This window comes from Staurois parvus, unplaced genomic scaffold (genome assembly GCF_062004578.1).
Source record: "Staurois parvus isolate SC_StPar_1 unplaced genomic scaffold, SC_StPar_1.0 ptg000160l, whole genome shotgun sequence".
NCBI classification, from domain to species: domain Eukaryota; kingdom Metazoa; phylum Chordata; class Amphibia; order Anura; family Ranidae; genus Staurois; species Staurois parvus.
Window position 1 is genome coordinate 2,044,723 of NW_028317956.1, and position 288,358 is coordinate 2,333,080.

At 42.9% G+C, this 288,358-nt stretch overlaps 2 protein-coding genes across 19 annotated transcripts; one reads left to right on the top strand and one right to left on the bottom strand.

The window, feature by feature from the left end:
* The first annotated feature begins 21,946 nt into the window (after positions 1 to 21,946).
* LOC149463075 (cyclin-dependent kinase 11B) lies at positions 21,947 to 96,008 on the top strand. 17 transcript variants are annotated; one of them, XM_089675965.1, is made up of 23 exons: positions 21,947 to 22,065; positions 27,634 to 27,756; positions 30,016 to 30,131; positions 30,698 to 30,831; positions 34,659 to 34,797; positions 37,206 to 37,319; positions 38,858 to 38,994; positions 40,979 to 41,098; positions 45,865 to 45,987; positions 50,078 to 50,173; positions 51,281 to 51,436; positions 62,178 to 62,210; positions 65,183 to 65,248; positions 66,224 to 66,405; positions 66,503 to 66,593; positions 68,660 to 68,781; positions 78,944 to 79,049; positions 82,825 to 82,946; positions 85,457 to 85,564; positions 88,706 to 88,822; positions 91,627 to 91,775; positions 92,692 to 92,881; positions 95,693 to 96,008. In XM_089675965.1, the coding sequence occupies exons 2-23, from the start codon at positions 27,649 to 27,651 to the stop codon at positions 95,783 to 95,785; spliced, it is 2,622 nt and encodes an 873-aa protein (XP_089532091.1). In that variant the 5' UTR covers positions 21,947 to 22,065; positions 27,634 to 27,648; the 3' UTR covers positions 95,786 to 96,008. The 17 variants fall into 17 exon arrangements, with proteins under 17 accessions (XP_089532091.1, XP_089532095.1, XP_089532089.1 ...); XM_089675969.1 differs by having other exon boundaries at positions 27,634 to 27,675; XM_089675963.1 differs by lacking the exon at positions 21,947 to 22,065 and adding an exon at positions 22,197 to 22,316.
* Positions 96,009 to 116,735: 20,727 nt separating this feature from the next.
* On the bottom strand, positions 116,736 to 168,508 carry MMP23B (matrix metallopeptidase 23B). Of its 2 annotated transcripts, XM_089675981.1 has the most exons (8): positions 168,063 to 168,506; positions 141,705 to 141,820; positions 139,738 to 139,877; positions 136,845 to 137,012; positions 133,922 to 134,086; positions 131,881 to 131,991; positions 128,390 to 128,516; positions 116,736 to 124,738 (listed from the first exon to the last, which is right to left on the bottom strand). In XM_089675981.1, the coding sequence occupies exons 1-8, from the start codon at positions 168,195 to 168,197 to the stop codon at positions 124,564 to 124,566; spliced, it is 1,137 nt and encodes a 378-aa protein (XP_089532107.1). In that variant the 5' UTR covers positions 168,198 to 168,506; the 3' UTR covers positions 116,736 to 124,563. The 2 variants fall into 2 exon arrangements, with proteins under 2 accessions (XP_089532107.1, XP_089532108.1); XM_089675982.1 differs by lacking the exon at positions 133,922 to 134,086 and having other exon boundaries at positions 168,063 to 168,508.
* Between the last annotated feature and the right edge of the window lie 119,850 nt (positions 168,509 to 288,358).

Consider the following 288,358-nt stretch of genomic DNA (forward strand, 5'->3'; position numbering starts at 1 on the left):
AGAGAGGAGAGGGAGAACCAGAACAGAGAGAATACAGTCTGAAAAAGGCAGGAGTGCAGTGCTCTGCCATCAGACTGCATGTGTCCTATTCATTTTCAGTCAATCCCCCCTTTGCAGTGGGGAACAATATGCTATCATGGTATAGAAGGTATGGTTAGTTACAATTTGTAAGGATTTGAGCTAATGTTGTTGGGGTGATACCACCTCCTAATTCTGTAGCAGTACAATACCACTTGCACTTTTAGGGAGTAAGACACAGGCCATTTTCTAGCCAAAGAGTCAAGCCCAGGAGATACTCTTTAAGGATAACATCTGAATATAGATCTGCTAAATTAATTCTAATCGATACCATACACATTGGAGGGTGTCTGAGAGCCACCCTTGCAAGTATACAATCCAAACACACACATTCCTGCATTAAAAATGGCTGTGTGTATACGTGATTGCTGCAGCAACCGTCGGCTGGAACCGAACAGAGTCCGCAAGGGAGAATGTCACCAGCACACGGAAGATCACCAATATGGGTCCAAACGTTTTAATGAACGATCACATAGTTACAGCAAGGCAACGTTTCGGAGTCTCGCAGGACCCCTTCATCAGGCATTGTCACATGCCTGATGAAGGGGTCCTGCGAAACTCCAAAACGTTGCCTTGCTGTAACTACGTGATCATTCATTAAAACTTTTGGACCCATATTGGTGATCTTCTGTGTGCTGGTGACATTCTCCCTTGCTGAGAGCCACCCTTGCACACTACTGTTTGAGTGTTGAGGAGGGAGGGAAACCTTAACTTGGTGTAAGATCCAACCAGACTTGGACTTGGAGCACACAAATCTGAGTGAAGTCAGATTCCTGGTTAATCGGTGCCAAACAGGATGAATGTCACATTTGTACCCATTCAGTTTTTGCCTGGCAGACACGAGCGGTCTCCTGACAGCTCTATGGGCAGCTGAGTGTAAACAGAGTCTGCTGTCTGTTTTACATCAGGCTACCTCCAGTCTGCAAAAATAAAGAAGGATGCAGTCCTTTTCTTTTCTTTTTTTTATTCTGGACCTGGACAGACCCGAAGGTAGGTGAGTCTGTTTACATCAACCTATTCATATTGCTCTATAGACCTTCCAATCTGCCTTAAAAACTGACGGGCGGACCTGATCAGAATGCCCCAGAAATGCTGAACTAGCATTTTATAAAAAACGTAGCAGAATGAGACCAAGTTTTTAGTAGCAGCCAGTAAGATCTCGATATGGTATTCCTAGTAACAGTTAAAAAAATGAAAGAACTGCTTGCTGGAAGCAGCATGGACATCTGTATTTAAATCTTTTTTTTTTTTTTTTTTTCTTGTTATTCTTAGGGGCCAGATTTAATTACCTCGCAAAGAGTAATTTTTGACTCACTAAAGATTGTTTCCCCCCTTTGTTTGTAGCATAGGTTGCACCCACTCCTCTGCCATTTCTAGACATTATCTGAGCTTGTTTTTCTAATTGTAGATTAAAAATTGGTAAAAGTTGATAGTATTGAAACTTAAGCTGGCCAGACAGACCAATCTTTTTAGAACTAGTAGCTGGAGTAAAGGACCTGCCACTATTATTTATTTATGAAGGAAACCTTTAAATGACAGTAACACAATGCATCCTTCACTGCTTAGATCTCATTAAAGCTCAAATAAACCTTCAGTTTAAATCAGCTAGATGCAGTCTAGATAGTTCAAAAGCATTTTGTTTTTTTGAAGCAGCCACAGCCTGAGTAGAAATATCTTGCCAGCAGCTGCAGAGTGGGACCACTGCTGTGCGTGGGGGAAGCGGTGATCTTTCTGCAGAGGGCAGACAGCTGATCGACTCAGTGGGGGTATCCGACATCTTCAAAAAGATCACTGCTTGTCTACAGAGAACAAGGGCCCCACCCCCCACAGCATGCGGACAGGAGGACTGGTTTTTCTGCTCAGGCTGTGGCTGATGGAAACAAACTAAGACTTTGTACACCTTTTGATACACCTGGAATCTATTTAGCTGATTTAAGTTAACGTTCAGTTGAGCTTTAATCTTAGGCCTCATTCACATTTAGTGATTTGCAGCGAGTCTGCCCACGATTCCAAATAGCACTGCAATGCTGGCAAAATGCATCACGCATGTTTATTTATCCATTCATTTTTAGTGGCACCTAAAATGTGCTGCAGTTTTGCCACGATTGTTACATGGCAATTGTGGCAAACCACATTGTGCAAACTTGTCACCCAAAAAGGAGCAGGAGCTTCATATGGGCAACATGCTTCGCGTGATGCGGTTTTCTGTGTGATCAATTGTGGCAAAACCACACCATGTTTTAGGTGCCATTAATAATGAATAGCACACAAACACACATGATGGGTTTTGCCAGCCATGCAGTGTGATTTGGAATCACCGGCAATGGTTGGTTAGTATGAGCTGCTGTGGGTTGTTGCACTGTACACATTGTTGCAGTTTTTGCAGCGTTTATTAAGCCTGCCTTACTGCAGCAAATGGCAGTGTAAAAACCGTTTAAGAAACCGTCCAAATGCCACCTTATGGAAGGTGGAGTGCTAAGGGACCAGAAATTTAAAGCTGGCTATACACTAGTAGATTTTCATAGGAACTTTTATACAAACATTCGTATGAGAATACATACAATCACTTGATGAATATTGTTCAAAAGTACTTTAGTAATTATTTTTGCTTTTAACATGCAGTTTTGGAATGAATGTTCTCTCCACGTTCAGTGTAAGAAATTGGTTCGTTTGAGAAAAGTTTTCCATACTGCTCCTTTTTGACCCCACTATCAGTTTGAATGAATGTTTTAGTAACAAAATATTTGAACAAAATGATTCTAGTGTATGGCCAGCTTAAAGGTATAGATAAGTGTGAATGTCTGTGATAACCACTGTATTTTATTGATTGGGCTTTAGTCTACCAAGTAATATACTCACGGGGACCCTAGTCAAACCTAAGATTTCATTTATTTGTGGAATTCTCAATTATACAACATATCAAGTTGTAAAGAGGAATTTGCAATAGATCATGTGAACCAATTTATTTTGGATTAAAAAACTCTTAACTAATGTGACAGAAGAACTTGACATGACATTTCTTGTGAAAATCATCTAACATTTTAGTCCTTTGGGAGCAGAAAAACCACTAGACAACTAATTAATCTACCCAAGTCTCATTCATAAAAGGAAAGGTTCTCATGAAGTATTTGATGCCTAGAGGTTGATCTGTCTACATGACCCTTTCTGCCTGGAAATGGCCTGTAAAGTCCCTTCTACAGGTATGAAAATTAGTCCAACTGCAGTAGAGTCAGGCTTGTGCTGGTTTATAAATCTTAATGTATTCACATTGCAGATGCAAGTTTTCTCATTTATATATTAATGGCCCCCACGGGGCTGGACAAGATAAATCTAAATGTGTATGGTGAGCTAGTGTATTGGATAGTTGAACTTCCAGGCTCAACAGGTTTATCAGTATAATGTGACTGAGTATTTGTGTGAGTTTGTTTGCCTACAGTAATGGAGAAACACCATCAGTCTATCCGTCCTTTTTCTAATAATGGGTACTTTTAGAAGGCAGAAATCATGTATATGGTATATGAAGCTATGGCACTTCTAGTCATACTAATGGAGCCTCAGAATCAAAGTAATTCAATATAATTGCCTTAAAATCTATTGTGACGTTTAGTTGCCTTTAATCAAAATACATTTCCTGGATCTGTTCACTGTTAATTTATTCTTCCTGGGCTGCAGTTATTTACTGTTTTATGACTGTTGCCAGCTTGGCACGGCTCTGGTAGCTGCAAAATTATGAAAGAAGACGAATCCTTTAGAAAGTCTCTCTTAGGCGGCTGAACACAGACTGTAACTCAAATTCAATTCTTCAGTGAGTTATGCTGTCGATGGCAGTGTAATTTTCTCCTGTGGATTGTACAGAAATATATATATTTTTATGAACAGTGTTTTAAAACCTTTTGTAGAACACATACATTCCTAATCTGTGGTAGATTGTTACATTTAATTATGAGTGATAGATTTTCCCTTGGGAGTGAGAAAGTAATTACTTGAATCATATTATTAAACTGTTATCTTTTGTTTATTGCTCCATAGAGCCCCTGAACTATAGGAGAACTCCCGCTAAGATGATAAGTTGTTCGTTAATGTACATGGCATACTAATAAGTGCACTAATTACTTTTCAGCAGCCTGGTCTGAATTTGAGAGGAGAAATAAGGAAGAAAGCAGAATTGTGTGCTTCCTCTCTATGCGTCTTTTTGTTGCCTGATTTGTGTTTTACATGATAACCCTCACTTAGGAGTAAAGTCTGGTACACAGGTAGTTTTATTGTTTCAATCAAATCAGTGGGCAGAACAAAATAAAACTGAGGAGCTTGCAAGGTGCTCACTGTACTAACTATGCGATGTTAGTACAGCGATCTCCTTACTGAGCTATTGTGTTCTGACAGAGGAACTGCCCCCCCACCAGAACAACACCAGTCAGTGCTCTCAGCCCTTGGAGAACACACTGGTCAGTACTTGCAGCCATTGGCTGAGAGCACTGATCGGATGCTGATCCACTGCTGCTTTTCCAGCATGCCCATTCGACAGAAGCCAGATGTTCAGGCCAGCTTGTGTCAGACAGGCTGCTGCACACACAGGCTGAATATTGGACAGTTTCTGTTGAAATCCTTGTGTACCAAGCTTAAAAGCAGTCCACAATAGACACAGTCCAATAATTAACTAAAGATCCGCCATATTGGATCTTCTTGACTAGTTGTCATTGCCATGTGTGCGTGGAGCCAATGCCAGGGAAGTTTGTTTCCATTTTTCTTTCAGCAAAGAGGGTTGAGCTTTCACTGTAATAGATTGAAATCTGTGTTATGGATTACTGTTCTTAGCACATTATCCATAAATTCTATAACCTGCAAAAAGGTTAAACTTTTTCTGTCATTTCTTATCACACCATAATGGAAAAGCAGCCATTTAAAAAAATAGTTCTGCATTCTTTGTGTTTAGATGTCTGTATTGTAAACCAGTAGTGTTCAACTCTGGAAATCAAGGCTTCCTGACCATATGTGTTTTCCCTACCAAGTAGGGACCCAGTTGCATAATAACCTGCATAAGGCTCATGACACAGCAGCAGTTTGTTCACTGGCAACAAATCACAAGGGACCACATTTCTGAAAATCCACTTGCCCTCTTTTACCAGCAGCAGAATCACCATCAACTTCATCAGCCTAAATGCAATGTCCACTAACCAGCGAGGGAGCGATTCCATAGGAGCCAATGAGTGGCCTTTATAGTAATACTGTTGCTGGTGAGTTGTCACCAGCAACAGGATCGCCGGTGTGACATGGCCCTAAGCAAATAGCAGTTATCTCACCCATGCTTCTTTGAAGTGGAAGGAAAAATGTAAACTGTTGGGGCCATTCCACATGGGCAGTTCTATCTCTTCAGCTTCCGATATCACTAGTGATGGGCTGTCACTGCCTGTAACACTGCTAAAACTCCATAGATGGCGAGGGAATAGCAATTTAGTAACATATTGGTGGTTTGGACAACAATTGAGAGACTTCATAAGAGAATGGTAATTTAAGTTGTCAAAAACAGCAAGATCACTTGAGAGACATTGTCCTTAGGGAGCCTTGAGGAATGGAGTTGATCTCTACGGTGGACTCTTATAACAATTTCAGAAGTAGTTATCATTGCAGTGACTGTAAATATGAAGATCAAGGATGTTTTTATTTTTATTTTTTTAATTTTTTAGGTGCATTTTTAGTCCAGTGTTAAAGCCAGTGTTGTGGAGGTCATTACCTTCCATTGGCCTAGACTTGGCTTTGTACAGTTTTCATGGAAGCACAATAGGTTATTTTCTGACACCAATATGATGCCATGATTCCTTTCATACACTAGAATATTTTTGCAGTTAGTGCTTAATGTCTTATGGCATTCTCTTTTTTTCATCAACTTGTCACTGGAAAATGGTGCATGCCTTCACTGAAAGGAGTTTTCTACTTTGCCTGTAGATCCATCATCTTCTATATAACAAAAAACTAAAGTGCCAAGTCCTGCATTACTTAGGACTTAAATTTTGGTACTTACCTCAACTTATTGCTTTCATTATTTGTGTCCCAGGCTGGAATACTCCTTCAGTTACCTTTGACATGTTTTTTTGTTCCAAAGTGCCAGAGGTGGACCCAGGACAGTATAATTTAGTTGTCAGAAAAATAATTAAAGAATTGTAAAATGCTATTATAAAGAAATCTTGTATAAAATTTGCAGAGGTTTAAATGCAAACATAAACAAATCTATTAATGCGTGTTAATTAATTCAGTCAAAATCTTTACTCTTGTTGGCTTGTTCCCATAGTAGTAATGAGTTATAGTGTTACTAAACCCACAACAGTAAAATCATTCTGTATATGCAGTAAAGCATGCTTGTTATACTCACTGTGGAGCCTAAGGGGTTAATCGTCCACATTATGTATAAAGGCTGTTTGATCCTTTCTTCTCTGATCCTCCTCTTCTTTTAATATTCCCAATCCATCTGCTGATAGTACAGAGCTCTAGGAGTAACTGTACACATGCTCAGTTTAGTGTGTATTGCTAGAGAGTTTTCTTTTCTTTGGGAGGGTGCATGTGATCAGCACAGGGCCAGTCAGCACTGTCTAGACAGAGGGTCAAGGATATGCAGACTCATAGGACAGTCAGAGCAGAATGAAAGCTCCTACAAGATTAAACAGTGCTCGGCCGGACACTGATAAAAGTCACAAGACTGCTATATACTGCTGATGAGAAAAGGTATTTAGCAATTTATATTTACTAAAATAATTGTGTTTCCACATTCTGTGTACTGTGGGAGATCAGATATATTGAATTCAGGGTCCTGGGTTTAGTAACACTTTAACTTCAATCTACAAATAATCACATTTTCCTGTTCTGCAAATAACTTGACTGTTTTTTTTTTTCATCCAGAGCTACTGTTCTGTAATTCACCACTGTAGTTGTAGGTCTTCATCCTTGGATTGTTGAGATCAAGCAGACACCACTTATTTTTTTCATCTGCATTTACTAATGTATTTTAATGCAGCTTTACATTTTTTAGTCTAGTTTATCATAGCTTTGATTGAGACATTTGAGTAAAGACCTGACCCCTTTTCTTTCTACAGAGGCTTGGTCATAGACAGCAATAAAAGAAAACAATACTCTTGAGTTCCTGCATCAATGCCATTGCTGGGTTGGTTTTTTTTTTTTTTCCAGTTTTTTTAGAGGCAATGTGCGGGTCCGGCAGTTAGAGTTACTGACTAGGGAGATTTCCAGTAAGGGCCCAATTCAGCATAGAGAAGAAGAGACCAAAAGAATCGTGTGTACCAAAATCTGTGCTGGGTGGGAATCTTGGCAGTTCCTTGTGCAGTTTGGGTCTTGTAAGGAAGGGCAAATCTATATATCTTCCCCCTTGTTCTAGGGAAATATATCCGGCTATCCTGGATGATGGCAGCGTAAGAATATGAGAGATGCTGATGGGTTATTTAACCTGCTGGTATGCTTTCAAACTGAAATCAGTTGTTGGGTGGACTTGGCTTTTACGTTTTTTTTCCATATCCCTGTGTACAGTTTATTGATTATTGGTTTAAATATACAGTATGTAATTTATGTTATGCATTGGAGAAGATACACAAATGTGGAAAGTTGTCTCAACATAGTTTTATGTTATGTGTCACTTATCTACTGTATTACATCGGTTTGTTGAGGTCAGAAGACTCTTGTTTAAGTTGCCTTGTACAAATAAATGTGACTATTGTTATATTTAATGAATTTTGTTTCCTTTTTTTTTTGTTTAGCCTGCAAATTGGAATATTCTGCATACAGCTTATTTCTTAAAGTGAACACACACTAATAAAAATCCTTATTTTAAAAAAAGTTTTTTTCAGCTGTGCCCAAAAAGATTTGAAAATTACAGTCACATGGCTGAAATAATCATTCATTAAAAAGATGATTTTAATTTAAGCTTTACACTATCTTACAAATGTACCCAGGATCTCAAAAGTCATACTCTCTGCATAAAAGGTATGACATACATGTCCCATCAGTTTGATTGCTTTTTTTTCATTTTTGGGTAATAGTATAGTCATGGCCAAAAATATTGGCACCCCTTCATTTCTATCAGATAATGCACCACTTTGCCTAGAAAATTGTTGCAAGTACAAATGTTTAGGCACTCTCATGTTTTGTTTATTTATTGGCACCTTCTCAAAATTGTAAGAAATAATTGCATTGCAAGTTTGTGATGGTCCTGTAATTTGTAATTAAACTCACCTGTATCAATTAACAGGTGCTGACAAAATAGAAGTCACACTGGCAAGCAGTTAAAATGGTGAAAAATCGTCTCAATCTTTCTGTTGTGTGTCTCTGTGTGCCACGTGGAGCATAGAAAAGAGAGAGCAATAAAGAATTGTCTGAGGATAGGAGTACAAAAATTGTGGAAAAGTATGGACAACCCTTAAGGTTACAAGTCCATCTCCAGAGATCTTAATGTTCCTGTGTCCACTGTGTGCAACATTGTCAAGAAGTTTACAGCCCATGGCACTGTAGCTAATCTCCCTGGATGTGGGCAAAAGAGAAAAATTTATCAAAGATTGCAATGAAGGATTGTTCAAATGGTGGATAAAGAACCTTGATCTACTTCCAGACAAATTCAAGCTGACCTTCAGACACAGGGTACTACTGTGTCAGCTTGCAGTATACGTTGCCTTCTGCATGTAAAAGGATGCTATGGTTGGAGACCCAGGAGGACCCCACTGCTGACACAGAAACATAAAAAAGCCAGATTGGAGTTTGCCAAAACTTATCTGAGGAAGCCAAAATCCTTTTGGGAGAATGTGCTGTGGACAGACGAAACATAATTACAGCTTTTTGGTAAAGCCCATGGTGGGGGTTTTGGATGTTTTGGGGTTGTGCTACTTTAGGCACTGGATGTCTTTTTTTTTTTTTTTTCATTTTCTTTTATTAGGTTTTCTTTTATATACAAAAAGAAGAAACATCAATTAAATATGGCACTGGATGTCTTGACCATGTGCATCTCATTATGAAATCTGGAGACTACCAAAGAATTCTGGGGTGTAATGTAGGGCCCAGTGTCATAAGGTTGGTACTCTGTCAGAGGTCATGGGTCTTACAGCAGGTCAATGACCCAAAGCACACATTAAAAAGCACCCAGAAATGGTTTAAGACAAAGTGCTGGAGAGCACTGAACTGGCCAGAAATTAGTTCAAATTTAAACCCAATAGAGCACCTGTGGAGAAATCTCAAAATAGCAGTTGGGAAAAGGAATCCTTCCAATCTGAGAGACCTGGAGCAGTTGACAAAAGAATAGTAGTCCAAAATTTCAGTAGAGCGGTGTGACGGTTGCAGCATCAGACCCCCAGCCCTTCTCACCAACTCGTGGCCGAAGGACTAGCCAATATAAAACCGCGCTGTCACGTGCGTAACAATGCCACGCTCAGATGCACCCTGCACAAAGATTTTTCAGCTAATGGACCACAATCTATGTACCTGCAGCCTAAGAGCGATTGTTACTGGGTCAGGTTAATTACGCAATTAACCCTTCACACTGCCACCACTGCCTTTTTGTACAGAGAAGAAGGAAACTTGCCAATATTAGCAATAACACTATGATGTTTGAATAATCGTCTGTATACACCCTGTCACCGCATGCAGATGTATATAGAGGTTTAAAACACTCTTCAGCGCTCTTCAGAGACACGGATTTTTAGTTTCCATTAAAGAGCTTTAGAAACAGTTCAACACTTTTCAGATAATAGGATTTATTACTAAAAAGGTCAAAATTGTGCAATAAAAATATTTAATCCTAGATTGTAAGCTCCGAGGAGCAGGGCCCTCCTATCCCTCTTGTATTGAACTGTACTGTTGCTGTATTGTCTCCCGTTATATTGTAAAGCGCTGAGCAAACTGTTGGTGCTATATAAATCCAGTATAATAATAATATTTACAGAAACAGATGTAGCCAATATATATACAGTGGGGCTAAAAAGTTGTATTAATGTGCATAAAGAAGCCAAGGAAAGATGGAAAAATCTCCAAAAGGTATCAAATTACAGATTAGACATTCTTATAATATGTCAACAAAAGTTAGATTTTATTTCCATCATTTACACTTTCAAAATGACAGAAAACAAAAAAATGGCGTCTGCAAAAGTTTGGGCAACCTGCAGAGTTAATATTTTGTACTGCCCCCTTTGGCAAGTATCACAGCTTGTAAACGCTTTTTGTAGCCAGCCAAGAGTCTTTCAATTCTTGTTTGAGGTATCTTTGCCCATTCTTCCTTACAAAAGTCTTCCAGTTCTTTGAGACTTCTGGGCTGTCTGTCACGCACTGCTCTTTTAAGGTCTATCCATAGATTTTAAATTATGTTGAGGTCAGGAGATTGTGAAGGCCATGGCAAAACCTTCAGTTTACGCCTCTTGATGTAATCCCCCGTGGATTTTGAGGTGTGTTTAGGATCATTATCCATTTGTAAAAGCCATCCTCTCTTTAACTTCAGCTTTTTCACAGATGGCATCAAGTTACCATCCAAAATTTGCTAAAATTTTATTGAATGCATTTTTCCTTCTACTCGTGAGATGTTCCCTGTGCCACTGGCTGCAACACAACCCCAAAGCATGATTGATCCAACCCCATGCTTAACAGTTGGACAGAGGTTCTTTTCATTAAATTCTGTGCTCCTTCTTCTCCAAACGTACCTTTGCTCATTCCGGCCAAAAAGTTCAATTTTAACCTCATCGGTCCACAGAACTTGTTTCCAAAATGCATCAGGCTTGTCTATATGTTCATTTGCAAAGTTCAAACGATGATTTTTGTGGTGAGGACGTAGAAGAGGTTTTCTTCTGATGACTCTTCCATGAAGACCATATTTGTACAAGTATCTCTTTATAGTGGAATAGTGTACCACAACTCCAGTGTCTGCCAGATCTTTCTGGAGGGATCGTGCAGTCAAACGTGGGTTTTGAATTGTTTTTCTCACAATCCTGCGAGCTGTTCTGTCTGATATTTTTCTTGGTCTTCCAGATCTTGCTTTAACTTCCACTGTTCCTGATGACTGCCATTTCTTAATTACATTCCGAACAGAGGATATTGACATCTGAAAACGCTTTGCTATCTTCTTATAGCCTTCTCCAGCTTTGTGAGCGTCAACTATTTTCAGTTTCAGTTTTCTAGACAACTGCTTAGAAGAACCCATGGTGCTGATTGTTGGGGCAAGGTCAGATGAGTCTGGGCATTTAAAACCTTTGAGATTGACATCACCTGGTCTTCCCAGACGATGATTGAGAACAATCCATGACACTGGCAGGTCTTAGCTTGGCAAAGGGGGCAGTGCATGCTATAAATTCTGCAGGGTGCCCAAACTTTTGCAGACACCATTTTTTTGTTTTCTGTATTTTGAAAGTGTAAATGATGGAAATAAAATCTAACTTTTGTTGACATATTATAGGAATGTCTAATCTGTAATTTGATGCCTTTTGGAGATTTTTCCATCTTTCCTTGGCTTCTTTATGCACATTAATACAAATTTTTAGCTGGGGTGCCCAAACGTTCGATCTCCACTGTGTATGTATATATGTATACAATAGCAATACCACAACAGAGAGATAACAGAAGTTTAGAGAGGTAGAATACTTGCCGTCAGCCTTGGTTTAAGCAGCGTTAAAGTGTCAGAGCAAAAGGGTGCCTTTTCTCCCAAAGTTGGTTCCTGATGTTAAAAAGGGAGAATTCTTCAACTTGCTGCTCCAAGTATAACAGCTTTTTTCTAGGAACCCAGCAGGGTGTCTCCTTACAGCAGAGAACCAATCGCCTCATTTGGGGAGGGGTGTTTTAGGCGGGGGAACTCAGGCTATGACAAAATCCTTCCCAGTTTATATCATGGTCAATAACCTTCCCTAGGTGCATGTAGCAGCCTAGCCACTAGTAGATTAATATGCAGAATGATATCCTGAACATCCAGACATCAAACATGCCATATTTCACTATTTGAGCTAGAACTATATGGCTCTCTTGTAGACTTCAACTAGGGGTGTAAGATATCAGGCAACTCGCATTAAACTGAGCTATTCGAATATATGCTTTGCTTCATTGTAATTATTTCCTAGCTTAAGATATGAAATTATATGGAAAAGTGATTTTAAAATGGGATGTGTGTTTTACGGCTATCCTGGAATGCGTTTGAAGTCCAGTGAAGGACTGGTTTATGGCTTTACGATTACCTCCAAGCAAGAGTCTTACAGACATACTGGGCCCAGGCTAATTGGGGTTTATAACCATGAATCTATCCAGCTGGGCCTGATGCCTGTAATCTCTCGGCAGACATACAGACCACATTCCTGAGGGAGGGGGGATTGGAGGGAGAGAGATTGATACAAGATGGAGGATCCTTAGCAAGATGGATGACCGCGTCCATCTCTGTACGTACAATTGCTACAAGTGTGTGAAACTCATTGATGGTTAAAGGAAGCTACAGATTTCAGTTTTTTTCCAAGGGATGTGCTACTGAATATAAAATTGAGGGTGCCAATAATTTTGTCCAGTCCATTTTTGGGGTTTTTCATGGAATGTGTCATATTTGGCTTTTGTTTCTCCATTTGTTTGTGTCATACCAATACAAACAAAAGAAATAAACATTAGAATGCCTAAACATTTGTAATTGCAACCATTTTCTGGGTAAAATGGTGCAGTATCTGACAGAAATGCAGGGGTGCCAAGATTTTTGGCCATGACTGATGTTTTATTACATGGGTACCATTTTGAAGAGTGCTCATCAGGACGCTGTTTTTCCTACATACTGTACATTCATATGGCTGCCTATCACTCAATGTACTCTTCACCTCCTACATAGCTCTTTATAGTTTATATAAAGGATCACCAAAATGGTATAGATATTCACATATCTTTACCTTGTATCCATATACTGTAGATCATTATACAAATATAGAATAGAAGATCACTACAGAAAGAAAGATCCACTTAAATAATTTCTATAATTTCTGTGTGAAGAGATTTATAAAGAATCCTTGTTATAAGGCAGAGACAAGAAGTTTATATACCCTTTTGGAGATCCTTTATATAAAGATCTATGTAGGAGATGAAGTGTACATTGAGTGATCGTAGTCGGCCATAAGAATGTATGTAGACATTGATAGAATGAGTGGAGAGTTCTGATGAGCACCCTTCAAAATAGTAACCACATAAAAAAAACACTATTGTAACAAAATTAAAAATAAAAAGGGCTGTAACAGCCATATTCCTTTTGTAGAATATCTCCTTCTTACCATCACTCACTAAATTGTGGGGCTTCGGCTGTGGTGGGAGAAGGGCATGAGACATTTATCCCAACCACATGAGGGCGGTGTATTGAAAACCTTTCAGTCGCTCCAAGCGGAATTTCATCTTCTGACTCAAAGGTTTTTTCAATACCTACAAGTAAAACATGCCATTAACACTCAAGTCCGCACATTTAAACTGTTTGAACATAAAAATCAAATACATGGATTACTGATTAGGGCTGACTCCTGAAAAGGGCTTATTTCTAGTCTTTATGGGATTTTAATGACCAAGATCCAACACCGTACAATAATCCCTCCTAGAAAAGGTTGAGTGACGGATTTGGGTCCTTTGACGTGGGACCTATGGGAGCAATCCTTGATCTCTCTTAACCTGGTGTCCTTGTCCCCAACTCAAAAGCTCACCCAGCTTTTCATCCTTCATAGAGTTTACCATACCCCTGTTAAAAAGATATAGGTGGAAGCATTGGGACAAAGATACATGTCCCAGATGTGCCAGAGGTCCGGCAGATTTTATTCACCTGATATGGTGCTGCCCAAAACGTCTTACTGGCAGGAAATTATGGTATATCCTCCATATATCAAACTACTCTACTGCTAGTTCCTAAACTGTCTTCTCAATATCTTTGATTCTTCTCTAATACTTGATGAGGTGGTACATTCTATAATTATACATAGCCTGGAAAGTGATTGCCCAAAAATGGATGTCCCCTAACCCTCTCAACGACTGTGGAGTGGAGAAACCAAGTAATATTGTTATTTCCCAGAAAAAGCTCCTATATCAACATAGAAACGATCAAAAATATTGATAGATTATGGTCACCTCAGCTTGCGATTCCTGGTCTGGTACTATTCCACCTGATCTCTAATAGGTTACTTTTCTTCTAAGCGAGGAGTCCTCACACACATTTACAGTCTTGGCATTATGTCTTTGCAGAGATCTTATAACAACACAAGACCAATGTGGCCACGTTAACTTAGGTTGAGGTTATTAAGACAGCTATGGGTCTCTGCTCATGTAGTGTACCTTTTCCACTGTGGAAAATATAAGTGACTTGATAGATGTAACGTTACATTATTACAGTGCTCTTTACTTTGTTACTAAGCAATGTCTGTTGATTATGGTAGTCCATATGCCTCCAAAAGGCCTGAGACTGTTGTTGAGCACCACCATCTTTGGATGTGTTGTCAGCAGCCTTACCAGGCTCAGAGCTGTCACTCAAGTGACACTCTGTAGTATTCCCCTTCGCTCCTACCCCAGCAGCTACATAAAAGGTTGTCTAAGGAGGCGAGTGTAGGATCAGAGGAGTTGAGCCAGCACAGGGAGTTTTTAGTTACTCCCAGAAAGGAGTGGACTGTTCTAGGGAATTGACTTCTTGGAAGTGTCAGAATTTGCTAGCAGGCTCTAGGGCACATTACAAAGCAATAAACAAACATTTATGGAAAGGAAAAAAAACTATAAATACACATTTAAAATACCTAATTTCCCGCACTTTTACCTGCAATTTTTCAAATTGATGAAAGGATTGCTTTGTAAATTGGGTGAGGTGTGTAAAAAAAAAAAAAAAAGTGACAATGGCCACTACCTACCCCATTAAATATCTAGTTATCTTGGGTTTTTCAATGCTGTATATTATATACTTTTAATGTTAATGTACATTGGCATGACCATTTATAATGCAGAATGCCTTAGGGTTCTTTCATACTGGCAGCCAGGAACTGGTAAAACAGGTTTTAGCCCTGGTTCACATCTGTGCGGGCATTTGAATGGACTCCTGTGCCCTGGGAAACGCAAGGAAAAAATCCCTGCACTACTTTCGAAATCGCAGCCTGCATGGGAACCGAGGTTCCCTGTACAGTTGCGATTTCCAGTGCGGGCGGCGTGCCATTATAATTGATGGCACCCACCTGCAGCTTCCGCATTCCTCTGTGTGGGTGGTGCGACCGCAGGTATTTGTACAGGTCCTGTAGCGGCACCACCCACGGAGATGTGAACTGAGGCTTACTGCCCCCCGCTGCACTCTAGAATTCTAACATTGCAGCTTGACAGGACTGTACATATGCTTTGCTTCACAGCAATTTTCACTTGGGTTGCAGAGTTTGACAGGTGGCGCCTCTTGTCAAACTTGTCAATTGAGCCACACTGCAACCATTTGGACGTAGCCAAATGGCCTAGCCCTAAAAGGCGCAGTGCAGACAAAGTGTTTAGAACAGTGACCATGTGCACATTTGGCTAAGTCCAGAGCAATTTATTTGCTACAGGCCTCCGGGCCTAGCCAGTACAATTGCACGGCCACTTATTTATTTATTTTTTCCCTCATTGTCTGTCACCTTTCACTTAATGTGTGTATATTTTTTCCTCATTTGGATGGAGGGTCTGGGTCCTCGGGCCTGCCCTGAAGTCTAGGGGAGGATGTGCGGCCCTCAGGTTCCTCCCCTGTTCTGGGGGAGGATGTGCGGCCCTCAGGTTCCTCCCCTGTTCTGGGGGAGGGGTCTCTCTTTGGGAGAGCTCCCTGACCTAGTACTTGGTGGTCAGCTTCAGTTAGCCACAAGGAAAGAGGTCCGCCAGGCTTTTGGCTAGGCAGACTATGTTGGAAACTCTTTGTCCCCTGTCAGGAGCCTTGCGCCCTGGGGGATCAGGGTAGAGGTCCTATCCCTTCAGGGGGTGGACAAAAGTGCACCCCTAGGTACACCTTTTTTTTCTGTTAGTGTTTTGCACTTGCACATTTTTTGTTCACTTGCGGGTTTTAGTTTTTTCACACCTCTGTGAACTTTAAAAAAAGAAAAAAGACAGATCCCTGTGAATGGATAACATGGCTGGGTAGGCAGCGTTTTAAAGAAAAAAACACAACACAATAAGTGTGGGCAGTTTAAAGGTGCACAGCCTGAACACACACTATTTGTTTACCTTACCTGTGTTTAGGTGCATTCCATTTATCTTCATTTATAGAAAGCTGTTTTCTGCGCATCCAGCCTCAAGTGCTCTAAATTACCCTGTGGGATGCACGGCTCCCTATGTGCAAGGGGCCTAATGTGTATTTCTGGGCAAAACCTTTTTCTTACCGTTGGACACAGTGGGGAAAGGTTAGACTTTCTGTCAAGTTTTTACTTCGGTTTGAACTCTAAGTGAGGGAAAATCCAAAATTTTAAAGTTGTGCCCACAACAAGTGGTGATGAAAAATATTCTAGTGAGGACACTGGACACAAACTGTCTAAGAGTGGCATTCCCTCCAGTTTGGGAGATTTTCTCTAACTTCCTGTTTTGTCTCTGGGACAGGAAGTGAAGGGAAATTTCACCAATGGTCTACAAAAAATAAACTGGCAGAGGTATTAACCCTTCCTTACGCTATTAAAAACATGGCTATACACACACTTCTGAAGAACCCTAAGAGTTCATTTACAGCTGCTTTGCTGTTTGAAAAACAATCTGCCTTCATTTCACTCTTTAGAAAGCAATAGCAGTTGGTGAGGAGGTGTTGTATCATTCCTTCACCAATTGTTTTAACTCCATAAGTACCATACAACCGCATGTGTTGTGCAGGGTTGCAGCACAGCCCCATTCCAGTGTTGACAATCCCCTGAAGTGAAATTTACTGACAGGACAGCCAAAATTTACCAACTGCAACAAAATATTTTTCCTGACACAAATCATAAATTTTACTGATAGAGCCACATTTTTACTGACAGTTTAAAAAGTACATATAATGGCTGTTTTAAGTGCAAACCAGTGCAAAAAAAATTCAAAATTTAAGCTACAAATGTGCAGCTAGTGCTATTAGCAATGTGCTTAAATTAAAACAAAAGTCAAACATATTTTTCCATTTACATGAAGGTTAGGTTCATATAACCCAGTCAGCACAGAGCTCCCCCTTACATCAGAATCTGCAGGATTCCCCCTAACAATGCAAGGAGAACTCTGATGTAAAGGGGTAAGCTGCAGACTTTGGTGTAAAGGGGAATTCTGATGTAAGGGGGGGGGGTGCTCTGCTGGCCAGAGTCCACAGTGTTCCCCTCTACATCAGTATCCATTTACATCAGAGTCTGCAGTGTTGCCCTTTACATTAGGGTCTGCAAAGTTCCTCTTTACACTCTGATGAGGAATTTTGCAGACCCTGATGTAAAGGGGAAGGCCAGGAACTCTGATGTGGAGGGACTCTGGTGACCACAGGCCACCTTTCGCTGAGTGAATACACTAAGGTAAGGGGGGGGGGTGGGTGTTACTGATACAATGGGCAAAATAATTATTTGATCCCCTGCAGATTTTGTATGTATGCCCACTTACAAAGAAATTAAGGGTCTATAATTTTTTATCATAGGTGTATTTTAAATGATAGAGACAGAATATGAACCAAAAATCCAGAAATAAAACATGATACAAATGTTATATATGGAGTTGCAGTTCAGTGAGTAAAATAAGTATTTGATCCACTGCCAACCAACACTAATTCTGGCTCCCACAGACTGGCTATGTGCTCATGTGGTACACAGATTAGTCCTGTCACTATAAGAAGGCGTTCCTAACAATAACGTGTATAAAAGACACTGTCCACAGAATCTCTTTCTTAGGCACCATGGGCAAGAGCAAAGAGCTGTCAAAGGATGTCAGGGACAAGATTATAGACCTGCACAAGGGTGGAATGGACTACACGACCATTAGCAAGAAGCTTGGTGAGGAGACAACTGTTGGAGCGACTATTTGCAAATGGAAGAAACGCCAAATAACCACCAATCTCTCTGGGTCTAGAGCTCCATGCAGGATTTTGCTTCATGGGGTAAAGATGATCATGAGAAAAGTGAGGGATCAGCCCAAAACTACAAGGGAGGAGCTTGTTAATGATCTTCAGTCAGATGGGACCACAGTCACCAAACAAACCATTAGTAACACAATACGCTTCCATGGATTGAAATCCTGCAGCACCCACAAGGTCCCCTCCTCAAGAAGGCACATGTATAGGCCCATCTGAAGTTTGCCAGTGAACATCTAAATGATTCAGAGAAGGATTGGGAGAAAGTGCTGTGGTCAGATGAGACCAAAATTGAGCTGTTTGGAGGAAGTAAAATGCTGAATATGACCCTAAGAACACCATCGCTACAGTCAAGCACGGAGGTGGAAACATTATGCTTTGGGGTTGTTTCTCTGCTAAAGGTACAGGCCAACTTTGCTGCATTGAGGGGCCAATGGACAGGGCCATGTATTGTAAAATCTTGGATGAGAACCTTCTTCCCTCAGCCAGAACACTGAAGATGGGTCTTCCAGCATAACAATGACCCAAAATATACTGCCAAGGCAACAAAGGAGTGGCTCACGAAGAATTACATTAAAGCAGAGTTCCAGCTGAAAAAAAAAAAGCACCTACAAAAACTGTAGCAGCTGACTTTTGGAATACAGTCGCTTACCTGTCCCTCAGTCCAGTGATGTCCTCACCACCGCTGGTTTCACAAGCCGTCTTCTCTCCCTGGCACCGACATCTTTAGTGTGGGCACCTGACAGCTTGCGGCTTCACAGCCGGGTGCCCATTGTGCAAGTGCACTATGCAGGCCTCAGCCAGACAGCCCTCTCTGGGATCCAGCTTGGCGGCACTGGTTTTATCCTATATTCCCCTCTCCACAGTCCACACATGTCTGACTCCTCCCATGACCCTTGTCCCTAGGGCGTTCCCACTCTTGACTCCTCTCCAGGCTCCCCCTCAGAGACTGCATACATGATATAAGACAAGATGATCAAAGACTGTGAACATGATACAAAAGATGCACAAAGACTGCAGATATGATATAAGACAAGATGGTCAGAGACTGTAGACATGACACAAGAGGATAGTCAGAGACTGTGAACATGATACAAAAGATGCACAAAGACTGCAGATATGATATAAGACAAGATGGTCAGAGACTGTAGACATGACACAAGAGGATGGTCAGAGACTGTGAACATGATAGAAGAGATGTACAGAGACTACAGATATGATACAGGAGATTGCTAGAGGATGTGGAATACATGATACAGGACATGGTTAGAGGGTGCGGACATAAAGTCTCACCAGTGCCTGGGTCCTCCTGTTGGTCTGATGTCTGCTGGCCTGTCTGTACCTCCTCAGGTCCTCTATAGCAGCGCTAATTCAAACATCCTTCAGCAGTCCAGAAGAAGCCACCCTTGCAGGGATGTGGGCGGTTAGGGGTCCACCAACCACAGAGTCCAGGGTTCAGGCATGGATGGATGGTGTGGGCCTAGGCCCGGTCTCCAGGTCGGGAGGCATTCCCGCTGATATGCTGCTGTTAATTGAAAATGGTGCCAGGACATCAATGACTCACTGCTCATGCGCCCGCCCAGCCAAAAATGTCTGAGCTTTCCCAAGCCCACAGGCTGTTCCAAAGTCAGCATGCTGCCATATTTTTATGGGTGGCTCCTGTCTGTAACAAACATTTATGGACAGCCTGTAAATGGGTTTATATTTATGGACTGTCCGTAAATTTACGTACAGTTGTCAACCCTGCCCCATTCACTTTAACATGTTACACTTGCCGAGCACAACAGGGGAGATAATTCCTGCCAGAACTAAAGCATGTGTACACCCCCAGCCACTGCCTCTGCTGCAAAAGGGGGGTGGTTGTGTGGCGGTAAAAACAAGACTCCGCTGTGGGGTTTAACTGCCCCACAACCACCGTCATAAACAAGGCCTAAAAACATTTCATCATTACAGCACAGTGGGGTAAATTCACAGAGATAAAAACTGAATGAATTTCTTGTGTTAATATACTTCATGCAGTATTTATCTAAAAAGCAGTCAATTCACTAAAAACATGCATTATTTACCAAATGCTTTCAGTATTTATTTTTTTGTGATATTTATCACTTAAAGCAGAGTTCCAGTGAAAATAAAAAAAAGAGTCTGCAGCTGCAAAAACTGTAGCTGATGACTTTTAAAAAATGGGCACTTACCTGTCCCTAGATCCCGCGGTGTCATTGCCACAGCCCATTTCACCGGCATCTTCAGTGTGGGCACCTGGCTGTGACAGCTTGCGGCTTCACACTGTGCATGTGTGAGAAGCGCTGTGCTTTGTGAATGGGCCTGTAGTCTTCTGGGACCTGTCATGTGTCCCAGAAGACTACATGGAGGGAGGGGAGAGGAAAACTTCTGCTTCCGATTGCCTTGGCAGGTAGGCAAATTGGCAGGTACCCACTCCCCCAAGGTGCCAGTCCTTAACGGGGAGCGGGGACCAGTCCTTAAAGCAAAACTTTCCCTTTTGAGTGGAGCTGCGTTTTAAGTCCTCATACACACTGATCGTTTTGATAACGCTGGTAACATTAGCTGTGTAAAGTCACGTTAAAAACTTAATTTTTTTTCAGCTTTTTTAAGCTGTTTTGCATTAGCGTTTAGCTGCTATTAGCAGCATTTTCCCACGTTTGCATTTTTAATGTTTTTATTTTTACCCCCCAAAATTTTTTTGGGTCAAAAAAAGTCAGAAAGCGCTGGTTTGCGGCATTTTGCAGTGTTAGAGCATTTTTACAACTAAAAAAAAAAGAATCCCACTAGTCCTGTTTTTTTTTTTTCAGCCAAAAAACGTTGATTACAGTCTGTGTGTGCATGGACACATAGGATATCAGGCTGGGGGGTTTACTGGCTGTAGAGAAAAAACGTCAAAAGCCAAAAACAGCCGCTGTGAAAAAGTCAAGTGTGCATGAGGGCTTCACGCAGGGGCGTCCCTAGGGTTGGTGTCACCTGGTGCGATAACAATTGGTGACACCGCCTCCGACGATCCCCAAAGAATGGATCGGATCTTTTGATTGAGCATAATGGATCGGAGTCCGATCCATTATGCTCTACAATCCGCAGATCCGATCCATCCTGCGGGGATCGTCGGCATGCTTTACAACTTACCTTTTCAAGGAGCGGGTCTGGTGTCACCCTGTGCGGTAGGTGTCACCCAGTGTGGCACTCACACCCCTCCCCGCACCTGCCTTGTGACGCCACTGGCTATACGTAGAGCTATTTTTGGTGTTTTTCACACTTTTTATTTTTACATGCTAGCACTGCACCAGAGGAAGACATAAATGTACACAGAAATACTATGAGGCCGTGGAAACATTCTATCATGATCTCCTTCTGGTGAAATGTTATAATATATCTTCATTTGTGAGCTCAGGGCGGAACATTTCCTCACAGGTACATTGTATACTTTTATCTTCCTGCCCAGTGCAGAGTTCACCTCATTGTTCGGAATTTGCTGCAATACCGACTGTCTACTGCCAGGTGATACATGTGTGTTCTTCAGTGAACCGTTCTCTCATTTTATTCTGTGGAATTTACCTCACATTCGATATTTTATTATGACGAATTGACTCTTATTTTATGTTACATTTTGGGGTGGGGGAGAGTCACGTGACCTTCATATCACATGCAAAATCCTTTAGTGAATTGACCTTAGTGTGTTTTATGAAGTCAATGTCTAGGATGGGGCTTGTCTGCCATCTGCTATCACAGCACAAAACAAACTTCTGTTTTCCCTCCATTAAAATGGCGGACGCTACAGGTTTGTGCTTGTACGCTAGAACTTTATTGTGCGCAGATCACTTTTACAAACACCTTAACACTTTCCGAGCATGGTGTGCGGCGCGCCGGAAGTGACGTCCGGTTTGCGAGCCGGGAGGCTTCCCCGTACGGAGGTGGATCGTTCTGATTAGACCTCGGCCGGCTGGGAGGAAATCTTTTCCGTAAGAGGGGTAAGTGGTGATTTATAAAACGTGTTACCGGTCTCCTTACAGCAGCCGTGTACAAGGCGGGCTCTGCTACACCACGTGACCGGTGTGTAGGAGGGCGAGCGACCAGCCTGGAGCCCTCAGTATGGCCGGCCACAGGCACATGCGTACTGCTGGGTGACCGGGGCAGCCATTGTATACTTTGTAGGGCTGAAGCTGTATTGATATGTTCCTGACTGACGCAGACCAGAAATGGCGACCAGTTCACATAAATGGTAAAGTCACTGAGTGGCCTGTGGCCCCTGTCTCTTATTGGGCCCCTGTAGGTGTTTGTGTTTAGTGCGCATATAGACCCGTGAGGGGGAAATTCTGGTTCTAGTTTTAGAGGGTTCGGTGTATTTCTCTCACACTATTCTACTATGTTCTGTCTATTCCTCCGACATCCAGCCGGGTGTTGTGGCGCCTCCTCCGCGTCCGGCCGACTGTTGTGGCGCCTCCTCCACGTCCGGCCGGCCGTTGTGGCGCCTCATCCGGCCGGCCGTTGTGGCGCCTCATCCGGCCGGCCGTTGTGGCGCCTCATCCGGCCGGCCGTTGTGGCGCCTCATCCGGCCGGCCGTTGTGGCGCCTCATCCGGCCGGCCGTTGTGGCGCCTCATCCGGCCGGCCGTTGTGGCGCCTCATCCGGCCGGCCGTTGTGGCGCCTCATCCGGCCGACCGTTGTGGCGCCTCATCCGGCCGACCGTTGTGGCGCCTCCTCCGCGTCCGGCCGGCCGTTGTGGCGCCTCGTCCGGCCGGCCGTTGTGGCGCCTCGTCCGGCCGGCCGTTGTGGCGCCTCGTCCGGCCGGCCGTTGTGGCGCCTCGTCCGGCCGGCCGTTGTGGCGCCTCGTCCGGCCGGCCGTTGTGGCGCCTCGTCCGGCCGGCCGTTGTGGCGCCTCGTCCGGCCGGCCGTTGTGGCGCCTCGTCCGGCCGGCCGTTGTGGCGCCTCGTCCGGCCGGCCGTTGTGGCGCCTCGTCCGGCCGGCCGTTGTGGCGCCTCGTCCGGCCGGCCGTTGTGGCGCCTCGTCCGGCGTCCGGCCGGCCGCGGTGGCGCCTCGTCTGGCGTCCGGCCGGCCGCGGTGACGCCTCCCACCGTTTCCGGCCGGCTGTTGTGGCGCGTCTGACGTGTCTGGCCGGCTCTTGTGGCAGAAGAATGGATTTTGCAGAACGCATGCAGAGAACTCGCTTCTCTGCGCCATTTATTTTTCCCAACTTGTTGCTGGGCAGATTAAAATGCATCAAAAACACACTACCTGCATTTCTACAGCATCTAAATTGATGTCTATTGAACCAAAACACAACGTTTTGCATTTAAAAAAAGTCCCTAACACATTGGATGAAAATGCAGAGATATGAACGTGTCCTATAGGAAATCATGTTAAATGGACTGTAGTGCGCTTCTGCAAAATGCTGCGGAAACCGCTTAGGTGTGAACCTAGACTGAATATGCTACACCCCCTTCCCTGTGACAGCACGTGTTCCTTCTCCCCGCAGACACTGGCACATATGCAAATGGATTGGCTTTGTCTGCACAGCCATGTAATTTATTCAGAGGGATCTGTTAGTAAATAAACTACTAGTCCCGTCTGCCACTGAGGTAGATGGACTTGTAGTTTCAGTGGACTGCGAATGTGCTGATCAGCTGCTCTTAGTCTATTGCAATTTCCTACAGTTCTGAAACTGACAGCACAGAGCTGGAGGAAGAGTGTAAAGGAGCCTGGCATTGCACCCACAATCCAGTAATCATGGGTGCAATTCTCTGCAGGCTCCTGAGATAAAAAATAAGTACACATTTTTTGGTCATGCAAAAATGTACATTTAATATTTTATTTTACATAAAGTTCCACTTCTTTAACCACTTGCCCTCCAGAGGATTTCCCCCCCCCCCCTTACTGACTAGACTATTTTTTGCATTCTGGCACTGCGTTATTTTAACTGACAATTGCGCGGTCATGCATCGGTGCACCCAAATTAAATTTATGTCCATTTTTTCCAACAAATGGAGCTTTCTTTTGGTGGTATTTGATCGCCTGTGTGTTTTTTATTTTTTGCGCTGTAAAAAAAACCCTGACAATTTTGAGATTAAAAAACAATATTTTTGACTTTTTGCTGTTAAACATGTCCAGTAAAAAAATTTCAAACAAATTTCGGCATTGTGAAGATTCTCTCACTTCTCTACATCCCAGAATAGAGGTGTAGTTATCACCCAAACGTGAAGGTGCTGACAGCAACAATAACATTGTCAGAAATTCTACCACTTCCCCACTCTACTGGAGATGTTTTATCTGTTTTTTTTAAACCTTTTTTATTTTTTTACACATTTTTCTTTTTTACTATTTTCTATTTTAAATACTTTCATCAGAGTAATGCAATGTTACCATAGTAACATTATACTACTCTGGGGGGGGGATGATCAGGGATTTTTTTCTTTTATACAATTTGCATTGCAGGAGCAATGAGGATCATTGCTCCTGCAATGCAAAGCTTGCTTTGAACTGTCATGAATGACTGGCTGTGATTGGCTCCAGCTGGTCACATGGTACAGGGTTATTGTGGACCAATTATTATTGTGCAGCAATCACAGCTCAACAGGAACAGAAGCAAAACATTTATAAATCAGATTGATTCACGTAATCACCGGGTCCCAATTACCAGGATTCTCATTTTCTTTGTTTCTATTATAAAGTTTTGCAAACAGGTAATTTTTCTCCTTCACCGATGTGCGTTGATGAGGCTGCACTGATGGGCACTGATAGGCAGCCCTTATGGGCACTGATGAAGTGGCACGGATAGGCAGCACTGGTGAGCTCTGATAGGTGACACTGCTGGGCAGCACTGATGGATGGCAATGCTGGGCACAGGTGGGCAGCACTGCTGGGCACTGATCATCAGGGGACTGATGATCAGTGCCGAGAACTTCTTTGACAATCGGCAGTACTTTCCTAACGCTGTGACAGCAACTCAAAATGGTACTCAGTAGTTTGTATGGCCCCCACGTGCTTGTATGCATGCCTGACAACATCGGGGCATGCTCCTAATGAGACGACGGATGGTGTCCTGGGTTATTTCCTTCCAGATCTGGACCAGGGCATCACTGAGCTCCTGGACAGTCTGAAGTGAAACCTTGCAGCGTCAGATGGACCGAAACATGATATCCCAGAGGTGTTCTTTTGGATTTAGGTCAGGCGAGCATGGAGGCCATTCAATGGTATTAATTTCTTCATCCTGCAGGAACTGCCTGCATACTCTCACTGCATAAGGCCGGGCATTGTCGTGCACCAGGAGGAACCCAGGACCCACTGCACCAGCGTAGGGTCTGACAATGGGTCCAAGGATTTCATCCCAATACCTAATGGCAGTTAGGGTGCCATTGTCTATCCTGTAGAGGTCTGACCAAAACGGTCATGCTGAATGATATTACAGGCAGCATAACATTCTTCATGGCTTCTCCAGACCCTTTCACGTCTCTTATATGTGCTCAGGGTGAACCTGCTCTCATCTGTGAAAAGCACAGGGTGATAGTGGTGGACCTGCCAATTCTGGTGTTCAATGGCAAATGCCAATCGAGCTCCACTTGAGGGCGTCGGGCCCTCAGGCCACCCTCATGAAGTTTCTGATTGGTCAGAGACATTCACACCAGTGGCCTACTGGAGGTCATTTTGTAGGGCTCTGGCAATGCTCATCCTGTTCCTCCTTGCACAAAGGAGCAGATACTGGTCCTGCTGATGGGTTAAGGACCTTATATGGCCCTGTCCAGCTCTCCTAGAGTAACTGCTTGTCTCCTGGAATCTCCTCCATGCTCTTGAGACTGTGCTGGGAGACACAGCAAACCTTCTGGCAATGGCATTTGATGTGCCATCCTGGAGGAGTTGGACTGCCTGTGCAACCTCTGTAGGTTGACGTGATGCTATACTGATTAAAAAGTGTTCCTTTAATTTTTTTGAGCAGTGTATATAGGTGCAAACAGCCGCCTATAATTGTTCACTTATATTGAATAGAGAATTGTGCAGAGGGTATTTTGCTTATTGATATAAAGCTAGATGCAACATGTTTTTGTTAAAAATGTATTAATCATGTGTATGCAGTTAACGAAAACACATGGTAATGATGTGAAGTTTCTATTTTATACATTGGTCCAACTGGATCAAAAATATATTGTAACTAAAAATATCACTCTGTAATATACTTTCATGTGTTCTGGCACCATCTAGTGTCCAAATAGCAAATGTGCTGCTAGAGAAAAGTTGCAATAGCCTTATTAAAAGACTCCTGTCATGAAAAATCATGGAGGCTGCTATTATTATTATTTCTTGCTTTAATCACTTGATCTCAGGAAGGTTTTTCCCCCTTTGTGACCAGGGCATATTTTTTCCTATTCAGCACTGTGCTGTTTAACTGGCAGTTGCTTGGTCATGCAACTCTGCACGCAAATTAAATTTATACCTATTTTTTCACTCAAGTAGAGCTTTCTTTTGGTGGTATTTGATCACCACTGGGGTTTTGATTGTTATATAATCGAAACTATCAAATTTTGGAAGAAAAAAAACATGTTTTCTTAGTTTCTGTTCTAAAATTTCTTGGTAAAAAAATTATTGTATATTATTTACTCTGTGTGAAAGTTGGAGACTACAAACTGTGTGTGTGTGTGTATATATATATATATATATATATATATGTGTGTGTATGTATATGTGTGTATATATATATATATATATATATATATATATATATATATATATATATATATAATTTGAAAATTGATCAGACCTGATGTACTGATGGCCTATCTCATTTCTTGAGGCCCTAAAATGCCAGGACAATAAAAATACCCCCAAATAACCCTCTTTGGAAAGTAAACAGTCCAAAGTATTTAGTAAGAGGCAAAAGTTTTTTGAAGTTGTACATTTTTTTTTATAATTTTTTTTGGAAAATGAAGAAATTAAAATAGTTTTTCTTTTTTCTTCACAATTTTTTTCAGTGATCAGGCATACTAAGTGGTAATGGGGCCCCAAATCAATTATAGGAATTAGGCTCTGTGAGCACTGTAATTAGTGTTCATCACCACAATATTGATGTAGGAGGAGCCACCCCTGATGCCCTTGGTAGAAGTCTTGCTTTGCCCACTGCTGCTGTTTTCCCCACTCCGGATAAATGAATTTGTGTCAGGACATAGACACTTGCTTTCACTGCCTCTTTCCTGCTACCATTCATTCATCTGGTTGGCCAGTGACAGGAGTGGGTAGCATGCAGTTCATGTGGGACTCAGTTTGTTGGACCTTATTTTAAGTCATTCACCTCAAACAAGTAGGCAGATCTGAAAGGTTGAAAAAAACATTTGAAGTCCTCATTTGCTAGCTTATTCTGGGATAATGCTTTGAAGTTTAGAACAAAGTGGGTCTGCATGACAGTCAGGCAACTAGCATTATCAGAAGAGATCAGTTATGGTAACTTTTATTTTTCTCCCATGACAGGTTTCCTATTAAGAGTAAATTTAGTTTTAGTGAAGTTGTCCTTTTTAAATGTATAGACTAAAAGTTCAATACATTTTTGTTTTGCAGACTGATCTACTCCAAATGGGGGATGAAAAAGAAAATTGGAAGGTAAAAACACTGGATGAGATATTGCAAGAAAAAAAGAGGCGGAAAGAACAAGAAGAGAAAGCAGATTCTAAACATAGAAATGTAAGCCTTTTGCCCTGTGCTTCATAAAACAGATCTGAATGATGTCTGACAACAGATGTTCAATCAGGGCTGGGCAGGCTCCACAAGTCGTGTAGTTCATGTGCTACAAGACTCAATTTAAATAGAAACCCTTTTCACTACATCCCTGCTCTGCTGAATTGTTTCCAGTACTAACTTAAACTCCAGGAAAAACCTACACCAAAACTCCTCCCAAAATTTCCTCATACGGCATGATGGTAAGTGAGCAGTCTTACTGTTCTTACAGATGGTACAGCAGCCCTCAGTCATAAAAATTTGTTCCCTGCCATGCTTTGCTCTGTGGAGGGCTGCAGTTTACAGGCAAAGAGCAACTTGCTGGCAGTGTTGCATTACAGCAGGGCACATATTTTTACTAAGCCTGTGGGTTGCAGCACCATCTAGGGGTGTTGAATTAGAATTCAAAAAGTTTTTCTGCCAGCAGTGGTCCAAATCAGATGTATCTGTGATGGCTGAGTTCATTCACTTTGCAGTCCCCTTCTTACATCATTGCCCTCAGTCCCCCAGCATATCGCATCCCCGCCTTCACATTACAGCTTCCCTTTACATCAGCATTCTTCAACCCCTCCCCCCTTTTTCCCTTTACATCACAGTCCCCCTTCACATCGTTATCCCCCTCTTTCACTATTTATCCCTTAGCCCCCCTTTACAGCACATTACCCATTCACAGCAATATCCTTGGCCCCCTTTACAACCCAATAACCCATTCACAGCATTGTTCTTAGCTCCCCTCTTCACATCACAAACCCCCACCTTTACAGCATTGTCCATAGCTCCAATTTACATAATTTTCTTCCTTCAATCTTGTCTTTCAGACCCCTTTTACATCACATTCCCTCTTCACAGCATTGTCCTCAGTGCCCCCTTCACATCACCCCCCCCCCCCCCCCCCTTCACATCACCCTTCCATTTTCCCCTCGCACAGCACTGCTTTAACCACCTTCACATCGCCCTCCCCCTTTCCTTTTCCAACTGTGTCTTAGCCTACCTCATGATACAACACCCCCCCCCCCCCAACCCAACCCAGCGCAGTTCTGGACGGATGGTGAGAACTGCCCAACTTCTTATATTGGCAGGCTGATGATTGTTTGCTCGGACCTCCCCGCATCCTTTAAATCAGTATATTGGAGTTTTAAAGAATTGCGACATTTTGCAAACCAAGAGTGCAGGCACCATGTCTGCCTCCTCTTTCCTAGGCCGCGATACAAACTTTGAAAAATGCACAGGCGCATTTTAGATACATTTTATTCTCCGCCTAAAAGTAGTTTTCTGCTCTTAATTGCACTTTATAGAAAAAATGTAGCGTCCTTCCCCCCCCCCCCCCCCCCCATAAACACACCTTCCAAATTATGTCTGTTTTCTCAATGGAACAAGTGTTCTTGGTCTCATAAAAAGGTACTTCTGAGATCATTATGCTGTAATTGGAAGAGTAGGAAGAATACATATAGCACTTTTTTTTGTGATGTCAGGGCATGTGAAATATAAGGATGCAGTTCCAGATCCTTAAAAAAGAAAAAAAAAAAATAACAGTAAGGGGTGAAAAGGACTATGGGGTTGATTTACTAAAACTGGAAAGTGCAAAATCTGGTGCAGCTCTGCACGGAAACCAATCGGCTTCCAGGTTTTATTGTCAAAGATTAACTGAACAAGCTGAAGTTAAAAACTGATTGGCTACCATACACAGCTACACCAGATTTTGCACTCTCCAGTTTTAGCAAATCAACCCCAATACATTTATAAGTTTGAGTCTTAAAGGGGATCACCCAAAAGGGGAACTGCCGCTTTAAGCACTCGTCACCTGCTCCCCTTTAAGAATTGGCATCTTTGGGGAGCGGGCGCCCAGTTTTGACAGGAATCCCACTTCCACCCCAACCATTTAGGCAATCAGAAGTGAAATTCAGCCCCCCCCCAGTCTTCTAGGATATGTGACAGGTCCCAGAAAGCTACGGGACCATTCACAATGCGCAGCGCTGTTCACACATGCACAGTGGGCACCCGGCTGTGAAACTGCAAGTTGTCACAGCCAGGTGCTCACACATAAGATGCCAGGGACATAAGACGGCAGGTGAACCCAGCTGGGATGAGCATACCGCTTGATCGTGGGACAGGTGAGGGGCTGTTTTTCATTTATAGCAAAGTTCTGGTCATTCTGGAGTTTGTGAACACAGCTCTATTTAAAAACATAGTTTTTCTTAAAATTCCTATCTGAATTTCCATCGGTAGGCTGATGATCGAGATTCCAAGAGAGATTCCTTGGAAGAAGGAGAGCTGAGAGATCACAGGATGGAGATCACTATTCGAAATTCACCTTACAGACGAGAGGACTCAATGGAAGACAGGTATGTTTTCTATGCCATTCTCTGTGTTGAGTGAAGAAGAACCTCATGCCAAACACAAATTAGTACCAATTACAAAAAGCTGTTTGTCCCTTTGGCTAAGATTTGGGCCCGATGCACATATTTTTCTGCATTGATCACCTAGTAAAGATCATACTGGCATTTTACCTACCTTCTCCAATGCTGTCTTTGACTTCCTTCTTGGTCCAGCACTGCCCCTCCTCTTTAGGGCAGAATAACAGTCATGTAATTCTGCCTATTTCCTGTGAGCCCAGCTTGTCAATTACATGCCCCCCAAAGGGGCACACCATGAAGTAGGCTGGCCTCACAGCAGCTTAGTCCTGGATGAATGCCCACCACCTATTGCTGTTGGCGGTAGAAGAGGAAATGTCAATGATGTCATCAGCTCCAGGTAAGTCCGTTTCTATACTACACTAGGAAGGGATGGTAGAGTGGAGCCTTTTAAACTCTTTGTGTCCTGACCCAGTTGTTTGGCTTGTAATCTCTTGGTTTTAGGCTGTTGAATCATCAAGAGAGGATTTTTATTTAAATATATTAAATTCTTCCAGAGGTGAGGAAGATGATTCACTCGCTATTAAACCACCACAACAAGTTTCCCGGAAAGAAAAATCCCACCACAGAAAAGATGAGAAGAGAAAAGAGAAACGCCGACACCGCAGCCACTCTGCTGAAGGAGCTGGAGGTTGTTGTAGTTTTAATAACTTACTGGTTTTCTGGAATGTGGAGGGGTTTAATAAGTTTGCGTATGTACAGCCAAATGTTTTGCTTCAGTTTTTGATGGCAAAAGGATTAAAACCCTACCAGTCAATTTTCTGCTGTCTCTGTCTCACTGGGGAGATGTCTCTCCACTTCCTGTTTTGATGATGCCACAGGAAGTGAGAGGAAATTTCTTCAAAGTAAAAAAGGATGCCACAGTATTTCCCCTCACCTCGTTTTCCTGTAACGGCTCTAAAATTTTTCATCTATCATCACTCTGTACCAGATATAGTGGTCATCCGGACAAACAGAGATTGATCCTACCTAATGGGGACACAGACAGTCATAAAAACTCCAACCCACAGATAACATTGCTTAAATTAGAATACCATATGCCACATTTCCTGGTTGTTGGTTGTGTAAATCTACTAGAAACTCAAATAGTTCTCAAAACTTAGAAGAGCAAATCACATTCAATCAGTATAGTGCTGAATAGAAAGAAAAAACTGTCTGCTTGTGAAAGTGGACAAGAAGAATGTATCACTGTCTACTGGCACTATTGTCTTTAGCTCAATCTCCTGGGGTACTTTTCTACCACTAAGCGGTTATGTAGAGCAACTTTCATGGGATTTAGGGATCTGATCCTCCCAATGGGATGAAGTATTTTGAGCTGATGTGCTCCGGCATACATATCTGGTGATATCCAACTTCCCTACATAGGAGTCTTTTTTCTGATGATAAATTGCATGTTTGGACATTTTGGATACTGCTACACTGATAACTGCTATGTCTGTCTGACTGCTATGTTTGCAACTGTATGCTACTGGGATCCAACTACTTGTTGCAATTTCAACAAGTCATTTATTCCCCCATGTTGCAGAAGGCTTGATTGCTTTTTATTATTAAGGGCGGTTTCATTCCTTTAATGAGCGTTTCACCATGCTGATGTACACTGATCAGCCATAACATGACCGCTGATCCTGTTAAAGTGACATCTGAAAGTGGGTGGCTTATATTAGGCAGCAAGTAAACATGTTGGCCTTGAAGTTGATGTGCTGAAAGGAGAAAAAAATTAACATCATAGTTTGTTGTGTATGGGGCTGGTAACCACTGAAATGTCAGGGTGCCAATGCTGACCCATATCTACAGCCAGAAGTGCCTACGTTGGGCATGTGAGCATCATAACTAGGCCAGAGAACTGTGGAAGAAGGAGGCCTGGTCTGATGAATTATGTTTTCTTTTACAATATGGGAAAGGCTGGGTGCGTGTGCTTCGCTTACCTGGAGAAGAGAGAGCACCAGGATGCACTGTGGGCAGAAGGCAAGCCGGGCTGTATACAGTGTGATGCTTTGGGCAATGTTTTGCTGGGAAACTTTGCATGTTGCTATTCATGTGGAAGTAACTTTGAAATGTACCACCTACCTAAACATTGTTGCTGACCAATTGCCCCTTCCTGGAAAAGCTATTCCCTGAACAGAATGTGACCTGCCACACTGAAAAAAACGAATGAATAATGTTTTGATAGACACAACAATGAGTTTGAGGTGCTTGGCCTCCAAATTCTCCAGATCTCAATTCAATTGAGGATCTGTGGCATGTGCTGATAAAAAAAAGTCAGATCACAGAGGCCCCACCTTGAAACTTACTTATATTCTGATTATTTTTTTAACTTTTATTTGAAAATATCTTATGTGGATTAACGTCCTTTGTTGTAAATTAACCGCTTCCCCACCACCCTATAGTATAACTACTGCTACAGGGATGCAGGGCTGCGCAAAATCACGTCTATATATACACGTGATTTGCATTTCCGGATTGGGGGGGGGTTGCCACCCTACCCACGTCGCCATTGGAGGCTACAGATGTCAATCACTGGGTCCCGGCCGTAGATTCCCTGCCGACACCGGGTATCACAGAGTAACACTGACAGGGGAGAGGCCTGTGTGTAACAACACAGATCTCTTTCCTGCCAGCAAGAACATGCACAGCAGAGAAATACACACACACAGCACAATATGTAAAACAGTACAAGGTTAACCCTTTGATCGCCCCAGATGTTAACCCCTTCGTGCCCAGTGTCATTAGTACAGTATCAGTGCTTTTTATTAGCACTGATCACTGTATTAGTGTCATTTGGATGTCAGTGGCAGTTAGTTCTGAATCCGTGAGAATACCCACTGTAGTCCCGCAGTTGCTGATTGCGGCCATTACTAGTATAAAAAAAAAATTCCAATGTATATACCGCCATTTGTAGATGCTATAACTTTCGTGTAAGCCAATTAATTTATATGTATTGGGATTTCTTTTTAGCAAAGACATGTAGCAGAGTACATTTTGGCTTAAATTTATGATGAAATTTGATTTTTTTAAATTTTTTTATTGGATATGTTTTATAGCAAAAAGTCAAAAATACAGGGTTTTTATTTATTTTATTTTTTTTCTTCAAAATTGGCATTTTTTTGTTTATAGTTCAAAAAATTAAGACTGCACAGGTGATGAAAGAAAGCTCTATTTGTGAGGAAAAAAAGGACGTAAATTTAATTTAAGTGTAGTATTGCATGACTGTGCAACTGTCAGTTAAAGTAATACAGCACCATATCGCTAAAAATGGCCTGGTTTAGGAAGGGGTGTAAATCCTTTGGCGAGCAAGTGGTTAATGGTGTTGTACTTGGATAATTAACGATGTGTGCTGGTCTTATATTATGTTATTTTGAAAAAATGTAATTTCTTTTTCCCGCCATTCAGTGGAGATTTCACTATAAAGATTGAGTGTGCTTTGTTCTTCAAAGTTTTGAGGAATATTTGATTTTTCTATTTGATTTATGTATGCTCATCAGTTTTTCCCAGGAGATGTGGCATATGATATTCTATTTTAAGTTAATTTAATTTTGGGTTTTTTTATAGTTACTTTATACTGCAGTATTTTTGTTTGTTGTTGGTATATTTTATCAATTGAGGACACCTGAAGTTCGTTTTTATATTGCTATCTGTTCTAATAAATGTTTTAGAGACAGAATGTTTTCCTCTGTGTTTTTCCCCTTGTGAGAAGTTTCATGTATTTTGTTGATTTTATTTATTTATTTTTATTTGATTTGGACTGACTTTTCATGGGGTTATTTACCTCCCAATTTGCTGGATTTTATTCCTGGCTAGGTCCCCAGAGAGGATGTTTTCTCTCCCTTTGTGTCCTGCCGACAAGACGAGAAAGAATGGGGACACAGGGGCTCCCTAAAACACAAAACATAATAGTATATATTTGTGGTAAACTGTGTGATTGCCAAATAAGTTAAAGCTACCAGAAAGGGGAAGTTTAAAGTGTTATTAAACCCACAACCATAAAATCAGTCTGTACATGCAGAAAAGCATGCTTGTTAGGTGATCGGAAGTGGAAGTTCTCCACCCCTCAATGTCACAGGTCCCATAAATAAGACAGTGGGACCATCCATTCACAATGCGCAGTGGGCACCCAGCTGTGAAGCCAAAAGCTATCACAGCCGGGTGCCCTCAGTTAAAGATGCTGGCGCCGGGGACAGAGGATGGCCGGTGAGCACACCGCTGGATTGAGGGGCAAATGAGTGGCTGTTTTTTTTAAAAGTCAGCAGCTACAGTTTTTGAAGCTGTTGACTTTTAATTTTTTCACAGGAGACTGGAGCTCTGCTTTAACAGCAAGCTTTACAGCATGAAAAAAAATAATGTAGTGTACATTGGCCTAAGCCTGTTTTTTTGCAGGAGATATGTTTTTTAGATGAATCTGTACTTGCGCTGTAATCAAGAGATTGACACATGTAACGTAAGTCTTTGGTCATTGGACAGGTAAATATGGTCGGGTGAAGGAAAAGGACAGAGAGCATGAGAGGAGGAAAAGACACAGAGAGGAACAAGATAAAGTACGCCGTGAGCGGGAGAGACAGAAGAGAAGAGAGCTGGCTAGAGAGCATTCCAGAAGAGAAAGGTGAGGGAGACTGGGCTGCTATGGGGACAAAACAGATGATATTAAAGTGTATGTCAGGGCAAAATGACAAAAAAAAACGCATTGAGTTGTAGGGAAAACATTACGAAACCCTTGCAAAATGTAAAAATGCCTTAATTAAAATTGTGAATAACTTCACCTTGCTTTGAACCTAAAATAAATAAATAAATTGCAGAGTAAAATTATCTTTTCGTATCCACATCTCCAAAATATACAGCTTTAAAATGTGAATATGGCATAATTGGTTAAGGATCTTATGGCACTTTGAACTCCTGCTGCAATTTTTGTGTGAAGTCTCAAGCTTCTTATAACTTTAGAGCCTGCTGTGGATAGATACCAGCTTCCCTTCCATGGCACTGATATACTTGTGTGTTTCTTTCTGTAGAGGAATAATTGAATGTATAGCAGTAGCATTGGCAAGCATCAAAGCCAAGTTCAATTTAAATCTGGTATGTGTTTATTGTAGGATGTCAAGATATAAATCCCTGATGAATCCTGGAATATTTGAAGCCGATGGTGCTAAAATTTGTCTCTAATAGTTTAAATGAGGTATATTTCACAAACACGTACCCAGGACTCAATAAAGGTCGCTTAACATAAATATAGTCCACACATGCTCCTGTCTCCTACTGTTCTCTGTGCTCCCCCATAGAAAGTCCATTCAGATGCGGGCTCTACCCTAAGATAAACTCCTTGCGTCTATAGACACACACAGTGCTGCTTGGCCCCATGCCTTTTGTCACAGGATTTGACTGACAGCAGCTGGAGCCAACGGCTCCCACTGCCTCAGCAAAGCCTGTGAGACCAAGAAGTGATGGGAGAGTGCTGCTACAGATGGGCACAGTGCTGGATCGAATGAGGACTCGAGATGTGTAATGAGGGGTGATGGGGTGGTACTGTTACCTAAACATTTTTTTCTTTTATTGCAGGGAATGCATTAAGGTAAACATTTATAGGCTTTAGAACCATTTTACAGCCCAGCTGTATCATTGGAATGGAAAAAATACTCTTTTTACTTTAAACCCATGGTCATGGAACTTTTGGATCTTAATCATTCACTCTTTCTTCTGTTTTGTTCTGGTGGGGTCATTTCTTGAATGTTCACATCACTGTCCATTGGTGTATTCTGTCAGGAGCCAGAAGAGGAGTGATATCGTCTCAAGGGGACTCTAGTGGTATAAATGCTATACCATCTTTATTTATTTTTTTTTTACCTAAACTAAGATTTTGCTATGGCCTGTCTAACCCAACTTTTTTGCTAGAATCAACCAATTCGGTGGATGCTTATATTATTAGAAAATGACAATTCAGGGGAACAAGTACACAAGAAGTACTATTCTGTGCACTCCAAGGCCCAGAATTCAATGTACCTGAAGACACTTGCTCCCACCCACTCCTCTTTTATTTCTGCCTACCTGTTAGTTGATTGGTGGATATGCTGAGAAGATTTAGCAGAATTCACACTCCCCATTCTATGTATCTCAGCAGCACTGAGTGAAAGAGTGACACACCTCTCTCTGTATATGTTCCCATCCACTTGTTAGCTGACTGAATTTCCTCAAGGTCGTTGAATACTGTGACTCGACACGATAGTAGTTCCTGTTTACTTGTTCTTCCACAGGAGCCAAATGGCCAGTTAGTAACGATGTAAGTAGCCACCATTTTTTGGTTGAATTTAGGGGGGGGGGGGGGGAAGTTAGTATTTGTAAAGGCAGAAGGTTTTTTTTACTTTTACTGCATTACTTACATACATACATACATACACACATACCTGAGCCTTATCTCAATCCAGCAATGTGCAGGAGAGCTAAGGCTCTCTCGATTCTCTCATTCTTCATTGGCTCAGATACAGCAGTAGGAGCCATTGGCTCTCACTGCTGTCAATTAGAGCCATTAAGCAGGGAGTGGGGGTCTTATGGACACAGAGCAGGGCTTTGAAGCGAGCATGCGCAAAAGCCCCAAAAGCAAGTGGCTTACTGTGGGGGCACTCAGTGGAAGGGAGGAGCCGGGAACATCGGCAAGGACCCGAGAAGAGGAGGATCGAGTCTGCTTTGTGCAAAACAATTGCACAGAGCAGGTAAGTATGAGGTTTGTTATTTTAATAAAAAAATAAATAAAACCTTTTAGAATCACTTTAAATTTGGACGGACTGTGGCAAAATCATAGTTTGTGTGGTAAAAAAATATAGCATTTATAATACAGCTTTATTAAGTGTGCTATGCTCATTACAAATTAGTTTTTTAAAATAAAGGTGCAGTTGTCCTTTAACTATTCAAAGTGGGATCATAATTGTACTTGCATTTTTTGTGGCTTAACAACATTCTTGCTTTACCAGTATATGATGTAGGCAGCAACAATTCAGTGCAATTTGTACTCCAAACTCTCCATAGGATTAAACGGAGATTGCGGCGTGTTTGTGCGGGACTCAGTGGAGAAGATTGTGAGAATAGGTTGTGCAGCGATGAGGAGGCTACACAGCCAAGGTCCCAGCGGAACGGGGACAGGTGAGTATATGATGTGGAGGCGGGAAGTAGGGTGCACCCCTAGTAAGTGAAATTGCTCTGCTCTAAAAGTGCAGTTACACTTTAAAGGTTCTGAAATAAACATATCTGCAACAACATATTTTTCTCTTCCTAACGAGTCAATGTCAGATCAAAGGGTTTTGTATTTTTAAATCGGCAACATATAAAGGGGTAAACAGAACATTGTACATTTTGCTACAGAAAGTCACAGGTTAGTGAACATGTTTCTCTTTCTTAAGAAAAATATTTACTGAGGGAAATGTGTACACAGCAATTCTTGATCTCCTTCTGAAAATGTTAGTTACCTGAATTTCTTTGATATCAGTATTTTGAGTCCTACCCAGAAGAAGCATGCTGCATTTTTTAGTTGGTGCTTCTGATCTGCTACTAGTTTTGAGGTTGTGACTTGTAGTACTGTGGATAATAAATCAGCATTCTAGCTTTTCCCTAGCATTTTCCAAAAGAGAAGACTTTAATGGCATCTGCATAGGTTCCTCAGTACAAATTTCCTTTTAATGGATAATTCTCAACATGTTATATGTTATGCCCATATTTATGGTGTAACATGTTGAGCATCCACCACCTCATGCCCTGTTCAGCCCCTTCTTGTGACAACAGGTGGGGATCCTCTCCCCACACCTGCTGTCACAATTTAAAATCAGCAAAGCCGTTTGGGCAGAGCTGAGTTCTGTGAATGAATGCCTACAAGTACCGTTGGCTACTGCGGCCATTTTTTAAATGCAAAAAAGTGCTTTTTGTGAACTTCTCGGGTTCATAAGGTGAACTTTTCTTTTAAGTCTCATAACCAAAAATCAATCAATCAATCAGTAACCTGAAGAAGAACTTCTCTCTAAAGGAGAAGTATGGCTAAAGCTTTTTTGGCTATACTTATCTTCTTGGTCACAGAAGTGCACTTTTTTTCTGCACTCCTGTGACTGAGATTCAGCTGACAGCGGGCTAAAGGCTGCTGTTGGCTGATGTCACAGAACTGGTCCAGGCTCTGCAAGGATCCCAACTTTACTTTTGGGATCCATCCAGATGCCTGACCGGCAGCTGGCACAGCCTCTTGGCACGCCACTGATAGCCTGAGACAGCTGCTCCAGTGGGCAGTGATCGCTCAGTTTTCCTTAGCACTGGCAGGGAACAGCTTCAGCATTGGATCAGTGCTGCAGCCACATAGGTGAGTGTGTCTGTGGTGTTGTGTGTGTATATATATGTATATGTATATATATATATATATATATCTCCATTAATCTGGGAACTCCTTTATTAAAGAGCTCGCAGATAAGGTATTATCGGAAAGATGACTTAATGATTTCAATTACTGTAAAACATTTACCTTAAAAAGTATCCTATTTCAGCTTATTGTCCGTGCCACTGTGCGATCTATATATGGCTTGCATTTTCTGTGTTTAGTATTTTCTGGTACTGTTCAGTGCAGTATAATGTTTACCTTCTTGTCTAACTCCGAGTCACATTTTTTAGAAGTTTTTTTTAATTTTTTTTTTTTTTTTTTTTAGGGATCGATTGGAACAACTGGAACGGAATAGAGAACGTGAAAGGAAAATAAGAGAACAACAGAAAGAACAGAGAGAGGCAAAAGAGAGAGAGAGGAGAGCAGAGGAGAGACGTAAAGAGCGGGAGGCAAGGAGAGAAGGTACTTGTCTGTTAAGTTTGTATATTGGGAAAGACTGAGTTTTTAAAGAATGATTTTCTATGTTATTCCCTAATGTTCCAAAGGCCTTGCTTCTCAAATTTATGGTCTAATTTCCTTTTCATAATGCAGGCTGTTGGGAATCAATGTCAAACTGATGTAAGGGCATATGGAAATGCTTCTGTTCCCAAGTCTATGAATTTTGTATGTAGGTTTCACACTTGTTTATGCAGGTTCCTAATAGTTTCATAATCTCACACATATCTATCTTTCGACATCCAGCAGCAAATATATCATCAATCTACCCTCAGATCAGAATACAGTTGCCTAAGGAACACAGGTTCAGAAAAGCTCTGAGATGTATTTGTTATATTGTTGTCTACAGGAAAAATGGACACCGACTAACAAAAAGTGTCCCACATCTATCATTCTTTAGCTTCCTGCTAGTCTCCAAGGAGAATGAATGTGTTCTATCCACGGAGAAAAGCAAGCACATTTCTTTTGAATTTTATCAAGGTCATTTTTTCTTTTAACAAAATTCTCCAGGTGCTTCAGAGCTAGAAGATCTCACTGTGCAGATTTCCAGATTATATGATCCTTGGAATAGCCATGGAGGCCCTACCTGGACTCCACTGTGAGAAAGGTGCAGGGCTGACCTGTAATGTGACCTGTGGGTACTGGGATCTGCTAATAGCATGCTGCAGGCATTGTATGTGGCAAACGAGTTGGCTGCAGAGCTCTTTTGAGGTCCAGGGCTGTGATTCATATGGTATCTGGCATTTAATGTGTTAGCGCTACAACTACAGCAGTATAACCCATACGGCTCAGTATTCTTCTGACGCTGTATCACTTAATAAACACCAAGAACATGTTGTTATGGTATGTCAAAAATCGTATTATTTTGACAACGTCCTGGGCTGCCACTAATAGATGATTTATAATTTTTAAAGTGAGAACGCCTGAACCACTACCATAATTTTTTATCACTTTTTTTTTTCCCCCCCTGCTGTGTTATTATAGGCAGTTAAAAGCATTCCAAATTATGGCCATCCCTTCTGACAGATGACAGCTTGGAGCACTTATTCAATCACTTGCCTCTATGTATTTTGTGATGTACCCACAGTTACATATTTGAAAAATATGAGGGCTTTGTAGGAAGAACATGTAGGTTCATAGCACTCCTATTGTCATTTCTGAAATGGCAAACTATATTTTCAATATGTGGAGCAGTGTAGCTCTTCTGCATAAGCATTCTGTCTGTGTATTTTGGAGAAAAATCTCTCAGAAGTACTAGTTATAAAACCTAACCCTTGCTTACTTAGGGAAGACACTGTCCCCTTGCCTGTTTAGGGCACAGTAACAGGGTTTATGTACATCCACCCTTCAACCACATTATACTCCTCTCTTGCATTCACCTGCTGATCCTTCTTGCTCAGGACCAAGTACTTTCATGTGATGGATGGGATTATGTCACCACTCTTTCTATGTTCCAACAAATAAAAATTGCTCTACTATGTGGTTTATGAAAATAGGAACAAAATTAGGTCAAATCTACACCCACTATATGAGCTAACTGGAATCGTATGGAAAATGAAAATTGGTGGTACAATGCTCTGCCAGTGCCTTTTATACCGACTGACAGATTGTATCTGGGCAAAGACAAGTACAGCTTTGATGCTCACTTATTACAGAATTTAACCTGGTAACTAGTATATTAGGTGGTGTAATTGGAAGGAGATAGCATCTAAATATTTAAACTGTAGTCTTCAATGAATGTCTACTGATTACTTTATGAAAACCATTAAGGTATGTTGGGACTTCCTTATCTTGGTAGTTCCTCATCACCCAAAGGAGAGACTTTTTGTGGCTTGTATACAGTTGTGTTTGTTGCAAGGTAAACGCCTCTTCTACATTCTTTAAAGCATGTAACTTCCTAGTCTTACATCTGCCAGTTTAGTTATACCAACCTGTACAACATACCTTCCAGGGCCGGAAGGATCTGCGCTTCCTCAGCGCAGGAAGCCAGGGCTCTTGCAAGAGGCTGAGAAAATGCAGTACGATGTACACTATACAGATTCAAGAATAACTGTAGAGTTTAGCACTCAAAGTAAGTTCTGGCTTTCTAAACCTATTTTTTACAGCAATAACCTTAAACAGCTCCTGCAATGTATTGTACCTTTTATATAGAACTCCTCCAGTCAAATAAATAAACACGCAGAGCCTTGCCAAAGTATTCACAGTAATATTGATCCATTATTATATAACTTGTATTACTTGTTTTCTGAGTAATGCATTTGTAAACTGAAATTTTACTCTCCGTGGTATCTTTTATTTTGAATATTCAAAGCGTTGAAAGATTTTCATATGATATTGTTTTCTAATAGAGAAAAAAAAAATCTTTATTAAAAAAAACTTAGATGTCATTTGCATAAAGGCCTATTAACACTATTTTGAATAGGCTGCCAAACCTCTGCAGCACACCAAAAGTGCACTTGAAGCAATGTTTATTTGTTTTTTGTTTTTTTTCTTTTAATCCGATACTTTTTTTGATTGAAGTTTTAGAAATAGTAAAAATGCGTCAAAACAAACAACCTATTATTACAGCAATACAGTTGCAGTGGCTCAGTAGAATTATGCAGCAAATATGGAAAAGATCTATTGTATAGTAGTAGCGTAATGGCATACATGCAGCGTTACAGATGTTTTCATAGACGAAAAATATATGACCCATCGACCTATAATCATAAGTACAAGATTGAAGCAATTTTTTTTAATGTAGTACATCACTTGCATTGTAGGGCACCACAGTGGGTTGTATTGTGCTATTATGGCACCGTAAATATACTGTGCTTAATGCACTTCTTTCAGTAACGGTCCATAAAAGCACACATTGCTGAAAAACACTGATTTGAGTAGGCCCTTAGTTGTGGAATATCTTGAGCCTATACAGTTAAAAAATAGTTGCCTAACAAGGCCCTGTCCTCCCTTGGTTAATTGTGTAAGTTAACCGTTTAGAAATCTGCATGCCACAGCATTAAGCTAACTATATACTTTTTCAAAACATCACTACATATCATTAAAAAGAAGTCATTGAGCTCCAGTCAAGTGATGTAAGTAGTCTCCTCCAGTGGTCAGACTACAACATTGTAACTTTGTAGCAAGTCAAGTAAAATGAGGTAGCAGTGGCTGATCTGTGCCAGACATTTGTGAACATAACTGCACAGGCACCAGGTTTGACATGATTGTGTCATTCCAAAGCCAACATCTCCGTGCACGAAGTAGATTTTATCCAAGGATGATGCCTGAAAAAAGATGGCTTCATGTTTCTAGTGAAGGAAAGCAGATGATGGCATTTGGGTTGATTTGATAAGGGGGTAGAAATTCCTTACTCAATAAAGTGTAGATTCGCTTCAGTTATCTCATTGTGTCAAAAGGAGATTTCTGCACATGATTGGATATGCAGAATGAACACTACTATAATTTATGTGAAGATTTTCAACTTCTTTAGTAAATCAGCCTCAAACGCAGGGGGAAAACTGTGATCTCTGTGAGAGGTAATAAGTGCCTGGAAGTGTTACTTACTGTGTGTGCATATGAGCGTGAGAAAATATCTCAGTAGAACATTAACAAGTAAATATAATTCAAATGTTTACATTAAAAAAGCCAGCAAAACAGTATCCTAGTTTTTAAATGCCCCTGGCAGTCACTCTTGTCTGAATTAACAGAGTAAAAGCTATATTGAGCATGCAAGATGCTGCTTGGAAAACGTTGCATAAAGAATTCAGTAGTAGCAGTCTCCATATTTCTCTCCAAAAAGCATTGGTGTAGGTAGTACAAATTATAAACACCGTGGTTTCAAGGAGCACATGTGTGCCCACAGGGGGTACTCCTATATTGGCTTTTGCGCACAATGTAATGAAGTTAAGAAACCTTGTAAGTGGTGATTAAATACTTGAACAAATGGCTTACTTCACATTTTTTTCCAATATAAAATGATGCATTTTTATACCTGTTAAAAAAAAAAACAATTACACATTACTTCTGAGCATGAATACTTTGGAAAAAACACAGAGAACAACATTTCAGGTTAGAATTTGATCAGAATATTTCTGCAAGGCACTGTGTGTATTCAAGCCTCATGCGATAATTTTCAGCCATGCTTAGCAACCTGTCTATGGCAAGCATATCAGTGAAAAATTGAAATGAACCTTGCACTAATAGTGTCTCCTCTGTCATGTTATGGGAAAAATGGCAAAGCAATTAAAAGTTAAAAGGAAAGTGTTTCTGGTGGATGTCATTGTGCTCATGGCAGGGTAGTGGCATAGTTTGCAGGGTCTGGAAAGAGTTTTCACCCTCGTTATGCAATGCAGCCAACAGGGGTGTGAGATCACAAGAGAATGTTTAATACTTTACAAATAATTTTTGCAGATGAAATCATTCCTTAACGGTGTATTTAGCAGTTTAGCTGGAGTTGCTCTTGATCCCTTCCTCTGCCAGACACAACGGGGTTTATTTACTAAAGCTGGAGAGTCCAAAATCAGACTCCCTTCTGCATAGAAACCAATCAGCTTCCAGGTTTCATTGCCAAAGCTTCATTGAACAAGCTGAGGTTAGAAGCTGATTGGTTTCTATGCAGAAGGGAGTCTGATTTTGGACACTCCAGCTTTAGTAAATCCCAACATGTCCATACTTGGGCAGAAATAAATGTGTGATGTTGTCTGGTAATCTTAATAAAATGGGTGTGGGTAACACTCAGCTATTTCTTAACCCACAAAGTTGACTAACTTGTCACTTTTCTGATAAAAACAGTAGTCCTGGTCTACACAAATTGTTGTAGTCAAGTGACTAGTCAGCCCAGCAAACTATGATGATTGCATTTTTCGACTTGTAGGGGTTGATTTACTAAAACTAGAGAGTGCAAAATCTGGTGCAGCTATGCATGGTAGCCAATCAGCTTCTAAGTTCAGCTTGTTCAGTTAAGCTTTGACAAAAAAAAATAAAAAAAACCTGGAAGTTGATTGGTTTCTATGCAGAGCTGCAGCAGATTTTGCACTCTCCAGTTATAGGAAATCAACCCCAGCATTGAGAGTTCATGCTCAAAGGCTTCATAAAGTTCCCAGTGGCTTCTAAATGAAAGTGATTGACTCTTTAATTATACATTTGTTTTCATTTCCACCTACCGCTAATTTCTTGTGAAAAACAATATGTGTGTGTTTTTTCATTTTTTGCTTACCTTGGGTGTGTTTATCTAGATGACTTGAACACAATAAAATAGTTGAGTTAGATAAAACTCCAGGTGTGTCTTGTGACATGTTGTTTTTTTTTTTTTTTTTTTTTACATCTCAGTATCGTAGTGCTGGTCCACATCACTTTTAATGCAAAAACGTGAACGTTGCATGTCCTTTATTGCTTTGCCGATAATTCAGCTGAGTATCAAAAGTGATTGATGGACTCCCCTTCTGCTTCACCTTACATAGATCAAAGGTTCATTATTATTTTGTCCTTTCTATGATGGTTCACTTAAAAAAAAAAAAAAAACTTAGATACTTGTGATATACGATATAAAAATAAACAGTCTTGTTTCGACCTCCTGTAATACCCTGCACAACAGCACTATGAATATGGGAATGGTTTCAGTAGGGCAGCCTTATCAATGTGCTGCGGTTTCTTCATGACCACTCACAAGTTGTGGTGGGTTCTGAACCAGGCTGTATTGCTTAACTCTAGTTTAGTCTGAGAGGTGTCCATAGATTAGCTATGCTGTCTGGCAGGGTACCTGAATCACAAGAATGGATGACCAGACTTCGTAATCATTTGACAGGTGAACATAATTGACATATATGTAATTCAAATGTGTATTCTTCTTGCTTGGATTTCTGCTTTAATTTGCTAGCACTTTTTGACCAGGGTACCAACAAGCCTGTTTCTTCTGATGTCCTCATTGGGACTTCCCTTGCCCACAGCTGGAAACTTACTATAGACAATGACAAGAGCCCTGACACATCTCTCTGGTGCATATTTGCTTCCTCCCATTCTTCTCATTGTGCAGAAATACAAAGGATCGCATGGCTGGTCACACTATGAATATCAGTTGAAGAGTAAAATAATATGAAGGGGATAGTGTTGTCTTATCAGCCTTAGGTGGCTTTGTTTTCTATTGAAAACAAGTATAAGCTTTTAGTATGTGTTCTCTTTTTTTTTATTATTATTATAGGCTTTTAGTGAAGGTTATCTTTCATCGTTTTCCAGGGGAGCCTGTATGAATCTTTGTATAGGTTGTGCTGTCATGATACCAAAATGTGCCATTTCTGGAAATTAACAGTTATAGTAACTGACACAAAATTATATCCCTTCCACTCCCAATGTACACACAAATTTATCTGTTAGGACTGCAGTACCCACAGTCTTTTTTTTTTCACTATAGATTCTAAAGATCTACATATCTTAGTAGGTAACTGGATTTTTGTCTGTGGCAGTGGTTAAAGGCAGCCAGTTCATTGCTTTCAACCAATTTTCATTCAGTCTCTTTCCCTTAGGACAAATGAGCAATGTATTCACTGAATACACGCTGAGCAGCACCAGTTGTTTCATCAGGGATTTCTTGAACACCATACTTTCAGAAAAGTCTGCTTTCTTAGAAATGATGTCTTTGTTTAAAGTTACCAGAAAGTAAACTGCCTAATAGTCTTTGGCAGTCATTAAAGGGCATCTCCACCTTTAAACTACTGAGTAGCAAGCCATAGTGTAGAGTTGAAATCTTCTAAATGAATATTCTCTGTCTTCTAAACGCAGAACAAATTTGATTGGTCTACTTGGTTGTACCTTAATGTTTCTAACATTTTACATCTTTTCTGATGGCTTTTCATTCTACAGCAGCAGCTCATCATAGAACTGCCAGGGAAGAGCATGGCGACAAATCTAAAAGCAGCTACCGCAGTCGTAGCCCCTTGCGTCAGCAACGTGAAAAACTAGAAGCAGCAGATGGAAGGAAGCAAAGTAAGTTTTATTCATTTTCAGGTTTTAAATCGTACATATGTTCCATACTTTCCACTCTCATACCTGTATACCATATATATGCAGTAATTTAAATGTTGTAATGAATGACAGTGACAAGTTAGATCTCTATGAACAGGACCTTCTTATATGAAGGTGTGAACATATGTTGCATTTCTGACAGCCAGTTGTGAGGGCCCCGAGTTCTTCTGAAAAATGTCAGATGCTGTACTGTCAACTTACTAGTCTCACTCACAGCGTTCCATTGTGTAATGGGTGAAGTCATGTAGTTGTCAAGGAAGGTCTAGACATTCAAATATTAACATATTAACTTAATGAGCAGGAAACACACTTTAACCACTTCTGCGCCACCCTATAGCAGCAGAAACACTGCTACAGGGCGGCACGGGTGCGCAAAGTCATGTGTAAATATACGTGATTTTGCAGTTCCTAGTAGCACGCCCTACCCACACCTCCATTCGTGGCCTTGGCTGTCATTCACCGTACCCAGCCATCTCCCGAGTATTACCGACCGGGGAGAGACCTGTATGTAATCAGTACAGATCTCTCCCCTGTCAGCTCCTGCACACTGCTTTGTATTGACTCTGCATAGCAGAGCCATACAAGGTAGTGTGCTTACAGTGAAACACAGACACGCAGCCCACATAGTAAAACAGCACACAGTTAACCCTTTGACCCAGATGTTAACCCCTTCCTGCCCAGTGCCATTAGTACAGTGTCAGTGCATTTTATTAGGACTGATCACTGTATTGGTGTCACTGGGGATGTCAGTGACACCAAGTCAGTTCCCCCCCAGTGTCAGAATGCCCGCCACAGTCCCGCTATAAGTTGCTGATCGCCGCCATTACTAGTAAAAAGTGAAAAAAATCCAGTATATATGCTGCAATTTGTAAACACTCTAACTTTCACGTAAACCATTTAATTTACATGTTTTGGGATTTTCTTTGTTAGCAACGTGTAGCAGTATACATTTTGGCCTACATTTATGACGAAATTTGATTTTTACATTTTTTTTTTTTACTGCGTATGTTTAATGGTAAAAAGTAAAAAATATTGTGTTTTTGTTTTTTTTTTAATTTGTTTTTTTTTCAATTCACTAATCTCACCCACAGCTTTCCATTGTGTAGTGGGTGAAGTCATGTAGTTTGAATTTTTTTTTTTTTTTCAAAATTGTCAGTCTTTTTTTGTTTATAGTGCAAAACATAAAAAACGCACAGGTGATCAAATAGCACCAAAAGAAAGCTCTATTTGTGAGAGAAAAAGGACGTAAATTTAATTTGGGGGTAGCTTTGAATGACCGTGCAATTGGCCGTTAAAGTAATGCAGTGCTGTATAGCAAAAAATGGCCTGGTCACGAAAGGGGGGTAAATCCTCTAGAGGGCAAATGGTTAAAAGAAGCCTTGGCTAACCTCTGTAGCAGAAAACACTGTGGAGCAATTTATTCTCTAAGTTCACAAGCAAAGCAGTGAAGTCCTCCAAGCCAGGTCTTGGTCATCCTTTTCCAGTGCACGCCTGTGTTTACATTAAAGAATAGAAGGCTGCCAAGTCCATGCTAAGAGGGGAAGCAGAATGATGTAATCCAGATGAGAAAAGAATGTTCACAACAAATGTGTTTTGCTGTAAACATTGAGGATGACATCTATATCTGCAGCTACAGAAGACTGAAGCATGGAGCTCATGTACCGCTTTTCAAGAATATGTAAATATTTGAATATCGATAGCCTGACCACAGCTCTGCATAAAGGTGACCTATAAATCCTGATACAGGCTGAAGTGTCAGCTTAAAGCGATACTAAAGGCTTTTTAATTTTTTTTTTTTAAATAACAAACATGTCATACTCGCTCTTTGCAATGATTTTGCACAAAACCGTCTTAATCCTCCTCTTCTTGGGTCCCCCGCCAGTGCTTCTGGTTCCTCCTGGGTAGTGCCCCCATAACAAGCTGCTTGCTATGGGGGTACTGGTACGAGCTCGCTCCCGAGCTCCGCCTTTTGCATTTCTTATCACTGGCTTCGATTGACAGCATTGGGAGCCAATGCCTCCCACTGCTATGTCTCTGCCAGTGAAGGGAGAGAGACCTGGGAGAGCCGAGTCTCCAGTGCACATCGTTAGACCGAGATCGGACTCAGTATTAGGGGGAGACTTTAGAACCACTTTAAGTATAACTAAATAAAGGGCCAAATATTAACCAAATAATATCAAAATAGTTTATCAATGTTCCAATGTTTCAATGAGGAATGTTCAGCCTTTTGCATAATCCCATATATAACTTTTTTTTTTTTTTTTTTTTTTTTTTTTTTTTTTTTTAAGGCTGTCTGGGACCTATTTTATTTATGGGTGATTGTTTACATTGGCTTTTCTATGGCCATGTTGGTATTCCTAATCATAGTTACAGTAAAGGAAATGAGAGCACACCAACTTTCGGCAGGCCATCGTGTTTTAAAAAGATCAGTAAACCCAGAACTGAATACATCCATTTTTGGTGCATGCCGGAGAGTAAAACTGCCTGACAATTTATTTTTGTCTCTCGGAGTACATCGGTGAGATCTCTTTGCTTTTAGTCTTTAGGCCTGTACATGTCCTGCAGTACTCCCAAGGGGTTTTCCGAGCTCCCTGTTAGATATTTATTATATATTTTACATTCTTAGGAATAAAACATTAATGGCTAGTTCACATTAGATCCAGTTTTGTTTTTTTTATGCATCAAAAATGCATGCAGTGTTTTCCATGTATTCCAAAGGCTCTAGTCCACACCAGTGTAGCCAGTTTCCAGTGCAGAAAAATAAGCAGAACATGTTGCATTTTTGTCTGCACAGAACTGTACTGGAACATTAGCAAACTGCATCAAACCTCCACAGGAACGGAGTGTGGTATGAACTATAAGCAAAAACATATCTGGAATGCATCCGGAGTGCGATTTTAGGGTGTGAACTGGCCCTAAGAGTAGTTATGCTCAAAGCTGGGTAAAAACACATGAAGATCCATAGAAAAAGACAAGAGAACCTGGAGTTATGTCTGGGAGGTCTCAATCTTCTAACATTTATAAGAAGTAAAAGTAAAAGTGTTACTCATACCACCAAACTGATAAGAGGCATGGAGATCAGCTATGAGGAAAGATTAGAGGAACTGAATTTATTCTCTCTTGAGAAGAGGAGATTAAGGGGGGGATATGATCAACATGTATAAATACATCAGTGGTCAATATAGTGAACTCTTTGTAGAGCTATTCACCCTGAGGTCATCACAGAGGACAAGGGGGACTCTTTACGTCTGGAGGAAAATAAATTTATTCTCCAAACACAGAAAGGTTTCTTCACAGTGAGAGCTGTGAAAATGTGGAATAGACTCCCTCAAGAGTTGGTTCTAGCCAGCTCAGTGGATTGCTTTAAAAAAGTCCTGGATTCTTAGATACACAGAATATAACTGGATACTAACATTTATAGGTAAAGGTGATCCAGGGAATATCCGATTGCCTCTTGGGGGATCAGGAAGGAATTAGTTTCCCTGCAGAAGCAAATCGGATCATGCTTTGCTGGGTTCTTTTTTTTTTTTTTTGCCTTCCTGTGGATCAACTGTGGTATAGGATTATAACTTTTTTTTTTTAATGGTTGAACTGGATGGACTTTTTGTCTTTTTTCAGCCCGACTAACTATGTAACCATTTCCACTTGTAGCTGAAATATCAGACCCTTTCATACTGTTTGACTGAAAGTAATGTTACTTTTTCGATTTCAATCATTTTTATTGAGTTTTAGTTGGAAGACAGTTTCAAGATGCAAATAGACATTCATACCTACAAGCAAAATAGACATGTCTAGTAGTAATGTTCTTATTTTAAGCATGCATCTAGCCCATGACCATTAAAATTCTACCTCAACATTCTGTATCTTGGCACTCTGAAGCAAACTTGTGAAAGCAAAAAAGGATTTATAGTTGAAATCAATAAAACATGATTAACTTTATTTTTTAACTGAATCCTTGTTCACTTCAGTAACCCCCCCTTCCAACAATCAGTGTCTGTAATCTCTTGCCAGTGTTTTATATATTTTCAAGTTTCACTTTTCCTTCCCTCAGTCAAAGAGGATAGACCAGATGTGAGGGATCTTTTGTCTGACTTACAAGATATCAGTGACAGCGAGAGGAAGACCAGTTCTGCGGAATCCTCTTCAGGTACAGAAGCTCTTAATTTATCCACTTCGTTGGAAGCTAGAACTGCATTTGCCAGATAAGCAGGAATGCCAGTTTCTAGATTTTATTCTTGTATATGTTGAAGTGAGGTAGCTCAGTGCACAATTATGTCAGGTTTTTGCTGACAGATCATAAAGAGAGCTGTGCTGGAACCAGTGAATACATTTGTGTGTTATCCAGTCACAATCAGTAGGTAAGGATTCCAGGAGGCATAGGAAATTAGATTGTGGGGCGCCAGCTATATCCGATTAACATCAGGGTGAACTTTAGAGGTGGGCTGCACACAAGAAATAGAATCTTGAATAAAATTCTTGTTCAAGCATTTTACAATTTCCTCTGTATGACTCTTTAACAGATCACTGCAAGAAATGAAAACTCATTACTTTCAGGCTGCAGAAGCTTTTGCTTTACCCTACAGTTTAGATAACAAAGAAAAAGAAAGGAAATTGGATACATAAGGTCCCGTTGTCTTCTGCGTTAACCAGCTTTTAGGGCCAGTTCACACCTGAATGTGCTGCGGGAAAAGGGTGTTCCATATAGTTTCCTTCAAAACCCATCTGCTTCAGGTGCTAATACATTGTTAACGGCATCCCAAACACAGATCACAAACGCCATGCGTATGCAAGCACCAAATTGCAATGCACTGCAATATCATGTTTTTTGGTGCAGTGCATGGACGACTTTTTATGCGTTCAGGTGCAATATTCAGCCCATTCATATGAATGAGGCGCCAAATCACACTGCAGGGGAACGATTCTGGTGTGAACCAGCCCTAACAGTGAAGCCACAAAGACATTGCACAAGACACCAGACTCATAACAAAAAAAACACATTTGTTGTATGTTACAGAGCTATTGAAGCCACTGGTGGTGAGGGTGCCAACTGTGTGCACTGGATCAGGTTAAAAAAAAAAATCATTTTGTGATATGATCAGTTCACTTGAGGAAAAGTGCAGGTTGGTAAGAAGACAAGATTACAAAAATTTGCTGCTAACTGGTCTCCATTCCTATGAATGTACTGATGCTAAGTTTTGATAAAAACTCACAAACCCTGTAAATTTAAGTTCCAATTGATGTTCTTTATTTTCAGGAGGCTCTGCTTCAGGGTCTGAGGAAGAAGAGGAAACCAGCTCTGAGGAGTCCGAGGAAGGAGAAGAGGAAGAGGAGGAGGAGGAAGAAGAGGAGGAGGAGGAGGAAGAGGAGGAAACTGGAAGTAACTCAGAAGCAGCCTCAGAGCACAGTGCAGGTAATTGTTAACTAGTGGCAATTGTATTTATAGATAGAAACAAACATATGTCATTCCAGTGCAATCATGTTGCTTTCTGCAGTGAGAACAAGGTTAACGTTACATGCTTAATCTGTAAACTCAGCTCAAATCATCTACTAGGAGTTGGTTATGCTTATCGTACACTTGCATTCGGTTCATAGGATGTTAGCACAGCATAGTGTGGTCTGAGGCACACTGTTACAATCATTGTAAAATAGATCACAGGAATCATTTGCCTTTAAAAGCCTACATGCAGCCAAAATAAAAGAAACAAAAAGCACAATGGACATAACTCACAGTCAGCAGGATCTGTCCCTTGTTCTGATGCCTCTTCTGTTGGGTGAAATCCTCTGTTCATGCCCCACCATACTTTCTTGCCATAATCTTCCGGTATAGTGAAAGAATAGAACTTTGGGAGCTGTCAAGGGCTCTTATCAAGAGTGCCTGACTATGCCCGCCCTTTCCATCTGGCTTCTTCATTATAGAAACTACAGCTTCTATGAATGAAACACGGAGTATACTGCAGAGCTACTTTTAACATTCTTAAATGGTTCACCATCTGGCAACACTGCTTCTTTGTTGCATATCTGCAGGTAAACCTCTCAGGATAAAAAAACATAAGTAGCATTGATTTAGTAGTGGACCTAATTGTCCAGTGCTTATCTGTTCCTGTCCTAATTTATGATGCTGGCCAGCTTTTGGAATGTGCGCACATGAAGAAACTGACACGTTTGGTCTGTGAAAACGTCTCAATTTATTGAAATGAAACCGTGAGTTTATATATGAAAAATGATGCGAACATCACGTGATAACAGCATAAGCATTATATTAGTCTTTGATTGGTCACTTTACACGAAAACAATCTCCGTCATGGTATAGGTGTGATCTTCTTCAGTCTTATCTTAAAAAGAGAAAAACATTCTTTTGTCTTCCAAATCACACGATGGGAGGGGGAGGGGGTCTGTTCCTGTGAGCAAATATTTCTTAAGCAAGGATTAAAGTACCACAAAGCCCAGCAGGCAGAAAATATTCACACAACATATATATTCATGCTAAACATTTATAAATATGTGGAAAGAAATAGTATTAAAGTATAAAAGTAAATATGTAAAAAGATGTGTATAAAAAAGTGTATGTGTATATATATATATATATATATATATATATATATATATATATATATATATATATATATATATATATTCAATAGGAAACGAAATAGACATTTTACCAAATCCATCACAGTCCCCCCTTAAAATGACTATTTTACTCTGTCCCTATAAAACCTAGCTCATCTGTCCTTATGTACCTTGGAACTCTTTTATGCTGTACGTTAGACAAGTGATGACACTTTCATCACCTCCCTTGCCACAGACTTTATACATAAGGAAGTCAGATGCTATCCCTACAAAATTGTGAGATTACTGTTGGCGGGGAGGGACCGTAATGGGGTGTAAGGTTTTTCTTCATCTATCATATGGGGATCCTCTTGCTCCTGGTTCAGGAAGATAGGTGTACTGTTGTCTACAGCTTTGCTCATCAATTTCCTCACACATGGTATAACACAGCATACAACCAGGGCCAGGAGAATCAGAATTATTAGTACAGTGACCCCTATTTGGGCAAGTATCTTTTGCCACCCACTCATCCAACTGAAATATTGATCCCACGGGTCTGTGATACCTGAATTCTTTTTCAACTCAACTGACAGATCTTCCAATTTCTTTATAGACAGAGTAACCTTACCATTCGAGCCAGTATTGTCAGGAATATATGTACAACATGTTCCGGTTCCTTCTATCATTTTACAGACACCTCCTTTTTCTGCTAAAATCATGTCCAGAGCCATCCTATTCTGGAATGTCATGTAGGATGTAGGGGCTAACTGGTCAACGACTGGTCAACGATTCCTTGAAGGGCATCCCTGGTGTAATTCACAAACCTTTGTTGGTTGTAGTATATGTAATTTATCTAATCTACATTTTTATTAACAGTTATCATGGGAATCAGGGATTCAAAACCTGCTTTACTTGGTCTCTGGCTTTAAATTTATTAGACACCCTCCTTGGGACTCCAATGGCATCTATATACACATGTGGGTCAAAACTACCAGAAGGAGCTTTTCGTTTCCTCCTACGGCCTGGCGTTGGGTCAGGGGTATTCTCTGCTAGGATGTGGAGAGGCATAATGGCCTTTACAAGGGCATACTCACCAGTCCAAATCCCTTCCAATGTTATTCTAATCTTTTGGTCCCCAGTAATTATCCATGACACATATGTATACCTGGTCACTACTATTGGAACATGCTCGTTGTGTCAAGATCATATAGATTATGGTCATAGCACCACATGGGATCTATACTACAGAAATCAAAGGTGTAAATAGCTACATGAGTGTTGGATGAGTTGTACCAAAATATAGTGATGTCACCTATTTCGGTGATATCCACCTGTTGAGCCTCTGTCAGACTTATAAGAAAAAGGATATACAACATAGTTGTCATGGTGTAGATGACGCCTTTCCCTCAGGGTTCGGGACTTTCTTGCAGTGGGAGGCGTGTATCCAAGTGTTCTTCCTGGTCACCTTGTCAGAAGGGGCTGTGGTCAGCAGAACTTGGAATGGACCATCATATCTTGGCTCAAGAGAATGTTTCCTCATAAATGTCTTTACTAATACCCAATCTCCGGGTAATAGGCTGTGAGTTCCTGTATCTGACTCAGAATCTGGAATGGAGAAAACACTTGGACATGGATACGGGTTAATTCACGTAATAATACAGTCACATAATCAGTTAACACATCAAATTGTAATTGCAACTGTTGTGGAAAAGAACCAAATCTGGGGGCTGAGCTAAACAAAATCTCATAAGGGGATAGGGAGTGTTCTCCTCTTGGTGTGTATCTGACATTAAATAGGGCAATAAACAGACTGTCTGGCCAACTCATGCCAGTCTCTTGGGCTACTTTTAGCATTCTTTCTACTTTCCCACTACTTTGGGGGTGATAGGGGGTATGGAACGCCAGAGTGACTCCTAATGCCGCCCATATTTCTTTGGTTACTTAAGCTGTGAAGGCGGGGCCCTGGTCACTCTCTATCACCTCTGGAAGCCCATATCTGCAAACAACCTCAGTGGGGAGTTTCTTCGCAGTTGTTTTAGCAGTCATGTTAGTTACAGCAAAGGCCTCTGGCCAACTGGGAAACATGTCCAACACCACTAGGGTGTACTCAACCGCCCACTCTTTGGCATCTGGATATGATCAATTTGTATCCTTTGAAAATGGTATAGGGGTTTGGCCAAGTGTTTCTGTGGTGTCTTCTCTGTGCGTCCCAGATTGCATTTTGCACAGATGGCACATGTTATGCAAAAAATTGTTCGTCGATGTGGTGATTCCAGGCGCTATATAGTAGTTGTTGATGAGAGAGTTCATGAGGCTCTTTGACAGATGGGCTGCTCCGTGTGCCCACTGGACTACAGCTGGAAACATATTCTTGGGTAAACAAAGCCTCTTGTTGCACTCAAAGAAACCATCTTTGAGAATAGCTCCTCTCCGTCCCCAGCTTTCTTTTTCTTCTGGACTTGTTGCTTCTTGGAGTTCCTTGAGGTAGCTTCTGTCCACAGGTAAAGTCTGTAAGGTGAATATTGGTTCCCACTCTCCGGTAACCTCTCCTTCCATTTCTGGTGATCCCATGGCCGCTCGTTTTGCCGCCAAATTTGCCAGATTATTGCCTTTGGCTTCTGAGGAGTTAAATTTCCCATGAGCTTTTACCTTCAGAATAGCCACTTGAATGGGTAGGAGTGCTTCCAGCAGTCGTCCAATGGCTACTCCATGTTTTAGGGATGTACCTGCCGCAGTCATAAATCCTCTTGCCTTCCATATGGGTCCAAAGTCATGGGCCACCCCAAAGGCGTATCTGGAGTCTGTGTAGATATTGGCCTTTTTTCCTTCCGCCACCTGGCATGCTGTTGTAAGTGCTTGAAGTTCAGCTCCCTGTGCAGATATTGCAGGCGATAGGGCTCTTGCCTGTAGGACTGTGTCTGAAGTAGTGACCGCAAATCCTGTATAATATTTGCCTCCTTCATCAGCATATCTGGAACCATCAACAAAGAAAGTGAAGTCTGGATCCTGCAGAGGTGTTTCACTCACTGTGGGGAGATGGAAGATTTCCATTTTTCATCACTTCAAGACAATTATGAGGCTCAGTGGCTCCATCATCCTCTCCACTTTCTGCATTACCTTCATTACCCCCCTCAGCAATTGGGAGGAGAGTGGCCGGATTCAGGGTTTGGCAACGTAGGAGAGTGACGTTATCAGGAAGTTGGAGGGAACACTGTAGTCTAAGATGCCTCGCTGTGGACAAATGTTTAGGTTGGAGCTTCTTGGACTTGGTTTAAAATGGCAGCAATGTCATGCAGCGCCAGAAGAAAAAGTTCATGTCCCAGTACGATATCAGAGGTCTTATCCAGCAGAGCTTGAGCAGCGAAAACTGCACGCAGACACGACGGTGCTCCTCTAGCCACTGGGTCTAAACGGCATGAGTAGTAGCCTACGGGTCGTAGGCGGTCGCCATGGGACTGGGCCAATACTCCTGTGGCATGGCCTTGGCGTTCAGACACGAACAGTTTGAAAGGTTTCTCGTAGTCTGGTAGACCTAGGGCTGGGGCTGAAGAAAGTAAGCGTTTTAGAGCCAAAAAGTTGGAGGCGGCCTCTTCGGACAGATGGAAGGGCTCAGACTTGAGAGCATCGTAGAGTGGTTGCATAAACCAAGAAGCATCAGGAATCCATGACCTACAGTAGGATATGAGGCCAAGAAAGGCATGGAGTGGCTTCTGGCCTAGCGGCAGTGGCAGATTTTGGATGGCCTTAACTCTTTCCTCCGTAAGATGCCTTGTTCCATGTGAGAGGCAGTGGCCCAAGAATACGACTGTTGTAGAGCACCATTGCAACTTCGGTTTAGAAGCCTTACAGCCTTGGTGTGCCAAATAACATAGTAAACTCTCCGAGGCTTCTTTAGCCGTGGGCAGGTCATCCGCACAGAGGAGAAGGTCATCCACATATTGAAGGACCACTGCCGAATGTTCCTTTTGCCACGTGTCCAGTATGGTGGTCATGGCCTTGGGAAACTGGCTCGGAGAATTGTGCGCCCCCTTGTGGCATAACTGCCAAGGTGTATTGCTGCCCCTCATGGATAAAAGCGAAGAAGTATCTGCAGGGAGGATACAAGGGAACACTGGAGAATGCATTTGCCAGGTCCACCACGGTGAAATACTTTGCTGTTGGAGATACCCCTGTGAGTAAAGTGTGGGGATTTGGAACGATAGGTGTCTCTAAGACAGTGGCTTCATTCACTGCTCGGAGGTCCTGTATCATCCTGTACTTCTCTGGTTCTCCTTTGGGTGTCTTCTTTTCTTATCGGGAACAAAAGTGTATTACATGGAGAGGTACAAGGTACGAGTGCACCATTTGCCACAAGGGACTTGACCTGCTTCGAAATGGCCTTGGATTGCGCTGGTTTCAGTGGGTACTGTGGTTTCCTGGGTAGGGGGGCTCCAGGCTTCAGTTCCACCATAATTGGGGGTACCTTTTTAAACGTCCAATATCTTCGGGTCCTGTGGACCATAGACAACTTGGGATTCTGCTCAGCACATCCGGTGTCACGTAGAATGTACCATTGACTTGTAAGATCGGACACACTGGGTAGAGGCGGCTCACTCGAGGCGTTGGCCTTCCAGTTGTCTAATTTGGTGTACCAATATGGCCGCCTCCAGGAAGTGTACTGGGCTGGGCAGGAAGGGACAAAGCAGGAGCAGCAAGATGGCTGCCATCAGGAAGTGTACTGGGCAGGGCAGGAAATGACAACATAGGTGTAGCAAGATGGCTGCTAGCAGGAAGTGTACTGGGCAGGGCTGGGGTTATGGGAATAAAGTAGGCGTTAGACAAAAGGGCAGGGCTGTCCCTCCCCTCCCCTCCTCCGCCCCACATTCCAACCATCCTTTATGCAACGCTTTTACAGTTTTGTACCAAACTTCTGTCACGTTCAGCAAACCTTTTTTTCACATAACATTCCTCTCTGTTCCTACAATGATTTATGCCAGTCCTGACCTTCAGCTTACAAACTTTCGCTATTTTAGATAACTTTTTAACTGCTTCACTTCCTTCACATTTCTTCACAATATGACATGCCAGTAATCCTATTCAATATTTAACACATTAATGGTACACATAAACAGCTTTTTTTTTTTGTTTTCCCTGTAGCAATACCTGTTCTGTCCACTACTCTTTGTGGATAACTTTGGCTACATTATACCAAACTTCTTACTGTCTTCAGCACATGTTTGTCAACTAAGACATCTTTCTTCTCTTTTTTTTTTTTTCTCATACCTCCTTATCTTTGATTCCACATACTTTTCCTCTTCTCTCTGTGCAACCAGGTCACGTGCTAACATTCCTTTCTAGGGGTCTTATCAGCGTCTGACCCATCTCCTCCTGTCTCTGGTCCTTCCTAACAAATCTAAGACACTTCACAGGCTGCTGTCCAGACTTTCCTTAACCCTTAACAAACCCCAACCTTCTGTTATGAATGGCAAACATTAGCTCACAGACACACATTTAGGACATAACATAGCAGTCTATCTTGGTGGGCTATGAGTACAGATCACTGAGTAAATCATCGTAACCCACACAAACAGTTACGGCACCCGCTGTCACACTACCGTGAGGCATATCCGACACCTCCTCTGTTGTGGTCAAAACACAAGGTTACCACACACCCAGAGAAATTATGTGTCAAAACCCTCAGTAGGTCCACTCCTCTTCCACCTCAAGACTGATACATAAAAACACACAACAGAGACCCAGGCAACAGATAAGCGCATGCAGGTATATTTAAATAAACTCTGGGCAAGCAAGGTTACCTGCCTTTAGTGACCTTTAGCAGCCGTACTAGGCACAGGTATGAATCAACAACAAAGACAGGATAAGCAATGGTAAGATAGCAAAATATATCTTACCATGCTGCAGAGGCGATCAATCTCCGTCCTGTCCAGTTTGACTGACAATGCCTTTTGAGGTCGGCTAGCTGCAGGTTCATTACCCAGAATTCCCGTGTTTCTCGGCACCAGTTGATTTAGTAGTGGACCTAATTGTCCAGTGCTTATCTGTTCCTGTCCTAATTTATGATGCTGGCCAGCTTTTGGAATGTGCGCACATGAAGAAACTCACACTGACACGTTTGGTCTGTGAAAACGTCTCTCTAATTTATTGAAATGAAACCGTGAGTTTATATATGAAAAATGATGCGAACATCACGTGATAACAGCATAAGCATTATATTAGTCTTTGATTGGTCACTTTACACGAAAACAATCTCCGTCATGGTATAGGTGTGATCTTCTTCAGTCTTATCTTAAAAAGAGAAAAACATTCTTTTGTCTTCCAAATCACGCGATGGGAGGGGGTCTGTTCCTGTGAGCAAATATTTCTTAAGCAAGGATTTCTTAAAGTACCACAAAGCCCAGCAGGCAGAAAATATTCACACAACATATATATTCATGCTAAACATTTATAAATATGTGGAAAGAAATAGTATTAAAGTATAAAAGTAAATATGTAAAAAGATGTGTATAAAAAAGTGTGTGTATATATATATATATATATATATATATATATATATATATATATATATATATATATATATATATATATATATATTCAATAGGAAACGAAATAGACATTTTACCAAATCCATCACAGCATTTACTAATTTACCTAAATACTTCTTGCCTGGCTGCCATGCTGCATACCTGTTTCAGGTCTTCTGTGTAAACACAGGGGGTTAGACAAAAAATTGTAATCACTACATGATTTGCAGGTGTAAAAGTGATGACATGTTTTGCTTTGAAAGCTGAAGTGATATAACACTTTTTTTTGCTTTTGTGTGATGAGACACCTAGTTAACAGGTGGGAAGCCTCACTTTTGCCATTCATTGCGTGCGCTGCTAGTAATGCAGAGTCATATCAGAGCTTGTTGAGCTTCAAAGAGGGCAGGCTGTTGGTGCCCGATTTGCTGGTGTCTCTTTGACTGAATTTGCCAATGTCACGAGGGAAAGTATCAAAGGTTATGACGACATATACAGTATCCAGGAAAACGTCATCTGATAAGCAACATGGTCAACTGACCGAAAGATCCAAAAGGATATTGTGCAGGATTGTGACCAGGAGTAAGAAAACAACTGTTTCAAAAGTGACTGCAGAGATCAATCCCAGTCTTCACAGGACTAAGATTGAGCTCTACCGTCACTTTTGAAATATGTCGACCACACTAATGCTTATCAGACGATGTTTTCCCAGAAACTGTATATTCTGTCATAACCTTTGATACTGTACCTCGCAACACAGCTGGTCCCTTTGTGGCTGAAGTTGCCAATTTATCTGCTAAGCGGCACCAACAATTTGCCTTCTTGTAAGCTCTGACATGACTCCGTATTTCAAGCAGTGCACGCAGTGAATGACAAAAGTGTGGCTTCCCACCTGTTAGCTAGGTGTCTCATTACACAGCGAAAGCAAAAGAATGTAACATCACTTCTGTTTTCAATGTGAAACATGTCACTTTCACACCTGCAAATCATGTAGTGTTACTATTTTTTTTGTCTAACCCCTGTGCATATAAACCAGAATAGCCAGGCAGATTGCATTATCAGCAGCTGTGTGCACAGTGAATTACAAAAACAAACTATATGAACTATATGACATCGCAGAAGGCAACATGAGTAGAAAAAAATGTATCTTTTGGTTTCCTGTCTCCCAGGTGGGAGTACAAGTCTGGCTAGTTTAGAATATGAACACACTGTCCCAGATAAGTATACATAAGTGTATTTGGAAAAGATGGCAGAATGGGTGATAGTATAGTGGAAAAAAAAGTAAATAGCACTTGTACAGTCATGGCCACAAATATTGGCATCCCTGCATTTCTGTCAGATAATGCACCACTTCGCCCAGAAAATTATTGCAATTACAAATGTTTAGGCATTCTCACGTTTATTTCTTTTGTTTGTATTGGTATGACACAAAAAAGTGGAGAAACAAAAAGCCAAATCTGACACATTCCACGCAAAACCCCAAAAATGGACTGGATAAAATTATTGGCACCCTAAATTTAATATTTGGTAGCACACCCCTTGGAAAAAATAACTGAATCAGTCGCTTCCTGTAACCATCAGTAAATTTCTTACACCTCTCTACTGGAATTTTGGAGCTCTCTTCTTTCGCCAACTGCTCCAAGTTTCTCAGATTGGAAGAGTTCCTTTTCCCAACTGCAGTTTTGAGATCTCTCCACAGGTGCTCTATGGGATTTAGATTTGGGATCATTGCTGGCCAGTTCAGTACTCTCCAGCACTTTGATTACACCATTTCTGGATGCTTTTTGACATGTGCTTTGGGTCATTGCCCTGCTGTAAGACCCATGACCTCTGGTGGAGACCCAACTTTCTGACACTGGGCCCTACATTGCACCCCAGAATTCTATGTAGTCTTCAGATTTCATAATGCCATGCACACAGTCAAGACATCCAGTGCCTGAAGCAGCAAAGCAACCCCAAAACATCAGTGAAACTCCACCATGTTTGACTGTAGGGACTGTATTCTTTTCTTTAAAGGCCTCATTTCTTTTTATGAAAACAGTAAAATGACGGGCTTTACTAAAAAGTTGGAAATAGCAAAAAGCAGGGTACTGAAGTTATTACCAAGCGAAAAACACCTTTATTAAAAGCAGCACACTTACACGTCAGAAATCACCAATCCACCAGTGGATAATGACACAGCAGGTTGAAACACCAGTTCCGATCTGCTGACAGTACACAGAGGCAATAAATGGCCGCCAAAGATGCAGCAGCAGGGGCTTTAATGGGCCAGCAGATAGTTTGGATAAGAAGAGCTGGTGGTGTCTCCAGCCACACTTTGAGGATGTCAGAATTTTTAGGTGATATCAAGCGGGGCAAGCATAATGCGTTTCAAGGGTCTCGGCCCTCTTTTTCAAATGCATGCATCAATGCAAATGACATTTGATAAAGAGGGCTGAGATGCTTGAAACATGTTGTGCTTGCCCCGCCTGACGACATGTAAGGACATCCTGACAGTGCAGCTGGAGATGCCACCAGCTCTCTTTTTATCCACACTATCTGCTGGCCCATTGTACCCCCTGTTGCTGCATATTTGGCGGCCATTTATTGCCTTTGTGTACCGTCAGCAGATCGGATCTGGTGTTTCAACCTGCTGTGTAATTATCCACTGGTGGATTAATGTGGTGGATTGGTGAATTCTGACATGTAAGTGTGCTGCTTTAAATAAAGGTGTTTTTTGCTTGGTATTAACCTCAACGCCCTGCTTTTTGCTATTTCCTCCTTTTATGAGGTGATCCTGCCCAGATCTCACGGGAGCTGCAGAGGTGAACCACATTTCATTCATCCACCCTTCACTCTTCCACCCTTCACTCTTCCACCCTTCACTCTTCCACCCTTCACTCTTCCATCATCCTTCCCACTTCCACTCCTATACCATTCAGCTACTATTGCAGTAATTGCTGCTATATGACAAACTATTTATGTGTCTATCCATGGACTAATTGTTGTTACACAGTACAGAGGAGCGCTGGATGCTCTGTGTATTTTTTACACGTTTCTTTTGTTTTTACCAAAAAGCTGTAATTTTGTTTCGTCTGTCCACAGCACATTCTCCCAAAAGGATTTTGGCTTCCTCAGGTAAGTTTTGGCAAACTCCAATCTGGCTTTTTTTATGTTTCTGTGTCAGCAGTGGGGTCCTCCTGGGTATCCCACCACAGCGTCCCTTTTCATTCAGATGGCATCGTATAGTGCGAGCTGACACAGTTGTACCCTGTGCCTGAAGGTCAGCTTGAATTTGTCTGGAAGTTGATCAAGGTTCTTTATTAACTATTCAAACAATCCTTCATTGCAATCCTTTGTCCGCGTCCAGGGAGATTAGCTACAGTGCCATGGGCTGTAAACTTCTGGACAATGTTGCGCACAGTGGGCACAGGAAGATTAAGATCTCTGGAGATGGACTTGTAACCTTGAGATTATCCGTGCTTTTCCACAACTTTTGTTCTTAAATCCTCAGACAATTCTTTGCTGCTCTTTCTCTTCTCCATGTTCCATGTGGCACACAAACACACAACAGAAAGGTTGAGTAAATTGTTCAGCATTTTACCTGTTGCCAGTACGATTTCTATATTCTCAGCACTTGTTAATTGATACAGGTGAGTTTATATACAAATTACAGGAGCATCACAAATTTAGAATGCAATTATTTCTTACTATTTTGAGAAGGTGCCAATAATTTTGTCCAGTCCATTTTTGGGGTTTTGCGTGGAATGTGTCAGATTTGAAAGAGGAAGAAGTTAAAATGATCCTACAATTCTTCCAAGGCATAGTGGTGACAGGATATACCAGGGCACGGAGTGGCATGGGTCCCTTGTAGGAGATCCTGGCCGGAAGAACCTTGCAGCAGGTGCTGAACAAGTGCTGAACAGCAGGAGGACTGATAAGCTGGCCGATGTGAAGACATAGCAGCAGGTGCAGAAATGCAGGCAGCAAGCAGGCAGATGTAGGATGCTCTGACAGATGCTGAGGCACCGCAGCAGTGATTTTTAAGGAGCGAGAATCAGGCTTCCCTGTTGGTGGAGTTATAGGCTACTAAGCAAGTAGCCTTCTGGTGAGTGCATGGTGGTGGAGGACCCTGCACAGGAGAGTAGTTTCGGGATCACACACAGTTTGGAATTGTTGCACGGGAGAGAATTTATAAGACTGTCACTTTTGAAAGATTTTGTTATATTTTTGCAGTTGGCACTTTTAAGAGCATGGTTTATGTATTAACACCGATGTAATGTTATTAGAAGGATTGTGTGGCATCACTACACTGGGTACTTTAAATAAGCACCTTTTATGTATTGATCTACTATATTTTATATATTTATAGACTTTGGTCATCACATATTTACGTGTTTAATTTTGATATGTTTTATGTGTTGCACTATTTTGATACATATTTATTTTGGGGTTGTCACTTCCCTCTTAGTGCAAGCAGCTCCAACTCCTTAGCGCTCACCATTTACGCCTGACCTTTGTAGATTTGGCTTTTTGTTTCTTGACTTTTTTGTGTCATACCAATACAAACAAAAGCAATACACATGCGAATGCCTAAACGTGTAATTGCAACTTTTTTTGGACGCAGTGGTATATTATCTGACAGAAATGCAGAGGTGCCAATATTTGTGACCATGATGGTACAACATTATGTGCCTATTTTGTAAAAATATATACAGTATATATATATATACATTGAATTCTGTTGGAAATACTGGTTAATCCTGTCAGTTACATCTTCTTTTTATTAGCAGTGGCAGCAACCTGCAGTCTCAACACCTTCTGTAGCATTGCCACTGCTTGTGTGCATGCTCCAGACAAAGTAAAATAAATAATAAAAAAAAAATAAGCAGTGTCTACAGCTTACTCTGCTCCTGTCTCCCAGCTGTTTATTGCACCAGCAGCACTGGCTGATGGGACAGATATTAGCCTTGATTGACAGCACTTGATGGTAGGGTGGATGGTGTTTACACTATGCACTCCCTAGTGATGCGTTGCTGGGTCCTGCCCACCGCCATCAGCTAAGCCACCACCACTCGCCAATTAGCAAACAGAACCAAGAAGAACACATTGTCATAAGAAAAGCAGGAAATAAAGGTATTTGCGAGCATTTTTTTAAACAAATTCTTTTTTAAGATGAAATTACCTACTTATGAGTGCAAACCATCATTAGGGTTTACGACCACATTAAAATGTGATATTCTGATGGTTGAGTATGAAGAAGTAGACTGTATTTTGCTAGGTCAGTGATTCTCAACTGAGTGCCCTTTGGGTTCTCCCAGGGTGTCATGAGCACAGGGCCCAGTGTAGCCTTGATCAGCACTATCAGTTACCATGGTGTGTGTGGGCTGGCCGGCCATCAACACCACAACAGCTAGTGATGCTCTAGGGCCAAAACATACAACATCGTTTGTTGCTGGTGATGGTGGCTGGCTCACCTATACTATGGCAATGCATGCCTCCTTCAGACCTCCTCCACCTCCTGCCCTTTTCCACTCTTCTGGAGCCAAACGTAGGACCCTGGTGTGAAAAGGGGACTATGTGATGAGGTGGTCTGTATGACTGGAGGGAATCTGTGGTGGGGGGACTCCGTTGTGTGCATTATCCCAGGCTCAGGTTTCCCATTGATAAGTAACATTTACGGTTTTTTTACGGTTTTTGTTTTCTACATTTTGGACTGCGGTACCTGGATATTTTGCTTACTTTAAAAGGGTGCCACAACTGAAAAAAGGTTTAACACTGTGTTAGGCTACCTTTTGCCTTTTGGGGACCTGTGGTGAGATTGTGCCTGTTTATTGAGACACAAACTTTAAAGGAAGCCTGTGCTGAGAGAAATATGGAAGCTTGCATATGTCGAGCTGCATCTGAAAATGCTAAATGAGGGGCTGTTATGCTGATCATTTGGTTTCAATACTTCAATTCACTGACCAGGACAAACATGCAGATCAGGAGTTCACTGGCTGTGTACATATTCCAGGTTAGCAACTCAAAGTGTAGAGCATAGCAGCACAGCAAGTAGCTTTTTAATAAAATAAAGTCTGAACCATGTACTTTGATGTATTTCTTTGCAGAAGAGGTCAGTGAAGAGGAGATGACTGATGATGATGAAAGGGAGAATGGAAATCATGTACCTCTTGGTAAGAAAATATGTCTTGCAATAAGTGACTGGTTGTTTGCACGTTTCCAGCCTTGGGTCATTTAAATTTCTTAAGACCGCAAAGAATTTCCCTTTATACCCACTTTTCCATCTATTTCTCTGTGAAGACTGGAAGCATCCTGATAAGTTATCTCCGGCCCCAAGTGCTTATCCATTCCCACTGTAGCTCCACCCATGTCTTAACTTAAGAAGGCATTTACTATTCCAGTAGAAAATGTGCTTGGCTTAACCACTTGCCTCCGGGGGAAATTTTTTAATTTTTCACATACATGTTAAGTATGGCCAAAGCTTTTTTTGGTTCTACTTCTCCTATGGATCACAGGAGTGCAGTTTATTGTGCACTCCTGTAAACCATTTTTTAGCCAGCTGTCTGCTGACATCACTCAATCAATTCAGGCTTTGGATTGGCCTGGACTGGCACCTTTCTCAGCCTTTTTAAGAACCTGAGCAAGCTGCTTCCATCCTCTCCACAGCCTGTTATTCCAGTGAGCGCTGTAGGAGCAGAGAGCCAGTGACTGAAAAGGGACCCCAAGGAAAGGATAAGTTGAGTGCAAAAATGCTATTTTCTTAGATTAAAAGAAACCGGCCAAGCCTATGCCTAACTTACAATGCTGTCCAGATAACCAGCCTGAATTATTCTTATATTCCTGTGGGGTATTCCTTATGGTGTATACAGTACAAAAAGTGTTAAGAACCCTCCTGTGGGCTTTCCATAGTACATATTAATGCCTTGCTAGTCATAATAAAAATGTGGACAAGTGTTTACTTTGTGCCACAACCATTCCAAGGATGAGGTGGAAGCTATCTCTTGAAGAGTATTGAAGTCCCAGTGAGTGGTCAAACCTGGTTCAATGCTATCCAAATAGAGAAAGCTGTTTTAAGATTTTGTTCTTTAAATTGCAATTGCTTCTTGCTAGTGTCCTACATAAATTGTTTTTTTTTCCATCTACTGCAGTACCAGAGTCTAGGTTTGACCATGACTCTGCTGGGAGTGAAGAGGATGAGGAGGAAGATGATGTCAAGGATGCAAGTCCTCATTCCAATGCCCACACAGATGGTGACTATGTCCCTGATTCTCCTGTTATGTCACCTGTGGAGCTGAAGCAAGAGCTGCCTAAATATCTTCCAGCATTACAGGTACTTGGCACAATGGCTCTGAATGAAATGAAACCGTGTTGCTGATGCTGCTGTTGTGTGGTGATGTTAAATGCCTCTGCTTTCATTTCATTTGTAGGGCTGCCGCAGTGTAGAGGAATTCCAGTGCTTAAATCGTATTGAAGAGGGGACTTATGGTGTTGTGTACAGGGCAAAGGACAAGAAAACCGGTGTGTGAATGCTGTAATATCCACATATTATATTGTTTAAATTTTCCCTTTTGCACATTGCAGCCATTGTGTTGTGTCTATGATAGTCAGATGGAGGAATTACTTAGTATTCACCTAAAACTGATACAATATTTTATTATTGAAAGGACACTGGTGGTGTGATTCATCTGCTGGCTACTTAAGGAAAAGCTTTAGTTTGTGTTCAGCAAGTACACTTTTGATTCATGTCAAAATTTAATTGAAAGTTATTTTTCCATTTCAATGTTTTTTTTTATTATCATGCAAGACGAACAAGGGTAGGCACATAGTTCACCCACGCCGGGGTTAAACAATGCTGAGGTATAACATAAGGAATAACAAAAAAAAAAGAGTAAAGACAATTGCCGTAGCGACAGATGTCAATAGGAGTCCCAAGTTAACCCCTCGAGCAGTAGATCACATCCTCCGGGACCCAGAATGGTTTCCTCGGTCAAGGCCACCCGGAGAAGGGTCAGCTCCAAGGGTTTATGCCCCTTCACATGTAACAGTAATAGAACCAAAAGGAGACTGGAAAGAAAGGAAAGTCGAAACAGGAAGAAGTAAAGGGAGAGGAGAAAGCATTTCAGACTTGGAGGCCTCGACGGCAGCAATCATATGTGGCCCGAGCAGGCCATTTGAAATGAGGGATATTCATAATCTAGGATTATTGCTCTCGATCTGACGTTTGCAAAGATATCTTCGTGATTGCGAAGATATCTGGTGTGAACACCATTTACATACCAACGTGTGTGTTCACATTTGCTTGTGAGCACTGTGGGACGGAGAAGCTTTTTTAAAGTTTTTTACTTTTGCATTACCTCTTACATTTTTTGTAAATATTCCCTGTGATAGCAGTAAAGCATGACATGTCCTCATTAGGCCTCTTGCACATGGTACTAATGTTTGAGCATCAGCATTTCTGGAGGCAATTTCAGGCATTTGTTTTGCCGTATTTGTGCACACAATATATTGCAAACTCCTTGCATATTTATGCTCTGTTTATGCACATATGCAGCACATGTTTATGCAGCTGTGTGTACAGGCACGTTGTAAACAATGGGCTGCATTTTAGATCAGTGAAAAAAACCCCGCTGTACTGAGCTTTTTCAAGCTGCAGTATGCAAGAAGCCTTACTGAGACATATGTACTCTATTACACCCTAGATCTCTCATCTGCCCTTAAAAGCATCTGATCAAACCAAGATCAGTTTAAACAGATGCTTTCCCAATTCAAAAATAGATTGTTTACGTTCTGCCCAAACCGCAAGTGACAAAACACTTGATGTTTCTGGTCTCAGACCGTAGAGATGATTGCGGACATTCCAATCCCTGATCAGCTCTATGATCAGCTGGCAGAACCATGACCCTGATATAACCACTTAAACAGCCCCGACGTACCCGTATGTCATTTGGCGGCAAGTGGTTAATGTGGCTTTTTTGTATGTACCTGCTTGTTCCATATTGCCAAATACTTACTTTTGAGATTGGTCGACTTCTCTGTCGACACAGCACACCTGGCTCCCATAGGGCCTGTATTGATGGTCATGTCAGGAGAAGTATCTTTGGCCATACTTCTCCTTTGAAGTCTTTGCAACGACTTTAAGTGCTTGTTTTTGTCTAAGGCACTATTACAAAGTGTCTTTGCTTGCCTGATCCCAGGAGTGCACTCTTTAGGTGAATTAATCCTTTAAGCATTAGAGAAACTGTGCTCACAGCCTTATGTTTTCAAAATAATCATTTGTTCAGAGTGTCTTTTACGAGCATTTGATTATGTGTAGGTCCATATTGTAATGTCGATTGAATTCATTACTGCACTCTAAAAATCTAAAAGCCTTTGTACCGGTTGCTCTTTTTTCTTTTGAAAAAGTGGAAGTTTTTCACGTGTGTGCCACTTTGATCCATCAATTGTGGCAGGTTCTGACAGTTAAGTGTTGTGGTCAAGGATAAGTAGATTTCTTAACATCTTTCATTCTCAGTGAGATGTACCCCTATCTGTGGACTGATGTTGTAAATGACAGTAGTGATAAATGTTATGCCTCCGTTTTGTAGATGAAATTGTGGCTCTCAAGAGATTGAAAATGGAAAAAGAGAAAGAGGGGTTCCCGATAACATCACTCCGTGAAATCAACACTATATTAAAAGCCCAGCACGAGAACATTGTTCGAGTCAGGGTAAGCATTTTATATTTCAATGGTTTTTATTAATTTGAATTTTAAAACAGTATAAAACAGAGGCAGCAAAACACGCCCACGCAGGGGCTATCAATTGCACCAATAAAAAAAAAAAAGCATAATAGAGAAAACAGTGCTCTAATTCCAACAAGGCAAAAGGTATGCCCACGCAGGGGCTAGCAATGGCACATAAGTTACAATAACATTAACGTAACTCTGACCATCACAACTAAAGACAGCTGTCCACTGTCACACCAAAAACAAACAGAAAAAGAGAGAAGAAAAGAGAAAAAAAAAACAAAACAAAGAGCAGGGGTCCAAGAGCGCCGATAACGAACGCCAATGCCAAACGCCATTACCTCCCCATACTAGCTGGGGGGAGCGTGGGAAAGGCATATTGTAGTCATGGCTCCCATATTTTCAAAAATTTACGTTGTGAGTCGTTGCAGATACTCGCCATCTGTTCGTTGAGCATCATAGTGGCCATCCCGCACCCCCTGAAAAAGGACAAACGGACTCTTCCAGGCCTGAGCAATTGTTCTAGTGGCCGATAAAAACAAATAGGAAACCAACTTCTGCTGACGAGCTAAGAGGCCCGGTATGGGGCAATGAAGCAAAGCATACCGAGCATCCCGTCGTATGGAGAGATGGAACAAATTGAAAAGGAGGCCAAACACACGAGACCAAAAACGAACCAGCCTCGGGCATGACCACCAGATAAGCAATACATCGCCACGATGGCCACAACCCCGAAAACATCGATCACTACAGGCAGGGTTAGCCTGGGCCAAACGAGCCGGAACCCAATACCAACGAAACAATACCTTATAGGCTGCTTCCAGCGTGGTCGTTTTGAATGAGCATTTAGCTATGAGTGACCAGGCCTTATTCCAGTCCTCCGGATCCACAGCCACTCCCAGTTCGCGCTCCCACTGAACAACATATGAAAGAGAAGTATGCGACGAGCGTCTGTTCAGAGCTGCATAAAGAAGCGAGATAAGGCCCGGGGCACCCGGACGCTACTGGCAAAGCTGTTCAAAAGCAGATTTCTGGTATGGGAAAGCAGAAGTGCCCCGCAGCGAGAGCAGTCAGTGCCGCAATTGAAGGTATCGAAAAAATTCCACTGTGGGAACATCCCGGGACTCCGGGAAGGACCGAAAAATCAAAATGTATCGCACCTGCGAGAAACCATTAGCCACCCACCAAGAAAACGCCCTCGGGTGATCTAAACCCGGTGGGAAAAGAGGGTTGTTAATAATTGGGAGCAAAGGCAGGAAGGGCGACATCAGGCCACTGGAGTAACGTACCGAGTCCCAGACTTGTAAGCCATGGAGCAACATTGGATTCAACGCCATAGGGCGCAGGGCAGGGGGAAGCCATAGAAGCGTCGATGGTGCGATAGGGGCACAATTAGGTAGTTCCAGCAGGACCCAGAGAGGAACGTTGGAGGAAGCGTGCAACATAGACAGTGGGGCAATCTGGCTTGCCCGATAATACTTAGTTACATCAGGCACCCCAAGACCCCCCTGGATTCTATGAGCAAAGAGCGTATTTCTAGAGACTCTGGGGTGCTTATTGGCCCAGAAAAACGCATAAACTTCGCCTGAAGCAGCCGAAGAAAATGAGGGGGAACCCGCACTGGGAGGGTGCAAAAATAATATAACAATTTCGGCAGGATGGTCATTTTCACTGAATGAACCCGTCCTATCCAAGACAGGTGCGGAAATTGCCAGGAATGCATAAGAGAAGATAGAGAGCTAAGCAATGGATAATAATTTGCAGCAAAGAGGGAGTCATAGGTGGGGGTCAAGCGAATGCCCAAGTATTCAAGAGAAGAGGAAGCCCACCTGTAAGGGAAGTGGGATTGTAGGCGCAAAACCAAATCTGAAGCCAAAGTAATATTGAGAGCGACAGTCTTATCCAAGTTAATACGGAGACCCGAAATCAAGGAGAAGCGCTCAAGAACCCGTTGCAAATTAGGAAGCGTCGTCAGAGGATTAGTAAGGGTCAAGAGAGCATCGTCCGCAAAGAGGTTCAGCTTAAACTCCTGTCCCGCGTATGGAACCCCCAATACGTTGCAATCGGTCTGGAGCGTTAAAGCCAGCGGCTCAAGCGCCAGGACAAAGAGCGCCGGGGACAGTGGGCAGCCCTGTCTCGTCCCTCGCCCAATAGGAAAGGGATCCGAAAAATACCCAGCGTATTTAACGGAGGCCGAAGGAGAAGAATACAAGGCTTTAATCCAAGAAAGAATAGAATCCCCAAAACCCCAATGAGACCGCACAAACCGCAGATGTTCCCAGGATAGAGAAAGGCTTTATATATGTCTAAGAACAGTAAGAATCCTGGGATTTTCCGCTGTTGCAGAAAATGTATAAGATGGACCACCTTACCAATGTTATCACCCGCCTGCCTCCCAGGGACGAACCCTACTTGGTCCCTGTGGACCAGGCTACGCAAATATTTATTGATGCGAAAACTAAGGATCTTGCACAATATCTTCAGGTCTTCATTAAGAAGAGAAATGGGCCGGAAGGCTTGCGGTTCCTGTACATCATCAGTCGTCTTAGGAATCATGGAGATATGCTCTCTAAGTGCGTCTGGAGAGGGCAGGGAGCCCTGTCGTAACTCATTGAAATAGCCAAAAAGGACGCCAACAGGGCCGAGAATTTCTTATAATAGAGACCGGAGAAGCCGTCGGGACGGGGGGGCGCGGTGGAACGTAAAGATTTGGTAGCTTGGAGCACTTCCGGTACAGTGACACCGGCGTTGAGAGCCACCTGTGCTGCCTCGGATAATCCAGGAAGATGGATATCTTGAAAGAATGCCTGGGCCACAGGGAAGGGATCTGGGTTAGTGTAGAGGCGCGAAAGGAAGTCCGAGAATCGGGAAACAATCTGCTGGGGATTAGAAGTACAGCCACCTGTGGGAAGCCGCAGTCGGATCGTTTATGGGGTTTCCCCACAGAATTGAGTTTCCTCGCTAGCATTGGACCTGGCTTATTAGCACAGGAATAAAATTTGTGTTTGGTCCAACGCAGGGCCCTTTCCGCCTCCGAAGAGGCAAGTAGGTCCAACTCTGTCGCCAGAGCGTCCCGAGCGCGTTTATGGGCCGCGGATGGAGATGACTTCCAACGCGCATCCACAGAGGCCAGGAGAGAATGAAGCTCCAAAAGTCGGTGCTCCTGCTTCCGGACCTCCGCCAGCTGTATAACATGACCCCGCACAGTGGCCTTATGCGCCTCCCATATGGGCACTGCCCAAGAGACCGATCCCGAGTTTTCTGTGAAGTATGTTCGTAAAAAAAATTCTATTTGTTGGCAGGTAGTCTGAGTGGTCAATAAAGAGTCATTGATGCGCCAATGAAAAGGGCGCCGTTCTGACCCAGAGAGGGTAAGGAGGAGTACAAAGGGATCATGGTCCGACCAGGGTGAGGAGGGAATAGTTATCCGCTGGACCAAGGGAAGCTGCTGAACCTGCATGAATATATGGTCAATTCTACAAAAACTGTCATGAGGATTGGAATAGAATGTAAAGTCGCGTTCAGTTGGGTGAAGTTCCCTCCAGACGTCAGCTAGCCCCACCGTCCGCAAGAGAGAGCGCATATGTTCCTCCAGCACCAAGTCATGAGAGGGGGTTGCCCCCCGTGCGTAGCGCCTATCCAATGTGGAATCCAAAGTAACATTTGAGTCCCCCAAAACAAGAAGAAGACCCTTAGAGTGTCGGGAAACAATGGTGCAAAGATGCGAAAAGAATTTATGCTGAAAACGCCAGTGAGTGGATGTGGGGCCCAAAGGAGAGGTCAGAGTCTAGGATTACACCTAGCACCCTGGCATGAGGGGAAGGACCAATGGTAGTTGATCTTGATGGTAAAGTCGTGAGTGGGGGATCGGGGAGGAAGAAATATTACAAGCTCAGTTTTTGAAAGATTGAGTTTAAGGTAGTGATGTGACATCCATGCTGATATGTTGCTTAGTAGATTTGTGATACGTGAGGAGATTGAGGGGGTGAGCTGGGGAGTGGAGAGATAGATCTGGGTGTCATCAGCATGGAGGTGGTATTGGAAGCCATGGCAGGTTATCAGTTGGCCCAGGGAGGAGGTATAGAGAGAGAAAAGGAGGGGCCCAAGATCAGAACCTTGGGGTACCCCAACAGAAAGAGGAAGCGGAGGAGGAGGAGTTGTGACACTGAAAGTGCGCTGAGAAAGGTAAGAGGAGAACCAGGAGAGAGCAGAGTCACGGAGGCCGATGCAGTGGAGTTTACTGAGGAGGAGCGGGGTGGTCGACTGTCAAAGGCAGAGGAAAGGTCAAGGAGTATGAGTATGGAGTGATGGCCGTTGGTTTTAGCAGTTAGTAGGTCATTGGTGAGTTTTAGTAGGGCAGTTTCTGTGGAATGATGTGGACGGAAGCCAGACTGTCTGGGATCAAGAAGGTTGTCGTCTGTGAGGTAGCAGTTCATACGGTTGTGAACAAGGTGCTCCTGATGGTTGGAGGCAAATGGGAGCAGGGATTTGTAGAGGGTAAAGTTTTTCAGGGATTTATTTTGACGCCATGCTCGCTCAAGAGTGCGGCTGCGTCTCTTGAGACTTCTGGTGTCTTCTGTTTGCCAGGGTTGTGACAGGCGAGGCAGAAAGAGAAGCAAGAGCGTCCAGGGAGGATGATAGTTGTTGTAGGCAGATGTGGCCAGCTCTGGGCAGGACAGGTGTGCAATTTCATCATAGAGGCGCACAGTAGCGGAGTAGAGAAGGTCAGGGCTGAGGTGATGGAGGTTTCTACAGGTAACGGTTTGCTGGTTGATGGCATGGGAGGTAGGAGGCAGGGAGAGTGTGAAGCTGATAAAGTTGTGATCAGAGAGAGGAAAAGGGGTGTTAGAGAGGTTACAGGGAGTGCATAGGTGGGTAAATACAAGGTCAAGGGTGTTGCCATTGCAGTGGGTGGTGGATTGTGACCATTGTGTTAGGTTAAAAGAGGAAGTTAAGTTGAGTAGTTGAGAGGTGGCAGAGGTGTGAACATTGACTGGGATGTTAAAGTCACTGAGGATGATGGCAGGCACCTCCAGAGGAGAGAAAGTATGGTAGCCATGCTGAAAAGTCATCGAGAAAGCTTGAAACTGGGCCCGGGGGCCAGTAGATGACAGCGATACTCAAACAGGAGAAAAGAGACTAATACAATGCACTTCAAAAGAGCGGAGAGACGGAGGGGCAGGAAGAACCTGGAACGTGCTTTGTGGGGAAAGAAGAAGTCAGACTCCGCCCCCTTTTCGTCCGCTGGGTATGGGCGAGTGAGTCCAGAGGAGGCCACCATGGTAGAGTGCAACTGAGGAGACAGAGTCGGAATCCTGGAGCCAGGTTTCAGTAATAGCAAGAAGGTTGAGGGAGTGGGAGAGGAAGAGGTCATTGATAGTAGAGAGTTTGTTAGAGGCTGAGCGGGCATTCCAGAGGGCACCTAGGAGGGAGGGGTTGGTGCGTGGAAGCAGGAAATATCAGTTTGTTTTGGATTTCTCTTCTGTTTATTTACTTTCCATTTCGTTAATTGATAATAATATGCTATTAACACTTCTATTTCTGAAAACATTCTTAATTTGCAGCATTTTTTAACAACTGACGATAACTTTTGCACAGTGGGGTGTTTGTGCAAAATATGTGAAAGAGAGCAGCACGCAAGTTGTCTGATAAGGAATTATTGGTCTGATTTTGGCAGTTCAGTGTTTACAATAGACCACAAAAAGATCTCTGTAAGCTACAGTTAAATAGAGACAGCAATGAAAGGTGCTTAAAGCTGCTGTCTGGATAAGAAATAAAAAAAAAAAAATGCCGTATATACAAAAGGAAAATTACCTGACCAAAAAAAGTCATGTTTACATTTTTAATTTGGACTTGACCTCCGGAAAGTTTTACTCCCTTTATGACCATGGCATTTTTTTTTGCAATTCAGTATTGCGCTACTTTAACCTGCAATTGAGCAGTCATGCAACACTGTAGCCTAATTACATTATAATTTTTTTCGCACAAATAGAGCTTTCTCTTTGTGGTATTTAATCACTATTGGGTTTCATTTTTTTGCTATATAAATGAACAATACTGAAAATCTTGCAAATAATCTTTCTTCAGAAATTTAAGCCAAAATGCACTCTTCTGCATTTCTTTGGTAAAAATAACCCAAATCTTTATAAATCATTTAGTCTGTGTGAAAGTTAGAGTCTACAAACTATGGTGTATACTGTATATTTGCAATTTGATCAGTTCTGATGTACTGACGCCTCATTTCTTGAGGCCCTAAACTGCCAGGACATTTCAAATTCCTCCCAAATGACCCTTATTTGGAAAGTAGACAGTCCAAGGTATTTAGTAAGAGGCATGGCGAGTTTTATGAAATTTAAAAAGAAATTTAAATAAAATTAGGTTTTGTTTTTACATACTTTCACCAGTGCAGTACAGCGTCATTGTATGACTGGTGCAACGATGATCAGGGATACTGACTGAGTGTATCTTATAAAACAATAATAATAAAAATTAAATAATTTTTTAATTAAATTTTTTTAACTTTTTTTTTTGCATACTTTCATAAGTGAGTACACCCCTCACATTTTTGTAAATATTCTATCTTTTCATGTGACAACACTGAAGAAATGACACTTTGCTGCAATATAAAGTAGTGAGTGTACAGCTTGTATAACAGTGTAAATTTGCTCTCCCCTCAAAATGACTCGACACACAGCCATTAATGTCTAAACCGCTGGCAACAAAAGTGAAAATGTCCAAATTGGGCCCAAAGTTGTTTGAACTGTCTTGAATGGGTTGCATTCATAACTGCTGGGGTTATTGTTGACATGCTGTAACTGGCTACAGCTAATCACTTGTTTGAGGGTGCTGTAATTGCCCCTGGTACAGTTGTGTTCAAAATAATAGCAGTCAGACATCACTAACCTGATCAATCACTGTTTTTGATAGAAATGATATTTCTACATGGCAAATAATTTACTAGCAGGTGTAGTAGAGTAATAGAAATCCAACAGACCCAACAGTCATAACATTCATGCTGCTGATTCTGTGCAATTGAATCACTAATTGAAAGGGGCATTTTCAAAATAGCAGTGTGGAGTTCTCTTAGTAAGGTCATTCATTCTTTGAAAAACAGGTGGCAATTATTGCCCTTATTTAAGGAAGGAAGGCAGCAAATGTTGTGCATACTGGTTACAGTGCATTTTTCTCTGAAATTCTGAGTAAAATGGGTCGTTCCAGACAAGAACAGCGTACCTTGATTAAAAAGTTAATTGGAGAGGGGAAAACATATAAAAAAAGTGCAGAAAATGATAGGCTGCTCAGCTAAAATGATCGCAAATGCTTTAAAATGGCAACTAAAACCTGAAAGACGTGGAAGAAAGCAAAAAACTACCATTCGAATGGATAGAAGAATAGCCAAAATGGCAAGGACTCAGCCAACAATCAGCTCCAGGAAGATCAAAGAAGGTCTAAAGTTACCTGTGAGTACTGTTACAATTAGAAGACGCCTATGTGAAGCCAAGCTATCTGCAAGAAGCCCCCACAAAGTCCCACTGTTGAAAGAAAGATGTGCTGAAGAGGTTACAATTTGCCAAAGAGCACATTGACTGGCCTAAAGAGAAATGGTGCAACATTTTGTGGACTGATGAAAGTAAGATTGTTCTTTTTGGGTCTAGTGGCCGGAGACAGTTTGTCAGACGACCCCCAAACACTGAATTCAAGCCACAGTACACTGTGAAGACAGTGAAGCATGGTTGCGCAAGCATCATGATATGGGGATGTTTCTCATACTACGGTGTTGGGCCTATTTATCGCATACCAGGGATCATGGATCAGTTTGAATACATCAGAATACTTGAAGAGGTCATGCTGCCTTATGCTGAAGAGGAAATGCCCTTGAAATGGGTGTTCCAACAAGACAACGACCCCAAACACACCAGTAAACGTGCAACATCTTGGTTCCAGACCAACAAGATTGACGTTATGGAGTGGCCAGCCCAATCCCCGGATCTTAATCTAATAGAAAACTTGTGGGGTGACATTAAAAATGCAGTTTCTGAGGCAAAACCAAGAAATAGAGAAGAACTGTGGAATGTAGTCCAATCATCCTGGGCTGGAATACCTGTTCACAGTTGCCAGAAGTTGGTTGACTCCATGCAACACAGATGTACAGCAGTTCTCAGAAACAGTGCTTATACAACTAAATATTCATTAAGTGATTCAAAGGAAAGCAAAATCTTCAAACATGTTTCAGTTTATATAGTGAATGTTTGAGTTTGTTAAGAAGAATACAAACACTGCTATTTTTTTGACCAGTCTAATATTCACTTTTCTTCAATTTTTTAGTGGAACAACACACATTTGATATATTTTTCTTCAGGTTGATTTGGAATAGAATGTGTAGTGTTCCCAATGCATTTGTGTGTATGGAAATAAAAGCTATTAGAAGGATTTTGAGCTTTATTCACTTTTTTCAACACACTGCTATTATTTTGAACCCAACTGTACATGTGATAGTTGTGGGCCAATCATGGCTTGGTTCATAATGAATCACAGCTGTTATGAATTAACCACCTCCCGTGGGACGGTGGCAGTGTAGGGGCTGGTGGCCATTTATAAACGGCCTCCCCGCCCCCTGCTTGTGCGCACTCTGGTGCAGCGAGCATCACCGCGATCCGGTGCCCGCTGTGTCCTCCGGACACAGTAGAACACCGATTGTCATACGGGACCTCTGTGCGAGGTCCCGATCATGTCATCACTGGCCAATGCAGAGTAGTAAGCAAGATGTCACTTCTGACATCATTGCTTACTACGTGTGAAATCTGTGAATGATCACAGAGGTCACATGGTACAAGGCTATTCACAACAGCCTTGTACCATGTGACAAGCTGTGACCAATCACAGCTCACAGTAGTTCTCAAGAATGCAGCCAGAGAGGAGAAATTATTGCTTTTACAGCCTTTATGGGTGTAAAAACAATCAGTGTAAAAAAAATCTTCATCACCCCCCTACAAGCAGTACAGTGTCACCATGGTGACACTGTACTGCTAGGGTGACAGTATGTAAAAAAAAAAAAACAAAATAAAAAAAACCCATAAATAATATAATAAAATAATATAAAAAGAAATTTAAAAATTATAATTTTTGGGTATAAACTAATTTTTTTTTTTTTCACTAAAAAGATAACTGAATAAATTTTGCCAAGATTTATGATGAAAGATTATTTATTTGCAAAATTTTATAGGAAAAACACTTTTTTTTTTTTTTTCAAAATTTTTGGACTTTTTCAATTACATAGCAAAAAAATAAAGCTTTATTTTGGTGGTATTTATTCACCACTGGGATTTTTATCTGTCTCATATGGGTACAGTGTTGCATGACCGCCCAATTGTCATTCAAAGTGTGATAGCACTGAAAGCTGAAAATTGGCCTGGACAGGAAGGGGGTAAAAGTGTCTGGACTTGAAGTGGTTAAATTTCTAACAGCTTTGTTTACATTGTGATCTCATAGTGAACACAGCATTTCAGGGAGCTGCCATTGCGCATGTGGCAGGTAAAATATATTTACGTTGCTAAGATTGGCCATGCTGCCCATCCACAGTAAAAGTACTGTGGGTGGGCAGCAAGTGGGGGAATATTCCATTTTATTCAGACTCTATAGTCTTTTTTTTTTTATTGATTCAATTTCTCTTTTCAGGTTTTTCATTATTCCCATGTGTGTTAATGTTTTTAAAATTCCTGTTCCTGTACTTCATTTGTGCCTATCTGTGTACATTGGCCAGCCATACCTACTGAATTTCCTGTTTGCAGGGTTTTCCTACACATTCTCACAGTCTGGGACTACTTGTTATGTTGTGACATTTAACCCCTTCGCGCCGGGCGCCTCCTGGCCCTTTAAGGTGTTTCTGACGCCGGGAGGTGGGGCGTGATTTAGTGTCATGTGACCGCCATGATTGGCTGTCACAGCAGCACGTGTCGGGACCTTTCCGTGGGAGATCGACAAATGTGTTGGGAGCACGCTCTCAGCACATGTTTACAAATGGTATGCAAATATGCGGTCGCTCGTGTCAAGGCCCAGCCGCTGAGAGGCTGCATGTTTGCTTAGGGTCGGCTTGAAGAGGTTAAGTGTTGGTGTGCTCATACTTTTCTTTCGTGTCTTCTGGCAGGAAATTGTTGTCGGGAGCAACATGGACAAAATTTATATTGTAATGAACTATGTGGAACATGATTTGAAGAGTCTCATGGAGACCATGAAACAACCCTTTCTACCAGGTAAATTGAGTAGTGTAAGTAACAGTAGGTTATGATGATTTATGTTTGGTATTTTCTGTGATCCAGGAGACCTTGCTGGCTTACAAGGCTTGCTTAAAGACACTTTACACTAACAAAAACAAATTATTATAATACAGGATTTATATAGTGCCAACAGTTTATACAGCACTTTACAACATAAGGGCAGACTGTACAATTACAATACAGTTTAATACAGGAGGGATCAGGGGGCTTACAATCTAAGAGACAACCTATGGTTATTTTGCTTTGACAACAACTATGCACAGTAGTATTGGCTCCCCATGGATATAAATTAAAGTGAGAGAAATGTGGGGCTGCCATTGCAGGCCTCCTTCTGTAAATGTTAGACATCTGGCTGTGTCTGACTTAAGTATGTTTGTCACAGCTCCAGAAAAAGCATGCTGCCATTAGAACAACTTATCTTTACACTTGTTCTGGGTCAGTGACTCAGAGAACATGAAGTCAAAGCATCAGACTGGCAGCTAAAGAACTATCATTCTCCTAGATTGTAAGCTTGAAAGAGCAGGGTCCTCGATCCCCTCATGTTTTGCATTGTATTGTTATTGTTCTGTCACATGTTCTGTCCCCCTTTGTAATGTTCAGCGCTGAGCGAACTATTGGCGCTTTATAAATACTGTATAATAATAATAATCATTCTCAAAGAAGAGTTCAGTAATGGCAACCTCCATTAACCTCCCTAACGGTATTCCCGAGTGTAGCTCGGGGTAAAATGTCTGTACCAAAAGCGGTAACCCCGAGCTACACTCGGGCTTACCATGCGGCGTTGCATAGGGAGTCCCTGCAGCACTTATCTTGTTCTTCGCTCCCGCGATGTGTCCCCTGCAGCGTCCCCGGCCATCTCCTCCGGCTGATGCCGGCATCTGGCTCCTGTGTTCCGGTCCCTGGGACGTACGGGCGGCGGGAAATTTGAAAATTTAAAAAAAATGTCATTTTTTTCAAAACGATTTTACATAGTAAAACATTGCTGTTTCAACCCATTTCACATATATTTTGTCCTTAGTGCTCTGTCCTGTCCCCTGTCTGCATTTTGAATGTTCTTTCTGCCTGGAAACTTAGAAAAGTCCATGGCATCCAAAAAGCGTCCCTTTAGGTCAAAAGCGGTTTTAGACCAGCTAGAGAACAGCGATAGTAAATCAGAACCACTTGCAGAATTGAGTGATAATGATTCGTGGGGAAATTCGTCATCAGACACTGAAAACAATTTTGTGACTTTGCTCAGCAATGTGCGAACTTGGCGCTATATTTCAAATGTCAGTGTTTTTGGTTTGATTATATTATTTAATTAAATGTATTATTATTATATTATTTTTTATGATTATTTATTAAATTATAATTTATGATTTTGTGTTTCAAATTTTATCATACCCGGGATGTTTAATAGACTCTTGTTCGGACAGATTTCAGTGAGTTATTCCTAAATATTACAGCCTACAATAAAAAACTACATATTTCCATGCAAAAAAATGGTACCGCTTTCAGCACCAAAAATCAGAAATAATCATACCGCTAGGGAGGTTAAGCTTTCACTTCATTGTCCCTTTAACTCTCTTGCTGCCACCAATTTAACAGTGCTTACTTAACTGCTATAGCAGCTGAGAGCTTGTTTACCTTTGTTTTCTGCAGGCTGGCTGCTCTCTTGTAGAAGTTACCCAGGACTTCCTTTGAGCGCATAGGTGACTTTGGGGTCTGATAAGTTCCTGCTGTCTTCTTAAAGAGATACTGTGAACTATGATGTTACACTGGAAGCTTATGATAGCAGTAAAGTTAGGTTAAAAAATGTTTATAAAAATAAAAAAAAAAAAACCAACAAAAGCTCAACTTTTATATTTTACTATAATTATGTGTGACATAAATTGCAATTACCATCATCATATATTTCAGGGTAATTGATTTCAGCAAATATAAACTGTTTTGGGGATTTTAAGTGTGCTTTATGCCTAAAATGCACACTTTAACTGTCAAATCACTCACAAATACATGCAGGCTCCACCTTCGCAACATCGCCAAAATACGCTCCTTCCTTACCCCAGACACCACTAAACTACTCGTTCACTCCCTGATTATCTCACGCCTTGACTACTGCAACTCCCTCCTCATCGGCCTACCCCAGTGCAAACTCTCCCCGCTTCAGACCATCCTGAACTCAGCTGCCAGACTCATCCACCTCACCAGCCGCTCCACCTCTGCCACCCCCCTCTGCCTCTCCCTCCACTGGCTCCCCATTGCCCAACGCATTAAATTCAAACTGCTCACTCTGACCTATAAAGCCATTCACAACACTGCCCCTAACTACCTCACCGACCTGATTCCCAAGTACCACCCTACCCGTACCCTTCGCTCTTCACAGGACCTCCTTCTATCTTGCTCCCTGGTCTCCTCCTCCCACGCACGACTGCAAGACTTCTCCAGGTCCTCCCCCATCCTCTGGAACTCACTACCCCAATCCATCAGACTGTCACCTTCCCTCCTCACCTTCAGGCGCTCCCTGAAAACCCACCTCTTCAGGGAAGCCTACCCCACCCTCACCTAACAGCCGCTGCCCTTCCCTCCTCCTACCACTCCATCCCCCACAGCCATTTCCTCCTGTACCTCTACCCCCTCCCTCCTAGATTGTAAGCTCGAAAGAGTAGGGCCCTCTTACCCCTTGTGTGCTGTTTGATGTTACTGTACTGTTTCATGTATTGTCCCCCCTCTATTGTACAGCGCTGAGCAAACCCTTTGGCGCTATATAAACTCGATAAATAAATAAATAAATAAACTTATATAAATAGCAATGGAAGAATGGCTCTGGTAAAGAAAGGTATAATGGATTGCTTAGGCTGGCTTTGTAATAAATTGTTGTTGGTAAATCTAAACATGTTCAAACCACTTGTAACTGCTTTAAATGTTAATTTGCTCTATAAATATATTCTGTTTCCACAGTGGTTTTATTAAAGCTGAACTCTGTGCTCTAGAACTCATTTAATTAGATTTCTCAATAGCCATAAAGTATATAAATCCACTTTTTTGTCCACCAAATCCCTTTGCAAAACTCACATATTTTGTAAATATAGCAGTGACATTACTGGATTACAGCACAGATTTGGAAGAAAATACTCAAAGAGCACTCAAGATTCAAAAAAGAATACACTTGGCTCCAGTGTTTTATACAATATTTTCTTATCCTGGAGTACAGCTTCAAAGGTACCGTTTAGGAAGATAAATAATGTTACTTTGCCCTGACAATAAATGTAAAACGGAGTTGGCTGTAACTTTTTGCATGAGCTGAATATCTTGAGGCTGGAATTTGTAGGAACCAGACACTGTAGCTGTATGCTTGTCTGAACCCCTTTTTTTTTTTTCTTCTTCTTTCATAGAAGATTATATAAACATTCGCTGCAAAACTGGCCAGTAATTCTTGAGCATTGTTTTGTAACCAGTTTTTGGTTTTTTTTTCTATAATCCAAACCTGGGGAGTCTATATGTTATAACACTGAAGTGACTAAAAAACCACCCATTATAGGTTTTGGACACTGATAATTCTCAGAACTGATAATTCTTACATCCAGAGTTTTAGTACAGTTCACTGTAAGTTAGGTTTACATTTTTTTTTTTTTTTTTCCTGTTAACTGACATCTGTTGCTGATTAGCTCAGATAAAGAAAGCTTTGTAGCACTTGTGTATTTAGCCTGTGTGCTAGGCATACTGTGAACTGTAAAGAGTACCAGTACTTATCCATTTACCATGTCCACAGGTGAGGTGAAAACGCTAATGATTCAGCTGTTACGAGGAGTTCGCCATCTGCATGATAACTGGATTCTTCATAGGGATCTCAAGACCTCAAATTTGCTGCTCAGTCATGCTGGTATATTAAAGGTAAGTACATAGATATTTAACACCTTCCTGCCCGACCTATAGCAGATTGACGGCCAGGAGGGACATGCCGTTGTGACTGGGCATCATATGATGTCCTGTCAAAATCTGTCACTGGCTGTGTACACAGGACACACAGTCGATGACATATCCACTACTCAGCCTGTTGCCAGTGTCATGTGACCACTGTGACCAGTCACAGCAGATCACATGTCGATTGTATACAATGGATGGCTTCCTGTCATGCCATTCATTGTATACAATTGTGTTGTTAACTGTGATTGATCAAAGCAGTCACATGGTACTAACAGGGCCAATCACAACCCATCTATCATGTGGTGAGCTTTGCTCAATCACAGCTATTCACAACAAAAGATTGAATGAATCCGTTTTCATTCAGTAACAATGATTGCAAATATCAATGAAATACATTGGTATTGGCAATCATAATGTGTAAAAAAAAAAAAAAAAATCCTGATCTCTTGCCCAGAGTAGTTATATGTTACTTTGGTCATGGTGTTTTGAAAACAAAATAGTAAAAAAAGAAAAACTAGTGTAATAAAAAATAGACAAATTTGGAAAAAAATTAAAATTGTTTTTTTTTAATTTCTACATTTTCCAAAAAATTGTAACAAAAAATTACAACCTCCAAAAAACTCACCATGCCTCTTACTAAATACCTTGGACTGTCTATTTTCCAAAAGTGGGTAATTTGGGGGGGTATTTGTGCTATGCTGGCATTTTCAGGCCTCAAGAAATTAGATTGGCCTGGCCGTCAGTACATTGATTGACTGTCAGATATATATACCTTGGTAACTTTATAACTATAACTTTCCATCAGACTGAATAATATACACTAATTTGGGGTGTTTTTACCAAAGAAATGTAGCAGACTACATTTTGACCTACATTTATGAAGAAATGTGATTTGCAAAGTTTTATAACAAAACGGAGAAAAAGGAGTTTTTTTTCAAAAGTTTCAGGTTTTTTTTGTTTAGCAAAAAATAAAAAACTCAATGGTGATTAAATACCACCAAAAGAAAGCTCTGTTTGTGTGGAAAAAAATAACATTTTTTTTATGGGTAGTGTTGCATGACCGCACAATTGTCATTCAAAGTGTGACAACACTGAAAGCTGAAAATTGGCCTGGACGGGAAGGGGGTAAAAGTGCCTGGAATTGAAGTGGTTAATGTTCCTATAGATATAAGATTACCTTTGGCCAGATTACATTATTATAGTTATCCTATATGGAACAATTGTTTATTTTAGGTTAAAAAAAAACCCGCTTGAAGTGAACAAAAGCTGTCTGCACAGGCCCTTTTAAACGATTAGATATTTTTAACTGATCTCGGGTTGTCCTTGCTCATTCTGTTTGATGCATGAAGAAGCCCAGTGAGGTGATACAAGTTTACTGTTTAACCATCCTACGATCATCATATACTGTATTACAAAAAAAAAAAAAAAGTAGTTGGTATGTGGAGTTATCACAACACTGCAGACAATACTCACGGGCAGCCAGTGCACTCTTTGAAGGCCTGTGATCGAACTGTCTTTAAAGTGGATGTAAAGGCTGAAGGTGTTTTTGCCTTCATGCATTCTATGCATGAAGGTAAAAAACCTTCTGTGTGCAGCAGTGCCCCCCCCCCCCCCCAATACTCGAGCGCATTCAAGCGATGTGAAAGATATCCTTGGCTGTCCCGAGTCTCTGCCTTCTCATTGGCTGAGACAGCAAGCTGCTGTCAATCACAGCCAGTCAGCTAATGAGGAGAGAGGGGTGGGGCCAAGCCACTGCTCCCTGTGTGAATGGACACACGGAGCAGCGGGTGCCCCCATAGAAAGCTGCTTGCTGTGGGGGCACCCAACTGGAGGGAGAGGCCAGGAGAACCTGCGGCGCACCCGAGAAGAGGAGGATCCAGGCTGCTCTGTGCAAAACACTGCACACAGCAGGTAAGTATAGACATGTTTGTTATTTTAGAATCGCCTTAAACAGTGCAAATGAGCAGCAAAATGCAGTGAGCAAATTAGAATAGCTCTGTGCCTTGTGATTGTTGTGATGGTCAATTAGGGCTATCATTAATATAAACATTGCAGTTTTAACATTTGAAAGCCATCCCCTTCCCCTCACAATGGAGGATGGGCCTTAGAAAGAAGGGAGGTAGGCAGCTGTAGACAATCGCAGTGAAAATGGGGGGGGGTTTAATTATTTGATCATGGTATTTTTTTAACCCTTTAGGTCACCCCATTTGTACTTCCCTTCCCCTCCCCATCTGTGACCTGTGTATTAACACCCTTTTGTGTCTCAGTTAGTCTTGTATTATAAAGCTATAAAGGTTATTAGATGGGCTTTTTAAAATTTAGCATTCTGAAGTGGACAGCAAATTTTCAGTGAGATTCACGCCACCTTCAGCATCCGTTTGCCAATAATTTGACTTGTTCCTTCATTTGTATTTACCTGTAAGCTATAATTGGATCAGTGTTGTTTTATAGTGTCTTGAGTAATGATTTTCTTACAGGTTGGGGACTTTGGTTTGGCCCGTGAGTATGGTTCTCCACTTAAACCTTACACACCCATTGTAGTGACTCTGTGGTACCGAGCCCCGGAGCTTTTACTTGGAACTAAGGTAAGTACCTTAAAAAATGTTGGCATTTGACAGCACAACATGGCTTGTTATTGTGGTGTTTACATATAAAGATTTTAGAGAGCAGTGGGCAAATTAAGTTCTTACTTCTGAACTGAATATTAAAACTAGCTCCTTTTTGATAATGCAGGCCATAGACGGTTCGTTTATCGGCCGATTTTTCAGCTGAAAAACAAAACATCGGTCGTTCTGTTGCCACCAATGATTGTGAAAATCGGCCGTTTTTCGCAAATTTTCCAGCATGACTGATAAAAGAAATGAGGAACCGCAAAAATCGGTCGATGATATTGCCCCACTAACGGTGCAAAAATTTGCCGATTTATTCTTTCGGACGAAAAATCGGCCGATATACGAACAGTCTATGGCCTGCAGAAGTCTCATACTTTGTATACGACTGCTATAAAAAGGTGAGGTTATAACAGAAGTTTGATATCAAAGTGATGTTGTGAGCTGCTGATGGAAAAGGGACCTGTTCAAGTGATCAAATAAATCTAAATGGTAGATCCTGTAACCGGAATCCTGCCACTGATATAGATGGGTTAGGCAGGCCATAAACTAAGTCATTTTCTTTCCTGCAACCACAGCTTACAGGAAAGAAAATTGATTTCCCCCATCACCATATTCATTGACCAACCTCCATAAAGTCAGCCTGCCTCTAGACGGATTCAAATTCGGCCGGTCATTGCTGAACTGGTCAAACTTCGATTCATCTATGGCTAGCTTTAGTCTTTAGCGTGGAGGAACTCAGCGAGAGGAGAATGCAAACAAAAGGTTAGATTTACATTAGGAAGGTTATTATTAGGGGTGGGGTTACAGGGAGCAGAATTAGTGGTCAGGGTTAGGGTGGAGCATTGTATCTATCTCCTGATGATGAAAGCTAATGTGTTGAGAAAAACAGGCACTCTTGTTGGGAAAGTGTGGTGTTCTTTGTGTGTGATTGTTGGCTCTCAATTACGGCTGTCAATAACCGTTTGAAATCATCCACTTGTTCTTAGGGTTTCAAAGAATTCAATTCTGCAGATAAAACCCACCATCCTCAGGCTGTAGTGAAATCTGCAGTGCATTAATTACATTCAATACTTGTATTTGTCTGATACAATTACAGTATTAAGAGAAATAAGTTAAAGAAGAAAAAGTGTAACTTGCTTTATTTTTTTACACTTTTCTCAGCCTACAGGTGAAACTCAAAAAATTAGAATATTGTGCAAAATTTCATTTATTTCAGTAATGCAACTTAAAAGGTGAAACTAATATATGAGATAGACTCATTACATGCAAAGCAAGATAGTTCAAGCTGTGATTTGTCATAATTGTGATGATTATGGCTTACAGCTCATTAAAACCCCAAATCCACAATCTCAGAAAATGAGAATATTGTGAAAAGGTGCAATATTCTAGGCTCAAAGTGTCCCACTCTAATCAGCTAATTAAGCCATAACACCTGCAAAGGGTTCCTGAGCCTTTAAATGGTCTCTGTCTGGTTCAGTAGGAATCACAATCATGGGAAAGACTGCTGACCTGACAGTTGTGCAGAAAACCATCATTGACACCCTCCATAAGGAGGGAAAGCCTCAAAAAGTAATTGCAAAAAAAGTTGGATGTTCCCAAAGTGCTGTATCAAAGCACATTAATAAAAAGTTATGTAGAAGGGAAAAGTGTGGAAGAAAAAGGTGCACAAGCAGCAGGGATAACCGCAGCCTGGAGAGGATTGTCAGGAAAAGGCCATTCAAAAGTGTTGGGGACTTTCACAAGGAGTGGACTGAGGCTGGAGTCAGTGCATCAAGAGCCACCACACACAGATGGATCCTGGACATGGACTTCAAATGTTGTATTCCTCTTGTCAAGCCGCTCCTGAACAACAAACAACGTCAGAAGAGTCTTACCTGGGCTAAAGAAAAACAGACCTGGTCTGTTACTCAGTGGTCCAAAGTCCTCTTTTCTGATGAGAGCAACTTTTGCATCTCATTTGGAAACCAAGGACCCAGAGTATGGAGGAAGAATGGAGAGGCACACACTGCAAGATGCTTGAAGTCCAGTGTAAAGTTTCCACAGGCTGTGTTAATTTGGGGAGCCATGTCATCTGCTGGTGTTGGTCCACTGTGCTTCATTAAGTCCAGGGTCACGGCAGCCATCTACCAGGAGATTGTGGAGCACTTCATGCTTCCTTCCACAGATGAGCTTTATGGGGATGCTGACTTCATTTTCCAGCAGGACTTGGCACCTGCCCACACTGCCAAAAGCACCAAAACCTGGTTCAATGATCGTGGGATTACTGTGCTTGATTGGCCAGCAAACTCGCCTGACCTAAACCCCATAGAAAATCTATGGGGCATTGCCAAGAGAAAGATGAGAGACATGAGACCGAACAATGCAGAAGAGCTGAAGGCCGCTATTGAAGCATCCTGGTCTTCCATAACACCTCAGCAGTCCCACAGGCTGATAGCTTCCATGCCACGCCACATTGAGGCAATAATTGCTGCAAAAGGGGCCCAAACCAAGTACTGAGTACATATGCATGCTTATACTTTTCAGAGGTCCGATATTGTTCTATGTACAATCCTTGTTTTATTGATTGCATGTAATATTCTAATTTTCTGAGATTGTGGATTTGGGGTTTTCATGAGCTATAAGCCATAATCCTCACAATTATGACATCACTGCTTGAACTATCTTGCTTTGCATGTCTATCTCATATATTAGTTTCACCTTCTAAGTTGCATTCCTGAAATTAACTTTTGCACGATATTCTAATTTTTCGAGTTTCACCTGTATATTAAATAAAAATGTGTCTTTTTATTAAACCAGTGTATCAAACAAAATGCTCTTAAAACTTCTGTATATAAAAAGTATTTTTAGGTGTGCATATTAGTCATATAGTTATTGACAAGTTAACCATTGTTTGCTTGCTGCTAAATTGACCTGGGCATCTCGGCAGCAGTGACCTCATGAGAGTTAATGGTGGCTAATTCATTAATTTGTGGCCATAAGAAACAAGTTTGGAGTCTGCCGTCTGAGTACTATTTCTTCTCAGAATTATGATGATTGCTATAGTACAGTACTCTTCAACATCACTGCTTTGATTTAGTTTTCTAATTCTACATTATCTACCATTTTCTTCTCCAGGAGTACTCTACAGCCATAGATATGTGGTCAGTGGGATGTATTTTTGGGGAGCTGCTGACCCAGAAACCGCTCTTCCCAGGAAAATCTGAGATTGACCAAATTAATAGAATATTTAAGGTAAGGTTTAAGGAATATGTTACACCCATATTTAGGGTATACCATGCCTCCAGGACCTCCCCCTCACCTTCACCCACATAGCTTTGTCATCATCCAGAGAGATCTATGAATAAATAAACTTTAAGTCCTGTCTGCCTCTGCAGCAGACGGCTTGTAGTTCTCAATGAACTACGAGGCCACTGATAAGAACCCCCTGTAGTTCAGTGACATTTTCTCAAGCTTTATAACAGAAATCCCTTATGGAAATACAGGCAGAAAACTGAAGTAAGTGTCTGCAGGAGCCTGAGATTGCACCCACAATTCACTGATAACCAATACAAGTGAAGGGATGGACACTGCTCAACCGACCCCAGGAGTACAATGTTAAGGAATAGCCTCAGCTGCTGTAATGGCCACGCCCACTGACGCATTTCGCCCTACAAACCAATTACCTAATTATCCAAACTAGTGCTGTTAGAACAGAGCAGGCACCTCAGTTCCTTTCTTAACCACTTGCCCTCCTGTGGATTTACCCCCCTTCCTGCCCAGGCCATTTTTTGCATTACGATGCTGTGTTATTTTAACTCACAATTGCGCAGTCATGCAACACTACACCCAAATTAAATGTATGTCCTTTTTTTTTCCCACGAATTGAGCTTTCTTTAGGTGGTCTTTGATCGCCTGTGTTTTTTTTTATTTTTTGCGCTATAAGCAAAAAAAGACCGACAATTTTGAGAAAAAAAACAATATTTTGGGCTTTTTGCTATTAAACATGTCCAATAAAAAAAATTTTAAAAATCTAATTTTGTCATAAATTTAGGCCAAAATGTATTCTGTGACATGTCTTTGCTAAAAAAAAATCCCAATACATGTATATTAATTGGTTTACACGGACGTTATAGGGTTTACAAATGGCGGTATTGATAATGGGGCAATTTTTTTTTTTCTTCCTACTAGTAATGGCGGCGATCAGCGACTTTTGGTAAAAAAATTGTAAACCAAACAATCTTCCTCCCCGTCGGAGATGCTCGGTAATCACCGGGCGCCGGCAAGTAATTACCAGCCGGGGCCCGGTGATTGACATCTGCGGCCGTGGATGGCGGCGCGTTTAGGACGCGCACGCAGCTTGTGCGAGCCCCCTACTCGGAAATGTAAAATGACTTGAGTATATACACGTGATTCTGCACACAGGTGCTGCCCTGTAGCAGTATATCTGCTATAGGGCGATCCTTAAGTGGTTAATGTTAACACCTCTAGTAGTGTTAGGAATACACTTCTTGTACAGGCTAAATGGATTGAAAGCCTATCCCTGTGCTGTCGCAATAGCCCATTAGTGTGGTGGGCATCCCAATTGGTCCATAATCTTAGGTTTAAAGCATATTTTTACTTTTGCAGTCAAATTTGAGAAAGCCCCACTATATGATTGTGTGTCTATTCACATAGCATACCCAAAAAAAAGCAGTTTTAGTTGTTTTTTGGGGAAAGGGTGTAATGGCTGACTGCCAGGATTTTTCAACAGTGTGAGAGTTCAGGCTGGTACACACGGCCAAATATCGGCTGATATTGGCCAGTTCCACAGAAACTGGCCAACATTCGTCTTGTGTGTACAGCAGCCTGTCCAACAGAAGGTGGCCTAATGACCAACTTTTATTGAATGGGCATGCTGTAAAATCTGCATGCAATCAGTGCTTGCAGCCAATGGCTGTGAGAGCTGATCAGTGTATTCTTAAGGTGGAACATGTTCCTAGTGCGGCAGCCGCTGCCCTATTCCCCAACCCCCCCCCCCCCCCCCCAACGGCTCTATCATTCATTCATGGAGTTCTGTGAATGAATCAACTAAAGGTCCCCACAGCCTTAGCAGTTGTCAGCTTGTAGTTCTCAGTGGACTGCCACAGCGCTGTGTAGCACCATGGTAGTTCATTGATTCTTCCTGTCAGTATATCTGCTTGCCCACAACATCCCATACGGTCAAGCATATATACTGACAGGTCTGCAGGAGACCTGCATGGCACCAGCAATCTGCTGATCGCTGGTGCAATGCTTTACAGGCTCCTGCAATAAAAAATATTACATGCACATTTCTTCACCTGCAAAAAAATGTGCATTTACTTTTTTTTTCTTTTTTTTTTCTTTTTTTTTATGTCAAAATGTGAACTTATCCTTTTAACTCTTTGTTCGGACAGACAGTGTTCAAATCTAGTTAAAACTGATAATGAAAATGTGTCAGCACAAGATAAGCAGGGTCAGTTATGGCAAACACAACTGCCCAGCCCCCTCATGAACATAGAGATCTAGAGGAATTTTAAAGTGCTGGGGGTTTCAGAATATAGCATCCAAAATAGGTCATTTGCAATTATTTTTCTTTTAACTTACACTATGTGAATGGGGATATGTAACATATATAAAGATGTTATCCCAATTTGGCTGCAAAAGTGGAAATACATTTAAGGGTGAGGAATGGCTGGGGTCAAAATCCTGACCCATAACTTGGATGTTGGCATCTTTCAGGCACCAGGGATGCTTACAGAGCTGATGTTACCCATCAGGTTTGTTTTAAAGAGTCAATAAAAAAGAATTTGGAAATCCAGGTTTGATATTTGTTTGCTTATTTATGAAATATGTTTAAACCAAAAAAACTTTTAAACCGTAATTTAAAATATTTGATATGCATAATGCCAAGGCAACTGGCTTTAAAAATTCCCCATTTGATCATATTGAGCTTGCTCTTTTTTTAAATGTATTTTGTGAATAAATTAATAAAGTGGTTCTCCAGTGTGAGCAGGCAAATTGCACAGTCCGCATAAAACTTGTTTCTTTGGCTTCAGGATCTGGGGACACCTAGTGAAAAGATCTGGCCAGGTTACAATGAACTCCCTGCAGTCAAGAAAATGACCTTTGCAGATTACCCATACAACAACCTACGGAAGAGGTTTGGAGCTCTCCTCTCCGACCAAGGATTTGACCTCATGAACAAGTATGTTGAGAGATTTTTCATGTTTGCCTTAAATTGTTGCTAAACCCACAACAGTAAAATCAGTCTGTATATGCAGTAAAGCATGCTTGTTATACTCACTGTGGAACCTAAAGGGTTAATCCTCTGCATTGTGTAAAAAGGCCATTAAATCCTGTTTTCTCTGCCCCTCCTCTTGTTCAGATGTTCAACTGATAGAACAGACTGAACCCGTAGCCACATACATATGCTCAGTTTAGTGTGTATTACTAGAGACATTTTTTTTTTTCTTGGGAGAGTGCATGTGATCAGCACAGGGCCAGTCAGCACTGTCCAGACAGAAGGTCAGGGGTTTTACATCCTCCTATAGCAGAAAGAAAACTCCTCCTACATGCTTTAACCAGCGCTCTCCTGAAGTCAAAAGACTGATATAACTGCTGATGAGAAAAGGTATTTAGCAGTTTATATTTACTAAAATAATTGCACTTCCATGTTCTGTGTACTGTGGAAGACCAGATGTAGTGAATGCAGGGGGCTGGGTTTAGAAACACTTTAAAGTTAACCTGTACTAAAATGTTTACTTTTAACATAAAACTGAGAGAATTGTGGACTGTCATCGCTAACCTTCTGGAAATGCTATCTGATTGGCTGTTTGGCTGATTCACTAACGGTAATACTTTCAGAGTCAGCATGACAGGTAACTAGAAATTTGATGAGGGGAGCTCAGTAATGGTAGCCTCCATATTTCTCTTCAATGTCATTAACAGCTTTTTTTGCGCACTGTTTCACTTTTTAAAAAAAAAACTTTAATATAGAAGACATTAGATTTTATTTCATATTTCTTTGTCACCTTGCATAGTTCTGCTCAGTTATTTTATGTGCATGGCAGTTCTGTTTTAGCTTCCATAGACAAGTTTGCTTTTACTTTTTGTTCCTACAGGTTCCTGACTTACTGCCCGGCCAAGAGAATTAATGCAGAAGATGGGCTCAAGCATGAATATTTCCGGGAAACTCCCCTGCCAATCGATCCCTCTGTGTTCCCAACATGGCCAGCAAAGAGCGAACAGCAGAGGGTGAAACGTGGCACAAGTCCTCGTCCTCCAGAAGGCGGTCTGGGCTACAGCCAATTGGTGAGTTCACCTATTATTATTCAAACATGGAGGCTTACTTTATTTTTATACAGCGGTTATATAGCACCGTCAATTTACATTGCACTTTACATATTAATAATTCACATCAGTGCCTACCCTCAAGGAGATTAGCCTAAGGTCCCTGTCTCACATGCATGTATATACTAGAGCCATTTAGACAGAAGTCAGTTACCCTACCAGCATGTCTTTGGAAAGTGGGAGGAAACCAGAGTATCTGGAGGAAATGTCCAAACTCCATGCAGATACTGTCCTGGTCAGGATTCTGAGAATCCCAGTGCTGCAAGGCAGGTGTGCTAACCGCTTAGCCACTGTAGCATAAAGTGCAATGACTGTGTAAGTTTTACTGGCTTATGGAAAACCTCAGTCTCAGTCTTCGTCAAGTAAGTACTGTAAGGTGAAATCTGCCACTTGATTTTCCTTTTGCCCATAGGAGCTGAACCTTGCAGTGACAGAACATTTCCATTCTGAAGGAAAACAATGTTCAGTAACGTTTTCCATACTTCTTCTCCTATAATTTCTACTGATAATAATAATATAATTATTTCTACTACTTTTCTACTTTACTGGATTATTCTGGTGCCTTGCAAAGATTCTTCCTCTTTGTGTGCCTAAAGCCATGCAGTTGCTAAGTAACCCCAGGAACAATGAAGCTCTCCAGAAGCTAAACCCTGGGCAGCTGGGTGTCTGTGAGCACCCTGTTTACTGTATGACAATGAGTCTGAGTGCATGCAAAACAGAACAGAGAGGTCTCTGACTGCATCATTTTCCTTGAGAAAGGGAAAAGAAAAAGGTTAAAACCATATTAATGCTGCAAACCCTCATCAGTTATAAATAGTCTGGGTGGTACTTAAGCCGGGAACGGAAGATGTATGGGCAGGCCACCAATTTACTTCTGTGTAACCAACCTGATGGAACATTTCCACACAATCTGCTCCATTGGCTATAGCCTGCAGTGCTGATCAGTGTATTCTGAGTGCAGGGAAGTCTCTACACTGTCAGAATACAATACCTCAGTGAGAGTGATTCCCCATCCACACACTCGACTTTTTTTTTTTTTTTTTTTTTTTTCATTCAACGCGCCTTAGACTCCTAGGCTACATATTACATCATAAGCAGTACATATTCAGCTTCATTGCAAGTGGTGTCACTGCCCTGGAACTGGTATGCAAGCCAAAAATGAGAGTGACTGCTTCCTTTTGGGGCTTCTCACCTGGGTATATTGTTATCTGAATGATCTATGTAAAGGAAGTAAAGCTATGAATACAAATATTTGATGTGGTAAAACGGAATCTGTGTGGAAATGCAACTTTCTGCTAATATGAAGGTGTTTGCTATTTGAGCAATGTCGTGGATAGTAAGACCCACAGAGGGTATTGTGCAGTTCAATGGATGCTGGATCTGACCTAAGCCAAGAATATTTTGACAGAACTAATAGGACAGTGTTCCCTTCCCTTTTTATATTAATTTTTTTTTTTTTTTTTAACAAATAACTCTACTTTTGTCAGTCATATGAAAGGCTGAAGGTTTTTTACTTTCAGTCCCCACACCTTGCATTCTAGGCATAACGGTAAATAAAACCTTCAGGGTACAGCCACCTTATACCTACCTGAGCCCGATCTCGATCCAAACATTTATACGAAAGCAGGGGCTCTACTGGGTCACTCTTTCATCATTGGCTGAGACACAGCAGCGGGAACCATTGGCTGCCAAAGCAGGGGCTCTACTGGGTCACTCTTTCATCATTGGCTGAGACACAGCAGCGGGAACCATTGGCTGCCACTACTCTGTCATAGCCAGTAAGGAGCAGACAGGACAAAGTCACGCTCTGTTTGTCCCATAGACACACAAAGTGCTCAGGAGCAGGCATGCAAGAATTCCCTCAAAGCAAGAGCTTGCTCTGGGAGCACTCGGCAAGGAGGAGAGACCAGAAGCGCTGACCTGCGAAGAGGAGGATCCGGGCTGCTCTGTACAAAACCATTGCACAGAGCAGGTAAGTATGACATGTTTGTTATTTTAAAGAAAAAAAAAAGCAAACTTTAGATACAGCTTTATTTTTTTTCTTGTTGAAATGGAGGAGACATATGTGTGCACACTGAAAGCCTGGACCCATGGGTAATCAAATCCAGATGTTTAATCCAGACGTTTCTTTTCTCCAGGAAAGAGAAAAGATAATTAGGATTAGGAGTAAAACGTTCTTGCAGCTTTATTCCCTTGCTACATCATGGTTCAGCCTTGTCATTACAAGTTTTTATTACAATTTCACTAGAAGTTCACAGACAAGTCATAGAGTGTAGCCATGAATGGATATCATAATGTGTTTGCCTAATTTTTATTTTAAAAACTTTTCTTTTATTATTGAGGAAAAATGGCAACTTTAAGCACAATAACAAAATCTGACAACCTATACTGTACATGCATACATAATGGAGAGATTGTGAATAATTATCACTAAGATTGCATATGATATTGATAACCCATACATGACATGCAGAGACAGGTCTAGAGGCTTTACAGCTGCCTAGATCGTTTCTATAAGATGAAGCTCATGGATGGTATTGCATGTGGTTCACACCACATTACTGCCTCACCTTAGTACTTCACAAGCGGCAGTAGGAAGATTAAAGAGCACTGTATTCATTTGTTAACAACCACATTTTTTGTTTTCCCTGAGCAGTATGGGCTGGTGCCCATCATATTCAAAGCTGATTGGTCCTCCTCTTCATACAAAGTCTCCATGTAGTGTATGCTGCCCCCTTTCTCAGATTTTATCCTTTTGTTTTCTCTTTCTAGGGTGATGATGATCTCAAAGACACCGGCTTTCACTTGACCACCACCAACCAGGGAGCATCAGCTGCTGGGCCCGGCTTCAGCCTCAAGTTTTGAATTTGGCACAGTGAACAGAACTGTTTTTCCTTAAAGAAAGAGTTATGGGCAGTTGTTAAACTTTTAGTACAGATGAACAATTTACATACTGCACCTAACCCACAAAAATGCAGACTGTTGCTTTCCAAAGTGGGAAGATGAGACTTAAGCAAAGACATGGAGTCTTATTTATTTTTCACACTTGTATATTTGTAGAATTAAAATGCAATTTTTATTGGTATAATCTGTGTTTTGCTGCTTACGTTTTAATTGTTTTCAGTTTTAGCTGCGGATGTTATTTTCAAGTACCTGTGGCACAGGTCTGGTCATACTTGTGTCTTTTTCTACCCTTTAGGTGTCATGGTCAAGCTTGCTTTTTTCTGTTTGTGAAATTTTTACCTCCTTGCTGCAATTGTTCTGTTAGACCTGTGATCCCATTCACGTGCTGCTGGCTTCTGTTTTCACCTGTGGGCGTCACTTCCTGGCCTGCCTCCCAGCCTGCTCATAGTTAGTCTGGCTGAAAAAAGACACAAGTCCATCTAGTTCAACCAATAAAAGGAAAGAAAAAGTATTCAAAATTGTATGCAATCCTATATATACAATCATATGCCCCCAGCTGATCCAAAGGAAAGTAAAAAACTCACCAGCAAAACATGATCACATTTTCTCCAGCAGGAGAAAAATTTCCTTTCTGATCCCCCCCAAGAGACAATCTGATATTCCCTGGATCAACTTTACCTATAAATGTTAGTATCTAGTTATAATATGTGCATTTAGGAAAGAATCCAGGCCTTTTTAAAGCAACCTACTGAGCTGGCCAGAACCAGTTATTGAGGGAGTCTATTCCACATTTTCACAGCTCTTACTGTGAAAAAGCCTTGCGATATTTGAAGATTAAATCTTTTTCCTCCAGACATAAAGTGTGCCCCCTTTTCCTCTTTATAGCTATGCTCAGTGCACCCAGAGATGTCTGAGCACCTTCCCTGGTTTGCCTTGGATTACGTGTATTCTATGCCTGACTACCCGTACACCGACCCTGGCTTCGTCCACCATTTTCACTTGCCTGACACCCAGCCTTCCTGGATCCCCTTCTGCCTCCTGCCCTCTGTACTCACACACACGTGGTCTCCGCACTATCAGCTGGGCGTACCTGGTACCCGTATTTCATGCTGGGATACGTCTACATCAAAATTTTGACAGCGCGATCGCAAATTGCCCAAAAAGTCAATGCCAGTGGCCCTTTGTCAGACATATTGTATAGTAGCAAATATACACTCACCGGCCACTTTATTAGGTACACCTTGCTACCTGGTGTGGTCTTCTGCTGCTGTAGCCCATCTACTTCAAGGTTCTACATGTTGTGCATTCAGAGATGGTATTCTGCATACCTTGGTTGTAATGAGTGGTTATTTGAGTTACTGTTATCTCGAATCAGTCTGCCCATTCTCCTCTGACTTCTGACATCAACAAGGCATTTCGTACACACAACTGCCGCTAACTGGATATTTTTCTTTTTTGGACCATTCTTTGTAAACCCTAGAGATGGTTGTGTGTGAAAATCCCAGTAGAGCAGCAGTGTTTGAAATACTCAGACCAGCCCATCTTGCACCAACGACCATGCCACGTTCAAAGTCACTTAAATCTCCTTTCTTCCCCATTCTGATACTCGGTTTGAACTTCAAGTAATCTTCACCAGATCTAGATGCCTAAATGCAGTTGCTGCCATGTGATTGGTTGATTAGCAATTTGTGTTACCAAGCAAATGAGCAGGTGTACCTAACAGTGGCCGGTGAGTGTATGTTGCTCATTTTGCATAACTGTGGAATGCGCAATTAAATCGGATCTTTCCCTCTTTTCACAAAAAAATAAAACACATCAGCATGCAGATCTACATGCTGATATGAAATCCTCTAAAGTATAAATAAAGGCAAAACATTTTTTTTTTTTTCCCGACAGAGTGGAAAGGAATTTGAATGCCTGTCAGTTTTTATTGCGGTCCATGCCCCTGTTAGGTAGATTCACCCTATTTGTCCTGTTTATCATTATTGAAAGTGAAAATAAAGAAAATCCCAAATTTTGGGTTGTCCCCAAAAAGTAATAGAGGGACACTAGTTCTGGTGATCTGGGGGATCCCCAAGGAATTTCCTCTCACTTCCTGTTTGGTTATGGGACAGAAAGTGAAGTGAAATCTCCACAATGGGGAACCGATGGCAAAAAAATGATCTGTTATAACCCTTCCTTACTCAAAGTTTTGCCTATAGTTCTACTTTAAATTAATGAAATGTCTTTTGCTTTTACTTTCAATTACCGTTTCTAACATGGGATATATGCACCACCTTCACATGAGGACACTGGCAAACAGAGTTGTTAGAACAGCCCATATAACCCCAACCACACCCTCCAATCCTTAGTTTTTGCCAATGTCCTTATGTTATGGAGATCTGGTTACTAAGAGAAGGTTTCTGGCAAGTAATTTTGACATTACTGGAAGATTGAATACAATGCTTTGCTCTTCACACACAGATACCCCCTCCATCCTGCCAGCTGCATCAAAGCCACTGGCAATATGATTGCAGCTTGCATATCAGTCCCAGACCCCTCCACATGGATGATGTGGAACTGGCCTTTAAAGTTGCCTTTTGCACTGGACTCAAAACTACCTCAAGATATTTGGATTTCAGTATCCACGCCTTGTAGTTCTGCTTTATTTCACTGTGTGTTGCTGGCTGTTGCATTTCTGACGTGTGAAACCCTCAGATTGGAACACAGGTGCAACAGCCAACAACACACTGGGAAGATTGGGGTTGTGTCTGTAAAATAATACAACTGTGTGCATTATGGGGAGGAACAGCTTTGATGAGTGCCCTGCCAGCATTCACCCCATCCTCTGCCCTGGTCACCCTGCTTTCCCCTCCTTACTCTATGCTCTGCCCTACTACCCCATCCTATGCTCTTCTGACCCCGTCCCTTGCTCTGCTGACGCCAACATATGCCCTGCTGAATCCACCCTCTGCCCTGTTGTCCCCATCCTAAGCCCTTTTCACCTCATCCTCCCCGTTGACTCTGTTCTCTGCACTACTGACCTGTATCCCGCTGATCCCATCCTATGCCCCATTGACCCCATCCTATGCCCCACTGACCCCATCTTTGACCCTGCAGACCCCTGTTCTCTTTCCTGCTCATCCTGTTCTCTTTCCTGCTCATCCTGTTCTCTTCCCTGCTCATCCTGTTCTCTTCCTCGCTGACCTTGTCCTCTGCCCCGCCAACCCTGTTCTATGTATCATTGGCTCCTTTCCTATGCCCCGCTGACCACGTTCTATGCCCTGTTGGCCCCATACTATGTCCAGCTGACCCCATCCTCAGCCCCTTTGACCTCGTCCTCTCCCCTTTTGACCTCATCCTCTGCCCCACTGACCCCATCCTTGACTCTGCAGATCCCTGTTTTCTATCCTCTATCCTGCTCATCCCTGTACTCTTCCCTACTCACCATGTCCTCTGCCCCACTAACCCTGTCCTTTTCCTTGCTGACCTTGACTTCTGCCCTGCTGACCCTGAGGTTTGAACTGAGGTTTGAAGGTGCAGGAATTGTGGCTGATTTGATGTGTGAAGGTGCAGGAATTGGGGCAATCAGGGGGGGTGAAGGTGCTGTAATTGGGATCATCTAAGGTATGAAGGTGCAGGAATTGTGGCTAATTTGATATGTGAAGGTGCAGGAATTGGGGCTAATCAGAGGGGTGAAGGTGCAGAAATTGGTCGTTTATAACACTTACTTTATAAAACATTTTTTTTTTTCCTGAATAAGTGTGAGAAGTTTTGGCACACTATGCTCAAAAGGTTGCCTACCCCTGGTGTAGGTGGTTTGCAGACTTCCTGTCAAATTTCTCACCTGGTGCTCATATCAGTGCAAATCTACTTGATCCTTTGGCTGTGGAGTTGGTCTGTGGAGACAGTTTGTAAGAAATGTTTTGAAAGGTTTATGTTTGACAGAGAACAACTTTTAACACTTGACAACCTTATTAGAAAAGTCACAAGCGGAAAAAACACTATTTTCTAGTAAGAAGAACTCTAAGGTGCAAATTCTGCCAGTTTCAGAAGAGTTCCATTTGTCTCTTCCAGACCTCTGCTTCAAAAGCTAAGTTCTCCACTCCGTCGCAAGTCCTGGAAATTTAAGTTAGTTAAAGTGGTTGTAAAGACAGAAGATTTTTTACCTCCATGCATAGAATAAAAAGTGTGTAGCAGTGCCCCCTCAATACTTACCTGAGCCTCATCGTGATCCAGCGATGTGAATCACAGCTTCGGCTGTCCCGGGTCTCTGCCTCCTCATTGGCTGAAACAGCAAGCAGGAGCCATTGGCTTCCGCTGCTGTCAATCACAGCCAGCCAGTCAGCCAATGACAAGAGAGGGGTGAGGCCAAGCCTTGGCTCCGTGTGTGAATGGACACATGGAGCAGCAGGTGCCCCCATAGCAAGCTGCTTGCTGTGGGGGCAACCGACAGGAGGGAGGGGCCAGGAGAGCTTGCGGGGGACCCGAAAAGAGGAGGCTCCAGGCTTCTCTGTGCAAAATCACTGCACATATAAGTATAGACATGTTTGTTATTTTCCACAAAAAAAAAATTTACCTTTTAGAATCGCTTTAAGTCTGGTGCCAATTCCCCCTCATAATGAAGGGACATCTATTGGCTTTTTCAGCTGCCTGGAGCATTTCATATCTATGGGTTCAGAATGTGTACCCTAGGGGTACAGGCTGGAGTTCCACTTGCTATGGTTTCCCTGCTGTATGCCCTAAAACGTGCCTGCCTCTCGGGCATGATTGTTCACATTTCCTTGGAGGAACAACTTCAGGGCTTTAAATTAAAGCTGTTTATCATTCTGAAGCCCAGTGGTGTTCACCTATCCTACACTTGAAGGTCCTCAACACCTTATTGCAGGTCCAAGAGTTCCGGATAAAATTGGCTAGGTCTGTAATTGCATCATTGTAGCAAGAGGAACGTCTATCACTGATAGACATCAAGGGTGCATATTTACATAGTCCCATTTTTTTTCCTGCAGCAGCTGTTCTTGTGATTTGTGGTGGGTGAGCAGTATTTCCAGATTGTGGCTCTTCCCTTTGGCCTGTCCATAGCCCCTCGGGTCTTCAACAAGGTGCTTACCCTGTTCCACATGCTGCTCAATTGTCAGGGAATCCACATTATCAGATATGTGGTCAACCTTCTCTTGAAGGATCCCTCCTCCCTGGAAGCTAATGTGCAGCAGATGATACAGACTCTTCAGTGCATTAGGTGGATTTTCGATCTACAAATCCAACCCATTGCCTGGAGTGCCTGGGCCTAGTCTTGGATGCAGCCCAAGCCTGATCTTTCTCAGGAATGGGTTTGGTTTTGCCCTCTGAGCTCATGTCCAGAACCTGCCCTTCAAAAAGTCTCTAGTGATTAAATTTTACATGATGATACTGGGCCTTGTGGTGGCCTCATTTGAGGCAATTTCACTCCAAGCCTCTGAAGCTAAATGTGTTGCGTGAGACAAGCTCCTTCAGGCGCACTGTCCCAAGGCCAGGATATCCCTAATCTGGTGGCTAACTAGCCATTTCCTGTCACTAGGAATGTCAATTCTTCTGTTAACCTGGACAGTTTTCACAATGGATGCCAGCCTATGAAGCTGGGGAGGTGTCCTAGGGACAGAAACAATCAAACAGATGCAGTGGTCGAGAATGTTGATCCCTGGGGCGCTGGGCCAACCAGATTCACGGGTGATTGAAGAGGGTTCAGTCAGACAAAGCTACAGACGAGAAACTAACCCAATTATGGCTTTGGTTGAAAGGCCTGTTTCAACATTGTCCTCGGTTCAGATTTCCAGAGTAGACAAATGGCAGGCAGACTTTCCTTGTAGGCAGCGACTGGATGCGGGGGAATAGTCATTTCATCCTGAGGTGTTCTGGGACATCTGTCACTGCTAGGGGATACTAGAAGTAGATCTGTTGGCATCCCTTTTCGACATTAAGGTGGACAGTTTTGTGGCTAGGATCAGTAATCCAAAGGCCTTTGCAGTGGACACACTGGTGAACCTATGGGATCAGTTCTGGCTGTATTACACCTTCCATTTTCTACAGATTCTTCTTTGGCTTCACAGGCTCAAGATGGAGGGAATTCCAGGTAATCTGGGGGCACCAATTTGGCCCAGAACTACTTGGAACTTGGATAATACCTAACTCCTGGAAAACAATCCATGCGCACTTCCAGACTGTTCTGACCGCTGTCTCAAGGATCGGGGTATCCTGCTTCACAGTTGCTGGCTTTGATGGCTTGACTGTTGAAACATAAGTCCTGAGTGTTATGCCAGAGAATGCCTGAACAATTAATTTAGCCAGTTAAAACTGCCTCCAAATATAAAGATAATTTAGAAAAATAACTGATTTAATTACTTTGAGTAAATTTAGCCAAGCAGAGCTCTTTTAAGAACACAAACAAGATAAGTGTGAGTATGGACTGGAGATTATTAAATCAGTATTTACAGAAGTCACTTACAAACACTACAAATAATAGCAAGATTGTGATATGCATAGACACCAAAATATTTGCGTAAAAATTCTAAAATTTGTCTGTAACATAGTAGATTTATAGTGCATTAAATCCAATAATTAACGAGGGCTGTTGGTCGTAATATTTACAAATATTTTGCTGGATTTTTGTCATCTGTTGCAAGTATCTTTTGGACTGTTCTGGAGCCGAATAAAAATTTATTTCTCTGGATGAACTGTGTTGCTGCAGGAAAGTTAATTTCTTGGATAGAGAAGTTTGTCATTCTATATCAGCGAACTCTTGCCTCAACAAAAAAATATATAATCGTCACTTAGCATCCCTGCATGATATATGACAACAGATTGGTGGCGTCCAAGTGACCAGAAGTACATTTTCAGATTCAGTAACAGAAGTCAGTGATGACAACAGTCCTGTGAGGTGGACCCAGAAGCTGTGCTGTGACTTCAATATCTGGTTGTGACTTAACAGTCTGATCCACAAATTGAAGAAGTTTTGGAACCCCAGAATTATCTGGAGACTGGAAAACTGAACAAAAGACTGTACTGTGGACCAGAAGACCTGAACTGGACACAGGAAGTAACTCCCAAGACTGAGCCTCACATGCGGTGAGTAACATATTTCCATTTTTCAGTATTACTTATATAGTCAAAATACTTACTAAAAGTGAAGCTAGTGTCAGTTCTGACAGAGTTAACAGATGGGTGTTAAAATGTATTAAACATCATGGCGGTCCTTATGAAATGGCCAAAAAATGTAAGCAGACGTGAACTTTAACCCCTTGATGCTGATGTCACACAAATATGCGGCCTCACAGAACTGGGCTTTTTTCTGTAGGGCCGCATATTCGCATACCACTGTTTGTGTTGGGAGCACACCGCACAGTGGGCTCCCAGCACAAAGACAGGGGTGTCATTGAGAGCTCCGGGTCCCATTTTAACGATTGGGACCTGGAACTCCTGATTCCGGGTCACATGTTCACTGTAATAGCCTCTGATTGGCTATCCCAGTTATCAGTCATTGTGAAGCCTGCCCCCCCCCCCCCCCCCTTGTTTTTTTGTCTCTCTGAATGGAGGAGACAGATACATTGTATCTCTCTCCTTGCAGAGCGAAAAAAAGTAAATATTGATAAAAAATCCTAGATCAAGGTTTGAGTTAGTTCAGTTGCAAGGTTAGTGTTTGGGTCAAGGTCAAAGGTCAGGATTTTTATTATTTTTTTTTTTTTTTAAATTGGTTTCAGTGTAAGTGTGCTTTAGGTAAAACAAAAAAAACAACAAAATGCACACTATTGTTTCTGGGCTGTAGTACAGGTACAAATAACATACACATATATGGTACTGATGTGATAGTCAAGAGCTGGGAAATTTATTATATAAATTTTTTTTACTAATTTTGGCCAGTTTTCCTTTGATGATGATAAAAAAAAAAAAAAAAAAAGGAATCCATTACCTTTTACCACCAAATAAAAGCTCAATTTGTCCTGAAAAAAACAAGGTATAATTCACCTGGATTTACAAAGTAGTTGTGATGATACAGTTGTGGCCAAAATTATTCAACCCCCACTGAAATTGAGTGTTTTGGCCAGTTTGACATTGCTTTTGATCATTCAGTCATCTTGCTTACATTTACATTAAAGAGGCACTTGTAGGTCAGACAAATATAACATAACAGTTATAATGAAATAACCACAAATGTCTTTTCTGTGCTCACAGCATTATCAGTTTTATTCAACCCCCAAGTGACATTCAATCTTAGTACTTAGTACAGCATCCTTTTACAGTTATAACAGCTTTTAAACGTGAAGCATAGCTTGACACAAGTGTCTTGCAGCGATCTACGGGTATCTTCGCCCATTCTTCATGGGCAAAGGCCTCCAGTTCAGTCACATTCTTAGGCTTGCGCACTGCAACTGCTTTCTTTAAGTCCCACCAGAGGTTCTCAATCGGATTTAAGTCTGGTGACTGCGATGGCCACTCCAAAATGTTCCAGCCTTTCCTCTGCAACCATGCTCTAGTGGACTTGGAGGTATGCTTGGGATCATTGTCCTGTTGAAAGGTCCAACGTCTCCCAAGCCTCAGGTGTGTGACGGACTGCATCACGTTTCCATCCAATATCTCCTGGTACTGAAGAGAATTCATGGTACCTTGCACACGCTGAAGCTTCCCTGTACCTGCAGAAGCAAAACAGCCCCAAAGCATGATTGACCCTCCACCATGCTTCACAGTAGGCAAGGTGTTCTTTTCATCATAGGCCTTGTTCTTCCTCCTCCAAACATAGCGTTGATCCATGGGCCCAAACAGTTCTAATTTTGTTTCATCAGTCCACAGAACACTATCCCACAACTTTTGTGGTTTGTCCACATGGCTTTTGGCATACTGCAGTCGACTCTTCTTATTCTTTGGAGACAGCAAGGGGGTACGCCTGGGAGTTCTGGCACGGAGGCCTTCATTACGCAGTGTGCGTCTTATTGTCTGGGCTGAAACTTCTGTACCCACATCTGACAAATCTTTTCTCAGTTCCTCAGCAGTCACACGGGGACTTCTCTCCACTCTACGCTTCAGGTAGCGCACAGCAGTCGAAGTCAGCATCTTCTTTCTGCCACGACCAGGTAGCGTTTCAACAGTGCCCTTTGCCTTGAATTTGCGAATGATGCTTCCTAAGGTGTCTCTTGGTATGTTTAACATCTTTGCAATCTTCTTATAGCCATTGCCCTTCCTGTGAAGAGAAATCACCTCTTCTCTTGTCTTCCTGGACCATTCTCTTGCCTTCACCATGTTTGTAACCACACCAGTAAATGTCTAGAAGGAGCTGAGTATCACAGTCATTTTAAAGCTGCCTAATTGGTGCTTATTATGCTTGATTGCTGCTCGGTGACATCCACAGGTGTTTTCAATACCTGATGGAAAGCACCTGTATGAACCTCTGTTCTTCAGAGTGGTAGTCTTTAAGGGGTTGAATAATTGTGGCAATGAAGAAACCACATAAGAACCATTTACTACTGTATTACATAAACAATTGATGTCATTTTAGTTGCATTTGGGTAGTTACAACGTCCTTGTAGGATTTGATTCTGAATACAATTCCAAATGTACACTATAGTCCCTAAACCCCTTTACAGCATTGGGGGTTGAATAATTTTGGCCACAACTGTATGTACGGTTTTACGAACACAAGTCAAAGTTGTATAATTTTACTTAGGCTTTAAGATTTGTTTTACCCTTGGGCATGAAGGGGTTAATGAAGGAATTTTTTTTTATAGCAAAATTTCAGAAAGTAAGAGAAAAGTTTGTATTGTGCAGGACTTGTTAACTTGTTTAAGTTTAGAAAATTCTGTGCTGGGTAAAGACAATGAAATTGCCCAGTTACAGAATGCAGTTGATAGCAGCAAAAAGATCTGTGACATATTAACCACTTGCCCTCTAGAGGATTTACCCTCCTTCCTGGCTAGGCCATTTTTTGCGTTACTGGACTGCGGTACTTTAACTGACAATTGCACCGTCATGCAACGCTGCACTCAAATGAAAGTTATATCCTTTTTTTTTCTCCATGAATTGAGCTTTCTTTCAGTGGTATTTGATCACCTGTGCGGTTTTATTTTTTGCGCTATAAAGAAAAAGCAACAATTTTGAGAAAAACATTATTTTTTACTTTTTGATATTAAACATGTCCTGTAAAAAAAATGTTAAAAATCAAATTTTGTCATAAATTAAAGCCAAAATGTATTCTGCTATATGTCTTTGCTTAAAATAAATCCCAATACGTGTAAATTATTTGGTTTACGGGAAAGTTATAGCGTTTACAAATGGTGGTATATATCGGAGTTGGTTCTCGATTCTGATGTCTCTGCCAATTTCCCCGCCTTAGACACTTCTGGATCTGCTGCTTCTGGAGCTTGTTCTCCATCCCAATCCTCATCTCTTTTGCCTGACAGCCTGGAGGCTGATAGGAGGATCCTCAAGTCTAAAGGGTGTTCAGAAAAAATAATGAACTTCTTTTGTGGCAATGAAAACTCTGTACTAGGAAGATTTACTCTGTTTGAAAGACCTACTCCTGAAAAATTAGCTCCAGAGGGTCAGATGTTTCCATTCCTATAGTTTTGGATTTTCTGTAGGCAGAGGTGGATAATGGTCTAGCGACCAGCACTTTAAAGGTGCAGGTGACTGCTTTATCTGTGTTTTCTGGATTGTAGGTTAGCAGAAGACCCCCTAGTTAAGATTTTTCTTTGGGCAAGGCAAAGGCACACTCCCAGGGTTATCAAGACTTTGCCTCCTGGGATTTGTTCCTGGTTATGGGTGCCCTGATGAAAGAACTATATGAGCCTTTGGCGGATTGCTCCATAAAATTTCTGACAATGAAAATTACCTTATTTCTGGCTATCACCTCGGCAAGGAGGGCGGGGGACTTCCAGTTGCTCTCTTGTAGGGATCCTTACTTGACGATTTTGAAAGATAGGGTGATACTTAGCCCTGATCCTATGTAACTTCCATAAGTCTCGTCATACTTTCACTGTTCCCAGGTGGTCACCCTTCCCTCTTTTTGTAGTTATCCCAAGAATGATAAGAAAAGGATTGTTTAGTTTTTTGTTTTTTGTTTTTTAGATGTAAGGAGATGCTTACTGAAATATTTGGGGGAGACTTTATGAGATCCAGTCATCTCCTGGTCCTTTTCAGAGGGCCCAACAGGAGCCTTGGTGCTTCCAAGAGTTCCATTGCCAGATTAATTAATTAGTTAATTTTGTTTGCGCTGAAGAGCATGGGCCAACAGCCACCCTCCAGGGTGTGCACATTCCATGAAGGCCTTGGCGGCCTCTTGGGCAGAGAGGGTGGGTGCCTCATAGGAAGACAGGCATTTTGGTCCAGCAATCATGCATTTGTCAAACACTTCTCTGTAGAGCCTCTTTCTAGCCACGATTTGGAATATTTGGAAGGAAATTCTGCAAGTGGTGGTCCCTCTCTAAGGTAGGAGTTTTCCTTTTTTAGCCTCTCATGTGGCTGTCCTTGAAGACACTTTGGGAAAACCACGGTTAGTCTTACTGGTAATGGTTTTCCAGGAGTCTGTTAGGACAGAGTCTTTTCCCACCCAAGGTTTTGATTTCACACCATTTGGTTTTGGGTCTTTAGTTTTGCATGCCTGTTTCCTTTGTCCTTGTGCACACTGGTGGCAGTCTTTGTTTGCTAACAACTGAGGTGGAGGGTAGGGCTTTTTAGCTGTTTCTGGTATTTCATTTCCTGAAGAGGGTGGGGCCAGTATCTATCATGTAGCTGTCCTGGAAAGACCATCACTGGTAAGACAAACTATTTTTTTGCTCTCCCCAGGTGTCATCCTCAAAAACTAGGCATAGTGCTTCCTTTCATTGCAAGTCTTAGACCCTTATGTCCACCAATCCTGCCCTGAAGCCCTCCTCGCACTAAAGGGGCTTCCCCACTCTTTTAAGTGGGAGGACATCTATTGGCGTTTGCACCAGTATGGCTCTGGGACTTCCTGGACTCTGGGTTCAAACTGTTGTTTTAAAGAAGTACAAAATAGAAATGATATGTCTGTCTCCTCCTGGCTTCCTACCTTCAAATCTTCTAGTGTCCACTCAAAAACAACCATATTTACTGTCTGCTTTGTGTAAACTTTAGTCACAAGGAGTGGTTTGTACTAGTTCCTTTAGTGGAAAGGTTCAGAGGTTTTTATTCAAAGTTGCAGTCCCTTAACCTAATGGGGGCATCTGCCCCATATTGGACTTGAAACCTCTGAACAGATTTCTTTGTGTACTACAACTTCATATGGAATCGGCAAGCTGTATCATTACTTCTGTCAGACGAGGGGAAGTTTTGTCATTGTCAGACATACAAGATGCATTATCTATATATCCCTATCTTCCCATCACACTAACACTTTCTGCATTTTGCTGGGGGAGATGAACACTTCCAATTTGTAGCAATACTATTTGGGCTTTCCTCTGCACCCCAGATGTTTCCAAAAGTGCATGTTTCTCTTCTGCAGACCTAAGACAATTCATGTAACAGGGTACTTGGATGACTTTCTGCTCAAGGACTTTTCCACCACAGCCTTGTCTGCCAATGTCCAAAAGTCAGTTCAGTTCCTTTAAACCTTTGCTGGTTAATCAACTTTCCAAACTCTGCTCTCCATCCCTCACATGGACTTATCTGGGTCTAATCTTAGACACTGCCCAAGCCAGAATTTTTTATTATCCTGAAAATGATTGCTTCTTTAATGTCCCAAACCCGGCCCCAGCTCCAAAAGGCACTCCCCTTCTGCAGGAGGGTTCTAGTCCTAATGGTGTTCTCTTTCACCGCAGTTCGCTTTGCCCATTTTCACTCCAGGTCACTTTACTCAGATTCTTCACATTATAAAACAAACACTTCCAGTCTCTGAACCATCTCTCATAAATGTGTCTCACCAGTTAAACAAATCTCTCTGATATGTTTGATCCCCAGCTCTGCCCTGGCATCAGAAAAGATAGTGACAATGGATGCCTGTCTTACCAGCTGGGGGAAGTTTACAAATTCTTAACTGTCCAGGAGACCTGGTCCACAAAGGAGTCAAGACTCCCAGTTAACATTCTCGAACTTAGGGCCACCAAGATCACTCTTGTGTAGAACACTGGACCCTCTTCTGCAAGGTCACCTCTTCCGTGTGCAGTCGGTCAGTGCCACAGCAGTGGCCTACACAAACCATCTGGGGACAAGAGACGTAGAACTTGCCTTTAGAGAAGTAAATTTGATCCTCTTCTGGGCAAAAATTTATATTCCAGTTCTCCCTGCCATCTACATTCCTGGAGTGGAGAATTGGCAGTTAGGCTTCCTTAGCCAACAATGCCTACACCTGGGGGTGGTCTCTAGACCCTGAGATCTTCTGTGTCAAAGGTCAGGGATACCAGATGTGGACATCCTGGCCCCCAGGTTCTAAAACAAACTGAAGAGATTTGTAGCCAGGACCAGGGATTGTCTGGTCTTCACAGCAGATGCACTGGGTATTACAATCAGGCTGATATATGCCTTCCCTCCAATAAAGATTCTCCCAACTGCTGCACAAGATAGAGGTGGAAAGGGTTACAGTGAACGTCATTGCATCAAATTGGCCCAAAAGACAGACTCCTAGTGGATGAGCCTTGTCCTCTTCCAAACAAACCAGACTTACTGAATGAGGAAAGAACAAACAGAGGGCGCACGGGCCTAGTGCATTACCATAAAAAATGTTTAATAAGAAATAAAGTAGGTGTTGTACTCACAAACGACAAAGTCAAGGCACGTCATAAAAAGAACCGCTTGGACAACACCGCACTGAGTAACAGTCCGCAATAGGGAGTGTAGACATCCAACAGGCTGATGCGTTTTGAGGAATTGCCTCTTCCTCAGAGCCACTCTGAGAAGGAGGTGGATCAGATAACTTATTTCTAGGTCTTATGGCCTTAAGAGTGCATTCCACCAGATCAGGTAGTGTTCCTTGAGCTTTCAAGCATCTGTATCCCAGAGTATTAGGGTTTCTTAACCCTTCTTTTTTCAGAATCTGTTGGCAGTTCTGTTTTCTTGTTGACCACCCCTCAGTTTATTGCTTTGGGATGTCTCATGGTCTATGAATACAAGCTATGTGTCAAGTATTATATGATTAAGATAATGGAAAGTTTGAATTACCTGTAAATTCCTTATCTTGGTTTACAGTGCTGAACACAGGCCCCCTCTCCTCTGTCTTGGGTGGTCACTCCTTATTGCTTAAATAAAAACTGGAGTCTCACGCAGTAAGTAGGATATATAATCGTTTATTTGGGATGGCCCTAGCAAGCTTTTTACAAGTGTCCAATCACCAGAAGGTAAGCTCTATATAACCCATGATGTATGAACACAAATTCTGTATTCTACTCAAATAAATGGAGTTTACAGGTAAATAAAAATTCCCATTTTTTTCCAATTCCTGGTTGAATGAGGCACTGGTGATGTAACCCTGGAATCACTGATGCATCCTGGGAAGGCTGCATCACCAGTGCTTTCCTCCTCAGATGATGTACATATTTACATTTTCCAGGAAGCATACCCAGATTTGAAGGCAGTGTTCCCAGAATGAAAGGGAGATGGATTTATTTCCCACTACCTTGAGATGAATAGGAGAAAAAAGGAAAGTAAGCTATACACAGAAAAAAAGCCTGCAATTATCTATAAGTTGGTTTGTGTATTACCATTCATAAACATTTCTAAAGGTGCCTGTGTTGTATTTTTTTTTAAGATGAGTAAAGTTAATCTTTATTTGTGGTTATTTGCCATCCTAATGCATGTTTGATAGGGGCCCATCATCACAGAGGTAGCAGTTTTACCGTGCAAAATCACCTGTGTATTCTCACTCTCTGGTAAATATATATAAACAATATTTCATTGTTTTCTCTAGCTACTAATCTCTCACAGGTCTCCAAATGGTGGAAAATTACTTTTATAACATTAGAGTGTACTATATAATTCTGCTGTGAATAAGAAGTCCAATTGAGGCTGAATTAGTCAATAGCAATAGCAAATGGATCCATGCTGTGTATTATATCTTGCATCTTACAGGTTCACTGTTGGTAATAAGCCCACTAGAACCCTCTCCTAACATGAATTTATCTAGAAACACCCCTTCAATTGCTTATTTAGCTCTTCTGCTTTTACCTTTTTCAAGCCAAAATGTTTTTAATGCAGGCAATGTCCTTAAAGACTTCAGTGGAGCCTTTTGATGTTCCAGTACAGTCCAATCCTAGTCTATGGAGGCTCGCTGAATAGGTGTAGCCAGTGCCAAAGAGAATTTCCCCTTGTAGGAGTCTGTGGCTGACACACTGAGGTTAGCAAGTAGCTGGGGTCATTTTATAGGTTAGTTGAGATAAGAATGGCTAGGAATGGGAAAATCTAAAGGCCACGTTTTTAATGATATACAATACAGCTTGATAGTTGTTGCTTTTTTTATTGTTTGAAAATTACATGATATAACCACTCATTGCCAGTTATGGTATTTTTGGTAATGTTGCATGATGGTCATCTTTAGCCCTGCACGTAAAATCTTTGTGTTTAGGATGTCCAGTACACATGTACACTCACTGGCCACTTTATTAGGTACACCTTGCTAGTGCCAAGAAAATATCCCCCACACCATTACACCACCACCACCAGCCCGGACCGTTGATACAAGGCAGGATGGATCCATGCTTTCATGTTGTTTACGCCAAATTCTAACCCTAGCATTTGAATGTCATAGCAACCAGTCTGTCCATTCTCCTCTGACGTCAACAAGGCATTTTTGTCCACACAGCTGGCACTCACTTGATATTTTCTGTTTTTTGGACCTTTCTCTGTAAACCCTAGAGATGGTTGTGAGTGTAAATCCCAGTAGATCAGTAGTTTTTGAAATACTCAGTCCAGCCTGTCTGGCACCAACAACCATGCCACGTTCAAAGTCACTTAAATCTCCTTTCTTTCCCATTCTGATGCTTGGTTTGAGCTGCAGAAAGTCATTTTCACCATGTCTACATGCCTAAATGCATTGAGTTACTGCTATGTGATTGGCTGATTAGCAATTTGTGTTACCAAGCAATAGAACTGGTGTATAACGTGAAATCAAAATGGGGCGCCACACCAAACCTATATATTAAAAAAGAAAACCGGGAAGCAGCTCCTTACAGTGTAAAATACTCTGTGCCAAAAACTATAAAACACATGAACCAAGTGATAATGCTATAAATAGTGATCGACATAAACTTAATATTATCCATAGGATAAATCAACAACTAGAAAGTGTCCATAAATCACAGACAGTCCACTGATTTCTCATCTGCTTGTGTGCCCAATACCTGTGTGAATTCTACTTGCTGCTGATTCACTACCTTCTGCATTCAAGGGTCCTTTCACATGGGCGTCCCATTTTTCCTTTTTTCATCCGTCTGTTGACAGATGAAAAACAGACAGCTGTTTATTGCTATGGACAAATGGATATAAACACATGTGCATCTGTTTACATCTGCTTCCATTTAGTTCCATTTTTTTAAATGTCGCAGCCTGCATCCAGATCCGTTGGAACCGATGTAAACAGACCGTCCATTTACATCCGTTCCAGAAATACCCATTTGGGTTTTTTTACAGATATTTCATTTTAAACAATTTATATTGATTTTAGAACACAAAAGTCAACCTATGACCCCTGGTAGTGGGCAACAAAGGAAGTGACATGCACCTTAGTTTCACTTTTGGCAGCATGGCTCAAGATGTCCCTCATGAGACTCATCAACCTTGTGCATGCCAGGCCTGGCCTGTGGGACAACACTTGTAGAGAATACAGCGACAAGGTGACAAAGCATCAGTTGTGGAATGAGATTTTTGAGGCTCTGACACCAGATTGGACAACCATGAAACAGAGGCATCGGGATAAATGTGATAAGTTTAACAGCTCTGAAGCATGACCCTAATTTTTGCATTTCTGTAATGTGACCTTGTGTGTTTAGGAATAGGGTTAGGGTTAGTATCCAATATTATACATAACAAAAGTAAGGCGCTGCTACCTGGTTAAAAATTCTCCAGCTGAACTTCAAAATTACCGTACCAGACCAACAGTCTCCATCTGCTCATGTATGGACATCCAAAAAAACAAAATGTCAGCAACAAGGTGAAATAACAAATTTCTTCTTTATCGTCTGCAAGGAGTAAAATATTCCATTGAGCAACCAACACTACTGCGTTTCAGTCAAGAAAAGACCTTATTCATAGCCAATGAATAATGGTGTTTTCTTGATTGATACGGGTTAGCGATGGTTGCTGTATGGAATATTTTACTCGCATACAATAAAGAAGAAATTTGTTATTTCACCTTGTTGCCGACATTTTATTTTTTAGGGTTAGGGATAGCGTTATGGTTAGGGGACTTTGTATACATTATCTAATATACAGTAACATCTTTACTTTGTGTCCTACAGCAAAAGACATTGTCACAGGATGACGATCTTTATGTGGCCGTTTTCGCCGAGACTTAAATGATGTCTATGGAGAGTCACAGTAGTGCAGGACTTTCGGGGGGGGGGGGGGAGTGTACACTTTGAAATGGTGGAATTCTTAAGAAGGGTCATGGACTTGAGATCGTAAGTTTCACACTCTGAAATCCAGCACATCTTGAACTGAATTTGGGTGTTCTGTCAGGAAACAACCAAATTTAGATCCATCTACAGTGAGTAAAATAAATATTTGATAACCAAGCAAAACATAACTTAGCACTTGGTGGAGAAACCCTTGTTAGTAAGCGCAGAGATGTTTCTTGTAGTTGGTTACCAGGTTTGCACACATCTCAGGAGGGATTTAGGTCCACTCTTCTTTACAAAACTTCAGTCCTTAAGGTTTCTTGGCTGTCTCCTCAAAAGCATAATGTATCCACCTCCGTGCTTGACTGTAGGGATGTTGTTCTTCGGCTCATAGCATTTTTCTTCTTCTGAACAGGGCGAGTCGAGTTAATGCCAAGGAGCTCAATTTTGGTCTCATTTGACCACAGCACTATTTCCCAATCCTTCTCTGAATCATTTAGATGTTCATTTTACTGGCAAACTTCAGAGGGGCCTGTACATGTGCCTTCTTGAGGAGGAGGACCTTGCGGGCACTGCTGGATTTTAATCCATGGCGGCATATTGTGTTTTACCAATGGTTAGTTTGGTGACTGTGGTACCAAATGCCTTGAGATAATTCACAAACTCCCCCCATGTAGTTCTGGGCTGACCCCTCACTTTTCTTATCATCCTTACCCCAAGAGGCAAAATCTTGCATGGAGCTTTAGACTGAGGGCAATTGATGGTTATTTTGTGTTTCTGCCATTTGTGAATACACTGTGTTCCAAATTATTATGCAAATGATATTTTTCTCATTTACCTAAATAATTGATGTAAATAACAGTCAGCATAATTCTCATGTTATCAACTATTAAGAGTACAATTCAAATTTTATTGAACAAACCTAATAACAGTATTTTTGTTAAACCTAAAAAACTTACAATGCACTGTTCCAAATTATTACGCACAGTAAGTTTCAAAACGCTTTATAGGTTGTAAAGAACTGAAAATTGACATTTGTTGTGTTTGCAGCATATTTACTGAAATCAAAAGCTATTTCAATCAAACTTTTAACAACATTTTAACTTTTTAAACATTTTAACAGGTCACGTTACATTGTAACATAGGACCCCTTATTTGATAGCAGCTTCACAAGTCTTGCAACCATTGAACTTGTGAGTTTTTGGACAGTTTCTGTTTGAATTTATTTGCAAGATGTCAGAATAGCCTCCCAGAGCTGCTGTTTGGATGTAAACTGCCTCCCACCCTCATAGATCTTTTGCTTAAGGATGCTCGAAAGGTTCTCAATAGGATTGAGGTCAGGGGAGGATGGAGGCCACACCGTGACTTTCTCTCCTTTTATCCCCATAACAGCCATTGATGCAGAGGTATTTTTTGCAGCATGAGATGGTGCATTGTCATGCATGAAGATGATTTTATTACGGAAAGCATAGTTCTTCCTTCTGTACCAGGGAAGAAAGTGGTCAGTCATAAACTCCACATAATTTCCAGAGTTCATCTTTACACCTTTGGGGACCCTAAAGGGGCCGACCAGCTCTGTTCCCATGATTCCGGCCCAAAACATGACTCCACCATCGCCTTGCTGACATCGCAGCCTTGTTGGAACAGGGTGGCCGTCCACCAACCATCCACTACTCTATCCATCTGGACCATCCAGGGTTGCATGGCACTCATCAGTGAACAGGACTGTTTGAAAATTAGTCTTCATGTATTTTTCTGCCCAATGCAGCCATTTCTGCTTGTGAACATTGGTTATTGGTGGCCGAATAGAACGTTTATGCACAGTTGCAAGACTCTGGAGGACTCTACACCTTGATGTCCGTGGGACTCCAGAGGCACCAGCAGCTTCAAATATCTGTTTGCTGCTATGTAATGGTATTTTAGCAGCTGCTCTCTTGATCTGATGCATGGATCTGGCAGAAATCTTCCTCAATGTGCCTTTATCTGCACAAACCCATCTGTGCTCTGAATCAGCCACAAATCTAATAGAGCGATGATCACGCTTACGTTTTCGTGAAATATCGAATGTTTTCATACCTCGTCCAAGTCATTGAACTATTTCACTCTTTTCGGCAGCAGAGAGATCCTTTTTTCTTTCCCATATTGCTTGAAAATGGTGCTCTGCTTAATAATGTGGAACACCCTCCTTTAGTAGTTTTTCCTTAAATTGGGCTCACTGGCCAATCTAATTATCACAGATGTCCGAGATTGTTTTCAGTGATCAAAAGAGCCCTGACACACAATGCCATCCATGAGTTAAACTGAAAAACAAAATATTTAATCTTTGTGACACTTAAATAGAATTTGCATAATAATTTGGAATGTGGTGTAATTGCTCCCAACAGTTGTCTCCTTTTTACCAAGCTTCTTGCTGATGGTCTTGTAGCCCATTCCAGCCTTGTGCAATCTTGTCCCTGATGTCCTTTGACAGCTCTTTGGTCTTGCCCATGATGGTGAGGTTTGAATGGAAGAAAGAGATTCTGTGGATAGTTGTCTTTTATACACATAACAAGTTGTCATTAGTTGCACCTTCTTAACCACTTGCGCTCCTGAGGATTTACCCCCCTTCCTGGCCATGCCATTTTTTGCGTTACGGCACTGCATTACTTTAACTGACAATTTTGCGGTCTTACAATGCTGCACCCACGAATTGAGCTTTCTTTCAGTGGTATTTGATTGCCTGTGGTTTTTTTGTATTTTGTTTTTTTTGTGCTATAAAAAAAAAAAGCGACAATTTTGAGAAAAAAAAACAATATTTTTGACTTTTTGCTATTAAACATGTCCAGTAAAAAAAAAAAAAGGAAAACAAATTTCATCTTAAATTTTTAGGCCAAAATGTAATCTTCTACATGTCTTTGCTAAAGAAAGTCCCAATACATGTAAATTAATTGGTTTCCGTGTAAGTTATATTGTTTACAAATGGCGGTATATATACTGGGACTTTTAAAACATTTTTACTAGTAATGGTGGCAATCAACGACTTATTGCGAGACTGCGGCAGGCACTCTGACACTGGGGGGAACTGACTTGGTGTCACTGACATCCCCAGAGACACCAATATAGTGATCAGTGATAATAAAAAGCACAGACACTGTACTAATGACACTGGGCAGGAAGGGTTAACGAGGGGCGATCAAAGGGTTAACTGTGTGCTGTTTTACTAGGGGCTGTGTGTTTGTGCTTCAATGTAAGCACATTGCTTTGCATGGCGAATTAATGCCAAGGAGCATTAACCCCCCCCCCCCCTCCCCCGTCGAAGATGATCGGCAGTCAGCGGCCGGAACCCAGTGATTGATGACCGTGAATGGCGGTGAGGCTACCTGGAAATGCAAACTCACACAAAGACTGGAAAAAGCTTTATTGACCAATATATTAAATAGATTCTTTATTTTCTTATGTCCGATTTACATAAGTCTACCAGATACAATATTTCATACAGCAAAGCTAAAAATGCTCTTCATTTTGTTACATAAGCAAATGTAGCACCAAACAAATGAAAGGAGCTGAAAGGATTCTGAAGATCTCAGAGATTTCTGCATGAACAGAGTTTGGGTGCGCTTTTGCATGACTGAAGTGCAGAGTGCAATCAGGTGCCAAACACTGTCCATATTTTAAATGCACACTTTGTTGTGTTGCTTCTAGAGATTGGTTACACCTTTTTTCAGTGTGCATGATCGAATTTCAGGATGTACCAAGCTCTGAATCCTTTACGTGTCTGCCAGCTTTGGCATCTTGCTTTCAGCCGAGTTGTCCCTGAACACAGTTGATGTTGCTTGAATTCTGCATTGCTGTGTTATTAGCTTCGTTTACTGGCAGGCAAGTGAGCTGACCAATGACAAATCAGTAAAGAGTAGGCATATTAGGCTAGGGCAACACGAATAAATCTCTCGGCTACTGAGAAATGTGACTGCTTGTTGACAGTTATTGCATCTGGATCATATTGATTCAGTGAGCTGCAATTCAGGGGACTGTCAATAAGTGATTAAAGTATATGTAAACCAATCAACTATAAAATCTAATATAAGCTGTAGCATGTATTTTCATATCATAAGTAATTTTTCATTCTGCAGCTTTCATTACAATGTTTCCTGGTGCTTCTGCCATTAAAATCCTTGCTCCAATGTCACCTGTTATAAGGCAACAAACGGTCTGTCTCTTAATTGTTTGCTTGTATTGTCACCCTGACCTATAGGCTGCTGATGGAGACCACAGTTGGCCATTTCAACACAACGTAGGCAGACATGGTCTGCACAGGAAACCCATCCTGGGAAAATGCCATGCAGCTATTGCTTAAGTGCATGCATATGGATAAGAAGTGGTTGTAAAAAAAAAAAAAGCTGCAAAAAATCTGAGATGCAACAAAGGATGAGAAAGAAGGTGAACCAGTATGCCATACAAAAATGTTGTTTGATACACAGCCCTTTAGCTATTTAATGACCGTTAGAGTTTATCTCTGCTTTAAATTTGTCAGTAGTAAAAGGGATTTAATCACCATGTAGCCATAGCCCAATGGAAGCATTTAGATGGAAATCAATGAAAGGCCTTGAACATTAATTTAGAGACAACTTTGCCCAAAGCAAGCCACATATTTATAATTCAACTCTGAGAAAATTTTAAATTATCACTTGCAGTGGATCTGTGTCCGTGCTGCAAGGTAAGGTGAGCTTGTTTTGTCTAGGGGAGAGGAGAAACAGCTTTACTTACATGATCCTCTGCTTTCTCAGCAGATAGCTGTCCCCCCATGCTCTGGCAGTGGATTGTTCCCAGCTGTCATCATGTCCAATGCAGGGCTATGGACCCTGTTTTGGTCTTGATGATTTCAGGACCCTAGACTGTTAGAGTATGGGGTATAAGAAGCTGCAAGGCAGGGCAGAGGATCAGGTAAGTACGTTTTTTCCCCCCGTAGACTAAAACAAGCAATTTACCCTTACAGTGCAAGCACAGCTCCACTGCAAGGGAACATTTTTGAGTTGGGCTTTAAACAGAAATTACATTTAATATATAAAACAGCAGTATACAAAATCCATTATAAAATACACTGTTCATCTCCAGCTTTTAATAGTCTTTATGTATGTGCCTGCACAAAATTGTTCCCATAAGGGTTTCTACAGATTTGTAAAATATACAACTTGTCAGCTAAACATACACCCTTTTGTGCCTTTTTTTACTGCCTACAAGGATGAGTTGAACCTATTGCATTGAACCCTTTTGTAGCTCATGCTTAAATCAGTATTAAAATAAAAAACAAAAATGTATCAAATTGCAGTTTACCAATCCTTAGATGTAGTGGCTGCATTCATTTTTTTTCCTTTATTTTCACATGTAATTAAGCCAGTAAGTCTGTTATTCAACTTACTTTAACAGAGAAAGCTGTCCAGAAAAAGTAGAAGTTAGAGGGTTGAGACCAGGGCTGCTGTTAGAAACCATGGAGCCCCATACAGCCAACCTGACAGGGCCCCTCCACCCAAAAAAACAGTTTACTATACTACAGTTATGAATGAACATCGTGATTGATCGGTACCAATCACTCATTGTGTTCATTCAAGAAAGGAAGGGGCTGGTAAATTTGACATATTTACTGGACCCTTCCCCTACTCTCCATCCTGAAGGATCCTATTGTGTGCTTGCAGCTGCCAGTGGAATGGAGAGGAGGGAAGCGGCAGCACTATGGGGGCATACAAGGGTGCCTGGGCAGCAGGGGAAAACGTATGTTGCACAGGGAGGGAGGTGGATGCGGCAGGGGGCAGTCACTGGAGCCGATCCCCTGTATGGCTTTCTCTTCAGCAGCTAAAAGCCAGTGGGAGGAGAAAAAGCAAGCTTTCAGCTGCTAAGGAGAGAGCCATAAAGGGGATCGGTTCCAGTAAATGCTGCCCTTCCCTGCCATGGCGATCACCCTCCCTGCCCACATCCAATTCACCTAGCTGCTTGGGCCCCATACAGGAGGACTGGTGGTACTCCCTTATCCACGACCCTGGATGAGACAAGCCATATAACACTGACAAGGGTGTTTACAAACCTTTTTCCCAAAATAAATGTTTTGTGTAACTGTAAAGTGCTAGCTGGAGTTCAGCTTCAATTTGTTAGTCCATCTAAATCTCCTTGTCAAACACTGTTGACAATGCTGCTTTACTGCATCCTGAATGCAGACACAGGAAGTGTGTTACTAGTTGGATCACCAGGTGAAATAAAGGAAAAAAGTCTAACATAGAAAACTAATGCAGCCACCACATTTTAGGACTGGTAAGCTGCAATATATTACATTTTTGTTTTTGCGCTTAATCCCGCTTTAAAGTAAAATTCCAGGCAAAGCGCTAAATACACAAATAAAATACATATTTGTGAGCTGTTGTACCTCGACAAAGTATTTGTACACGTTTAATCTGTCATGTGAACCAGACAGGACAGCAAGCAGTGACTTCACTTTTGTCCACTGCAGTTAAATGATACAGCTCAGTCAAGGACCTGTCCCTAGCATTCTTTTTTGGCAGAGAAAGAGTAGCAGAACACTGATGAGTTCATCCTTATGCTCTGCCCTCATGTAAACTTGTGCACATTGTTAGACGGACAGCACTGTGCAAAGCAGTAGAGCCCCCAACTGGCTCATGGTTCTGCTGTGCAGAATATACAGGAAAAAAAAATCTAAAGTTCTAGTCGGGTAATTGTACCAATTTTAATTTAAAACCCGTAAAGGCTAATTCATGCTGTGTGTTGTGTTTATGTATATGCTTTTGTGCAAGGAGGCAGCCCAACATTGATGCACCTTCTTTTTTAATGCTGTGCACCAAAATGCGCAGATGATTCACATCTGTGATTTGTGGTGTGCTGGCTAGGTGCATAAAGATGCCACTCAAATTGAATGTCACCACACTTTAGTTCCACATGTTATATGCTTTTCATAATGCATTTTACCACAATGCGTGTGCGGGAATGGGCCCTTAAATATTTGTGATTAATACATAACTTGACTATTTTTATATCTGACTGAAGTTAAGCTTTAACAGGTATTTTTACATTTTTAGCAAAACCTAAATGATAAGGTTGGAAAGTGAAATGATGACATTTGTAAAAAGTATTCACTGCTTGTCATGTCCATGTAAGCCTGTATAGACTGTAAGTTTCCATTGTGGCTGAGAGAACTGTCTACAGCTTACAAGAGAACATTTGTGCAGACAATGAACCTTATGCATAGGCTGTCTGGAAGAAATGCTCCTGTTTCAACCAGATTCTCCAATTCATTCACCCATTGGCTGGTAATGTGAAAGCAAGAGCAAGACTGATTGCTGTGGTAATCAGAACTGTTCTTCAGACACTTTTTTCATTATGCAGTATATTGGCAATTCCTACTTGGCAACAAATCAGAAATTTTGCATTGGCCACAACCGATTCTTAAAAAGTCTCCATAGGTAAAATGTCAAATGCAAATTAGAATGCAGAGTTTGGAAAGAGAACTTGTTAAAGGGCCACATTGGCCCTGCATCAGGTTATACCTATGTCCATGACTCGGGATATCGTGGGTATTGGTGTATGTGCAGACAGGCTGGCAGTCAGGATGCGATTCGTGATGAGCTAATCTGAATTGTATGACTGTAGGACACACTGTGCGATTTGTTAATTTCTGGTTTGTTTAGTGCAAAGCAAATGAGGTCTGGTCCATCACCTACCATAGAGGTCAGCTCTTTAGTGGCTCATGACTGCATGGCTGTCTTTAGTCTGATTTCTGGAGTGCCACATCCAGACCCCACTGGACTGTTTTGAGGATAACCTGGACATGACCTTCATGCACTGGGTTCTGGATAAGGTGCTTTCCAGACTCCCTTCTGGTAAGAAGTTGGTTATGGAGCATTTTCCAGGTCCAATCTATTGGCATTGCATCAGCACTTGCTCTATGTCTGTCCACATTCTGTTATTGTAGGACGTGTTTAGTTCCTGGAAAGACTGATTAGTTTATCACAAGTTGTTCTTGGCATGGTGGCTCAAGAATCTGCTTCTGAAATAAGGGAAGCCCTTCCTCCCCACCATTTGGGAGATCCTTATAATGGAGGCCAGCCTGTTGGTCTAGTGATGTGCATGGACTGTATGGTGGTGGAGTATCTATGATTCACGGGATTGGTGGTCTGTTAACAAAAGGAGCACTGTGTGGCATGTTGTATAACATCACACAATATGTAATTCAGTCTCTTGGAGGAAATGGTTGTCCATGAGGAAGAATTTTGGAGGAAGCATTCACGTCTTGGGAATTTATGTTTGAAGGAGCAATCTACATCTAGGTGTAAGAGTAGGAATTACAGACACAAGACGTACATTGACACTTGGTGGAGTTTTTTTTGGTTATGAGCACTTTAATGTGAGTGGTTTGTAGTTTATTTTTTACTGTGTGGCAAAGATAATGCACTATGTGCGGTTTATATATTTTCCTTGAGGATTCAAGAGGAAGAGGAGGTCACAGTTTTCAAGATTTATCAATTGAGAATATACAAGTTTTGGAGAATTAAGAAGTCACATGGGGGTACTGACTGAGGACTTTTCATTTGATCGGACGCTGAGATATTTACTATTTATCGGACTTCCTGGGGAGAAGGAACTTCTTGGTGACCAGGGGTTGTGCAAATTATTCTATATGATGGAACTGCATAATTTGGGGTTTAGTTGGTTCATTTTGAACATTCTCATGCAGATTAATGTTAAAAAGGGCATTATTTGTAGCAGCTAAGCTACTGGTGCTTGGGATCCCTCACTTACTCCTACCCACTTGTGAACCACTTTTAGGCTTTGTATATACGGACTTCCGCAAGAACAATTTGTGCTGCAAGTGTTGCATCAAAGTAGTGTAGGAACCTTTATGTGTCTAAAGTCGCATTTTGTGGCTATCTTAGCTTTAGCTCTAATGAGCAGGACCCTCTGAATCCTCCTGTGTTAATTTGTATTGTAATCATACTGTCTGCCCTTATGTTGTAAAGCGCTGCGTAAACTGTTGGTGCTATATAAATCCTGTATAATAATAATAGGAAAGTATGACAGTTCTGTTCATGTAGTGCGACTTTGATGCAACTTTACAATCTCTGGCACTCAAGTAGCATCAAGGTCGCATCAAAGTAGCGCAGGAACCTTTTCGTGTACAAAGTCGCATGTTTGGGTTAGGCGCTAGGGATAGGGTTAAATGTTAGGGTTAAGGGATAGGGTTAAATGCTAGGGTTAACAGTAAATGTTAGGGTTAGCATTCCAACCCTAACAATTACCCCTAACCCTAACAGTTTCTGCTAACCCTTACAATTACTACTAACCCTAACATTTAACCCTAACCCTAGCCCTTAACCCTCACCCTAACATTTAACCCTAACCCTAGCCCTTAACCCTAACATTTACCTTAGCACTAACCCTAACATGCGACTTTGTACACACAAAGGTTCCTACTTTGATTTTGATGTGACTTTGATGCTACTTGACAGTGTAAAGTCGCATCAGAGTTGAACTACATGAATAGAACTGTCATACTTTCCTATTAGCCAAAAGCAATGCGACTTAGGACACATAAATGTTCCTGCACTACTTTGATGCTACTTGAGTGCCAGAGAATGTAAAGTCAGATCAAAGTTGCATCAAAGTCACACTATATGAACAGAATTGTCATACTTTCCTATTAGCAAAAAAAAAGGAAAAAAAACCCACTAGAAGCATCAAAAAGGCAACACTTTGTGTTGTGCGGGACCATTGAAGTCTATCACACGCAAAACGCAATCTTCTGCAGGGGAAAAAAATCCCTGACCCTTTCCAAATATTGCATCGGCTCAAAACACACAGATGTAGACTAGAACCATAGGAAAACATTTTAAATGGACTGCAGTGTTTTTCTGCAAAATGCACTAAAAACCGCATCGGTGTGAACCAAGGCTAATAGGAGGCTTACAGCAAGCTTGTTAATAATGACGGTCAGCAAGCCCAATAGGATCTGTGTTTAAACTCCACAAACAGTAGTAGAATGTTACTTGACAGGCTTCAAGCCTCATGAAACTTTCTGAAAGCTTTGCAAATGTCTTCAGACTTGATGTATACCCTGTTCTTACTCAACCTGAAGCCCAATGCCTTAGGCTGCCCATATATTTTTTCTTACAATTTTCTGCCCAAATTCCTTTAGATTTACCTTCAACTATGTAGTGCAAGGGCCTGCCTAATTGGATACAATTGAAAGTGTTATTTAGGTTTGATCTCATATTATATGGTTTTTTTGGTAAACCTAAAGCAAAATTCTCAAGAAAATTGTATAATGTATGGCCAGCCTAAGTGTAGAACTTGCCAAATAGAGAGCTACTGTTACTATACAACAGTGTTGAAGAGCTCTGGGATATTAAAGTGGCACGCTGTGCACTTCAGCAGCTATTTATTAAATCTGAGTGTTGAAACCTCTGGCACTAAAACAGAGCTAGGGAACCAGGAACTGGATCAAGTCGCAGTTGTAATTGTACCCGTTTCCACAACGGGTGAGAGGGCTGGACTCAACCCTAAATATGCCAGTTTTAACATGCCTGCTCTACAGACATAATTAAAAATGTACATAAAGAATACGTTTTACAAAATTCATCACCTTCCTTCACTCGTCAAATCTGTCAAACAGGAGGAAAGGCAAAATTATACTTTTTGGAACTGAAGACATTTTCCTACTAAATTCCAAGATTTATTAGATATAATATTGAGAAACACATCTTTTAGTATAAATAACATTTACAGTTAATGACAAACCAATTGGTAACCCTATTCAGTAAGGAAAGAAGTGTAAGCCCACAGCAACCAAGCAAATTTAATTTTCTGTCTTCTGCAATCTAATTGCTGTGAGTGACTGCATTCTCTCTCCTTTTTATACTACCATACTGAATAAGAATTTTGAAGTTCTTATGTTAAATTGTGGATCATAACACTGTACAAAAATACTACTAAATCCACCCCAGCAAAGGGTTTTGTACCTCCCTAGCAATTAAAAATGTTTCTAAGGGGGAAAATGTGCAAAGCTCAATAATGTAATGATCCCTCAGTAGACATTTTCCTATTCTGTCACCACCATACCCATCCATGTTCAGAGAGTCTGGGTGCACCTGTAATAAGGCCTGACATGTGGCTAGTTGCAAAGAAATGGTAGTGCCTCCTTTCAATCGGTGGAACTGTTGGTCCCATGTAGTCCAAATCTGTATTTAACTACAAAAGTTCTCACATTTGCACTCTTATATTCCAGGAATAAGTTGTCAGCACTCGGTCCCTCTTCCTCACAATGCAGGTGTAGAGACCTTCGTTGATTGCATTGGCAATTATACTCATGTGGTCATCATTTAGGGCCAGGTATCCGGGATATGAGTATTCCAGGAGCTCGTTATCTTTGTACCAGCTGCAGAGATACAAGAATCTTTATTATAGTGAGTCTCATCTATAATGAACTAAAATACTGCCTATGCCCTTAGCAACTAAACTCCTTCTGGAGTGGATAATGAAAGCTTCAGTCATATTTTTCCTTTCCTTCAAATCGGCCTTAGATGGCTACATACATTTGCAACATACAGTCAGGTCCATAAATATTGGGACATCGACACAATTCTAACATTTTTGGCTCTATACACCACCACAATGGATTTGAAATGAAACGAACAAGATGTGCGTTAACTGCAGACTGTCAGCTTTAATTTGAGGGTATTTACATCCAAATCAGGTGAACGGTGTAGAAATTACAGCAGTTTGCATATGTGCCTCCCACTTGTTAAGGGACCAAAAGTAATGGGACAAATGGCTTCTCAGCTGTTACATGGCCAGGTGTGTGTTTTTCCCTCATTATCCCAATTACAATGAGCAGATAAAAGGTCCAGAGTTCATTTCAAGTGTGCTATTTGCATTTGGAATCTGTTGCTGTCAACTCTCAAGATGAGATCCAAAGAGCTGTCACTATCAGTGAAGCAAGCCATCATTAGGCTGAAAAAACAAAACAAACCCATCAGAGAGATAGCAAAAACATTAGGCGTGGCCAAAACAACTGTTTGGAACATTCCTAAAAAGAAGGAACGCACCGGTGAGCTCAGCAACACCAAAAGACCTGGAAGACAACAGAAAACAACTGTGGTGGATGACCGAAGAATTCTTTCCCTGGTGAAGAAAACACCTTTCACAACAGTTGGCCGGATCAAGAACACTCTCCAGGAGGTAGGTGTATGTGTGTCAAAGTCAACAATCAAGAGAAGACTTCACCAGAGTGAATACAGAGGGTTCACCACAAGATGTAAACCATTGGTGAGCCTCAAAAACAGGAAGGCCAGATTAGAGTTTGCCAAACGACATCTAAAAAAGCCTTCACAGTTCTGGAACAACATCCTATGGACAGATGAGACTAAGATCAACTTGTACCAGAGTGATGGGAAGAGAAGAGTATGGAGAAGGAAAGGAACTGCTCATGATCCTAAGCATACCACCTAATCAGTGAAGCGTGGTGGTGGTAGTGTCATGGCGTGGGCATGTATGGCTGCCAATGGAACTGGTTCTCTTGTATTTATTGATAATGTGACTGCTGACAAAAGCAGCAGGATGAATTCTGAAGTGTTTCGGGCAATATTATCTGCTCATATTCAGCCAAATGCTTCACAACTCATTGGACACCGCTTCACAGTGCAGATGGACAATGACCCAAAGCATACTGCAAAAGCAACCAAAGAGTTTTTTAAGGGAAAGAAGTGGAATGTTATGCAATGGCCAAGTCAATCACCTGACCTGAATCCGATTGAGCATGCATTTCACTAGCTGAAGACAAAACTGAAGGGAAAATGCCCCAAGAACAAGCAAGAACTGAAGACAGTTGCAGTAGAGGCCTGGCAGAGCATCACCAGGGATGAAACCCAGCGTCTGGTGATGTCTATGCGTTCCAGACTTCAGGCTGTAATTGACTGCAAAGGATTTGCAACCAAGTATTAAAAAGTGAAAGTTTGATTTATGATTATTATTCTGTCCCATTACTTTTGGTTCCTTAACAAGTGGGAGGCACATATGCAAACTGTTGTAATTCCTACACCGTTCACCTGATTTGGATGTAAATACCCTCAAATTAAAGCTGACAGTCTGCAGTTAAAGCACATCTTGTTTGTTTCATTTCAAATCCATTGTGGTGGTGTATAGAGCCAAAAATGTTAGAATTGTGTCTATGTCCCAATATTTATGGACCTGACTGTAATTATTTCATGTAACTATATAGGACCAAGGTATTATTCAGCACCTTATAACTGACTTAGTGTCTGAAGATTTACTTTTACCACAAATCCGAGAAATAAAGATTTATACCTCATTTTGGCATAGTGAGCAGAGCCATGCAAATAATTATTTTAAGCACCTTGGCTAACTGAACAGGTGGTTTATAGTACAGGGCAATGATATAGAGCTATTTAGCCCAAACTGCATACAACTGTTTTAGGCTTGGTGGCCATTATCAGTGCACAGTATAGATATCATGGCTTCTATGCTTTAGGTCCTCGAGAGCAATGAAAATGTATAACCAGAAAGGTTTTGGTGAGGTGGGTTAACCTCCTTAGCGGTAATCCCGAGTGTAGCTCGAGGTAAAATTTCTATACCAAGAGCGGTAACCCCGAGCTACACTCGAGCATACCATGCGGCGCTGCTCTAGGGGTCCCTGCAGCACTTACCTTGTCCTTCGCTCCCGCGATGTGTCCCCTGCAGCGTCCCCGGCCATCTCCTCCGGCTGATGCCGGCATCCGGCTTCTGTGTTCCGGTCCCTGTTACATCGGGACGTACGGCGGGAAATTTGAAATTTTTAAAAAATGTCATTTTTGCTGTCATTGCTGTTTCAATGCATTTCACATATATTTTGTCCCTACTGCTTTGTCCTGTTCCCTGCCTGCATTTTGACTGTTCTTTCTGCCTGGAAACTGAGAAAAGTCCATGGCGTCCAAAAAGCTTCCCTTTACGTCAAAAGCGGTTTTAGAACAGCGATAGTAAATCAGAACCACTTGCAGAATTGAGTGATAATGATTTGTGGTGAAATTCGTCATCAGACACTGAAAACGATTTTGCGATTTTGCTCAGCGATGTGCGAATTTGCCTCTGTATTTCAAATTTCAGTGTTTTTGGTTTGATTATATTATTGAATTAAATTTATTATTATTTTATTTTTTATGATTATTTATTAAATTATAATTTATGATTTCGTGTTTCAAGTTTTATCATATCCGGAATGTTTAATAGACTCTTGTTCGGACAGATTTCAGTGAGTTATTCCTAAAAATTACAGCCTACAATAAAAAACTACATATTTCCATGCTAAAAAATGGTACCGCTTTCAGCACAAAAAATCGGAAAGAATCCTACTGCCAAGGAGGTTAAAAAAAACAAAAAAGCCTTACACCAAACCTATGGAAAGCACAACAGACGCTTCCTAAAAATGAAGGTATCTGCATGTCCATCACAAAGGGAAAAAAAAAGTATTTATTCTTCATTTCAGGATACTGGGTGCAACCATGCAAATTATTTCTTTATGCCCCTGGGCCAACTGTGAACCTGGTATTTGTGAGATAAAACACAAAGCGATGAACACAAAGACGTCTTATAAATAGTCACTAGTAAAGACTATAACCAAAGCCTCTATACAGCATGGTGAATGCTAGCCACTGGACCCTCATGCACGGGTATCAAAAGTGGGTGTTATGTGCATGTTCTTAACTTTCACCTAGTGCACTCAGTTGCCTGGAATCCCTATGGGAAATTGAGCTTAATGGCTCAATATCTGTGAATGCTTAGCAATTTGCTGCACTAAGGACTTAGAGAAATGCCATCCACAGTATTTCACAAGCTTTGACATTACAGCACCCATTCCTATCAATGGCTCTAGTGGGCACACCTTCCTTACTCAACTTAGCTGACATGGTAGATATAAAATGTAAATATGAAATACTGTAAAGTTAGTCATACCACATTACCATGAGAAAATACAGCCATACAATAACCCAAACATTTTATAGGCATTTCTGATTGGAATTCAGAATATACTTACTAAACTTTCCCTTTTTTGTGAATAATTTTTTTCCCACATCGAAAGGTCATGTTCCTGCCTTCTGGAACCAGACGGACTTTGGTTCTGGGTGGTATCGGTGTTGGCACACGTGTAGGAAATGGAAAATCTGCATTAAACATTACAATATTATTAGATGCATTCTAGGAAATCTCCCTGGTCCCAGACTGCTAAGGTTACCTAGTTCAATGGTCCTCAAACCCAGTCCACACACCAGTAAACGAGCTGTGTTGCATGTATCATATGTGTTTGATGTGTGTTTTGGAAGTTTTTCAGGCACTGCCTTTGGAGTCTATCGAGGCTAAAAAGAAGCCTATGTACTTTTTGAGCTACAAGCTTCAAGCAAAGCCATGGCCAGGTATGAACAGGCACAAGTGAAAACTATGGGATTTTGGATGTTGTATGTTTTGGAGCTTTGAGCTACAAAATGCTCAGGTGTGAAGGAGGTGTTAGATGTTAGCTGCTTCATTATAAAAGACTGTTGGTTTTAATGTTTATCTTTTTTGGGAGAGTGCAGACTTTAAACAGTTATTAAAAATTACCTTTCCATTTTAGTCTGCAATAAGTTATGTTCGTCTGAGCTGTCAAAAAAAACAATCTGCTTGTAGATATAGCAAGACTGGGGGCCTGTTGTACACTGCATGCAGAATGCCTCCACAAATCTAATTTTATTTACTTACCGCTTTAACAGACAGGCCTTCTCACTTAGCACACCAACATCCTTTAGTTTGTAGAAGTTTGAGAAAGGCCTGTCTCAGGTTTTCTAAAAATACACTTTGCAATTTTTGCAACTCATTTTGATGGGATTGTTTTTCTTCAACAGGAGTGAAGTTTCACTCTAAGGAGACTCTTATCTAAATCCATTCTAATGTCAAATATACAATTTTAAGTGGTTGTAAACCTTTACATATACCAAGTGAAGTGACTATCTTCAGGTAATACACAGAGGAGAAACAAATCATCCTACATAAGTTGTACTAGTTTATCTGTAGCTAGACTACTTTGTACCCTAGGCAAGACCAGCTACTTGAATTTAAATTATTAAATCGGCAAAACATGAAACTGCTAAATGTCTTTTAATTTGCAGAAATAAGTGCCATAAGATGCCACTAGCACCAATCTTAAAGACAAAATATATATTAACCAAATATAAATTAACTGTATTAACCAGTCAGACAGAGAAACAAACAAAAAAAAAAAAGAGTTACAAAACTCCACAATGATCAGCAGCTGCCAGCTGGCTTGCAGTAGAGGACTGAGTCTGAGAGAAACACTGGAAGGAGCTGTAGCTACACTGGCCCCAAACACCCAGCATCTTCCTCTGTCCTTTCTTCCTCTCTCCCCCTCTGCTGCCCCTTGGCTGAAGGATCATTCATGACGTCGTGGCATCCCATAGATCAATCGGCATCCGTTCCCTCACCCTGACCATCGTCCGCCCCTCTCCTCCTCCTGTCACCTCCATGACCTGCCATCCTCCAAGGCATGGCTCACATCTGAAGCCTCCTGCAGGGGTGTGGAGTCCAGGCTGTGGTCTTTGAGGACAGGCGGCCTCCCAGCACTACACCGCTTCCCTCTCATACACATTGGGCCCCTACGTCCTACACACATAGGGTTAACCCTGCAACTAGAGCACACCCACCTATTGATTGGCTCCAGCTGTGTAGAAGAAGGCAGAGCCAGTGCTGGGCACATCCCATTTGGTCACTAGCCAGTTCCCTGTTACAGCTGGTGGGTTGTGTGTCCCGGTGTGTGTACCAGAGATGTATGGACCGATCCTCCGATCAGAGACTGCTGACCGCCCGGGGACCTGGTTTAATGTCATCACTTCCCATCCTAGGGGGAGCTGACACTTCATTGCTACATGGAATACTGTCATGTATGTGTGTGTGTATATATGGTCATATGTGTGGACAGGCTGTGAGACAGTTGTGCAGAGTAAAAATACCTTCATTCCCTCATCATTCTCTGTGTATGAGGCGAGGGGGACTCTGCAGAGAAATGAAGAATTCATACAAGAGGTCTATAGTCCACACAGAGAGAATGCCAACCTGTGCTGCGCCCTTAGGTGGCAGTGCGCCCTAGGCAGCTGCCTAGTTTGCCTAGTGGAAGCACCAGCCCTGTCTCTAGGCCTACCTTCTCTACATCAGTTCAAAGTGCAGAATTCATACTGCTTGTCTGCACTTCAGAAAGCAGGTGCCTGGGAGTTGAAGTCACACACTGCACAGCTAAGAGAGGAGGGCTCTGTTTAATCTGAGAGCTGATTGGAGGGAAGGGATACACCTCGCTCCACACAGCACCCAGGAAGCATGCTGAGCTGAAGGTTTCATTACCAGACTGTGTGCTGGGGGGCCCCTACCCCATCCCCCTCTATCTCTTAGAGTCGGGAAAACCTTTCTGCAGTGACTCATGCAGATAATAAATGAACTAGACAGCAGAGTGATATGGCACTCAGTGCTTTGGATTGAGGCAAGTACACACTATAGAGGACTATGCTTTGTTAATTTTCATGTTAGAGTTTTACAACCACTTTGAAACAACAATATCTAGATACTGTAGATCCTGTTTATCCACTTGGCAACCGCACTATAGCCGACTGACAGCTACAGCGCGGTTGTCCAGTCCTGGGAAGGCGTCATATGACGTCCTCCCGGAACACGTCCTTCCACGCACCCCCAGGGGCACGCACTCGGCAATCGCTGTGTCCTACAAACATAGCTGATCATGTGATGTGGTAAAAGACCAATCACAGCTGTCTTTTACCATGTGATCAGCTGTGTCCAATGACACAGCACATCACTGGTAAATGCAGTTGCCGGTTATCAGCTGCAATTTCCTCACGCTGTCACAGAGTACGGAAAGTACTGCTAATAACTGACAATTATAGAGGGCGGATCGGCACTGATGATCAGTGCCACTCATCTGTACCTATCAGTGCCTAGTAGTGCCACCAACCAGTGCCCATCAATCCCACCCATCAGTGCTGCCCAGCAGTGCCGCCACTCAGTGCCACCCATCAGTGCCACCTATCAATGCCCATCATTGTTGCATATCAGTGCCACCTGTCAGTGCAGCCTCATCAATGCACATCAGTGAAGGAGAAAAATTACCGGTTTGCAAAATTTTATAATAGAAACAAAGAAACTTTTTTTTTCAAATTCTTTGCTCTTTTTTTGTTTATAGCACAAAAAAATAAAACCCCCAATGGCAATTAAATACCATCAAAAGAAAGCTCTATTTGTTTGAAAAAAATTATAACATTTTCATATGGGTATAGTGTTGCATGACCGCGCAGTTGTCATGCAAAGTGTGACAGCGCTGAAAGGTGAAAATTGGCCTGGGCAGGAAAGGGGTATAAGTGCCCGGTAGGCAAGTGGTTAACAATGTTTCTGCTGGATGAATTTTTTATGCTGGCCACAGAAAACACTTTCTCCCTTTTTAATATATCAGTGTATCCACATAACAAAAATGGTTACCATAACAGAAATCACAGCTGTATGGACAATACTTCTTCATAGGTTTCCTTCTGGAGTCACAAAACCCTTTCTGTGCCCAGCTGGCACATACCAGATATCTGTCCCTGCACCCTGCAATAGGAGGAGGAATGTGTTAAATGATTGTAATAACATATTCAAGGTTATCTGTCCCACAACAACACTTGCAGAATTTTAACAATGTAAAAATATATGGTTAGCATGTATATTATGTTTTCTTGAGTCACTTAATGTCATCAATGCAGTGTAGTGGTATTACTGTGGTAGCTGTTTGTCAGCCCCCAGTAGACTGAACACTGGGCAATGCATTGGAATATGACTGATCCATATTGCTGGCCCCTTCCCTCTACCAAGAGGTCTTGTGTTGTGGTTTGCAGGAAGCACATATAAAGACAGATTCTAATACTTATTCTAGCTTTATGAAGTTTAAAATAAATACATAACTGAATTAAATGGTAGTCTCTTGTATCCAACTTGAGTTCAGGTATTAGTATGCTTATGGACCAGGCGTCTCCAAACTACAGCCAGAGGGTCACATCCAGTCCACTACAAGATTTTTAACTGGCACACCGCAATCTATATAATTTTTGCATTATGTGTTTCCATTGTGCAGGCGGTCCAGGTGCAAGCACCTTAACAACCAATGGCATTGATCGGCCAGGACACCCAGCATCATTCGTCAATGTGGGGCTGGCATCTGGCTTGACCATACTAGGAAGCACATGATGCTGATTCAGGGTGGCAGCATGCAGAAGAGGACCTGCTCTGCCTCCTGCCCTGTGGCATGCTGCTGTTGTAGTGAGGATTGTAAGACAGGATCAGAGGACTGAGAACTCTGATGTGAAACAGTGTCCTGATATGAAAGGGAGACTCTAAAATGATGGGGGGCTTCTGATGTGATGGAGGCTTTTGATGTGAATTTATACTCTGTGATGGGGGGGCTTCTGAAGTGAATTTGTACTCTGACGGCTTCTGTATTGTATTTGAAAAACATACAATGTGGCCCTTGTACTGAAAAGTTTAGAGATCCCTGATATAGATTGTTGGATTGTTAAATATTGAAAAAACATGTTAAAAATAATATTTGGTGAACGAAAAGAAAAGGGTAACAGAAGAATAATAGTAAAAGAAAAAACTGTATGAAATAGAAAAAGAAATACAAAGTTAAAGTGTTACTAAACCCAGGACCCTGCATTTACTATATCTCGTCTCCCACAGTACACACAACATGGAAATGCAATTATTTTAGTAAATATAAACTGCTAAATACCTTTTCTCATCACCAGTACATAGCAATCTTGTGACTTCTATCAGTGTCCAGTGGAGCCCTGAAGCTTGTAGGAGGAGATTTCTTTCTCCTCTCACTGTCCTGTGAGGCTGCATAACCCCTGACCCTCTGTCTGGTCAGTGCTGATTGGCCCTGCGCTGATCACATGCACCCTCCCACAGAAAAAAAAACTCTCTAGCAATACACACCAAAGTGAACACGTGCAGAGTGACTCCAAGAGCTCTGTACTATCAGAAGATGGATTGGGGACAGCCAAAGAATGGGAGGATCAAAGAAAACAGGATCAAATAGTCTTTTCAAACAGTGTGGAGGATTAACCCCTAAGGTTCCACAGTGAGTATAACAAACATGCTTTACTGCATATACAGACTGATTTTACTGTTGTGGGTTTAGTAACACTTTAAATCACAAGAATAAAATAAAGAGCATTATTCAAAAAATAAAATTACATTGCTGATATCCCAAAACTATAAACTAGGAGTGTGTGTGTGTGTGTGTGTGTATGTGTATATATATATATATATATGTGTGTGTGTGTGTATGTATATGTATGTATATATATATATATATATATATATATATATATATATATACATACACAATGAGTGTGACATTCACCACAGTTAAAACACTAATTTATAATACATTCACCTGCAGTGCATGTTAGGTGAATGTCACATGTATTGCTTTATACGTATACATGTGTATAAAAGAAAATATTTTATTTCTACCCACCATATAGGCTGTAGATCCCCCACATGTCATCCTGGGAGATAGTCTTCTTCCCAGTCAGTGTGGCATTAATATGCATCAGAGCATCTCTGTTCAGAGAGTGCATTAGCCCCAGAGAATGTCCGATCTCATGTGCTGCTACGTGTATCAGATCTGTTAGCCACACTCCTAGAGAGACATATCAGTTACTCTACATCTCTTTTATTGTACAGCATAAAAATCATTAAGCCTGGCCAACCAGGGAAACATTAGGGGTTAAAGCGACCTCGACCCTTTCATAGAGACACTAAAATAAGAAAACAGTGCTGCCTAGAAAAGTAGCTGTTCTTACGTGTCCCATTACCCATGAGCGTATTTACCTCAAGGCAAACAAGGCACTTGCCTAGGGCGGCATTTTTTTTAGGGGGGGCAGCACCTCCCCCCAGAATAAGGAATGAAAGAAGGGACACGCGCACCATGGGAATCAGGTGGGATCCGAGGGAGGCTGTGGGCTGCTTCATGATGTATGTAGAGCCTGATTCTCGTTCCCTGGGATGTCCTGAGCTGTGAAGATGAGTGTCTCTCTATTGCCGGGGGGTAGGGGGGTAGTAGAAGGCTCTCCCAGGTGGGCGGCAAGGGTGTTGGTCAATGTCAAGCTCTCTCCGCAGGAGGGGGAAGGGGGTGTGTAGCAATTGTGCATACAAAGATGGACGCTGTCCTCCATCTTGCTAAGGATCCTCTATCTTGTATCTCTCTGTCTCCTCCAAATCTCCCCTCCCTCTCTGTTGAGTAACATGTGGTCCCTGGATGCTGAGTTCAAAAGGCATCCAGGCCCAGCGGGAAAGCTCATGGTTATAAACCCCAATTAGCCTGCCCCCCTGTATGTCTGTGAGACTCTTGCTTGGAAAAGGATCGTAAAGTCATAAACCAGTCCTTCACTGAGCTTCAAAGACATTCCAGATAAACCGTAAAACAAACATCACATTCAAAATCCATTTCCCCTATGATTTCATATCTTGGAATATGGAAGACTTACAAGGTGACCAGGCATATATTCAGATCGGTCACTTTAATACAAGTCACCTGATATATTACACCCCCTAGCTGGAATGTACAGGAGAGCAGAAAATATCTCCTTAACCACCCCAAGCAGGTATGTCATATTTCATATCTAGACGTTCAGCAGATGCTTCTGCATATTGATCTACTAGTGGCTAGGCGGCTACATGCACCAAGGGTAGGTTATGGACCATGATATAAACGGTGAGGGATTTTGGTTCTAGCTTGGGTCGCCGCCCAATACCCTCCCCAAATGAGGCGATTGGTTCTCTGCTTCAAGGAGACACCCTGCTGAGTTCCTAGAAAAAGGCTGTTATGTTTAAAGCTAAGCTGAGTTGAAATTGAAGAAATCTCCCTTTTAACACCAGGAACCAACTTTGGGAGATAAAGGCCCTTTTGCTCTGACACTTGAAAGCTGCTTAACCCAGGACTTTTGGCAAGTACTTTATCTCTCTAAACTTCTTTCTATTATCTCTTTGCTGTGTTATTGCTCTCTGTGTATGTATACAGGCACCATAGAGAACAGGCACCATAGAGAACAATTGATTTTTTAAGCTTGAGCGTTTTTGGAGCTTCAAGCTACAAAACACTCAAGTGTAAATGCAGCCTAAGATAACTTGTGCCAGCCACATGCTACCTCTTCTTCCATTAACATAACCATGAAAGTTATGTTCAGAATATCTGCTTCCCTGAAGACATATGGCATATCCTGTATAGCTATAGGCAGCTACAAGCCCCAAAAATGTTTTTTTTCTAGTTTTAGAGTGAAGAAGTGTTAGAACCTCTGCTAACGTTTGATTGCAGTCTGTTTGGGGAAACTTCTTGTAATGAGTGAAAAACCAATCAATACAATGCATGAATAGTAAGCCTATACAGTATTTAACTGCTTTAACATCAGAGGGACATCATTAAAATATATTTACACATTAAATACAACTGGCCATTTTATCAACGTGCATCGCAGATGAGCATATTGACAATGTGGCTTAAATTTCTGGATATACCTTTACAGTCTATTCAGCAAAACATAGCAAATCAATGCCAAAAGGGCTCGCAAGCATCCCGGACTTTTGGATAAAAATGCTTAAAATGACATCTGGATCTGTGGCACTTGTGCAATACAGATTTCACAATAGGGGGGAGGGGGGGGGGGTGACCAATATTCTAGGAAGTAAAACCACAAAGAACGGTGATGATTTCAGCAAAGCATTATTCTGTCTTTTGTAAACATCCTGTGCATATCTGACCTACTTTTCATATTACGTGAGTGTGACTGTACTAGTGTCTCTGCCACTTGGTTCTAATACGAAATTTACATGCATATTAACTCAGAACCCGAAGGTGCGTTATTAAACTCATCTTTTTTTTCATGAATTCTTCCTTTGTTAATTTAAGGTTGCTAGTCTCCAAAATTGTTATCTTTTTTCAAATCAGAGTGATCAAATGATAACTATCACATAGGCAGGAGCAGTGAAAAGTTCCCTCCTTGCTGTGTACCTTCAAGTTATATAGGTAGTTTTCCTCTCAATTTGTGGTGTAAGAGGTCTGATACCAATTACTTTCTTCAATTTTGATTTTTATGAACCCTGTCTGTAGTTTCTAGAGACCCACAATCAGGATGCTTCCATTTGAAGGGCGTATGATGTTTCACAAAGCCAGGGAAAACAGTTTGGCTAAGGTGAGCCATAAAGTGCTGACCAAACTTGTGAACAATCTTTTGATTTCTTCATAACCAGTACTGATCATCTCTGCTAAGATATCCATTCTCTCAAAAAATACATATTCGTTCTAAAAACATCAAAATGATACTTCCAGGTAGAGAAATAACAAATGGGAAGTTTGCTTTATGTGGAAATGGATAAAGTTCTCAACTAGGTTGAGCTCAAACCTTTCTTCCAGCTGAACCTGGTGTTCCCCACAATCCAGTATTCGCTGTCATCAAAGTGAATTTCCCCAGTCTTTGGAAAATAGGCATGTGCTAACTCCCCAGTTGTTCCATCAAAGCAGTAGTGGATGGTTGACTCCAGGCAGTCCGTGTGATTTATACCATAGAAACCTGGAGCAAGGAAAGCAATTAGGCCTTATCAATGTCTCACTCAAGAATTGTCTGAGATGCTCAATCAGATCTACCATTCCCTTGTACAGTGCTTTATGGATTTATATAGGATTTCCCAGGAAAAAGTTGAATAATTATGCTAGGCGAATAGTTTCCCAACACCTTTTGTTAGGGACCACCAACAAGTCATGTTTTAAAAAGAACTTGACTAGCAGAGGTTACCTTCAGTGAAACGTTCACATCAAAACAATCAATAGATCCAGATATATTGAAACGTGTCCTTTCTAGCTACCGACTCTCAATTAGTCACCTTAGTATTGAGCTGCTAAACTTGGCAAAAGAAAAGTATGAGAAAGGATAGGGCCAAGCTCCACATTTTCAAGAAATATGTCTTTCAGAATATATTGATCACAGTTTTCTTTAGGGTAATCTCTGATTATGCATTCTTTTCATACACTTAGTTGGAATTGTTCATTTTTGGGGAAGATCATTTAGGATCACAGGTGTTCTCATTTGCAAAATTCCAAAGGCAAGCCATTAATCATTGTACCTGTTATCACAGTTTTAGAAGACTCACTGCAAAGGACAATGGACAGCTTGATATTAACAACAAATGGGTTACTGGTGAGTTATTTAATTTAGTAATTTAGTCATGCCTCCGTATAGCTTTGTTTGCTCAAATAGAACTTGTCAAATGTAATGAAAAGCTGTTGCCTTCATAAAAACTAAACTTACTGTGTTATATCCCACACAGCTGTTGTCCTGTCTTCACTGTCATTTGTTATTCATATGTCAATAATATGTCTCATGGAAGCTACCCTTGTCTAACTTACAAACTGCATACTTTTTCCAAGGCTTCTTATTTACAGTGAAGCTGCTTGCTTGCAGGTGCTTCACTGCCCTGGAATTAACATGGCAGCCCACATCAAAAAGGTATTTTGCTGATGAATAATTCCTTTTAACAAAACATACAATACAAAGTTGTCATTTTAGTTCTTTTGAGGTTCAAAAACAGATTGGTAAAATTGAGAATCTCCATTTTAGTGATTAAAGTGATTAGTGTTCAATTGCAATATTTATTAACAAATGACTGAGTAAGTTCTATCGTCTCCAGGATATAAACATGCTGTGAACATCAGGCTGGCACTGGCATATAAAATGGATTTGCTAAATATTGTAAAATCAATGGTAGCAGACACATGAAAACTGGTGAGCAAACATTGCCTCCTAAAAAGGGAAATGGTCATGAGAGGTTAGTCATCATTGCCCATAATAAAGGTATTCAGCCTTATGATATATTCTCTTAGCAGTACTACCAGAAGTAGTAATATATCCTATATGATCAATCCTAAGGCCTGGTTCACACCTATGCTCTGATCTGTTTCTGCAGTGCTTTTTGCGTTGCATTTTGCACCTTTGCACATGTGTTTTTGCCACGTTTTTGATGTGTTTTGCATTTTTTTCCAACTTGTTGCTGGGCAGATTAAACTGCAAAACGTATCAAAAGCGCATAAAAAATGCACTACATGCCTTTCTGCAGCCTCTCCATTGCAGTCTATAGAACCAAAAATGCAACGTTTTGAGTTTAAAAAAGTCCCCGACCCTTTCCAAAATATGCACCAGGTGAAAACGCGGAGATGTGAATATGTTCCATAGGAAATCATGTTAAATGGACTGCTGTGCATTTCTGCAAAATGCAATGGAAAACGCATAGGTGTGAACCTAGACTTAAGGAGCACGAATACTTGCTGGGAAATCTGAATACACACTAAGGCTTGCCATACATTATACAATTATCTGGAGATTTTTGGTTTAGATTTACCAAAAACCATATAATAGGAGGACAAACCTAAACAATGCTTTCAGTTGTATCCAATTAGGCAAGCCCTTGTACTACACAGTTGAAGGTAAATCTAAAGGAAATTGGGCAGAAAATTAGAAGATAATTGTATAATGTATGGCCAGCCTTAGGAGTGGATTTACTAAAACTAGTGTACTCAGAAACTGGTGCAGCTGTGCAAAGTTACTAATTAGCTTCTAACTTCAGTTTGTTCAATTAGGGTTTGGCAATAAAACATGGAAGCTGATTGGTTTCTATGCAGAACTGAACCAGATTTTGCACTCTCCAAAATGAGTAAATAACCTATTTAGAGTCTATTGGTAACACACGTGTGTTAAAATGTAATTTCACCCATTTTTTTTTTTTTTTTTAGATTAGAGAAGAGTTACAGTTTGTAAGGTTTTTAATGTTGTCTGTGACTCCACTTGGGAAAGTTTCCTCACTCCCTGTCCTTGTGAATTCTGTACAAGACCAGGAAGGCATTGAGCAACAATAAAAAAAATTGTCAGAAGTTCTAACCCTTTGCCAATGTACTAAAAATGTCCCTATTGGAGAGATTCCCTATCATGTCCAGTCCTCTTTAGGAACACAGATGGCAATAATAAGGCTCTAACCCTTCGTTGTTCAATTCAAAGTTACATAAACAGTTTTGTGGCATTGGCTGTCTACAATGCCAATGTACAGTAATTGAGATAAAGTTAGAAAATCTATTCGGGTTATCTTTTTGTTCTTCTGCAACACTCTGCCCTGATTGCGAAGATATTATACTGTGCAGCATCTGTATGTTCTCAAACACCCTGAAACAGGACTTGCAAAACTACAGGCCTGGTGTTCCCTTGTTCATGGCACCAACCTCATTTTGAGCCCTCTCCATTGGTAACTCACCAATCTTCAGGTCACTTTCTTGGTCTGCAGGGACTTCTTTGAAGTGGAAGGGAGTCACATCACTCCACATACGGAAGGCTGACACTATGCCCTTTCTTGTTTCACTTTCATTAATTAAGTTTCTTGGGAATGAGACAATTCTATAAGGAATAAAAGCAATGTTACTGAATAAAAGACCATCTAAGCCAATGTTGTGCACTCAGAGACCCATGGACCAATTGCCAAGCTCAAGTCACATATGAAGGGGCAGCTACAGTACTCAATGCCACTGTATTCTTTAAAGAAGATTATTTTCCCAAGCAATGGAGCTGTACCCACACTGCATGGATTAAATGCTCGTTTTTGTCTAGGGGCTCAGAAAGCAAAGACATACTTCTCTAATCCTCCGAGCACAAGACCAATCCCTGCGGCTCCTGTCCCCCCCCACACGCTAGTGGTCGTGTGAATGGGCTGTTCCTGATGTCATTACACCCATAGACCAACTCCTGACATGAGGACAGTAGGAACAGTCTACCTCTGGACATGGGGGAGCGCATTTTTCCAGAGGATCGGAGGAATGGGTAAGTACAGCTTTTCCCTGAGCCCCTGGACAAAATGAGCACTTAGCTCATGCAGTGCAGGCACAGCCCCATTGCATGGGAAAATAAAGTTTTGCCCAGAGTTCTGCTTTAATGCTGAGTATTTTACAAATAGAGCGCTGTCATCTCCTGGTTATGAAGTATGACGGGGTGTATATTCACTCATCAACGAACATTTAATGCCATTCACGAAAAAGCTGACACGCCACCTTAAGTGGAATTTCCACCATGGAATATTTACATTAGAAGTTATGATTATCCTGTTGCATCTGTTGTGAATCACTGCAGATGTTATCACTCCCCAGATGTACAGCAGGCTCCAAATACTTCCAACAGGGAGGATATTTTAAACACAGTGCATTATATCAGGCAATTATCTGCTTGTGCACAATTATATTCTGGCATGTTTAATATAAGAAGGCCAGGGTTTACGGTAATATAATTTCATCACATAAATGTTGATTTTTGATTGGTTGTCAGCACTTAACATTCACTGCTCTACTAAATGTGAGTGTTAAATGCTTGTTGTTCATCAGGATCTCTCACTCCAATAGGCAGTTGTGAGAAACCACATGCATTTAGCCATATCCAAAGACATGCAGCACAGTAAACTAAAATCTGTCTGATTAGCCCGAATTACTGCCCCCTGTACATTTTTATCAGTTATTGTATATTATTAAATAAGCCCATTTTTTACATGTCATTACTTAGAGGGTCGATTTTTTTTAAAGCAGCAGTAAGGCTTTTTTAAAAAAAAAAAATAGATATCACACACTTTTAAATACCTGTTGATCCTGCCAGAAATCCTGTGAGCTGATCCTTTTCTAAGTGCTCTGCTGACAGTTACCAGTTAGCATTGTTCCCAGTTATCTCTCTGGGCTACAAAGCCCCTCCGCCTATGTTATGACAAAACAGAGGAGGAGGAGATGTTCTATAGTCCTCTTCAAGGATAACAGGACTGTTCCTCTATTAGTATAAAACAACTAGTGAGTTTGTCAACAGGAACTGCATTACTGACAGAATCACCAGGTGAAAATAAAGGCAAGATAAAAAAAAAACCAAGACTTAGGCTGGCCATACAATTTTCTTGAGAATTTTGCTTTAGATTTACCAAAAACCATTTAATAAGAGGTCAAACCTAAATAACACTTTCAATTGTATCCAATTAGGCAGGCCCTTGCACTACATAGTTGAAGGTAAATCTAAAGGAAATTGGGCTGAAATTAGACAGAAAATTGTATAGTGTATGGCCAGCCTAAGTTGATATCTTCAGACTTGTTCTTGGGTTTAGATACACTTTACCTGAATACAGCTAGGGAAGGTTCAAAAGTTTCATGTTATTTTGACCTCAGAATACATTTTCTCTATGGACCCATAACTGCTTCATACCTGTATGTCAAATTGAAGTGGTCCCATTTGAGTAGGCCTGGAGTTAGAGTGTACCGTTTCGTCCTCCGATGATATGGCAGGCGAAGAGATGGGACTGGAGCAACCACAGAGTCTACCTTAGAGAGAGCGGAAAGTGTTACAGACGCAACTACTTCATCATACCAAGCACAGGTACAGTCACCGTAAGGTGTGACTATTGTCCTGATACTGGATCAGAAGTCACTGAAGACCACAACAATGACATAAATTAATAAAAGAAGCAGCAAAAACTCATCCTATATAGCTTGTTGTATTAAATGAGCATATTTACTTGCAACTCATTTATTTACTAAAGGCAAATAGACTGCAAGTGCAGTCACACTCATGTTCCCCAGATCTTAGTCGATGTGGCGAAGCCTCACTTTGTAAAGATTACCCAATCAGGTGCTATAAAAATAAAAAAAAAAAAAAGCATTTTTGCTTGCACGTGATTGGTTGATGGAAATCAGCAGAGCTTTATCACATTCACTAAGCTTTGGGGAAAATGAGTGAAACTGCACCTTCAAAGTGCACAGTCTATTTGCCTTTAGTAAATCAACTTACACATTAATGAAACAAAAGAATAATGTTATTGCTGATCTGTCTGTGTGACTCTATTTTCCATAAAGCATAATCATTGGCCTAATCTTTTACTTCAAAGCGGAGCTCCACCCAAAAGGGGAAGTTCTGCTTTAAGCCTTTGTACCCCGCTCTCCATTAAGGATTGGAACCTTGGGGGAGTGGGTACCCAAATTTGACAGGTACCTGCTCCCACTTCCGCTGCAATCGCCTAGGCGATTCTGCCCCTCTCCCTCCACGTAGTCTTCTGGGACACGTGACAGGTCCCAGAAGACTGCGGGGCCATTCACAAAGCACAGCATTTCTCGTGCATGCCCAGTGGGCACCCGGTGTAAAGCTGTAAGCTGTCACAGCTAGGTGCCCACACTGTAGATTCCGGGGAGAGAAGACAGCCGGTGAAACCAGCTGTGGTGAGGACACTGCTGGACCGAGGGACAGGTAAGTGGATGTATTTTAAAAGTCAGCAGCTACAGTGATTGTTTTTTTTCAGGTGGACCTCCGCTTTAAGAGATCATTTGCCTAGGCTCTTATATACATGAAAAGTACTGAAAGGACTCACAAACATTTTCTCCAGAAGTATTTTCGCCCTTCTTTGTTAATATTGTCTTAAAGTTAATATTTCTGTATACACAGAATATACAGTATGTGCTGTAAATAGAATTCTTCAGTTTATGAAATAAATGGGACCAAAATAGTTATTTTTCCATATAAAAGCTGTGTACAAAGCTTATCCTTAAACCCCTCAGTCTGGCTCATGAACATTAAGGAGCATCAACAAATAAAATCTATGTCAAAGTCTCTCTCTAAAAAAATAGAAAGTTAAATACCTATTCATAGTGCATTTTGTTTGAATTATAAAAAAACATTGTATTTCACAAATCTGGTCGGGTCCTTTGGAGAGATATTTGACTTGGACAACTCATGTCCTAAACTGGAACTATAAACAAATTGCAGTGCAGTTTCTGGGTTTGCAGTGCAGTTTTGGAATGGTAGTTATCAGAACATCTCTCCTAGTGCCAAAATAATGCATGGCGACTCCTGGATTCTGATCACAATAAGGGACTCATGCATGAGCTGCAAATAGCTAGCACTAGGTTCATGCTTTATATTACAATGTTGCATTGCCACTCTGTTAGACCTCTCCATCAAATCCATGTGTAAAGTCTTCAGTTATGGAATTTAGACGTGCAGAACAGAAGCATTTGTTTTGTTTAGTTTCGCATTAATTTGTTAAGTTATTAATTTCATTTGGTTTCATTTGTAACAAGATTAATTTAGTTTAGTTGGGTTTTGTTCGATTTTGACTGGATTCAATTTTCTTCCAATGGATTCAAAGTATTTAATTCAAATTCAAATCGAAAATATTTCATTGATCTGAATTAATTGCGAAAAATTGCTGATTATATTCGAAATTTGAATTCTTGGAAGACGGGTATATTCTTTCTATTTTATTTTATTCTACTCTTTTCTTTTTTTTATTATTCTTTTCCATTCTATTTGATTCTTTTCTATTCTATTCATTTATTTTCTATTCTAGATTATTGTATTCTTTTCAAAATTCGAATTTCAGAAGATGGCTACGTAGTTACATAGTTAGTCTGGCTGAAAAAAGACAAAAGTCCATCCAGTTCAACCAAAAAAAAAAAAAGTTATAATCCTATACCCACAATTGATCCAGAGGAAGGAAAAACAAACCCCCAGCAAAGCATGATCCAATTTGCTCCTGCAGGGGAAAAAAATCCTTCCTGATCCCCTGAGAGGCAATCTAATATTCCCTGGATCAACTTTACCTATAAATGTTAGGCTATATGTGTTAATGTTACCTATTAATGCTATAAATGGCTATATTCTTTCTATTTAGTTATATTCTATTCTTTTTGAATTTCGAACACATCTGTATTTTTTCTGTTTTATTCTTTTTTATTCTATTAGATTCTTTTCTATTCTGTTCTTTTATTTTCTATTCTATTCTGTTTTATTCTTTTCGAAATTTGAATTTCAGAACACGGCTATATTCTAACACTTACACTCTTTTAAGGAAATCAGCAATATCTTTACATTTCAAATTTGTTTTCAAATTCACTTTCATTTTGGAATTTGTTTCGAATTCGATTCAAATTCGGATAATTTATTTCAGATTCGTTTACATTCATTACTATTATAATTCAGAAATTTGGATACATCTGATTCTCCAAACAACAAAAATTTTATCTGAATTTCGATTTGAAACAAAACGAACCACACATGTTTAATGGAATTCCAGAGTCAATTCTGGCCCCAAGATACCTCATCTTCAGATATCTTGAGACACCCATTCTACAGACAGTCCCTGGTTCTGTTCAGTACATGATGGGAAGATGGTGTTAGAACATATAAGAAAAGCAGAATAGATGTGGAAAGCTATGGATATCAAATCAACAGACTGGCAAACAGGTTCCCTAGGGCAGTGGTGGGCAACCTTTTTTTTCAACTGAGCCAAATCTCGCCAAAACCACGATTGAAATTTATTTTGAGAGCCACATTTTTAAAACTGAAAATACATCCCCCATATAGTAATTAATCCCCCATATAGTAATTCATCCCCCATATAGTAATTCATCCCCCATATAGTAATTCATCCCCCATATAGTAATTCATCCCCCATATAGTAATTCATCCCCCATATAGTAATTCATCCCCCATAGTAATTCATCCCCCATATAGTAATTCATCCCCCATAGTAATTCATCCCCCATATAGTAATTCATCCCCCCTATAGTAATTCCTTCCCCATATTGTGTCAATTCACTTACCTTGGCTCCGCGCGTTCCTCTCGCCGTGTTCCCGCGCCGTTCCGGTCTTCAGGGCGGACTGTGAGAGGAGAGGAGTTCATCACGCTGCCCCGCCTACATCCTGACAGCCAATGTTTGCCACACTCCGCGGGCCGGATTAAAAGGTCCGCCGGGCCGTAGTTTGCCCATTGCTGGGCTAGCTGCAGAGTCCTGACTTTTGGGGCGGCCGCCCGAGAGGAGGGAGGGGAGCGGGCGCCCGGCACACAGAAGAGCCGCATTAAAGTGTGTAAAGAGCCGCATGTGGCTCGCGAGCCGTGGCTTGCCGACCACTGCCCTAGGGTAATTTAATTTTGTATACAAATGTCACCTACCCTAGCATCACCAAAATCCAAATAATGGGCGTCTACTTTATTTGGATGTGGACCTCACAACTGCATGTCTTGTGCAAAGAACAACTAACATTAAACATCTCATTGTGGGCGTACAGGAAAGCCTTTGTTTTACTGGGATTTGCTTGTGATTTATCCTGGCAGCCTCGTGTTTATTCCAGCCTTGGGAATTATCCCATTCTTGCTAAAGTGGTGATGCTGGAGCCTAGAGTTTTATTAAGGGAATGCGTGACTCAGCACAAAGTCTGGAGCCACGCGCAAACTGTACAAAGGAAAAGCGCTGCAGATGAAGTGTGCTTCTCATTAATGCAAGCTCGTGTATTTTTTTACATACCGTTGATATCATTGGCAAGCTGTGGACATATTTATCAGGAATTTCAAAGTACAGATCTAGAGATGGAGTTTTAGTACAGCTGGAAGAAAAAAAAAATCAATAAATCCAGCTAGTGGACCTGGTTCTTCAGTCTGAGTAGGGTTGCTTGAAAGATCCACTAATCCAAGCACTGGATAATTGGACATATTGCCTGTTCTGTGATACAGTGGCCCAAAAGGGCAAGGGGGCCATATGAGGGAAGCGATGTTCGGGGTAGAAATTATCTGCTGATAATTTTGCACATTGCCATTATTTCTTTTTCTTCCTTCTATTCTAACATCTGTCTTCTCCAGCCACTGATGATGTAAGTCAGAACCCGGTTCCAACTGTTGATATTTACATAAGCTGACAGTGTATACTGCACTGTGCATGCACCAAATTCATTGTACAAATAACACAGGTAAAGGAGATTGTTTTTTGTTTTGGTAAAAGAGCCATACAAAGTTGTTTCAACCAAAAGACATTCTCTAGTTGCAGTTTTCTTTAAATGTATTTCTACTTTTTGGGCTCATTCATACCCTATATATTTTAGTGTGTTTCCCCCTGGTTTGTTTAAAAAGAATGCATAAAAAAGCATGTCAGTGTGAGTTGCTTTGATATTTACCATGCGTTGCACTGCACATCAATGGGCATTGATGTCGATTGACTTGTTTTATGCTATGCGTTTATGCTCATTTTAACGCACATTACAGCGCATGCATTTTGACACATTTCTATTGATTTCAAAGAAATGTGCATCAGGAAAAGAGATGGTAATACAGCCTAAAGTTGAAAAGTAAAGACAAACGTTTATAAAAAATATTTTATTCTAGGTTTGTAGTCACAAATATTATTCAGGGACATTTTTCTTAGAAATAGTACTAATATTTTAATTTTGGAATCAGCCTCTTGTAACAGCAGTGCAAAGCAGTTCTCTGGTGGAAGCAGACGGTAGGGCTAGCAGTCTGAGACATTTAGGGTTCTATTGCTTTCCACAGTTCTATGACTAAATGGTCTGTGCATATAGGAAGGGAGAAAGAAAAATGGCGACTTTATCAATGTACAAAGGACAGGTTGATGGCCAAAGTTTCGATCATAAATCTGGCTGAATACAATTGCAAGTCCTTCACTCTAACCTGCATGGTGCAGTACTGGCTTTGGTAGGGTGCAGTGCAATGTGAGCTTCAGCACTGCAGCATGTGCTGCTTGTTTTTTTCCTTTTTTTTTTCCACAAATTTATTTGAAGTGCCGTGTAGTGATACTTCACTCATATCTCCGCACAGCAGAGCGTTGACATGTGCAGTGAGGGAAAAATGCAGACATGCTGCATTTTTCCGCACCACACAGCACATCGTACTAGCATTGTGGAATGAACACGGCAGTGATCTGCTTTTATCCAGTGAGGAAAAATGCAGATCACCGCAAACAGTGTGAATGAGTCCTTACTGTATAAATATTTCCAGAGTGTACTTTGTTGTTTGCTTGTTTTTTTTTTAACTCCAAGAAAACAGCTAAATACACAATTGAAATACACATGTGTAAGCTGGGCTATAGGCCAAAGTATTTGTAATTTTGCTCAGTTAGCCTTGCGATCCAGGGACACCCTAGCCAGACACTCCAGCTAAGTCATGGGTCTCCCTGCAAGCTAAGCTGCAGTTAAGCAGAGCAGCCTGGTCAATGACCCACCCCAGCCTGTGATTGCACCATGAAGGGTTACAAGAATGAGATAAAGCCTGTGCTCTCCTCTCCTGTAAGCATAGGCATTGTGCTGCACAAAGGATTACAGGAGACCAATATTAAGACACATTCACATATTTACATTTAGGTGCTTCTACTGCTCTCCATTCGCCTACCTAAATTCTAACATTGTAGCCGGACAGGGCTGTACACATTCCAGGGCCATGATGGTTTGCCCTTTAAAGTCAATGGGAGCGCACCACAACCATGAGTCAGAGCTTGGCTTGCGCTTGCAGTGCGATTTTGATTTTTTTTTTTTTCACTGTGGATCGCTTTTAAGGGGCAAAAAGCACTGCTGCTAATGTGAAAGGGCCCTTATACTTTTTCCTTTGTACATTTACTTACTGGCTGTAATTTATTTTTATGGCCCTTCTTCCATGTTAACTCCAACAGCTTATACATTGAATTAAGTACATAAAGTATACCACATAATAATTGATGTATTGGTGCAGCACTACCCTAAATAAACTTACCAATCATATACAGTTGCAAGAAAAAGTATGTGAACCCCTTGGGATTACGTGGAGTTTTGCATGAATTGGGCGTAAAATGTGCTCTGAACGTCATCTAAGTCACAACAATAGAAGAACACAGTCTGCTGAACATAATACTACACAAACATTAGATGTTCCCATGGTTTAATTGCACATAACATGTAAACATTCACAGTGCAGGGAGGAAAAAGTATGTGAGTCCCTAGCTTAATGACTTCTCCCAGAGCTAATTGGAGCCAGGAGTGAGCCAACCTTGACTCCAATCAGTGTGATGATATTGGATGTGTTGCTGACAGCTGTCCTGCCCTTAAAAAACACACACCTGTTTTGGGTTTACTGGTTTCAAGAAGCACTCTCTGATGTGAACCATGCCTCGCAGAAAAGAGCTCTCAGAAGACCTATGATCAAGAATTGTTGACTTGCATGAAGCTGGAAAGGGTTACAAAAGTATCTCCAAAAGCCTTGATGTTCATGTGTCCACGGTAAGACAGACTGTCTACAAATGGAGAAAGTTTAGCACTGTTGCTACTCTCCTTAGGCATGGTCGTCCTGTAAAAATGACTGCAAGAGCACAGCGCAGAATGCTGCATGAGGTAAAGAAGAATACCAGAGTGTCAGCTAAAGACCTACAGAAATCTCTGGCACATGCTAACATTTTTGTTGACACATCTACAATAAGGAAAACATTAAACAAGAATGGAGTACATGGGAGGACACCACGGAGGAAGCCATTGCTGTCCAAAAAGAATATTGCAGCACGTTTGAAGTTTGCAAAAGAGCACCTGGATGTTCCACAGCACTACTGGCAAAATATACTGTGGACAGATGAAACCAAGATTGAGTTGTTTGGGAAGAACACACAACACTATGTGAGGAGAAAAAAAGGCACAGCACACCAACATCAAAACCTCATCCCCACTGTAAAACATGGCGGAGGGAGCATCATGGTTTGGGGCTGCTTTGCTGCCTCAGGGCCTGGACGGATTGTTGTCATTGATGGGAAAATGAATTCCAGAGTTTATCAAGACATTTTGCAGGAAAACGTACGACCATCTGTCCGCCAACTGAAGCTCCGCAGAGGATGGGTGATGCAACAGGACAATGACCCAAAGCATACAAGTAATTCTTCAAGACAATGGCTGCCACAGCACAGAATACGCCTTCTGGAGTGGCCCAGTCAGAGTCCTGACCTCAACCCGATTGAAATGCTGTGGCATGACCTTAAGAGAGCGATTCACACCAGACATCCCAAGAATATTTCTACACTGAAACAGTTTTGTGAAGAGGAGTGGTCCAAAATGACTCCAGATCGTTGTGCAGGTCTGATCTGCAACTACAGGAAACGTTTGGTTGAGGTTATTCCTGCCAAAGGAGGGTCAATCAGTTATTAAATCAAAGGTTCACATACTTTTTCCTCCCTGCACTGTGAATGTTTACATGTTATGTGCAATTAAACCATGGCAACATCTAATGTTTGTGTAGTATTATGTTCAGCAGACTGTGTTCTTCTATTGTTGTGACTTAGATGACGTTCAGAGCACATTTTATGCCCAATTCATGCAAAACTCCACGTAATCCCAAGGGGTTCACATACTTTTTCTTGCAACTGTATATGAATGTTGATTTATCACATCACTTGTCACTTATAAAGCTTTGTCCCGCATTCTGGGATTATCACAGCACTTGTTAATTTGTGGTAATTTTGTCCCGCATTTTGGGATATATTACAGCACTTGTTAGCTTGTGAAAATTTGTCCCATATTTTGGGATTCACAGATGTCACTGTTTCTTCACCAAATATTCTGGCATATTGAAAGCCTGTTGGTACGTTATTTTGTGAGGATCTTGATCCCATTCTAGGGGTTCACTTTTACTTTATACATATATTGTTTTCACATCATTGTTAGTCCATTTCACTATTCCATTTCACTAATAATGGAAAATTCACTATTTTCCATTATTGTGTTTATGCGTTTTTCACTTCTAGATCGGCTTAAGGATCATTTCACTTTATGATCATATTTATTCACCTTACATATATTTGTATGATTTGTCACTTTTTAAGTGTGTTTCAATTTTGTTATTGGGTTTATATGATTGGTATTTTAGTTTATTTAGGGTAGCGGTGCACCAATACATCAATTATTGTTTTTTTATTATCCATTTGGTATATGGTTGGGTGTTAGCAGCCCCCCTCTGTTCTATGCTATTGGGTACATAGTAGCGCAAGAGGTTTCCACTATTCTGTGATGTGAAAAAAAATGAGACAAATAATTTCATAACTTTTTCCACCTTTAATGTGACCTATAAACAGTACAACTCAATTGAAAAAAAAAACTTAAATCTTTTTTTTTTTTGGGGGGGGGTGTGCGAAGTCAACATAGAAAACTAAAATAATGTGGTTGCATAAGTGTGCACACCCTCTTATAACTGGGGATGTAGCTGTGTTCAGAATTAAGCAATAACATTCAAAATCATGTTACGTATGAGTCAGTACACACCTGCCATCATTTAAAGTGCCTCCGATTAACCCCAAATAAAGTTCATCTGTTCTAGTAGGTTTTTCCTGACATTTTCTTAGTCGCATCCTACAGCAAAAGCCATGGCCCGCAGAGAGCTTCCAAAGCATCCGAGGGATCTCATTGTTAAAAGGTATCAGTCAGGAGAAGGGTACAAAAGAATTTCAAAGGCATTAGATATACCATAGAACACAGTGAAGACAACCGTCATCAAGTGGAGAAAATATGGCGCAACAGTGACATTACCAAGAACTGGATGTCCCTCCAAAATTGTTGAAAAGACGAGAAGAAAACTGGTGTGGGAGGCTGCCAAGAGGCCTACAGCAACATTAAAGGAGCTGCAGGAATATCTGGCAAATACTGGCCGTGTGGTATATGTGACAACAATCTTCTGTATTCTTCATATGTCTGGGCTATGGGATAGAGTGGCAGACGGAAGCCTTTTCTTATGAAGAAAAACATACATTTTGCAAAAACACATCTGAAGTGAAGCATGTGGGAAAATGTGTTGTGGTCTGATGAAACCAAGGTTGAACTTTTTGGCCATAATTACAAAAGATATATTTGGCGCAAAAACAACACTGCTCATCACCAGAAGAACACCATACCCACAGTGAAGCATGGTGGTGGCAGCATCATGCTTTGGGGCTGTTTTTCTTCAGCTGGAACTGGGGCCTTAGTCAAGGTAGAGGGAATTATGAACAGTTCCAAATACCAGTCAATATTGGCACAAAATCTTCAGGCTTCTGCTAGAAAGCTAAACATGAAGAGGAACTTCATCCTTTAGCATGACAACGACCCAAAGCATACATCCAAATCAACAAAGGAATGGCTTCACCAGAAGAAGATTAAAGTTTTGGAATGGCCCAGCCTGAACTCAGACCTGAATCCGATTGAAAATCTGTGGGGTGATCTGAAGAGGGTGTGCACAGAAGATGCCCTTGCAATCTGACAGATTTGGACTGTTTTTGCAAGGAACAGTGGGCAAATATTGCCAAGTCAAGATGTGACATGCTGATAGTCTGAGTGCTGTAATAAAACAAAAGGTTTTTCAACAAAGTATTAGTTTAAGGGTGTACACACTTATGCAACCATATTATTTTAGTTTTTTATTTTTACTTCCCTCCACCCAAAATATTTCAGTTTTTTGTTCAACTGAGTTGTACAGTTTATAGGTTACATTAAAGACAGAAAAAGTTTTGAAATTATTTATCTTTGTCTCATTTTTTACATCACAGAAACCTGACATTTTAACAGGGGTGTGTAGACTTTTTATATCCACTTTATTAATCACTTTCTCGAATCACAGTGCTGTGCCCGTGAAAAGACGTAATCAACGTACTCTACTCCCTTTGAGTGAAAAACTTGCTCACCTTATAACCAGACCTAAAAAGTATAGATCAAGTGCACTATTTATTCAGTAATATTTTTCAAGCGACTCCTCTGTCAGGACTCTCCCTTAAGGCTCCAAGACATGAAGATCCACCCAAAAATAAAACATATATTTCATAGTGCAACACTGTATAAAACAATATGCCTCAAACAGTAATCTATACACTCTCAGTCACTATGGTAATAACGTGCCCACAACCAATTCTTCTTGTGTTATAAATAATGTGTACTCCAAATCATCACCTCCAAATGTACTTGTTAGCCCGTCATCCTTATGTGCAATGCAGGCTCACCTTCTCTTCTGACCTGCATAACCATAAATCAAAAACACATTAAAAAAAATTACTGAATAAATAGTGCACCTGACCTATAGTTTTTAGGTCTGGTTATAAGGTGAGCAAGTTTTTCAAAGTGGTACTCAGTTCGTATGGCCGCACGCTTGTATGCATGCCTGATAACATCGGGGCATGCTCCTAATGAGACAACGGATGGTGTCTTGGAGTATTTCCTCCCAGATCTGGACCAGGGCATCACTGAGCTCCTGGACAGTCTGAGGTGCAACCAGACAGTGGTGGTTGGCGGTGTCGGATGACCGAAACATGATATCCCTGAGGTGTTCTATTGGATTTAAGTCAGGCGAACATGGGGGCCATTCAATGGTATCAATTCCTACATCCTCCAGGAACTGCCTGCATACTCTCGCCACATGAGGCTGGGCATTGTCATGCACCAGGAGGAACCCAGGACTCACTGCACCAGCGTAGGGTCTGACAATGGGTCCAAGGATTTCATCCCAATACCTAACGGCACTCAGGGTGCCATTGTCTAGCTTGTAGAGGTCTGTGCTTTCCTCCATGGATATGCCTCCCCACCATCACTGATCCATCACCAAAACAGTCATGCTGAACGATGTTACAGGCAGAATAACTTTCTCAACGGCTCCGCCAGACCCTGTTTCCAGACCCTTTCATGTTTGTCACATGTGCTCAGGGTGAACCTGCTCTCACCTGTGAAAAGCACAGGACAGTAGCGGACCTGCCAATTCTGGTGTTCAATGGCAAAGGTAAATCGAGCTCTATGGTGCCGGGCAGTGAGCACAGGGCCCACTAGAAGACGTCAGACCTTCAGGCCACCCTCATGAAGTTTGTTTCTGATTGTTTGGTCAGAGACATTCACACCAGTGCCCTGCTAGAGGTCATTTTGTAGGTCTCTGGCAGTGCTCATCCTGTTCCTCCTTGCACAAAGGAGCAGATACCGGTCCTGCTGATGGATTAAGGACCTTCTACGCCCCTGTCCAGCTCTCCTAGAGTAACTGCTTATCTCCTGGAATCTCCTCCATGGTCTTTAGACTGTGCTGAGAAACACAGCAAACCTTCTGGCAATGGTACGTATTGATGTGCCATCCTGGAGGAGTTGGACTGCCTGTGCAGCCTCTGTAGAGTCCAGGTAATTTTTTTTGACAAATGTATTTGTTTATATTTATTTTATATTTTACTTTATTTTACACCACATTATTTTATTTCTAGTTTTGACTGGGGCTATAGCAGCTCACTAAGCATCACTATTATTTAATACCACATACCTTAAGGTTCCTGAGAAAAAATGGTTTCTGTTACCCAGGATAACAAAGTTTCTTTTCACTTTCCAGTAAGACATGGTAAGAATTTAAGGGAACATCTGGGTAAGGAAGGACAATTCTTAAAATATTTTCGTTCGTGAGGCCCTGGGTGAGAATCTTGCCTGGAATATCTTGTCCACACCTAACAAAATCTTATTACGTAGAATAGATAATTGTTGTGTGTGAACAAGGCTACATCTGTGCTAAAACTGACCTTTTTAATATGTTAAATAATGGCTGCCATTTAGCAGAAAATGTGACTATGACATGGATAAGCTATTTATACAACTGGCCAAGCTGCTGTTCTAATATAAACATATCATGGATACCTCTGTCCTGGACCACTACGTAATGTGAAAACAGACACCACGTTCCAACTAAAGAACACTGACTGAAACTAACCCCTTTGTCAAGAATCAATAGGCTGGAGTGAGATTCTAGGCCCAAAAATCCATATTTATTCCCAAACACTCAGCTGATAAATACAAAACATATTCCTCATCTCAGAAGTCCCCAAGAATGAATCAAAAAGTGTACATACTGCACATCTCTTTGTGCATTATCCCCACACAGTGCACTGTCCCCCTCCAATCATTTAAAAATCCATAGGAAGACCCCCTTGTGAGGAGAACAGAAATCTTTTCAACATTTTAGGTCACACACACCCATATCCTGGCCAGATAATAAAGTAAAAGTAACAAAATAAAAGTTCTCCAATATCCTGCAATACCTTCAAAAATACTTTATATACGCAATACAAATTTGTTTTTTAGAAAATTCATGACAACCTCTCCCACAAAAATGATCCCAGAAGTAGGCTACACGGGTTGCTTCTTTGGTTCATTTACTAGTAATTAAAAGCAATTACATGAAATTACAATGCAAGATCCTCACATCATTTCTCATAAAACAAGTCTGTTAAAACTTCCATCACCCCAATCCGGCACAACTTTTCATCATGTCCATAGTCCAAAAGCACTTTTGCAATAGGTATACACGTCTGTGTGTTTCTCGAAAGTTCAATTATAAGTCTGTATTTCTCTGAATAGCTGCAGGTCTATCAACATAGAGGTTTCACAGTTGTCAGCAAGGATCCACTGTTTTTGAAACCTACCACCTTTCTCCCATCAATTTATACATGTTGCAAGTGGGGTTTATTTAGTTTAGAGTGACCGGGTACAAGAGGGTGAACTACATATACTCCTGGTTGTCTACATGCTGGACTGGGTCCAGAATGATGTCCGTTTGGTGAGGTAAGATGCTCTTAATGTTCTGTGTGATGGCCCCAAATACTGCTGTTTATTTGGCTCTGGTTGACTTCTAAGTGGACCAATACCATAAACCCTGGAAAGAATGCCTGCTGATCTGGGTTCATTGCCTGGGCAATGTGGACAAAAGTCTTGACTTTTTTGTTCAAGTATGCACCTCAAAATACTGGATAAGGCTTTGTTGCACACTCTCTAAATTTTCTGATAACTTCTAGACTGACAATATAATTCTACAAGTCCAATTTAGCCCCCATATATAGCATTGTTTGTTACATGCAGTCTTTTTGTCAGATATGATGACAATGTGCATCCTGGGATTGAATTGAAATTTCTGTTTGTGGTGGTTGAAAGAGAAGGACATTTACTTTGCGAGGCTGCAATTGTCCACATCGGGTCCCCCCCTTCCCGAAGCATCTTGTCCCCATGTTGATGTACTAAGTACCCCATATTCATTCACATGGGGGGGTGGGATCTGAAGGCCTCCTTGTTAAAGGGGGCTTCCAGATTCCAATAAGCCCCCCCACCCACAGACCCCCACAATCACTGCCCAGGGTTGTGGGGAAGAGGCCCTTGTCCTCAAGGTGCTTTGGGATGGGGGGAGCCCCAGATCCCGCCCCTCCTGCTGAATGAGTATGGGGTACATAGTACCCCTACTTATACACCAAAAAAGTGTAAAAAATTTAGGAAAATAACCCACCAATTTTTGACATATCCTTTATTAAAAAATAAATAGTAAATTTCCCCCCCCCACAGTAGATCCAACTCCGCCTCCCCGAAAAAAAAAAAGAGCTCCGCATTCAATGAAAGTTCCAGCCATCTGTGAGCTCTTAAATAACTGAGGGGCAGGGCAGGACCCAAAGGGCTTGGGATGAACGGGGGGGACCCCACGCCAGGTTTTTTTCCTTATTTTTTCATTACTGGCAATTCTTTTTTTTACATTCATCTGTCAGTGGGGAAACCACTGGCAGCTGATGAGTCATCGTTTGTTATGGACGCAGCCGCCAGCTTCCCGGCCCTCTCCTTAACAACCAGCTACTCTTCACACACAATTTGGATCAGTCGATACATTTTTTACCAATTTGAATTGTTCTAAAAATTTGGAATTCATTAGAAAATTAATAAATGAAATGAAAAAAACGAATTCCGAAATTAATCCACAAATAAAATTATTAATATAATGAATTTATCCAAAACGAAACAAATTTTTCCATTCTGCGCCTTTACTGCTCAGCTCATCCAAGTGACACCCGCTTGTCACTATGGAAATCTGGAAAATTGTGGAACTATTTTTATAGAATAACCAAACCAGGCCTGCATTTTGCCCACTTAGAGACATCCTCCTGCCTGGCTAAGGATGACAGCAGTATAGCTTGACAATGGGTTTCAGTTTTAAAAAATTACCCTTTGAGCTTATGTGTATCTGTAATAAACTCATTTGTGTCACTGCTATTGAAGTAAAAATAGATAATAGATCTTCCTGTGCTTCAATGGATGAAACCCTAAAGTAAAGCTGTTCTCACCCAACCTAAACCTAATAGGTGTATGTGCAAATTTGATCACACATTCACCTCATCACCTGCATGATATTGGACCTTGGATCACGTTTATAAGTTTACATTATTATTGGACTTTTTATGTGGATTTATTGAGTTTTTTATTGTAAAATATATTTCACCTTTATGTGGATTTGAGTTTTTTATTGTAATATATATTTCACCTTTATTTATGCAGATTTTTACATTGAGGTTTATGTTTGTACGGATATTCATTGTGTCTAAGCACTTATCACTTTATTAGGTTGCATATCCCCCTGGTTGGGGATTCACTAATGTTTACACCCCATTATATGTTTACTTTGATCCCTCATTTAGGGATATGGGGGTTTGAGGGTTTTGTTTGTGTTTTCACTAATAGGGGTCCAGACAGGACCATTCCTGTTATTTCACGTTTCACCTTGTGCATATCACTATTGGATCCTGGTTGGATCAGATCACTTTAGTTTTGCCATTCATTATTTATGTGCATGTTGTTGCATGTATTTACGTTCATTTTCGTATATGTATTTATTTTATATGTGTTATTTAGATTAGTGCTACTGCTATTAAAGTGTTACTAAACCCAGGACCCTTTCCTTCACTATATCTGGTCTCCCACAGTACACACAACATGATAATGCAATTATTTTTGTGAATATAAACTACTAAATACCTTTTTTCATCAGCAGTTACATCAGTCTTGTGACTTCTATCAGTGTCTAACAGAGCACTGGCTAAAACTTGTAGGAGGAATTTTCATTCTCCCCTAATTGTCCTGTGAGACTGCATAACTTCTGACCCTCTGTCTGGACAGTGCTGATTGGCCCTGTGCTGATCACATGCACTCTCCCAAATGCTCTAGCAATACAAACCAAACTGAGCATGTGCAGCTTGCCCCCAAGGCTCTGTTTTATCAGCAGATGGCTGGGGGAGAGTAGAAGAAGGGGACAATCAAAGAAGACAGGCTCAAACATCCATTTTACACAATGTGAAGGATTAACCCCTTCGGTTCCACAGTTAGTATAACAAGCATTCTTTCCTGTAGATACAGACATTTATTGTGTAGCACAACCCCCTTAATGGTTACTTAGTAATTATTTTGGGTTCCCTGTCAATCTGAACCTCTGGTTGCAAGCCCAACCTCTGCTGACACCACTGTGCTCCCGTGACCAAAGTAAATCACTGTAATTGGACTCACACACAAGTTAGTGTAAACCAATATGAATTCTATATAGGTAACTTGGTCAAAAAGAACAAAATTACATTGATATATGCAGCAAATTTGACCAATCTTGGTAATTGTGAACTATCAAGAAACAGGTAAACTCACTGTGGGTCCTCAGAATTCGATGACAAGGATTAGATGTGAAGGAAAGATAATTATCATATGAGATTAAACACTGTCCCTTTAAGAACACTACAATATCTTCTGCGCCCTTGTTGGGGCCCAGTTGGTGTGAAGGTGTGTATGTATGAATGTGAGTTAGGGACTTTAGATTGTACGCCCCTTGAGGGTTAGGGACTGATGTGATTGTACAATATATATATGTAAAGCGCTGCGTAAAATGACAGCGATATATAAGTACCTGAAATAAATAAATAAGTTGAGGTGTATAATATAGTTCCTTGGGATGGTGACACATTACCGTCCCCCAACCACTTGCAATTATACTGCAAAGGCACTGCCACCGTAGTACAGCAGTGGGGGGGAGGGGTTGCACCAGCGTTTCTCAACCGTGGTGCTGCAAGGAGTCCCCAGGGGTACCGCAGGAAAATTGCCAAAATATCCCCCATCTATGCAAAATAGTTTTTTAGCACCAACCAGTAATGTTTTTTCACTATAGCAGTACAAGTCCGCTGAGTAAAAAGCACGCGTCGATGTCACCGGCACTCAGGAAGCTCAGCGGGCAACCCGCCCGCGTCCTAGCAACTGATGACATCATCACGTGGCTTTCTGGGAGTGCAGTAAGCGGGTAGGTGACCTGCTCTAGCCACAGTGGATGGCGCTCTTCTGTCAGCAGCTGAAGGCGGCACAGGCTTTTTTTCGTTGCGCTGCATTTCAGCTCTGGGAAGTACAACAAACTATAGTGATTCTTTACTACAGATCTGTGAACAGTGTTTTTTTAACTGCTAAACTCTGAATGCATGGTTCCCAGTTCAGTAATTTGTCATGCAGAGTTCAGTCATTTGTAAGGCAAACTTATGTGCCTTACAAACTACTGAACTGATCCCTGCGGTGCAAACTACTGAACTCTGTGATGCAAACTACTGAACTCTGGTCCCTGCGGTGCAAACTACTGAACTCTGATCCCTGCGGTGCAAACTACTGAACTCTGATCCCTGCGGTGCAAACTACTGAACTCTGATCCCTACGGTGCAAACTTCTGAACTCTGATCCCTGCGGTGCAAACTACTGAACTCTGATCCCTGCGGTGCAAACTACTGAACTCTGATCCCTGCGGTGCAAACTACTGAACTCTGATCCCTGCGGTGCAAACTACTGATCTCTGAGATGCAAACTACTGAACTCTGGTCCCTGCGGTGCAAACTACTGAATTCTGATCCCTGCGGTGCAAACTACTGAACTCTGTGATGCAAACTACTGAACTCTGGTCCCTGTGGTGCAAACTACTGAACTCTGATCCCTGTGGTGCAAACTACTGATCTCTGTGATGCAAACTACTGAACTCTGGTCCCTGCGGTGCAAACTACTGAATTCTGATCCCTGCGGTGCAAACTACTGAACTCTGGTCCCTGCGGTGCAAACTACTGAATTCTGATCCCTGCGGTGCAAACTACTGAACTCTGTGATGCAAACTACTGAACTCTGGTCCCTGCGGTGCAAACTACTGAACTCTGGTCCCTGCGGTGCAAACTACTGAACTCTGGTCCCTGCGGTGCAAACTACTGAACTCTGGTCCCTGCGGTGCAAACTACTGAACTCTGGTCCCTGCGGTGCAAACTACTGAACTCTGATCCCTGCGGTGCAAACTACTGAACTCTGATCTCTGCGGTGCAAACTACTGAACTCTGATCTCTGCGGTGCAAACTAATGAACTCTGTGGTGCAAACTACTGAGCTCTGCAGCGCAAACTACTCAACTCTGATCTCTGTGCTTCAAACTACTGAACTCTGATCCCTGCGGTGCAAACTACTGAACTCTGATCTCTGCGGTGCAAACTACTGAACTCTGATCTCTGCGGTGCAAACTACTGAACTCTGATCCCTGCGGTGCAAACTACTGAACTCTGATCCCTGCGGTGCAAACTACTGAACTCTGATCTCTGCGGTGCAAACTACTGAACTCTGATCCCTGCGGTGCAAACTACTGAACTCTGATCCCTGCGGTGCAAACTACTGAACTCTGATCCCTGCGGTGCAAACTACTGAACTCTGATCTCTGCGGTGCAAACTACTGAACTCTGATCTCTGCGGTGCAAACTACTGAACTCTGATCCCTGCGGTGCAAACTACTGAACTCTGATCCCTGCGGTGCAAACTACTGAACTCTGATCCCTGCGGTGCAAACTACTGAACTCTGATCTCTGCGGTGCAAACTACTGAACTCTGATCTCTGCGGTGCAAACTACTGAACTCTGATCCCTGCGGTGCAAACTACTGAACTCTGATCCCTGCGGTGCAAACTACTGAACTCTGATCCCTGCGGTGCAAACTACTGAAATCTTATTTAGAAACTACTGGACAGTTTGGCATGGAAAGTTTTTGGCAAAGAAAGGCTCCAATACACAGCTCTGAATCTGACCCATCAGTGTCTGCACTGATGCGGCTGCTGCAATGATAGGTAGTGCCAAAGGTTTCATCAGCAGCATCAGAGTTCAGAACCCAAATGTGTGAAACACTCACTGCTTTCTTCACAGGGAGGCAATAGTTGCAAAAACCCTGCCAAAAGAACTGTCAGATGTACTGAATGGAGTGGTGGACATTGTGAATTATATCAAGGTGCGACATCATAGCTTGTTGTTACACACCGCAGTCCACTGGACTTGGACAGAGTATATGAATTAAGAGATGAAATCATAATGTTTCTAATAGGACAGAATTCTACATATGCAGAATTGATGGAAGACATGCAATGGTGTGCGAACCTTGCATACCTGGCCGACATTTTTAGGAATCTCATTGAGCTGAGTGCTAAAATGCAAGGTAAAGAAGAGAATCTTCTCACCTCATCTGACAAATTACGTGGCTTCAGATCTAAGCTCACACTCTGGTGCTCCTTTGTAGAACAGGGAAATCTTGAGATGTTTCCCCTGTGCAATGCATATACAAACGGCAGCACAGTTTCTGATCTTATCTCTCAGAACCTAAAAATGCTTAACGAAAGATTTACTCACTATTTTTCATTGTAAGCTTTTGCAGATTTTGACTAGGTCTGTAACCCTTGGAGTTCATGTGCACTGGAAAGCTCTACAAACTTGCCACTAGTAGCACAAGAGCAACTGGCAGAGATCAGGGAGGATCGCACATTAAAAATAAAATTTTCAGATTTGGCTTTGGATAGGTTTTGGATATCATTGGAGAGTGAGTTCTCAGTAGTTTCAAGCACCGCCATTGAAATTCTGCTACCCTTCTCTGCGACGTACTTGTGTGAACTGAGCTTTTCAAGTCTGACCTGCATCAAGAACGACTGAGGACTGTGGACCAGGAGCTCCGTATCTGTCTCTCATGCATTCCTGCCAGAATGCAGTGGTTGTGTGGGTCTTCCCAGGCTTAAGTATCCCATTGATGGTAATATTTCACTTTTTTTTTCATTTTTGATTGGGGTGCCCCAGGATTCTGCAAAATGTTTAAGGGTGCCTTGGTACAAAAAGGTTGAGAAACACTGCTTTAAAGTGACATTACACCAGTCAATCGCTACTTTGGTTTTTTTTGGATAAGAGCCCTTTTCTCATTTCAGGCTACCTCCCTGCCATCAGGTCCTGAGGGCCCAAAGTGAGCTAGTCTACCTGTTAGTTAGTTCTCGCTGCTCACTGGGGACTGTAAAGCTACCTCAGGTTGAAGGTATTGGGTTAGTTACTGAAAAGCAGGCCTGCATCTGCTGCTTTTTATACTGTATTAATATCCCATCATGGAGTTTGGATGTCAAAAATTTCGTAGACTTGCACCTGTTAATAAGAACAAATTTAGCCCAAATCAGTGTTTCTGCAGAGAGCTCAGAATACGTTGTTATGACTTATTGCACGTTTTACACTTCATTGCGTTTTGGTAAATGAGCCGTGCAGTAATCTTATTTTCCAATCTATGTTTTTCAGTGTATTTGTTGCCTTTCATATGATTTTACAGGATCATAAAATGCAAAAATGGTAGGTACATTTGAGCACTATCACACTATGCAGAGACCGTTTTACTGCTGCACACACACATTTCTCATTGTTCTATGGTCTCCTGGAGATTGTAAAGGAAATCAGACACTCATGATTTACATCATGCGCTGAACATCTGTGAGATTGCTTCTAAGCGGTCACACTTGCTGACTATGCAGATGAGTAATAATTAATTATGCCAAGCTCTGTTTTTTTTGTTTCCTTCATGTCTCCATATTGAGACCTATTTATTATGGCTCATTCACACCAGCACTTGATGGATTCTTGTGTATGTAAAGTACTACACGGCCTTCAGTGTACAATGTTTATATTGAGCCTATAGGTTAAGAATAGATGTGATATGCCTTAACGCATTACGCAAAATGCCTGGGAGATGCAACTTTGTTCTGTTCTGGTGCTACAGTGCTTGTTTTGCTCAATGGCCACTCCTCGTGGGCAGCCTCCTCTAATGGACTCACCAGGTTGGCAGCCTTTTCACAACCAAGTAGCTTCCCTTGGTGCACACCGCTCCTCGCTTCCTTTGAGGAGCTTTTCAATGGGCTTACAAAACCTTAAGAAGCCAGAAAACATAAAGCCTCTGAAAAGTGGTATACCATGGGGTCATTAGTGCAATCTGCTGCAATGATCTTTATTGTACTGTATTACCACAGACCATTTAATTTAAATGGGTCTCAACACAAATCACTGCTGCCTAATTCATATTTGTACACTGGGGTTTTGTTTAACATACATGCCAACCCATGAACAACACTTTGCAGTGCAGTTCCTTTTTTGTTTTGAGGATGGGGGTTGGGGGGTTCTTATCCTGGTGACACAGAGACAGATAAACCTGGCTGTCCATTGCATTCTATTGGAGCTAGCACATCAAGCTCTGATATCCAAAAATTTCATGGATGCCCAGATAAGTTTAATTAATTCTGGATATGGCATAATTATTACCAACTCACAAACATTAGGTAGTGGTCGCATATGCTTGCACATTGTGACTCTCTTATAATCGTATTATTTGGGTGTGGAGCATAGTCATGCATGTACCTATCCCATAAGGGGTATGACTACTGAATCAGGAGATAGTCAGGGGGGTTGTCTAATCGCCTTTAGGGGACATGGATTAAACCTTCATCCCTGTTAAAGAAATTAGACAATACTTTAGAAGGTTTTTTTGCCTTCCTTTTGAACCTTTAGTGTTTTTTTTCTTTTGTTTGCAACCTATGTAACTATATGTATGCTAAATAGATGATTAGTGAATCCAAGTAGGAGAAACTGACAGTTTTATTACTGCTTTGTGGGACAAGAAACCCTGTGTGGGAAACTCTTGCCATTGGGCTCTCCAAGAAATACAAGAATCTGAGGTTAATTTAGCTCCCTGATGACTGTCTGAAACCAAATTATTGGTGCTTTCAAGCAGCATATTTCTTTATGAGGTAATATCCAACATACCGCAAAGTGAACCATAAAATTAACACGTTGTGCCTCATATATACATACACCAAGAACAGCACTTGATGGTTTCTTGTGTATGCAAAGTACTACTCGGCCTTCAGTGTACAATGTTTATATTGAGCCTATAGGTTAAAAATAGATGTAATATGCCTGAATGCATTACATGAAATGCCCGGGAGATGCAACTTTCTTCTGTTCTGGTAATACAGTTCTTGTTTTGCTCAATGGCAGCCTCCTCTAATGGACTCACACACCAGGTTGGCAGCCTTTTCACCCCCAAATAGCTTCCCTTGGTGCACACCCCTCCTCGCTTCCTTTGAGGAGCATTTTTATAAGCTTACAAAACCTTAAGAAGCCAGAAAACATAAAGCCTCTGAAAAGTGGTCTACCATGGGGTCAAGGGTAGATGAATACATATTCTTAAGAGCGCTTACATGCAAGGCTTCAGTCCATTGAACCACAAATCTTGGTGTATTCTATTGTAACTTCAGTGAACATACAGCTTTATGTTTTATTCCCAATAAGCGTTGAAAATTTACCTATATCCAGAGTCATGGTCAAGCTGACCTTAGGTCATAACAGTGGGCAGGGTTGGACTGACAACTCATGGGGCCCCCGGGCAATAGGGGATCATGGGGCCCCTGTGTCCTTGCCCAAACTCAAAAAAGCCTATGAAAAAGGTACCAGGGGCATCTCATGGGGCCCCCTACTGACCCCGGGCCCTTGGGCAGTGCCCGAGTTTCCATATGGTCAGTCCGCCCCTGACAGTGGGTCACACCAGGCATTGCAAGCAGAGATGTGTACTTGTAACCTTCACCTTTTCCCCTTGATCTCCAGACCCTCTATTGTTCTAATGAAAAGTGGAACTCTTTCTCAAAACAAGTTATATGAAAGATCTACTGCTGCATTCCAATATGGGTTTTCCCACAATACAGTATGAATGTCAAAATAGATATTTGCTCTATTGGTTTAAGGCACGGGTGTCAAACTGGAGGCCCTCCAGCTGTTGCCAAACTACAAGTCCCATGAGGCATTGCAAAATGGACAGTTACAAGCATGGCTCCCAAAGGCAGAGGCATAATGGGACTTGTAGTTTCGCAATGGCTGGAGGGCCGCCAGTTTGACACCCCTGGTCTAAGGTGTCATCCCCAGCTTGCTAGCAAATTTGACTAATAGAAAAGTCAGTTCCCTAACACAGCCACACTTCTGTCTTTGCACGTCGTAGCCCTCTAATTATTCTATTCTAATTATTATCCCAGGTCCCCTTCTTCCCTGCACAGGGGCGGACTGAGCACTTGAGCACTGCGCGAGGGCCCGGGGTCAGTAGGGGGCCCCATGAAACGCCCCTGGCACTTTTTATAGGCTTTTTTGGGTGTGCTTTGAGTGTGGGCAAGGACACAGGGGCCCCATGATCCCCTATTGCCCGTGGGCCCCATGAGTTGTCAGTCCACCCCTGTCCCTGCATAATCTTTTATATAGCTGCTGGGGAGGAGAGAAGGAGAATAGCATTGAGTGTTACTTGAGGGACAATTCTGAGTTGGCTGACATCACATCGAGGATAGTGGTGCCTAGCAGCAGACTCAGGGCTTTTGGATGTATACACAAGGGAAGCTTTTATAGGTAAATAACATGCATAAAGGGTGCTAAATGCACATCTTATCATATGGGAATATTATTGTTAAAATAATTGGTCTATTTACAGGGTCTTCTTAAAGGAGGCATAAAAGTGATAGCAGTATTCCTCTATAGAAAGTAAGTCAGATGTGTGTTGAAAAATATAGTCCCAACCATTCCACCTTTATCGTCTGTTAAATCATAGTTGAACCTTCACCTAAATCAGCTAAATAAATAAAAGGTATAATAAGACCTCCTAGATTGTAAGCTCAAAAGAGCAGGGCCCTCGAACCTCTCGTATATTGTTTTCTTATTGTACTGTCTCATGTACTGCCCCCCGCTATATTGTACAGCGCTGAGCAAACTTTTTGGCGCTATATAAACACTGTATAATAATAAGACAAAAACGTGTTCAATGGTTTACAATTCATTTTCCACAGTAAGTAGAAAAGTCTGTCACCTGCCAGCATACTGCAAAGAAGAACCCTTGCTCTTCATCTGGAAGCAGTGGTTTTATTGCAGAGATCCAACATACCACCTACCTAGTCACAGCAACGTACAAGGCCTCATGTACACTGGATGTTCTAAAAACACCAGCCATGTTTTTTAGCATTTTTGCATTAGCATTTATTTTAGCAAAACTATACTCCCACAAAAGCTTGAGTCTCAAAAACACTGATAAACGCCAGATAGCTGTGTTTTGCAGCGGTTTTCAGTGTTAGAGGGTTTTTACCACTGAAAAACTCAGCTTCAAATGCAGTAGTTCTGGCTTTTTTTTTCCAGCCTGAAAATGGTCGTGCCAAAAATGCTGATAAAAGCCTTTGTGTGCCTGGACACATAGGATAACATGCGGGGGAGTTTACTGGCTGTAGAAAAAACCATCTGAAACCCAAAACAGCAGCTGAAAAAATGCCCAGTGTGCATGAGGCCTAGCTCTGCAAGCAGCAAAGCTCATATTGCCTGCTGATTGGAATGCATCCTGCAGAGAGACCTCTACAGAGAAACCACTCCTTCCCCTCAAAGAGCAAGGGTCCTTTTCTGCAACCATGATGGCAGAACACAGACTTTTCTTCTCAGGCTACTGTTGCTTCCTAAAAAAAAAAAGCGAACTGGCTTTGCACACTTTTTGCTATGATACACCTGGAATGTATTGAACTTGGGCTTTAAATTAAATTCTGTGAAACTTGTATATTAATACTGAAAATACAAAAATCTCAACCCAGAGTACCTTAACGTGTTACTAAACCCAGGGCCCTGCATTCACTATATCTGGTCTCTCACAGTACACAGAACATGGAAATGCTACTATTTTAGTAAATATAAACTACTAAATACCTTTTCTCATCAGCACTTAGAGCAGTGTTGTTCGGCACAGCACTGGTTACAGCTTGTAGGAGGAGTTTTCTTTCTGTTCTAGGAGGATGCAAAACCCCTGACCTCTGTCTGGACAGTGCTGATTGGCCCTGTGCTGATAACATTAACTCTCCCAAGAAAAAACAAAACCTCTAGCAAAACACACTAAATTGAGCATGTGCAGAATGGCTACAGTTCACTCTGTCTTATCTAGAGACAAGACTTGGACATTTGAACATGAGGAAGAGCAGAAAAGTCAGGATCAAACAGCCTTTTTACACAATGCAGATGATTAACCCCTGAGGTTTCATAAGTATAACAAGAATGCTTTACTGCATTTACAGACTGATTTTACTGTTGTGGGTTTAATAACACTTTAAAGTGTTACTAAACCCAGGATTCTGCATTCACTATATCTTGTCTCCCACAGTACACAGAACATGGAAATGCAATTACTTTAGTAAATATAAACCACTAAATACCTTTTCTCATCAGAAGTTAGAGCTGTCTTGTGACTTCTATCAGTGTCCAGCCCAGCACTAGCTAAAGTTTGTAGGATGAGTTTTTTTTTCTGCTCTAGGAGGATACAAATCCCCTGATATCTGTCTAAGTAGTGCTGATTGGACCTGTGCTCATCACATGCACTCTCCCAAGAAAAAAAAAAAAAAACTCTAGCAATACACACCAAACTGAGCATGTGCATGACTATGGTTCAGTCTGGAGATAAGTGGTGGTCTCTTGAAAAAGGGGAGGAACACAGAAGTCAGGATCAAACAGCCTTTTTACACAATGCAGAGGATTAACCCCTTCGTTTCCACAGTGAGTATAACAAGCATGCTTTACTGCATATACAGACTGATTTTACTGTTGTGGGTTTAGTACCACTTTAGTATAAGTAATATTTTCCTTTAAGCTGTCACTCAAATGCAAAAAAAAATAGAGTGCGCTAACTTATGCTGTCCAGCAAAAGTCATATTTCGTTCATTTCAATCTGATTTTTTTTGTGATTACCATTATATAATATGCACATTTGCTTTTTGCACAATGTACTAAACCTGTTGTCACTACTTTCAGAGAGCTATATGTTTTTTGTACATTGCTACAGATTTATACTATGAACAAATAACACAGATTTGGTAAAAATAGAACCTAAGAATAAAGCACTATGGAGCTGCTGATTACAGAAAGCAATCATGTTAAATATTTCATTTTCTTCAGAAATTCAAATAAATTGATTTGCTTAAATTTTTCAGGAGGGCAAATTTGTAGATGTTGCTCCTGAGCAGTGTGTGTTAGCATGACCACTTGTAGTCTACACCATGGAAACATAAAAGGGTGACAATGCAGCAGCACAATTGGGGAACAGTTGTCACTCCACTTTCTGTCTACATGCATACACTCCAACATCAGTGGCACATCATTGCTTTGGGCCAACTCCTTGATGGTGACAATGATGACTCATACCTGAACAGTTTGTGTCAGTACGGCCGCTTGTAGTCTACACCATGGAAACATATGAAAGGGTGACAATGCAGAAGCACAATTGGGGAACAGTTGTCACTCCACGTCCTGTCTGCATGCACTCACTCCAGCTTCAGCTGCACATCATTGCTCTGCACCAGCTTCATGATGGTGACAATGTTGGATCATGCCTGAACAGTATATGTCAGCATGGCTGCTTGTAGTCTCCACCATGGGAGCATGTGACAAGGTGACAATGCAGAATCTCAAATGGGAAATGGTTGTCACCCAATAACAGGAAGTTCTTGAACAAGCACATTTGTAGCAGGATTATCAGTTATAATTTTAATAATGTACATATATTAAAAGCAATACTTTAAATTTAATTAAAAAGTTAAAGCTTTTATGAAATTCTAGTGACTGGGTTAAGATCTACTTTAGGAGAAACCCAATCTGGGGCTAACTCTTACCTGTGTCTTCTTTTCTGCAATGGTGGAAGCAGTGAAAATGCCAGCAACTAGTACCATCAGTGCAAATGGTCCAAGAATTATCCAGGCGAGCCTCCTCTGTCCACTCCCAGCATCCTCCACTCTTTGGCAGTCCATGCTGTCTGGCTAAGTTCTTCTGCTAGAACCTGGCTATGGTGACTCTTATCTCTCTATCAGTTACAGGTTAACAGAAAATACTTAGCATAATTCCCACTTCTACTCTTCTGCTTAAATATCCAAGTATTTCATCTAAATTCCTAATCTGCAATGTTATGTCTTCCCTCTATGTGATTGCAGATGGCTCTAGTGTCTAGTGATAATACAGTCCTGTCTGTGGACTGTCTGACTTCAGCTGCACTGCCTCTCCATCACTGCTCTTTCTAAGTTGCTCTGACTCTTCTCTTTCTCTCACTTTCGTTAAAAACCCAGGCTGAGCGTTGAGGGCTGCCAACTAGTCTTCCAATTGAAGCCAAATGTTCTCATCTTTCACAGGCAAAAAGGGTTTGGTCTGGGACTGTGTAGGGGCGAGTGTGGGGGGATCAGTGTATGCAGTCTACTTCCAGCTGACTGGCTCAGCAACAGCAGGGATAAATCTGATCTTGACAGTTTGCTGTAAGGAGACCAAAAAAAATCATCAAAAAAGTAAAAAAAAAAACCAAAAGCTTAATTCTGTGTAATGACAATGTAATCTTTGAAGACAGATGGTGTCTGCAGCATTTTAGTGTGCATGCTGTCCGGAAGTGGAAGTAGATATTAAAACGCAACCCCAAACAACAAATGGAAACCAAACACTAAACTGCAAATGTGGGATACAATGCGACTGTGCTGCAGTCATGGTGTTCATAAAATGCAATGCTTTTTTATGTTACTAGAGGCGTTTCGCAGTCAGGATGCATTCTTGTTTCATGTATGAGCCTGGATTCACATATGTGCGGTGCAGTGCAGTATATCGCATGTGATTCGCACAGGAACAGCACCACATTCCTGTGCAAATCACATTTGATTTGTGTGCGGTGCGATTGGAGCCATACATTTTGTATGGCTATATTCGCACCGCACCAAAAATATGCAGGACCCATTTTTGGTCTGCACTAGAATTGGATCACATAGGTATTCACACCTATGCGATCCGATTCTGCACATCGCACCGTGTTTTGCGGACCGCATACACACCTGCAGCGGTTCGCATGAACGGGGTGCAATTCTGATGCAGTGCGGAATTCGCACTGAAAACACTGCAAATTCTGCACCACATCAGTTGACTATTGTAACTCCCTCCTCATTGGCCTACCTAATCGCATGCTATCCCCTCTTCAGTCTATCATTAATGCTGCTTCCAGACTTATCCACCTTACTAACCGTTATGTATCTGCCACCCCTCTCTGCCAATCCCTCCACTGGCTTCCCAGTACTCTCTGCTCCTTGCTCGACCTGCTGCTCTCTAGCTCCCTTGTCTCCTCCTCCCATGCTCATCTCCAGGACTTCTCCAGAGCTTCCCCCATCCTCTGGAATTCTCTACCCCAATTTATCAGATCAGACTATCGCCTACTCTGTTCACTTTTAGGCGATCTCTGAAAACCTATCTCTTCAGGAAAGCCTATCCTGCCCTCAGCTAACAATGGAATCTTCTACTCTTTCTACCAGTCCATCCCCCACAGTTACTACCTTTTTTACCACTAGCCCCTCCCTCCTAGATTGTAAGCTCCGAGGAGCAGGCCCCTCCTATCCCTCTTGTATTGAACTGTATTGTTGCTGTATTGTCTCCCATTATATTGTAAACCTCTGAGCAAACTGTTGGTGCTATATAAATCCTGTATAATAATAATAATAACCAAGGCTGAATGAAAAATTCCTTCAGCAAAACCATTTATGCAGGATGCCTGCAGAGGTCAGATGAATATGTCTCCATGCAGCTTCTGTCCATTTTACTGTCCATTGTCACCACCTGTCACTCAGTGGACAAATACCTCTTAACCCTTGCCACAACCAATATTATCTTGTATCGCTGTCACGGAAGGAAAAGAGGAGACTTGAGAACTGTATGTGGCTTGTTTATTCTGAGCTTTCCATGGACTGTAGCAAAGTTAGTGGATGCTGTGTAGAAAAAGTAAAAGGTTATCTATGGTCTCTGTTTCAACTCCCCTCTATGTAACAGGGGACTCTGATGTAAGGGGGACTTCGATGGAGACCCTGATGTAAGGGAGCCTCTGATGGGGTCCCTGATGTAAGGGAGACCTTGATATATAGAGGCTCTGGGGATTTTTTTGGGCCTGCAGATTTGTAAGTAATACTGTATAATGTGAACCTTGTATTTAGAAGTTTGGATACCCCTGCTCTAAAAAAAAAAAAAAAAAAAAAAAAAAGCTGTTTGTTTCATTAGATGATTTCACTGATTGTAGACTGAATGTAAATGGGAGGGTCTGGTTTATTTTAATCACCTAATGTAAGAATTCTAATGAGAAAAGCTGCAGTGTCTGCATCCCTTTAGAACAGTGGTTCTCAACCTTTCTAACGCCGCGACCCCTTAATACAGTTCCTCATGTTGTGGTGACCCCCAACCATAAAATTATTTTCGTTGCTACTTCAGAACTGTAATTTTGCAGTGGGAGGAATAGTGCCCCATCATTGGTATCAGTGGGAGGACTAGCGCCCCATCATTGGTATCAGTGGGAGGAATAGTGTCTCATCGTTGGTATCAGTGGGAGGAATAGTGCCCCATCACTGATGTCAGTGGGAGGAATAGTGTCCCATCGTTGGTATCAGTGGGAGGAATAGTGCCCCATCATTGGTATCAGTGGGAGGAATAGTGCCCCATCATTGGTGTCAGTGGGAGGAATAGTGCCCCATCATTGGTGTCAGTGGGAGGAATAGTGCCCCATCATTGGTGTCAGTGGGAGGAATAGTGTCCCATCATTGGTGTCAGTGGGAGGAATAGTGCCCCATCATTGGTGTCAGTGGGAGGAATAGTGCCCCATCATTGGTGTCAGTGGGAGGAATAGTGCCCCATCATTGGTGTCAGTGGGAGGAATAGTGCCCCATCATTGGTATCAGTGGGAGGAATAGTGCCCCATCATTGGTGTCAGTGGGAGGAATAGTGCCCCATCATTGGTGTCAGTGGGAGGAATAGTGCCTCATCATTGGTATCAGTGGGAGGAATAGTGCCCCATCATTGGTGTCAGTGGGAGGAATAGTGCCTATCATTGGTGTCAGTGGGGGGAGGAATAGTGTCCCATCGTTGGTGTCAGTGGGGGGAGGAATAGTGCCTATCATTGGTGTCAGTGGGGGGAGGAATAGTGCCCCATCGTTGGTGTCAGTGGGGGGAGGAATAGTGCCCCATCGTTGGTGTCAGTGGGGGGAGGAATAGTGCCCCATCGTTGGTGTCAGTGGGGGGAGGAATAGTGCCCCATCGTTGGTGTCAGTGGGGGGAGGAATAGTGCCCCATCGTTGGTGTCAGTGGGGGGAGGAATAGTGCCTATCGTTGGTGTCAGTAGGGGGAGGAATAGTGCCCCATCGTTGGTGCCAGTGGGAGGAATAGTGCCCCATCGTTGGTGTCAGTGGGAGGAATAGTGCCCCATCGTTGGTGTCAGTGGGAGGAATAGTGCCCCATCGTTGGTGTCAGTGGGGGGAGGAATAGTGCCTATCATTGGTGTCAGTGGGGGGAGGAATAGTGCCCCATCGTTGGTGTCAGTGGGGGGAGGAATAGTGCCCCATCGTTGGTATTAGTGACACAAATGATGGGGCACTATTCCTCCCACTGACACCAATGATACTTACCTTGCTGACCCCTGCTCCAGCCTGGGCTCGCTCTCTCCCTCTCCCATCTACAGCCTGCAGAAGCAAAATTTGCACTTACCTGTCAGCTGTCTTCCTTCTCTGGCCTCTCTCCTCTTCAATCGGTCCTGCAGCTCCCTCGATCTTCTTCGATCTGCGCGCTCTGCCGCTCGGCTCCTCCTCTCCAAGCTCCACCTCCTCGCCGGTGATTGGCCGCCTGTGTGCCTCTCCTGAGCTACTGTTCCGGTGGCCAATCAGCGGCGAGGAGGCGGAGCTGTTGAGTGATCCCGGAGGTGTGGCCAGGTTACAGGGGCAGCATATCATCCCGCCCACAGATCGCGAGACAGAGCAGCGGTGTCTCGGTTCCTAAGACCATCGGAAATATGTTTTCCGATGGTCTTAGGCGACCCCTGGGAAATGGTCGTTCGACCCCCAAAGGGGTCGCGACCCCCAGGTTGAGAACCGCTGCTTTAGAAGTATTTAATCCTTGGCGAGCATGCCATCACAATTGAGATTCCTTTGGCAGTGGTGCCCAAAATTTCATTTGTATATTTGTGCAGAATTCTGGGAAAAACAGTGAGCCAACCACACAAACAGGAAATGACATTACAATTGTGCACAGACCTCTGAGCTGCCACATTGCATTGAATTTTATAGAAAGTTGCAGTGGTTCCAGACAAGGCTGTTGTTAGGAACCACAGGGCCCCATACAGCCAAATTGACAGCCCCCCCCCCCCCACACACACTAAAAGAAGTACACCGTTTACTATGCTTCAGTTATGAATGAACACACTGAGTGATAGGTATCGATCATTAATTGTGTTCATTCAGGGAAGGATGGGGCTGATAAATGTAACATATTTTACCAGACCCTTCCTTTACTCTCCATCCTGAAGGATCCTATTGTGTGCTTGCAGCTGCCGGAGAGGAGGGAAGCCAGCAACATTGCAAGGGTGGGGGGCATGGGCAGCAAGGGGAAATGTATGGTGTACAGGGAGGGTGATGGGTGCGGCGGGGGGGAGTTACTGGAACCGATCCACTGTGTGGCTCTCTCTGCAGCAGCTGAAAGCCAGTGGGAGGGATAGGAGAAGTGCCAGCTTTCAGCTGCTGCATAGAGCCATACAGGGGATTGGTTCCAGTAATTGCCCCCCAGCCGTGCCGATCACCCTCCCTGCTCACATCCGTTTCACCCAGCTACCTGGGCCCCCCTGCTGGCCTGGGCCCCGTACAGGAGGACTGGTGGTATCCCCTTATCTACGGCCCTGGTTGCAGATTGATGAGGAAAGAATTTTAAATAACTACAACGTGACTTGTGTAACAATTGTATATGCTATATTATTTTTTATGTGCTACATTTTTTCCCATAAAAGTAAATTATCCTTTAAATTATTCACAAGATATTTTTTCTGCTCTAAAAAATACTTCATCTACATGCTGCTGAGCTGGGCTCTTTAAGCAAATATCCAGATCAGAGTTTCTTTGGCAGTAGCTTTGAAGTCAGTATCTGGACCCCATGGACCGCACACCCTTCAGGCACTGGGCTCTGCCTTTGGCACTCTTCATGCCTTTGTGTATGTTAGCTAGTTGCAGAACACTTTCCAGGTCCAGAGCTGTGGTACAGCCTCTGGTGTGACCTGGTCTCTAAAGACTCTTTAATGAGTACCCCATGTGAGCTGAGCATCAGGAGCTACAATATCACTGGTAACATTAACTGCCACCATTCATTTCCTGTTTCTTTGGTGTGTAAAGGGTTGTCTGCACTAAAGAATTAGGTGCTACGTCACTAGCTTGGAGTGTTACACGCGCTCCCTCTACAATGTTCCGTTTTGTTGGTGTCTGAAGAAACTGATGGAATAGGGAGTTAATGGGTACAGTTCATGTTATTAATAATCTAGTATCCCCCGAAGCTCAGCCCGTGTGGTGCACTCATTAAACAGTCTCTAAAGTTTGGGTCACACCAGAGGATGCACCATGGTTCTGAAGCTGGAAAGTGCTCTGCAGCTATAACACAGTACACGAAGGCCTGGAAAGTGCTACAGGCAGAGCCAAGAAAATACTCTGTGGGAAGAATCCCAACCTTTCTGCAATCAGGCATGGCCCAGTTTTTGACCCTGAGTATCATCTGTAAGCAAATCTTTGTCCTTGTAGTCTTATTTCAGAGATTGCTAGGCTCCAATTATTCAATTAAGACTTTGTGCAAGGCCTCTTAGATTGTAAGCTCCAAGGATCAGGCCCTCCTATCCCTCTTGTATTGAACTGTATTGATGCTGTATTGTCTCCCTTTATATTGTAAAGCACTGAGCAAACTGTTGGCGCTATATAAATCCTGTATAATAATAATAATCTCTCATATAGTTCTTCCAGTACAACCTCCTGTGACTCTGTGGAATCTAAATCTGATTTTGTCGGGCTCTTCAAAGACTGCCTTTTGAACCTTTCAGGAATATTTACCTTTCTCCTCTTACTCACAAGGTGGTATCTTCACATGCCTTGTTTTCCTTGCAGTAAATACACCCCTGGATGGCTCCCAAAAGGGGTAATCAGCTTCACTCCACCTGTTTTAGGAAGGCAGCACTCACTCACCTTTCTGTATCTACGGCGGATAAATTACCCTAGGATTGGAAGCGTGTAAGGACTACAGAACACTCCCATTTCTTCTCTGTAACATAGAGAGGAGTGTTTTGTAGTCCACAGGGATAACTGGGAACAGTGTAATGGAAAAGAATGCAGCACGGGTAGACAACACTAGAAACTTTAAAAAGACACAATTCCAACATTGATACATTAATTAAATCATTCACTTTTAATTGTAAGATTTGTTGGCTATTATGTCATTGACAGCAGTAACAACAGGTGCTGTCAACGACATATTAGTTTGTGTACTTTCAGCCGAAAAAAACCTTTAACAAGAGGCAATCAGAAGCACTCAGTGTACATGATCTTGATTTGTGAAACAGCACATTATGGGTGCAGTGTGATGTCATTCATGGGGCACAGCTTAGTGGAATAGGGTTTGTTTGCTGAGCTGATGTTTGGCTATAGTAAATTAGTGCAGCAGGATCATATGACAATGTGGAGGCACATATCTGGGCTTTTTTAAGCAGAGACTGAATTCTAAAGCAGCATTTAACATGCATTAAAGGAGACGTACAGCCAAAGCTGTGGATCACAGGAGTGCAGTTCATTCTGCATTCCTGTGACCCGTTTGCAGCTGACAGTGGGCTGAACCCCGCTGTTGACTGATGTCAATTAGCAGGTCCAGGCTGGACAAAGATCCCAACTTCGAAGTCAAATCAACCGCAGAGTCTGGATCGGCACCTGGCTCGGCCTCTCGGCAATCTGCTGAGAGACTGAGCCAGCCCCTCTTGCCCCCTCTACAGCCCAGCACTCCAGTGAGCACGTGAGGGAGGTCAGAGCAGAGAGTGGTGACTGACAGTCAACGCTTTCTGCTCAGCGTGGCTGTGAGAACTCAGCGGTCATGTGATCACTGAGCTCTCACCCTTAGAGTCAGTGGGGAATAGATGCAGCATCAGAATGATGCTGCTTCCACCTAGATAGGTATAATTTGGAAAAAAAACTATTATTTTTCTTTTTTAAAGCACCTCTGAGGTTTGGGCGTGTTGCACAGGCATTCAAGTCCCATCAAATGATGCTCCTCATAAATCCCTGTGAGATATATTTTTTATTTTTTGCAAGGCTAAAATAAGAAATGATCACATCTGCAAATGCACCTTAAATGTGCTGTAAATGCCATAGGCATGTTTATCGTACACCTGTGGTGCATTTCAATAGACGTGAATGGAAGTGGTTGCAAAGTTTCAATGCCAGCTGAACTCTGCAGGCATCATTATTTCTGGCTTGACATGAGGCAATGCTAAGGGCTCATTCAGACAGGTGATCAGACCGGTCCTCTACGCTGAACTGCTGTCTGCTGCGTATGAATCCACCACAGAGCTGCGTGTGGGTAGCCCATAAAAGCGGATGCATGTCAAAATCTGACATATGGGCAGAAATGAGTGCATGACTCTGAACACAGATACTGTCTATTTAGATCCGTGTGCCCGCTCCTGCTCGTGTTCAAATTTTGGCATGCGACTGTGTCCATGCTGCTGTGTCTGCATCCTCTTCCATGGGCTACCTGCACGCAGCTTTGAGATGGATTCATACCCAGCAGATAGTGGCTCAGATCAGAAGATGGGTCTGATCACCAGTCTGAATGAGCCCTAATGTGTACACCTCTATCAGCCCAATATTTTAACAATTTTGAGTGGCAGTAATAGGCAATTGAGAAGCAGTAAAAATGCAACCAAACCACCTATTTTCAATGTCTGTGTGAATGAGCCCTTAATCCTTGCCTGTGTTTCAGTTTAAGCCGGTTCAATGACTTTTGCCCCAGGTTTCCTATTTAAGCCCTCATGCACACTTGATGTTTTTACAGGTGCTATTTTTGGCTTTTGACGGTTTTTTTTCTACAGCCAGAAACACCCCAGCATGTTATCCTATGTGTTAATGCACACGTAGACTGTAATGAACTGTTTCTTTGGCTGGGACATTTTTTGACTGAAAAAAAAACTCAGAACTAGTGGGTTTCTAGATGAGTTTTTTAGCTGTAAAAATGCTCTAATGCTGAAAACCGCGGTAAACCGCTGCAGACTGGCGTTTTTGGACTTTTTTTGACAAAAAATTATTTTTATTTTGATAAAAAAAAATACAAACGTGGAAAAATGCCGTTAATCGCGGCTAAACGCTAAAGCAAAAATGCTGAAAAACTCACGGTTTAACATGACTTTACACAGCTAATGTTACCAGCATTATCAAAACGCCCCGTGTGCATGAGGACTTAGAGTTGCTCCTTACTCTTGCTGCATCCTATGGAGCCACCCTTTTCTGCAGAGACTAGAGTTGTGTCTACCTACATTGTGTGCATCAAAAGAAAGACACATAACTGTAGATAGCAAGACTCTTTCCCCCTCACTTCTCCAAGCTAACAGACTGGCTTGAGACTGCACTGTCAACTATTAACTCTTTCATGTTCAAGGAAGCATTCCTAAGAAAGCAGGAGACCACAGCATTAACCACTGTACACTGCAGGTGCTGGGGTAAGAATTTGAATAAATAGTTTATTGGGTAATGTACATTTTATTGCACTTAATATGTTAAGTTAAAAAAAACATTGAGAGTTTAATACTTCTGTAATTCCTATTGGAGATGCCACATATTTAAAAAGAGACAGGGGTAACAATTAGAGATTCTTTGTGGAGCTATTTCTTGATACATGCCAATGTTCTCATGTTCCTGCCTTAGCAGAGGCACAAGATAAAGATACATGCCTGCCAGACCCGATGAGCCTTGAAGTTATAGATAAAAACTACACATTTGACCAAATTGATCTGTTCCTTGTTCACTTTGTTCTCTTTGATTGTTTTCAAGTGAAATATCATTTGAATGGTTAAATCTAGGATTGAGCATGTATTTATGTTGATCAACATACATGCAGCACCCTCTAGTGTGCTACTAGACTAGTGTAGTATATTGTAGGTAAAATCATTGTGTATGACTCGCGGTAGTTGTGCGAGTGTGTGATTGAGGTCAAGTTATTGCAGGTCAGCTGGATGACTTAACAGGTTGTGGCTCTATCACCTCCTTCTGACTCTGGAGGACCATAGAACCTTCCAGAAGTTGGTAAGGAGGAAGGGGTGGAGACCTGATCTGCATCTTCATGGGAGTCCAGTCAACCCAAGGTTTGGGGGCCCTGGTAGAGTGGTGGACTGGCCCATAAATATGGGAGTGTCATACTGACAGGGGAGTTGGGTGGAAGATGGAGTACTGAAGAGACTATTGGTGCCTGGGAGGAGTCCCTTAGGTCAGGGTGGCGGCAGCCTCCAGACTGGGCTTGTGCTGGACCTCACGAAGGTAGCGCTACATACATGTTACACTCTGATTATGCAATTTCCGTTTAAATTTGCCCACTGTAATGCAAGGGCCTACCTATCCAACCCATGGCTATGCATGTCACCACACAGCAAGTGCAGCACACCGTGGTGCAGAAACATGGATGAAGTGTTACTTTGTATACTTCATGTAAAGTTCAGTCATAAAAAAAATGGAGCTGTGTAATGTAATACCATGCGCATCACACTAGCCCCCTGCCACATGGCTCTGCAGCTCAAAACGCTGAAGCTCATACACTGGTATACTGTATTGTGCAGGCAGCAGCAGTTTGGACTGTAGGCTAATGTGAACAGGCCCTCACCCCTGGTTCACATCTATGCAGCCGTGCGGGCAGCGTTTTGCATGAGCATGAGGGCCCATTCATTTGAATGGACGCCTGTGACATGCAGGAAAGAAGTCCCTGCACTTCTTTGGAAAACGTAGCCCGCACGGGAACCTTGGTTCCCAGTATGGTTGCTTTTTCCAGTGCCGGCAGCGTGCCATTAGAACTAATGGCACCCGCCCGCAGGTCTGCAATTCTCTGTGCGGATGGTGCGGCTGCACTGATTTTCGTGCGGATCCACAGCGGCACCACCAACACAGATGTGAACCTAGGGTCAGGAAGGATGGTACGCTGACAGTATCATGTGTGCCAAGTTTCTGATCAACTTTAGAAGCACAGCTGACTGCCCCAATTTGATTGAGCAGTAATGATTCCACCTGTGTCACACCTGTGTGACCATAGGAGATCCACACAACTACTGAAGAGAAGACAGGACTGAGAAAAGATTGGAACTAGAGAACAGTTTTTCTTTTCTGCAAAAATACAGCTTCTGTCAGCATTATAAGGCGCAAAGGTATGTCAGATCCACTCCTTGCATTACTGAATCCTTGCTTGAAAAGGGTGCGACTAGATGAACAGTAGTTAACCGATAGCCATGGTAGTACCTTGAGTGAGATCTCTGTGGGTTTAGGGGACACAGATGGTTTTTATATCCAGACTTGGAGGTATACAGTGATTAGATAACAGGTCTGAAGCAAATCTGGACACACGAAACAACAGGATGTTTACTGTGGGCTGGAGATTTGTTACCTGTTAAAGGTAAAGTTTGGACCACATGCAGAGTGGACAGAAGACATCCTGCACTATGCTTCATTCAACAGTGAAGGTTGCCATCTTTGTATGGACCAATAGCCCACCAAGCTTTGCGTTGATGTGATGCAAAGCCTTATGTGTTCACACTTTGTTCATAATGAGAAAAACCTTTACTCTGACTTTATTACCCACATGGAAGAAGAATATATTTGAAATATATTTTTAAAACATTCTCCCCAAATATATTGACATATATTTGAAATGCTACAATTTTGGCCATATTCAATATTTTTCAAAATATATTTCAATATATATATACTGTATGTTGAAATGTGTTTTTATTACAAAATATATGAAAAATATTTTAAAAAATACATTTGAAATATACTGTATGTCTTTAAAAATACAAATCTACATTTTTGGAATGCATTTACAAATATATGTAAAAATATATGTTAAAATGACTTTTTTTATATGTTAAAAAAATCTGAAGAATATATTTTACAAAAGTATATTTTTAAAAATATATGTTTTTTAAATATATGCTTCATATTTTTCAGAATTGCATACAAATTGCACAATTTTAAATCATAGCGGTGTGACCGGTGACTTATCTGCAGTTCATCAATACACTAACTGTTCAACCATTTCTGGACTTTGTGTTGTTCCTTTAACTTGGGTACCAACCTCCTGGCCCCACTTACATTAATGATAAAGTGCATAACATTAAGGCTTATGCTGCCTCATTGCTAAAAGATCTATTGGCTCATTTGACATGGCTGATGTACCTACTGTATGGCATACAGCCTCTAACACACCTATGCAGGTTGCGTTTGAGCTGTTTCTGCATTGCGTTTTTTGCACGTACGTTTTTGAAGCATTTTTTTTTTCTTGTTCCCCGACAGATTAAAAACGCAATACATGCTTTTCTGCAGCATTCCCATTGAAGTCTTTAGAATCAAAATCGCAATGTTTTGCATTCAAAAAAGTCGTTGACCCTTTCCAAAAAACGCACCAGGTGAAAACCCGGAGATGTGAACCTGTTCCATAGGAAATCATGTTAAACAGACTGTACTGCGTTTCTGCAAAATGTGGCAGAAAACGCTTAGGTGTGAACCTAGGGTAAGTGGAAATAGTAAAGCCCAACAGCTTGCAGAAGTATCGAATGTTTCAATTTCTAAAAACTGCATTTGCCTGCCTGACCCTGGAGAGTCAATATTGAGGATCTTAGAAAAGGGAGGTTGGATTTAACATAGCAGCAGACCCTGATGGATTTACTTGAGTGAGAAAGATTTTGTTGACAGATTCCCTTGTGTTTGCCAAAAACACTCTCCATGATCTGTAACAAATCTGACACTATCAAAATATAGTAATATGTGCGGACACTACAACAAACTGGTTATTAAAACCCTGTTTGCGCTCACTTTTGTTTTCCCTGTAAACTGTTCTGCTAATATTTAGAGTACATCTGTGATACAACTTTCACCCATTTAGGGTTCATGCACACAGGGCATTTTTGCAGCCACTTTTAGGGACGTCTGGCATTTTTTTTTTACTGCTTCCAAACTGCCCTCTATGTTACCCTGTGTGTCCATGCACACATAGACTTTTAGAAGCTTTTAGCAGCAGTAGCTTTTACCAGCAGGAAAAAAAAAAATTCAGTGCATCCATGAGCAGCAGCGTTTTGGCAGAAAAAGCTCTTAATGCTGGTCGCGTTTAGCGCTTGAGCATTAATTAATTTCAATGGCCAGAATAAATGATCATTCTGGTTAATGAAATGAATGGCCAAGGCTTGTAAACGCACCTGGTTACATACTTTTACAAGTGTCTGGCGTTTTTTCTGCACAAATGCTGCTGCCAGAGGACAGCTTCTAGGAAAGTTTTTTTAACGTCCCGTGTGCATGAGGTCTTAAACCGAACCTGTGCTTTGTCCATACAGGGTAAGGAAACAGCTTTACTTTAAAGCCCGCCCCCAGAGCAGCACATACTTGCCTTCCTCTTGCTCCCCCGACATTCCTTTCTCCATTGCAAGTAAAGCTCGTCATACACTGTTAGCTGGCTGATCAAAAAAAAAAAAAGTTTCCTCCATCCACACAAACAAGATATTGGAGGAATCCCTGCACCAGGCAGCAAAGAGAAGGTAAGTATAAGCTGCCAGCATTAGGCTTCATGCACATGGGCTGTTTTGATAACGCCTGAAACGTTAGCTGTGTAAAGTCCCATTAAAAATGTGAGTTTTTCAGCTTTTTTTTTTAGCATTGTTGCATTAGCATTTAGTGGCGTTTTGCCGCATTTAGCTGTGTTTTTCTGCTTTTGCAGTTTTTAGTGTTTTTTTGGTCAAAAAAAGTCCAAAAATGCCGGTTTGCGACATTTTGCCACGTTTTTCAGCGGTAGAGCGTTTTTACAGCTAAAAAACTCCTCTAGAAACCCTCTAGTCCTGGGTTTTTCTACAGCCATAAAACGGTGATTACAGTCTGCGTGTGCATGGACACATAGGATAACACGCTGGGGGGTTTACTGGCTGTAGAAAAAAAACTTTAAAAGCTAAAAATATCCACTGTAAAAATGTCCAGTGTGCATGAGGACTTAGGCTAGGTTCACATCTGTGCGGGTGGTGCCGCTGCGGATCCGCATGAAAATCCGTGTAGCCGCACCAACCGCACAGAGAAATGCGGTCCTGTGGGCGGGTGCCATTAGTTCTAATGGCACGCCACCTGCACTGGAAAATGCAACTGTACTGGGAACCGAGGTTCCTGTGTGGGCTGCGTTTTAGGAAGAAGTGCAGGGACTTCTTCTCTGTGTGTCACGGGGCACGGGAGTCCGTTCAAATGAAAACACAGCCCGCACGGCCGCATATATGTGAACCAGGGCTTAACGTTGACCTGCTGCTTTGTCCTTCATGGAGAAAACACAGGTTCACTTTAACTAAACCTGGTATGCTTCTAACAATATACAGTGTTACTTGCAAAGGCCATAGGGTGCCTGTGTTTACCGTTTTTTGCAAATTACTTCTGTGCCCTCTTAAAGTCCTAAACCCGGGGGAACCTTCTATATTATGATCAATCTGGGCTCCAAGTTGGAATTTAACCCAAGCAAGCATACCACAGTGTCATTGCCATCTCATGGTGCAGCAGAAATGCCATAACACAGTGGAGTGCGAGTTTCACTGTAATCAAAAATTTTTTTTTTTGGCTAGCTTGAAAGTGTGCTGGGGAATTTCTGTTCTATTTTATAATGGAAAACTGTCATACAATTTGAGATTTGAGTGGTTGCTATTGATTTACTGAAATTTGTTAGTTGACTGGCTGTCATGCTAATCCTCTGGCTTCCAGCACAATTATGTACCAAAGGGGAAATTAATATTCCAGTTGACAGTCTTGGGTATGCCCAGCACCAAGCATGAAGAGGTTGTTGTACACATTTCTAGAAAATATGTGTAAGCCGTGTACCGGGGTGGGCTCCCCAGGATATAGTGAAGTCACGAACGAGGAAAGCAACCCCAACACCAGCTTTTGCCACAACAGAATTTTACTTAGATGTGGCAAATAAACACAACCACAAATGCTGGGAACATAAAATAAATTTACATACACCCAGCCAGCTGAGACCCTTGTACTGCACAGCATGGCGCCTCCTGATGGATGAAGGTAGAAGGTGTAGTAATTTACCTACTGGCAGGCACAACTAAGCTGCCACACCTTACCCGTTATTACCCTAAAAGAGCAGGAATCAGTGTATGGGTGTATGGAATGGGCTAGCCTGCGGTGCAGCACAACAGCTTACAATCTTACACAAATCTACAGCATTCGCCCTCCCATAACTGGTCCTGTAGCACGTGCCTGAGTATTCCTTCTGAGCAAAACGCCAGTCTGGCATGAGTTTGTGGAATTTTATCAGCTCTCCAATGTGAAATGTCACTTTAAGTTATTGAGTCCTTTCAATGATCAGTAATAATACTTGTGGCCTGACACAAACAGAGACCCTAACTAACTAACTATAGGCCTGGCCTCAGTCTCTAGGCGCCAACACTGAAATGAGGTGCGTGCATGATCTTACCGACCCGAGTCTGCTTTGCATCTGCTGGTGACTCTGAACAGAACAAATGTCTCTTCAACAAGCATGCGGTATCGCAGTGTATGTTGCTTTGTTCCTCTGCTCTCATCAGCATTCCTGGCAGCAGTCTTTCTTTCTCTGAACAGGATCAGGGTCTTGAACAAGATCAGCTTCACTTAGCTACAGCTCTGGTTACTGAGGGATGCTCTCACACCTGGATGCCATCAGATTCGCTGCTCACACGGCTCCTGCATTCACCATCCGCCAAGCATGGCTGCTGTCTCTCTCTTCCTGTTCTCTCAACTCTGTGTGAAAACCCCACCTCTTCATGAATATAGAAATATCTATGCAGTCTGAGGCTGTGTTAGGAAAACAGTGGCATCTTGTGGCTAAACCACAGAATGTCAGTCCCAAACATTTAATTTACTCCACACAATTTACTGCACACAAACAGTGTTCAAACAATGAGAGCTGTTTCCCCATCTCACATATGCACAGTGACCTCTTCATGTATGGGATTGGGTGGAGCCAGCATAGTTGATACTGGATGTGACACGTAGTACCTGACCCCTGTCCTTCTGACCAACTCCTGACAAAGGACAGGCCAATCTCACACTGTGCTGACACTTGTGTAACAACGCCACTCTCAGCTGCACCCTGCACAGAGATTTTCCAGCTTGCGGGACCACAATCTAGGTGCCCCAAACTGTGAGGGATTGTCACTGGGTTAAGTTACTAAGCAATTAACTCTTTAAGCTACCACCACCGCCTTTTGGCTGAGGAGGAAATTCAGATTCTTAGCAATAATAAATATGAAAAATAAGCGTCTCTACACATACTGTCACCAAAGACAGGTATATTCAGAGGATTATATTACAGTAGCACTTTTCAAGCGATGGAGTGTTTTAGTTTGCATTAAAAGCCTTAGGGACGGTTTAACACTTTTGAAAATAGGGTTTAATGATGAAAAGGTCAAAATGATACAAAAAAAATATTTACAGAAAAGAGATGTTACAAAGAAAATTAACAATAAAGCAAAGGAGAATTAAAAAGGAGATGAAAATAAAGAATATTTCAAAGTCCTTGGTTTTAGCAGAGTCTAATTGTCCAAGCAAAAACATTGCGGTGGCTTGCTCAAGTCTGGCTAGGTGTTCCTTGGTTAATGTTAAAAGGAGAGCTGTCAAATCTGCTTGCAATCTCTTTTTTTTTAATCTGACATCAAGGGGAGTTTGGACAGAGACCACCTGACCAATCATTTGGTTTAAGGGGTGGGTGCTGGGAGGTCACCATGTTTTATGACCAATTCCTAAATACAGTTTCTTATAAGTATTCATATTTATATAAATATGGCAGGTCTCAGATATCCATTTCTCATAGGAGGGGTGTGGAGGCCTAATTCACTCTGCTACTTCCTAGTATAGAGATGTTTGGGTTCAAAATGCTACTCAATAACTGAGGGAGGTAAATATGCCTATATTCTGGCTGTGCTGTCAATATTTCATGAGTTATGACACATGCTGAAGTTTTAGTCTCAGCTGAGAAGCAGTCCATCAGGGATGTGTATTCTCCCGGCTTCCAGCTAAGGTATTTATGGCCCAATGTCTGGTAACTTTCTGGCCCAGCGGCTACATCAGACACTGCATGTATATTGGGGGTTAGATTCTGCTAGTCCTTTTACCAGGCTGATAAGGGTTGTCTGCCAGAAACTAAGATTTTGTGGATTGTATGAACTGAAAAGAGGTGGGAGGGAGATTGAAGAAAAGGTCACTGTGCAATGCTTTCTTATGAAGAAATGGCATAGGAGACTGGTGACGTGGACAGATGGCTGCTACACATGCAGCAATTTGTGTGCCCAGTACATACAACTATTACACTGGACTATTCACTTCTCCCATTGCTGCATGGGCCATTGAGCTTTAGCATGTTTTAGTGCAGTGCAGCTGCTGGTATGGGTAGGTATGTGGGGTTTTTTTTTTTCAATAAATAGTTGTTCTCTGATTGGTGAGTTGCAGAGGAGGGGTAATCTCCAATCACAGAATGCTTTTTATTAATTTAAAAGAAACACTGTATGAATGGCGGATGTTCTGAAGCCCACTGCATCCGGCTCTTCTCTTCCACCCCCCTGAGGATTGCAGTAATCTATCGGCCTCCTGGATCCGTATCCCTCTTCCTGGACGACTTTGCCGCCTGGCTTCCCTTCTTCCTCTCCTCCGAGCTACCGACCATCATCCTTGGGGACTTCAACATCCCCATCAACACCAACAACCCGGCTACTTCCCAACTCCTTCTCCTAACCTCCTCCTTCGCACTCACACAGTGCACACAGTCCTCCACCCACACCGATGGAAACACCCTGGACCTCGTTTTCTCCCACCTCTGCACCCCCCACGACCTCACTAACACCCCCTTCCCCCTCTCTGACCACCACCTCCTCACATTTTCCATCTCCTCCTCCTCTAACTTCCCCCCCCCAAAGCGTCAAACCATTACCAGCCATAACCTCCGCAACCTGAACCCGGCCCATCTCTACCCGGCAACTGACCGTCTGTACGACAGTATGCTTCCACTGTCATGCCCTAAACCTGGCTACTACTGTGTACAACGACTCACTGTCGGCTGCCCTCGACTCCCTGACACCCCTAAAAACGCGTAACATCAGACCCCGACCGCTTCAACCCTGGCAGAACGACCATACAAAATGTCTCAAACAACGCAGTCACACGCTGGAGCGATTATGGCGCAAAACCAGATCCCCTCGTGCGTTCTCCCCCTACAAAGCCGCCTTCCTCACCTACACCAACTCCCTCCACGCCGCCAAGCAAGCCTATTTCGTAACCCTCATCAACACCCTCTCCACCTGTCCTCGCCGGCTCTTCTCCACTTTCAAATCCCTACTCTCTCCCCCCCACCTCCACTCAGTACCTCACTCACCGCCCACGAGATTGCCAATCATTTCCAAAACAAGATTGACGCAATCCGTAAGGACATTGTCAACTCACAATCTACCTCTCCACCTAGCCCCCCTCCCTCCATCACCCCCTCAACTCTCCCCTCCTCTGACCTCAGAACCGCACTGCCCCCCACCATACCTAACGCCCCGCACACTATCACCTCCCCAACGCTCCACTCGTTCAGCCCTGCTACCACTGAGGAGGTCACTAAGGTCTTCACTGAAGCCCACCTCACCACTTGCCTCCTGGACCCTATCCCCTCAAAAATCCTCCAGTCACCCCCCTCCTCCATTATTCGCTCCCTCACCCACATCTTCAATCTCTCTCTCTCTACTGGCACATTCCCCTTCCCCCCTAAAGCACGAACACATCACCCCCATACTCAAAAAACCCTCCCTTGACCCCACTGACCTAAACAACCTTAGACCCATCTCCCTGCTACCACTCACTTCCAAGCTCCTTGAGCGCTTGGCCTACAATCGCCTAAGTGCCCACCTCACTGATAACCTCCTTGATCCACTACAGTCTGGCTTCCGTCCCCTACACTCCACCAAAACCGCCCTACTTAAAATCACCAACGACCTGCTAACCGCCAAAGCTAATGGCCATTACTCAGTCCTCCTGCTCCTCGACCTCTCTGCGTCCTTCGACACAGTCGACCACCCCCTTCTCCTTACCAAACTGCACTCCTTTGGCATCAGGGACGCTGCTCTCTCCTGGTTCTCCTCCTACCTATCCCAGCGCTCCTTCAGCATCACCTATAACGCTGCCACCTCCCCCTCTCTGTTGGAGTCCCCCAAGGCTCCGTCCTCGGACCCCTTCTCTTCTCCATCCACACCTCCTCCCTCGCAAACTGATACACTCCCCCGGCTTCAACTATCACCTCTATGCCGACGACACACAAATTTACCTCTCCACCCCCCACCTCACCCCCTCACTCTCCGCCCGCATCGCCCACCTCCTGAACGACATATCAGACTGGATGTCGCTCCATTTCCTCAAGTTAAACCTTTCCAAAACCGAGCTCCTGGTTTTCCTCCCAGCCCGCGCCCCCCCCATCCTCTCCATCACTACTAGCAACGCCACCATCAATCCCACCCCACTCGCCAAAGTCCTGGGTGTCACCCTGGACTCAAACCTTTCCTTCCAATCTCATGTCCAATCATTATCAAAGTCATGCAGACTCCACCTCCGCAACATCTCCAAGATACCTATATTCCTCACCCCAGACACTACTAAACAACTCGTACACTCCCTCATCATCTCACGCCTGGACTACTGCAACTCCCTTCTCACTGGCCTACCCAAACAAACGCTATCCCCACTCCAGTCTATCCTGAACTCAGTGGCTAGACTCATCCACCTCACCAACCGCTCCACATCTGCCACCCCCCTCTGCCAATCCCTTCACTGGCTCCCGATCGCCCAGCGCATCATTTTAAATTACTAACTCTGACCTACAAAGCCATTTACAATGCCGCCCCAAACTACCTAACTGACCTGATACCTAAATACCACCCTACCCGTGCCCTTCGCTCCTCACAGGACCTCCTACTCTCTAGCTCCCTGGTCTCCTCCTCCCACGCCCGACTGCAGGACTTCTCCAGGACTTCCCCCATCGTCTGGAGCTCCCTACCCCAATCCATCAGACTGTCACCTACCCTCCTCACCTTCAGGCACACCCTGAAAACCCTTCTCTTCAGGGAAGCCTACCCCACCCTTACCCAACAACCGATCACCTCCACTTCTCCCACCACTCCATCCCCCACAGCCACTTCCTCCTGTACCACTATCCCCTCCCTCCTAGATTGTAGGCTCGAAAGAGCAGGGCCCTAGAACCCCTCGTGTATTGTATTGTTACTGTTTTGTCTCATGTCCTGTCCCCCTCGCTATTGTACAGCGCTGAGCAAACCCTGTAGCGCTATATAAATACTGTATAATAATAATAACTAGAGGGTACAGGAGGAATTGTTGATCAGTCAGTGTACCACAGGCTTGGCGCTGGTCCAGATGGGCCCTTTTTTAGCTCACTGATATTCACTGACCAGGCTTTGCACACTAGACAAAATGAAACTTTTTTTTTTTTAATGTTGAAACATACAGTAGACGAGGGCCTATAACCACTAAGGTCTTCTTCACCACCAAACATTTATGTGTCACTTGAGTAAAGCTGAACCATAGTAAGCTTATGAACTCCCCTTTTGATAGCTCTCTCCTTCCTATGGTAAGGCTGTAATTTTCATCTAGTCTAGGGAGATGCACAGAAAGGAATACTTACCATTTTCCCTACTCCCCCAGCAGTCAGAACTCACCTCTACTGCATCTCCAGCCTTGGAATGTGGGTGACAACATTCACACCATCACTGTATACGATGATGTTGCAAAGGGATTGGGATTCACCATGGGATTGGTGAAGAGGAGCAGCTTTGTGGAGCTGGTTGTCCAAGGGGAGAAATCCTGTAGGGGCAAGAATTAATGAAATATTTCATACCTCCTAGACGCTCACTATATGGGGAGAAGGTATTATACCAAAAAGTGATTTTTATTTATTTTTTGCTGACTGGAGTAAAGCTTTAAAATGTAATTGCATCTTTCAAGACATGCAGGGGGACTACAATAAAAGTGTACTAACAATATGACATAAATCAAATATCATATAACCTCATAACCCGTTATAAACAGGTCCCCCCAAATATTCAGTATCTTTTTGTGTAAAACATATACATACACACACACAGTATAGCTCTTAAAGCTAAAAAAAAACCACAACAAAAATGTATAAGTCCAATGTGAGAGTCCGATACACCGATCAATCTTCGTGCAATGTTCAATCGATATATTAGTTCTTGTCAGAACAACAATATGACTTTCTTCAGCATGAACAAACGCCACCTTGCCCTTCAGCACACCTCATGGGTATCTCCCCACCTTATATAATGGACCCCGCTGCAAAATCAGGGTCAACTTCGCTTTTATAATTGAGACCACAATCTTCTTCAGCATTTACCTGGTCATTACCAATCACCCAGGAATAGATATATTAAAAGGAAGCAAAGAAACATCCAATAGTGCAGAATACTAGTTTTTTTCCATAAGAAAGTTAAAATTCAAAGGTCATAGAGGCATGTCACAGGCTATTAGCATACTCGACTTTCTAAAATGGCATCTAAGCTTCGCCCAGCGTGATGAGGTCACTGCCCATCTGACGCATCAGCTTTCTGAAAGGCTAAGGCTAGTTGGGCAGTGACTTCATCACGCTGGGCAAAGCTTCAATGCACCCGGTTAAAACAAAATCTAGGAAGAACACTGAAGAGCCTGCTGTTTTTAACCAGACAAAGGCTGTAGGTAGACCTAGGTGCAGGGTACAACCAAAGTGCAGGTCCTTGTGTGTAATGTATATGTAATGAAAAAATAGCCACACAAGGTACATATATGCTTACTGATTTACATTTTTTAATTATTAGCAAGCACTGATAGAATAACTTACAGGTGAAACTCGAAAAATTAGAACATCGTGCAAAAGTTAATTTTCTGTATTTTCTGTTTATTTCTGTAATGCAACTTAAAAGGTGAAACTAATATATGAGATACTCATTATATGCAAAGCAAGATAGTTCAATTGTGATGATTATGGGTTACAGCTCATGAAAACCCCAAATCCACAGTCTTAGAAAATTAGAATATTACATGCAATCAATAAAATAAGGATTTTACATAGAACAATATCGGACCTCTGAAAAGTATAAGCATGCATATGTACTCAGTACTTGGTTTGGGCCCCTGTGCAGCAATTACTGCCTCAATGCGGCTTGGCATGGAAGCTATCAGCCTGCGGCACTGCTGAGGTGTTATGGAAGACCAGGATGCTTCAATAGCGGCCTTCAGCTCTTCTGCATTGTTCGGTCTCATGTCTCTCATCTTTCTCTTGGCAATACCCCATAGATTCTCTATGGGGTTCAGGTCAGGCGAGTTTGCTGGCCAATCAAGCACAGCAATCCCACGGTCATTGAACCAGGTTTTGGTGCTTTTGGCAGTGTGGGCAGGTGCCAAGTCCTGCTGGAAAATGAAGTAAGCATCCCCATAAAGCTCGTCTGCGGAAGGAAGCATGAAGTGCTCCACAATCTCCTGGTAGACGGCTGCATTGACCATGGACTTAATGAAGCCCAGTGGACCAACACCAGCAGATGACATGTCTCCCCAAATCAACACAGACTGTGTAAACTTCACACTGGACTTCAAGCATCTTGCAGTGTGTGCCTCTCCATTCTTCCTCCATACTCTGGATCCTTGGTTTCCAAATGAGATGCAAAAGTTGCTCTCATCAGAAAAGAGGACTTTGGACCACTGAGCAACAGACAAGGTCTGTTTTTCTTTAGCCCAGGTAAGACGCTTCTGACGTTTGTTGTTCAGGAGCGGCTTGACAAGAGGAATACGACATTTAAAGCCCATGTCAGGATCCGTCTGTGTGTGGTGGCTCTTGATGCACTGACTCCAGTCTCAGTCCACTCCTTGTGAAAGTCCCCAACACTTTTGAATGTCCTGACAATCCTCTACAGGCTGCGGTCATCCCTGCTGCTTGTGCACCTTTTTCTTCCACACTTTTCCCTTCCACATAACTTTCTATTAATGTGCTTTGATACAGCACTTTAGGAACATCCAACTTCTTTTGCAATTACCTTTTGAGGCTTTCCCTCCTTATGGAGGGTGTCAATGATGGTTTTCTGCACAACTGTCAGGTCAGCAGTCTTTCTCATGATTGTGATTCCTACTGAACCAGACTGAGAGACCATTTAAAGGCTCAGGAACCCTTTGCAGGTGTTATGGCTTAATTAGCTGATTAGAGTGGGACACTTTAAGCCTAGAATATTGCACCTTTTCACAATATTGTAATTTTCTGAAATTGTGGATTTGGGGTTTTCATGAGCTGTAAGCCATAATCATCACACTTATGACAAATCACGGCTTGAACTATCTTGCTTTGCATGTAATGAGTCTATCTCATATATTAGTTTCACCTTTTAAGTTGCATTTCTGAAATAAATTAACTTTTGCACAATATTCCAATTTTTTGACTTTCACCTGTACAATAAGCTGATCTTTTTCACACACATATTTAGGAGATATTAAATAGATGGTACTTGCCCTTAAAACTCCACACCAAAACCAATCCCCTGACTATTACTGGAAATTTTACATTTAGCTCTCTCACTCTGCTGGATTAATATTTGCTCAGAGTCAAAAACTCAAGTCCTTATGTAACCGGGCACAGCCTTGGCAGGGGCACAGAGTAGAACTTCTTCTAAGCTAAACATTTGCACAGAAGCAAAGAGGGCGACTAAGGCCACGCAGTAATGGCACCGACCCAGACAGTTAGGTCAGCGGCTTCCAAACATCAAAAATCCTCATATTTACAGAAGCAAAGCTGTTCGAGTTCTCTAAAGATTAATGTCATTTGTGGTATAAGTTTAAAGCTGGCCATACACCAAGTAAAATTTTGCTGCAAAATGTTTGTTTTTGGGACATTTGTTTGATTTTCTAATGGCTAATGGGGTTAACTTGACATTTGTTTCTGTGGTGCTGAGAATATTCAAAGGAACAGAATAATTTTATTTCCCTCAAATTAAATTCTAACTGTGAATGTGGTTTCACCAGCCACACCTGTACAGTGTCATCTAGTACCATTGTTAGCCAGAACCATTGTCCTGATCACCAACCAGCACCAGTGTCATCAGGTACAGATACAGCCATTGCCAAAAGCTATTTATTTACATCCACCTCTGATTCAGAGGATGAAAGTCAGGTGTACAATGTCACCAAGCATTGAACTGTCTACTGAAATGCAGAAGGCAAGCACCAATAGTGTGGCACATCCAGGTGAAAAATGTGATAGGTAGTCAGGAAATTAGATAATTTATGTGCCTTGAAAGCCTGAAGGTGCTCCTTGGAATTTGTGCCCCTCTGTGCAGTTATGCACTAAAGCCTGGTCCACACCAATGCAGTTTGCATTTTGTCCGTTTTGCAGTACTTTTTGCGGTGCATTTTTTTCATGCACATTTTTCACACATTTTTGAAGTCTGTCGAACCAAAAACGCAACGTTTTTTGTTTTAAAAAAGTCCATGACCCTTTCCATAAATGCAGCGGCTCAAAAAAGCATAGATGTGAATGTGTCTTGTAAGTAACCATGTTAAATGGCCTGTAGTGCGTTTCTGCAAAAAAAACACTACAAAAACCGCATTGGTGTGAACTAGACCTAAAAAAAGTCAAAAATATGGTATCCCTATACTCAGGAGTAGTAGCAAAATGTGTTTTGGAGGTTATTTTTAAATATGCCCATGTCCTTTATTAGAAATATTGTATAAATTGACATCTTTGTGTTAAATAAAATATTTTTTCTTTGTTGGGGAAGGGGCGGGGGGAGTGGGTGGCTGAAGTTTTTCAATTCTATTTTTGAACACTGCCTTTTGTTTGCCACAAGGATACAATCCAATTTGCATTACTAACAATACTGTCTTGTTTATTATACCCCTCATTTTCCCTTGTAAAAACTGAAAAAAAGAGTGTATTTAATACATTTGCCTTCTTGTCATTTGTAACCAACTTCTCTTGTGTTCTTCACTATTATATATTTTTTAAAATTTGGGATTTTTTGTCACTCTCCTCTGCTATGGGTCTCTCATAGTCTATTTTAGCTGCCATGATCACTCTCTTACATTTTGTTTATTGCATTCTTGTAGTGTTTGAATGCTGACTGTGACCCTTCGGCCTTATATTTTGTAAAGGACATTTTTTTTCCCCTTTAATATGCCTTTTGACTCTAGAATTTAGCCACCCATGTTTAAAGAGTAATTCCACTCTTGTTAAAAAAAAAAACATTCCTGTCTAGGTGATCTATGCACACTGCAAGGATTTTAACAAACTCTGTTGCATTTGACATTTCTGGGTTTAGTTCACCATCTTTCTACAGAATGTCTCCAGGTTGCCATATTGCATTACATTTTACAGAAAATGACAGAACTGCAGACTGAAATGTAAAGGTGTTTTAATCATGTTAAACTACAATATCTTGTCTACCAATTGTATATGTTATATTTTTTATTTGCACTATTTTCCCCCACAAAAGTGGACTTCCCCTTAACTTTGGGCCTTTATATTTGTTGCCTATTGGAATGCACTGGCTAGAGCCATTATTTAACCCCCCTTGCGGTATTCCCGAGTGTAGCTCGGGTAAAGTTTCAGTACCACAAGCGGTAACCCCGACCTACAGTCGGGAATACCTTGCAGCACTGCTCCTCGATCACTTACCTTATCCTGCGCTCCTGCGATGTCCCTCCTGCAGTGTCCCCGGCAATGTAATCTGGCGGTTGCCGGCATCTGTCATCTGTGTTCCATCCCCTGCGAGCATTGGGATGTACGGGGGGACAGAACGGCGGGAAATTTGAAAATGGCAAAAAGTGACATTCACAAAAATCACTAAAATCACATAGTAAAACATTACTGTATCAAAGCATTTCACATATATTTTGTCCCTAGTGCTTTGTCCTGTGCCCTGCCTGCATTTTTACTGTTCTTTCTGCCTGGAAACTGAGAAAAGTCCATGGCGTCCAAAAAGCATCTCTTTAGGTCAAAAGCGATTTTAGACCGGCTAGAGAACAGCGATAGTAAATTAGAACTACTTGCAGAATTGAGTGATAATGATTCGTGGGGAAATTCGTCATCAGACACTGAAAACGATTCTGCGACTTTGCTCACTGATGTGCGAACTTGGAGCTCTATTTCAAATTTCAGTGTTTTTGGTTTGATTATATTATTGAATTAAATTTATTATTATTATATTATTATTTTTTATGATTATTTATTAAATTATAATTTATGATTTCGTGTTTCAAGTTTTATCCTACCCGGGATTTTTACTAGACTCTCGTTCGGACAGATTTCAGTGAATTATTCCTAAAAATTACAGGCCTACAATAAAAAAATACATATTTCCATGCAAAAATATATACTTCTTTAATCACAGAAATATGGACATAATCAGACCGCTAGGGAGGTTAATATATCCTTGAAACACTCCAATTTTAGCTCAGTGTTCCTTGTTTCTAGAATCTGATCCCATTCAATGTCATGTAGTATGGAGCTCAGCTTTTAAAGGTTGGCTCTCTTGAAATTTAGAATTCTTGTCCTACCCTCTTGTAACCTTGTTATCTGTGCTGTGTGTGAGAAATAACTTGTTAAATTGACAACTTTGTAAAAAAAAAATCAAATTGTATTTATGTTCTTTATTTTCCAAGAAAAATGTGGCTAAAAAAATTAAAAGTTAAAAAAAATTCACCATGCCTCTTAACACTAGAGTGATTATAGTGGTGTGTCTGTACTGTGCTGACATTTTAGGGACACAAGAAATGAGATACTCCTTCAGAATATTAGGGATGAAAAAAAAAAAAACAGTGCTGAAAACATAAATGACCTGGACAGGAAGGGGTTTAGCATGTCGGTCTTCATGTGGTTAAAAAACAACTTCAGGCAAAACCTTTTATTTGGTTTGGGATATAGCAGGGGAGGGTTGGAGCTTCTGCCAGATTTTTTATTTTTTTTGCTGCACAGCCCAATCCACCCATCACTATACCCTACTTGCCCTATTGGTGGTTCATAGTCAATGCTGATTCCACATTACAGCTCATTTATATAAACAGCAAACGCACCAAACACCGAACCTCAAAAGTTAAAAAGTGTATTGAGGTTCTATTATGAAATGCAAAAACCTTTTGAACTTTTGAGGTTCAGTGTTTGGTGTTCCAGCTATTGATCTAAATTATGTTTTCTTTACTGTTTGCATTCTCATCGAGGAGATTTCCTTAGATCAAGGACCTGCCTCCTGCCTACGACTGGACAGTAAAAGAGAAGCAGCAGATTGAATTGGCTCAGCTCCCTGTCACTGTGCTCTGTCCTCTTTGTAGCATGCCCCTTGTCAGCACGTTAAATGATTAGCTACTGCAAGAGACTAATGCCAAGTCAAATTCTGGTATTGCATTGCTTGCATGTAAAATAGTTAATGATAATTTCATGAATGCAGAGCTGCATTAATTTGTATCTCCTATACCTAGAGTTCAGCTTTAAATATTGAACAGGAAGAATACTAGGGTCGCCGGTTCGAAACCCAACCATGGCACCACCTGCCTGGAGTTTGCATGTTCTCCCTGTGCCTGCGGGGGTTTCCTCCTTGTACTCTGGTTTCCTCCCACACTCCAAAGACATGCTGGTAAGTTTAATTGGCTCCTGTCTAAATTGGCTCTAGTATGTGTATGTATGAATGTAATTTAGGGACCTTAGATTGTATGCCCCTTGAGGGTTTGGGACTGATGTGAATGTACAATATATATGTAAAGCACTGCATAAATTGACAGCACTATATAAGTACCTGAAATAAATAAAATAAAAATAAAAAAATGGGGCCCCTGGATAGTCTTGTTGTCAGAACACCAGAGAAAGGAGGTCAAAGGATGATTTATGCGTCCCAATGCAGCTTGGCCCCACCCCTGCTCTCTGAAGTGTAAACTCTCCAGCGCCTCGAGGGAGCCAATGTCAGGGGATCAGGTGTGTGAATGGCCTGTGGATAGCGTTCCGGAGATGCAGCCCTCCTCAGATGGGGAGATCACCGAACTGGAAGAAAGCATACAGGTGGTGCAAACACCTAGCGCATTATCCAAGGTTTATTAAAAAGTGTAAAAAGATAAAAAATATACTCACAAACATAGCACATATACATAGCCTATAAGGCCACAAAGATGGCAGAGTGTCTGACTGGTGCGGTCAGCCTACTGACGCGTTTCGGGGACTAAACCCTTTCCTCACAGCTATGGCCCACCTGGGTTGGAGTCTTACATTATGTGTGTGGCCAGTACTGCCTATAATGAAGCCCCTCCCCTCAAGCACAAAGGAGGTGAGGATCATGGGAGTTAGTTGAAATAATATATGCGGAAAATAAATACATGGTACAAGTATAAATATATAGATGTAAACATTTAAGTACAAAGAATTCAATAATTCAGTATTAAAAACAATATAATAGTGATAAAGTAAAAATCTGTATACCTGGCAAACAATAAAATCAATTCTAATGTAAATGAAAAACTATAACGTGCTGCCACAGTGCCTCAAAGAGCAGGACCTACATCTTGTTTACATCTATATATTTATACTTGTACCATCTATTTATTAATTTTCCGCAGATATTATTTAATCTAACTCCCATGATCCCCACCTCCTTTGGGCTTAAGGGGAAGGGCTTCATTATAGGCAGTACTGGCCACACACATATAAAGTAAGGCTCCAACCCAGGTGGGCCATAGCTCTGAGGAAAGGGATTCATCCCCAAAACGCGTCAGAAGGCCGACCACACCATCAGTCGGACACTCTGCCATCTTTATGGCCTTATAGGCTTTATATATGTGCTATGTTTGTGAGTATATCTTTTGTCTTTTTGCACTTTTTAATAAACCTTGGATAATGCACTAGGTGTTTGCGCCACCTGTATGCTTTCTTCACCCTGCTCTCTGCTTACAGCCAATGGCTTCCGCTACTGCCTCTCTGTCCTGTAAATGCAGAGAGAGAGGAGGCAGCTGGTACAGATAGGCACAGCACTGGATCGTGTGAGTGGGGGGTGATACTGCTACTGGGACATTTTTTTACCTTAATGCAGGGAATTCGTTGAGGTAAATAATGTCTTGCACAACCAGTTTAATACTTTAGGTGCACTGAATACATTCAAGTGTCAGTCTTTCAGATAGAAGATAACTTTTGAGGAGTGGTGAGCAGACCCTATTTTCCCTTGTTTAATGCTCCATGTCTGTATAAGTGGCTCGCCTGTGTCACCGCACAGTGGGCAGACTGACAGGATCACTCCCTCCATGATCATTTGAAACAGACTGAAGGTCTGATACTAGAGCCAGGAAGGAAATATTTGCTTAGCATTGTTAATGCAGTGTGTAGAACAGAGCAGTGGAATCCAGGCATCCGTACAGCTCTCTCTGTTGGTGGCCATGTGGTACACATAGAGCTTTTCAAGTTCTCTGCAAGCCAGGCATTGAGTGTATGGTTATTAACACTTCATCTGTGGACCTAAAAAAAGAAATGTTTTCTGGCAGTTATTTTTAGCTTGAACTCAAATTTAATGTAACAGATTGGAGAATGAAAACCCCAACTGAAAAATAAGTTATCTGAATGATAATTGCACTACACGGTACATTCATCAGTGCAGCCAGCAATCCACAGGTTGAACAGCTAAAGGCAGGGGGTTGAATGTTTCCTACAAGGTTAGGAAACTGCATTTTTTTATTACTATACAGGATTTATATAGCGTCAAGAGTTTACACCGCGCTTTACAACATAAGGGCAGACAGTACACTATACAAATCAATACAGGAGGGATCAGAGGGCCCTGCTCGTTGGAGCTTACAATCTGAGAGTATTTTCCTGCAATGTTCCCTTATATTATATAATATTATAGTTTAACATGTGGAATGCTGGTTACTAACTACCGTATTTGCCGGCGTATAAGACGACTGGGCGTATAAGACGACCCCCTACTTTTCCTGTTAAAATATAGGGTTTGAGCTATACTTGCCGTATAAGACTACCCCTCTTCCAACGCACACCAAATATTAATAAAAAAACATCAGATTTGATTTCAATATGGTATGGTATTCCAATGATGGGGGCTATTCCTCCCACTGACACCAATGATGGGGCATGATTCCTCCCACTGATACCAATGATGAGGCACTACTCCTCCCACTGACACTAATGATGGGGCACTATTTCATCCACTGACACCAATGATGGGGCACTATTCCTCCCACTGACACCAATGATGGGGCACTATTCCTCCCACTGATACCAATGATGGGGCGCTATTCCTCCCACTGATACCAATGATGGGACACTATTCCTCCTACTGACACCAATGATGGTGCCCCATCATTAGTGTCAGTGTGTGAGGAATAGTGTCCCATCATTAGTGTCAGTGGGAGGAATAGTGCCCCATCATTGGTGTCAGTGGGAAGAATCGTGCCCCATCATTGGTGTCAGTGGGAGGAATAGTGTCCCATCATTAGGGTCAGTGGGAGGAATAGTGCTCCATCATTAGTGTCAGTGGGAGGAATAGCACCCCATCCTTGGTGTCAGTGGGAGGAATAGCGCCCCATCATTGGTGTCAGTGGGAGGAATAGCGCCCCATCATTGGTGTCAGTGGGAGGAATAGCACCCCATCATTGTTATCAGTGGAAGGAAAAGTGCCCCATCGTTGGTGTCAGTGGGGAGGAGGAATAGTGCCCCATGGTTGGTGTCAGTGGGGAGGAGGAATAGTGCCCCATGGTTGGTGTCAGTGGGGGAGGAATAGTGCCCCATCATTGGTGTCAGTGGGGAGAATAGTGCCCCATCATTGGTATCAGTGGGGAGAAAAGTGCCCCATCGTTGGTGTCAGTGGGGAAGGAATAGTGCCCCATCGTTGGTGTCAGTGGGGAGGAGGAATAGTGCCCCATCGTTGGTGTCAGTGGGGAGGAGGAATAGTGCCCCATGGTTGGTGTCAGTGGGGAGGAGGAATTGTGCCCCATCATTGGTGTCAGTGGGGGAGGAATAGTGCCCCATCATTGGTATCAGTGGGGAGAAAATTGCCCCATCGTGGTGTCAGTGGGGGAGGAATAGTGCCCCATCGTTGGTGTCAGTGGGGAGGAGGAATAGTGCCCCATCGTTGGTGTCAGTGGGGAGGAGGAATAGTGCCCCATGGTTGGTGTCAGTGGGGAGGAGGAATTGTGCCCCATCATTGGTGTCAGTGGGGGAGGAATAGTGCCCCATCATTGGTATCAGTGGGGAGAAAAGTGATCAGTGGGGAGAAAATTGCCCCATCGTGGTGTCAGTGGGGGAGGAATAGTGCCCCATCGTTGGTGTCAGTGGGGAGGAGGAATAGTGCCCCATCGTTGGTGTCAGTGGGGAGGAGGAATAGTGCCCCATGGTTGGTGTCAGTGGGGAGGAGGAATAGTGCCCCATGGTTGGTGTCAGTGGGGAGGAGGAATTGTGCCCCATCATTGGTGTCAGTGGGGGAGGAATAGTGCCCCATGGTTGGTGTCAGTGGGGAGGAGGAATAGTGCCCCATGGTTGGTGTCAGTGGGGAGGAGGAATTGTGCCCCATCATTGGTATCAGTGGGAGGAATAGTGCCCCATCGTTGGTGTCAGTGGGGAGGAGGAATAGTGCCCCATCGTTGGTGTCAGTGGGGGAGGAATAGTGCCCCATCATTGGTGTCAGTGGGGAGAATAGTGCCCCATCATTGGTATCAGTGGGGAGAAAATTGCCCCATCGTGGTGTCAGTGGGGGAGGAATAGTGCCCCATCGTTGGTGTCAGTGGGGAGGAGGAATAGTGCCCCATCGTTGGTGTCAGTGGCACTATTCCTCCCACTGATACCAATGATGGGGCGCTATTCCTCCCACTGATACCAATGATGGGACACTATTCCTCCTACTGACACCAATGATGGTGCCCCATCATTAGTGTCAGTGTGTGAGGAATAGTGTCCCATCATTAGTGTCAGTGGGAGGAATAGTGCCCCATCATTAGTCAGTGGGAGGAATAGTGCCCCATCATTGGTGTCAGTGGGAAGAATCGTGCCCCATCATTGGTGTCAGTGGAAGGAATAGTGTCCCATCATTAGGGTCAGTGGGAGGAATAGTGCTCCATCATTAGTGTCAGTGGGAGGAATAGCACCCCATCATTGGTGTCAGTGGGAGGAATAGCGCCCCATCATTGGTGTCAGTGGGAGGAATAGCGCCCCATCATTGGTATCAGTGGGAGGAATAGCACCCCATCATTGTTATCAGTGGAAGGAAAAGTGCCCCATCGTTGGTGTCAGTGGGGAGGAGGAATAGTGCCCCATCGTTGGTGTCAGTGGGGAGGAGGAATAGTGCCCAATGGTTGGTGTCAGTGGGGGAGGAATAGTGCCCCATCATTGGTGTCAGTGGGGAGAATAGTGCCCCATCATTGGTATCAGTGGGGAGAAAAGTGCCCCATCGTTGGTGTCAGTGGGGGAGGAATAGTGCTCCATCGTTGGTGTCAGTGGGGAGGAGGAATAGTGCCCCATCGTTGGTGTCAGTGGGGAGGAGGAATAGTGCCCCATGGTTGGTGTCAGTGGGGAGGAGGAATTGTGCCCCATCATTGGTGTCAGTGGGGGAGGAATAGTGCCCTATCATTGGTATCAGTGGGGAGAAAATTGCCCCATCGTGGTGTCAGTGGGGGAGGAATAGTGCCCATCGTTGGTGTCAGTGGGGAGGAGGAATAGTGCCCCATCGTTGGTGTCAGTGGGGAGGAGGAATAGTGCCCCATGGTTGGTGTCAGTGGGGAGGAGGAATTGTGCCCCATCATTGGTGTCAGTGGGGGAGGAATAGTGCCCCATCATTGGTATCAGTGGGGAGAAAAGTGCCCCATCATTGGTGTCAGTGGGGAGGAGGAATAGTGCCCCATCATTGGTGTCAGCGGGGAGGAGGAATAGTGCCCCATCGTTGGTGTCAGTGGGGAGGAGGAATAGTGCCCCATCGTTGGTGTCAGTGGGGGAGGAATAGTGCCCCATCATTGGTGTCAGTGGGGAGAATAGTGCCCCATCATTGGTATCAGTGGGGAGAAAATTGCCCCATCATGGTGTCAGTGGGGGAGGAATAGTGCCCCATCATTGGTGTCAGTGGGGAGGAGGAATAGTGCCCCATCGTTGGTGTCAGTGGGGAGGAGGAATAGTGCCCCATGGTTGGTGTCAGTGGGGAGGAGGAATAGTGCCCCATGGTTGGTGTCAGTGGGGAGGAGGAATTGTGCCCCATCATTGGTGTCAGTGGGGGAGGAATAGTGCCCCATGGTTTGTGTCAGTGGGGAGGAGGAATAGTGCCCCATGGTTGGTGTCAGTGGGGAGGAGGAATAGTGCCCCATGGTTGGTGTCAGTGGGGAGGAGGAATTGTGCCCCATCATTGGTATCAGTGGGAGGAATAGTGCCCCATCGTTGGTGTCAGTGGGGAGGAGGAATAGTGCCCCATCGTTGGTGTCAGTGGGGGAGGAATAGTGCCCCATCATTGGTGTCAGTGGGGAGAATAGTGCCCCATCATTGGTATCAGTGGGGAGAAAATTGCCCCATCGTGGTGTCAGTGGGGGAGGAATAGTGCCCCATCGTTGGTGTCAGTGGGGAGGAGGAATAGTGCCCCATCATTGGTGTCAGTGGGGAGGAGGAATAGTGCCCCATCGTTGGTGTCAGTGGGGAGGAGGAATAGTGCCCCATGGTTGGTGTCAGTGGGGAGGAGGAATAGTGCCCCATCGTTGGTGTCAGTGGGGGAGGAATAGTGCCCCATCATTGGTGTCAGTGGGGAGAATAGTGCCCCATCATTGGTATCAGTGGGGAGAAAATTGCCCCATCGTGGTGTCAGTGGGGGAGGAATAGTGCCCCATCGTTGGTGTCAGTGGGGAGGAGGAATAGTGCCCCATCGTTGGTGTCAGTGGGGAGGAGGAATAGTGCCCCATGGTTGGTGTCAGTGGGGAGGAGGAATAGTGCCCCATGGTTGGTGTCAGTGGGGAGGAGGAATTGTGCCCCATCATTGGTGTCAGTGGGGGAGGAATTGTGCCCCATCATTGGTGTCAGTGGGGAGAATAGTGCCCCATCATTGGTATCAGTGGGGAGAAAATTGCCCCATCGTGGTGTCAGTGGGGGAGGAATAGTGCCCCATCGTTGGTGTCAGTGGGGAGGAGGAATAGTGCCCCATCGTTGGTGTCAGTGGGGAGGAGGAATAGTGCCCCATCGTTGGTGTCAGTGGGGAGGAGGAATAGTGCCCCATGGTTGGTGTCAGTGGGGAGGAGGAATTGTGCCCCATCATTGGTGTCAGTGGGGGAGGAATAGTGCCCCATCATTGGTATCAGTGGGGAGAAAAGTGCCCCATCATTGGTGTCAGCGGGGAGGAGGAATAGTGCCCCATCATTGGTGTCAGCGGGGAGGAGGAATAGTGCCCCATCGTTGGTGTCAGTGGGGAGGAGGAATAGTGCACCATCGTTGGTGTCAGTGGGGGAGGAATAGTGCCCCATCATTGGTGTCAGTGGGGAGAATAGTGCCCCATCATTGGTATCAGTGGGGAGAAAATTGCCCCATCGTGGTGTCAGTGGGGGAGGAATAGTGCCCCATCGTTGGTGTCAGTGGGGAGGAGGAATAGTGCCCCATCGTTGGTGTCAGTGGGGAGGAGGAATAGTGCCCCATGGTTGGTGTCAGTGGGGAGGAGGAATAGTGCCCCATGGTTGGTGTCAGTGGGGAGGAGGAATTGTGCCCCATCGTTGGTGTCAGTGGGGGAGGAATAGTGCCCCATGGTTGGTGTCAGTGGGGAGGAGGAATAGTGCCCCATGGTTGGTGTCAGTGGGGAGGAGGAATTGTGCCCAATCATTGGTATCAGTGGGAGGAATAGTGCCCCATCATTGGTATCAGTGGGGAGAAAAGTGCCCCATCATTGGTGTCAGTGGGGAGGAGGAATAGTGCCCCATCATTGGTGTCAGCGGGGAGGAGGAATAGTGCCCCATCGTTGGTGTCAGTGGGGGAGGAACAGTGCCTCATCGTTGGTGTCAGTGTGAAGGAGGAATAGTGCCCCATCGTTAGTGTCAGTAGGGGGAGAGGAGCGGCTGCTCCTTCTTTCAGTTCGGTCGCTTGATTTTCGCGGGGCCGTTCGGCTCCGCCTCCTCGCCGGTGATTGGTCGCCTGTGTGCCTTTCCAGTGCTGGCGCCCAATCACCGGTGAGGAGGCGGAGCCGAGCGGGCGGCTGGACCATCGAGCGGCCGAACTGAAAGAAGGAGCAGCCGCGCTTCCTGGACCGGATCATCGTGGGACCGGGACCGGAGCCAGGTAAGGTACAGCAGCCCCTCTGCCCACCCCTGTACTTGGTGTCCGTTGGAGGAGGAGGGGGGGGTGGCGCCGCCCCTCGAAAAAGTGCCGCCCTGACACTGGCTCGCCGTATACCGGCGTATAAGACGACCCCCGACTTTTCAAAAGATTTTCACGGGTTGAAAAGTCGTCTTATACGCCGGCAAATACGGATTGTCCTGGTGCGTTTGAACTCTTGCACCCACTTTTGAAAATGTTGGCCTCAGGTACATATGCAGGTTAGATCTTTTACTATAATTGCACTAAGCAGTGGGTACAAAGGGGCACCTGGAAATCTGTATATCATCACCATCTCATGCATACTACAGGCCAGAGGTGTTGCTAGGACTGGTGTGATACTAAAAGGGATAAAAGTTCAACTTCTGGATCTATCATTCTATTAGTCACTAGACCCAGAACAAGCATGTAACCTATGAAGTGTCAGGTCACCTGACCTAGTGTAGGGATGTAGTAGTTTTGCTAAGTTCCTTTTATATTTTTTTTGTGAATTATGTAGCCAGCAGTGGGCTGTAGTCAACCTAACTGTACCTCAACAGGTTATTTAAGCTTGCTCCAGCAGAATGAGAGGTACTAAAGTGTTATCATTCTGTGTTATGGGTGTTTGATAGCCTGGTCAATCAGTTGGCCAGGTAAACCTACTGATGCATGCTGGAAGAACTATTTAAATATCTGAGACACTTCCTGTTCTGTCTATTCCCTCCTAAGCTTTTGCCTTGTGAAGATGTAACCTTAGAAGTTCAGTCTGTTTTGAGCCTAGCAATGATAACATGCAGAGATCTCCCCTCTTGGCAGATCTGAAGATGTTGACTGCTAGAGACAAGAGTGTGTGTAAGGCCTAGAGCAGGGGTCTGCAACCTTTAAGACATAAAGAGCCACTTGGACCCGTTTCCGAAGGGGAAAAAAAGACTGGGAGCCGCAAAACCATTGCAACATTTAAAACAAATCCGACACTGCATATATTGCAAAAAGCGCTCTGGTCATGAAGGGGGTTTAAGGGCCCAGTAAGCAAAGGGTTAATCAGGGCCACAGTGTATCGTTATCACAATCATCGCCTTAGGTCAGTGGTGGGCAACCTTTTTTTTCAACTGAGCCAAATCTCGCCAAAACCACGATTGAAATTTATTTTGAGAGACACATTTTTAAAACTGAAAATACATCCCCCATATAGTATTTCATCCCCTATAGTAATTCATCCCCCATATAGTAATTCATCCCCCATAGTAATTCATCCCCCATATAGTAATTCATCCCCCATATAGTAATTCATCCCCCATATAGTAATTCATCCCCCATAGTAATTCATCCCCCCTATGGTAATTCATCCCCCATATAGTAATTCATCCCCCATAGTAATTCATCCCCCACATAGTAATTCATCCCCCCTATAGTAATTCATCCCCCATATAGTAATTCATCCCCCATAGTAATTCATCCCCCATATAGTAATTCATTCCCCACATAGTAATTCATCCCCCATAGTAATTCAACCCCCATATAGTAATTCATCCCCCATAGTAATTCATCCCCCCTATAGTAATTCATCCCCCATATAGTAATTCATCCCCCATATAGTAATTCATCCCCCATAGTAATTCATCCCCCATATAGTAATTCATCCCCCATAGTAATTCATCCCCCATATAGTAATTCATCCCCCATATAGTAATTCATCCCCCCTATAGTAATTCATTCCCCATATTGTGTCAATTCACTTACCTTTGCTCCGCGCGTTCCTCTCGTCGTGTTCCCGCGCCGTTCCGGTCTTCAGGGCGGACTGTGAGAGGAGAGGAGTTCGTCACGCCCCGCCTACATCCTGACAGCCAATGTTTGGAGGAGGGAGGGGAGCGGGCGCCCGGCACACAGAAGAGCCGCATTAAAGAGTGTAAATAGCCGCGGCTTGCCGACCACTGCAGCTACGGCAACCCTATTGCCTGTCACCTCGTGGGCAGTGTGCTCCGGAGCCGCAGCAAAGGTGAAAAAGAGCTGCATGCGGCTCTGGAGCCGCGGTTTGCCGACACCCGGCCTAGAGGAAGCACACTGCTACTACCCCCTGCGTATGGACATGTGGTTAGTGACTGGTTGAGTGGGAGGTATACCCAAGGACCGTTCCATCCTGAACCACTTGAGATTTAATGTTTCTGGGATTTTACTGGCAAGTAAATGCATCCATGACCATTTTAATGTACTTATTTGGAAACTGAAGATCATTATATACTCATATGTATTGAAGATCGGTACGACAAGGGCTACACTAGTTCAGTGAAGCAACAAGTAATAAAGAAAGGATGAAAACCTTTAAATGTGAGCCAGCATGGCAGTCCCCATAGATAAGGAAATTGTTCTTGTGATCTCCTAGTTGCTTTAACCAGATTGTCTGTAAAAACCACTTCTGAAAAGCATGGTGAGGCAGGCCATAGACTGAGCGAGTGAGTTTCTTTCCTGCAACCAGTGTTGACAGGGGAATCCCTCCCGCTGAGGCACTGTATTCTCCTGGTGGGGGTAGGGGAGAAGACAGTGATTATTGTTAGTGGCTATAATGGCCGCTTGCAATAATCGCATTTAAAATTTGACAGGCTGATTGTACCCAAGTTGATCTGTCAATCAACTTGGATACATTCAGACTGCCTATACATGGTTTAAATCTCTGCCAGTTCCTGCTGAACCAGCTGAGATTTGAACAATCTATGGTCGACCTAAAGTGTTACTAAACCCAGGACCCTGCATTCACTATACAGGCATACCTTTCGTAATAGGAATGCATTAAAAACCAATTAATCCGTTCCGGAGGTCAGAAAAAAGTTAAAAAAAAAAAAAAGTAATTTTTCTGTTAAAAACTCTTTATAAAGTGCACTTTAAAGGCATAGTACTGTACAGGAACATGATTAAAAAAAAAATTTGTAAAAGCACTGAAAACCAATTAATCCATTTGTATTGCGAAAAAAATCGTAAACCGAGGCATTATTTTCAATGGATTTTCATTTATAAACCGAAAATTACGTTAACCGAGGCATTTGTAAACCGAGGTACGCCTGTATCTGGTTTCTCACAGCACACAGAACTTGGACATGCATTTATGTTAGTAAACATAAACTGCTAAATACCTTCTCTTCAGCAGTTGGAACAGTCTTGTGACTTCTAGTGGTGTCTACCAGAGCACTGGTTAAAGCTTGCAGGAGGAGTTTTCATTCTGCCCTATGGGTGTGCAGGACCCCTGACCCTCTGTCTGATTGGCCCTGTGCTGATTACATGCACTCTCCAAAGAAAAAAAAAAATTCTAGCAATACACACCAAACTGAGCATGTGCAGTTTGTCTCTAAGGCTTCTATCAACAGATGGATTGGGAACATTAAAAGAAGGAAAGGGTCAGAGAAGACAGGATCAAACAGCCTTTTTACTCAGTGCAGAGCATTAACCCCTTAGGTTCCAAAGTGAGTATAACAAGCATGCTTTACTGCATATACAGACTGATTTTACTGTTGTGGGTTTAGTAACACTTTTTAAATTGTAAATAACTTCCCCCAGCTGATGGCCACTCTTACTGGAAAGTGCTATCAAAGTATGACTGTAAGATAGTGCTGGGACAAGGTCAACCTGTGCCCAGGGCGAAGATGGGAAACTGTCAAACTCCTGGGTGCAGAGAGGGATGAGGCCAATAGTGATAAGCACCAAGATGTTTGTGGTATGCAATGAAATAGTATTAGTAAAAGTTTAAAGTTGGTGCACAAATATAGGGATAACTGTGGCAAAGAAAAAAATGCCCCTTGGTTGGTGGTGTCACTGAAAGGATAAAAATATAACTGCATCAGCAGTGTTACTGCAATGAAAAAATGTCCCTGGGGTGGTGGTGTCACAGCAATTAAAAAATTTCTCTGAGTAAAGCGCTGTACACACAAGCCGAATATCAGCCGTTTCAACAGAAATAAGTGGTCCTTGGCTTTTGGACAACGCCTCTGATAATTCTTTCCACTCCTTTGTCTGAAATCTTGTGAGGAGCACCTGACCATAGCTGGTTCATGGTGAAATGATGTTTTCCCCGCTTCTGGATTATGGCCCCAACAGTGCTCCACTGGAAATTCAGAAATTTAGAAATCCCTCTGTAACCAATGCCATCAGTATGTTTTGCAACAATAAGGTTGCAAAGGTCTTGAGAGAGCTCTTTGCTTTTACCCATCATGAGATGTTTCTTGTCTGAAACCTTGGTAATGAGAAACCTTTTTATAGGTCATCAGTTGAGACTGAACCAGCTGATATTAATTTGCACTGACAAGGGGCAGGATTGCTTTCTAATTACTGATAGATTTCAGCTGGCTTTCCATGCATTTTTGCACCTCCCTTTCTGTTCAATATTTTTTTTTCTGTTCAATACTTTTTTCCTGTGTCATTCCATTTTATTATACATAACTTAATTTCTGAATTTATTTGGTTTCTTTGTATGTATGGATTGCATGGGTTGTTACCAACATGTGGTGAAAATTTAATGTCAATATCATCTTTAGAAATATATTTACTGAGAAAAATGGTGACATGTTCAATACTTATTTTATCCGCTATGGGTGTGTGTAATATATATATATATATATATATATATATATATATATATATATATATATATATATATACACTATATATATATACACACTATATTGCGGCGCCTGCCTTTACGCATGAACTTTTAATGGCATCCCCAGTCTTAGTCTGGGTTCAATATTGAGTTGGCCCACCCTTTGCAGCTATAAAAGCTTTAACTCTTCTGGGAAGGCTGTCCACAAGGTGTTTATGGGAATGTTTGACCATTCTTCCAGAGGCACATTTGTGAGGTCAGGCACTGATGTCGGACAAGAAGGCCTGGCTCACAGTCTCCGCTCTAATTCATCCATTCATCCCAAAGGTGTGCTATCAGTTTGAGGTCAGGACTGTGCAGGCCAGTCAAGTTCCTCCACCCCAAACTCACTCATCCATGTCTTTATGGACCTTGCTTTGTGCACTGGTACGCAGTCATGTTGGAACAGGAAGGGGCCATCCCCAAACTATTCCCACAAAGTTGGGACCATGAAATTGTCCAAAATGACTTGGTATGCTGACACCTTATGAGTTCCTTTCACTGGAACTAAGGGGCCAAGCCCAACCCCTGACAAACAACCCCACACCATAATATCCCCTCCACCAAACTTTACACTTGACATAATGCAGTCAGGCAAGTACGGTTCTGGCAACCGCCAAACCCAGACACCCAGTCCATCAGATTGCTAGACAGATCAGCATAATTCATCACTCCAGAGAATACGTCTCCACTGCTCTAGAGTCCAGTGGCAACGTGCTTTACACCGCTTCATCCAACTCTTTGCATTGCACTTGTAAGGCTTGGATGCAGTTGCTCGGCCATGGAAACCCCTTCCATGAAGCTCTCTATGCACTGTTGTGCTAATCCGAATTCCACGTGAAGTCTGGAGGTCTCTAGCTATTGACTCTGCAGACAGTTGGCCACTTCTGCACACTGTGCGCTTCAGCATGCACTGACCCTTCTCTGTCATTTTACCATTTCATCACTGAGTTGCTGTTGTTCCTGGTTGCTTCCACTTTATTAGAATGCCACTTACAGTTGAGCAAAGAATATTTAGTATCAAGGAAATTTCATGGATGGACTTATTGCACAGGTGGCAACCTATCACAGTACCACTCTTTAATTCACTGAGCTCCTGAGAGCGACCCATTCTTTCACAAATGTTTGTAGAAGCAGTCTGCATGCCTAGGTGCTCGATTTTATACACCTGTGGCCATAGTGATTGGAACACCTGAATCCAATAATTTGGCAATATAGTGCATATACCCTTGAAGAATTGTAATAGTATATACCATATCTTATGGGATTCATATTCAACTGTAGGTCATAACAGAATGGTACACTCATAAAACAAAACAATGCAAAAAGTAAACAAATTAAATGACCCCTGTTCAAAAGTCTGCATACCCTTAGTTCCTAATACTGTGTATTATCTCCTTTAGCATCAATGACAGCTTGCAGTCTTGTAATAGTTGTCTATGAGGCCCCAAATTCTTGCAGGTGGTATAGCTGCCCATTTGTCTGGGCAAAATGCTTTCAGGTAATGCAAAGTCTTGGTTGTCTTGCATGAACCGCACATTCAAAATCTCCCCAGAGTGGATCAATGATATTAAGGTCAGGAGACTGTGAGGGCCACTCCAGAACCTTCACCTTTTTCTGCTGTAATCACTGGAGGGTCAACTTGGCCTTCTGCATAGGGTCATTGCTGTGCTGGAAAGTCTAAGAGCGTCCCATGCTCAGCTATTGTGCAGGAGAATACAAATTGTCGGCCAGTATTTTCTGATAGCATGCTGCATTCCTCATGCCATCAATTTTCGCAAGATTCCCAGTGCCTTTAGAGCTCACACAGACCCAAAACATCAGTGAGCCACCACCATGCTTCACAGTGGGGATCATACTCTTGTCACTGTAGACCTTGTTGACCCCTCTCCAAACATAGCTCTTATGGTTTTGACCATAAAGTTCTGTTTTGGTTTTGTCAGTCCATATTACAGTGTTCCAGAAGCTGTGGAGTGTGTCAAGGCATATTGTAACAGGTATTTTTGTAGCATTGGCCCAGTAAAGGCTTCTTTCTTGCATCTCTACCATGCATTTTCATATTGTGTTCCTTGAAACAACCACACCATCTTTTTCCAGAGCAGCCTGTATTTCTCCTGAGGTTACCTGTACGTTTTTCTTTGTATACTGAACAAATCTTCTGGCAGTTGTGGCTGCACTTTTTTTTTTTGGGCCACTTTGCCTTGGCTTGGTATCAAGAGATCCCCGAATTTCCACTTCGTAATAAATGATTGAACAGTACTGACAAGGCTTTGGAAATCTTTTTATATCCTATACCATATTTATAAAATTCCATAACCATGTTACGTAGGTCTTTTGGCAGTGCTTTTCTACTCCCCATGGCTCAGTATCTAGTCTGCTCAGTGCATCCACATGAGAGCTAACAAACTCATTGACTATTTATGCACAGACGTTAATTGCAATTTTAAAAGCCACAGCTGTGGGAAATTAACCTTTAATTGCCATTTGAACCTGTGTGTGTGTCACCTTGTGTATCTGAACCAAGGCCAAATATTCCAGGGTATGTAAACGTTTGATCAGGGTCATTTGGGCGATTTCTGTTGTTATAATGTAAAAAGGAGACAAACAACTATGTGAGAATAAAGGGCTTCATATGATCACTATCCTTACATAAAACAGTTTTGGCATTATCAGTCATATTTTCAATATCAATGCCAAAAAACTGTTTTATTTAAGGTTTCTGCCAGGGTGTGCAAACTTTTTAAGCACAACTATATATATATTGGTTTTGGGATAGAACGCCATAAGCATGGAGTGGGGGACACAGTATAGACTCAAGGTTAGCAAAGATAGGATCAGAGGTTCAATTTGTCTTTTAAAATTTTATTTAACCCCTAACAATAATCTTCTTATTTGGTCTCTTTTGATGTGTTAAATATGCCTTTATTGACCCTGCCATGTACAGCTGTGTCTCGAATAAATTTACAATGTGTTACTACTAGGCTTTATCTAGCCTGAGCTGTTATTTACTTTGGGTTTTTTTTTTTCTTTTTTTTTTACTAAGCCTGGTGGGTTTATTGCTTCAGCCTGTTGTTGGAAGAAGCTCCAGTAATCAAGTGTTGGAAGGTTTAACCACTAGGGCATGAATATCTATCTGACTAATGCAGGCCATAGACAGGTCGAAAACCGTCCGTTTTTTAAAAAAATACGAAAAATCACTCGTTCAATAGGCTGAGGTTACCACCAACGGTAAAAAAAATCGGCCGATTTTCGTCTTGTCTACGGCTGGAATTTAATTACTTCTGTCCCTGCAGAGAGCTCCGCTATTATATTTGATATGAAAAAGTATAGCGGTTTCAACAATGTATCTATTTGTATCTATTTTGGATACAGATGGTTTTATTGGGATACAAATAGATACATTGTTGCAACCGCAATACTTTTTCATGTCAAATATAATAGCGGACTGGAATTCTTTTTCTTCTTCTTCTTCTTTTTCTTCTTCTTCTTCTTTTTCTTTCTCTTCTTCTTCTTTCTCTTCTTCTTCTTTTTCTTCTACTTCTTCTTCTTTTCTTCTTCTTGCAGGTCACGGCTCATGCGCAGATTTTTTACTGGTAAAAAGATCGGCCGATTTGCCCATCATTTCCGGAAAAATCGGCCGATCTGCAAAATCAGCCGTTTTTTTCCAACTTCACCGATTAAAAAAAATGTGCCAAAACCCCAAAAAACGGCCGACCAATTAACCCACTAACAGTGCGAAAATCGGCCGATTTTTTTTTTTGCCCGAAAAATCGGCTGATTTTCGACCCGTCTATGGCCTGCATTAGTCCCTAATTTCCTTGTTCAGTGGTTTGGTTTGCAAGATAAATGTTTGACTGTTTGGGAGCACTATTCCAGAACTCTCTCTCCCATGCAACTTTTTCCTTGGGAGGCGGCATATGTGAAACACTTCTTGGCAGGGCCTTGCCTCAGCATGAGCCATGTGTTGAGGGTCTTGGATAGCAAGCCACTTGCTGAAGTGCATGCCTGAAGGGAGCTGGGCTGAACAGATATACAATTGTCTAAAGAGGGTCCCAGAGGAGCAGGGAAGAAACTGCTATCTGGATATTGGAAAGGGAATATTTGCACAGGGCTCAGGTACAGTTGTGTTCAAAATAATAGCAGTGTGTTGAAAAAAGTGAATAAAGCTCAAAATCCTTCTAATAGCTTTTATTTCCATACACACAAATGCATTGGGAACACTACACATTCTATTCCAAATCAAAACATGAAGAAAAATACATCAAATATATCACATTGTGTTGTTCCTCTAAAAAAAATTGAAGAAAAGTGAATATTAGACTGTTCAAAAAAATAGCAGTGTTTGTATTCTTCTTTACAAACTCAAACATTCACTATATAAACTGAAAAATGTTTGAACATTTTACTTTCCTTTGAATCACTTAATGAATATTTAGTTGTATAAGCACTGTTTCTGAGAACTGCTGTACGTCTGTGTTGCATGGAGTCAACCAACTTCTGGCACCTGTGAACAGGTATTTCAGCCCAGGATGATTGGACTACATTCCACAGTTCTTCTCTATTTCTTGGTTTTGCCTCAGAAACTGCATTTTTGATATCACTCCACAAGTTTTCTATTAGATTAAGATCCGGGGATTGGGCTGGCCACTCCATAACGTCAATCTTGTTGGTCTGGAACTAAGATAGTGCATGTTTACTGTTGTGTGTGGGGTTGTTGTCTTGTTGGAACACCCATTTCAAGGGCATTTCCTTTTCAGCATAAGGCAGCATGACCTCTTCAAGTATTCTGATGTATTCAAACTGATCCATGATCCCTGGTATGTGATAAATAGGCCCAACACCGTAGTATCAGAAACATCCCCATATCATGATGCTTGCGCAACCATGCTTCACTGTCTTCACAGTGTACTGTGGCTTGAATTCAGTGTTTGGGGTCGTCTGACAAACTGTCTCTGGCCACTAGACCCAAAAAAACAATCTTACTTTCATCAGTCCACAAAATGTTGGGCCATTTCTCTTTAGGCCAGTCAATGTCCTCTTTGGCAAATTGTAACCTCTTCAGCACATGTCTTTTTTTCAACAGTGGGACTTTGTGGGGGCTTCTTGCAGATAGCTTGGCTTCACATTGTAACAGTACTCACAGGTAACTTTACACCTTCTTTGTTGTTCCTGGAGCTGATTGTTGGCTGAGTCCTTGCCATTTTGGCTATTCTTCTATCCATTCGAATGGTAGTTATTTGCTTTCTTCCACGTCTTTCAGGTTTTGGTTGCCATTTTAAAGCATTTGCGATCATTTTAGCTGAGCAGCCTATCATTTTCTGCACTTCTTTATATGTTTTCCCCCTCCAATCAACTTTTTAATCAAGATACGCTGTTCTGAACAATGTCTGGAATGACCCATTTTCCACAGAATTTCAGAGAGAAATGCACTGTAACCAGCATGTACAACATTTACTGCCTTCCTTCCTTAAATAAGGGCAATAATTGCCTCCTGTTTTTCAAAGAATGAATGACCTCACTAATAGAACTCCACACTGCTATTATTTTGAACATGCCCCTTTCAATTAGTGATTCAATTACACAGAAGCAGCAGCATGCATGTCATGACTGTTGGGTCTGTTGGACTTCTATTACTCTACTACACCTGCTAGTAAATTATTTGCCATGTAGAAATATCATTTCTACCAAAAACAGTGATTGATCAGGTTAGTGATGTCTGACTGCTATTATTTTGAACACAACTGTATTTCTGTTTGATTACAGAGGGCCAGAAATCTAATTTGGGAACAAGAAAACCCTGTAACTGCTCTCATGGATTCATCTGGCTGTCCTGTCTATCCAATTCTATTGTATAGTGTTTTCTCAGATTCAGTGTATCTGTCCTTCTATTTTGTACATTTTTAGGTATCCTGAGATGTAAAAAGAAACCCAAGTGACAGGAGTCTTTTGTCAGAGGTGTGTCGGTGAACCGTTGGATTCAGATACAAGGCAAGTAGCAATGGGACAGGTAGGAGAACCCATTTATTTCCAGGGGCCCCTAGAGAGTCATCACTAAAAACCATAGAAAGGGTTTGTTATATCTGTTAATGTATAACTAAAAGCAAAACTTTTTTTTTTTTTTTTTTTAGTTTTGGATAGTGTGTAGAGGAATTAGAATGCCTGTCATTTTTATTACAGTCTGTGTCATTGTTAGGGAGATTTGGCCTCTCTATGTGCCCTGTTTATCATTATCATTGAAAGTAAAAGAAAATCCCATGGGTTGCCCCAGAAAGCTAATAGAGGGGAAATCTTCCAATGGTTGTGACCTGGGGGTCCCCAAGGAATTTCTTAATTTTCAGGGATTTCCTCTCACTTCCTGTTTGGCTATAAGACAGGAAGTGAAGGGAAATCTTCGCAATGGGACACAGATGATGAAAAAAAAAAAAATCTGACACTGGTATAACCCTCACTTGTTCCAACCAAAATGGGGGGGGAAAAAAGGTTTTCCTTTAATTCTTCTTTTAACCTCCCTAGCAGTCTGATTATGTCAGTATTTCTGTGCTCAAATCGGTATATTATTTTCAATGGAAATTTGTTGTTTTTTTATTGTAGGCCTGTAATTCTTAGGAATAACTCACTGAAATCTGTCCGAACAAGAGTCTAGTAAACATTCCGGGTATGATACAATTTGAAACATGAAATCATAAATTATAATAAAATAAATAATCATATAATATTAAATTTAATTCAATAATGTAATCAAACCAAAAACACTGAAATTTGAAATATAGCGCCAAGTTCGCACATCACTGAGCTCAGTCACAAAAACTTTTTCCGTGTCTGATGACGAATTTCCCCACAAATCATTATCATTCAATTCTGCAAGTAGTTCTGATTTACTATCGCTGTTCTCTAGCTGGTCTAAAACTGCTTTTGACCTAAAGGGACGCTTTTTGGATGCCATGGACGTTTCTCAGTTTCCAGGCAGAAAAAACAGTAAAAATGCAGGCAGGGCACAGGACAAAATGTATGTGAAATGGTTTGATACAGTAATGGAACACGATCAGATTTTAGTGTATTGAGTGAATGTAAAATTTTTACATTTTTTAATGTCCCGCTGATTCCATCCCCCGTACAGCCCGTATGTCCCGAAGCTCGCAGGGAACAGAACCCAGAAGACGGATGCTGGCATCGGCCGGAGGACATGGCCGGGGACGCTGTAGGGGGGACATCGCTGGAGCACAGGACAAGGTAAGTGAAACAGGGATCACTGGAGAAGTGCAGTAGTGTATTCCCAAGTGTAGCTCGGGGTTACCGCTTCTGGTACTGAAAGTTAACCCCGAGCTACACTTGGAAATACCACCAGGGAGGTTAAGTAAAAAAAACTTTGGGCTTTTTGCTCATGCTACATTGCTCTCTGAGGACTACAGAACTATGCCCCACAGTTGGTGAGGGTAGGTTCTGAAATCCTATCTTGCTTCTGTTGTCCTGATACAAAAGTGCAGATGAGTATTTTCATGCTAGGACTAGATTATTTTTGGGTTTAGATAGCTTTAAGCTCCTCCAAGTTCTCAGAAACCATATAGAACAGGGGTTGGCAACCTCCAGCATGCGTGTCCAGGTGAGCACAAAGTGCCTTTTTTGTTGGCATCCTGTTCTACGGTCTGATGGCGCATGAACTGGGGCTGATTTGAAGTCTGAATATTAAAGGATAAGTTCACATTTTAGTAAAAATTATAAATGCACTTTTTTTGCAGGTATAAAAATGTACCTTTATTATTATTTTCTGCAGGAGCCTGTAAAGCATTGCACAAGTGTTCAGAAGATCACTGATGCCATGCAGGTTTTCTGCAGACCTGCCAGTATATCTGCTGACCTGTATGGGATATACGGGCAAGCAGATATACTGACAGGAAGAATGAATGAGCTACCGCAGCGCTCCACAGCACATTGAGGACTACTACATTGAGGACAGCCACTAAGGCTGTTGGTACTTGAAGTCTCTCATTCACAGAGGACTGTGAATGAACGATGCGGCCGGGCAGGCAGAGCCCCACATGGCTGCGTTTTTTAATAATTTAACAGCTAGCATGGGGAGAGAGGATTCCACTCCCCCCCCCCCGCGCTAGCTGTCAGAGTGGGGGCCGGTCTGATCGTGACATGGTACACCCTGAATATGGCTGTATCATGTTATGAAAGGTGAACTTATTCTTTAAAATGTTTTGTGTGTGCATCTGTGAATATAGTAATGATTGAGTTTAATTTGCTGTTAGTAGTACAACTATCATTCCTCCCAACGTGAGAAGTTGAGAAAGAGAGACAATCTGGAAAGGAGAAAACATGCAGCATTGCGGAGTGCGTCATGGCAAAAAGTATAGTTAAATTGCACTAGATGTTAGGTGTGGCATAAAGTAACATGACTAACTATAATCGAAGCCTATTCTCAGTATACAATACACATGTATGCCAGAGCCCTTGGTTTCACAAAAGTCTTTTTAACTGCTGTACCAGACACACATAAACCAAAAGGATCATCTTTAAAAAATACAGAATATGGACAAAGAGCTAATACTGTCAGAGCCTAAATTAAAGACCTTCATTAAAATAGATGAAAACTACATAGCAACAGTTGCGACAAAAACATTTCGGTCAGCAGTGGTAATGTACAGCAGTAAGTACTTTGTTATGAACAACACAATGTATAGAGTGCAGTGGTTGGCATTGTGTGTCAAAGTGCCCCTTAAATTGCTGGTCAGCAGGAGGAAAAAAAGATGGCTGATGTCTTTGGTCAGTGGGAGAAAAAAATGTCTTCTATCAAGGGTCAGCAAGAAAAGTTCACAGCATTGATGGTCAAGGGGAGGAAAAATAACTGGTGCCTAGGATTGATGGTCAGTGGGAGAGAAAAAAAGGCCAGTGTTGGTGGTCAGTTGGAGGAAAAAATGCCTGGTGTTGATGGTTAACAGGAGATTAAAAGAAAAGCCTGTAATCGGTTGCCAATAAGAGAAAAAAAATGCCCTACTGGGAGGAAAGAGGAGGCATAGATGTTCAATGGGGAAGGGTGGAGGGAGTGGAAATTGGTGCTATTTGAGTAGAAAGGGAGGGACCTGGTACTCCACAGAGGGAGAGGTTAGTGATGGAGATATTGATGTCAGTGGGGTTTGTTGATGTTCAATGGATTACTTATCTGTCCAGGGAGCCAAAGCCAGTTGCAGGTATGAGTGTTCCAGTCTCAGACCAGGTAGGGCCACTATTAAAAATCATGAGGCCCTGCAGAGCATACCTGACCATCACATAACTCATTAAAACGAAACTGTGTTTCTAGCCTGTTGATTTCTTTATATCAGTATATTTTGATATTATATGGACAAAATGTCTAGATAAGCCATGTCCCTGAATCATTAAAAATAGAATATACACTTATTGGCCACCACACCTCCCTATGCCCCCCCCCCCCCAAGGAAATTGCTTCAATTTTTCATCAGTCCTGCCCTCTCCTCTCTGGGCCCAATAGGCTGCACCTCCCTGTGCAGAGTGCCAGCGCTGACCCTGTCAAGGCTGTGTGCCACTTGGGCAAGAGGGTGGTACACCTCCACCTCACATTTACTGCCATTCATTCAGGGCTGCCTTGGGCCACAGTGCATACTGGATATTGTAGTCTTCATGTAGGCAAAGCTGCTTTATGAGGGTCTCAAAATACAAACTTCAAGGGCAGGGGCGGACTGACCATTTGGAAACTCGGGCACTGCCCGACGGCTCGGGGTCAGTAGGGGGCTCCATGAGATGCCCCTGGTACCTTTTTCATAGGCTTTTTTGAATTTGGGCAAGGACACAGGGGCCTCATAATCCCCTATTGCCCGGGGGCCCCATGAGTTGTCAGTCCGCCCCTGCTCAAGGGGCTCTGCTTGCTGGATAAGCCATCTGCCTTTCAATCACCTGTGCCCTTGTGGCTGGCAGTGGGACATAGCCCGAATCCATGGGACATCTAGATTTTGGTAAAATCCCAGGACAGTCTTGAGGAATCCAGGGCTTTTGGGAAGTATACAACTATGAAAGCAAAATTTGAAAACAAACTATATGTTAACAATGTGCCATTGTTCACTTGCAAGCCAGTTGTCTAATGCTTATAGAGAAAAAAACACTTAATGTGCTAAAGGTTTCTGATTCCTGAAAGTGAATACTGTGACATTATTCACTGCTATTCAGCAGTGGACTTTATTCTGCCACTGCAGTGTCTGCAAAGTAAAGTAACAAAGCCATTGAGGTTAAAGTATGTAAGTGGAAAGCGCACATTTGGCAAGCTGACCAGTCCGGTGCATTCAGTATAAAGGAATACTGTGTAAGAACTCCATTTCCTGTGTATTAGAAATTCTCCTGTGACAACCCGCACCATACTGAGATCATAGTGAAAGAGGCTCTGTGTTCTCCTAATATCTCTGTCTGGGCTAATGTTACCACCATTCTCACAATCTCCTTTGTTGTTACCCTGCTGCTTCACATTGATTCTAACTCAGATCGATATGCAGCGTGTAGAAATGTCTCAAATTTTTTTCAAGGCATTATGCTGATGCTAGTAAAGGAGCTAAATATTTAATCTGTCATCACTTTTGTAAATCACAATTCTAATGTTTTTCTTGTATGTTGGGGCCCTCTTGCTTAAAGCTGATGAAATACAAATATGAAAGCTGTTTTATCTCCCAAAGGGTTTATATTCCTGTCAATTCAGTTCTGAAATTTACACAGCTCAGTCCACGGCAAAGCCCTTTCTAGCAGTAGCGATGACCTGATCATTCAATGCTGCAAGTTCTCTTTTAATGAAGGTCCCATTCCAATATGGGTGATTTGGAATTGGCAGGCAGAATTGCCACGATTCTGCCTATGATTCCAAATCGTGGCAAAAAACGTGCAATGCAGTGGCATAACTAGAAACTTCATAGCCCTGGTGCAAGAAAACATGAAGGGGCCCCCCCGACCTTCCCTCCAAACTCTGTGATGGAACGCCAGGACCCAATCGCAAGTGCAACCTTTTTGACACTGGTGTCAGTATTTTTTCTATTTTATTTAATTTTTTTTTACCATTTTAATGTTTTTAACACAATTTTTACAATTATTTTTTTATTTTGTAGGAGCCCAGTTTGGTGCTTTGATGAGATATCAGGGATCTAAACAGACCCCTGATTTTCCACCTTCTTGACTGAGAAAGCAAATTAAGGACAGAACCCTTAGCCTCCATCACTTCAGCGTCAGCTGTACTGAATGAATGGATAGGAATAGCTCTGTACAGAGTCTGTCTTCAGTTCACAAACTGAAACATGGTAAACACAGTTTACTATGTTTCAGTTCTGAATGGACAGAGTCAGTGATCGGTATGGATGACTGACTCTCCATTCATAAGCAGAAGGGGCTGGTAAATTACATATTTACTGGCCCCTTTCCTGCTCTCCATCTTGACAAATCCCCCATTGCAGCCAGACCAGAGAGCACAAGGTGGGTGGGGGGGGGGCTGGGAAGGGGCAATAGAAAAAAAATAGATAGGAGGTGACTCGGGCGAGGCTGCATATAGAGGAACCGATCTCTCCATGTTCCTTCTGCAGCCGTTGCAGCATAGTGCCGGATCGCATTTGCGACTCCTGTAGATACACCCCTAGTGCAATGTGCATTTGGGTACCATTCAGCTTGAATGGTACTCCAAATGTGGTGTGACTTTTCTGCAATTGCCACACAGAAATCACTGCAAAACATGAGTGTAAAATCGCTCCTGGCTCAGGGCCAAAATTTGGATTGGCTTTCCTATGTGCAACATGCGTTTCCATGGCAAACTTTTGCTAGCAAAATCATTACCAGGAACGCAAAGCCCCACTATGCGTAGTGTGAACGGGGTCTAAAAATTTTCGCCACACCCCCAGCCTGTGACTGAACAGTGAAAAGAGAAGTTGTCAATTGATGAGCTCATCTCTCTGTTACTCTGCTTCTCCCTCCCTCTCTCAGAGTTCTGCTGTCCAGACTGAACAGAGACTGCAAGAGGTTGATTGCAGTTATAAAACAGTACATTTAATTATATATTAATGACCTGTAGCACTACCCTCTTAAGGGTTACTTAGTCATTTTTTTGGGTTCACTGTCAATCTGGACCTCTTGTTGAAACCTCTGTTGACACCACTCTGCTCTTGTGACAAAAATAAATCACAACTGTAAAATGGACACACACAAGTTAGTATAACACAATATGATTTATATGATATGGTTTATATTGGAATTAAAGGTAACTTGGTCAAAAAGAACAAAATATCACTGATATATGCAGCAAATATAATTACAATTGTGAGCAAAAGTAACAACATTCACAGTAAAGCAACAATAATTGTTGGCAGGCCTGCTTTAAAAAATAATCCACTGTCTCCAATCTGAGGGGACTGCTGAATCCCCAATGTCCCCAACTATCCAAACAAAAGGTAAGCTAACTGTAGGTCCTCCAAACTATATGACAAGGATTAGATGTGAAGTAAGGACAATTGTCATTTGAAGATGAGCAATGTCCCTTAAAAAGCACGAAAATGTCTTCTGCGCTTTTGTTGGGGCCCAGTTGGTATGAAGCCGAGTTTAGGTTTGGATTATAGTTCCTCAGGATGGTAATACAAAGATAATGAGGGAAAGGGGGAGATTTAACACTTTTCCTCTTGGTGGTAGCGAATTAGTGCGGGGTCCCCTTTTAAAGCACTAAACATAAGGCAGGCTTGAAGTAATGAATAGCAACAATTGGCATAAGTGTCTTTGGACAAAGACAACTCCCTCTGAATATCAAAGACAAAATGAAAAGTAGTAGGAATCCACGATCAAAGTGGTCCGCTTCAGACTCGGCAACTGGTCTTCTGATGTTAGATTGGCCTGCTGGGCAGAGTGGCAGACCAGGAGGTCAGTAGGCTCTTTCCGCTCTTCCTCTCTCTCCAACCCTGGCTCCATGGCCTAGTTCAGCACTTTAGCCGTCAGCACACCTTCTTCTCCTTCAGTCTCTCCCTGCACTCTCCTGGCCAATCTCCCAGGCTTTGATATTTATATGCCCCCGCGCGACCTTTCTTGGGAAATGTAGTCCCTGACCACCCTGCTACAGTCGGTTCCAGAGGGCTGCTCTGTCCATGTGAGTGACCCTGAATGCCAGGCCACCATCATCTAATGTCCATCTTAATGTATTGCAAGTAATAACATGTCAATGGGTTACAAACCTGTCATGCAGAGCACCTCTGAAGGTGGCAACAGGGAGTACTGCGCCCAAGGAAGCACGAGTTACCTGTTATGGAGTAGCCTGATTAGTGAAGTGGATGAGGCACTTGGAATGGACTTGACCTTGCTGTGTTGTTAGCAGGGTGGAAGACACTCCAGATGGGCAGGTAAAGTCTTGCTTCTGCCGTAGTACCAGAAGGACAGGCAGAACATGTTAGATTAGCATTTTAAATTCATAATTCTGCACTTGTAGGACTTGGATTATATTTATGGTAAGCTTGCAAAATATTTGGTTTTTATGATTAATCATAATTAATATCAAAATGTGTGGTTGGCCTTGAACAAGTGATAGTGTTGAATTCTTCAGTTATAACTGGGCCAGAAGAATGTTGAGTATTTGAAGTTAAAGTGTTACTAAACTTAGGACCCTGCATTTACTATATCTGGTCTCTCACAGTACACAGAACATGGAAGTGCAGTTATTTTAGTAAATCTAATCTGCTAAATACCTTTTTTCATCAGTAGTTAGAGCAATCCTGTGACTTCTATCAGTGTTCAGCAGAGCACAGGTTAAAGCTTGTAGGAGGAGTTTTCTTTCCTGCTCTAGGAGGATGCAAAACCCCTGACCTCTGTCTGGACAGTGCTGATTGGCCTTGTGCTGATCACATGCACTCTCCCGTGAAAAACACATAAACCTCTCTAGCAATGCACACTAAACTGAGCATGTGCAGCATGGCTACGGTTCAGTCTGTCTTATCAGGAGATAAGCTGTGGACATTTGAACAAGAGGAAGAGCAAAGAAGTCAGGATCAAATGGCCTTTTTACACAATGCAGAGTATTAATCCCTTAGGTTCCACAGTGAGTATAACAAGCATGCTTTACTGCATATACAGACTGATTTTACTGTTGTGGGTTTAGTAACACTTTAAATGAACTAGCTGGAAGCTAAGTATTTAGGACATTTCTCTAGATGGGCATAGCTGGTTAGAAGATATGTGGTGCAGGGTGTCATGGGAGTCAGGTGTGAACCAAAATATATAGAATGAATGTAAGAGAAATAATATATACATACTTTTAAACATTAATATGACATAGTATATTCTAGTAGTATCTGTGTGTATTTAATTTATGTTTTATAAGTTGGTAATATGTATTACATAAATAGATTTTTGGTTATACAACTTTTATTGAGATATTATGTTGTAAAGAGAGATTCTTAGTTATATTATCCTTTGAACAGAGAAATTGGTCACATGCGTAAGCTGATGCAACATTGTCATCTTTAACTTGTGAAGTCACGTTTTAGCTCAAAAATAAAGTGTTACCTATGGGCTTGTCAATCAAAAGACCACATATGAAGTGTCCCCTTCCTTCAATGAAATTGTTGTACTAAGCAGAATTGTTTGCCATACAAGGTTCTGAGCTATGAGAATTATGTCTACATGTAACATAAAAAGACATTCTAAAAGATGGAAAGGGACACACATATACGTCGATTCACACACCTACAGACACACAGACATGCACAAGGAAAGCATGATAATACATTTGTGCACTTAGTTACATACTGGCAAGCTTAAAAAGGTACATGTAAAAAAGTCCAGCGCTTAAAAAAAAATTATATTTATATTTCGGAATGGTAAAGTGCAACACATAAAAGTGCAAAAAACATGCAAATGCTGAAAAAGGTGCATTCTCTTAGAGAGCTAAGATCACATCCTGCTTTTTGCTCAGACTCATGCTGCATTGAACAGACAAGAAGCACATGGCAGGACAGCCATGACTCTAATCTTGACACATCTTCTGTTTTCATAACTTCTATTTTTATATTTTTGTTTTACCTACACTGAACTGTTATTTATGATACTTTTTTACATTGTATTTTTAAGCCGTTGTGTGATGCAATAAAATCACACTTTATTTTTACTTTTCCGTCTCTTTAATTATCTAAAATCACCTAAAGACACTAGAAATTATTATATGTGTCACAGAATATTCTACAGAACTCCAGCTGTTTAGGTGGATCGTGACAGGAGAGCATAATAGGAGGTGGAGTTGGGAACCAGAGCCAGGAATCATGCACAGAAGGTCAGTCAGGAGTAGGAGCTAGCCTGGTCCCAGATCTAGCTGATGTCATACACGGGAGACAGTAAGCGAAGTCCGTATAGCAATCCGGGGTCATACACAGGAGGCAGGCAGTAGCAGAGTCTGTGTAACAAGCCGTGGTCAAAGCCTGGTGAAGAGCCAACACAAGTCTAGGGGCAAGCCGAGTCAGCAACAGGAATCCAGAAGTATAGCAATACAGAAATGCAAGGTAATGGAGGACTGATGGTCATGCAGCAACTTGTACACCAGAGTGCTAACTCTAAATAGGCCACTGGGTGCCAGAAACTGTCACGCTTCATGTGCATCATGGTGCGTCTGCATGCACATTCGCACGGGCGCATACCCGAGCACCCACACTCAATGTCTGCATGCATTTCTGCGCAATTCAGCATGGTCATACTGAGTGTTGGCAGATGTGCGCTTTCTTCTGCGGTTGTTCCTCTGACATGACCATAGAATACCATTAATTTGTGCCTTTTTATATTTGAATCAAAATCCACAAACTATGTTTAATGGACTGTAATTATATAGAATATATAAACTCAATACACTACATACCAAGAACAACCCAAAAAAAACAAAGCAATGCACCATGATGGTACACTAGCCATGTCCCCTCAAAAAAGACAATTTATTTTACAAATATAAAAACATAAAGATCTACTTATCCCCATTAAAATCCACCTAACATGCCTCTTTAATCCCCTGGAAATATTATATATGCCAACTGTTCAGTGGATGAAATGAACATCATCATCAGGCCACTTAGTCCAATCAAAGAATGCTTTGTATTCATTGAGAAAATGAAAATGTTCTCTACATGACGAAAATTTATTTTTATTTATTTATTTCAGGTACTTATATAGCACCGTCAATTTACGCAGCGCTTTATATACATATATATTGTATATTCACATCAATCCCTAACCCTCGGGTGTACAATCTAAAGTCCCTAACTCACATTCATACATACACAAACTAGGGACAATTTTTTTAGACAGAAGCCAATTAGCCTACCAGCATGTCTTTGGAGTGTGGGAGGAAACCGGAGTATCGGGAGGAAACCCACGCAGTCACAGGGAGAACATGCAAACTCCAGGCAGGTGGTGCAGTAGCTTGGATTCGAACCAACAACCCTAGTATTGCCAGGTGGAAGTGCTAACCATTTAGCCACTGTGCTGCCCTGTGAATGAACTCCATTGTTCACTCCACTCGGCACAGAATTTGTAAGCTAATGGTAATGGTAGAGGTGCCTACTACAGTGATTTCCATTTCCCATGTGGATCCCACAGGTATGGTACATACTGTACATACTTACATTGGTCCAAGCTTGACCAGAGTAACTGTGCAAATTAGTCCATAGCTAAACTTTGGCTTTAAAGAAAGAGAGGAAAAAAATGAGCATGGCTTAACCTCCTGTCCATTGATTGACTTCAGATCATTGTTGGATTTTTTGCATGTGATTACTGCCAATGGCTATAGCTGCCGTCGGCAATCACTGTGTTCTGCTCCCCACCAGCAGAACAAAATAGCGCACAACCCCTGGTTGCAGGAAAGAAAATCTCATCATCTATAACTTGCCTTAGGGAATTCAGAACCCACTTGAAGCAGGTCAGTAGGTTGACTGCTGGTCAAATGGACTTGTGGATGAAATCTGAATGATCCAAGAGGCAGCACAAACTGATGTAATCGACACAAGCCCAAAGTCCATGAAAACAGGCCCTTAAACTGACTTCTAGGTATAATGTCATTCTGTCATTCTGTCAAGTACCCCACACACCTCTTCTTTAAACAGAACTTCAACTTTTAATGAGGAGCACTCTATAAACAGAAGGTTTTCCAGCTGGCAGAGAATGTGGAATATTTTGCGCAAGCAGTTCCAAAATAAGACAAATCCAGCATTTGGTGGTCGTGTGCCAGAGAAGGGGAGGGCTGCAGTCACAGAACTAGGTCAGAGAATAACTGAGGGTGAATTTCCATTGACTCATGCTGTTCCCTCCTTGTCCCATACAAATCACCTCTTTTAATTCCCCTTCTTGTATGCCTGGAGCAACATTGATGTGGGATGTATATTTTTTTATTAATGACCTGAGCCTGCTCCTCTATGACTGCTATAGGCCTTGGCAGCTGCTGTGACATCAGCTCTGTGGGTACATTCATGATGTATTGGTGTGTTTTGGAATTTTACGTTAGTCATTTTTCCTTGTAAGTATCCTCTTACCACCCATTATGAAACATAGTGCAATATCAGTCAATACGTTTTTAAATCAATGGACTAGTTTTTTTCTTTTTCCAGGTTGTTGGCCACATTAACCACTTGCCCTCCAGAGGATTTACCCTCTTTCCTGACCAGGCCATTTTTTGCAATATGCCGCTGCGTTAATTTAACTGACAATTGCGCGGTCAAGCAATGCGACACCCAAATGAAATTTACATCCTTTTTTTCCCACAAATTGAGCTTTCTTTCAGGGTATTTGATCGCCTGTGCAATTTTGAGAAAAAAACCCAATATTTTTGACTTTTTGCTATTAAACATGTCCAGTGAAAAAAAAAATCTAATTTCATCATGAATTTAGGCCAAAATGTATTCTGCTACATGTCTTTCCTAAAAGAAAAAAATCCCAATACTGTACATGTCAATTAATTGGTTTAAATGAAAGTTATAGCGTTTACAAATGGCGGTATATATACTGGGGTTTTAAAAATTTAAGTAATGGCAACAATGATCAACTTATTGTGGGACTGCAGCGGGCATTCTGACACTGGGGGGAACTGACCTGGTGTCACTGACATCCCAGACACCAATACAGTGATCAGTGCTAATAAAGAGCACTGACACTGTACTAATCTCACTGGGCAGGAAGGGGTTAACGTGGGGCGAACAAAAGGTTAACTGTGCTGTTTTACTGTGGGGCTGTGTGTTAGTGCTTCACTGTAAGCACACTGCTTTGCATGACAGGGAGGATAACTGTTTTGTTTACTAACAGTTCTCCCCACCGTCAGAGATGCTCGGCAATCCCTGAGCACCGGCACCAGCCAGAACCCAGTGATTGACAGCCGCGTGATTTTGCGCACCCGTGCCGCCCTGTAGCAGTATATCTGCTATAGGATGGACAGGAAGTGGTTAAAACAAGTATTCATTATTTATTTTACCACAAAATTACTGTGACTTGGGGGATTACTTGATCCTGCAATCCTCCATTTAAAGTATGTAAACATATTTATTACAAAACTAAAAAAAAACAAAACAAAAACAAGATTCCCCATCAACAAAACAGAAAACAGCAGTAGCTATACTTGCCTTCTCCAGCACTGTCCCCTTAGATTCAGCCACTCTGCGATCTATTCTGCGATCTATTCTGCGAGAATATGCTGTGCATAGTGCAAACCATGCTAAAATAGTACTTGTTCCTGTTAGCTAGTCTAATGAAGGAGGAATATTATTTTGCATCCCTGTGTGGAATTACTGGTGCTAGAACAATTGATTGCTCCAACTGGGACAAGTTGAGCCAGCACCTGATGGAAATGTGGAGCCTAATCTTGCCTGGAGCACCATGTGAAATATTTGATGCTGTGCAATCTAGCTAATCCTCCAAGTCAACTGACACCTGGTGAGAAAAAGTGCTCGTTCACACTGGAATGAGGTGCGGGAGCGGCTTCCCGCATGGCATTCCAATCGCAATGCCCTTATGATCTGCTGCAGGGGTCAGTTACAGTTAACGACACCCTGAACATAGGTCACAAGCACACTGTGTTTGCCCACATCTGTCCGCACCAAACCGCATGGTACAAAGTACCATGCAATGCGGTTGCTGTACATTTAAAAAAAGTAGTGCACTACTCTTAGCGTGGTGTGGTGCAAATTCATCACAATCAAGTGAATGGGTATGAAATCGCACCGCATAGACCACGAGACACACTTGGGATTACACTATAGTGCTTCTACTGCGATCCCCTGATTTTTATCTTGTCCTGCAATCCCGTGATGTCCTGCAGCCGATGCTGACATCCGTCTTCCGTGTTCCGTTCCCTGGAAGCATTGGTATGCGGGGGGGGGGGGGGGGGCGGAACCGGCGGGAGATTAAAAAAAAAAATGTCATACACACAATACATTGTAATCTGTTAGTATTACATTACTGTATCAAACCATTTCACTTAAATTGTGTCCCTAGTGATTTGTCCTGTGCCCTGTCTGCACTTTTACCATTCTTTCTGCCTGGAAAATTGAGAACGTCCATGGCATCCAAAAGGTGTCCCTTTAGGTCAAAAGCAGTTTTAGACCAGCTAGAAAACAGCGATAGTAAATTAGAAACCACTTGCAGAATTGAGTGATAATGATTCGTGGGGAAATTCGTCATCATACACTGAAAACGATTCTGCGACTGAGCTCAGTGATGTGCGAACTTGGCGCTATATTTAAAATTATATTATTTATTATATATTATAATTATTTATTATATTATAATTTATGATTTCGTGTTTCAAACTTTATCATACCCGGGATGTTTACTAGACTCTTGTTTGGACAGATTTAAGTGAGTTATTCCTAAGAATTACAGGCCTACAATATAAAACAACAAATTTCCATGCAAAACAATGTACTGCTTTGACATTCAGAAATATTGATTAGTTAGACTGCCAGGGAGGTTAAACCAACAAGGATATTTTTAAATTTAATTTTCCTTTATAATCAGGCTTTCAAAATAACGAGTGCAAGAATATGGAGGTTGAAGAGAGGGTCCAGTGCAGCAATAAATAGTACATCTGTTAGTGCATTTGTATATATTACACCAAGAGGAGGAATGACAAAGGAGGGAAGAGGGACAGAGGGATTTGGTTGACTATACTGCTGCTAATTGTGAGACAATGGCTTAGTGTTGTCAGCTTGCAACAGGAAGTGCTGTTGCTGGCGGGAACTTCTGGTACAAAACTTAGCAACAGATAAAGAAAAAAAAAATGCTTTGGCATCGATGTATACAGTAATGCTAAACATACTGAAAAAAAAAGTGGGTATACATACATTTTTATTAACTATAGGTTGCTATATATATTTATTTTGACGGGCTAGTGTATTATTATTAATATCATTATCATTATACAGGATTTATATAGCGCCAACAGTTTGCGGAGCGCTTTACAAAATGAAGGTAGACATTACAGTTACGATACAATTTGGTACAAGAGGAAACAGAGGGCCCTGCTCGTTAGAGTTTACAATCTAGGAGTAGAAGTCTTCTTCTGAGAATTCAGCACCCATTGTGGCAGCAAAGGCTTAGGCACAAGAACCAAGAACTTGTCGAGTACATTAAAATTCCTATATAATCTGGCCTAGTCCCATGTTGGCCTTTCTAGTCAGTTGTTGGGTGGCTGAACTGTTTGTTGCTCTTACATCATCAGCTCATATTTTCCTAGAGTTACTTTATAAACATAGCGAACGTACTTCTTGCCTACAAGGAGCTTTTCAAAACCTTGCACACTATTGTCACTGAGACCAAGGCATGTTTATTGACATGCTTTTTACTGCATAGGTTTATATACAAGTTTGGGGATTTAAAAGTACTTTTTGTTAATTTGTTATGCAAAGAGATTGGGAAGAGAAGCACGATTGTAGATGTAATAAAAATGCAAAAAAATTGGCAAAGCTATTGACCAAGGTCTCCCCCACCCCTATTCTTTTTATAATGCCAGGCCACTACTCACCTAATATTCAGTGTTTAACATTTACCATTGGACCAGGTATCATCAGATTGATCCTATACTGTACCGTTAAAGTGACAATCTGTAAAATCTTAGTGGGCAAATGTTGCGGACACCCTTAATGTTAACTACTGTAGCACCCTCCAAGCGTAGGATGCTAGGTAAATTTAGTTGTTGGCTCTTTCTGTAATCAAGGGAACAGTATATGTTTGGCCTAGTCTGCTTGGGGGTTTCATAGGCTGGGAGTTTGATTGCTTCCTCCTGGCTCTTTCAAAACAACCAGCCCAAATTTTTATTAGGTTCAAGCCAATCACTGGAGAGGAGTGTCCAGAAGGGGGCTGGAATTGTGATAAATAGTCTGAAACACTGGAGAGCAGGGTTCCTTCTCCCCAGGAGCATTCCAGAGCCAGGTGGCTGCTTCCCCCAGCTTGCCCATGGACTGTACAGTTGCTGTTGTGGCCTCAGTGGTGCAAGGGCTGAGAGCCTGGATGGACTTTGCTTGGAGCTGATTGAAGAACCTTGCCACAGGGGATCTAGTCCAGAGAGTTGCTGTCTCACTTACTGTTCTGTGTCCGGAGGAAGCTGGAAGGTGGCAGCTGTCCTAGGGACTTGTAACTACATTGATCTCTGTGTTCTGGAAGCTGCACTGGGTACTGAGAGTTGTGCATCAGTGCAAGGTAATTGGATGCAAAAAACACTTGGCCCATGGTCTTCAGCTGTGAGGCCTTGGACCATTCAACTCTCAATGTTACTCTAGGAGAAGTTTGTCCTCTAATCTTTGAGTGCTGAAAGTTCTGACGATTCCCAAGTCCAAAAGCCCCTCTCCTTTTTGAAGTGTTTTAAGCAATAAACTACAAAAACATGTTTGTGTGTTCACCCTTCATTTCAATGGACCTGCATAGGAAAATCTATCATTTTGTTCATTCAGGTTCTCCTGAAATCCTCTACTCACTGATTTACAGTATTTTTCCCACAATCACCTTCTACTCTATTTGTTAATTTGAGCCATGAGTCTACACCTTGTGAAAGCTTCTCTGTTAGTGTTGAACTTGCATAGGAAGTATGAATGACCTTCTACTCTCCTGTAGAAGGGGGTGGGGGGTTGTTTTATGGGATTTTGAACTTTTCACGTTGAATAACTACTTTAATGAGGTTAATAGAAAGACAGCTTAATACAACATTTAGATTCAAGCCAATGATACGTAGCATAATGCCAGTGGATATTACAGAAAAATAAAACTAAAGAGGCATAAAAAGGGGTACATCACTAAAAAAAAAAAAAGAGAAACATCATATGTATCCTGCCAATGGGCATGTGTATAGAGGAACACTATGCTTCGACCAAGTGTACATATAGTAGCATCCCCCGGGCTGCCAAGGAAAAAATCGCCATAGGCGGATACCCCACGGATAGCAGCTCAATCAATAATCATCTGCAGCCCATAAAGTGGTACACGCAAGGAATCACAGTATTAAACCGGATAATTCCTGAAGACATTCAAGGGAACCGCCTTAAACGCACATGGCAGGCTGTGGTAACCATCTATCCCAATCCTTGTATTTTGATGGACATCCTCTCTGTAAATAGATTAGCTTTTTATAAGGAAGGGTGAGATTCACCTCTAGTACCTATGATTTGAACATTGGTGGCATTCCCTGCATTCAGTTCAATAATTTTACGTGCACTAAAAATTTTTTCCTGTGAGAACATAGACAAAAACCTGTCTGTATCCGGGTCAGGATGGAGACAAAGCAGACATTATTTTGGGTCAAGGAAAAGAGGAGAGCCCATTTGGTCATGGGGAAACCTAGCAATTTGGGTCCAAAAGGTTTGTACTACAGGGTACACCCACATAAGGTGATGGAAAATATTTGTGCGAACTGAACATAGGGGAGTCAGATAAGCCCATTATAAAATATTATGTGCAAATACCACTGCGCTACTCTAGTGATAGTGAAACTATATATAAATAAATATATATATATATATATATATAAATAAACGTATTGCCAAAATATATAATGGACTTGCTGTTAATGACTGAAATGTGTTCCCACACCTAATAGAACCGAATAGCCAAAAAGTGAAGCACTGCCCCTTAAACTGTGTCCAGTTTATGCTTAACCACTCCTTGAACATGCTATAGCCAAAAGACAGCTACAGCGCGGCTCTCCAGTTCTGGGAGGACATGTCAGACTGTTATTGGTATTCTGTTGCTCACATGCTGTCTGTGTGAGGAAAGCAGAGCCGTTAATCGGCAAGTCAGTGCCCTGATTATCAATGCAGCCCCATCAGTGCCCATCAGTGCAGCCTCATCAGTGAAGTAGAAATATTACTTATTTGCAAAATTTTATAACAAAAAAAGACCAAAAAGTTTGAAAAAAATGTTTTTATTAGTTTCTGTTTGTTTAGCAAAGAATAAAAATGCCAGTGGTGATTAATTACCACCAAAAGAAAGCTCAAAAAAATTTTTGATACAAAAAAAAATAAAATTTTGGTAAAGTGTTGCATGAATGCGCAATGGTCATTCAAAGTGTGACAGGGCTGAAATATGAAAATTGGTCTGAGCAAGAAGGGGGTGAAGGTGCCCAGTATTGAAGAGGTTAAGGTTTCATCAGCATAACTTGGACACAGCATTCTGGTAATTCACATTCACATTGGGGGTTTCCACTACTATTCACATATGTTAGGTGTAGCTCTGCCCTCTTACAGTATATAAAATGGGTCAAATGGTCAGCTACCTCAGGCAGACCAACTTCTAGTTATCTAAGATTACCTCCCTGTCTATTTCCTCAATAACTTCCATAGTCCCACTTAGTTTTGGCACGATATGCCAATTTGGTGGCGGATGCTGTAAGTGTACAAAGAGGAAATAGTTTAGCAGGGTCGGAGCCTAAAATCAAAATTACCGCTGGAGCTTTTAAAGAAAAAATGTCACTGAATGGACAAAATGAGATTCTCTTTAATGTGTATAAATGCCTACAAAATTCTACATGTCCTATATTTATGTAGTGCTACCCCTGAAGGAGCTGCTTGACTGTTTTCCATGGGCTCCCCTTGTTTCGCCTTGCAGCCAGGTACAGTGTATTTCTTCAACCAAATACACTTACACACACCTCCGCTTGTTGTCGTCAATGACCAGTCTAGGGGATGTTTTGTTTTGGAGATTTATTGTAGAACTGGGGATAGGGATGGGGGAATTGTAGTAGGATACTCCAAAATTAGAACTATTCACAGGACATCTAGCTGATCTCTTGGCTCACAGTAGATAGCAGACTTCCCTTTACTTTGTAGCAACAAGTAGTTTAGGAGTGAGCAAAGTCCCTTTTTGCAGTAGTAGTAGTTACAGGGCAGAGCTCCTCGGGTATAAACCAGTTACGACCGACTGACAGCCCAAAGGTAACATAGCTGAGCAAAGTCCTTTTGTAGTAGCAACACTCGGACAAGCTCTGCAAAGTAAAAAAAAAAAAGAAAGCGCACCAGCCTTGCGCATTACCTCAGCAAACCAACATTTGTATTAAATTCAGAAGAATACTCACAAACAACAAAGTAAATCCAGAATGTAATTCCTCAAAGGAATTTTAGAAGTGTGAAGCCTGTGCAAGTCCCAGGCCAAAGGCTATCTGGTGGGAGTTTAAACAGTTAATTGCTTAGTTAACTGAACCCCGTAACAATCGCTGTCAGTCTGTTGGCACCTAGATTGTGGTCCCGCAAGCTGGCAAATCTTCATGCAGTGTGGGGCTGAGAGTGTCATCATGACATATCCATGACAGCATGGTGTGAGGTAGACCAGTCTTTTGTCACAAGTTGGTGAAAGAGCAGGTCCCTCAATCCCCTCATGTTTTGCATTGTATTGGTATTGTTCTGTCACATGTTCTGTTCCCCTTTGTAATGTACAGCGCTGAGCGAACTATTGGCGCTTTATAAATACTGTATAATAATAATAATAATATTTAGTAATGGCGGTGATCAGTGACTTATTGAAGGACTGCGGGAGGCATTTTGACACTGGGGGGAACTGACTGTCACTGACATCCCCAGTGACACTAATAGAGTGATCAATGCTAATAAAAAGCACTGATACTGTACTAATGGCACTGGGCAGAAAGGGTTAACATCTGGGGCGATCATAGGGTTAATTTTGTTGTATTTTACTGTGTGCTGTGTGTGTTTCACTGTGGCAGCACATTGCTTTGTATTGCTCTACTATGCAGAGCAATACAAATCAATGTGCAGGAGCTGACAGGGGAGAGCTCTGTATTGTTTACATACAGGTCTCTCCCCTGTCAGTGATACTCGGCGATCGCCAGGTGCTGGTGGGGAATCACTGGCCGGGATCCGGTGATCGACAGCTGAGGCCGCCAATGGCAGCAAAGGTAGGGAGCACGCATGCCCCCTATCCGGAAATGCAAAATCACGTGTATATATACGTGATTTCGTGCAGCCCTACCGACCTGTAGTAGTCTTCCACAACACAGGGAGTGCGCTTTCTTATTAACTCATTACTTCCCATTCAACTTACACACTTTGCAGCTTGCGCTTTTATGCTTTCTTTTCATTCTTTTTGCACATTCTGGGTTAACCACTTGCCCAAAAGACCATTTACCCCCCCCCCCCTTGATGACCAGGCCTCTTGCTGCTACTCGGTGCTGCACTAATTCTACGGATAACTGCACGCTCATGCAGGGCTGTACCCAAAAGAAATTTACCCCCTTTTTTTCACACAGATAGAGCTTTCTTTCCGTGGGATTTCATCACCTGTGCGCTTTTTATTTTTTGCGCTGTAAACAAAAAAAGACCGCAAATTTTGAAGAAAAACAATATTTTTTACTTTCGGCGATAAAAAAATATATAGTAAACTCAAAGTCAGTTATACATTTAGGCCAAAATGTACTCTGCTACATGTTTTTGGTCCAAAAAATCCTAATAAGTGTATATTAATCAGTTGCCGCCCGGCCTATGGCGAGATGGCGGCCGGACGAGCAGCTCCTTCCTCCTGCTGCGACCAATCGCCAATCTCGGTCTCACCAATCTGACTGTGCAGTCCTGCCTATTTGGGATCCCAGATGTCGGGAGTTGAGATTGAGGTTATTTGATAGAAAATGGGCAATTTGGAGGACTCCTAGGCATTTGCTACCTGATTGAGAAACCCCCATGTTTGGATTGATTGAGTTACTCTGTCAGTAGCTGAATAATTCTGCCTACCTTTCCATTTCTATTGCTCATGTACTTCAGTTCTTTCCTGTCTTTCTCTCTTGACTTTATCCGATTGTACTTTGTGACATGCACATTTGAGTTGTGCCTTGTTTGTGTTTGTATATAGTGTTTCAAGCTGCAATGCTACTTTCCAGGCTATTTCTTGCAAAATGCAATGGTTTGTAGCGGCAAAAAAGTGCTGAAGAATGTGAAAAAAGTGAATGTTAAAAAAGCCAAGGCAATGCGTGTGAAATCCAGAGCCATGCAGAGAGAGGAAGGATTGGGGCTGTTAAGCAGTGAATTGAAAGCTGCCTACGGGGCTTGAGCGTGCCGTTCCAGAATGGGGCCTTGAGCGCTAGCAGGCGGCAGTGTGAAGTGACAGAGGTGTGCCTGGAAGCTTTGCGCGCGTCTTCTCCGGGGGGAAGGCAGCGCGGCAATGGCAAGCTATGTATTGACCTGAAGCAAGTGCACATGTGCCGCTTTAAGGCCCGAGCAGTCCGTCCCCGGAGCGGCGCATGCCAAGTCGCAGTGGGCGGCTATCGTCTCATGTCGTGAATGTAGCGCTCCGTGGCCCACAGGAAAAAACAAAGGTCAGTTTCACCCACAGAGCCCTAGGCAGAGGCCTGTGGTCTAGTGGTTAGGGAGGAGGACTGCGAAGCACATCGTCGCAGGTTCCAGACCCCCCTCTGCCGGAACAAAACTTTTCATTCACATTTCGCTCAATTATTCTTTTCCTTCCCGCCATTCATTTCAAGACTTTTTTCACACGCTTTTAACATTCCTTTTCTCACAATTTACCTATTCGCAAAGCCTTTCATGGGCCCAGGAGAACATTCCAAGGGGAGCATGGGGGAAACAAGCGCCTTATCTTCCACAACACAGGGAGTGCGCTTTCTTATTAACTCATTACTTCCCATTCAACTTACACACTGTGCAGCTTGCGCTTTTATGCTTTCTTTTCATTCTTTTTGCACATTCTGGGTTAACCACTTGCCCAAAACACCATTTACCCCCCCCCCTCCCCCCCCTTGATGACCAGGCCTCTTGCTGCTACTCGGTGCTGCACTAATTCTACGGATAACTGCACGCTCATGCAGGGCTGTACCCAAAAGAAATTTACCCCCTTTTTTTCACACAGATAGAGCTTTCTTTCCGTGGGATTTCATCACCTGTGCGCTTTTTATTTTTTGCGCTGTAAACAAAAAAAGACCGCAAATTTTGAAGAAAAACAATATTTTTTACTTTCGGCGATAAAAAAATATATAGTAAACTCAAAGTCAGTTATACATTTAGGCCAAAATGTACTCTGCTACATGTTTTTGGTCCAAAAAATCCTAATAAGTGTATATTAATCAGTTGCCGCCCGGCCTATGGCAAGATGGCGGCCGGACGAGCAGCTCCTTCCTCCTGCTGCGACCAATCGCCAATGTCGGTCTCACCAATCTGACTGTGCAGTCCTGCCTATTTGGGATCCCAGATGTCGGGAGTTGAGATTGAGGTTATTTGATAGAAAATGGGCAATTTGGAGGACTCCTAGGCATTTGCTACATGATTGAGAAACCCCCATGTTTGGATTGATTGAGTTACTCTGTCAGTAGCTGAATAATTCTGCCTACCTTTCCATTTCTATTGCTCATGTACTTCAGTTCTTTCCTGTCTTTCTCTCTTGACTTTATCCGATTGTACTTTGTGACATGCACATTTGAGTTGTGCCTTGTTTGTGTTTGTATATAGTGTTTCAAGCTGCAATGCTACTTTCCAGGCTATTTCTTGCAAAATGCAATGGTTTGTAGCGGCAAAAAAGTGCTGAAGAATGTGAAAAAAGTGAATGTTAAAAAAGCCAAGGCAATGCGTGTGAAATCCAGAGCCATGCAGAGAGAGGAAGGATTGGGGCTGTTAAGCAGTGAATTGAAAGCTGCCTACGGGGCTTGAGCGTGCCGTTCCAGAATGGGGCCTTGAGCGCTAGCAGGCGGCAGTGTGAAGTGACAGAGGTGTGCCTGGAAGCTTTGCGCGCGTCTTCTCCGGGGGGAAGGCAGCGCGGCAATGGCAAGCTATGTATTGACCTGAAGCAAGTGCACATGTGCCGCTTTAAGGCCCGAGCAGTCCGTCCCCGGAGCGGCGCATGCCAAGTCGCAGTGGGCGGTTATCGTCTCATGTCGTGAATGTAGCGCTCCGTGGCCCACAGGAAAAAACAAAGGTCAGTTTCACCCACAGAGCCCTAGGCAGAGGCCTGTGGTCTAGTGGTTAGGGAGGAGGACTGCGAAGCACATCGTACCAGGTTCCAGACCCCCCTCTGCCGGAACAAAACTTTTCATTCACATTTCGCTCAATTATTCTTTTCCTTCCCGCCATTCATTTCAAGACTTTTTTCACACGCTTTTAACATTCCTTTTCTCACAATTTACCTATTCGCAAAGCCTTTCATGGGCCCAGGAGAACATTCCAAGGGGAGCATGGGGGAAACAAGCGCCTTATCTTCCACAACACAGGGAGTGCGCTTTCTTATTAACTCATTACTTCCCATTCAACTTACACACTGTGCAGCTTGCGCTTTTATGCTTTCTTTTCATTCTTTTTGCACATTCTGGGTTAACCACTTGCCCAAAACACCATTTACCCCCCCCCCTCTCCCCCCTTGATGACCAGGCCTCTTGCTGCTACTCGGTGCTGCACTAATTCTACGGATAACTGCACGCTCATGCAGGGCTGTACCCAAAAGAAATTTACCCCCTTTTTTTCACACAGATAGAGCTTTCTTTCCGTGGGATTTCATCACCTGTGCGCTTTTTATTTTTTGCGCTGTAAACAAAAAAAGACCGCAAATTTTGAAGAAAAACAATATTTTTTACTTTCGGCGATAAAAAAATATATAGTAAACTCAAAGTCAGTTATACATTTAGGCCAAAATGTACTCTGCTACATGTTTTTGGTCCAAAAAATCCTAATAAGTGTATATTAATCAGTTGCCGCCCGGCCTATGGCAAGATGGCGGCCGGACGAGCAGCTCCTTCCTCCTGCTGCGACCAATCGCCAATGTCGGTCTCACCAATCTGACTGTGCAGTCCTGCCTATTTGGGATCCCAGATGTCGGGAGTTGAGATTGAGGTTATTTGATAGAAAATGGGCAATTTGGAGGACTCCTAGGCATTTGCTACATGATTGAGAAACCCCCATGTTTGGATTGATTGAGTTACTCTGTCAGTAGCTGAATAATTCTGCCTACCTTTCCATTTCTGTTGCTCATGTACTTCAGTTCTTTCCTGTCTTTCTCTCTTGACTTTATCCGATTGTACTTTGTGACATGCACATTTGAGTTGTGCCTTGTTTGTGTTTGTATATAGTGTTTCAAGCTGCAATGCTACTTTCCAGGCTATTTCTTGCAAAATGCAATGGTTTGTAGCGGCAAAAAAGTGCTGAAGAATGTGAAAAAAGTGAATGTTAAAAAAGCCAAGGCAATGCGTGTGAAATCCAGAGCCATGCAGAGAGAGGAAGGATTGGGGCTGTTAAGCAGTGAATTGAAAGCTGCCTACGGGGCTTGAGCGTGCCGTTCCAGAATGGGGCCTTGAGCGCTAGCAGGCGGCAGTGTGAAGTGACAGAGGTGTGCCTGGAAGCTTTGCGCGCGTCTTCTCCGGGGGGAAGGCAGCGCGGCAATGGCAAGCTATGTATTGACCTGAAGCAAGTGCACATGTGCCGCTTTAAGGCCCGAGCAGTCCGTCCCCGGAGCGGCGCATGCCAAGTCGCAGTGGGCGGTTATCGTCTCATGTCGTGAATGTAGCGCTCCGTGGCCCACAGGAAAAAACAAAGGTCAGTTTCACCCACAGAGCCCTAGGCAGAGGCCTGTGGTCTAGTGGTTAGGGAGGAGGACTGCGAAGCACATCGTCCCAGGTTCCAGACCCCCCTCTGCCGGAACAAAACTTTTCATTCACATTTCGCTCAATTATTCTTTTCCTTCCCGCCATTCATTTCAAGACTTTTTTCACACGCTTTTAACATTCCTTTTCTCACAATTTACCTATTCGCAAAGCCTTTCATGGGCCCAGGAGAACATTCCAAGGGGAGCATGGGGGAAACAAGCGCCTTATCTTCCACAACACAGGGAGTGCGCTTTCTTATTAACTCATTACTTCCCATTCAACTTACACACTGTGCAGCTTGCGCTTTTATGCTTTCTTTTCATTCTTTTTGCACATTCTGGGTTAACCACTTGCCCAAAACACCATTTACCCCCCCCCCCTTGATGACCAGGCCTCTTGCTGCTACTCGGTGCTGCACTAATTCTACGGATAACTGCACGCTCATGCAGGGCTGTACCCAAAAGAAATTTACCCCCTTTTTTTCACACAGATAGAGCTTTCTTTCCGTGGGATTTCATCACCTGTGCGCTTTTTATTTTTTGCGCTGTAAACAAAAAAAGACCGCAAATTTTGAAGAAAAACAATATTTTTTACTTTCGGCGATAAAAAAATATATAGTAAACTCAAAGTCAGTTATACATTTAGGCCAAAATGTACTCTGCTACATGTTTTTGGTCCAAAAAATCCTAATAAGTGTATATTAATCAGTTGCCGCCCGGCCTATGGCAAGATGGCGGCCGGACGAGCAGCTCCTTCCTCCTGCTGCGACCAATCGCCAATGTCGGTCTCACCAATCTGACTGTGCAGTCCTGCCTATTTGGGATCCCAGATGTCGGGAGTTGAGATTGAGGTTATTTGATAGAAAATGGGCAATTTGGAGGACTCCTAGGCATTTGCTACATGATTGAGAAACCCCCATGTTTGGATTGATTGAGTTACTCTGTCAGTAGCTGAATAATTCTGCCTACCTTTCCATTTCTATTGCTCATGTACTTCAGTTCTTTCCTGTCTTTCTCTCTTGACTTTATCCGATTGTACTTTGTGACATGCACATTTGAGTTGTGCCTTGTTTGTGTTTGTATATAGTGTTTCAAGCTGCAATGCTACTTTCCAGGCTATTTCTTGCAAAATGCAATGGTTTGTAGCGGCAAAAAAGTGCTGAAGAATGTGAAAAAAGTGAATGTTAAAAAAGCCAAGGCAATGCGTGTGAAATCCAGAGCCATGCAGAGAGAGGAAGGATTGGGGCTGTTAAGCAGTGAATTGGAAGCTGCCTACGGGGCTTGAGCGTGCCGTTCCAGAATGGGGCCTTGAGCGCTAGCAGGCGGCAGTGTGAAGTGACAGAGGTGTGCCTGGAAGCTTTGCGCGCGTCTTCTCCGGGGGGAAGGCAGCGCGGCAATGGCAAGCTATGTATTGACCTGAAGCAAGTGCACATGTGCCGCTTTAAGGCCCGAGCAGTCCGTCCCCGGAGCGGCGCATGCCAAGTCGCAGTGGGCGGTTATCGTCTCATGTCGTGAATGTAGCGCTCCGTGGCCCACAGGAAAAAACAAAGGTCAGTTTCACCCACAGAGCCCTAGGCAGAGGCCTGTGGTCTAGTGGTTAGGGAGGAGGACTGCGAAGCACATCGTCCCAGGTTCCAGACCCCCCTCTGCCGGAACAAAACTTTTCATTCACATTTCGCTCAATTATTCTTTTCCTTCCCGCCATTCATTTCAAGACTTTTTTCACACGCTTTTAACATTCCTTTTCTCACAATTTACCTATTCGCAAAGCCTTTCATGGGCCCAGGAGAACATTCCAAGGGGAGCATGGGGGAAACAAGCGCCTTATCTTCCACAACACAGGGAGTGCGCTTTCTTATTAACTCATTACTTCCCATTCAACTTACACACTGTGCAGCTTGCGCTTTTATGCTTTCTTTTCATTCTTTTTGCACATTCTGGGTTAACCACTTGCCCAAAACACCATTTACCCCCCCCCTCCCCCCCCTTGATGACCAGGCCTCTTGCTGCTACTCGGTGCTGCACTAATTCTACGGATAACTGCACGCTCATGCAGGGCTGTACCCAAAAGAAATTTACCCCCTTTTTTTCACACAGATAGAGCTTTCTTTCCGTGGGATTTCATCACCTGTGCGCTTTTTATTTTTTGCGCTGTAAACAAAAAAAGACCGCAAATTTTGAAGAAAAACAATATTTTTTACTTTCGGCGATAAAAAAATATATAGTAAACTCAAAGTCAGTTATACATTTAGGCCAAAATGTACTCTGCTACATGTTTTTGGTCCAAAAAATCCTAATAAGTGTATATTAATCAGTTGCCGCCCGGCCTATGGCAAGATGGCGGCCGGACGAGCAGCTCCTTCCTCCTGCTGCGACCAATCGCCAATGTCGGTCTCACCAATCTGACTGTGCAGTCCTGCCTATTTGGGATCCCAGATGTCGGGAGTTGAGATTGAGGTTATTTGATAGAAAATGGGCAATTTGGAGGACTCCTAGGCATTTGCTACATGATTGAGAAACCCCCATGTTTGGATTGATTGAGTTACTCTGTCAGTAGCTGAATAATTCTGCCTACCTTTCCATTTCTGTTGCTCATGTACTTCAGTTCTTTCCTGTCTTTCTCTCTTGACTTTATCCGATTGTACTTTGTGACATGCACATTTGAGTTGTGCCTTGTTTGTGTTTGTATATAGTGTTTCAAGCTGCAATGCTACTTTCCAGGCTATTTCTTGCAAAATGCAATGGTTTGTAGCGGCAAAAAAGTGCTGAAGAATGTGAAAAAAGTGAATGTTAAAAAAGCCAAGGCAATGCGTGTGAAATCCAGAGCCATGCAGAGAGAGGAAGGATTGGGGCTGTTAAGCAGTGAATTGAAAGCTGCCTACGGGGCTTGAGCGTGCCGTTCCAGAATGGGGCCTTGAGCGCTAGCAGGCGGCAGTGTGAAGTGACAGAGGTGTGCCTGGAAGCTTTGCGCGCGTCTTCTCCGGGGGGAAGGCAGCGCGGCAATGGCAAGCTATGTATTGACCTGAAGCAAGTGCACATGTGCCGCTTTAAGGCCCGAGCAGTCCGTCCCCGGAGCGGCGCATGCCAAGTCGCAGTGGGCGGTTATCGTCTCATGTCGTGAATGTAGCGCTCCGTGGCCCACAGGAAAAAACAAAGGTCAGTTTCACCCACAGAGCCCTAGGCAGAGGCCTGTGGTCTAGTGGTTAGGGAGGAGGACTGCGAAGCACATCGTCCCAGGTTCCAGACCCCCCTCTGCCCGAACAAAACTTTTCATTCACATTTCGCTCAATTATTCTTTTCCTTCCCGCCATTCATTTCAAGACTTTTTTCACACGCTTTTAACATTCCTTTTCTCACAATTTACCTATTCGCAAAGCCTTTCATGGGCCCAGGAGAACATTCCAAGGGGAGCATGGGGGAAACAAGCGCCTTATCTTCCACAACACAGGGAGTGCGCTTTCTTATTAACTCATCACTTCCCATTCAACTTACACACTGTGCAGCTTGCGCTTTTATGCTTTCTTTTCATTCTTTTTGCACATTCTGGGTTAACCACTTGCCCAAAACACCATTTACCCCCCCCCCCCTTGATGACCAGGCCTCTTGCTGCTACTCGGTGCTGCACTAATTCTACGGATAACTGCACGCTCATGCAGGGCTGTACCCAAAAGAAATTTACCCCCTTTTTTTCACACAGATAGAGCTTTCTTTCCGTGGGATTTCATCACCTGTGCGCTTTTTATTTTTTGCGCTGTAAACAAAAAAAGACCGCAAATTTTGAAGAAAAACAATATTTTTTACTTTCGGCGATAAAAAAATATATAGTAAACTCAAAGTCAGTTATACATTTAGGCCAAAATGTACTCTGCTACATGTTTTTGGTCCAAAAAATCCTAATAAGTGTATATTAATCAGTTGCCGCCCGGCCTATGGCAAGATGGCGGCCGGACGAGCAGCTCCTTCCTCCTGCTGCGACCAATCGCCAATGTCGGTCTCACCAATCTGACTGTGCAGTCCTGCCTATTTGGGATCCCAGATGTCGGGAGTTGAGATTGAGGTTATTTGATAGAAAATGGGCAATTTGGAGGACTCCTAGGCATTTGCTACATGATTGAGAAACCCCCATGTTTGGATTGATTGAGTTACTCTGTCAGTAGCTGAATAATTCTGCCTACCTTTCCATTTCTATTGCTCATGTACTTCAGTTCTTTCCTGTCTTTCTCTCTTGACTTTATCCGATTGTACTTTGTGACATGCACATTTGAGTTGTGCCTTGTTTGTGTTTGTATATAGTGTTTCAAGCTGCAATGCTACTTTCCAGGCTATTTCTTGCAAAATGCAATGGTTTGTAGCGGCAAAAAAGTGCTGAAGAATGTGAAAAAAGTGAATGTTAAAAAAGCCAAGGCAATGCGTGTGAAATCCAGAGCCATGCAGAGAGAGGAAGGATTGGGGCTGTTAAGCAGTGAATTGGAAGCTGCCTACGGGGCTTGAGCGTGCCGTTCCAGAATGGGGCCTTGAGCGCTAGCAGGCGGCAGTGTGAAGTGACAGAGGTGTGCCTGGAAGCTTTGCGCGCGTCTTCTCCGGGGGGAAGGCAGCGCGGCAATGGCAAGCTATGTATTGACCTGAAGCAAGTGCACATGTGCCGCTTTAAGGCCCGAGCAGTCCGTCCCCGGAGCGGCGCATGCCAAGTCGCAGTGGGCGGTTATCGTCTCATGTCGTGAATGTAGCGCTCCGTGGCCCACAGGAAAAAACAAAGGTCAGTTTCACCCACAGAGCCCTAGGCAGAGGCCTGTGGTCTAGTGGTTAGGGAGGAGGACTGCGAAGCACATGGTTCCAGACCCCCCTCTGCCCGAACAAAACTTTTCATTCACATTTCGCTCAATTATTCTTTTCCTTCCCGCCATTCAATTCAAGACTTTTTTCACACGCTTTTAACATTCCTTTTCTCACAATTTACCTATTCGCAAAGCCTTTCATTGGCCCAGGAGAACATTCCAAGGGGAGCATGGGGGAAACAAGCGCCTTATCTTCCACAACACAGGGAGTGCGCTTTCTTATTAACTCATCACTTCCCATTCAACTTACACACTGTGCAGCTTGCGCTTTTATGCTTTCTTTTCATTCTTTTTGCACATTCTGGGTTAACCACTTGCCCAAAACACCATTTACCCCCCCCCCCCCCCTTGATGACCAGGCCTCTTGCTGCTACTCGGTGCTGCACTAATTCTACGGATAACTGCACGCTCATGCAGGGCTGTACCCAAAAGAAATTTACCCCCTTTTTTTCACACAGATAGAGCTTTCTTTCCGTGGGATTTCATCACCTGTGCGCTTTTTATTTTTTGCGCTGTAAACAAAAAAAGACCGCAAATTTTGAAGAAAAACAATATTTTTTACTTTCGGCGATAAAAAAATATATAGTAAACTCAAAGTCAGTTATACATTTAGGCCAAAATGTACTCTGCTACATGTTTTTGGTCCAAAAAATCCTAATAAGTGTATATTAATCAGTTGCCGCCCGGCCTATGGCAAGATGGCGGCCGGACGAGCAGCTCCTTCCTCCTGCTGCGACCAATCGCCAATGTCGGTCTCACCAATCTGACTGTGCAGTCCTGCCTATTTGGGATCCCAGATGTCGGGAGTTGAGATTGAGGTTATTTGATAGAAAATGGGCAATTTGGAGGACTCCTAGGCATTTGCTACATGATTGAGAAACCCCCATGTTTGGATTGATTGAGTTACTCTGTCAGTAGCTGAATAATTCTGCCTACCTTTCCATTTCTATTGCTCATGTACTTCAGTTCTTTCCTGTCTTTCTCTCTTGACTTTATCCGATTGTACTTTGTGACATGCACATTTGAGTTGTGCCTTGTTTGTGTTTGTATATAGTGTTTCAAGCTGCAATGCTACTTTCCAGGCTATTTCTTGCAAAATGCAATGGTTTGTAGCGGCAAAAAAGTGCTGAAGAATGTGAAAAAAGTGAATGTTAAAAAAGCCAAGGCAATGCGTGTGAAATCCAGAGCCATGCAGAGAGAGGAAGGATTGGGGCTGTTAAGCAGTGAATTGAAAGCTGCCTACGGGGCTTGAGCGTGCCGTTCCAGAATGGGGCCTTGAGCGCTAGCAGGCGGCAGTGTGAAGTGACAGAGGTGTGCCTGGAAGCTTTGCGCGCGTCTTCTCCGGGGGGAAGGCAGCGCGGCAATGGCAAGCTATGTATTGACCTGAAGCAAGTGCACATGTGCCGCTTTAAGGCCCGAGCAGTCCGTCCCCGGAGCGGCGCATGCCAAGTCGCAGTGGGCGGTTATCGTCTCATGTCGTGAATGTAGCGCTCCGTGGCCCACAGGAAAAAACAAAGGTCAGTTTCACCCACAGAGCCCTAGGCAGAGGCCTGTGGTCTAGTGGTTAGGGAGGAGGACTGCGAAGCACATCGTCCCAGGTTCCAGACCCCCCTCTGCCGGAACAAAACTTTTCATTCACATTTCGCTCAATTATTCTTTTCCTTCCCGCCATTCATTTCAAGACTTTTTTCACACGCTTTTAACATTCCTTTTCTCACAATTTACCTATTCGCAAAGCCTTTCATGGGCCCAGGAGAACATTCCAAGGGGAGCATGGGGGAAACAAGCGCCTTATCTTCCACAACACAGGGAGTGCGCTTTCTTATTAACTCATTACTTCCCATTCAACTTACACACTGTGCAGCTTGCGCTTTTATGCTTTCTTTTCATTCTTTTTGCACATTCTGGGTTAACCACTTGCCCAAAACACCATTTACCCCCCCCCTCCCCCCCCTTGATGACCAGGCCTCTTGCTGCTACTCGGTGCTGCACTAATTCTACGGATAACTGCACGCTCATGCAGGGCTGTACCCAAAAGAAATTTACCCCCTTTTTTTCACACAGATAGAGCTTTCTTTCCGTGGGATTTCATCACCTGTGCGCTTTTTATTTTTTGCGCTGTAAACAAAAAAAGACCGCAAATTTTGAAGAAAAACAATATTTTTTACTTTCGGCGATAAAAAAATATATAGTAAACTCAAAGTCAGTTATACATTTAGGCCAAAATGTACTCTGCTACATGTTTTTGGTCCAAAAAATCCTAATAAGTGTATATTAATCAGTTGCCGCCCGGCCTATGGCAAGATGGCGGCCGGACGAGCAGCTCCTTCCTCCTGCTGCGACCAATCGCCAATGTCGGTCTCACCAATCTGACTGTGCAGTCCTGCCTATTTGGGATCCCAGATGTCGGGAGTTGAGATTGAGGTTATTTGATAGAAAATGGGCAATTTGGAGGACTCCTAGGCATTTGCTACATGATTGAGAAACCCCCATGTTTGGATTGATTGAGTTACTCTGTCAGTAGCTGAATAATTCTGCCTACCTTTCCATTTCTATTGCTCATGTACTTCAGTTCTTTCCTGTCTTTCTCTCTTGACTTTATCCGATTGTACTTTGTGACATGCACATTTGAGTTGTGCCTTGTTTGTGTTTGTATATAGTGTTTCAAGCTGCAATGCTACTTTCCAGGCTATTTCTTGCAAAATGCAATGGTTTGTAGCGGCAAAAAAGTGCTGAAGAATGTGAAAAAAGTGAATGTTAAAAAAGCCAAGGCAATGCGTGTGAAATCCAGAGCCATGCAGAGAGAGGAAGGATTGGGGCTGTTAAGCAGTGAATTGGAAGCTGCCTACGGGGCTTGAGCGTGCCGTTCCAGAATGGGGCCTTGAGCGCTAGCAGGCGGCAGTGTGAAGTGACAGAGGTGTGCCTGGAAGCTTTGCGCGCGTCTTCTCCGGGGGGAAGGCAGCGCGGCAATGGCAAGCTATGTATTGACCTGAAGCAAGTGCACATGTGCCGCTTTAAGGCCCGAGCAGTCCGTCCCCGGAGCGGCGCATGCCAAGTCGCAGTGGGCGGTTATCGTCTCATGTCGTGAATGTAGCGCTCCGTGGCCCACAGGAAAAAACAAAGGTCAGTTTCACCCACAGAGCCCTAGGCAGAGGCCTGTGGTCTAGTGGTTAGGGAGGAGGACTGCGAAGCACATGGTTCCAGACCCCCCTCTGCCCGAACAAAACTTTTCATTCACATTTCGCTCAATTATTCTTTTCCTTCCCGCCATTCAATTCAAGACTTTTTTCACACGCTTTTAACATTCCTTTTCTCACAATTTACCTATTCGCAAAGCCTTTCATTGGCCCAGGAGAACATTCCAAGGGGAGCATGGGGGAAACAAGCGCCTTATCTTCCACAACACAGGGAGTGCGCTTTCTTATTAACTCATCACTTCCCATTCAACTTACACACTGTGCAGCTTGCGCTTTTATGCTTTCTTTTCATTCTTTTTGCACATTCTGGGTTAACCACTTGCCCAAAACACCATTTACCCCCCCCCCCCCCTTGATGACCAGGCCTCTTGCTGCTACTCGGTGCTGCACTAATTCTACGGATAACTGCACGCTCATGCAGGGCTGTACCCAAAAGAAATTTACCCCCTTTTTTTCACACAGATAGAGCTTTCTTTCCGTGGGATTTCATCACCTGTGCGCTTTTTATTTTTTGCGCTGTAAACAAAAAAAGACCGCAAATTTTGAAGAAAAACAATATTTTTTACTTTCGGCGATAAAAAAATATATAGTAAACTCAAAGTCAGTTATACATTTAGGCCAAAATGTACTCTGCTACATGTTTTTGGTCCAAAAAATCCTAATAAGTGTATATTAATCAGTTGCCGCCCGGCCTATGGCAAGATGGCGGCCGGACGAGCAGCTCCTTCCTCCTGCTGCGACCAATCGCCAATGTCGGTCTCACCAATCTGACTGTGCAGTCCTGCCTATTTGGGATCCCAGATGTCGGGAGTTGAGATTGAGGTTATTTGATAGAAAATGGGCAATTTGGAGGACTCCTAGGCATTTGCTACATGATTGAGAAACCCCCATGTTTGGATTGATTGAGTTACTCTGTCAGTAGCTGAATAATTCTGCCTACCTTTCCATTTCTATTGCTCATGTACTTCAGTTCTTTCCTGTCTTTCTCTCTTGACTTTATCCGATTGTACTTTGTGACATGCACATTTGAGTTGTGCCTTGTTTGTGTTTGTATATAGTGTTTCAAGCTGCAATGCTACTTTCCAGGCTATTTCTTGCAAAATGCAATGGTTTGTAGCGGCAAAAAAGTGCTGAAGAATGTGAAAAAAGTGAATGTTAAAAAAGCCAAGGCAATGCGTGTGAAATCCAGAGCCATGCAGAGAGAGGAAGGATTGGGGCTGTTAAGCAGTGAATTGAAAGCTGCCTACGGGGCTTGAGCGTGCCGTTCCAGAATGGGGCCTTGAGCGCTAGCAGGCGGCAGTGTGAAGTGACAGAGGTGTGCCTGGAAGCTTTGCGCGCGTCTTCTCCGGGGGGAAGGCAGCGCGGCAATGGCAAGCTATGTATTGACCTGAAGCAAGTGCACATGTGCCGCTTTAAGGCCCGAGCAGTCCGTCCCCGGAGCGGCGCATGCCAAGTCGCAGTGGGCGGTTATCGTCTCATGTCGTGAATGTAGCGCTCCGTGGCCCACAGGAAAAAACAAAGGTCAGTTTCACCCACAGAGCCCTAGGCAGAGGCCTGTGGTCTAGTGGTTAGGGAGGAGGACTGCGAAGCACATCGTACCAGGTTCCAGACCCCCCTCTGCCGGAACAAAACTTTTCATTCACATTTCGCTCAATTATTCTTTTCCTTCCCGCCATTCATTTCAAGACTTTTTTCACACGCTTTTAACATTCCTTTTCTCACAATTTACCTATTCGCAAAGCCTTTCATGGGCCCAGGAGAACATTCCAAGGGGAGCATGGGGGAAACAAGCGCCTTATCTTCCACAACACAGGGAGTGCGCTTTCTTATTAACTCATTACTTCCCATTCAACTTACACACTGTGCAGCTTGCGCTTTTATGCTTTCTTTTCATTCTTTTTGCACATTCTGGGTTAACCACTTGCCCAAAACACCATTTACCCCCCCCCCTCTCCCCCCTTGATGACCAGGCCTCTTGCTGCTACTCGGTGCTGCACTAATTCTACGGATAACTGCACGCTCATGCAGGGCTGTACCCAAAAGAAATTTACCCCCTTTTTTTCACACAGATAGAGCTTTCTTTCCGTGGGATTTCATCACCTGTGCGCTTTTTATTTTTTGCGCTGTAAACAAAAAAAGACCGCAAATTTTGAAGAAAAACAATATTTTTTACTTTCGGCGATAAAAAAATATATAGTAAACTCAAAGTCAGTTATACATTTAGGCCAAAATGTACTCTGCTACATGTTTTTGGTCCAAAAAATCCTAATAAGTGTATATTAATCAGTTGCCGCCCGGCCTATGGCAAGATGGCGGCCGGACGAGCAGCTCCTTCCTCCTGCTGCGACCAATCGCCAATGTCGGTCTCACCAATCTGACTGTGCAGTCCTGCCTATTTGGGATCCCAGATGTCGGGAGTTGAGATTGAGGTTATTTGATAGAAAATGGGCAATTTGGAGGACTCCTAGGCATTTGCTACATGATTGAGAAACCCCCATGTTTGGATTGATTGAGTTACTCTGTCAGTAGCTGAATAATTCTGCCTACCTTTCCATTTCTGTTGCTCATGTACTTCAGTTCTTTCCTGTCTTTCTCTCTTGACTTTATCCGATTGTACTTTGTGACATGCACATTTGAGTTGTGCCTTGTTTGTGTTTGTATATAGTGTTTCAAGCTGCAATGCTACTTTCCAGGCTATTTCTTGCAAAATGCAATGGTTTGTAGCGGCAAAAAAGTGCTGAAGAATGTGAAAAAAGTGAATGTTAAAAAAGCCAAGGCAATGCGTGTGAAATCCAGAGCCATGCAGAGAGAGGAAGGATTGGGGCTGTTAAGCAGTGAATTGAAAGCTGCCTACGGGGCTTGAGCGTGCCGTTCCAGAATGGGGCCTTGAGCGCTAGCAGGCGGCAGTGTGAAGTGACAGAGGTGTGCCTGGAAGCTTTGCGCGCGTCTTCTCCGGGGGGAAGGCAGCGCGGCAATGGCAAGCTATGTATTGACCTGAAGCAAGTGCACATGTGCCGCTTTAAGGCCCGAGCAGTCCGTCCCCGGAGCGGCGCATGCCAAGTCGCAGTGGGCGGTTATCGTCTCATGTCGTGAATGTAGCGCTCCGTGGCCCACAGGAAAAAACAAAGGTCAGTTTCACCCACAGAGCCCTAGGCAGAGGCCTGTGGTCTAGTGGTTAGGGAGGAGGACTGCGAAGCACATCGTCGCAGGTTCCAGACCCCCCTCTGCCGGAACAAAACTTTTCATTCACATTTCGCTCAATTATTCTTTTCCTTCCCGCCATTCATTTCAAGACTTTTTTCACACGCTTTTAACATTCCTTTTCTCACAATTTACCTATTCGCAAAGCCTTTCATGGGCCCAGGAGAACATTCCAAGGGGAGCATGGGGGAAACAAGCGCCTTATCTTCCACAACACAGGGAGTGCGCTTTCTTATTAACTCATTACTTCCCATTCAACTTACACACTGTGCAGCTTGCGCTTTTATGCTTTCTTTTCATTCTTTTTGCACATTCTGGGTTAACCACTTGCCCAAAACACCATTTACCCCCCCCCCCTTGATGACCAGGCCTCTTGCTGCTACTCGGTGCTGCACTAATTCTACGGATAACTGCACGCTCATGCAGGGCTGTACCCAAAAGAAATTTACCCCCTTTTTTTCACACAGATAGAGCTTTCTTTCCGTGGGATTTCATCACCTGTGCGCTTTTTATTTTTTGCGCTGTAAACAAAAAAAGACCGCAAATTTTGAAGAAAAACAATATTTTTTACTTTCGGCGATAAAAAAATATATAGTAAACTCAAAGTCAGTTATACATTTAGGCCAAAATGTACTCTGCTACATGTTTTTGGTCCAAAAAATCCTAATAAGTGTATATTAATCAGTTGCCGCCCGGCCTATGGCAAGATGGCGGCCGGACGAGCAGCTCCTTCCTCCTGCTGCGACCAATCGCCAATGTCGGTCTCACCAATCTGACTGTGCAGTCCTGCCTATTTGGGATCCCAGATGTCGGGAGTTGAGATTGAGGTTATTTGATAGAAAATGGGCAATTTGGAGGACTCCTAGGCATTTGCTACATGATTGAGAAACCCCCATGTTTGGATTGATTGAGTTACTCTGTCAGTAGCTGAATAATTCTGCCTACCTTTCCATTTCTATTGCTCATGTACTTCAGTTCTTTCCTGTCTTTCTCTCTTGACTTTATCCGATTGTACTTTGTGACATGCACATTTGAGTTGTGCCTTGTTTGTGTTTGTATATAGTGTTTCAAGCTGCAATGCTACTTTCCAGGCTATTTCTTGCAAAATGCAATGGTTTGTAGCGGCAAAAAAGTGCTGAAGAATGTGAAAAAAGTGAATGTTAAAAAAGCCAAGGCAATGCGTGTGAAATCCAGAGCCATGCAGAGAGAGGAAGGATTGGGGCTGTTAAGCAGTGAATTGGAAGCTGCCTACGGGGCTTGAGCGTGCCGTTCCAGAATGGGGCCTTGAGCGCTAGCAGGCGGCAGTGTGAAGTGACAGAGGTGTGCCTGGAAGCTTTGCGCGCGTCTTCTCCGGGGGGAAGGCAGCGCGGCAATGGCAAGCTATGTATTGACCTGAAGCAAGTGCACATGTGCCGCTTTAAGGCCCGAGCAGTCCGTCCCCGGAGCGGCGCATGCCAAGTCGCAGTGGGCGGTTATCGTCTCATGTCGTGAATGTAGCGCTCCGTGGCCCACAGGAAAAAACAAAGGTCAGTTTCACCCACAGAGCCCTAGGCAGAGGCCTGTGGTCTAGTGGTTAGGGAGGAGGACTGCGAAGCACATCGTCGCAGGTTCCAGACCCCCCTCTGCCGGAACAAAACTTTTCATTCACATTTCGCTCAATTATTCTTTTCCTTCCCGCCATTCATTTCAAGACTTTTTTCACACGCTTTTAACATTCCTTTTCTCACAATTTACCTATTCGCAAAGCCTTTCATGGGCCCAGGAGAACATTCCAAGGGGAGCATGGGGGAAACAAGCGCCTTATCTTCCACAACACAGGGAGTGCGCTTTCTTATTAACTCATTACTTCCCATTCAACTTACACACTGTGCAGCTTGCGCTTTTATGCTTTCTTTTCATTCTTTTTGCACATTCTGGGTTAACCACTTGCCCAAAACACCATTTACCCCCCCCCCTCCCCCCCCTTGATGACCAGGCCTCTTGCTGCTACTCGGTGCTGCACTAATTCTACGGATAACTGCACGCTCATGCAGGGCTGTACCCAAAAGAAATTTACCCCCTTTTTTTCACACAGATAGAGCTTTCTTTCCGTGGGATTTCATCACCTGTGCGCTTTTTATTTTTTGCGCTGTAAACAAAAAAAGACCGCAAATTTTGAAGAAAAACAATATTTTTTACTTTCGGCGATAAAAAAATATATAGTAAACTCAAAGTCAGTTATACATTTAGGCCAAAATGTACTCTGCTACATGTTTTTGGTCCAAAAAATCCTAATAAGTGTATATTAATCAGTTGCCGCCCGGCCTATGGCAAGATGGCGGCCGGACGAGCAGCTCCTTCCTCCTGCTGCGACCAATCGCCAATGTCGGTCTCACCAATCTGACTGTGCAGTCCTGCCTATTTGGGATCCCAGATGTCGGGAGTTGAGATTGAGGTTATTTGATAGAAAATGGGCAATTTGGAGGACTCCTAGGCATTTGCTACATGATTGAGAAACCCCCATGTTTGGATTGATTGAGTTACTCTGTCAGTAGCTGAATAATTCTGCCTACCTTTCCATTTCTATTGCTCATGTACTTCAGTTCTTTCCTGTCTTTCTCTCTTGACTTTATCCGATTGTACTTTGTGACATGCACATTTGAGTTGTGCCTTGTTTGTGTTTGTATATAGTGTTTCAAGCTGCAATGCTACTTTCCAGGCTATTTCTTGCAAAATGCAATGGTTTGTAGCGGCAAAAAAGTGCTGAAGAATGTGAAAAAAGTGAATGTTAAAAAAGCCAAGGCAATGCGTGTGAAATCCAGAGCCATGCAGAGAGAGGAAGGATTGGGGCTGTTAAGCAGTGAATTGGAAGCTGCCTACGGGGCTTGAGCGTGCCGTTCCAGAATGGGGCCTTGAGCGCTAGCAGGCGGCAGTGTGAAGTGACAGAGGTGTGCCTGGAAGCTTTGCGCGCGTCTTCTCCGGGGGGAAGGCAGCGCGGCAATGGCAAGCTATGTATTGACCTGAAGCAAGTGCACATGTGCCGCTTTAAGGCCCGAGCAGTCCGTCCCCGGAGCGGCGCATGCCAAGTCGCAGTGGGCGGTTATCGTCTCATGTCGTGAATGTAGCGCTCCGTGGCCCACAGGAAAAAACAAAGGTCAGTTTCACCCACAGAGCCCTAGGCAGAGGCCTGTGGTCTAGTGGTTAGGGAGGAGGACTGCGAAGCACATGGTTCCAGACCCCCCTCTGCCCGAACAAAACTTTTCATTCACATTTCGCTCAATTATTCTTTTCCTTCCCGCCATTCAATTCAAGACTTTTTTCACACGCTTTTAACATTCCTTTTCTCACAATTTACCTATTCGCAAAGCCTTTCATTGGCCCAGGAGAACATTCCAAGGGGAGCATGGGGGAAACAAGCGCCTTATCTTCCACAACACAGGGAGTGCGCTTTCTTATTAACTCATCACTTCCCATTCAACTTACACACTGTGCAGCTTGCGCTTTTATGCTTTCTTTTCATTCTTTTTGCACATTCTGGGTTAACCACTTGCCCAAAACACCATTTACCCCCCCCCCCCCCCTTGATGACCAGGCCTCTTGCTGCTACTCGGTGCTGCACTAATTCTACGGATAACTGCACGCTCATGCAGGGCTGTACCCAAAAGAAATTTACCCCCTTTTTTTCACACAGATAGAGCTTTCTTTCCGTGGGATTTCATCACCTGTGCGCTTTTTATTTTTTGCGCTGTAAACAAAAAAAGACTGCAAATTTTGAAGAAAAACAATATTTTTTACTTTCGGCGATAAAAAAATATATAGTAAACTCAAAGTCAGTTATACATTTAGGCCAAAATGTACTCTGCTACATGTTTTTGGTCCAAAAAATCCTAATAAGTGTATATTAATCAGTTGCCGCCCGGCCTATGGCAAGATGGCGGCCGGACGAGCAGCTCCTTCCTCCTGCTGCGACCAATCGCCAATGTCGGTCTCACCAATCTGACTGTGCAGTCCTGCCTATTTGGGATCCCAGATGTCGGGAGTTGAGATTGAGGTTATTTGATAGAAAATGGGCAATTTGGAGGACTCCTAGGCATTTGCTACATGATTGAGAAACCCCCATGTTTGGATTGATTGAGTTACTCTGTCAGTAGCTGAATAATTCTGCCTACCTTTCCATTTCTATTGCTCATGTACTTCAGTTCTTTCCTGTCTTTCTCTCTTGACTTTATCCGATTGTACTTTGTGACATGCACATTTGAGTTGTGCCTTGTTTGTGTTTGTATATAGTGTTTCAAGCTGCAATGCTACTTTCCAGGCTATTTCTTGCAAAATGCAATGGTTTGTAGCGGCAAAAAAGTGCTGAAGAATGTGAAAAAAGTGAATGTTAAAAAAGCCAAGGCAATGCGTGTGAAATCCAGAGCCATGCAGAGAGAGGAAGGATTGGGGCTGTTAAGCAGTGAATTGAAAGCTGCCTACGGGGCTTGAGCGTGCCGTTCCAGAATGGGGCCTTGAGCGCTAGCAGGCGGCAGTGTGAAGTGACAGAGGTGTGCCTGGAAGCTTTGCGCGCGTCTTCTCCGGGGGGAAGGCAGCGCGGCAATGGCAAGCTATGTATTGACCTGAAGCAAGTGCACATGTGCCGCTTTAAGGCCCGAGCAGTCCGTCCCCGGAGCGGCGCATGCCAAGTCGCAGTGGGCGGTTATCGTCTCATGTCGTGAATGTAGCGCTCCGTGGCCCACAGGAAAAAACAAAGGTCAGTTTCACCCACAGAGCCCTAGGCAGAGGCCTGTGGTCTAGTGGTTAGGGAGGAGGACTGCGAAGCACATCGTCCCAGGTTCCAGACCCCCCTCTGCCGGAACAAAACTTTTCATTCACATTTCGCTCAATTATTCTTTTCCTTCCCGCCATTCATTTCAAGACTTTTTTCACACGCTTTTAACATTCCTTTTCTCACAATTTACCTATTCGCAAAGCCTTTCATGGGCCCAGGAGAACATTCCAAGGGGAGCATGGGGGAAACAAGCGCCTTATCTTCCACAACACAGGGAGTGCGCTTTCTTATTAACTCATTACTTCCCATTCAACTTACACACTGTGCAGCTTGCGCTTTTATGCTTTCTTTTCATTCTTTTTGCACATTCTGGGTTAACCACTTGCCCAAAACACCATTTACCCCCCCCCTCCCCCCCCTTGATGACCAGGCCTCTTGCTGCTACTCGGTGCTGCACTAATTCTACGGATAACTGCACGCTCATGCAGGGCTGTACCCAAAAGAAATTTACCCCCTTTTTTTCACACAGATAGAGCTTTCTTTCCGTGGGATTTCATCACCTGTGCGCTTTTTATTTTTTGCGCTGTAAACAAAAAAAGACCGCAAATTTTGAAGAAAAACAATATTTTTTACTTTCGGCGATAAAAAAATATATAGTAAACTCAAAGTCAGTTATACATTTAGGCCAAAATGTACTCTGCTACATGTTTTTGGTCCAAAAAATCCTAATAAGTGTATATTAATCAGTTGCCGCCCGGCCTATGGCAAGATGGCGGCCGGACGAGCAGCTCCTTCCTCCTGCTGCGACCAATCGCCAATGTCGGTCTCACCAATCTGACTGTGCAGTCCTGCCTATTTGGGATCCCAGATGTCGGGAGTTGAGATTGAGGTTATTTGATAGAAAATGGGCAATTTGGAGGACTCCTAGGCATTTGCTACATGATTGAGAAACCCCCATGTTTGGATTGATTGAGTTACTCTGTCAGTAGCTGAATAATTCTGCCTACCTTTCCATTTCTATTGCTCATGTACTTCAGTTCTTTCCTGTCTTTCTCTCTTGACTTTATCCGATTGTACTTTGTGACATGCACATTTGAGTTGTGCCTTGTTTGTGTTTGTATATAGTGTTTCAAGCTGCAATGCTACTTTCCAGGCTATTTCTTGCAAAATGCAATGGTTTGTAGCGGCAAAAAAGTGCTGAAGAATGTGAAAAAAGTGAATGTTAAAAAAGCCAAGGCAATGCGTGTGAAATCCAGAGCCATGCAGAGAGAGGAAGGATTGGGGCTGTTAAGCAGTGAATTGGAAGCTGCCTACGGGGCTTGAGCGTGCCGTTCCAGAATGGGGCCTTGAGCGCTAGCAGGCGGCAGTGTGAAGTGACAGAGGTGTGCCTGGAAGCTTTGCGCGCGTCTTCTCCGGGGGGAAGGCAGCGCGGCAATGGCAAGCTATGTATTGACCTGAAGCAAGTGCACATGTGCCGCTTTAAGGCCCGAGCAGTCCGTCCCCGGAGCGGCGCATGCCAAGTCGCAGTGGGCGGTTATCGTCTCATGTCGTGAATGTAGCGCTCCGTGGCCCACAGGAAAAAACAAAGGTCAGTTTCACCCACAGAGCCCTAGGCAGAGGCCTGTGGTCTAGTGGTTAGGGAGGAGGACTGCGAAGCACATGGTTCCAGACCCCCCTCTGCCCGAACAAAACTTTTCATTCACATTTCGCTCAATTATTCTTTTCCTTCCCGCCATTCAATTCAAGACTTTTTTCACACGCTTTTAACATTCCTTTTCTCACAATTTACCTATTCGCAAAGCCTTTCATTGGCCCAGGAGAACATTCCAAGGGGAGCATGGGGGAAACAAGCGCCTTATCTTCCACAACACAGGGAGTGCGCTTTCTTATTAACTCATCACTTCCCATTCAACTTACACACTGTGCAGCTTGCGCTTTTATGCTTTCTTTTCATTCTTTTTGCACATTCTGGGTTAACCACTTGCCCAAAACACCATTTACCCCCCCCCCCCCCCCTTGATGACCAGGCCTCTTGCTGCTACTCGGTGCTGCACTAATTCTACGGATAACTGCACGCTCATGCAGGGCTGTACCCAAAAGAAATTTACCCCCTTTTTTTCACACAGATAGAGCTTTCTTTCCGTGGGATTTCATCACCTGTGCGCTTTTTATTTTTTGCGCTGTAAACAAAAAAAGACCGCAAATTTTGAAGAAAAACAATATTTTTTACTTTCGGCGATAAAAAAATATATAGTAAACTCAAAGTCAGTTATACATTTAGGCCAAAATGTACTCTGCTACATGTTTTTGGTCCAAAAAATCCTAATAAGTGTATATTAATCAGTTGCCGCCCGGCCTATGGCAAGATGGCGGCCGGACGAGCAGCTCCTTCCTCCTGCTGCGACCAATCGCCAATGTCGGTCTCACCAATCTGACTGTGCAGTCCTGCCTATTTGGGATCCCAGATGTCGGGAGTTGAGATTGAGGTTATTTGATAGAAAATGGGCAATTTGGAGGACTCCTAGGCATTTGCTACATGATTGAGAAACCCCCATGTTTGGATTGATTGAGTTACTCTGTCAGTAGCTGAATAATTCTGCCTACCTTTCCATTTCTATTGCTCATGTACTTCAGTTCTTTCCTGTCTTTCTCTCTTGACTTTATCCGATTGTACTTTGTGACATGCACATTTGAGTTGTGCCTTGTTTGTGTTTGTATATAGTGTTTCAAGCTGCAATGCTACTTTCCAGGCTATTTCTTGCAAAATGCAATGGTTTGTAGCGGCAAAAAAGTGCTGAAGAATGTGAAAAAAGTGAATGTTAAAAAAGCCAAGGCAATGCGTGTGAAATCCAGAGCCATGCAGAGAGAGGAAGGATTGGGGCTGTTAAGCAGTGAATTGAAAGCTGCCTACGGGGCTTGAGCGTGCCGTTCCAGAATGGGGCCTTGAGCGCTAGCAGGCGGCAGTGTGAAGTGACAGAGGTGTGCCTGGAAGCTTTGCGCGCGTCTTCTCCGGGGGGAAGGCAGCGCGGCAATGGCAAGCTATGTATTGACCTGAAGCAAGTGCACATGTGCCGCTTTAAGGCCCGAGCAGTCCGTCCCCGGAGCGGCGCATGCCAAGTCGCAGTGGGCGGTTATCGTCTCATGTCGTGAATGTAGCGCTCCGTGGCCCACAGGAAAAAACAAAGGTCAGTTTCACCCACAGAGCCCTAGGCAGAGGCCTGTGGTCTAGTGGTTAGGGAGGAGGACTGCGAAGCACATCGTCCCAGGTTCCAGACCCCCCTCTGCCGGAACAAAACTTTTCATTCACATTTCGCTCAATTATTCTTTTCCTTCCCGCCATTCATTTCAAGACTTTTTTCACACGCTTTTAACATTCCTTTTCTCACAATTTACCTATTCGCAAAGCCTTTCATGGGCCCAGGAGAACATTCCAAGGGGAGCATGGGGGAAACAAGCGCCTTATCTTCCACAACACAGGGAGTGCGCTTTCTTATTAACTCATTACTTCCCATTCAACTTACACACTGTGCAGCTTGCGCTTTTATGCTTTCTTTTCATTCTTTTTGCACATTCTGGGTTAACCACTTGCCCAAAACACCATTTACCCCCCCCCTCCCCCCCCTTGATGACCAGGCCTCTTGCTGCTACTCGGTGCTGCACTAATTCTACGGATAACTGCACGCTCATGCAGGGCTGTACCCAAAAGAAATTTACCCCCTTTTTTTCACACAGATAGAGCTTTCTTTCCGTGGGATTTCATCACCTGTGCGCTTTTTATTTTTTGCGCTGTAAACAAAAAAAGACCGCAAATTTTGAAGAAAAACAATATTTTTTACTTTCGGCGATAAAAAAATATATAGTAAACTCAAAGTCAGTTATACATTTAGGCCAAAATGTACTCTGCTACATGTTTTTGGTCCAAAAAATCCTAATAAGTGTATATTAATCAGTTGCCGCCCGGCCTATGGCAAGATGGCGGCCGGACGAGCAGCTCCTTCCTCCTGCTGCGACCAATCGCCAATGTCGGTCTCACCAATCTGACTGTGCAGTCCTGCCTATTTGGGATCCCAGATGTCGGGAGTTGAGATTGAGGTTATTTGATAGAAAATGGGCAATTTGGAGGACTCCTAGGCATTTGCTACATGATTGAGAAACCCCCATGTTTGGATTGATTGAGTTACTCTGTCAGTAGCTGAATAATTCTGCCTACCTTTCCATTTCTATTGCTCATGTACTTCAGTTCTTTCCTGTCTTTCTCTCTTGACTTTATCCGATTGTACTTTGTGACATGCACATTTGAGTTGTGCCTTGTTTGTGTTTGTATATAGTGTTTCAAGCTGCAATGCTACTTTCCAGGCTATTTCTTGCAAAATGCAATGGTTTGTAGCGGCAAAAAAGTGCTGAAGAATGTGAAAAAAGTGAATGTTAAAAAAGCCAAGGCAATGCGTGTGAAATCCAGAGCCATGCAGAGAGAGGAAGGATTGGGGCTGTTAAGCAGTGAATTGGAAGCTGCCTACGGGGCTTGAGCGTGCCGTTCCAGAATGGGGCCTTGAGCGCTAGCAGGCGGCAGTGTGAAGTGACAGAGGTGTGCCTGGAAGCTTTGCGCGCGTCTTCTCCGGGGGGAAGGCAGCGCGGCAATGGCAAGCTATGTATTGACCTGAAGCAAGTGCACATGTGCCGCTTTAAGGCCCGAGCAGTCCGTCCCCGGAGCGGCGCATGCCAAGTCGCAGTGGGCGGTTATCGTCTCATGTCGTGAATGTAGCGCTCCGTGGCCCACAGGAAAAAACAAAGGTCAGTTTCACCCACAGAGCCCTAGGCAGAGGCCTGTGGTCTAGTGGTTAGGGAGGAGGACTGCGAAGCACATGGTTCCAGACCCCCCTCTGCCCGAACAAAACTTTTCATTCACATTTCGCTCAATTATTCTTTTCCTTCCCGCCATTCAATTCAAGACTTTTTTCACACGCTTTTAACATTCCTTTTCTCACAATTTACCTATTCGCAAAGCCTTTCATTGGCCCAGGAGAACATTCCAAGGGGAGCATGGGGGAAACAAGCGCCTTATCTTCCACAACACAGGGAGTGCGCTTTCTTATTAACTCATCACTTCCCATTCAACTTACACACTGTGCAGCTTGCGCTTTTATGCTTTCTTTTCATTCTTTTTGCACATTCTGGGTTAACCACTTGCCCAAAACACCATTTACCCCCCCCCCCCCCCCCCTTGATGACCAGGCCTCTTGCTGCTACTCGGTGCTGCACTAATTCTACGGATAACTGCACGCTCATGCAGGGCTGTACCCAAAAGAAATTTACCCCCTTTTTTTCACACAGATAGAGCTTTCTTTCCGTGGGATTTCATCACCTGTGCGCTTTTTATTTTTTGCGCTGTAAACAAAAAAAGACTGCAAATTTTGAAGAAAAACAATATTTTTTACTTTCGGCGATAAAAAAATATATAGTAAACTCAAAGTCAGTTATACATTTAGGCCAAAATGTACTCTGCTACATGTTTTTGGTCCAAAAAATCCTAATAAGTGTATATTAATCAGTTGCCGCCCGGCCTATGGCAAGATGGCGGCCGGACGAGCAGCTCCTTCCTCCTGCTGCGACCAATCGCCAATGTCGGTCTCACCAATCTGACTGTGCAGTCCTGCCTATTTGGGATCCCAGATGTCGGGAGTTGAGATTGAGGTTATTTGATAGAAAATGGGCAATTTGGAGGACTCCTAGGCATTTGCTACATGATTGAGAAACCCCCATGTTTGGATTGATTGAGTTACTCTGTCAGTAGCTGAATAATTCTGCCTACCTTTCCATTTCTATTGCTCATGTACTTCAGTTCTTTCCTGTCTTTCTCTCTTGACTTTATCCGATTGTACTTTGTGACATGCACATTTGAGTTGTGCCTTGTTTGTGTTTGTATATAGTGTTTCAAGCTGCAATGCTACTTTCCAGGCTATTTCTTGCAAAATGCAATGGTTTGTAGCGGCAAAAAAGTGCTGAAGAATGTGAAAAAAGTGAATGTTAAAAAAGCCAAGGCAATGCGTGTGAAATCCAGAGCCATGCAGAGAGAGGAAGGATTGGGGCTGTTAAGCAGTGAATTGAAAGCTGCCTACGGGGCTTGAGCGTGCCGTTCCAGAATGGGGCCTTGAGCGCTAGCAGGCGGCAGTGTGAAGTGACAGAGGTGTGCCTGGAAGCTTTGCGCGCGTCTTCTCCGGGGGGAAGGCAGCGCGGCAATGGCAAGCTATGTATTGACCTGAAGCAAGTGCACATGTGCCGCTTTAAGGCCCGAGCAGTCCGTCCCCGGAGCGGCGCATGCCAAGTCGCAGTGGGCGGTTATCATCTCATGTCGTGAATGTAGCGCTCCGTGGCCCACAGGAAAAAACAAAGGTCAGTTTCACCCACAGAGCCCTAGGCAGAGGCCTGTGGTCTAGTGGTTAGGGAGGAGGACTGCGAAGCACATCGTACCAGGTTCCAGACCCCCCTCTGCCGGAACAAAACTTTTCATTCACATTTCGCTCAATTATTCTTTTCCTTCCCGCCATTCATTTCAAGACTTTTTTCACACGCTTTTAACATTCCTTTTCTCACAATTTACCTATTCGCAAAGCCTTTCATGGGCCCAGGAGAACATTCCAAGGGGAGCATGGGGGAAACAAGCGCCTTATCTTCCACAACACAGGGAGTGCGCTTTCTTATTAACTCATTACTTCCCATTCAACTTACACACTGTGCAGCTTGCGCTTTTATGCTTTCTTTTCATTCTTTTTGCACATTCTGGGTTAACCACTTGCCCAAAACACCATTTACCCCCCCCCCTCTCCCCCCTTGATGACCAGGCCTCTTGCTGCTACTCGGTGCTGCACTAATTCTACGGATAACTGCACGCTCATGCAGGGCTGTACCCAAAAGAAATTTACCCCCTTTTTTTCACACAGATAGAGCTTTCTTTCCGTGGGATTTCATCACCTGTGCGCTTTTTATTTTTTGCGCTGTAAACAAAAAAAGACCGCAAATTTTGAAGAAAAACAATATTTTTTACTTTCGGCGATAAAAAAATATATAGTAAACTCAAAGTCAGTTATACATTTAGGCCAAAATGTACTCTGCTACATGTTTTTGGTCCAAAAAATCCTAATAAGTGTATATTAATCAGTTGCCGCCCGGCCTATGGCAAGATGGCGGCCGGACGAGCAGCTCCTTCCTCCTGCTGCGACCAATCGCCAATGTCGGTCTCACCAATCTGACTGTGCAGTCCTGCCTATTTGGGATCCCAGATGTCGGGAGTTGAGATTGAGGTTATTTGATAGAAAATGGGCAATTTGGAGGACTCCTAGGCATTTGCTACATGATTGAGAAACCCCCATGTTTGGATTGATTGAGTTACTCTGTCAGTAGCTGAATAATTCTGCCTACCTTTCCATTTCTGTTGCTCATGTACTTCAGTTCTTTCCTGTCTTTCTCTCTTGACTTTATCCGATTGTACTTTGTGACATGCACATTTGAGTTGTGCCTTGTTTGTGTTTGTATATAGTGTTTCAAGCTGCAATGCTACTTTCCAGGCTATTTCTTGCAAAATGCAATGGTTTGTAGCGGCAAAAAAGTGCTGAAGAATGTGAAAAAAGTGAATGTTAAAAAAGCCAAGGCAATGCGTGTGAAATCCAGAGCCATGCAGAGAGAGGAAGGATTGGGGCTGTTAAGCAGTGAATTGAAAGCTGCCTACGGGGCTTGAGCGTGCCGTTCCAGAATGGGGCCTTGAGCGCTAGCAGGCGGCAGTGTGAAGTGACAGAGGTGTGCCTGGAAGCTTTGCGCGCGTCTTCTCCGGGGGGAAGGCAGCGCGGCAATGGCAAGCTATGTATTGACCTGAAGCAAGTGCACATGTGCCGCTTTAAGGCCCGAGCAGTCCGTCCCCGGAGCGGCGCATGCCAAGTCGCAGTGGGCGGTTATCGTCTCATGTCGTGAATGTAGCGCTCCGTGGCCCACAGGAAAAAACAAAGGTCAGTTTCACCCACAGAGCCCTAGGCAGAGGCCTGTGGTCTAGTGGTTAGGGAGGAGGACTGCGAAGCACATCGTCCCAGGTTCCAGACCCCCCTCTGCCGGAACAAAACTTTTCATTCACATTTCGCTCAATTATTCTTTTCCTTCCCGCCATTCATTTCAAGACTTTTTTCACACGCTTTTAACATTCCTTTTCTCACAATTTACCTATTCGCAAAGCCTTTCATGGGCCCAGGAGAACATTCCAAGGGGAGCATGGGGGAAACAAGCGCCTTATCTTCCACAACACAGGGAGTGCGCTTTCTTATTAACTCATTACTTCCCATTCAACTTACACACTGTGCAGCTTGCGCTTTTATGCTTTCTTTTCATTCTTTTTGCACATTCTGGGTTAACCACTTGCCCAAAACACCATTTACCCCCCCCCCTTGATGACCAGGCCTCTTGCTGCTACTCGGTGCTGCACTAATTCTACGGATAACTGCACGCTCATGCAGGGCTGTACCCAAAAGAAATTTACCCCCTTTTTTTCACACAGATAGAGCTTTCTTTCCGTGGGATTTCATCACCTGTGCGCTTTTTATTTTTTGCGCTGTAAACAAAAAAAGACCGCAAATTTTGAAGAAAAACAATATTTTTTACTTTCGGCGATAAAAAAATATATAGTAAACTCAAAGTCAGTTATACATTTAGGCCAAAATGTACTCTGCTACATGTTTTTGGTCCAAAAAATCCTAATAAGTGTATATTAATCAGTTGCCGCCCGGCCTATGGCAAGATGGCGGCCGGACGAGCAGCTCCTTCCTCCTGCTGCGACCAATCGCCAATGTCGGTCTCACCAATCTGACTGTGCAGTCCTGCCTATTTGGGATCCCAGATGTCGGGAGTTGAGATTGAGGTTATTTGATAGAAAATGGGCAATTTGGAGGACTCCTAGGCATTTGCTACATGATTGAGAAACCCCCATGTTTGGATTGATTGAGTTACTCTGTCAGTAGCTGAATAATTCTGCCTACCTTTCCATTTCTATTGCTCATGTACTTCAGTTCTTTCCTGTCTTTCTCTCTTGACTTTATCCGATTGTACTTTGTGACATGCACATTTGAGTTGTGCCTTGTTTGTGTTTGTATATAGTGTTTCAAGCTGCAATGCTACTTTCCAGGCTATTTCTTGCAAAATGCAATGGTTTGTAGCGGCAAAAAAGTGCTGAAGAATGTGAAAAAAGTGAATGTTAAAAAAGCCAAGGCAATGCGTGTGAAATCCAGAGCCATGCAGAGAGAGGAAGGATTGGGGCTGTTAAGCAGTGAATTGGAAGCTGCCTACGGGGCTTGAGCGTGCCGTTCCAGAATGGGGCCTTGAGCGCTAGCAGGCGGCAGTGTGAAGTGACAGAGGTGTGCCTGGAAGCTTTGCGCGCGTCTTCTCCGGGGGGAAGGCAGCGCGGCAATGGCAAGCTATGTATTGACCTGAAGCAAGTGCACATGTGCCGCTTTAAGGCCCGAGCAGTCCGTCCCCGGAGCGGCGCATGCCAAGTCGCAGTGGGCGGTTATCGTCTCATGTCGTGAATGTAGCGCTCCGTGGCCCACAGGAAAAAACAAAGGTCAGTTTCACCCACAGAGCCCTAGGCAGAGGCCTGTGGTCTAGTGGTTAGGGAGGAGGACTGCGAAGCACATCGTCGCAGGTTCCAGACCCCCCTCTGCCGGAACAAAACTTTTCATTCACATTTCGCTCAATTATTCTTTTCCTTCCCGCCATTCATTTCAAGACTTTTTTCACACGCTTTTAACATTCCTTTTCTCACAATTTACCTATTCGCAAAGCCTTTCATGGGCCCAGGAGAACATTCCAAGGGGAGCATGGGGGAAACAAGCGCCTTATCTTCCACAACACAGGGAGTGCGCTTTCTTATTAACTCATTACTTCCCATTCAACTTACACACTGTGCAGCTTGCGCTTTTATGCTTTCTTTTCATTCTTTTTGCACATTCTGGGTTAACCACTTGCCCAAAACACCATTTACCCCCCCCCTCCCCCCCCTTGATGACCAGGCCTCTTGCTGCTACTCGGTGCTGCACTAATTCTACGGATAACTGCACGCTCATGCAGGGCTGTACCCAAAAGAAATTTACCCCCTTTTTTTCACACAGATAGAGCTTTCTTTCCGTGGGATTTCATCACCTGTGCGCTTTTTATTTTTTGCGCTGTAAACAAAAAAAGACCGCAAATTTTGAAGAAAAACAATATTTTTTACTTTCGGCGATAAAAAAATATATAGTAAACTCAAAGTCAGTTATACATTTAGGCCAAAATGTACTCTGCTACATGTTTTTGGTCCAAAAAATCCTAATAAGTGTATATTAATCAGTTGCCGCCCGGCCTATGGCAAGATGGCGGCCGGACGAGCAGCTCCTTCCTCCTGCTGCGACCAATCGCCAATGTCGGTCTCACCAATCTGACTGTGCAGTCCTGCCTATTTGGGATCCCAGATGTCGGGAGTTGAGATTGAGGTTATTTGATAGAAAATGGGCAATTTGGAGGACTCCTAGGCATTTGCTACATGATTGAGAAACCCCCATGTTTGGATTGATTGAGTTACTCTGTCAGTAGCTGAATAATTCTGCCTACCTTTCCATTTCTATTGCTCATGTACTTCAGTTCTTTCCTGTCTTTCTCTCTTGACTTTATCCGATTGTACTTTGTGACATGCACATTTGAGTTGTGCCTTGTTTGTGTTTGTATATAGTGTTTCAAGCTGCAATGCTACTTTCCAGGCTATTTCTTGCAAAATGCAATGGTTTGTAGCGGCAAAAAAGTGCTGAAGAATGTGAAAAAAGTGAATGTTAAAAAAGCCAAGGCAATGCGTGTGAAATCCAGAGCCATGCAGAGAGAGGAAGGATTGGGGCTGTTAAGCAGTGAATTGGAAGCTGCCTACGGGGCTTGAGCGTGCCGTTCCAGAATGGGGCCTTGAGCGCTAGCAGGCGGCAGTGTGAAGTGACAGAGGTGTGCCTGGAAGCTTTGCGCGCGTCTTCTCCGGGGGGAAGGCAGCGCGGCAATGGCAAGCTATGTATTGACCTGAAGCAAGTGCACATGTGCCGCTTTAAGGCCCGAGCAGTCCGTCCCCGGAGCGGCGCATGCCAAGTCGCAGTGGGCGGTTATCGTCTCATGTCGTGAATGTAGCGCTCCGTGGCCCACAGGAAAAAACAAAGGTCAGTTTCACCCACAGAGCCCTAGGCAGAGGCCTGTGGTCTAGTGGTTAGGGAGGAGGACTGCGAAGCACATGGTTCCAGACCCCCCTCTGCCCGAACAAAACTTTTCATTCACATTTCGCTCAATTATTCTTTTCCTTCCCGCCATTCAATTCAAGACTTTTTTCACACGCTTTTAACATTCCTTTTCTCACAATTTACCTATTCGCAAAGCCTTTCATTGGCCCAGGAGAACATTCCAAGGGGAGCATGGGGGAAACAAGCGCCTTATCTTCCACAACACAGGGAGTGCGCTTTCTTATTAACTCATCACTTCCCATTCAACTTACACACTGTGCAGCTTGCGCTTTTATGCTTTCTTTTCATTCTTTTTGCACATTCTGGGTTAACCACTTGCCCAAAACACCATTTACCCCCCCCCCCCCCCCTTGATGACCAGGCCTCTTGCTGCTACTCGGTGCTGCACTAATTCTACGGATAACTGCACGCTCATGCAGGGCTGTACCCAAAAGAAATTTACCCCCTTTTTTTCACACAGATAGAGCTTTCTTTCCGTGGGATTTCATCACCTGTGCGCTTTTTATTTTTTGCGCTGTAAACAAAAAAAGACTGCAAATTTTGAAGAAAAACAATATTTTTTACTTTCGGCGATAAAAAAATATATAGTAAACTCAAAGTCAGTTATACATTTAGGCCAAAATGTACTCTGCTACATGTTTTTGGTCCAAAAAATCCTAATAAGTGTATATTAATCAGTTGCCGCCCGGCCTATGGCAAGATGGCGGCCGGACGAGCAGCTCCTTCCTCCTGCTGCGACCAATCGCCAATGTCGGTCTCACCAATCTGACTGTGCAGTCCTGCCTATTTGGGATCCCAGATGTCGGGAGTTGAGATTGAGGTTATTTGATAGAAAATGGGCAATTTGGAGGACTCCTAGGCATTTGCTACATGATTGAGAAACCCCCATGTTTGGATTGATTGAGTTACTCTGTCAGTAGCTGAATAATTCTGCCTACCTTTCCATTTCTATTGCTCATGTACTTCAGTTCTTTCCTGTCTTTCTCTCTTGACTTTATCCGATTGTACTTTGTGACATGCACATTTGAGTTGTGCCTTGTTTGTGTTTGTATATAGTGTTTCAAGCTGCAATGCTACTTTCCAGGCTATTTCTTGCAAAATGCAATGGTTTGTAGCGGCAAAAAAGTGCTGAAGAATGTGAAAAAAGTGAATGTTAAAAAAGCCAAGGCAATGCGTGTGAAATCCAGAGCCATGCAGAGAGAGGAAGGATTGGGGCTGTTAAGCAGTGAATTGAAAGCTGCCTACGGGGCTTGAGCGTGCCGTTCCAGAATGGGGCCTTGAGCGCTAGCAGGCGGCAGTGTGAAGTGACAGAGGTGTGCCTGGAAGCTTTGCGCGCGTCTTCTCCGGGGGGAAGGCAGCGCGGCAATGGCAAGCTATGTATTGACCTGAAGCAAGTGCACATGTGCCGCTTTAAGGCCCGAGCAGTCCGTCCCCGGAGCGGCGCATGCCAAGTCGCAGTGGGCGGTTATCGTCTCATGTCGTGAATGTAGCGCTCCGTGGCCCACAGGAAAAAACAAAGGTCAGTTTCACCCACAGAGCCCTAGGCAGAGGCCTGTGGTCTAGTGGTTAGGGAGGAGGACTGCGAAGCACATCGTCCCAGGTTCCAGACCCCCCTCTGCCGGAACAAAACTTTTCATTCACATTTCGCTCAATTATTCTTTTCCTTCCCGCCATTCATTTCAAGACTTTTTTCACACGCTTTTAACATTCCTTTTCTCACAATTTACCTATTCGCAAAGCCTTTCATGGGCCCAGGAGAACATTCCAAGGGGAGCATGGGGGAAACAAGCGCCTTATCTTCCACAACACAGGGAGTGCGCTTTCTTATTAACTCATTACTTCCCATTCAACTTACACACTGTGCAGCTTGCGCTTTTATGCTTTCTTTTCATTCTTTTTGCACATTCTGGGTTAACCACTTGCCCAAAACACCATTTACCCCCCCCCTCCCCCCCCTTGATGACCAGGCCTCTTGCTGCTACTCGGTGCTGCACTAATTCTACGGATAACTGCACGCTCATGCAGGGCTGTACCCAAAAGAAATTTACCCCCTTTTTTTCACACAGATAGAGCTTTCTTTCCGTGGGATTTCATCACCTGTGCGCTTTTTATTTTTTGCGCTGTAAACAAAAAAAGACCGCAAATTTTGAAGAAAAACAATATTTTTTACTTTCGGCGATAAAAAAATATATAGTAAACTCAAAGTCAGTTATACATTTAGGCCAAAATGTACTCTGCTACATGTTTTTGGTCCAAAAAATCCTAATAAGTGTATATTAATCAGTTGCCGCCCGGCCTATGGCAAGATGGCGGCCGGACGAGCAGCTCCTTCCTCCTGCTGCGACCAATCGCCAATGTCGGTCTCACCAATCTGACTGTGCAGTCCTGCCTATTTGGGATCCCAGATGTCGGGAGTTGAGATTGAGGTTATTTGATAGAAAATGGGCAATTTGGAGGACTCCTAGGCATTTGCTACATGATTGAGAAACCCCCATGTTTGGATTGATTGAGTTACTCTGTCAGTAGCTGAATAATTCTGCCTACCTTTCCATTTCTGTTGCTCATGTACTTCAGTTCTTTCCTGTCTTTCTCTCTTGACTTTATCCGATTGTACTTTGTGACATGCACATTTGAGTTGTGCCTTGTTTGTGTTTGTATATAGTGTTTCAAGCTGCAATGCTACTTTCCAGGCTATTTCTTGCAAAATGCAATGGTTTGTAGCGGCAAAAAAGTGCTGAAGAATGTGAAAAAAGTGAATGTTAAAAAAGCCAAGGCAATGCGTGTGAAATCCAGAGCCATGCAGAGAGAGGAAGGATTGGGGCTGTTAAGCAGTGAATTGAAAGCTGCCTACGGGGCTTGAGCGTGCCGTTCCAGAATGGGGCCTTGAGCGCTAGCAGGCGGCAGTGTGAAGTGACAGAGGTGTGCCTGGAAGCTTTGCGCGCGTCTTCTCCGGGGGGAAGGCAGCGCGGCAATGGCAAGCTATGTATTGACCTGAAGCAAGTGCACATGTGCCGCTTTAAGGCCCGAGCAGTCCGTCCCCGGAGCGGCGCATGCCAAGTCGCAGTGGGCGGTTATCGTCTCATGTCGTGAATGTAGCGCTCCGTGGCCCACAGGAAAAAACAAAGGTCAGTTTCACCCACAGAGCCCTAGGCAGAGGCCTGTGGTCTAGTGGTTAGGGAGGAGGACTGCGAAGCACATCGTCCCAGGTTCCAGACCCCCCTCTGCCGGAACAAAACTTTTCATTCACATTTCGCTCAATTATTCTTTTCCTTCCCGCCATTCATTTCAAGACTTTTTTCACACGCTTTTAACATTCCTTTTCTCACAATTTACCTATTCGCAAAGCCTTTCATGGGCCCAGGAGAACATTCCAAGGGGAGCATGGGGGAAACAAGCGCCTTATCTTCCACAACACAGGGAGTGCGCTTTCTTATTAACTCATTACTTCCCATTCAACTTACACACTGTGCAGCTTGCGCTTTTATGCTTTCTTTTCATTCTTTTTGCACATTCTGGGTTAACCACTTGCCCAAAACACCATTTACCCCCCCCCCCTTGATGACCAGGCCTCTTGCTGCTACTCGGTGCTGCACTAATTCTACGGATAACTGCACGCTCATGCAGGGCTGTACCCAAAAGAAATTTACCCCCTTTTTTTCACACAGATAGAGCTTTCTTTCCGTGGGATTTCATCACCTGTGCGCTTTTTATTTTTTGCGCTGTAAACAAAAAAAGACCGCAAATTTTGAAGAAAAACAATATTTTTTACTTTCGGCGATAAAAAAATATATAGTAAACTCAAAGTCAGTTATACATTTAGGCCAAAATGTACTCTGCTACATGTTTTTGGTCCAAAAAATCCTAATAAGTGTATATTAATCAGTTGCCGCCCGGCCTATGGCAAGATGGCGGCCGGACGAGCAGCTCCTTCCTCCTGCTGCGACCAATCGCCAATGTCGGTCTCACCAATCTGACTGTGCAGTCCTGCCTATTTGGGATCCCAGATGTCGGGAGTTGAGATTGAGGTTATTTGATAGAAAATGGGCAATTTGGAGGACTCCTAGGCATTTGCTACATGATTGAGAAACCCCCATGTTTGGATTGATTGAGTTACTCTGTCAGTAGCTGAATAATTCTGCCTACCTTTCCATTTCTATTGCTCATGTACTTCAGTTCTTTCCTGTCTTTCTCTCTTGACTTTATCCGATTGTACTTTGTGACATGCACATTTGAGTTGTGCCTTGTTTGTGTTTGTATATAGTGTTTCAAGCTGCAATGCTACTTTCCAGGCTATTTCTTGCAAAATGCAATGGTTTGTAGCGGCAAAAAAGTGCTGAAGAATGTGAAAAAAGTGAATGTTAAAAAAGCCAAGGCAATGCGTGTGAAATCCAGAGCCATGCAGAGAGAGGAAGGATTGGGGCTGTTAAGCAGTGAATTGGAAGCTGCCTACGGGGCTTGAGCGTGCCGTTCCAGAATGGGGCCTTGAGCGCTAGCAGGCGGCAGTGTGAAGTGACAGAGGTGTGCCTGGAAGCTTTGCGCGCGTCTTCTCCGGGGGGAAGGCAGCGCGGCAATGGCAAGCTATGTATTGACCTGAAGCAAGTGCACATGTGCCGCTTTAAGGCCCGAGCAGTCCGTCCCCGGAGCGGCGCATGCCAAGTCGCAGTGGGCGGTTATCGTCTCATGTCGTGAATGTAGCGCTCCGTGGCCCACAGGAAAAAACAAAGGTCAGTTTCACCCACAGAGCCCTAGGCAGAGGCCTGTGGTCTAGTGGTTAGGGAGGAGGACTGCGAAGCACATCGTCCCAGGTTCCAGACCCCCCTCTGCCCGAACAAAACTTTTCATTCACATTTCGCTCAATTATTCTTTTCCTTCCCGCCATTCATTTCAAGACTTTTTTCACACGCTTTTAACATTCCTTTTCTCACAATTTACCTATTCGCAAAGCCTTTCATGGGCCCAGGAGAACATTCCAAGGGGAGCATGGGGGAAACAAGCGCCTTATCTTCCACAACACAGGGAGTGCGCTTTCTTATTAACTCATTACTTCCCATTCAACTTACACACTGTGCAGCTTGCGCTTTTATGCTTTCTTTTCATTCTTTTTGCACATTCTGGGTTAACCACTTGCCCAAAACACCATTTACCCCCCCCCTCCCCCCCCTTGATGACCAGGCCTCTTGCTGCTACTCGGTGCTGCACTAATTCTACGGATAACTGCACGCTCATGCAGGGCTGTACCCAAAAGAAATTTACCCCCTTTTTTTCACACAGATAGAGCTTTCTTTCCGTGGGATTTCATCACCTGTGCGCTTTTTATTTTTTGCGCTGTAAACAAAAAAAGACCGCAAATTTTGAAGAAAAACAATATTTTTTACTTTCGGCGATAAAAAAATATATAGTAAACTCAAAGTCAGTTATACATTTAGGCCAAAATGTACTCTGCTACATGTTTTTGGTCCAAAAAATCCTAATAAGTGTATATTAATCAGTTGCCGCCCGGCCTATGGCAAGATGGCGGCCGGACGAGCAGCTCCTTCCTCCTGCTGCGACCAATCGCCAATGTCGGTCTCACCAATCTGACTGTGCAGTCCTGCCTATTTGGGATCCCAGATGTCGGGAGTTGAGATTGAGGTTATTTGATAGAAAATGGGCAATTTGGAGGACTCCTAGGCATTTGCTACATGATTGAGAAACCCCCATGTTTGGATTGATTGAGTTACTCTGTCAGTAGCTGAATAATTCTGCCTACCTTTCCATTTCTGTTGCTCATGTACTTCAGTTCTTTCCTGTCTTTCTCTCTTGACTTTATCCGATTGTACTTTGTGACATGCACATTTGAGTTGTGCCTTGTTTGTGTTTGTATATAGTGTTTCAAGCTGCAATGCTACTTTCCAGGCTATTTCTTGCAAAATGCAATGGTTTGTAGCGGCAAAAAAGTGCTGAAGAATGTGAAAAAAGTGAATGTTAAAAAAGCCAAGGCAATGCGTGTGAAATCCAGAGCCATGCAGAGAGAGGAAGGATTGGGGCTGTTAAGCAGTGAATTGAAAGCTGCCTACGGGGCTTGAGCGTGCCGTTCCAGAATGGGGCCTTGAGCGCTAGCAGGCGGCAGTGTGAAGTGACAGAGGTGTGCCTGGAAGCTTTGCGCGCGTCTTCTCCGGGGGGAAGGCAGCGCGGCAATGGCAAGCTATGTATTGACCTGAAGCAAGTGCACATGTGCCGCTTTAAGGCCCGAGCAGTCCGTCCCCGGAGCGGCGCATGCCAAGTCGCAGTGGGCGGTTATCGTCTCATGTCGTGAATGTAGCGCTCCGTGGCCCACAGGAAAAAACAAAGGTCAGTTTCACCCACAGAGCCCTAGGCAGAGGCCTGTGGTCTAGTGGTTAGGGAGGAGGACTGCGAAGCACATCGTCCCAGGTTCCAGACCCCCCTCTGCCCGAACAAAACTTTTCATTCACATTTCGCTCAATTATTCTTTTCCTTCCCGCCATTCATTTCAAGACTTTTTTCACACGCTTTTAACATTCCTTTTCTCACAATTTACCTATTCGCAAAGCCTTTCATGGGCCCAGGAGAACATTCCAAGGGGAGCATGGGGGAAACAAGCGCCTTATCTTCCACAACACAGGGAGTGCGCTTTCTTATTAACTCATCACTTCCCATTCAACTTACACACTGTGCAGCTTGCGCTTTTATGCTTTCTTTTCATTCTTTTTGCACATTCTGGGTTAACCACTTGCCCAAAACACCATTTACCCCCCCCCCCCTTGATGACCAGGCCTCTTGCTGCTACTCGGTGCTGCACTAATTCTACGGATAACTGCACGCTCATGCAGGGCTGTACCCAAAAGAAATTTACCCCCTTTTTTTCACACAGATAGAGCTTTCTTTCCGTGGGATTTCATCACCTGTGCGCTTTTTATTTTTTGCGCTGTAAACAAAAAAAGACCGCAAATTTTGAAGAAAAACAATATTTTTTACTTTCGGCGATAAAAAAATATATAGTAAACTCAAAGTCAGTTATACATTTAGGCCAAAATGTACTCTGCTACATGTTTTTGGTCCAAAAAATCCTAATAAGTGTATATTAATCAGTTGCCGCCCGGCCTATGGCAAGATGGCGGCCGGACGAGCAGCTCCTTCCTCCTGCTGCGACCAATCGCCAATGTCGGTCTCACCAATCTGACTGTGCAGTCCTGCCTATTTGGGATCCCAGATGTCGGGAGTTGAGATTGAGGTTATTTGATAGAAAATGGGCAATTTGGAGGACTCCTAGGCATTTGCTACATGATTGAGAAACCCCCATGTTTGGATTGATTGAGTTACTCTGTCAGTAGCTGAATAATTCTGCCTACCTTTCCATTTCTATTGCTCATGTACTTCAGTTCTTTCCTGTCTTTCTCTCTTGACTTTATCCGATTGTACTTTGTGACATGCACATTTGAGTTGTGCCTTGTTTGTGTTTGTATATAGTGTTTCAAGCTGCAATGCTACTTTCCAGGCTATTTCTTGCAAAATGCAATGGTTTGTAGCGGCAAAAAAGTGCTGAAGAATGTGAAAAAAGTGAATGTTAAAAAAGCCAAGGCAATGCGTGTGAAATCCAGAGCCATGCAGAGAGAGGAAGGATTGGGGCTGTTAAGCAGTGAATTGGAAGCTGCCTACGGGGCTTGAGCGTGCCGTTCCAGAATGGGGCCTTGAGCGCTAGCAGGCGGCAGTGTGAAGTGACAGAGGTGTGCCTGGAAGCTTTGCGCGCGTCTTCTCCGGGGGGAAGGCAGCGCGGCAATGGCAAGCTATGTATTGACCTGAAGCAAGTGCACATGTGCCGCTTTAAGGCCCGAGCAGTCCGTCCCCGGAGCGGCGCATGCCAAGTCGCAGTGGGCGGTTATCGTCTCATGTCGTGAATGTAGCGCTCCGTGGCCCACAGGAAAAAACAAAGGTCAGTTTCACCCACAGAGCCCTAGGCAGAGGCCTGTGGTCTAGTGGTTAGGGAGGAGGACTACGAAGCACATGGTTCCAGACCCCCCTCTGCCCGAACAAAACTTTTCATTCACATTTCGCTCAATTATTCTTTTCCTTCCCGCCATTCAATTCAAGACTTTTTTCACACGCTTTTAACATTCCTTTTCTCACAATTTACCTATTCGCAAAGCCTTTCATTGGCCCAGGAGAACATTCCAAGGGGAGCATGGGGGAAACAAGCGCCTTATCTTCCACAACACAGGGAGTGCGCTTTCTTATTAACTCATCACTTCCCATTCAACTTACACACTGTGCAGCTTGCGCTTTTATGCTTTCTTTTCATTCTTTTTGCACATTCTGGGTTAACCACTTGCCCAAAACACCATTTACCCCCCCCCCCCCCCCTTGATGACCAGGCCTCTTGCTGCTACTCGGTGCTGCACTAATTCTACGGATAACTGCACGCTCATGCAGGGCTGTACCCAAAAGAAATTTACCCCCTTTTTTTCACACAGATAGAGCTTTCTTTCCGTGGGATTTCATCACCTGTGCGCTTTTTATTTTTTGCGCTGTAAACAAAAAAAGACCGCAAATTTTGAAGAAAAACAATATTTTTTACTTTCGGCGATAAAAAAATATATAGTAAACTCAAAGTCAGTTATACATTTAGGCCAAAATGTACTCTGCTACATGTTTTTGGTCCAAAAAATCCTAATAAGTGTATATTAATCAGTTGCCGCCCGGCCTATGGCAAGATGGCGGCCGGACGAGCAGCTCCTTCCTCCTGCTGCGACCAATCGCCAATGTCGGTCTCACCAATCTGACTGTGCAGTCCTGCCTATTTGGGATCCCAGATGTCGGGAGTTGAGATTGAGGTTATTTGATAGAAAATGGGCAATTTGGAGGACTCCTAGGCATTTGCTACATGATTGAGAAACCCCCATGTTTGGATTGATTGAGTTACTCTGTCAGTAGCTGAATAATTCTGCCTACCTTTCCATTTCTATTGCTCATGTACTTCAGTTCTTTCCTGTCTTTCTCTCTTGACTTTATCCGATTGTACTTTGTGACATGCACATTTGAGTTGTGCCTTGTTTGTGTTTGTATATAGTGTTTCAAGCTGCAATGCTACTTTCCAGGCTATTTCTTGCAAAATGCAATGGTTTGTAGCGGCAAAAAAGTGCTGAAGAATGTGAAAAAAGTGAATGTTAAAAAAGCCAAGGCAATGCGTGTGAAATCCAGAGCCATGCAGAGAGAGGAAGGATTGGGGCTGTTAAGCAGTGAATTGAAAGCTGCCTACGGGGCTTGAGCGTGCCGTTCCAGAATGGGGCCTTGAGCGCTAGCAGGCGGCAGTGTGAAGTGACAGAGGTGTGCCTGGAAGCTTTGCGCGCGTCTTCTCCGGGGGGAAGGCAGCGCGGCAATGGCAAGCTATGTATTGACCTGAAGCAAGTGCACATGTGCCGCTTTAAGGCCCGAGCAGTCCGTCCCCGGAGCGGCGCATGCCAAGTCGCAGTGGGCGGTTATCGTCTCATGTCGTGAATGTAGCGCTCCGTGGCCCACAGGAAAAAACAAAGGTCAGTTTCACCCACAGAGCCCTAGGCAGAGGCCTGTGGTCTAGTGGTTAGGGAGGAGGACTGCGAAGCACATCGTCGCAGGTTCCAGACCCCCCTCTGCCGGAACAAAACTTTTCATTCACATTTCGCTCAATTATTCTTTTCCTTCCCGCCATTCATTTCAAGACTTTTTTCACACGCTTTTAACATTCCTTTTCTCACAATTTACCTATTCGCAAAGCCTTTCATGGGCCCAGGAGAACATTCCAAGGGGAGCATGGGGGAAACAAGCGCCTTATCTTCCACAACACAGGGAGTGCGCTTTCTTATTAACTCATTACTTCCCATTCAACTTACACACTGTGCAGCTTGCGCTTTTATGCTTTCTTTTCATTCTTTTTGCACATTCTGGGTTAACCACTTGCCCAAAACACCATTTACCCCCCCCCTCCCCCCCCTTGATGACCAGGCCTCTTGCTGCTACTCGGTGCTGCACTAATTCTACGGATAACTGCACGCTCATGCAGGGCTGTACCCAAAAGAAATTTACCCCCTTTTTTTCACACAGATAGAGCTTTCTTTCCGTGGGATTTCATCACCTGTGCGCTTTTTATTTTTTGCGCTGTAAACAAAAAAAGACCGCAAATTTTGAAGAAAAACAATATTTTTTACTTTCGGCGATAAAAAAATATATAGTAAACTCAAAGTCAGTTATACATTTAGGCCAAAATGTACTCTGCTACATGTTTTTGGTCCAAAAAATCCTAATAAGTGTATATTAATCAGTTGCCGCCCGGCCTATGGCAAGATGGCGGCCGGACGAGCAGCTCCTTCCTCCTGCTGCGACCAATCGCCAATGTCGGTCTCACCAATCTGACTGTGCAGTCCTGCCTATTTGGGATCCCAGATGTCGGGAGTTGAGATTGAGGTTATTTGATAGAAAATGGGCAATTTGGAGGACTCCTAGGCATTTGCTACATGATTGAGAAACCCCCATGTTTGGATTGATTGAGTTACTCTGTCAGTAGCTGAATAATTCTGCCTACCTTTCCATTTCTATTGCTCATGTACTTCAGTTCTTTCCTGTCTTTCTCTCTTGACTTTATCCGATTGTACTTTGTGACATGCACATTTGAGTTGTGCCTTGTTTGTGTTTGTATATAGTGTTTCAAGCTGCAATGCTACTTTCCAGGCTATTTCTTGCAAAATGCAATGGTTTGTAGCGGCAAAAAAGTGCTGAAGAATGTGAAAAAAGTGAATGTTAAAAAAGCCAAGGCAATGCGTGTGAAATCCAGAGCCATGCAGAGAGAGGAAGGATTGGGGCTGTTAAGCAGTGAATTGGAAGCTGCCTACGGGGCTTGAGCGTGCCGTTCCAGAATGGGGCCTTGAGCGCTAGCAGGCGGCAGTGTGAAGTGACAGAGGTGTGCCTGGAAGCTTTGCGCGCGTCTTCTCCGGGGGGAAGGCAGCGCGGCAATGGCAAGCTATGTATTGACCTGAAGCAAGTGCACATGTGCCGCTTTAAGGCCCGAGCAGTCCGTCCCCGGAGCGGCGCATGCCAAGTCGCAGTGGGCGGTTATCGTCTCATGTCGTGAATGTAGCGCTCCGTGGCCCACAGGAAAAAACAAAGGTCAGTTTCACCCACAGAGCCCTAGGCAGAGGCCTGTGGTCTAGTGGTTAGGGAGGAGGACTGCGAAGCACATGGTTCCAGACCCCCCTCTGCCCGAACAAAACTTTTCATTCACATTTCGCTCAATTATTCTTTTCCTTCCCGCCATTCAATTCAAGACTTTTTTCACACGCTTTTAACATTCCTTTTCTCACAATTTACCTATTCGCAAAGCCTTTCATTGGCCCAGGAGAACATTCCAAGGGGAGCATGGGGGAAACAAGCGCCTTATCTTCCACAACACAGGGAGTGCGCTTTCTTATTAACTCATCACTTCCCATTCAACTTACACACTGTGCAGCTTGCGCTTTTATGCTTTCTTTTCATTCTTTTTGCACATTCTGGGTTAACCACTTGCCCAAAACACCATTTACCCCCCCCCCCCCCCCTTGATGACCAGGCCTCTTGCTGCTACTCGGTGCTGCACTAATTCTACGGATAACTGCACGCTCATGCAGGGCTGTACCCAAAAGAAATTTACCCCCTTTTTTTCACACAGATAGAGCTTTCTTTCCGTGGGATTTCATCACCTGTGCGCTTTTTATTTTTTGCGCTGTAAACAAAAAAAGACCGCAAATTTTGAAGAAAAACAATATTTTTTACTTTCGGCGATAAAAAAATATATAGTAAACTCAAAGTCAGTTATACATTTAGGCCAAAATGTACTCTGCTACATGTTTTTGGTCCAAAAAATCCTAATAAGTGTATATTAATCAGTTGCCGCCCGGCCTATGGCAAGATGGCGGCCGGACGAGCAGCTCCTTCCTCCTGCTGCGACCAATCGCCAATGTCGGTCTCACCAATCTGACTGTGCAGTCCTGCCTATTTGGGATCCCAGATGTCGGGAGTTGAGATTGAGGTTATTTGATAGAAAATGGGCAATTTGGAGGACTCCTAGGCATTTGCTACATGATTGAGAAACCCCCATGTTTGGATTGATTGAGTTACTCTGTCAGTAGCTGAATAATTCTGCCTACCTTTCCATTTCTATTGCTCATGTACTTCAGTTCTTTCCTGTCTTTCTCTCTTGACTTTATCCGATTGTACTTTGTGACATGCACATTTGAGTTGTGCCTTGTTTGTGTTTGTATATAGTGTTTCAAGCTGCAATGCTACTTTCCAGGCTATTTCTTGCAAAATGCAATGGTTTGTAGCGGCAAAAAAGTGCTGAAGAATGTGAAAAAAGTGAATGTTAAAAAAGCCAAGGCAATGCGTGTGAAATCCAGAGCCATGCAGAGAGAGGAAGGATTGGGGCTGTTAAGCAGTGAATTGGAAGCTGCCTACGGGGCTTGAGCGTGCCGTTCCAGAATGGGGCCTTGAGCGCTAGCAGGCGGCAGTGTGAAGTGACAGAGGTGTGCCTGGAAGCTTTGCGCGCGTCTTCTCCGGGGGGAAGGCAGCGCGGCAATGGCAAGCTATGTATTGACCTGAAGCAAGTGCACATGTGCCGCTTTAAGGCCCGAGCAGTCCGTCCCCGGAGCGGCGCATGCCAAGTCGCAGTGGGCGGTTATCGTCTCATGTCGTGAATGTAGCGCTCCGTGGCCCACAGGAAAAAACAAAGGTCAGTTTCACCCACAGAGCCCTAGGCAGAGGCCTGTGGTCTAGTGGTTAGGGAGGAGGACTACGAAGCACATGGTTCCAGACCCCCCTCTGCCCGAACAAAACTTTTCATTCACATTTCGCTCAATTATTCTTTTCCTTCCCGCCATTCAATTCAAGACTTTTTTCACACGCTTTTAACATTCCTTTTCTCACAATTTACCTATTCGCAAAGCCTTTCATGGGCCCAGGAGAACATTCCAAGGGGAGCATGGGGGAAACAAGCGCCTTATCTTCCACAACACAGGGAGTGCGCTTTCTTATTAACTCATCACTTCCCATTCAACTTACACACTGTGCAGCTTGCGCTTTTATGCTTTCTTTTCATTCTTTTTGCACATTCTGGGTTAACCACTTGCCCAAAACACCATTTACCCCCCCCCCCCCCCCTTGATGACCAGGCCTCTTGCTGCTACTCGGTGCTGCACTAATTCTACGGATAACTGCACGCTCATGCAGGGCTGTACCCAAAAGAAATTTACCCCCTTTTTTTCACACAGATAGAGCTTTCTTTCCGTGGGATTTCATCACCTGTGCGCTTTTTATTTTTTGCGCTGTAAACAAAAAAAGACCGCAAATTTTGAAGAAAAACAATATTTTTTACTTTCGGCGATAAAAAAATATATAGTAAACTCAAAGTCAGTTATACATTTAGGCCAAAATGTACTCTGCTACATGTTTTTGGTCCAAAAAATCCTAATAAGTGTATATTAATCAGTTGCCGCCCGGCCTATGGCAAGATGGCGGCCGGACGAGCAGCTCCTTCCTCCTGCTGCGACCAATCGCCAATGTCGGTCTCACCAATCTGACTGTGCAGTCCTGCCTATTTGGGATCCCAGATGTCGGGAGTTGAGATTGAGGTTATTTGATAGAAAATGGGCAATTTGGAGGACTCCTAGGCATTTGCTACATGATTGAGAAACCCCCATGTTTGGATTGATTGAGTTACTCTGTCAGTAGCTGAATAATTCTGCCTACCTTTCCATTTCTATTGCTCATGTACTTCAGTTCTTTCCTGTCTTTCTCTCTTGACTTTATCCGATTGTACTTTGTGACATGCACATTTGAGTTGTGCCTTGTTTGTGTTTGTATATAGTGTTTCAAGCTGCAATGCTACTTTCCAGGCTATTTCTTGCAAAATGCAATGGTTTGTAGCGGCAAAAAAGTGCTGAAGAATGTGAAAAAAGTGAATGTTAAAAAAGCCAAGGCAATGCGTGTGAAATCCAGAGCCATGCAGAGAGAGGAAGGATTGGGGCTGTTAAGCAGTGAATTGAAAGCTGCCTACGGGGCTTGAGCGTGCCGTTCCAGAATGGGGCCTTGAGCGCTAGCAGGCGGCAGTGTGAAGTGACAGAGGTGTGCCTGGAAGCTTTGCGCGCGTCTTCTCCGGGGGGAAGGCAGCGCGGCAATGGCAAGCTATGTATTGACCTGAAGCAAGTGCACATGTGCCGCTTTAAGGCCCGAGCAGTCCGTCCCCGGAGCGGCGCATGCCAAGTCGCAGTGGGCGGTTATCGTCTCATGTCGTGAATGTAGCGCTCCGTGGCCCACAGGAAAAAACAAAGGTCAGTTTCACCCACAGAGCCCTAGGCAGAGGCCTGTGGTCTAGTGGTTAGGGAGGAGGACTGCGAAGCACATCGTCCCAGGTTCCAGACCCCCCTCTGCCGGAACAAAACTTTTCATTCACATTTCGCTCAATTATTCTTTTCCTTCCCGCCATTCATTTCAAGACTTTTTTCACACGCTTTTAACATTCCTTTTCTCACAATTTACCTATTCGCAAAGCCTTTCATGGGCCCAGGAGAACATTCCAAGGGGAGCATGGGGGAAACAAGCGCCTTATCTTCCACAACACAGGGAGTGCGCTTTCTTATTAACTCATTACTTCCCATTCAACTTACACACTGTGCAGCTTGCGCTTTTATGCTTTCTTTTCATTCTTTTTGCACATTCTGGGTTAACCACTTGCCCAAAACACCATTTACCCCCCCCCTCCCCCCCCTTGATGACCAGGCCTCTTGCTGCTACTCGGTGCTGCACTAATTCTACGGATAACTGCACGCTCATGCAGGGCTGTACCCAAAAGAAATTTACCCCCTTTTTTTCACACAGATAGAGCTTTCTTTCCGTGGGATTTCATCACCTGTGCGCTTTTTATTTTTTGCGCTGTAAACAAAAAAAGACCGCAAATTTTGAAGAAAAACAATATTTTTTACTTTCGGCGATAAAAAAATATATAGTAAACTCAAAGTCAGTTATACATTTAGGCCAAAATGTACTCTGCTACATGTTTTTGGTCCAAAAAATCCTAATAAGTGTATATTAATCAGTTGCCGCCCGGCCTATGGCAAGATGGCGGCCGGACGAGCAGCTCCTTCCTCCTGCTGCGACCAATCGCCAATGTCGGTCTCACCAATCTGACTGTGCAGTCCTGCCTATTTGGGATCCCAGATGTCGGGAGTTGAGATTGAGGTTATTTGATAGAAAATGGGCAATTTGGAGGACTCCTAGGCATTTGCTACATGATTGAGAAACCCCCATGTTTGGATTGATTGAGTTACTCTGTCAGTAGCTGAATAATTCTGCCTACCTTTCCATTTCTATTGCTCATGTACTTCAGTTCTTTCCTGTCTTTCTCTCTTGACTTTATCCGATTGTACTTTGTGACATGCACATTTGAGTTGTGCCTTGTTTGTGTTTGTATATAGTGTTTCAAGCTGCAATGCTACTTTCCAGGCTATTTCTTGCAAAATGCAATGGTTTGTAGCGGCAAAAAAGTGCTGAAGAATGTGAAAAAAGTGAATGTTAAAAAAGCCAAGGCAATGCGTGTGAAATCCAGAGCCATGCAGAGAGAGGAAGGATTGGGGCTGTTAAGCAGTGAATTGGAAGCTGCCTACGGGGCTTGAGCGTGCCGTTCCAGAATGGGGCCTTGAGCGCTAGCAGGCGGCAGTGTGAAGTGACAGAGGTGTGCCTGGAAGCTTTGCGCGCGTCTTCTCCGGGGGGAAGGCAGCGCGGCAATGGCAAGCTATGTATTGACCTGAAGCAAGTGCACATGTGCCGCTTTAAGGCCCGAGCAGTCCGTCCCCGGAGCGGCGCATGCCAAGTCGCAGTGGGCGGTTATCGTCTCATGTCGTGAATGTAGCGCTCCGTGGCCCACAGGAAAAAACAAAGGTCAGTTTCACCCACAGAGCCCTAGGCAGAGGCCTGTGGTCTAGTGGTTAGGGAGGAGGACTGCGAAGCACATGGTTCCAGACCCCCCTCTGCCCGAACAAAACTTTTCATTCACATTTCGCTCAATTATTCTTTTCCTTCCCGCCATTCAATTCAAGACTTTTTTCACACGCTTTTAACATTCCTTTTCTCACAATTTACCTATTCGCAAAGCCTTTCATTGGCCCAGGAGAACATTCCAAGGGGAGCATGGGGGAAACAAGCGCCTTATCTTCCACAACACAGGGAGTGCGCTTTCTTATTAACTCATCACTTCCCATTCAACTTACACACTGTGCAGCTTGCGCTTTTATGCTTTCTTTTCATTCTTTTTGCACATTCTGGGTTAACCACTTGCCCAAAACACCATTTACCCCCCCCCCCCCCCTTGATGACCAGGCCTCTTGCTGCTACTCGGTGCTGCACTAATTCTACGGATAACTGCACGCTCATGCAGGGCTGTACCCAAAAGAAATTTACCCCCTTTTTTTCACACAGATAGAGCTTTCTTTCCGTGGGATTTCATCACCTGTGCGCTTTTTATTTTTTGCGCTGTAAACAAAAAAAGACTGCAAATTTTGAAGAAAAACAATATTTTTTACTTTCGGCGATAAAAAAATATATAGTAAACTCAAAGTCAGTTATACATTTAGGCCAAAATGTACTCTGCTACATGTTTTTGGTCCAAAAAATCCTAATAAGTGTATATTAATCAGTTGCCGCCCGGCCTATGGCAAGATGGCGGCCGGACGAGCAGCTCCTTCCTCCTGCTGCGACCAATCGCCAATGTCGGTCTCACCAATCTGACTGTGCAGTCCTGCCTATTTGGGATCCCAGATGTCGGGAGTTGAGATTGAGGTTATTTGATAGAAAATGGGCAATTTGGAGGACTCCTAGGCATTTGCTACATGATTGAGAAACCCCCATGTTTGGATTGATTGAGTTACTCTGTCAGTAGCTGAATAATTCTGCCTACCTTTCCATTTCTATTGCTCATGTACTTCAGTTCTTTCCTGTCTTTCTCTCTTGACTTTATCCGATTGTACTTTGTGACATGCACATTTGAGTTGTGCCTTGTTTGTGTTTGTATATAGTGTTTCAAGCTGCAATGCTACTTTCCAGGCTATTTCTTGCAAAATGCAATGGTTTGTAGCGGCAAAAAAGTGCTGAAGAATGTGAAAAAAGTGAATGTTAAAAAAGCCAAGGCAATGCGTGTGAAATCCAGAGCCATGCAGAGAGAGGAAGGATTGGGGCTGTTAAGCAGTGAATTGAAAGCTGCCTACGGGGCTTGAGCGTGCCGTTCCAGAATGGGGCCTTGAGCGCTAGCAGGCGGCAGTGTGAAGTGACAGAGGTGTGCCTGGAAGCTTTGCGCGCGTCTTCTCCGGGGGGAAGGCAGCGCGGCAATGGCAAGCTATGTATTGACCTGAAGCAAGTGCACATGTGCCGCTTTAAGGCCCGAGCAGTCCGTCCCCGGAGCGGCGCATGCCAAGTCGCAGTGGGCGGTTATCGTCTCATGTCGTGAATGTAGCGCTCCGTGGCCCACAGGAAAAAACAAAGGTCAGTTTCACCCACAGAGCCCTAGGCAGAGGCCTGTGGTCTAGTGGTTAGGGAGGAGGACTGCGAAGCACATCGTACCAGGTTCCAGACCCCCCTCTGCCGGAACAAAACTTTTCATTCACATTTCGCTCAATTATTCTTTTCCTTCCCGCCATTCATTTCAAGACTTTTTTCACACGCTTTTAACATTCCTTTTCTCACAATTTACCTATTCGCAAAGCCTTTCATGGGCCCAGGAGAACATTCCAAGGGGAGCATGGGGGAAACAAGCGCCTTATCTTCCACAACACAGGGAGTGCGCTTTCTTATTAACTCATTACTTCCCATTCAACTTACACACTGTGCAGCTTGCGCTTTTATGCTTTCTTTTCATTCTTTTTGCACATTCTGGGTTAACCACTTGCCCAAAACACCATTTACCCCCCCCCCTCTCCCCCCTTGATGACCAGGCCTCTTGCTGCTACTCGGTGCTGCACTAATTCTACGGATAACTGCACGCTCATGCAGGGCTGTACCCAAAAGAAATTTACCCCCTTTTTTTCACACAGATAGAGCTTTCTTTCCGTGGGATTTCATCACCTGTGCGCTTTTTATTTTTTGCGCTGTAAACAAAAAAAGACCGCAAATTTTGAAGAAAAACAATATTTTTTACTTTCGGCGATAAAAAAATATATAGTAAACTCAAAGTCAGTTATACATTTAGGCCAAAATGTACTCTGCTACATGTTTTTGGTCCAAAAAATCCTAATAAGTGTATATTAATCAGTTGCCGCCCGGCCTATGGCAAGATGGCGGCCGGACGAGCAGCTCCTTCCTCCTGCTGCGACCAATCGCCAATGTCGGTCTCACCAATCTGACTGTGCAGTCCTGCCTATTTGGGATCCCAGATGTCGGGAGTTGAGATTGAGGTTATTTGATAGAAAATGGGCAATTTGGAGGACTCCTAGGCATTTGCTACATGATTGAGAAACCCCCATGTTTGGATTGATTGAGTTACTCTGTCAGTAGCTGAATAATTCTGCCTACCTTTCCATTTCTGTTGCTCATGTACTTCAGTTCTTTCCTGTCTTTCTCTCTTGACTTTATCCGATTGTACTTTGTGACATGCACATTTGAGTTGTGCCTTGTTTGTGTTTGTATATAGTGTTTCAAGCTGCAATGCTACTTTCCAGGCTATTTCTTGCAAAATGCAATGGTTTGTAGCGGCAAAAAAGTGCTGAAGAATGTGAAAAAAGTGAATGTTAAAAAAGCCAAGGCAATGCGTGTGAAATCCAGAGCCATGCAGAGAGAGGAAGGATTGGGGCTGTTAAGCAGTGAATTGAAAGCTGCCTACGGGGCTTGAGCGTGCCGTTCCAGAATGGGGCCTTGAGCGCTAGCAGGCGGCAGTGTGAAGTGACAGAGGTGTGCCTGGAAGCTTTGCGCGCGTCTTCTCCGGGGGGAAGGCAGCGCGGCAATGGCAAGCTATGTATTGACCTGAAGCAAGTGCACATGTGCCGCTTTAAGGCCCGAGCAGTCCGTCCCCGGAGCGGCGCATGCCAAGTCGCAGTGGGCGGTTATCGTCTCATGTCGTGAATGTAGCGCTCCGTGGCCCACAGGAAAAAACAAAGGTCAGTTTCACCCACAGAGCCCTAGGCAGAGGCCTGTGGTCTAGTGGTTAGGGAGGAGGACTGCGAAGCACATCGTCGCAGGTTCCAGACCCCCCTCTGCCGGAACAAAACTTTTCATTCACATTTCGCTCAATTATTCTTTTCCTTCCCGCCATTCATTTCAAGACTTTTTTCACACGCTTTTAACATTCCTTTTCTCACAATTTACCTATTCGCAAAGCCTTTCATGGGCCCAGGAGAACATTCCAAGGGGAGCATGGGGGAAACAAGCGCCTTATCTTCCACAACACAGGGAGTGCGCTTTCTTATTAACTCATTACTTCCCATTCAACTTACACACTGTGCAGCTTGCGCTTTTATGCTTTCTTTTCATTCTTTTTGCACATTCTGGGTTAACCACTTGCCCAAAACACCATTTACCCCCCCCCCCCTTGATGACCAGGCCTCTTGCTGCTACTCGGTGCTGCACTAATTCTACGGATAACTGCACGCTCATGCAGGGCTGTACCCAAAAGAAATTTACCCCCTTTTTTTCACACAGATAGAGCTTTCTTTCCGTGGGATTTCATCACCTGTGCGCTTTTTATTTTTTGCGCTGTAAACAAAAAAAGACCGCAAATTTTGAAGAAAAACAATATTTTTTACTTTCGGCGATAAAAAAATATATAGTAAACTCAAAGTCAGTTATACATTTAGGCCAAAATGTACTCTGCTACATGTTTTTGGTCCAAAAAATCCTAATAAGTGTATATTAATCAGTTGCCGCCCGGCCTATGGCAAGATGGCGGCCGGACGAGCAGCTCCTTCCTCCTGCTGCGACCAATCGCCAATGTCGGTCTCACCAATCTGACTGTGCAGTCCTGCCTATTTGGGATCCCAGATGTCGGGAGTTGAGATTGAGGTTATTTGATAGAAAATGGGCAATTTGGAGGACTCCTAGGCATTTGCTACATGATTGAGAAACCCCCATGTTTGGATTGATTGAGTTACTCTGTCAGTAGCTGAATAATTCTGCCTACCTTTCCATTTCTATTGCTCATGTACTTCAGTTCTTTCCTGTCTTTCTCTCTTGACTTTATCCGATTGTACTTTGTGACATGCACATTTGAGTTGTGCCTTGTTTGTGTTTGTATATAGTGTTTCAAGCTGCAATGCTACTTTCCAGGCTATTTCTTGCAAAATGCAATGGTTTGTAGCGGCAAAAAAGTGCTGAAGAATGTGAAAAAAGTGAATGTTAAAAAAGCCAAGGCAATGCGTGTGAAATCCAGAGCCATGCAGAGAGAGGAAGGATTGGGGCTGTTAAGCAGTGAATTGGAAGCTGCCTACGGGGCTTGAGCGTGCCGTTCCAGAATGGGGCCTTGAGCGCTAGCAGGCGGCAGTGTGAAGTGACAGAGGTGTGCCTGGAAGCTTTGCGCGCGTCTTCTCCGGGGGGAAGGCAGCGCGGCAATGGCAAGCTATGTATTGACCTGAAGCAAGTGCACATGTGCCGCTTTAAGGCCCGAGCAGTCCGTCCCCGGAGCGGCGCATGCCAAGTCGCAGTGGGCGGTTATCGTCTCATGTCGTGAATGTAGCGCTCCGTGGCCCACAGGAAAAAACAAAGGTCAGTTTCACCCACAGAGCCCTAGGCAGAGGCCTGTGGTCTAGTGGTTAGGGAGGAGGACTGCGAAGCACATCGTCGCAGGTTCCAGACCCCCCTCTGCCGGAACAAAACTTTTCATTCACATTTCGCTCAATTATTCTTTTCCTTCCCGCCATTCATTTCAAGACTTTTTTCACACGCTTTTAACATTCCTTTTCTCACAATTTACCTATTCGCAAAGCCTTTCATGGGCCCAGGAGAACATTCCAAGGGGAGCATGGGGGAAACAAGCGCCTTATCTTCCACAACACAGGGAGTGCGCTTTCTTATTAACTCATTACTTCCCATTCAACTTACACACTGTGCAGCTTGCGCTTTTATGCTTTCTTTTCATTCTTTTTGCACATTCTGGGTTAACCACTTGCCCAAAACACCATTTACCCCCCCCCTCCCCCCCCTTGATGACCAGGCCTCTTGCTGCTACTCGGTGCTGCACTAATTCTACGGATAACTGCACGCTCATGCAGGGCTGTACCCAAAAGAAATTTACCCCCTTTTTTTCACACAGATAGAGCTTTCTTTCCGTGGGATTTCATCACCTGTGCGCTTTTTATTTTTTGCGCTGTAAACAAAAAAAGACCGCAAATTTTGAAGAAAAACAATATTTTTTACTTTCGGCGATAAAAAAATATATAGTAAACTCAAAGTCAGTTATACATTTAGGCCAAAATGTACTCTGCTACATGTTTTTGGTCCAAAAAATCCTAATAAGTGTATATTAATCAGTTGCCGCCCGGCCTATGGCAAGATGGCGGCCGGACGAGCAGCTCCTTCCTCCTGCTGCGACCAATCGCCAATGTCGGTCTCACCAATCTGACTGTGCAGTCCTGCCTATTTGGGATCCCAGATGTCGGGAGTTGAGATTGAGGTTATTTGATAGAAAATGGGCAATTTGGAGGACTCCTAGGCATTTGCTACATGATTGAGAAACCCCCATGTTTGGATTGATTGAGTTACTCTGTCAGTAGCTGAATAATTCTGCCTACCTTTCCATTTCTATTGCTCATGTACTTCAGTTCTTTCCTGTCTTTCTCTCTTGACTTTATCCGATTGTACTTTGTGACATGCACATTTGAGTTGTGCCTTGTTTGTGTTTGTATATAGTGTTTCAAGCTGCAATGCTACTTTCCAGGCTATTTCTTGCAAAATGCAATGGTTTGTAGCGGCAAAAAAGTGCTGAAGAATGTGAAAAAAGTGAATGTTAAAAAAGCCAAGGCAATGCGTGTGAAATCCAGAGCCATGCAGAGAGAGGAAGGATTGGGGCTGTTAAGCAGTGAATTGGAAGCTGCCTACGGGGCTTGAGCGTGCCGTTCCAGAATGGGGCCTTGAGCGCTAGCAGGCGGCAGTGTGAAGTGACAGAGGTGTGCCTGGAAGCTTTGCGCGCGTCTTCTCCGGGGGGAAGGCAGCGCGGCAATGGCAAGCTATGTATTGACCTGAAGCAAGTGCACATGTGCCGCTTTAAGGCCCGAGCAGTCCGTCCCCGGAGCGGCGCATGCCAAGTCGCAGTGGGCGGTTATCGTCTCATGTCGTGAATGTAGCGCTCCGTGGCCCACAGGAAAAAACAAAGGTCAGTTTCACCCACAGAGCCCTAGGCAGAGGCCTGTGGTCTAGTGGTTAGGGAGGAGGACTGCGAAGCACATGGTTCCAGACCCCCCTCTGCCCGAACAAAACTTTTCATTCACATTTCGCTCAATTATTCTTTTCCTTCCCGCCATTCAATTCAAGACTTTTTTCACACGCTTTTAACATTCCTTTTCTCACAATTTACCTATTCGCAAAGCCTTTCATTGGCCCAGGAGAACATTCCAAGGGGAGCATGGGGGAAACAAGCGCCTTATCTTCCACAACACAGGGAGTGCGCTTTCTTATTAACTCATCACTTCCCATTCAACTTACACACTGTGCAGCTTGCGCTTTTATGCTTTCTTTTCATTCTTTTTGCACATTCTGGGTTAACCACTTGCCCAAAACACCATTTACCCCCCCCCCCCCCCTTGATGACCAGGCCTCTTGCTGCTACTCGGTGCTGCACTAATTCTACGGATAACTGCACGCTCATGCAGGGCTGTACCCAAAAGAAATTTACCCCCTTTTTTTCACACAGATAGAGCTTTCTTTCCGTGGGATTTCATCACCTGTGCGCTTTTTATTTTTTGCGCTGTAAACAAAAAAAGACCGCAAATTTTGAAGAAAAACAATATTTTTTACTTTCGGCGATAAAAAAATATATAGTAAACTCAAAGTCAGTTATACATTTAGGCCAAAATGTACTCTGCTACATGTTTTTGGTCCAAAAAATCCTAATAAGTGTATATTAATCAGTTGCCGCCCGGCCTATGGCAAGATGGCGGCCGGACGAGCAGCTCCTTCCTCCTGCTGCGACCAATCGCCAATGTCGGTCTCACCAATCTGACTGTGCAGTCCTGCCTATTTGGGATCCCAGATGTCGGGAGTTGAGATTGAGGTTATTTGATAGAAAATGGGCAATTTGGAGGACTCCTAGGCATTTGCTACATGATTGAGAAACCCCCATGTTTGGATTGATTGAGTTACTCTGTCAGTAGCTGAATAATTCTGCCTACCTTTCCATTTCTATTGCTCATGTACTTCAGTTCTTTCCTGTCTTTCTCTCTTGACTTTATCCGATTGTACTTTGTGACATGCACATTTGAGTTGTGCCTTGTTTGTGTTTGTATATAGTGTTTCAAGCTGCAATGCTACTTTCCAGGCTATTTCTTGCAAAATGCAATGGTTTGTAGCGGCAAAAAAGTGCTGAAGAATGTGAAAAAAGTGAATGTTAAAAAAGCCAAGGCAATGCGTGTGAAATCCAGAGCCATGCAGAGAGAGGAAGGATT

Excerpts from the sequence above, each read along its gene's own strand:
- LOC149463075 (XM_089675963.1), top strand. Across the intron at positions 45,988-50,077 it reads AGCAGATGGAAGGAAGCAAA|TCAAAGAGGATAGACCAGAT; the intron begins GTAAGTTTTATT and ends TCCTTCCCTCAG. Across the intron at positions 91,776-92,691 it reads GGATTTGACCTCATGAACAA|GTTCCTGACTTACTGCCCGG; the intron begins GTATGTTGAGAG and ends TTGTTCCTACAG.
- MMP23B (XM_089675981.1), bottom strand. The coding sequence starts at position 168,197 with ATGGACTGCCAAAGAGTGGAGGATGCTGGGAGTGGACAGAGGAGGCTC. Across the intron at positions 134,087-136,844 it reads CAGGTTCAGCTGGAAGAAAG|GAGTGTGGCTAACAGATCTG; the intron begins GTTTGAGCTCAA and ends ATGTCTCTCTAG. Across the intron at positions 131,992-133,921 it reads GGGGATCTACAGCCTATATG|GGTGCAGGGACAGATATCTG; the intron begins GTGGGTAGAAAT and ends CTCCTATTGCAG.